Here is a 204,474-nt window from a genome sequence, read left to right as displayed (position 1 = left end):
CTGTTTTCTTCAATTAAAACAGGTTAGACGATATGACTCTTACTACTTCATTCTCACTTAGCTTTTGATTTCTAATATTGATTCAATATTTTCTGTAGACATTCTGATTAGAACAATGGATTTCAAACATATGCAAAAGGTGTGTATCTGAATATAATTAGGTTTTCATAACAAAGGGCCCATTTTATTAATTTCTAAAGCAATAGAACCACATTATCGCTGTTTTGAAAGAGAGCAAAAATGTGACAAATGTATATTGAACATTAATATACATGCTTTACTAGAAATTCAACCTTTCGTCATTAGCGGTTCTGATGAAAGGAATGGGGAGCAGCAGCAAACGAAATAAGGAATAACGGACAAATAACGAAATCTAATCTTTAATGCAGTCTCCCAGCTTCTTTAGCCCACCAGCGGCCGAGCGGTAACGTCGTTGAACACTGGTAGTTCGGTCTGAGGTTCGAATCCCGCGAACGGGCTGGCTGCATGGGTGTTTTCGTGGTTTTCGCCATGTGTAACGTGTATACGAGCCATTTCCCTTAGAAAGTCCTCCACAAAGGCATCCCTCCCTTTAGGCAGATAGCCCTAGTGTGCTTTGCCATAATTCAATACACCAACACCAACCCAGTTTCTTTATTTGTATTTGGGAAAGTTTTATTGTCATTATGAAAAGTGAAATTTGATACGGATACCGCATAACTTTTTAAATTATGCTTATTTTTGCTGCACTTCATTTAAATTTATTTCCTCGAATTATTCTAACTTAATTAAGCGATACCCGAAGGCAAGTTACAAATGGCATCAAACACTGCAAATTTTGAAATTAAATTTCCCGGTCAATCTCTGTCTACGGGACTCAAACTTCTTGTATTTTTATTTTTTCGTAACGAGTATAAAACTTTGCCAGCTATAAATATAGGATCCAGAAGACAACATTAAAAGTTAGATTTCATAATTGTCCAAAATTAATTCTTTTTAAAATTTGACATTGACAAAATATGAATATTTTCGTCATTTAAAACACTTCTGTATTTTTGTTGCACCGTATTTAAACTTGCTTCTTGGAGTTATTGACATTAAATTACATTAATTCCGTTGTCTATTAGAAAATAATTATAGCAAATCATCTAATTACGACATCTCTAAGAGGTCACTTTCTAAGAGATCTGTATTTTTGAGAACATAAACAAACATTGGTAGTGAACATCACCTTTTTAAGACCACGATATTATATTCAGATATAAAACCTTTTGAACACGTCTGAAATTCATTCTTCTGCTCAGCATAATTCGTCTGCATAAAATAATAAATAGTATTAGAAATCAAAAGCTAAGTCGAAGTAGAAACAGTCATCTCTTCTAAACCATTTTAATTGAAGTAAACAGTCTGCTCGTAAAGTAAACACCTATTTTTCAAACAGCGGATAAAACGGAAAAGAGGGAATTGGTGGGTGAAGGCAGAGAACAAAATGACACTTTTTGGAACTGGGATGAAATGAGAAAGGACGAAAAGGTACAAAGCCAATAAGACAAGGTCTGGTATTTTACTTTATAATTTAACTTTCATCATAAATTTAAGAATTATTTTAATTTTTATTTGTCTTTACATTTTTGTTAAATTTTACTTATAAGTATTTTATTTCAGTTGCTAATTATTATGTTACTTTAATTATTCATTATTTTAATCACTATTTTTATTATTTTAATTATTAAGTTTTTAATAAGTATTTTTTTAGTATTTTAATTACTAATTAATGTTATTATTGTAATATTTATTTTATTTCGTTATTTATTTTTTATTTTATTTTTTCCTATTTTCCTGACGGCCTTCCGTAGGCGCTTCTGACTTCTGAGACATCACAAAAGGTAGTGAATTATTTGTATCCAAAAATACAACGCAAAACTTCCTATCGCATAGGACCGTATACCGATCCCTAGGGCCGTATACCGATTAATAGGTTCAGGATACGAATACCGATCGATTTTACCGAAAGTAACGAGTAACGATACGATAGTAACGAGTACTGGTTCACCGAGTAGCGAATACATACGGGTACACAATTTCTCGTTACTTCTGCAGCACTAATACCAAAGAATCTAGAGATTCTTTGTTTGATACATACGGACAGACAGACAGACAGACAAAGTAGAGAGATGTCCTGTTTTGCACCCGCTAAGTCTTTCTGCACGGATGGGCGGAAAATCAAGCATAGGTGCGAAGGAAAGGTATATAGAAAGAGGGGCAATTTCGTATTTGAGGAGAGTAAAAAGGAACTTCGTACATCTTGTACGAGTTCAAAAGGCCAGAAAGAAAAGATGGGACAAAATAAAATTTAAAATAAATGACCCAAAAACAATAGAGGGAAAAAAAAAAAGGGGGGGCCTATAGAAAGAAAAGGAAAAGAAGTAGAAAATATCCTAAATACGATTGTGTCCATGAGTGTAGTTAAAAGGAGAAGAAACTGTCTTCATTTACAATAAATAGTGTCTCACAGGTGTGTTTGTGTAGTGAGTGTGTTTGGTAATGGTGAATAGATGTGTTACTGGGGAAAAAACAAATATTGACGGTGTTAAAATGCTTCGTATCAAGGTATTTAGCATGGAATATAAAGTAATATGTACGCTTTCATCCTGAGATATCAACAAAGGTCATCAAACAAAAGTATATATTAATTTAACCAAAGTAACTTATGCTACTTTCATTCTCAACATTTTCATAAATTTTTCAAAAAGCAGCAGCAGACTAACAACATAGAACCATATACAATACAAGACCACAACCGCATACACCCAAATAAATAAATAAATAAATAAAATAATATATATATATATTTATGTGTGTAAATTACTGAGTATATGTATTAAAAACACAAATTAAACAGTATTTATTAATTTAACTATCATAATTTATTACAAGATTAATTATTTTACTATCATAATTTATTACTAGTTAAATAATGTTAATATAACACAATGAGGCACACTGTTATTTATATAAGCTCATAGTTCTAAAAATTCATTTAAGGCGGTGAAGAATAAACCATCCCTTACATATGGACATTTAACAGATAGCAAAGAACAGTATGAGAAAAAATCGGTGAGGCATAATATTATTTAAAGGCGAAACTATATTCAAGCGATCTAGAAAGAAAAGAGAATCCAGAAGATCCGAGAGGGAAATAGCGCGATGCCCAAATTATCCCTCTCATCCCCAAATTTTCCCTCTCTCGAGATTCCTTAAGGGCTTTGTAAGTGTTGACAGACGTGAACTGATAACGCTGGCGTCTGTTTCGAGTTGATACACAAAGGAAGCCACAAGCAATGGCAATTTCAAGTATTTTTTAATGCATTAAACTGATGAAAAATTAAGATTTATTGATTTAAAGGCACTTATTTATAGAAATTTGATTTAGTTTAGATAAAAGAAAAGTACTTATCTTAAAATTCCAGGCTTTTGGAGTATATCCTTACATTGTCCGCTCTTTTATTCTCGTCAACATCGGAGCCGAAATTCATTGTATCAGGTTCAATGTTTCTTCTAACTTTCTTCGGAAACATACAATGACCTGACTAGAACAGAGAGCTTACTAAAGCTATGTTCACTAATTGTATTAAGTAGACAGGATACAGACGAAGGGTATACAAAACCCTTTATTTTTTTTCTTTATATACAATGACTTCCGTACTTCGGAATACAATGACCCTCCACTCGGGGTCTAACTTAAAAGATATCAAAATAAAACTAAACTCTAATTTAACTTTAGAATAAGATTGGCCTTATAATAACAGGAAGCGTATGTAGCACAGAGACTGTGAACACTACAATACGTTTAATTTATCAAGAGGATTAAAACCTCTGGCCTGGAAGGCAAAGTAGCAACTGCGTAACTTCTAAGGTAAGCGGCCTGCTTCGAACTCACGGCTTCCTCTCTTCTGCTTGGCAAAAAGGCCACACTTAAATACTTGGCGTTCGCCAGACAACTTTGCATAAACTCCTTCACGCTTATAATTCTGGCCGGAAGTAGAAAATAAGAAGTGATAGTAAAGATTTAAAATAAAATAAACGTTAGTAAAACTTAAGATCCTTACATACTTCCCGCCAGAGTTAATTAGTTTGAAACTGAGGTCTAAAACGACCTTGTTGAAAACTTTTAGCTCTAGAAACTAACGCGAGGCCAAACTTTTACAAACATAACTTAGCTAGAAACTAGAAAATTTTAAAAGAAAGAAATTTGTTACAATAGCAGCTCCCGGAATATACAACAATCTTTTTTCTTTTTCATCTGTACTGCATCAAAACAGGAGCTTTATTCAATTCTGGTTCCTTCCAGAGATCTGGAAGGAAAACTAGTTTAATGAAATGTTACAGAATGACATTGTAAATAACATATAGAATATACTTTTCTTAACATTCTTATTTCATTCATGACTATTTTAATTATCTCTCCCCGTGCTCTCTGACATGTGTTGTAAAAACACCAAACACGAATGTGTTTCTGTCTATGTGTTCAACACTTCCTCCTACAATCAAAACACTAACGTGTTAAAATTCAACATACGAGACCTCTTAACACACCCTAATTTCAACTCTAGACCCTGAGGTACTATTCTGAAAGTGGCTAACTCTAAAGTGTAGCGTCAGAGAGCCTAACTACATCATTCAACCTTTAACACATATTCAGCATGATTTAATCTTTACAGTCACACGAATAACAAAATTTTTTAACATTACTTTCACTTTTACCATATCACGGTATTTCTAAACATTCAAAATAACAGTTCACATGTATACAAGAACATATGAAGATGCCGTTAATTTTACACATTTGAAAACATACATTAGTAGTACATTGTTAACTTCTATTCTTTTCAAAGCAAGTGCCAATTCTTTCTACATTGAAATAATACTACATTTCAAAAAGTCTTTCAGACTAAAACTTCTTTCTTGTTAAAATGTTTTAAATAAAATTTATACAATTTAAGTCTTTATACAACGCTATTATACATCAACTTTAGTTTTACGCGCGAGTAATTGAAAAACATAATAAGAAAATCGGTCACAACTCATTTCTCGCCCTTTTGGCGATAAAGGTAGACCTCGCATGAGGTAAAACTTCTTCAAATCTGCCACTTGCAGTAAGAATGAAAGATTAACTTAAGTTTGTAAAGTAACACAAAATTTTACTTATCTTTGTAATATTCAGACATCCTTTTCTGGGCCCAGTCTTTAAAGGTGCTGCAGACCGTTGCTTGGTTGATCCTCCTTCTTGTACGGGCTCGCCCTTCAGTGCTTTCCTCTGGAAGCTTCCGTTTTTCACCACTACGGCCACCCTTGAACATCTTCCTTCTGTCCTCTGCTTGTGGTCTTGGCCGCTTGAAGGCAGCTGGTCTTGGTGGAACCGGGAAACTTCTGTCGTGATCCTGCTTGGACCTCGTTGTTGGCCGTTCAAATTTTTCTTGTACTTTTTCCTCCGCCGCTGATGGCCCTTCCGCAGTTCGGCGACTTTTGCTGCGGAGAGTTCTGTCGGATGAGTCAATCTTCCGTTTCACAGCCGGGTTATAGTTGCCGTCCTTTCTCCCGGTCTTTTCCACATACGTCGTCCTTCTCCCTTCTTCATTCTGGGGGTGTTCGTGAACTCTGTTTTTTGGACGGTGGAACGACTTCTTTTTCTTTGTACCTTCAATTTTTCCGCGGGGCAATTTTCTTTTCACTTGCTTCTGTCTCTCATTGGCTTGCCCTTGTACTTGTCGTTTTCCCACCTCTGGAACTTGTACCTGCGGTGTCTGCCGTACCGGATCCTGCAAAAGATCTGAAAAGATTTGCATTTTATTACGGTCATAGAATGGTTTTATCTGGTCAATGTTTGCGGAACAGGTTTCGCCATTTCTTGCCTTTAATACTACAACAGCGTGAGTTATTTTTTCTATAACATATGGTCCTTCAAAGCGTGGGAAAAATTTGGCAGTTTTATCTTCTGGTGCTGAAGAAAGTGAATGCTTAATTTTTAGTACTTCATCCCCTACTTTATAAGTTACTCCCCGTCGTTTCAAATCATAATAGAGCTTCTGTTTTCTTTGTGCTACTTCCGTATTCTTCTTTGCTTCCTTAATTAGTTTTTCTATATCACCCATTTTAAATTCTGGGGCTCTTTGTTGCACATAAAATAATTTATCTAACGGTGTTATAATCTTTCTGCCTAGAAATAACTCAGCAGGAGTTTTGCCCGTTGTATCATGTTTTGCGGTCCTAAGGGCGAAAGCAAATTCATTGACATAGTTATCCCAGCTTTTATGAAAATTTTTAACATAACTACGGATAATTTTCACTATATTTCTGTTGACCCGTTCCGCTATATTTGATTGCGGCCGATACGGGACCATTTTTAAATGACGTATGCCCAGTTTTTGGCACATGTCTTCAAATATATTACTTACAAATTGAGGACCATTATCCGATATAACTTTTAGGGGCGCCCCGTATTTTAAAATATATTTATTTAAAATAGAATCGGTAACTAATTTCGCGGAGGCTCGTTTTAAGGGAACAATTTCGGTCCATTTACTAAAATGATCAACTATAACAAGGAGATAGCGACTTTTGTTTAACTGACTTTTTGGGAAAGGGCCCAATAAATCGATACCGATTATTTCATTTGGAAATTCGGATTTAATACTATTTAGAAACCCGGCCGGGCGGAAATTAATATAATTAACGGCTTGACATGTTGGGCAGGACTGGACATACGCCCTTGTTAACTTTTGCAGTTCAGGAAAGTAGACTGCCTCGCGTACGCGTTGAGTAGTTTTTCGAATACCAGCATGAGAAGCTAAAGGGCTGTCATGGAGCTCTTGCAGGATATTTAATCTAAGACTAGCTGGGATAACAGGTCGAAATTCGTTGTTGGAATTCGTAGTTTTTGTATAAAATAATAGACCATCTATTAGTTCGTAATGGGCCGCCCTATTTCTTATCGCCACAATATCTTGGTGGCTAAAATTTTCAGGATCCTTCAAATACTCATAAATACTTCCAAACTCAGGATCCTTACCCAGTTCGGTTATTACAGTTTCTCGGGAATTTATTGTACACGCTGTCAGCATTGCAACTTTTACGGTATTACCCTGTTCGTCTAATTTAATTCGTGACAGGGCATCTGCTACGATATTTTCCTTTCCGGGGGTATGCTTGATTACCAGATTATATTCTTGCAGCTTGAGTGCCCATCTTATTAACCTTGGGGATAAATTTTTTCCAGAGTACAATCTAGTTACCGCCGCATGATCAGAATATACTGTTATCGGCGCCTTTCCAAAATAGACTCGGAACTTTTGCACTGCTAACAGAACTGCAAGTGCCTCTCTCTCGGTCGCGGAATAGTTTCTTTGTGTTTGATTTAAAGTTCGGCTAAAAAATGCTACTGGCTGCTGATTTTGCGAAAGTACCGCTCCTACCGCATAATTCGAAGCATCCGCTGAAATTTCTAAATTTTCATCCTTTTCAGGAAATTTCAACACAGGGGCTTGCGTTAATGCTTGTTTTAATTTTTCGAAAGCACTATTGGCTTCGGCCGTCCACGAGAATCTTGCCTTTTTCCTTTTTAATTTTAACAATGGCTCAGCGATAGCCGCAAAATCTTTTATAAAGGACCTATAATATGAACAAAGTCCTAGAAAAGAAGAGAGCTTCTTTGCCGTGTTTGGAGTGGGATACTTTTGTACCGCGATTATTTTTGATTCATCTGTCTCGATCCCTTTTTGCGATATTTTGTAACCTAAATATTTTAATTCAGGGGCTGCAAATTTGCATTTTTCGACATTAACTTTTAGACCGGCCTCATTTAATAAAGAAAACACCTGTCTTAAATCCTGTACATGTTGGTCTAGATTATCACTAGTAATAATGATATCGTCTAAATAGATAAATGTGGACTTTCCGAGAACAGGTCTTAACACAATGTCCATGCATCGCTGAAATGTTGCTGGGGCGCCTGAAAGGCCAAACGGCATTCGCAAAAATGCATAAGTGCCAGACTTGGTTATAAAAGCAGTCTTAGGCACGTCCTCAGGCCTGATCCCTATTTGAAAATAACCATTCGTTAAGTCTAAAGTTGTCATAAATTTGGTTGATTTTATGTTCCTTAAAATTTCTTCTATAATCGGTAACGGATATACCGGATATTTCGTTATGGAATTTAATTTACGGTAATCAATAGCGAATCTCCACCTTTTTGGATGCTCCAAAGGATAATCATTATTTTTCTTACATAAAACCACCGGACTAGCATAACTACTTGAGATAGGCGTTACGATCTTTTTACGTAGCATATCGGTAATATGCCATTCTATAATTTTTTCCTTATTCTTATCATACCGGTATGGTTTTTGACGAACCGGCAATGCATCTCCGGTGTCAATACTATGGTTAGTAACCTGGGTAAATCCTGGAATATCACTAAATAAGGAAGCAAATTCACTTACCACTTGTCGGATTCTATCTTGCTCGTCATTAGGCAGGTGGTCGAGATTTACCCTTGGCGGTTCAAACTTTTCTACACGCACTGGCTTCATCGTCAGCTTAAGAGACGCTTCATTAAAATCCAGTGTAGCTTGTGCGTCTGAAAGAAAGTCTATTCCTAGTATTAAGTGTGCTTGCAAATTCTTTACTATAAAAAACATCACCTTTACTTGTTCGTCCTTGATACGGATGTACAAAGGTACTTTACCTACGCACTTACATTGTTCTCCTTGCGCCGCTAATACTGTTGTATTATCCGCATTATATATGCGGTATTTGCGAAAATACTTTCTAAAAAAGACTTCTGCCACACAGGAACACTGCGCGCCGGTATCCAGGAGTGCGGTGGCCGGGATATTATTTACCAAGACTTCAATCTTCGGAAGAGTTAAATTTTTCACCATTACTGTATTTAACTTGTAGGAAGAGGGGTTTTCGTGGCCTTCGGATTTCCGCACCCTCTCGTCAGCAGAAATCCGTTTTAGTTTAAATTATTTTTTCTTTCGGTGCTTTCCTTCTTTCTCCACTGGCCTTGAGACTTTTTTCCTGGGTTGCTATTGAACTGTCGACGTTCGCCGGCTGTTTTTGAATGCTCGGGTTTCCTTGCCCACTGATTCGCTTTTTCTCCGTAGCCATGTGCTTGAGTTTGCTGTAGTCTTGGCGTACCAAATTGGTTTCGCTGTTGATATTGGCGTCTTCTTTCGACGTCCGCCGTTCTTCTACTTTCAAACTGGATTGCTAGCTCAAATAATTTTTCCAGTGTAGTCGGATTTCTCAATTCAATAAAGTCTTGCACTTGGGGTAGTAACCTCGGCAAAATCACTTGAATTATTTCAGGATCCGGACGGTTTCCATACAAGAGCTTGAAAACGTGAATTTTTCTTAAAATAAACCTGGAGAGGTTTTCCATTCTTTGTTGATATATACTGAAAAGTTCTGTTTCTAATTTCGCACGATCCCTTACAACAGGGAAGGCTTTTAGTAGGGCAGTCTTGAAATTTTCGTAGGTATAGGTGGGACTTCCTGCTTGACCCAAGAGACTTCTGCCGATACATTTGAACCAGTTAAGCGCTTGGCCCCTCAAAGCGCTGGTAGCTAAGGTAACTTTTTGAAACTCGTGCACGGGGTAGAGCATGAAGTGGTCATCCAATTTTTCCAAAAAACTGGTTACCTGTGAGTTTCCATTAAACGTTGCTTCTGGTTTTATCGAAGCGCGCATGGTCTGGACAATATACCCAAATCCTTCCAGGGCGGCAGCTGGCATTTCTGGATTCTGAGCTGTTTCTGCAGGCAGCACAGGTTCTTCTTGAAACTCGGCCATGGTTATTCTTCGTCGGGCGCCACTATCAGGTTCAATGTTTCTTCTAACTTTCTTCGGAAACATACAATGACCTGACTAGAACAGAGAGCTTACTAAAGCTATGTTCACTAATTGTATTAAGTAGACAGGATACAGACGAAGGGTATACAAAACCCTTTATTTTTTTTCTTTATATACAATGACTTCCGTACTTCGGAATACAATGACCCTCCACTCGGGGTCTAACTTAAAAGATATCAAAATAAAACTAAACTCTAATTTAACTTTAGAATAAGATTGGCCTTATAATAACAGGAAGCGTATGTAGCACAGAGACTGTGAACACTACAATACGTTTAATTTATCAAGAGGATTAAAACCTCTGGCCTGGAAGGCAAAGTAGCAACTGCGTAACTTCTAAGGTAAGCGGCCTGCTTCGAACTCACGGCTTCCTCTCTTCTGCTTGGCAAAAAGGCCACACTTAAATACTTGGCGTTCGCCAGACAACTTTGCATAAACTCCTTCACGCTTATAATTCTGGCCGGAAGTAGAAAATAAGAAGTGATAGTAAAGATTTAAAATAAAATAAACGTTAGTAAAACTTAAGATCCTTACAATTGGAATGATATAGGTTTTGTAGGGGAAAAATAAACATTTTTCAAAGAAATTTAATTGATAATCACCAGGAGGAAAGGAAAAATTTTCACTTTTTTACGGAGCGCAGCGATCGTGCTGCCGCTTGCCTCGGTGGTCAAACCAGCTATCCGTTTGATACATACGTTCGCACATTCTTTGATTGGAACAAGCGCCTAGACATTGGGTTCTCATCTATCCCAGAGCTCCCCACTCTCGGTTGCTCGCCAGACGTCACTTCCGTTTCAGAAGATGTAAATAAGTTGGGAGGGGGAGGGGTTGAACCTGGTCAGTTCAGTTGTTTCGTCGAGCTTTGGATCTTTACCGAGTAGGGTGTACTTCACAGCTCTTCTTGACTCTCCGTAAGTATTTCGACTTTTATGAATTCATGATTGACATGCCAGACTAGTATCACGCTTTTTTTACGTAATGGAACCGTACGACTTCATACGGAATCCTGATGCTATCGAAAATCTCATCAAAAAAGGCACTCGCGAGGAGATTGATGCGCAAATCACTCATCTCGCTATCCAAAAAAATCTGATCTTAAACCAAACGGTTCAGGTCACTCCTGATATCTTCAACAATCTTTGTGACACCTATGATCGGCTGGTTGCCAAGAAAATCCTTTTAGATGGCCAATACGAGCAGGCTATTACCGAAAATATTCCCAATAAAGACAACAATGAAAATAGTAACTCTCAAAACTCCAACCTACCTACAAATGATAACACAAATAATTGGTGCATTCCTAGGAAAACACATAAAAGAACGCTGAGTGACGGAAGTAATTCCTCACTAACATCTGTTAAAAATCGTTACACAGCCCTAAGACTTGAAGATGAAATGGAAACAACAGACAATACGCAAATTTTGAACTCACAGATCACCGATGAAGACGGTTTTATCAAACCTTACAAAACAACAAAGAGAATCCCGCCTATAATCATATCAGACGTTATTGAATGGAAACCCATAAGGGACGAGCTCAAAAAACTCGTCGAAAAATTTGATAGTAATTTAAAAGGAGGAGACATCCACATCAAAGTCCGAGACTCCGATGACTACAGATCAATAACCAAATTCCTTGATACTAAAGCCATACCTTACCATACTTTTCCACTTCCCCACGAAAAACCAATCAGAGCTGTCATCAAAAAAATACCGGGACATACCAGCACCGAAGATATCATACAAGAGTTAAAAGAATTAGGGATCCCTGTCACTAACGTCAGACAAATCACCAAAAAAGTAGAAAACGAAATAATCAAACTACCCACATACGTTGCAGAAGTCGCCAGGAACAACAATGGCAAAAAAATTTTCGAAATCACCCACATATTAGACTTAGGTGTGCAAATTTGCCCCTTCAGACCCACACCAGGGCACAAACAGTGCCATAAATGTCAACGTTACGGACACAGTAAGGCACACTGTAAACATAATCCTAGATGCCTTAAATGCGGAGACAAACATTTCACATATCTATGTAAGAAGGACAAGAACCTGCCTGGAAAATGCTGTCTCTGCGGGGGACCTCACGTCTCGTCATATCGAGGATGTGAAAAACATCCAGACAACATAAAAAAGTCCATAGAACAACAGAGAATACAAAAATCTAATTCTACAGCAGCAACTGTACCCATCAACAATACTGTTAATTTCCCACCATTGCCTAGCAGACACTCCACCCCATCCAGTAACAGCGAAACCACAAATAATAATAATAATAGTCAAACTACCAACACTAACGAAGAAAACTCCAACACATCCACCTCTGACATGCTTATGTGGATTAAAAATCTGTTCCATAAAGGAAAAAAACTCCTAGAGAGATTTTTCAATGCCAAATCAATTATGGACAAGATCCAAATAGGCTTGGAAGCCTTTGAACTTTTAGTCAGCTGTAATAATTAATTACAATAGCAACATCAATAATATTCACACTGCTGCCCCCAGCAGCCTAAATATAGCATTTTTTAATGCTAATGGAGTTGCGCACCAGCGCACAGAAATCGAAGACTTCTTATCAAAACATAATATTGACATATTTTTAATTAATGAAACTCATTTACGTGCCGCGAATAAATTCAAACTTCAAGGATATAACACCTTCAGATCAGACAGAAGACACAACCGAGGAGGGGGCACCCTCATCCTCACTAAAAAACACCTGCAAGCTACCAGCTACAATATTAATGGCATAAACAGCTTGGAATACTGTGCAGTTATTGTGCACTCGCACATAGACGAGCCTACCATCTTCATTTCCATTTACAGTGCACCCAACAATATTATTACATATAACGACCTCTATCAACTCACCAACAGCAACAAGCCCATCATCATTGCAGGAGACCTAAACGCAAAACACAGATCTTGGAACTCAAGCACCAATAACCCAAATGGAAACTTTCTCTACAATTTTGCCATCAATAATGACCTAAAAATCCAAGGACCGAATGAACCTACTAGGTACCACCACACCGGCACTTCTGAAGTTCTTGATATCCTCATAACCAATAATATCCACCAAACACCTTACCTAGAAGTCATCCACGAACTTACCTCTGACCACCTCCCAGTGCGATTCATCTACTATGGCTTTGACAATAGAATTCCAATGAAAAAAATAATTAACTGGGACATATTCAATAATTACTTAGAAAAACTTCCAGCCAGACCTGCTCTTTCCAACTCCGCTGACATAGAATATAATATCACCAAAATCAATAGAAGCATCAATACTGCACTGCATCAAGCTACCTGGTATGAAGAATATAAAAAACCTAAATTACCCGAAGAAATCCGCAATAAAATTAAAGATAAAAATAGAACTGCAAAACTTTGGAGACTCACAGCTGATCCTAGAATTAAAAACATACTTAATAGAAAAATTAGAAACATCAAAAACCTCATGAACGAATATAAATCCAATAATTGGGAGCTCCTACTTGATTCAATGGATACAAATCAGGACACTGTCTGGAAAATCGCCAAAACTCTCAGGAACAGTAATAGCAGCTTTGGTCCCATCAACACCGTAACCGGAACGGCTTACACAGACAGTGATATGGCAGAAGCGTTAGCTGACCACTTTGAAAATACCTTTACCACCAATAATTATCAAGATGAAGACACTGAAACCGAAGTCAATAATTTTATCAACCAACTCAACTATTATACTGACACTGAAAGCATGCCCTTTACTACTCCAAATGAAATCAAAATTATAATTAACAACCTTAAAAAACGCAAAGCCCCTGGTTTTGACGGTATCACCAACAAAATACTGGATATTCTCCCCCATAGTTACCTTGTCCTGCTAACAAATATAATTAACGCCTGCATTCGTCTTAACTACTTCCCAGGGCAATGGAAACATGCCATTATCACTGTCTTAGTCAAGCCAGGAAAAAATCCAGCAGAATTAAACTCATACAGACCTATTAGCCTGCTACCATGTATGGGCAAAGTCTTCGAACGGGTTATGAAAAAGCATCTCTCCTACCACCTTGAAAACAATAATATTATTAAAAAAGAGCAATTTGGATTTAGAAAAGATCATAGCACCACCCATCAACTACTTAATGTCACAGAATATATGGCAGAGGCCATCACCAAAAAAAATACTATTGCAAGCTGCTTTATTGATCTTGAAAAGGCTTTCGACAAGGTATGGCATGAGGGTTTACTCTACAAGCTATACCTTGCCCGTCTGCCTATCAATTTCATTAAATTAATCTACTCTTACCTCAAAGGGAGATGTTTCCAAGTCCGAGTCAATAATCGCATATCCAACAAGAAAAAAATCAAAAGTGGAGTGGTACAAGGAAGTGTTCTTGGCCCTATACTTTTCAATATCTATACCAATGACATGCCCATTCCCTTAAATTCGGAAATCTTCAAATTTGCAGATGATACAGCAATAGTCACCAAATCCCTGAAGCCGCAACTTGCAGCTGATAAACTAGAAATTGCAGTTAATCAAATCGCCCACTACTTCAATATCTGGAAGCTCAAAATTAATCCTACTAAAAGCCAAGTAATTTTCATCCGAAGATACCATAAAAACACTCCCATTCATAATAATATCAAAATTAACAATCAACAAGTCAATGAAGTTACCACCATCAAATACCTAGGAGTTTACTTCGACCAGCAACTACAATTTAAAACCCATGTTGACTACTCCATTAGGAAAGCCACCGCTGCTAAAATGGCATTACGACCACTCCTTAATAGAAAATCCAACCTTAGCATTAATCTAAAAAGAAGAATTTACCTCACTCTTATCAGGCCAATGCTCCTGTATGCTGTTCCAGTCTGGGCCACCGTATGTAAATCTTACAGGAAGAAAATTCAAATATATCAAAATAAAATTATTAGAGAAATCCTAAATGCTCCTTGGTTTACAAGAAACATCCAACTCCACAAAGATATAAAAATAAATGCCATTGAAGACGAAATTTTAAAAACAAGCCATAATCTTTACTCTAAAATTACGCATTCAAGATATGAACACATCAGAAAACTTACAGACTACGACCCAACAGTCATCGCACCAACTAAAAGACCGAGGAACATTTTCCACAATACCAAGTGGTAACTGTAAATAGTGTATATAAAGACTTTATAAAATGGACTTGGTCCGGTACCCGACCGCACATTACTATTGTTATCTTACTCTTATCAACTATATAATCAAGTTTTATTTTCAAATTTTTCATTTTATCATATACTATTAACCAAGATTTTTACTAGTGTATTATATTTACAATATATTGTAAATAGTGTTTATAGGGTAAATACCCCAGTGAAAACTACTAACGGACTTAGTTTACTGCGTAATGACTTTTTACTATTTACTCAAACTCTCTGTGTACCGAGATAGCTCTTCCCTCATTCACGAGTGCCTTTTCACCGCGAGAACATTCATAGGAACCAGTTTCACAAAAGAGCGTTTAAAGACGCTACGTATGGGGTCATTGACCGATCCCGCCATTCACGCATCACCGAACAGCTTTCTTGCCTTTCCAGATTAGCGTTGTCACGCAACGGAGCTTCGCCCTTAACGGCGCGGCGATTTTTTCGCCTTCTCCATCGCCTTAGGGCAAACAACTACAAAAGAATCAGTTAAAGTCGGGATCGACTAACACTGCTACGTTCAAGAAACGATTTGATTTGATTTGGGGTTGAACCAAAGCTAACGTGGTTGTCGTCTTTCTCAGAGCCGTAATATTCCATGCAGCTCTTAAATATCGTGTGCCCTCAAAATATACATTTTTAAATGGTTAATGAAGTAGTGTTTTTTACTTCTGTTGTTATAATGTTACCTATAATATTAAGCAGATAAGTTTTTATGAGTAACATTATAATGAAATAATATATTTCGAATGATATTTTTTTTTTAATATTTACCATTCGGAAGATGTTAGGTGTTACATCCAATAAGTGATTTCAGTAAAATAAAGATTATTATCATTTTATTGGCTCTGTGAGATGACTGAGAAGTTTTATGCACTCCCAAAGTCACCAAAATTAACAAACTGGTGTGCTGTAATCTAAATTCAAATGACTTCAAACTGCATAAAAATAACAAAATGTATAATTTTTCTATTTTATTTATAATGATGTTCTAAGGAATTTAAATGCTATTTAAAATCTGTGGTATTGTTAAGTATGTTATGAATAAGGACAGGCAGTTGTGTCAAACTAAAATGCTGAAAACGGTAGGTAAATAGATAAAGAAAAATGTCTTTAAAATATAGTTTGGGAAAAATGAATATGTTAACTGTGTTAAGTTGTGAATTCATTAACGCACTTCATGTACTATAACTAGCACTGATAAAGATAAAGTTTTCTTAATATCGATAAACAAAGTACATAAAAACATATTCCTACATATCATTAAAATATTAGTATTTTTCATGAATTCCAGAGAAAATATGCTAATGAATAATAAATACCATGGTCAAGAATTACCTAAACAAACAGCAAAAAAAAAAAAAAAGATTCCCTACCTTGATACATAAGAAAAGAATATCACCATGCAACACATTGTTCACTTGTGTCAATATCACAGGCATTTTCTTCAGATTCTCCTTTGACAAGTTGTATCTGTTAAAATGCCCTTGAGGCAGGAAAACAATCATCTGCTGATGGGACAGGTGCATATTTAAAACATAGAGATTCACAGCATTCGTAACGATATCAAACATGTTTTCACAATGCTTGAACCTACACCTTTTTCAACGTAAATATTGAGACACATTTTTCATCACATCAAATGCATACAAAGAGGCTACTAAACTTAGATTCTGTCAGTGGCGTAGCGAGCATAACTGGCGCCCGGGGCAAAATACCTTTTTCGCGCCCCCTCAAAAAAAAAAAAAAAAAAAAAAAAAAAAAAAAAAAAGAACACTTACAGTAATATATTGTATAGAATATCTTCGTAGTAAGAAAATAATGCAAATAAAAATAAAATGCTGAATCTGAGATAAAAAAAAACATATTAAGAATAATTATTACCTAACTACATTAGCATTGGATTGGGAATTGTGTAACCTCTACAAACCATATATAATCGTTTTTTCGTACAACTTTATGCAGACTGTGAGTGGCAACTGTAAGAAACGAAAATAATCGTAGAATGATGTCGTTTAAAAAAGAACGTTTTTAAAAGGTGAATAATAAATTGTATTTCTTTCAAAATTAGTAGTGTAAAATAATTCTTAAAGCAGAAAAATAATATTTATGTTTGTGAAAAATTGTATCATTCAAATATTTACCCACGTAAGTTATTATTTTGTTTATATTTTATTTTTATCTTTGAATAATGCGTGCTGAATTTCATTTTGTGACTTGTTTGTAACTGCGCGATTTTTTAGTAGTTAGGTTCTGGCAACAACAAAATACCTAAGTCTATTCTATTCTTTTTACTTCCTTGTACGAAGTAAAAAGGAAGTATTGTAATCGCGAAAAGTTTCAGGCAGCATATTTCAAAGAAAATATCCATTTTGACCGCTACTGAATGCAATTTAACAATGTTTTCGCGTGATATCTGTAAGTAAGGACAGAATAAAAGACTCCTTTCCTCCAAAAAAATTATAAAACTGCTTTAAAATAAATTCTGAAGAGAATTTTTCGTGGCGTCTGTACGAACGTATGTACGTATGTATCTCGCATAACTCAAAAACGAGTAGCCTCAGAAGGTTGAGCCCACCAGCGGCCGAGCGGTAAAGTCGCTGAACACTGGTAGTTCGGTCCGAGGTTCGAATCCCGCGAACGGGCTGGCTGCATGGGCGTTTTCGTGGTTTTCCCCATGTGTAACGTGTATACGAGGCAGTTTCCCTTAGAAAGTCCTCCACGAAAGGCATCCCTCCCCTTAGGCAGATAGCCCTCGAGGCTTTGCCATAATCACACATACACCAGAAGGTTGAAATTTTGTATATAGGACTGCTATAACATGTAAATGTGCACCTCGTATTTTGGTTGCAATCGGCCGCACCAAACGTATATAGATATATCCACTTTGTTACCCGCCTCAGTGATCTCAGTTTCTTTACTCTTATATGTTTGTAAATTGTACATTTTTTTTTTTTTTTTTTTTTGCTTTAAAAATGATTGAATTATGTTGTTTTTATCTTCCGGTTAAGGTTTTTATGCCTTTAGTAAATCTGTGTGCAATATTTTTAGAATTATCAACAATTTTAAAGTTGTTTAAGTGCCGCTAAGCCTTTTTATATATATATATATATATATAGCGGCCATTGATTATTTACATTTGAAACAGCAGACTGTTGCCCATCTATAGAAACTTAGCTTCGCAACAACAAAGATATCGCCTTCATTTATTATTGCAAATTAAATCTTGCTTAATCCTTTCCGAAATTTTTTCGAGGAAATAAGTGTTTAAGATTTACTTCGTAATTTTTAATATAGATATTTTGAGTTTTTATCTATTTTTGCCTTCTCGCGAAGCGAGAACTGAATTAATTGAATGAGAAATACTCAATCGTCTGTGAAAAACATTTTTGTTTTGTTTGCTTAATTTCTTTTATACATCATCCTAGCTTTATTATAGTATTTGAATAGAGCATGTGGCAACGATTAGATAATTCTATTTTTTAAATGATATAAATTTTGTGCATTATGAGTTATAATATGAATGAAACAAAATACTGTTATGTGAATCTAGCGCCAGAGTGTCCCTATGGTAAACAAATACTAGAGTGAATTTTAAAGAATGCATTTATTCTATTGCGGTTTATGCGCTGTAGGCGAAGTAGATTTAATTCAATCCAATAAGTTTAAATGAAATGCAAGAAAAAATGCGCATAATTTAATATTCCGTACAAGGAAGTCATGTGGTGTGCACATCAGAATTTTTTAATTTTAAGAATAATTTTTTTATGCTCTGTTCTTAAGTTGTAAGAAGAAAATGCATCTTTTTGTGATATTTAACGATGCACATATTGAGTTTCGATGTGCTTACGTCTAATAAATGTGTTTTATTAAACAACTTGAGTCTTTAATGAATCGTTATTGACTTTGGAGTATTTTTGAGAGGCAACTATTTGTCAATGATGTAGCAAACCGCTACAAATATATCTGTGCCGGCGAAAAAAGCAGATATACGATGATCTAGAATTATTAAACGTTATTATTTATTCTACATATAACTGTTTTTAAAAAAGTACAATTTTAAACAATTAAAAGTTTTATATGTATTATAGATAAGTTGATATATTTATTAATAATATAATATTATATACAATGAGAATATAATATTACTAAAGAGAATATAATACTACTGAGAATATAATATTACTAATTAATTGTAATTTAAAAATTATTAATTTTAAATATATTTTCCAGAAATCAATCAAACTAAAAACTGAAATTTTCCGGAAAATCTTGTTTGGAGACCATTTGGCGCCCCTCTGCGAGCGGCGCCCGGGGCATCATACACCCCCTTGCCCCCCCTTCGCTACGCCACTGAAAGTTATATTGATAAAAACCGTCTCGTCCTTAATTTTTGCACACCAGTGTATATTACCCAATGAGCACAAAGCAAGCTGTTATTTGGATGTTCTTTAGTTATTTCGTTCATCTTGTCCTGAGTTGTGTGAGTACACGTGCCTTCGGGAAATACTAGTTTTAGAAATTATCATCTTTTGTTATGTCTGCGACAAATGTGAAATACTCGTGTACGTTTCAAAAATCGTACACAGTTGACTTTCCTTCCATTATTTCCTCAAGGAAATGTAATAAATTTGCGATGTGTACCGTCTGTCGTTGCGATTTTTCGATTTCGCATGGTGGAAGGGCGGATGTTCTCAAACATGCGCGTACACAAAACACAAGGACAACATGAGTTGTTTTGAAAAAAAAAAAAAACGAAAAATTAAATTTTTCTTCGGAAACAAAGGACCAAAAAGTTATTAATGCAGAATGTCTGTTTTCTGGAGCATAACCTGCCACTGAATGCATCGGAACATGCTGCAGCTTTATTTAGAAAAATGTTTCTAGATAGTGAAATCGCTATGAAATACTCAAGTGCAAAAACCAAAACAGGTGCAATTGTTAAAGAAATGGGTTTGAAAAATAAATCTTCAGTTAATGATTGCATTAAAACAGCTCCATTCTGCCTCTCTACGGGAGGAAGCAATAATACCGATTCAAAACTGTTTCCAATTGTTGTTTCTTTTTTTAATCCAGAGTCTTCAGAAATTGAGTGCAGTTTACTTTCTGCCCCCACTTTATAAAGACATTTGACAAGCTTTAATATAGCACAGCTAATTATTAAAACTTTAAAGAAAATGCAGTCCCTCTGGATAATAGCTTAGCATTTGGTGCCGATAATGCACCAGTATTGGTAGGCTGGAAGACTGGTGTTGCAGGCATCTTAAGAAAGGAAAATTCAGATTTGCAGATTATGAGGTGCATCTGTTACCTCTTAAATTTAGCAGCTGAAAAAAGGGCAGCCTCATTACCAATAAATGTGGATGAACGCATTGTTGATATTTATTATTATTGTGATAGGTTTTTCTCTGAGAATTGTATGTAGCCATTTTTTTTGCGTTCAATAAAATTTTTATGCTGTGTTTTGTTTTGAACCTGATGTCACAACCCAGGTTTTGCATAGCGGTTTCGGCCACTACACCACAGCAGTAAATATTAAAAGTTGGTGGCAGCTTTTAGGGATTGTTTCTGAGAGTAAATTTAGGAACGGACTTTTTCGCCTGTGAACTTGAGTTTTATGTAAACAGTCAAGACTTTTTTCTCTTCAAGAACGATCTAATTTTGCGTGCAAGGACAGTTCGCGTGGTGAAGCCTCCTCAGTGACAAGTGACAGTGTGTCAGAAGGGAACGCCGGAGGAAGCGTGATCTAGTGCCGCAAAATAGTGAAATTTCCCTGAAGAATATCCAAGTAGTGCCAGGAGAGTCAATCGAAGGCGTCTTCAAAATTGGTGAGTACCATTTTTGTGATTTTGGAGAGGTTATGCCAGTTATTCGAGACTAGGCTTATTTTGGATATAGAGCAGGAAAAGGTTGCCTCTTAATTAGCATTTTTTAATATACGCTTTGTTTGTAGGCATAGGTATTATCATTAAATGTTGTAAGGCAATTTGTGCTCAGAATTGTTAGGGAATTATTCAGTTTTGGAGAGATAGACCTGTTGTTGTTGTTTTTGTGTTATTGTATTCCGAGGTAGGTTATTTTTCTTTAATTTTCCATAATGGGTGAGTTTATGAGGAAATTTACTAAAGCTCTGCTATTGGAGTTAGCGGAGGAGTTTGAAACAAATGTGTCTCAGGCAAATAGAGTAAGAGAAATTAGGCAGGCTATTCTAAATGCCGAGGACTATGAAGAAGAAGCTGCGAAAGAATACGCGGCAAGAATTTGGGCTGCGGCTGAGCAGAGAAAAGCAGAAGAAATAACCGAACAAGAGAGAGCAGAACGGGAACGGGAGCGGGAGCGAGTTTTTGAATTGGAAAGGTTAAAACCGATGAATGTGGTTCAGACTAATAGCCTAGCTTCCACGGTTTCGAAAGTTGAACAATCTAGAGAAAAAAAGGTTAATTTGAAAGATCTAGTACCGCGTTTTGAAACGAGTAATATAGATACTTCATTATTCTTTATGCTATTTGAGAAACAAGCTCAAAAAGAGAAGGTTAATGAGATTGATTGGGTCTCGCAATTAATTCCTTTATTACCTTACGATGTAGCCCAGTTAATAGTGAAAGAACCAGCGGATAAAGGGGACGATTATCAGCATGTTAAGAACTTACTCATGCAGAGATTCAAGCTTAGTTCTTGGGCACTAAAAACAAAATTTGAAGAACATTCTAGAAAAAACGGAATGTTATGGGTGGATTTAGTGTATGAATTGAGAGTGTATTTAGGGAATTGGTTGGTTTCAGTAGAAGTTCAAGATTTTGAAAGTCTTAAGGAACTTATGCTCACTGAGCAAATTAAGCGGCGAGTCCCTCTAGAAATAAGAGAGCACTACTTAGACAATTGCGAAGAATTTAAAACAGCTTCCATTTTAGCAGAGAAATGCGACAAGTATGAGGCTTTGCAAAGAGATATGAGGAAGTTAGAACAGACAGCGGGGTTAAAGAAACCATTTGAGAAAGATAGAGAGCGGTATATAAATTCTAACTGTAGTTCTAATCAGAAAAGTAGTGGTCATCAAAGAATTAAATCAGAGGAGCATAGAAAAGTGGAGGCTCCTAAAAAAAAGCAAGTTTTCAATGAAGCAGGTTTCGAGAAACAGCGGAAAATAAGGTGTTACCAATGTGGAAAGGACGGACATATCCGACCTAACTGTCCATCGCTGGAAAAGAATAAGGCTAATCTGGTGAATAATCTAGGAACGGAGAGTTTAGGAAAATATTTTGAGCCGTATTTCAAGAAAGCAGTAATTAATGGGATAGAGAGAGAATATCTGAGAGATACTGGAGCTGGTATAGATCTGTGTAATAGTACTTGGATTAATACTAATGACTTATTAGGGGAAACTGTATGGATGAAACAGCCTTTGGACACAGAATGTAAATGTTTACCTTTGGCGAAAGTAAGCAATGAAGGTGATTTTGGTGCGGTCACCACAAAGGCAGCGGTTACTCCGGTAGAGTTAGATAAAGAGTACTATTTGTTAGGGAATAAAACTGCACAGTTGATTGAGGAAATTAGGGAACGACCTGTTCTCTTGAATGTTGCGGAGACTCCTAGTCAGGCGCATGCGCGCAGGAGTTTAGAGAGAGAGACTACAGAAGACTTAGATTCCAGATCGGAAGAAGAGAAAGAGATAGAAATTGAAAGGGTCGTTAAAAATGAGCATTCGGAAGGAGGTTAACCAGTAATACGGAGGAGGACATTAAAATTCCAGACATCAGTTTAGAAGAAAGGACTATTCTTGCGGATGTTTCGCCAGCAGAATTCTCGGAAGCACAAGCAACAGAAACTCATGATAATGTTCAACACCAAACAAAATTTATTATATCGCATACTTGAAGGAACACAAGATCTGCAGAGTTCGATGTTCGAAAAACCCACTTCTATCAAGACGTTTTCTTCTGAGAAATTGCTTCCAAATAACCTTGCTGTAAAAATGATGTTCAATTATAATGCTGAATGAAATGCATATGCTATATGGCGTGCAATGTATAAGGAGACATTACCAGCTATTGGCGAGTTTTCTTTGGATGAACTGACAAATCATAAAGTCCGGAAAAAGAAATTGGGATCTCATCCAAATATAGTTGTAAATGTTGAAGAGTGTCCTATCTCAGTGATTGATTATTCGAGATCAGATCTACAGACAGCAGGAATTTTAGCATATGAAGTACATGGAGGAGCCAATCCTTTTTGTTCTGTAAACTGTTGTTTGAAAAATGATTTTGTAGTGTTTTGGAATTATATTTTTGTAGATTTAAATTTTTTTGCATAGTGTGTTTCATTTTCAAAATGGTTAGAATCAAATGTTTAAGTATTAGCATTGTGTAAAATTTGAGGAATATGCTTTGTATAAGGCATACATTAGGAGTATTTTAAATTATTTTTGTTGTATTTATGCGGTTATGTTATCTAGAAATAAGTGCAGGGTAATGTAACTGGCTTCTCTATTATCACTTAAATAGTTACCACTTGTGTTTTGAAAGCAGTGAAATGTATTTAGAATTTTTCCTTAAATAGTCAAGAAAATTTCTTTATGAGGGGAGGAGTTGTGATAGGTTTTTCTCTGAGAATTGCATGTAGCCATTTTTTTTTTTTTTTTTTTTTTTTTTTTTTTTTTTTTTGCGTTCAATAAAATTTTTATGCTGTGTTTTGTTTTGAACCTGATGTCACAACCCAGGTTTTGCATAGCGGTTTCGGCCACTACACCACAGCAGTAAATATTAAAAGAACTTACATCTGAGTTTTTTAGCAAGTTCGGAATTAAGGTGTATCATTCTTCTGTGTGTCACGCTCAAAGCAATTCTGTTGAAAGGTTGCATTCCACCTTGAAAAGGGTATTGAAGGCTTTGTACTTGGAAAGCGGGAAGGACTGGGAAGAATGTTTGCCATGTGCTTTGTTCGCCCTCAGAACTGTTAGCCATGAGAGCACAGGTTTTAGTCCCTGCGAGTTAGTACATGGAAAAAATTTGAGAATGCCTCAAAGGATTGTGTATGAAAACTGGTTAGAGGAAGAAAGTCACTGTGGCAGACCCCACTGTGGTTGAGTATGTTCTAGACTTAATAAACAGATTAAAGAAGTGTCAGTAGCTGGCTGTAGAGAGGATGAAAGAGTGTCAGAGTAAAAGGAAACTCTGGTATGATCGCAACGCTGTTACGAGAAGGTTTAAGGTCGGAGATCTCGTGCTTGTTTTAGCCACGTCTAAACCACACAAAATGGCTCTGAACTGGATAGAGCCAGGTAAAGTAACTAGTGTGATTTCTGAAACCAATTATACGGTAGAGATTCCAGGGTTAGCATAGCGGTTTCAGCCACTACACCACATTATCTTGAAAGGAGTTCTAAAAAAAAGAAAAAATTGAAACAGTTCCAACAGCTGCATAACAGCAGTTTACAATTAGAAAACTTGGATGAAGTTATAAAATCAGCTAGGATTGACACCTAGTGGAGTTTAATTGGAAAACTGAAAGGTGCTGATAGAATTTTAAAATATAGTGAACTGTCTAGAATTATGTTGGCCATCTTGATAGTTCCATAGTAATGCAGAGTGTGACAGGAATTTTCAGTGTTGTTGCGAAAACGAGGACTAAATTTAGATTTAATATTAGTGATGACACATTAAAAAACTTTTTATTAGCGAAAGCACACCTACGTGGCAATTGCTATGAACAAAATTATGAAGTTTCTTAACGAATGCAAAATCGGCCATTTAAAACATTGAAACATTTACATTTGAAACAGCAGACTGTTGCCCATCTATAGAAACTTAGCTTCGCAACAACAAAGATATCGCCTTCATTTATTATTGCAAATTAAATCTTGCTTAATCCTTTCCGAAATTTTTTCGAGGAAATAAGTGTTTAAGATTTACTTCGTAATTTTTAATATAGATATTTTGAGTTTTTATCTATTTTTGCCTTCTCGCGAAGCGAGAACTGAATTAATTGAATGAGAAATACTCAATCGTCTGTGAAAAACATTTTTGTTTTGTTTGCTTAATTTCTTTTATGCATCATCCTAGCTTTATTATAGTATTTGAATAGAGCATGTGGCAACGATTAGATAATTCTATTTTTTAAATGATATAAATTTTGTGCATTATGAGTTATAATATGAATGAAACAAAATACTGTTATGTGAATCTAGCGCCAGAGTGTCCCTATGGTAAACAAATACTAGAGTGAATTTTAAAGAATGCATTTATTCTATTGCGGTTTATGCGCTGTAGGCGAAGTAGATTTAATTCAATCCAATAAGTTTAAATGAAATGCAAGAAAAAATGCGCATAATTTAATATTCCGTACAAGGAAGTCATGTGGTGTGCACATCAGAATTTTTTAATTTTAAGAATAATTTTTTTATGCTCTGTTCTTAAGTTGTAAGAAGAAAATGCATCTTTTTGTGATATTTAACGATGCACATATTGAGTTTCGATGTGCTTACGTCTAATAAATGTGTTTTATTAAACAACTTGAGTCTTTAATGAATCGTTATTGACTTTGGAGTATTTTTGAGAGGCAACTATTTGCCAATGATGTAGCAAACCGCTACAAATATATCTGTGCCGGCGAAAAAAGCAGATATACGATGATCTAGAATTATTAAACGTTATTATTTATTCTACATATAACTGTTTTTAAAAAAGTACAATTTTAAACAATTAAAAGTTTTATATGTATTATAGATAAGTTGATATATTTATTAATAATATAATATTATATACAATGAGAATATAATATTACTAAAGAGAATATAATACTACTGAGAATATAATATTACTAATTAATTGTAATTTAAAAATTATTAATTTTAAATATATTTTCCAGAAATCAATCAAACTAAAAACTGAAATTTTCCGGAAAATCTTGTTTGGAGACCATTTGGCGCCCCTCTGCGAGCGGCGCCCGGGGCATCATACACCCCCTTGCCCCCCCTTCGCTACGCCACTGGATTCTGTTTCTCCAGGGAAGCTTGTATTTGAGAGAAATATGAAGCTATAAATGTGAGACTCTTATTTAGAGATGTCTTTTTAAATAATGCCTAAGCATTTTAATCGAAGAACATAAAAAATATTGACAGCATCTGTGGTTTTGACAAAATACTAGACATTAGGGCCAACCTTACTGTATTTTCTGCCAACAAAAGCATACAGAAAGTAAAAATGTGTTAATCACCCTTCACTGAAACCAGAAATAACTGAATAAAGATAGAACATTTCACAAAGAAATCTATAAAAAAACTTCAGTATTTGGCATTCTGTGCAATCACCCTACCTCCACCTCTTAAAAACGCTACTACTCGCCAAAATAGCAAGCTCATGCTACCATATTCCTCACTTTTTCAAAACTGGATTTAAAGGCAACAATATATCAACTGCAATCTCTCTAAAGACTTTTGCTGTAGCAGGTAATTCTAAAAACATCCTTTTTACATTAGAAATAAGTTTGCAATTGTCTGTGAACACCCCTCAGGGGGCTCACTTCTGTGAGTACGGGTGTGGCAATCCCGAGGTACCCTAGCCCTTCAGGGGATCATCTTCTTGATGAGACGGGTGTCACGATCCTGGAGCCCCAGTGATCTATCCTCTTTTCCGTCTCCTCTCCTCTTTGCTGGAACTTTTCCCCTTCTCTTCTCCCTCGTGGTTTCTCTCTACGGAGTTTGGGGCTCGTCACGAGAGACTGGAACAGACCTTGTCTCTAGTTCTCGAGTGGCGAGAAAACTGCCCACGTGTTTGCCGTGCGTGGAGACCCGTGTCGCTGGAAAGGAGGGTCCTGGTAGTTGAGGGGCGAGGTACTGTCCCCAACACACTACTTTGGCCTCTGCTTCAGCTAAACGGGAGGCACCTTAGTCGTCCTCACGGGTGTCAATCGGCTGGTCACTAGTCCTTGTGTCAGTGGCTTGGGGTCAAGCTCTCGGGAGTACCTGCTTTCGGGAAAGCCGACTGTGGGGCTTCAGTTTGCGTATAGGTCCGGCTAGCCCTAACACAGGAATCTGTGTTCCCTTGTTGGGCTCCGTGGTGGGCGGGGCCGTCGGACCCGAATCTTTATTCTTTCACTATGGCTTCTTCTCATATCTACTTAATTAAAGATTTCGAGGTAACTCCAGTCATTCAAACTAGTTCTGAAACGTCTACAGCTAAACCAGTCACTCAACCTAGTTCTGAAACGTATACTGCTAAACCAGTCACTCAACCTAGCTCTGAACCATCTACTAATAAACCAATCATTCAACCTAGCTCTGAAACGTCTACTACTAAACCAGTCACTCAACCTGTCAGTCAACCTAGTTCTGAAAATTCTGCAAAAAAATTACGGACAGATGCAAATAAAAAAAATCATCACAATAGTCCCCGTTTCCTAGTCATCTCTAGTCCTTCTGGCGAAATGCATAAGATGTCTCCTTTTGTAATAAATAAATACATCCAGTCTTGTATTGGTGAGCCGAGAAACATAAAGCGTCTCCGCTCCGGAGACTTGCTTATTGATACAAACTCAGCCACCCAGTCTGCTTCTTTACTTCAGATTACTAAACTTGGGCAAGCGAATGTCACTGTAACAGCACATAAGACACTGAATTATTGTCGTGGCGTAATATCGGAATTCGACCTTCTGTACGTTCCTGAAGAAGAGATCGCTTCCGAGCTATCCGACCAAAATGTCTGCGGTGCTAGGCGGATCAAGATGCGTAAGGAAGGTAAGTTGATCGATACGAAACACGTGATCCTTACCTTCAACACGCCTGATCTGCCTAAGAATATTAAGGCCGGATATTTAAATTGTCCTGTAAGACCCTATATTCCCAACCCTATGCGATGCTTCCAATGCCAGCGTTTTGGCCATTCTAAGACGTCTTGTCGTGGCAGCCTCACATGCGCCCGATGCTCACAGATTGGCCACGATTCGGAAAATTGTACCGCTGCGCCTTCGTGTATAAATTGCAAGGGTCAGCACCCAGCATTTTCACGCCTCTGCCCAAAATGGAAATCCGAAAAAGAAGTACAGACTCTTAAAGTTACCAGGAACATCTCGTATGCTGAAGCCAGAAAACTAGTTCAAAGCACACAGCTCCAATCAAACAAATCTTATGCCAGTGCAGTTAAAACAACACGTAGCATTGCCACCCAAACATCAATAGGCACGCAGACTAAACCAAATAAAACCCAACCAACCACATCCACCAAGAAAACGGAAAATGCAACTCATTTAATACAAAAAAAAGAAACAGTCATTCAAAGTAAACCTAAAATTGAAAGTCACAAAATAATTAATAAAAATAGAAGTCCCAGCAATAGCTCTTTTGACGAAATGATTTCTGAATCTGCGGATTCAGACACTATGGAAGTAGAGGAGGGTCTAGAATTTCCCAGGCATCTACTTCCACGAAAAACCAAACAAGAGCACAGAAAGAACAAAAACCAGACATAATGGCCACCCTCGTCTCATGGAACTGTCGCGGTTTCCACCGAAATTCCACCGACATCAAAGCCATAATTAATGCTTATCATCCTGTATGCTTCGCAGTACAGGAAACAAATCTAAAACCAGAACAACAGGCAAAACTTCGGAGGTTTTCCTTCGTCAGGAAAGATAACCTTGCAGGTGAGCGTGCCAGTGGAGGTGTAGGTCTCCTCACCTCACTGGATTATCCCTCAAATGTGCTTTCTTTGACGACATCCCTCCAAGTTGTCGCTACTCAAACAAATTTTGATTTTGTTGTTACAGTCGTTTCTCTGTATTTGCCTCCAAATGAGCATATTGATCAGCAAGATTTAAATGGTCTTTTAGAGCAGCTGCCTGAGCCTTTCATCATAATAGGAGATTTTAACGGCCATAGTCCGCTCTGGGGTAGTAAGGATACTAATTGCCGAGGAAGACAAATTGAGCAGATGATCGAAGATCATAGCCTTTGTCTCCTCAATAATGGGCAAGATACTTACTTCCATGAGCCTTCAAAAACATTCCATGCTCTCGACCTTGCCATCTGTTCACCATCTCTGTTGCCTTTTTGCACTTTTAATGTGGGTAAAGATCTTTACAACAGTGATCATTATCCCATTCTTGTGTCTCTTGCACGAAGAGGAGCAAACCCCATGTCGAGATCCCCTCGATTCATACTGGACAGGGCAGACTGGGAACTCTTCTCTTCCATTGCAGAGCTCACAGATGAAATGGTAGAAGATGCGCATATCGATGACGCTGTTGAAGCTGTTACTAATACTATTATTCAGGCAGCTATGCTCTCCATTCCTAGAACATCAGGAAAACTACTAAAATATTCAAAACCATGGTGGAATCGCGACTGTCATGAAGCACTGAAAAAACAGAAAAAAGCATGGGGTATTTTTCGTAGATATCCTACTCTGCGAAACCTCATAGCCTTTAAAAGAGCCAAAGCAAATGCACGAAAAGTAAGAAGGCAGAGCCAGAGGGATTCCTGGATTTCATATGTGTCGTCAATAACATCCTCCACGCCTAGCAAGCGGGTTTGGGAAAGAGTTCGAAAAGCATGCGGCATATATAAAGACCACTCACTTTCCTTTTTGGAAAAAGATGGCCGAGTGATTAGCTCCATAGAAGAAATTGCGAATACTATCGGTGAGACATTTGCTTCCGTTTCTTCCAGCAGAAACTATACACCTGCATTTCTTTCTATGAAGCAGCACTCTGAAATAAATCGCATCGCATTCAACTCTTCCAAATCTGAGCCTTACAATAGAGCCTTTACTATGCTTGAATTAAGGAGTGCTTTATTGCAGACACATAGGTCTTCTCCGGGTCTTGATGGAGTGAATTATGAAATGCTAAAGCATCTGTCCTGTAAGTCACTGAATGCCCTTCTCACTCTTTACAATAGGGTGTGGAAGGAGCATGCCTTTCCCAGTGCATGGAGGAGAGCTATTGTCATTCCTATTCCTAAGCCAGGGAAAGATCCAAGGAATCCCTCCAACTATCGGCCAATTGCCCTTACGAGTTGCCTCTGCAAACTGTTTGAAAAGATGGTAAACAGCCGCCTAGTCTACTTCTTGGAAAAGAATGATGTTATATCGCCTTATCAGAGTGGTTTTCGAAAGGGAAGAACAACTGTAGATAACATGCTCCTCTTAGAGACATCTATTCGAAAAGCATTTGTAAGAAGAAGCCACCTTGTCTCGATATTCTTCGACATTGAAAAAGCTTATGATAAGGCATGGAGATACGGTATACTCCGGGATCTTCACGAGAGTGGCTTGCGCGGCAACCTACCAATTTTCATTCAAAATTTCTTGAACACTAGAACTTTTCAAGTAAGAATTGGCTCTGTTTTTTCGGATGTTTTTGAACAGGAAGAGGGTGTGCCTCAAGGCTGTGTGCTCAGTGTAACCCTGTTTAGGTTAAAAATAAATTCTGTACTAAAAGAACTTCCTCCCACCATCTTGGGATCTCTATATGTTGATGATCTGCAGATTAGCTGTCGAGGAGCAGACATGAGATATGTAGAGAGGCAACTACAGATGGCTCTGATTAAGATCCAAGAATGGTCAGACAAACAGGGATTTACATTTTCGAAACAGAAAACTGTCTGCGTGCACTTTTGTAGGAAGCGAGGTCTCCATCCTGAACCTGAGTTATACTTGAATGGTACAATTATTCCAGTTGCGCCTGAAGTAAAATTTTTAGGAGTGATGTTCGACCGAAAATTGACTTTCCTTTCTCATGTTTTAAACCTGAGAAAGAAGTGTCTAAAAACACTAAATATTTTAAAAGTGTTGGCGAACACCTCCTGGGGTGCAGAGCGTTGCTCCATGCTTCGCATTTACAGAGCGCTTATCCGCTCTAAACTGGACTATGGCTCAGTTGTATATGGATCCGCTCGGTCATCTGTTTTGTTAAAACTGGATCCTGTTCACCATCAAGGTCTGCGGATTTGTTCAGGAGCTTTCAGGACTTCTCCTGTGCAGAGCCTATATGTTGACTGTAACGAACCATCACTTTATCTGAGGCGTGAGCAATTGTCCCTTTTGCAATATTTTAATACTGTATCTCAACCTGAACATCCCAATAAGCTGTGCTTACTTGATAATGAGTGTAACACATTATTTGAAACACGTCCATCCTGTGTTCCTACTTTCCCTTTAAGAGTTCGCCCTGTCATTGAGGAACTCTCCCTCTCTGATATGCACCCCCAAGCAGTACAGAATTTTGAAATTCCACCTTGGGAAAATTCACGGATCCAGCTTCTTGATGTTTTGAAACATCACGTAAAGGCGAGCACTAACGAGATCGTTTACAGACAAATTTTCGCTGAGCACAGGCACAAATATAGCAGTTATTATCCGATATACACAGATGGATCAAAGTCAAATGATCATGTGGGGATGGCTTTTGTATTTGAAAATTACATAGAGGGCAGATGCCTGCACCATGCTTTCTCTGTCCTAACATCTGAACTAACTGCAATATATTATGCTCTTTTGTACATCTCAAAGCTCTGCCACAAAAAGTTCATAGTTTACACAGACTCGTATAGTGCTCTTAAATCCTTGGAAGCTTTTCCCAACGCTCAGAATCCTGTGGTAGTGGATGTTCTCAAAATTCATAGAAATTTAATGATACGAGGATATGAAATCCTGTACTGCTGGGTTCCCGGGCATACGGGAATAAAGGGAAACGAGCTTGCAGACATCGCGGCAAAATCTGCTGTCGAACTGTCCAGTCGCCTTATCCCTTTTAGAGACATCTGCTGTGTCATCAAGGGAAAGATACGAAAAAAATGGCAGCAAATTTGGGATGTTCAGCATCACAACAAGTTGAGAAACATCAAACCTAGAATTGAGCATTGGGATTTTGCTGGAAATCGTAAAGAGGACGTTCTTTTGACTCGACTCAGAATTGGTCATACCAGAGTTACACATAGCTATCTTCTTAAAGCTAAAAATGAGCCTGTTTGTTTTAATTGTAATGTTTGTTTATCTGTTCGTCATATTTTAATTGAGTGTCCATGTTTTAATAGTCTTCGCCAGAAATATTTTAATAGCTGTGACTTACCTCTCGACCGTTTAATCGGAAGAGAGGTCAATTCTAATTTATTTTATTATTTAAAAGAGATTGGGTTTTATTACCAAATGTAATTTGTTTTGAAGACTGTGTCTTGAATGTTAATATGTGCTTTTAACTTGTTTTTATATGACTTCATCCTGTGGATTTGGTACATTTATCTACTTGTTTTTATTCATTGAATTTTAATGACTTCAATTGTAATCATCCCATCTTGTGTTTGGCGCGTCATAATCATCTCTGGTTTTTGCGCCATAATCACTCACTCACTCACTCACTGTCTGTGAACAATTCATGAAACTTTTTGGCAAGGTGTACAGGGTGTGCATTTTAGATACATTATTTTGAGAAACGACCCTGTAAATGCCTCACATTTTTTATACATCTCATCATTCAGGAAAAGAATGGCATAGTCATGTTTACTTCTATTAAGACGAAATAAATTCTATTGATGAAACTTGAGATATACTGAAACTGTTGGTTTCTTTCTACATCTGCTATCAGGAGGAATATATCTGATATTTTAGGGTGTAAGGTTTTAGTTGCAATGTTACATATGAATTTTACCACAGCATTCATTCATGAAAATGAATTGCTGTCCAAAATCACACTTTGGATATCCTAAACTGCACCAATGTAAGCAGTATGTCAATATGTTCTTCTTAAAATAGATTTATAGGGAATTTATCACTTTCAAAATATCTTTTTGCAGATGGACTTTTAACTTTCAAAATGTCATTCAATTCAAATCATTCATGAACTACTTATGACATGACATGCAGCTGTAAACACTAGTAAATGTTTTGTTGTTTCACTGACATTACACTTCCTCTTAATTGTATGTTTGTGCTATGCTACAAAATAAATTTTTTAGCACTAAGTGGTTTTTCTGGTGCTTATGTATCAATAAAAGTGTCCATTCCAAATTCTTTTGAAAAATTGTTCATTTTCCCTATCATTGAAAGCTTATTCTTAAGCTTGGCAGTATAGCACATAACGCAAAGCAAAGAAACAAATGAAAGTGAGAGAAGAAATTTTGACAGAACCTAGTCATCACTCTGGCATTCATGCTGCTAAGTTCGTCAACAATAACCTTCCTGAAAAGGAGCATTTCATCCATTTATTTTTTTAGGTAATTTCTAATTATCACACCGTACCACCACCAAAAATTATAAATTTGTTGCCAACTTTGGAGAGAGATGTTTATTTGAGTACTTTTGTGTCTATTTTAATAATGCATCCAGTGCCACCTATTTCTTTTTTTCTACAATACACACATACTCCTTTTTTTTTTTTTTTTTTTGTGCTACTGTTTGATTTCTTGGACACAGCATTGAAATCAAAATTTTAAAATAAGAAGGTAAAAAAAAGAGGTCCATAAAGCCTTTAACCCTTTGATGGGCGGCGGGATGGCTTTTTTTTATCAGTTTTTATCTCCAAGATGACAGCTGCAAAATTCTGTTTAAAATACATACAATAATACCTTTCAGTTTCCTAAATATATAACAGATGGTGGCACTAGTAATTCATAGAAATCATGTAGGAAAAAATTCTTAGCAGGTCTAATTTTGAAGCATTTTTTGTTTTAATTTCTTATGCAATTTAAATCATTTGGACAACTTTTGGTATTAGAATGAATATTTTTTTCTTGCAGATAAAAAGTATTATTTGAATTCATATATATATATATTAATTAAAAATGGTTGAAATGAAAAGGTGGGACAAATTTGTTCCATCACGCATGTAGGAAATACTGCTACTAGGGGACAGGACTATTGAAAATGTTTTCTGAACATTTGTTCCATTGTGATTTTGTACTTTTGGTTTAATTTTCTGAAATTTTTTTGGTAGGTTTATGGTTATTTCTAAGGTATCACAAACTATAATAATCATATGAGATATGCTGATTAATTTGACCACTTAAAAATGTCTATATCAGACTGAGAGAAAAAGTGTCAAATGGTGGCACAGAATTTTTTTTCATTTCCTTGATGTTTGTGTAGTTAATTCATTCATATTGTGTAAACAGTTACCCGCAGAGTGAGAACATTTAAAATATCTAAAATTGTTTAAAATGTATATAGCTGGAAATTTACTGAATATGAGTTCTATAAAGAGAAAAAAATACCAGAGTCCTGTACATGTAAAGTAATAGTAAAATTAATATAAGTTAATTTTACTAAGACATAGGTCATCAAATGAATTTTCAATATAATGTAATTTTTAAACAATGAAAATTTTAAGAAGAATGTTGCCCCTGAATATTTGCCTTGTTGTTTATCATAACTGTGAGAGGAAAATTTTGTACTGATGTCCGAATTAAATTTTTCATTATTTTTCTTCTTTTTGTTTGTTTAAAGGTTCCTTTCTGTACAATTTTTTTATTAGCTGGTATGTTTAGAGTTGGAGGTTCAAAGTGTGGTATACTCATATTTATTGCAGATTTATAAATTTTCTCCATTTTAGTTACTTAATTAGGTGTTGTTATTGAGTTTAGTAAGCTTGTAAATTTATTCACCAGTGCTATTTTTCTTTCTGCTAATGTCAAAGTTTGTGATGTACTTTGCATTAATTCATTTACTATTACTATATCATTTGTGTCGTCTATTATCAATGAAGGATCATTACAGGAATCATGAACTATATCTGCTGGACTGTTTTTCTGCATCTGGCATAAATAACGAATATGCTTATACATATTCCACTTAATTGAAGAATCTATACATGTGCACATATATGTGTGTATGCATACATTACATTCAGTACACTTCAATTCACAGTTACCCTCACTGATCACTTTTTGTATGGTATACAAATCTAAATTGCTTTCTGATGAAATAATCCAGCCACTTTCATTTTGTATAATTTGTGATGACAGTGTTAAGCTGGTTTTATATCTGTTTCTCAAGTCTCTAATTTTACTTGTCAATTTTCCTTTATTTGATGTAATGATTCCATCAAACATTTTATCCCTAATAAATTTCATAATTGCATGCACAGCCTTATCAAATCTTTTAACATTTTTCCCATGTAAATAAATATATGTACTTTAATGTTCGATGCATTCTTTCAATATGTGTATTTGTATTTAATCCACAATGAACTCTGTGACAATAAGCCAAAGTAGTTGCATCTTTTAAATAATGTGTCGAAAAATAATTATCAAAATCAAGTGTATCGGGATCAGTTTTCAAGAAATTTAACACAACTTCTGCTGCAGTATTAAAACTCTGTATACACATTCTTGTAAAGAAGTGCGGAGAACTTGATACTCTTGGGCTTGTTTTTCTCTACCACCGATTTTTTTAAAATTCTTTCGCCATGCACGGTCAACATGCCATGCACAAAAGAAGCGTTTTTCACGTGTGCCCATCTCTGAAACCTATACATTAAAAAAAGAATCAGCCATATCTGACATGAAAACTTTTGGTTGTAATGTGCCAATGCTTTGCTTGATTATTGAGAAGAATATAGACAAAACTGGTTGGTCACTTCGATTCGAAATTAAAAACGCACAAGGAAATCCTTCTCTTAAATTGTTGACAGTTAATAAAACTATAAGCTCAAAGCCATATGCATTCATGCCATGAGTGCCATCTATACATACAGTTAGTCAATAAAGTCTGCGTACATCAAGAAAAGTAATATCAAATCCAAATTTATGGTGCGAATAGGGTAGTTTCTTAAAGTTTTTTTTTTTAATGTTTAGTTTCAATAAGGGACTTTGAAATTATTTAACTGTAATATTTTCATATCTAATAATTTATGCACACTAAATTTTAAAAGATAAGTGGTCAGAAATCAAAGGCAATAAAGTTTGCATACAACGCGAAGGAGGTGGGGTATTTCCTAAACTTTTAAACTTCAAACTTGAGAATACAAAGAAGGTTACACTTTCAAGGTCATTGACTTCCGAAGCAAATTTCACGTTGATTGGAAGTTGTTATTTCTATTTTCTTTGACGAAAATGACAACCAATAAAGAAATTCCCGTAGTTACGAGACAACTAATTATCAAATTGAGAGATGAAGATAAAACTCTTCGTTATATTGGTAAAACCATTTTCTAGTGGGCAAAGAGTTATTCAAAACTATCTTGACACTGATAGTCTTGCTGTAAAACCAAGATGTGGGAGACCGAAGAAGCTAACGCAGAGGGAAAAAAGAACAATTCTTTTACGAATTAAACAAAATCCTAAACTTTCTGCTGCAAGCATTGCAAAAGACGTTTTTTTAACTAGCAACAAGGAAATTTCTCCTGAAACTGTACGAAAAGTGCTGTGAAAGGCTGATTATCATGGACGCAAACCTAGGTCTAAGCCATACATTTCCGAGACAAATAGAAAGAAAAGAATTGCTTTTGCCAAAACATATTTAAACTCTTCGCAGGACTTCTGGAACAATGTAATTTGGTCAGATGAAAGTAAATTTACAATATTTAAAGTTAATGGCCACCCTATTGTATGGAGAAAACCAGGAACAGAACTGAATCTGAGAAATTTAAATCCAACTGTCAAACATGGAGCTGGCGGTGTAATGGTATGGGGGTGTATGTCGTCGAAAGGAGATGGAAATTTTCACATTATTGATAAAGTCATGGATAAGTATGTTTATCTGGATATTCTGAAGAAAAATCTATGAGACAGTGCCCTAAATTTAAACCTTTCTAATACCTTTATTTTCCAACAAGACAACGACCCGAAACATAGAGCTAAAATTGTGAAGGAATATCTCCTCTATCACACTCCAAGACAATTGCGTACTCCTCCACAGTCACCAGACCTCAATCCAATCGAACATTTGTGGGCAAAATTGGAGAAACGAATTCGAAAACACAATATTACATCACGAAATGATCTAATTAGTAAATTGCAGAAAGAATGGGCGAAATTTATGTCGGATGACACTTAAAAACTAGTTCAGTCAATGCCCAGACGTCTGCAGGCTGTTTTGAAGAATAAAGGATATCCTATAAAGTATTGAAGTAATGTAAAAAACTTATATTTTACTTTTTTTTTTTTTTTTTTTTTGAAAGTGTACGCAGACTTATTGGATGGAATTTCTGAGTTTTTTGAAAAAATTTAAAAAGTATTTCACTGATATTATTTACTTTTTATTTAAGCTTACAATTTTAGCTAATAGAAGAAAAATATGTAATGATTAAAAAACATTTTTCTATGCTTTAAGTGTTTTTTTAATTTAAAATTTAGTCTGTACAGACTTTTGTAGCTAACTGTATGCAGTCTGAACTAAATTTTTTTAGCATTTCACTTCGTGATTATTGTCATCATATTTGTCATTATGATGAGAATAAAATCTTCATCGTTAAGGAATGTATGTGTTGGGGATATTACACCTTGTGCCTTATAATATAACACGCATGAAATCTGTGAACTAAGCATTTCATTCACCCACATGTCAACCCTCACATAGTCATTACTATGCTTTAGCCGACCAGCGGTCGAGCAGTAAAGTCGCTGAACACTGGTAGTTCGGTCCGAGGTTCGAATCACGCGAATGAGCTGGCTGCATGGGCGTTTTCGTGGTTTTCCCCATGTGTAACATGTATACGAGCCAGTTTCCCTTAGAAAGTTCTCCACAAAGGCATCCTTCACTTAGGCAGATAGCCCTCGTGTGCTTTGCCATAATTAAATACACCAATACCATTACTATGCTTCACTGCACTGGAAGCTAACTCAAAACTTTGTTCAATGTTTTGCAGATCTTTTTTTGTTATTATATGCAATCGTTCGAGGCCAGAATCAGATATGGAATTGTGAATGTCATCCAAAATTGCATCAAATGGTACTTTAGCAGCTATTCTTGATGCAATAAAGGTTCTATCCTTACATGAAAGGAAAAGATGACCCATATCATTTTCATGGCCTACATGTGTTTTCTGGAAATGTGCATAGTATTCCTCTCGTTTTGATTTGACCAATTTTATTTTCGCAGGACAATAAGCATTAATTTTTTTACTGCCCTGTAGCTTTATGTGTCGCTTTCCAGAACTCTGTGAATGAAAATGCCCTGAACGGTGACATGTAAAATACGTAACTGTACCAGTGGCATTTGGTTTTCAGATACATGTATTATAAATTTTGACTTTATTTTCTAAATCATCTTTCCATTAAAAAAAACTTTCATAGGATTCAAATTTTAATTCTGATGTTTCAAGTTTTACATCATGAACTTGTAAAAAGTGTTCATTTATCAACTCATTTTCAAAATCCCCTTTACACAAAGGACATTTATACTGTCTCTTAGTTGAAATGTGATCACCATTACAACTAGAGTCACATATTTTGAGTTTGGATGTTTCACGTACTTTTAAATTTAGAGACTGCAATATGTGTTCATCCGTTGGATGGCATTTCATTACATGCCTTTTCAAACTAAATTTGGAAAAAAAGAATTTCCCACGTCCACATGGAAACTTGTTTGATGTAATCATATCCGTAGAAATATCCGAATTAGTTTGATTTTTTTCATCAGATTGAACATTTGGTTCTGAAAAGGGCCCTTTATTAAAGTGATCATTTGGTCCTGAAAAGGACCGTTTTGTTTTAAAATGATCAGAGATGTTTGATCAAATTAGCTTGCAAACACTCGACTACGAAAATTGCAATACGAGGATTTCCGTTCACTAGCTATTCTATCATTTGAGATCCCTCCCCACAACCGGAAATGACATACTGCGAGCGAAGAGAGTGTGGAACTCTGGGATAGATGAGAACCCAATATCTAGGCGCTTGTTGATTGGACACCTTGGACAAATGTTTCGTTTCTCTTCTTTCTGCCCGAAGGGCGAAAGGCATACAAGAAGAGGATATATTAAAAAAAAAAAAAAAAAAAAAAAAAAAAAAAAAAAAAAAGAGAAGGAGAGAAATAATTTTATAATATTTAACATTAAATTTAAAAGTCCCATGACAGAATTTTGTTAAAGGTGCAGTGCGAAAGAAATCAAACAAGTAAAAATATCAATGGGCTACAGAAGTGTGTGATGCATTCAATTTTCAAATAATAATCTGACATAATTGAAGAAGTGCAACATCATCAGTTATTTTTGCAAAAGACTTTGTAGACAAGGGATTTAGGAGACAGGAAATATATACGGCTTTATTCCTAATTAACATAACACTTCGCCCCAGTTGTATACGCAAGAAAAACTAACATACTTTTATTTAGTTTTTTTTTTTCCGATTCTAAAAACATTTATCCTTTTTTTCATGGAAAAAATAATGCTCTTTCTTGATCAGACATTGTTAATTAGGAATTAGGAATAGATTAGCGTTAATCCGCTTAAGTCGCTATTTCTCCTCTTAAGATAATGTCCAAGACATTTCTTCTTCTATCTTCAATTCAAGACAAATGTCCATATGTTTGTCTTCAAAGTTGTTACAAACTCTTCACGAAGATCAATGAATACCGAACATGAGACACAGTTTGAGAATTTTGACTTGATCACGTGATAATGACGTCATTTAAACATATCTAGCAATTTTAAAATTTTGCGTTAGCACCGATTTATGAAAAATGATGTAATATGCAATATTATTTTGCTAACGTAATGTACGTGACATAGTTTAATATTTTTTTCTGATTAAAATGCCTGTAAATTTGAAATTATCATTCCTCTGAATAAAAGCACTTAAACTTTTATTAGATGTGAAATTTTGTTGATGTGAAGTATGTGATTTCGTATGCATTTAATGTGAATAACGAGAAGAAAAACCAAGGGATTGTGTTTTTTAAAGTAAAAAAAAAAAAAAAAAAAAAGTCATCGCTGTTGCCTAGCGCTTTTGTTATCCATTAAGATGAAAAACTCTGTAGGTGAATATGTAGGAACATTTTACTCCGTAATTCAAGCAATGAGTTTCAACTAAATCAAAATAATTGCGGATTTTATGCAGTTGTAAAGAAACTAAATGAAATTATCGAACTTTGTGTCCTTGTCTAAAATAGTAAATAACGAAATGAATATAAAAAAAAGATTGAGTATGCAATATTAAAGTGTGGCTATAATCCTTGTAATAAAAAGGTTTAAGTTAACAATTTAATTCAAAAAATATATCTCGTGTATATAAAGGCATCTTAAAAGTTAATCTGTCGATCAATTCTGAGAATGCAATAAATTTTCATCTCTTTTGGCCTGAATTGCTTATTTATTAGCCGGGATAACAAGGAATTGGCGTATTTATTAGTTAAAATACATGCATATAGTTTCACGTACAGATGTATCTAAATATATGAGAAACTAGCATAAAAAATTATGAATTATTTTAGATATGTATTTTATTTATAAAATCACTGATTATTCATAATAAGCCATCTGATATATAAACTGTTTTGAAGTGTTCTCAAACAGTTATTTCACTATTACCCTCAGCTGTGTAAAATCTGTAACTATTAATTAGTCATAAATAATATAGCTCTTTGATAGAAATCATAAATATTGTTTTATAAGGATAAATGCCGTTATATCAAACAAATTTATTCCTCAAGCCATAGTTATGTGCCTAGTAGTTAAATTAAGAAGAAACTTACATGTGTGTCATTTCTAAGTTTAGTATTATGAAAGAGTGAAAATGATGATGCAGACCCAGTCAAAAATAAGACGTTTTATTTGTGAATTGTGCAACAAGGCATTTTTACATAAAGCAAATTTGCAACAGCATATGCATGTTCACACGGGTGAGAAACCTCATACTTGTGAGATATGTAAGAAATCATATGTGCGAAAGAGTGATTTGATGATTCATACCCGAATTCATACGGGTGATAAACCGTATGTGTGTAACATATGTAATGAATCCTTTAGACAGAAGTATAATTTACAAGTCCATATGCGTATGCACACGGGTGAAAACCCGTTTGTTTGTAACGTGTGTGGTAAGTCATTTGTGAAAATGCGTACATTAAAAATGCACACACTTATCCATATAGGAGACAAACCATATGTATGTGAGTTATGTGGTAAGGCATGTATACGGAAGGGTGATTTACAAGTGCATATGCTTATTCACAAAGGTGATAAATGTCATGCTTGTGAATTATGCAACAGATCATTTGTGCTTAAATGTCAATTACAGCGCCACATGCGCATACACATTGGTAAGAAAATTCATGTGTGCGACATCTGCAATAAGTCATTTGTACACAAAGATAGCTTAAATATGCATAAGCGTACTCATACAGGTGAAAAGCCACATGTTTGTGAGATATGCAATAAGTCATTTGTAGGAAGACATACATTGAGACGGCATATGTGTACTCATACAGGTGAAAAATTCCACGTATGTGATATATGTAACAAGTCATTTGTGCAGAAAGGAAATCTTACAAAGCACATGCAACTTCACGCTGGTGAGAAACCTTATTTTTGTGACATATGTGGTAAATCATTTGTGGAAAATTGTAAATTACAGCGTCATAGGCGCACTCATACAGATGAAAAGCCTTTCACATGCGATGACTGTGGTAAATCTTTTTTAGAAAAGAGTGTATTGCAGGTGCATGTGCGTACTCATACTGGCGAGAAACCTTTCGTTTGCAGCGTATGTGATCGTGCTTTTGCACAGAGAAGTTCATTAAATGGCCACATGTTTACACATACTGGGAATAAACTTCATACGTGCAACACATGCAACAAGTCATTTGTCCGAAAAACTGATTTACGGGTGCATATGTATAGTCATACTGGTAAGAAACCCTTTGTCTGTGAGCTGTGCAGTAAGTCATTTGGATGGAATTATGAATTGCAAAGGCATTTGCTTGTTCATTCTAAACAAAAATGCAATGCATGTAACATAAGTACCGATTCATTTTCTCAGTCTAATGAGTTGAATCAAAATATGTATATTCATACGTGTGGAAAACCTTATACATGCACTATCTGTAGTGAATCTTTTGCCCAAAAAATTGCATTTCAGATGCATATGTTTGATCATACAGGAGAGAAGCCTTATGAATGTAATATGTGTAGCAAGTCATTCATGAAAAAAAATAATTTACAGCGACATTTACTTACTCATACAGGTGAAAAATCCTTTGCATGTGAAGTGTGTGATAAGGCTTTTGCACAGAAATCAGCATTGCAAAAACATTTACGTACACACGTAGGGGATCAGTCATTCACCTGTAAAGAGTGTAATAAATCATTTAGATCAAAGAAAGAGCTTCAAAGACATGAACTTTCTCATACTGGGCAGATATCATATGATTGTAATTTGTGTTCTGAATCATTTTTTGAGTTAAGTGAATTAGAGCAACATGTGCACAATCATACAGGTGAAAAACCTTATGTCTGTGACATATGTAACAAATCTTTTTTGAAGAAATGCATGTTACAGATTCACATGTATAATCACACAGGTGAGAAACCACATAAATGTGAAGTGTGTAATAAATCATTTATACAGAAGAGTAGTTTATTGCGACATTTACTTGTCCATACGGGTGAGAAATCTCATGTCTGTGAAATATGTAATAAATCATTTGGGCAAAAATCTACATTGCGGAGGCACATTCATACACACTTGGCTGAAATATCTCATGTTTGTGAAGTATGCAATGAAACGTTTAGATGGAAGAAAGAGTTTGAATTGCATATGCATACTCATACTCAATAAAATACATTACATCTGATTTCTCAAGTTATGATTACTATACATTTACGATATATAGCATGTTAAAAGAAGAAATTGTAATCATATATGGATACATTTCTCAAGACTTAATTTCTACGCTAATAGGTGCTGGAACCCTATGAAAAGCCATTTAAAAAGGTAAATAAATAAATTTAAAAAAAAAATAATAAGAAAATTAAATAGAGTCTAAAGAAACAAACAGGAAAAAAAAAAAAAAAAAAAAAATTCTGAAAGGTTTTAGATTTTAAATTATGTCCAAAGGGGCGTTTTTTTAACATTTTGTGTGTTACCTTTATTTATTAAATATCATGTTCTTTGCACTTAAAAAATAAAATTCAGGTTAACAGCAATATCGCAGAATAATTTTAAAATGAGTTGAGTCTCTTTCGAATTTTCTATACACAGTCTCGCACGCTATAGAGATAAAAAGGTTTTTTCTGTACAACGTTGCCATTGCTTGCTTTGAAATCCTTGAGATTGTTAATAAAAAATCCATTAAAGTTTTACAAAATATGAAATCGGTAATAAAACAAATTCCAAATTTGGTCTTCCAAATGTGCATATTCGCAGGAGGATTATGTTATTCAAAATTGGATGGCTCTAGGTACCATTGTTTTATCACAATGCAAGAAATATACATACATTTCTGCAGATTTTTCATTATTTAATTTCTTCAAATATAATACAGGGTGATAATACTGGGTGGCAACAGTTTGAAAAGTGAAAGAGACATTCAGAGTGATTCGACACAAATTCCCCAAACGAAAACAGTAGTCCCTCAGGGACAAAGCCCCTTTGGATTCAAAATAAGTTAATGACAAATAGTTAAATGGAAATTAAAATACAGGAGCTTATCTTATTTAGGGCCCTGGCTGGAATCACGATTTTATTCAAAATCTGAAGTATTGGGGCAAGGCTCTGGCAGAATTTAAGTCCTGACTATAATTAAAATAAAACTGTTAATATTCAGGTAGGCCTCGCGATTTGAGGTAAAATCCTAGTATACAACATGGATTTGTCACTATTTTGAAAATTCTCGCCAACACCAAAATGACCCTTTTTACTGCTCATCATAAATATTGTGTTTATTGCTTATAATAATGTCGCCAAATCCCATGTGTATCGTATACTAGGATTAAACCAAATTTAGTTACAAATCTGTAAATTCAAAATATATTGTGTTTAGTATATCTGATGCACAATTTAATATATTAAATTGTTGTTGCACTGGATAATTAATACAGTACAAAGTTCGTAATCCAGACGTCCATTATCTGGAATGATCTATAATCTGGACCATAAAGCCACAAACTTTTTTTTTTGTATGCTTTATGCATGTGCGTAATGCTTTCACACATGCACGTTTAATGTATAATGAATGGTATAAGCTAGGCTAAAGTTATCTTTACTGATTCTAAGGCATTTCAGTTAATATTGCAGATTGCGCTGTTTCTTAATCTTCTAATTCGATCCGGCTTATTAATTTTTGCAGATTGTTAGAGCAATTTTATAAAAATTAAGCTTGAACTTTCGATTATGTCAAAAAGAGTTTACATATCTGGAGCTGCCAAAGGATCTACAAAGGGAAAGCATGTTTCGATGTCCATCAAACAAAAAGTGGAATTGCTGCAAAAAATGGATAAAGGCATATCCGTGTCAAAATTATGTGAGGAGTATTACAATGAAAAGTCAACTGTATATGACGTAAGCAAAAAAAAAAAAGAACTTTTTGAATTTTTTGTGGATTCCGATACCCCACTTGGCAATGAATAACAGAAAAAGGGTTCATTATGCTAAAAGTGACGATCATGACAAAGTGATGATTGAATGGGTCAGACAGCATCGCAGCGAGGGCGTACCATTGACGGGTCCAATGCTAATGGCTCAAGCCAAAATATTTCATGAAGAAATGAACTTAAACACTGCACATATTCGACAGGTTGGTTAACCAAATTTAAAAATCGCCATGATATAAGACAATTAAAAATTTCAGGTGAAAAAGCTTCAGCTGATACTGAAGCTGCTGAACAATTTGCAGATGAATTCATTGAACTCATTACTAGTAAACAATAATCTCCAGAATAAATTTACAACGCTGATGAAACTGGTCTTTTCTGGCAATATGTACCACGAAATACCTTGGCAACCTCTACAGAAAAGGCTACAACTGGTGTCAAAGATTCCAAAGCGAGACTAACAATTTTAGCGTGTGCAAATGCTGCAGGAATGCACAAGTGCAAACTTTTCGTAATTGGAAAACATGCACGACCTCGAGCATTTAAAGGAGTAACGATTTTCCCCGTTATATATCGCACAAATAAAAGAGCATGGATGACACAAGCTTTGATGAATGATTGGCTTGAAAATCATTTTATACCCGAGGCTCGGCAACATTTGAATTCGGTTGGTCTACCTGATGACTCAAAAACAGTCCTGATTATTGACAACTGTTCGGCGCATACTTCACTTAAAGTTTTAGTGAAAGAAAATGTATCCGTATTATTCTTCCCTTCAAATTGTACGTCTATCATTCAGCCTATGGATATAGGAATAGTGCACGTGCTGAAATGCAAATATAAAGTAGTATTTTTAAAATCTATGTTAAATTTCTTGAACAATGGCAAGACTATTCAAGACTTTTAAAAATTTTTTGCATAAAATCTGCTGTGTGGAGCATCGCAAGATCGTGTGAGGATGTGTTTCCAGATACGTTAAAAAATTAATAATTTATGGCCAGCTACCATATTTCAAGGTGAAGACGATGAAGATGATAGCTGTGAATTTGAAGGTTTTCTGACATCGCGCACTAAAGGTAAAATTTTCCACTTATTTGATTTTGTAAAGAAATATGGAGAAGCGGTAGTAAATGAAGACGATATAACAGAAGTTTTTCATTACGACAAAATTGCCCCAATCATCAATCAATTAACGGACTGCAAATTCTGTAGTATGGTTCTAGATCCAGAAAATACCGCTTCCGATAGTGAAGAAAGTGACAGAGAGGTTATTGAAAATGAAAAAATTTCGATTGACAAGTTAGTCAGTATTCTCGACACAGCAATTATAGGACTTGAACAGCGGAACTTTGTAACTGAACAAGAAATTATGTCTGTTTATAGAATTAAAGAGAAAGATTAGCACAAAACACTAAGCAACTTAAACAACTTACATTGAAAGAAAAGTTTAATAAAGTAAAGAAATACATATTAAGCTTTTTTTTTTTTTTTTTTTTTGTAAATTTTGATACTCTTTAGATCATAATTGCTCTTTATTTCATAAATTACGGTTACATATTTTTAATTGTATAATTTTTGCATGCCATCTTACCAGATTTAAATTGATTATATATAATCCGGAAAAAACCCCAATCTGGAATCGCCGAAGTCCTGACGAGTCCAGATTACGGACTTTGTACTGTATATTAATTTCTTGCACAGGTTACTTACTATATTAACATATGCAGCAAAATTTGCTATCTTGTATGTTAAATACTTAAACTTTTTTTGGTAATACTACTTAAGAAATAAAATGAGATACTTACATATTATCCTGTTGACCATGAAAGTTGGTCAAGCTCCCACCAAAGTTATGCCAATCATTACTGTGGAACACTGAAAGTGATAGCTCTTTAGTTAATAAACAATCAGTATTCACTCTACTTCATAAAAAGATCTTATCAGTTTCTACTACAGTCAAAAGTCGTTAATTCGGACACCCATAATCCGGACCTCAAAGCTAAAAACTTTCTGCGCATGCGCCGCGTTGGCACATGCGCACAGGCGTTTTACGCGTGCGCGTGAGACCTTGACTACTGCGCATATGCGTGTGCGCAAGTGCAGAATACGTTTTTGCCTGCGCGTTTAATGTATAACGGATGGTGTAAGCTAAAATTATCTAATTATCTATTTCAGTTAATGTTAATGATTACGTTGTTCCTTAATCTTCGAATTGGATCCCGCTTATTATTTTTTGCAGACTGTAAGAGCAATTTTATAAAAGTAAACTTGAACTTTCGATTATGTCAAATAGAATTTCCGATGCTGGAACTTCCAAAGGATCTACAAAAAGAAAGTATGTTTCGATGTCCAACAAACAAAAAGTGGAATTGCTGCATAAAATGGATAAAGACATGAAGAATGTGACAGAGAGGTTAGTGAAAACGAAAAAATTTCGATTGACAAGTTAGTCGGTATTCTCGGCACAGCAATTAACGGGACTTGAACAGCGGAACTTTGTAACTGAACAAGAAATTATGTCTGTTTATAGAATTAAAGTGAAAGTATTATCACATAAAACGAAGCAACTTAAACAACTTACATTGAAAGAAATGTTTAATAAAGTAAACAAATAAATATTAAGGTTTTTTTTTTTTGGTAAATTTTGATACCCTTTAAATCATAATTGTTCTTTATTTCATAAATTACGGTTTCATATTTTTAATTTTAGAATTTCTGCATGCCATCTTACGAGATTTAAACTGATGATCTATAATCCGGAAAAATCGATAATCCGGAATCGCCGAAGTCCCGACGAGTCCGGATTAACGACTTTTGACTGTATTTTATTAAGCCCTCCAATTTTACCGGAAGCTTTGTGTAGAACACTATGGATACAATCCACCTCCATGGTAATTTCTAGTCAGTTTCATTTTGTCGACCATATTCAGCTGACCACATCATGTTCATTAATAGACAGCTTTTTATGGTGGAATTCTGTAACATTGAAAATAATGCACTGCTTAGTATTCTTCAGAGGGCAGGTTCCAAATTTTAATAAATAAAAAAAATAAAATTTGAAAGCTTTCAGATTTTACATTCTGCCCAAAGAGGCTTTTTTTAACGTTTTGTGTGCTACCTTTATTTATTAAATATCAAGTTCTTCCCACTTAAACCATAAAATTGAATTCAACAGCAATATCACTGTGAGAATATCTTTAGAATTTCCGATACACAGTCTAGCGCACTGGAGATAAAAATGTTTTTTTTCCCCATACAGTATTGCCATTGCTTGCTTTGAAAACGTTGAGCGAGTTAATCAAAAATTGGTTGAAGTGTTACAAAATAGGAAATCAATAATAAAACAAATTTCAAATTCGGACTTCCAGATGCCCATATTTAGTAGAAGATTAAGCTCTAGTGTGGAATTGGGTGCCCCCCTCGAATGGCAACAAATTTTGTTAAACTTTGACGATGAAACCTCATTTCTGGTTACCATGATAGTTCTAACTTTCTGATTTTTTCTTAATGAAAATAGATTGATGTGTACATGGACAAAGTTAAGACGGTGCAGAATGCCTACTTTGTGTAATTCTCTGATTTTTTTTTTTTTTTTCCAGTGAAAATAGAATTGATGTGTACGTGGACACAGAGCTTCTGTAATTCTTTGACTTCTTTTTTTGGTTTTGTGTAACAGCCATCTTGAAATTGTGCCTTCCTGGCACCGATCTTGGCGTCAAGAAAGAATCGCCAAAAAACAAGGGGCACGTAATTGTAAACTTTTACCGAAGATTACATTATTCAAAATTTGATGGCCCACCAGCGGCCGAGCGGTAAAGTCGCTGAACACTGGTAGTTCGGTCCGAGGTTCGAATCCCGCGAACGGGCTGGCTGCATGGGCGTTTTCGTGGTTTTCCCCATGTGTAACGTGTATACGAGCCAGTTTCCCTTAGAAAGTCCTCCACGAAGGCATCCCTCCTCTTAGGCAGATAGCCCTCGAGGCTTTGCCATAATCACACACACACGTATTTCAAAATTTGATGGCTCTAGGTACCGTTGTTTTATCACAATCCAAGAAACATACCTACATTTATGCAGATTCTTCATTATTTAATTTCTTTAAATATGTCACAGGGTTCTAAGTTCTAATATTTGGTGCCTCAGAGTTGGTCACACTAGAGTGACACATAACTATCTTTTGAAAGCTGAGAATGAGCCTGTTTGTTCAAATTGTAATGTTTGTTTATCTGTTTGTCATATTTTAATTGAGTGCCCATATTTTAAAAGTCTTCGTCAGAAACATTTTAATAGCTGTGACTTACCTCTTGACCGTTTAATCGGAAGAGAGGCTAATTGTAATTTATTTTATTATTTAAAAGAGACTGGCTTTTACTACCTAATGTTATTTATTTTAAAGATTGTGTCTTGGATTTTAATGTGTGCTGTGTGCTTTTACCTTGTTTTTATTAACTTAACTCTCTGGATTTGGTACATTTGTCTACTTGTTTTTATTTATTGTAGTTTAATTTCATCATCTGTAATCATCCCATCCTGTGTTTGGCTCGTTTTAATCATCTTTAGTTTTGCACCAATAAACTCTCACTCACTCTAACATTTGGTGACAACAATTTGAAAAGTGAACCAACATTTATAGGGAACCAATGCAAAATGCCAAAACGAAATTAATAGCCCTTAATTAACGGCTATTAATTAATTTCTGGGCTAACGCCCTTTGGGCTAATAATTTTTTCTCCCCCCAAAATGCTAGGAATAAATACAGCAATAACGGTTTATTTATGTCCTTGTTCATGATAACTAAATGTTGCTTACTAAGAATCAATCACAGCTACATCAAATGAAAGTGAGATGTTTTGAGTGCATCGTTAAGTCATGCTTATCCATAATTGATGCTAAATCACACTGCTTGGTATTCACAATTGACAGGATAATATGTAAGTACCTAAAATGTTTTAGTAATGAAATCATATGAAAAAGATTTTTTTAAAAGATTAATTTAGACAGTTTCGTATATCGCAATCTGTTGAATTATTAATTTGCATGGTAGACATAACAAATGGTTGAGATCAAAATCTAAATTTGCCTGTTTCTCAGAGTCTGAGTTTTGAGCTGAAATGCTATTTTGATGGTGTCTGAAACTATATTTAAAGCTGCTGTAAAAAGTCTTGACTTTTGACATTTAGTAGCCTTTCAAATTCAGGTTTGCCCTATTGAAGATCATCCCAGAATTAAGCTGGAATTACTTTGATAAAATAACATACATATTGGCTGTAAAATTTAATATATTAAATTTCAAATGTTCAGAATCTTTCAGATTTCTCACACAAATTGTAATTCTTAGTTTTAACTTAATCTTTCATTGCTTCTGAGAAGAATTTCAATCAGATAAAATTTGAATTTGTATGCCTTTTAAATATTTGCTGTTTTATATGCCTTTTAAATATTTGCTGTTTATTAAGTGTTATTTGTACTTGTGAGTTTTCAAATTGAAACTGAACTTACTCTGGTATTTCTTTTGTTCAACAGCCACATAATTTCTTAATATCTTACTACTTACTTGTAACTCATGCATGAACTGATAAAGACAACAGCAAACAAAAAGTTATGGACGTCTTTTAAATCACTCAAATGAACTACAAATTCTCCAGATGAATGAACACGATAATTTAAAAAATAAACAGCTATTTATTCATTTAAAATGCAGCCTAAATCAGCATTGTTAGCATAAATAACATAAAAAAAAGCTGAGAACACTGCATTCTAAACATTACGTAAACAAGAAAAAATGTACTTTTTTAATATCAATAATAATCATTGCCATTTTAACAAGAAAAGTAATAATAAAACAAAAGTTGAAAGTAATAGGTGAAGTAGTAGTTAAGTTTAAATAATGATATTAATTATTGTACAATCTTTAACAAATGTTATACTTACATATACATTGACAAAATACAATTTGTTATTGATTGTGAAAAATACTTGGACATCAGTTACTTAGTATTTTGACTATTTGAATATTTTCCACAGCAAAATGTACTTAAAAAAATTTTAACTTTTCTAATTAAATTGTGTTTCATTTTGAATTCCTTTCTTGATGTCATATCTTATCCTTAAAGTACGAAATTATGTTCCAACCTTCATCATAGAATCCTTAAATTTTAAAGTAATTTGTGCTTCTGTACTTTTCTGACTTTATTTAATCATTTTCAAACTTAAATGGCTGAGTAGATAAGACTGCTGAACACTGGTAATACAATCCATGTTCAAATCCTTATGAAAAGGCTGACTGTGAGAGTATTTTCATGGTTCTTCCTATGTTTAATATAAATATGAGAAATTTCCTTGGTAAGTCCTCTACAAACTGTGGCTAAAGTGCAGAATCACCCACTTACTTGTTTGGCGCTTTTTACAAGAGTAAGAAGAATTGGATTTTTGTCAACTTTCTTTGACTTTTTAAAAGAAAATAGGTCGATGTGTACATGGATAAAGTCAAGAGTGTGCGCAATGTCATTTTTGTACAATTGTGGGATTTTTTTTAAGTGAAAATAGGTCGACGTGTACATGGATACTGCGTATGTGCAATTCTTAAAAACGTGCCAAGCAGTGGGCGATTCTGCACTTTCACCCAAACTATAACTTCCCTTAGGCATATAATTCTAGTATCCTGCAACATATTCAAATGAACAAGCTAGTCATCATCAAAAGCTGTGTGCCCGTTTTAGGGAGTATTTATGAATGTATGTATGTATTTTAACGAAAATTTTAATTTATCTGAAAATTGTTATTTGTTTTCTTAGTTGGAATAAACAGATCAAAATTGTTTCACATTTTGCATTTTTATTACACGTAGCCAAATGCAATATCTATCTGTTAATAAAACAAGAAATTAAAAAAATTCTGATTGAACGTTTTTTAAGTTTTTTTTTTTTTTCCAGTTCAGAACCTTGTATCAAACTTCTAATACCATCTTCTCATTGTTGATTTGTTTATGACATCAAACACTGAAATTCGAATATTTTTGGGGGGGATGCCATGTGGCTAAATATTTCCTACATGCAAAAATGAAATGGTATCTCTCATTCGATAGAAATATTGATTTTTCTAATGAAATTTGCCTGCCTATAAAGTCATGTACATAATTACTACCATGATGCAGTGTAGATGAAAATTTGCACACAGTTAGCTCAATACCAGGAAATCATAGTTGCTGTGGGTTTATCTTCAGGTGTAGTAACCCTTTACCAATGGACTAGTACAGAATGGTATGAAAGATGGTTCTTCTCAGAATACTCAAATTCATCAAGTTTTTTGATTTCTCACAACCAACTCTGTATCCCACCTGATTCCAAGTTCCTAAATTTCTTGCAGTAGAACTTTTATAACAAAAGAAGCAATGTATCCAGCTGGATCATATATTCTTGCAGCTGTTTTCAAGACATGTCATTTCATTATTTTATATTTTTTGGATGATCATTCTAAAAACTTTTGCATATCTGACTCCCAACCCTCTATACTTGTATTCGAAATCATGCCCGACTTGTCTCTGGATAAACTAAATGTTTTATTGTCATAGATTCTTGTGTGGAATAATAATCTAAAATATACACTTTCAAAATGAAAAACTTTTTTTGAAGGGGCAGGAGAGGTAATGTACTATTCTTGGTATTCCCTTATTATAATAGCCCCCAAAATTTATTGCTAATAAATTGATGTGAAATAATTTTTGCTTTGCCTTTATGTTACATTTATATATGCCTATAATGAATTAAAAATAAGCAAAGTGTAAAATGCCAAACAGATTAAAAATTACAGAATTCATTAATAATGTGCAAATGTAGTATTTATATTGTGTAAATATGTTAATTACAAATAGTAAAAGTTTTTCAAATTCCTCAAAGCAAAACCTTATTCATGACTAATAAAATCAAAAAAACTAAAATTCTTCAAGAAAATTTTTTCCTCTCATGAAATGTCTTACTCCTCATCTAACAAAATATAAGACTTAAAAATTACACCTTGATTTGTTTTCTGCAAAATTAGAGTTATTCAGATAATTCATAGAGCCAATCTGAATACAGTAATTACGTACGAATGCAAAAACTTTGGCGGTAATGTGGTGATTTTTTGTAGATAAAAAGTTATTTATTAGGTGCAAGTTGGTGGTTTTATCAACGTATGAAATGGAACCATCCTTTAGTAATTTAAAAATAGCTAAATTTTACCTATTAAGCCTCTGAGCGTTATGACCGGGTTTATCTGGTCATCAGAAGTTTTGCTACTTGATATATAATAGCTTATAATTTAAGATATTTTGCTTTCTTACTTTCTTTAATAATATAAATACCATCTTAATGAATGTAAGTTTATGAAAATGTAGACTGAAATAAGTAATTCTACAAACTAAATTAATAAATGCTATTTAATTTATTATTTATTATTTATTATGCTTCATGACAGATCTAAAATCCTGTGTCACTCAGAGGGTTAAATTAGTATTACATAATTCATTACAAAATAAAACAAATTTGCAGGAAAATATATTTCTCTCCAAATCTTTGTGTAATTTTTTGTGCTATTCTTCGCCCCAAGTATTCAGAGATTTGTTTAGATTAATAATAATAAAAAAAAAAAGTCTTAGAATTGCAGAGATATGGTACTATGCAAACTCTAATAACATTGACTCTCTACAAAATGCATATCCTCATAGTTTCCTTTAGAGATTTTGCACCAAAATTCTGTGTTCTTGAAGAAATTTTACTGCACTTTCTTTCATCTCGGGCCAACTTCACAAGTGCATAATTTGTGATTAATTTAAAAGTAAGTTTAAGGCATAAAATATTATGATTTCTTATAAAAGCCACTGGAATGCATGCGAAAATGGTGACACTGCTTGATTGAAAGATTGTTATGCTCATGATTGCCAGATTCTGAAAATTTGGCATTTCTACTAAGGTGGTTGTGATAACGTGTAAGTACCCTGAACAGTGGTGGCTCGTAATAAGCACTATGGAACTGCAGCACACCCAATTTGCACTTATTATTATTTTTAATATTTAATATTGTGTGCTTTTTAGTCTTTAATTCTTTCTTTATACTTTTATAATACATAATTCTTAAGACCAAGGAGATCCAGATATCAAAGAGAAAGTTATTGATCTTTTCGCACAAATTAAAACAAGAAGAATGGATTTCATTTTTAAATGAATAGACAAAGATTGAACTGTAACAATTTTGGCTAAAGTAATTAGGAAATGTTTAATTTTTTTTCTTGTAAGATTTCATGAAGTTTCAAAATAAATTTTCTTTTTATACATGTTTGTTTTCTTTTAGACAATTGTGTCCACCAGCGGCCGAGCGGTAAAAATGTTGAACACTGGTTGTTTGGGCCGAGATTCGAATCCTGCGAACGGGTTGGCTGCATGGGCGTTTTCGTGGTTTTTCCCATGTGTAATGTGTATATGAGCCAGTTTCCCTTAGAAAGTCCTGCACGAAGGCATCCCTCCCTTTAGGCAGATAGCCCTCGTGTGCTTTGTCATTAATTAAATAATCCAGTCCTTTAAAACAGTTTTTAAAGGTTAATTTTTTTTGGAACAGCACCCTCACTAATTTTAGCCACGAGCCACCTCTGACCCTGAATACAAAATAATTGTATTGTACTTGAAATGGATTATATGACATAGTCATCTAAATTGCTTTGCTTTTATTGTTCACTTTACATATCATGCTGAGTTTACTTTTGTGTATGGATTATTTTGGTTGATGAGATCACCACAATGTTTGTTTTATGAATAAGGTTTTGTCTGTGAAGTATTTGAAAAATTTTTACTACTTGTATTTAATATTATTGAAACTGAATGTTTTAATTTGACTTGTCCATTTAAACAATTTTTCATGATTACTGAGTATACTAATTTCTGTCTTTCTTTGCTAAATGAATTGATATGCATATTAACTTACAATTCTATTTTTTTTTTTTTTTTTTTTTTTTGTGGTGTGTGTGTGTGTAATTTATCTAATGTTTCAGTTTGAATTTTTTTTTGCTGTCTTCCATTTTGGTCTGACTGCATATAGTAATATGCTTAAAAATTCAAAAGTCCTGTATTCTATTGTTTATTTATCGTCTGCAGAGTTTTTGCAAATATAAATTGTATCAAAACTGCAAAAAAGAATGAAAGTTACCCATAAAATGTTACAGTACTCTTCTGTTGGTGGGAACAGATTCAGAAATGTGTGTATACACATGTGTATGTATGTGTGTACTTATCTATGTGGGTGTATACATGCACATATGTTCATACATACATGAGCACATAATCCATTCATACATTCCTGAATCTGCCCCCCCCTCCCCCAATAACAGAACAGTACCAATATTACTTATGCAGCATAAAACAAATTATTCTTAGAAAAATAGTATTAATGTATGGGAATACTTAAGAAATTTCATGTTTATCATGTCATGTTGTAATTCACTGGTATAGTTATGTATGTTTTACATAACATACATAACTATACCAGTATAGTTATGTATGTTACTGGTACTATACTGGTATAGTTATGTATGTTAGATATAAGCAATACATATGTATTTGATAATAAGTATGTATGACTATGTAATCATATTAGTTGCATATATAAAAAAATGTCCTTATATAAAATGTATGGCCAATGATTTGTATTGAAAATTATGTATATTTGATGGAAAATCTTGTTCACGCGAACTACAAGTTATTTGTGCAAGACATGTATAGGCATTCAAGCATAGCTGTGGCCAAAGAAATATAAACTTTATGTGGACATTGTGTTAAAAATTATTTGATTAAGGCTCACTCATTGGAACATATTAAAGATTTACTTGAATGGGAACAAAATTTAGAAATTTATTAGAGTAACTTACAGTTATACAAGCAGGAAAATAATTTGAGTGTAAACTTTCATACACAAGAAACCTGAATTATTAATTTAAAAAAACTGCATATTTTTAGAGGCCTTTAAAGTGAATGTATTTTCAAATACTTAGTGTACACTTTTCATAAATAAATCAGAAATTCTCAGTGCCTCTCAAATGAAAACATACACATACATGTTAAAACTTGAAATAACATTAGACAGAACTCCTAAAATTAATAGAGTCAAAAAAAAAAAAAAAAAAAAAATCTGGAAATATAAATTGGGAACAAGGAAAGCTTTAAAGTATAGGATAAAATTTAAAAATAACATAGTCAAAAGAAAGTTTTATGTAAATACACAAAAATTAATAATAATTAATAAAATTAACAGAAATAAATTAATTATTGGTAATTTTATGATATATGTATATGTGTAAATAATTTTTATGAAATTTGTATTGTATTATTTTAAAAAAAAGCTTCATAAATAAATTATGTTTTAAAATAAAATAATCTAAAAGTATTAATATACTATAAAATATTAATACTTTTAGATTATTTTATTTCAAAACATAATAATAAAAAATAATATTATAATAAAAAGTGTTATTAGAACTTTGATTTATCTAGAGCGTGCTATCATACTGCCCTGGGGGTTTCAGCATTTGAAGCAGCTTATGTAATATATAACAGACATTCAATTACTTGATGATTTGGAATTTTTTGGTAAGCAATATTGGGTACTTTTCCGTTTCGCCGGCGCAAATCTCGCCAAGCAGACTTTATTGGCGACAACATACAGTACACACATAAAAAATATTAAAAAAATGTTAGTTCTAAGAATTCCTTTTTCGAAGGCATAAACATTTTAATATCGCTTAAAATTTTATAAAAAGCCAATAAATTTGTAAAAAGCATTAATTTAAGAATTTACTATGCTTTCATGGTTCAACATCCTGATTCGCCGGTTTATATCACGTGACACCAAGCGATCTCATCTCACGTAAACTACTCTACAAAAATCTAATGCTCTCAGTAATTATCTACATTAATTTCAAGTTAAATCTTAATTTGGAACACAAGTTTAAATGCAAGAAATATTTCAATTCGTACGAATAGCTTACTTAGAAATTATGTAAAACTGCAGTGCTTTACTTTGCTCATGCATTCTCGTTAGAATTGATGAATTTAACACTTGACTTTACCTTTTCTATATTTTCGGCTTCGGGTTAAGCGCTGTGATTGCATCCTGATTGACTTAATTACCGAAAATGGCCTTAGACATAAAACTGAACAATCTGATAAATATTCTATGTAATTATATGCCACTATTGAAAGAAACAATCAATATGATAAGAAAAAGCTGCAACTTGTTTTGAAAATGAGGCGTAAAAGGAATATTCCATTCCAGCGAGAATTTTCCGTTTGGCATCGGTTGTACCATTATTGGCGACTTTATCGCTTGCGCCGGCAAAACGGAAAAGTACCCAATATTGTTTTGCTAAACAAAAATTTTTAAAAATTAATGTCAGCTTTTCTAGTTAACTTAAATTTCTCCAGCTAGTCATTATTAATAAGTGAAATGTTTCTTAAATTATTCTGAAAATTATTTTCATTAACTTTAATTCTTGATTAACTAAGATATTATTCTGAGCTAAGAGTAAATATTTCAGAACTTCCTGTGTGAAATCTTTAAATGTCAAGTAATTTGCATTTTCATGATTTTCTATATTATTTGGTCATTTTCAGAAGCATCTTGTTTTTTCTGTTGTGAATGTTTAAAATGTTACTTCTTAAGAAAACTGCAGTTTGTTTTTAAAATGTAATACATACTAATAGTTAGCTATTAAATAATGTTTGAAATCCTTGATGAATCCTAAGCTGGCAGTAACTTGCAAACAATATCTAGCTGACTTGTTTTTTGATATATCCCTTACCTTTTTAAAACTTAATGCTCAGTGCCTCACACGCAAAAATTAAAATTTTACTTATGATTCAGTAGGTTCTATAATGCCAATATTTTTTATAATTAAAAGTATAAATGTGTTGCCAAAAAATTAGTCTAAAATTTGCTTTTGTGTATATAAAATATCTGTAATTTTTAGCTCCTTTTAAATGTATATAAAGAAGAATATAATTAAAAATGGGTATTCTGATGAGTAGTTACATGAATTATAGTATTTTTAAGTATATTTTTAGAAATAATTAACATGACATTTTGCTGGGATGAATTAACCATGTTAATTGAGGGATTGTCATATATGCAGTCACCTGTTTGAAATTTTTTTAGACAAACTTTGCAAAATTCTTTTTAAACATTATTTAGTTTAATGGTTTTATATGAAAAATTAGCATCAAGATGGTGTATTCTGTGTATGAATAGTGTGCTAGAGTGAATTTATATAATTTTACTGAGTTCCAAAATATTTTGTAAAATGCATGATTTATTTGTTACGCTTTAGGTATCTAATCTTATATCAAAAGAATTTCTCATTATTAAGAATAAAGAGCAACATAGAAATTAGAGGCCATTTTAAGCCTGATTTGACAACAACATTGAACATTTATTGCAAGATTTGGTCAGTATTCAAATTTAAACTATGTAAATGGTTTTGAAAGACTGTCTTTTTTCCCCCATTTTAAATACATTTTAAATTTAAATAAATTTTAAATCTATATTATTTATCAATTTAAGCATTATTAATTTCCTGCAATGACTTTAAAATATCTAAATGTATGAATATTCATTTAGCAAGATACATTCAACCTACATTTTTTAAATTTCATTTCACTTTAACAAAGTGCTTGTTTGTTTTAATTTATTAGCTTTTCTTCTTTCTGCTTATTTTATCTTTCTCATTCATTGAAAGCTGTATCACAACTGTCAATTTTAATCTCTCTGTATTTATTTATTCATTATTTATATATTAAGACTGTGAAAAGTGTTCTGCATGTTAACCATGTAGATGTTAAATAATTCCTTGGATGTGCGTGTATAGTGGTTGAAGAATTATTTATTTCTGAAATAGTGTATTAATCATCTACTTATTTCTGTATTTGTCATATATGAAAATTCAGTAATCATGTAGTATGCGATCTACCACATTTAATTTATTATTTATTTCTTAGATGGCACTACTAATACACTATTTTTGAATTCAGATGTGCAGTAAAAATGGCAGGGAAAAAGATGATTTAAACAACAACCAATTTTAGTGCTGTCATCTAACAAATAATTAACTAATTAAAAGTGGTAGGTAACATACTACATGATTACCAAAAATTCTAATGTGATGTAAACACTCAGTTGTTCCTTCTTTGAAATGGAATGCTGTTCATTGTGTTTATATGTTTTGAGATTTTTAAGAGCAAAAAACAGAAGTTTGAAATGTGAAACTTGTAATGAAATTAAAGAAAATTATGATATTTATCAGTCATGTACTTTCTTTCTTTCCACCAACAGCGAGGCAGCCGATCCACTGGGGCAGTTAGTATATCGGCCAGATAGCCCCGCTGACAGAAATAACTTGGTGAACATAACACACTTCGGTACATATTGTGCTCAAGACTAGTGCTAGGGGCAGTGCAAACAAGTGCTGGATAAGACGATAGTGCAGTGATGAAAGACGGGTGCATTGCGGGTGATGAGAGCAATTTCAGTTACATAGAGTTATGGATAGGTGGCTACAAAAGGCATCCACAACGTGAACAATAAATGAGTACAGTGAGCAATTAACAGAGTGACTGATAAAACAGTAAAAATAATATCTAAAATAAGGCAAAAAACTAAATAGCAACACTAAAAAGCAAAATAATATATATATAAAATAAGGCAAAACAGTGAAAATAATACATAAATTAAAGCAAAATACATAATTCAAGGTACACAATTCAGAGTTTACAGTTCAAGGAGATAAGTATAAACAGGGAAAAAAAACAGAAAAAGCTAACTTAAAATAAATTCATTACAGGTACAGAGTATATGGGCGCTGTGCTGGTGACGAGGATGGCAGTTGAGAGTTACTTCAGCCTGTCCGAGATTTTGCGTGCAATATTTATACAATTGCATATGCATTTCAATGCATAGCGATTTTTCGAAATAGCTTCGGCCCATGGATGTGGTCTGCTACTGGTTGCCTACGATGATGTTTGGCAGTCTCTCTGCAAGCGAACAGATAGTGGTCCGGATCTCCTGCCATCCGACATGAGCAATGGTCATTTTCGCGTCGTCTGAAGTGATGCCGGTAAGTCATGAAGGGACCATGCCCTGTTATAAACTGAGTGAAGTAAGGGGAGCCACTTTTTAGAAGCTGGCAGACTTTTGAAAAAAATGTCTGAACTTTTCTGTCAGTGGTTTCTGTCTCCCACAGATGTTGCCAACATTTCCGTAATTCTCTCTCGAGCTCAGCTTTTAAGAACAAGCCCGGGAGAGGCATGTCCAAGTGTGCAAACGAGGGGTCAGTTGCTGCTCTTTTGGCTATTGCATTACCCAGTATTCCAGTGTGGGCAGGTACCCACTGGAGTTCAGGCCTATAGTATTTTGGTGTTCTTAGTAAGAGTTTTAGTATGGCCCTGACGAGTGGATTTTTACTGAATGTGCCTTCGATTGCCTGAGGCTGAATAAATACTGGAATAGTATTTTCCAGTGCATAGACAAGTGCAGCTTTTAATGCAATCAGTTCAGCCTGAAAAACTGAGTTGTGGTGCTTACTTTCCAGATGATCCAATATTTTGCATTTTCTGTTTAAAACAAATTTGCTGTTATCATTTAAGCAGATTAATGCTGTTAGCAGTGTGAAGTTCTGATAAGATTGCTTTATAACTGGGAAAGAAATTTTCCTGCATCTGAATATGCAGGCAGAATTTGATTATAATCAAATTTTTCATACAAGAGTGAAAATGTATAATCTTAATGTATTCTATTACTTAGGAATGATGCGTAACCTTCCTTGAAACGCGTATCCTCAGGTGCTTTTACCAGGTATACTGTATTTTAAGCTTTCTTTCTCAGGTCTTTAAGATCTAGTTCCCATGTAGAACACTATATTCGCTACCGGTGCCATATTCTCCTTTGGAACCATCGGTGTAGATTATCAGTCATGTACTGTCATATTCTTTCCTTTTTATTATTGAATTTATTTACAATCACATTCAAGCTAATATGTAACAATGCAAGTTTATTAACTTTAAAGCTGAAATATGAAATATATAATGAAATTTCAGAAAATTATATGTGTAAGTTATGTGATTTCATATTGCTTCAACATTTTCTGATTTTGAAATTACTATTTTTAAATAAATTATATAATTACTGAAAATTATATTTAAATCTGTTTATTGAATTTGTTGTGATTTTTTTGTGAGACAGTTAAAATTTCTTTTATTAAATTTGTTGTGATTGAAGAATCACAGAATTTCATGACAAGTGGTCTTCATGGCCTTTGGCAAAACATCAGATCGCTGGGCAATTCAACACGTGGGAGATATTGAGTTAAGTAGTTCTTTTAGTTAGTAACACTTTGTTGATAATGAATTTCTGAGATAAATAAGTTCTTTATATTTAATTGCGTCGAGTAGTTTCATCTTTTTTTTTTTTTTTTTTTTTTTTTTAATTACCTAATATATAAAATATCATGAAAAATAGTGTAAATCTGAACTAACAAATGTTAGTGCAGTTTGAATATTTATATCTAAGTATAAAAAAAATGTTATAATTTGAATTAATTATATCATTCAGAACAAATTCAATTCAAATCAATTAATCAAAATATTAAAAATGAAGCAAAATTAACTTTTTTCTGACATTATTGAACATAACTGTTTACTTTGTAGAAAGGATTGGATTCTCTCAAAATGCACATAAATTTTTTTCTTTAGAAAAGTAATATTTATCCAAGATTTGAATTTTACTTAATTTTAATATTAGTGGGTATCTCAAACCTATAGATTAAATCTTAGGAAATGTATTGATATACTCTGATATCTGCTTGCCATTCGTCAAATTTCAAAAGTGGGCTTTTGACTGTGTTATAAACTACAGGTATTATTGATTCAATTTTTAAGAAAAGTTTATTTCATATTTAAAAACTCGCATGAAATTTTCTGTATGTGAATAAATTTTTATGGTTTTTCATTTTTAATTTCTTTTTCAAATATCTTAGGTGTTCACATTTTATTTCCAATTCTCAATTTCCTGTATATAACTGATTTCTACATTGGCGCTATTATTAAGGAACATATTCTCCCCAATTAGTTATTTTATTCTGTCATCCTCCCGATGTAACAAGAATTTTCCAGACATAGATTGGTATGTCTCCCATCCCAGATAACAAAAGAATTTTTATCTTTTTTCGGTACTTTTCTGTTTGGCCGGCGCAAATCTCGCCAAGCAGACTTTATTGGCGACAACATACAGTATACACATAAAAATATTTAAAAAAAATTTTAGTTCTAAGAATTCTTTTTTTGAAGGCATAAACATTTCAATATCGCTTAAAATTTTATAACAAGCCAATAAATAAAGACAATAAATTTGTAAAAAGACATTAAGAATTTACTATGCTTTCATGGTTCAACATCCTGATTCGCCGATTTATATCACATGACCCCAAGCGATCTCATTCACGTAAACTACTCTACAAAAATCTAATGCTCTCAGTAATTATCTACATTAATTTCAAGTTAAATCTTAATTTGGAACACAAGTTTAAATGCAAGAAATATTTCAATTCGTACGAATAGCTTACTTAGAAATTATGTAAAACTGCAGTGCTTTACTTTGCTCATGCATTCTCGTTAGAATTGATGAATTTAACACTTGACTTTACCTTTTCTATATTTTCGGCTTCGGGTTAAGCGCTGTGATTGCATCCTGATTGACTTAATTACCGAAAATGGCCTTAGACATAAAACTGAACAATCTGATAAATATTCTATGTAATTATATGCCACTATTGAAAGAAACAATCAATATGATAAGAAAAAGCTGCAATTTGTTTTGAAAATGAGGCATAAAAGGAATATTCCGTTCCAGCGAGAATTTTCCGTTTGGCATCGGTTGTACCATTATTGGCGACTTTATCGCTTGCGCCGGCAAAACGGAAAAGTACCCTTTTTTCATTCATGTTAAGTACATCTAAATTAACTAGAATTTACAGGTAGCATTTTTTAATTACATAATATAAAACTTAAAGTTATGAATATAGATTATAATTTAAGAACTATTTTAAAAACATAATTACTCAACTTTCGTTATTCGGATCTTTTTTTCACATGTATATAATAATAAGCATTTAGTTGTTTCATATCTCAGCAAAGCCACCCAACCGATATAGTGGTTAGTGTCATTGACTGCCGTGTCGAAGGGCCCGGGTTCGAATCCCGGAGAAGGCATGGATGTTTGTAAATGTATAGTGTCGGTCAGTGGCGTAACTAGAACTCTTGGGCCCTATGCAATAAATATTCTTGAGGTCCCCCAAAAATTTAGATACTCCAAAAAAAATTAAAGGTCTCAGATTTTAATGGCCAACCCAGAAGGGTTTATTAAGGTGTTTTATTTTCTCGCTGAGCACACAGTCTAGCAGTCTGTTGTCGCACTCCTGCTAACCGGACCCCCCCTTTTTTTTGTCTTTTTCAGCTTTATTATTAAGCATCGTTTTCTTCGGATTTACGTCGCATACAGTTCAACACCAAAATCACAAAATTTTTAAAAGCTGAATATCAGCAAATGTTTAAAACTCCCGATGCAGCTTTAAGTGTAAGCGTAAATTTTTATATTCATTTCGGTTTTTTTCCAGTTCATTATATCAATATTGAGTTTTCTCAATAAAATGGCTTTTTTTTTTTTTTTTTTTTTTTTGTATGTGTATGTGTTTTTCATTATTACCTTTTTATGCATTAATTTTTGAGTTTGCCATATGTACTTTTATATTCGCTATATCATTTCTTTCAAAACTAGCCTCTCATGGGGCCAGCCGCCTAATAGTTATCTTAAAAGAGGAAAAGTATGTAATGATTTTAATGAGTCCGGCTAATGTAATTTAAAAAAAATTAAATAGTTCTAATTAATTAATGTTTATTTAAATTAATCACATTAAAAAGTAAAAAAAAATATATTCTCAAGAATAGCGCTTACTGGTTTTAAATCACTTAGTTAATTATTCAGTAACCTTTCAGATTAAATTTGAAAGTGTTTTAGGCTTTACTGAAGAGCAACACACTGGCGAGTGAAAGGTAAAAAAAATTACTTCTGGCGGCAGCAACATGTTGCTTTTTGAGTCTAGTTTGTTAATTAAATTTGAAAGACAAATAAATACCTTACGTTTTTTTTCTCTTGGCAATAGTCGCATGAGCTGAGATAAAACTGTTCTATTTCGAACAGTATTACCACTTCTTGCTTTCATATCATTAAATTTGTTAATCAAAAGTTCATAAAATTTTTTTAAAATATGAAATAAATAACAAGGTAAATCGGAAATTCAAAATTTGGTCTTCCAGATGCACATATTCAGGTGGAGGACAACGTTATTCAATTAATGGCTTAACTTAATTAGGTACCATCGTTTTTCAAAATGCGAGAAAACACATTCATACATGCGAAATCTTAATTCTTTAATACTTAAAAAATAATACAGGGCGATACTATTTGATGGCAACAATTTGAAAGCAGTGTAACAAAATATAACATAATTTATATTACCATGATAACGATATTTATAGAAACGAAATAATATGCAAAACAGTTACATAAAATTAAAATAACATGTTAAAGAAATTATTATACTATTTTGATTTTTACGTGGCTCTGGGTGTACGAAGCGAATTCGAAAATCATGGTAAGTGAATATTTGCTTTTGATAGTGCTTAAATGTATAACATGTTTTTCTTTTTTTATGTTATTTTATTGTTTGGTTTAAAATTTATTTTATTGAGATTATGTATTTTTTGTTTGCCTATATTTTAGAATTTGATGCTCCTTTGGCTTTTTATGTGAAAATACATCAATGTATACATGGACAAAGTAAAGGAAGTGCGCAATGCAAGTTTGTGCAATTCGGTTTTTTTTTTTTTTTTAAAGTGAAACTAGGTCGACGTGTACATGGATGAAGTCAAAGGAGTGCGCAATTCCATTTTTGTGCAATTCGGGGATTTTTTTTCAAGTGAAAATAAGTCGATGTGTACATGGATACTGAGTTTGTGCAATTGTTTGTCTTGTTATTTTGTCTTTGTGTAGCGGCGAATTTTGGCGCAAAAATCGCCGCTTCGCAAGCCAAAATAAAGAGTCAAAGAATTGCACAAAATCGGTATCCATGTACTGCCAAAAATCGCCAAGGGGTACTCTAAACTATACTTTTACCCAGGTAACTGTTTATATATATATTTTTTATTCAAACACAGTTCCATTGTGAATTAAATTATTAATCTTACTGTGAGGTTACCATAATCCCAGTTTTATTCTGAATATTCTTTGAAAGATAAATTTATAAACTAAATTTGCCTAGTTTTGCTCAGTTTGGCTTAGTGAGCAGCATCATGTAACAATAAGATTAAAATTATCTGATACTATAATATCTTATTGAAGATTTTTTTACGTGCACTACATTTTCTATAAAGACCAATCTAAAAAATTATCACTATTTATTCTTTCGCTTTCTTGTATGGAGAAACATAACCAACCTATTCAGTTGTATAATGCTCGAAATCGCTTAAACATACATATTCACAGAGATCCACAAAGACTTATTTCAGATTTCCGAATCAAAGTTGCGAACCATGTTTACATCGAACGAAGTTGTTGATGCTGAGCAGAGCTTCGTTGTGAAGTCGGCTTACGCATGGAGCGACGATCACGTGACCTCCCTGCGCGTTCGGGGATTTAGCGCTGACCGATTTGTAGCATAATCTCGCTCTTCGTTCAGTTCAAGTTTGCTTAATAAAAACTAGTTCGCTTACTCTTAACACATGTGATGCATCTGAAAGCTTTCAATAAATATACAATTCTGAAAGTTTTCAGTAAATTTACATTACCGCCAAAGACATATTGCAATGCAGAACAAAAATAGAACAAATTTAAATTTTTAAAGTTAGAACAAATTTAGATTTTAAAGTTGACTTACCATTTCAGAAGTATTCCAGTCTCGCGTACGCTCGGAATTTATATTTCTGAGGCGCATAAAAACATTCGAACTATCAATTCTTAATGTAATCCATGCGCACACAAAAGTTCTGAGAAATCGAAACTGTCATACAACTCACTGTTACCACTCTGGCGAAAGAAAAGTCACATAACACAAATGATGTCGGCGCAGGCAATATACCAATCCGGGTTTTATTTTAGAACGTGCATTTTCGGCTGTTATCCCAACAGGTAAAAAGACTTACGCAAAGGTATAAATTTGTTTTGTTTACCTCCGGAGCACCGGTTAGTTGAATAATAGTGATTGTAATAGTTTGGGAGTGTCATCCCTTGAAGCAATGTTTCATTAATATCCATTTTCGATTTCCACAAATTCTGACAGTTTAATGTCGTGATTTTTAGATTACCCTGTACCTATGCAGCTAGTCTATCATAGAGATTCCATCTTAAATCAAATTATCATTTTCAGCAGTCTCATACTTTGTTTAAATGTTTCACAATAGTAAATTGATATGAAATATAACTTGCTAAAAGTATAGTTTAGGGTACCCCTTGGCGATTTTTGGCGGTACATGGATACCAATTTTGTGCAATTCTTTGACTCGTTATTTTGGCTTGCGAAGCGGCGATTTTTGCGCCAAACATCGCTGCTACACAAAGCCAAAATAACAAGACAAACAAATGCACAAACTTGGTATCCATGTACACATCGACTTATTTTCACTTTTAAAAAAAAATCCCCAAATTGCACAAACTTGCATTGCGCACTTCCTTTACTTTGTCCACGTACACATCAATATATTTTCACTTAAAAAGTCAAAGGAGCACCAAATTCTAAAATATAGGCAAACAAAAAATACATAGTCTCAATAAAATAAATTTTAAACCAAACAATAAAATAAAATAAAAAAGGAAAAACTGTTATACATTTAAGCACTACCAAAAGCAAATATTCACTTACCATGATTTTCGAGTTCGCTTCATACACCCAGAGCCACGTAAAAATCAAAATATCAATTATACTCAAATGACTTTTTTTTCAAACCAGGTACTCTTTCTGATCGAACGCTTCACATAGTGACGATCTAAACCTTTCTTCCTACAAACCCATTCAAATCCATCTAAACGGTTTTTACGCTCGACTAGACGCATATCCTTCCTACATACAGGACACTTATACCGGCTACTAAGTAAACTTTCATTTACACACCAGTCAATTAAAACTCTTTTTCCCTTTCACTCCAAATCGTACAGAAAATTCAAATTAATCTTACTACATTTGACCATTCTACAGTCTAAAGAATCAAACAAACACACACCATAAAAATGCTTACAAAACATCCCATGATGCAAAATTTCCAAGAATCATGCACCCGATTATGTCACAATAGGGTTTCCATAACATTCAACTACTCAGGCTACCATAAATGAAACAACAACTTGGCAATAAATCAAAGAACAACTTTGCCATAATACAAGGGGTACCTTTAAGTCTACTCTACCCTATAACTTTTATAACACTTTCCGTTTTGTATATATCTTAAAATTCCAACAATTCAGTGTTAAAGGTTACTTAAATGTTTCATGTATTTCAATAGCAAAATATCTTTTCAAATTCTAAATCTAATCTAAAATAAATTTTCAAAATCTTTTAAAATTCTAATGGAAAATCACAAATAAAAGTAAGCTGAAGTATAATTTAGAGAAATTTCATTTTGTATCATATAAAACATTTCAGCTGTGTTTTTTTAAATCAAACAACTTACAAAAACTTCTATAAAAATATATTCTAATATAGTTAAGTCCATGTACATCATAGGCATTAACCAGTGTAGTGTGTCTGTTCAAATATACATAATGGCTGATGCGGAGGATGATGAGCTTTGTTACGTGTATGTGATGCAATATGTTTGTGGTGTATGTGATAAGCCATTTCTGCAGAAGTCTAATTTAAAAGTACATATGTTCATTCACACAGGTAATAAGTAATAAGTCCTTTGTGCAGATAACTTCTTTAAAAGATCATTTACGAATGCATATGGGTGATAAACCACATGTTTGTAATATATGTGGTAAATCATGTACACAAAAACGTTTATTACAGTTGCATATGCGCATCAACTCTGGTGAGATACATCATGTCTGTGAAATATGTGATAAGAGATTTTCAAGTATATTTGGTTTAATGACACATATGTCATCAAACACTGGTGAAAAATCTCATGTTTGCTACCTGTGTAACAAGGTATTTGCATCAAAATGTAGTTTAAATGATCATTTGCTTATTCATAAAAGTCAAAAATCCCATATCTGTGTTATACGTAACAATTCATTTACTCAGTAGCGTGTTTTATAAAAAGCAGCAGCGTGTATTTTGCATCATCTCTCCTCCTTGAAATAATTCAATTTTTTTTTTTGCATGCAGTTTTAATTTAAATGCATTTTAAAGTATAATTACTCAATACATGATGAGGTTTAGCTTATTACTTTAAGGGATGCAGCAAATTTTGTTTTTCCCCCCTCTTTGAATTCACCGCCACTGTTTAAGTTATGAACGAATTGTTCCAGCCTTATTAAGATGCAAAAGTGAAACTCGAGATTACGTCATCTGGAAAGCAGGGTTATGCTTGATAGTTGATTGACTGTTGTGCTATGACATCATATCTACTACGTGTATAAATATTTCGCATCACTCTAACTTAGTGATTATTTTTCCCCCATTTTCTTTGGGTGTTGTTTCATTTCTCATTTGGGAACTTTCTTGTGATGCATGGCGTCCAGTGTTGAGTGGCTTTTTAGTGCCGTGGTTTTGTGCCATGTTTGTTTTTCAGGATTCGGCAAAGCGACGATGTCTTCAATTTATTGTTTTCTGTGAGCAACTGTGGTGGGCGGCATCTTTAAACACAAGTGTTTTCAAGGTTTCATTTTTCCAGGTGTCTTCTTAGTTAAAAGCATGGATTTATTTAATCATGTAGTTGTTTTTTTTTTTTTTTTTCCTGTGATATGTTTGTCGCGACTTTTTGAATGCCAGTATTAATGGAACAGGCGTTTGTTGTACCATTAATAGTGTAATACAGTCAAACGTTGTTAATCCGGACTCGTTGGGACTTCGGCGATTCCGGATTATCGATTTTTCCGGATTATAGATCATCAGTTTAAGTCTGGTAAGATGGTATGCAGAAATTATAAAATTAAAAATATGAAACCGTAATTTATGAAATAAAGAACAATCATGATCTAAAGGGTATCAAAATTTACAAAAAAAAAAAAAAGCTTAATATTTATTTGTTTACTTTATTAAACATTTCTTTCAATGTAAGTTGTTTAAGTTGCTTCGCTTTTTTATGTGATAATACATTCTGTTTAATTCTATAAACAGAAATAATTTCTTTTTCAGTTACAAAGTTCCGCTGTTCAAGTTTTATAATTGCTGTGTCGAGAATACCAACTAATTTGTCAATCGAAATTTTTTCGTTTTCAATAACCTCTGTCACTTTCTTCGCTATCGGAAGCGAATTATAATGACGAGGAATTTGATTTAAATCATATCAAAGACGGAGTACATCGAGATGAAATACTACATTTAGTAAGGAATTATAAGCCAAATAAAATAAAAACATCTGCCCTGAAGATAAGGATAGTGCTGACAGATCAACTTCCAATTCATTGCGCGCCGCGGCGTTAAAGATAAACAAACGTTAAAGTTTAGATAAACAAAGGATATGCCTTTATCCATTTTTTGCAGCAATTCCACTTTTTGTTTAATAGACTTCGAAACATATTTTTGCTTTGTAGATCCTGTACATATTAGTAAATATATATCAGAAATTCTATTTATTTCAAGCTTACTTTTATAAAATTGCTCTAACAGTCTGCAAAAAATAATAAGCCGAATCCAATTCGAAGATTAAGGAACAACGCAATCTGCAATATTAACTGAATTATATAATTTTAGCTTAGCTTATACCGTCCGTTATACATTAAACGCGCATTCGTAAACGTATTTTGCACACGCACACTCGCAGCCGTAAAGGTCTTACGCGCATGCGTCAAAGAGACGCATGCACAGAAAGTTTGTAGCTTTGAGGTCTGTATTATAGATCATTCCGGATTATGGGTGTCCGAATTAACGACTTTTGACTGTATTCTTAAAAGAAAACCCTTGGGGATTAATGCATAGTTAACTAAGTGCAATTTTTTTTTTTTTTTTTTTTGCTGTGGTTATGTTACAATTTTAACTTCAAGTTTCTTGTATTTATCAAATTTATGTATTGTATATTTATTTTTATATATATTGTTAAATGTCTTTAATAAATTGGTTAAGTTTAAAACTTTTGTCATCTATGTCTGCATAATACATAAACTTAGAGTGTTTCTATAGTGATAGTTATTTCTGCTAGTTTTTTTTTTTTTTTTTAAATGCCTTAGCACTTTGTTTTTCGCATCAAAAAATTCTAATGCGCGGATTCCATTCCCATGCGGAGATAATTTTTTTTTTTTCCTGTACAATGTTGCCATTGCTCACTTTGAAATCATCAAGTTTGTTAACCAAAATTCATTAAAGTTTTACAAAATTTGAAATAGACAATAAAGCAAATTCAAAATTCGAGTTTCTAAGTGCCCATGTTCAGTTGGAAGACTAGTTAAAATTTGATGGCTCTAGGTACTGCTGTTTCTTCACAATGCAAGCTTCACTATTTAGTTTCTTTAATTGTAATACATGGTGACAATATTTGGTGGCAACAGTTTGAAAAGTAAATTGATTCAAAATGCTGTTTTGAAATTAATAGCGCTTCTGGGCTAAAGAGAGATTAGCAATCCTCAAACGACATAACTAGGCTTCCTAATTTAAAAAAAAAATATTAAAATTGTCATTATTATTGTGGAATTACTAAAATTTTTTTTTTTTTTTTCATTTTTACCATATCTTAATAATTTTATGCATTAAAATTGCTCAGCATAATAATAATTTAGATCCATTTCCCCAATTACACTCCTTCATCTGATATAGAAATTTATATTCAATATTTGTGAAGATAATGGCAGCTTATTTAAATGGTAAAGCATTTATAAGCAACACTTCTTCAATATACTTGATCTTTTCAAACTTTTTCCTTGTATCCAAAATTTTATCCTCAAGTAGAAATTATCAAATCTCAATTTTTCCACACAGTATCAACTACAGATCTAGATAAACTGTAATTCCTGGCAGATATACGTTTGACTACAACCATTGTGCATTTTTAAATAATACTCATTATACTTTCAAAGAGAAATGTTATGCATTACTTAACATATTGATGAATTTTTTTTTGTCCAAAAATTTTTCCAGTACATTGTGAAGAGCGTTTAACTAAAAGAATATTAGAGGTTTCACCATTTTGGAAGATATGAAAAGTAAAAACTCTTTGGCACTTACATACTAATAAAACCACCTGAGTAAAAATTGCCAAATTTTCAAAATGTGTTAAACTCTGACAACCATGCGCATAGCCATTCTTCCAGCAACCAAGCTCATTACAATCTTCCAATCAAGCAATGACGCCATTTATGTATTCTTTTTGTTGTATTTTGCTCAAAATTTTCTAAACGGAACAATCAGGAAATGCATTTCCTCAATAGCCTCTGTTGTCGAGTGTTGCACAAAGTAAGAGTCCCTGCAATTCTCTGATTTTTTTTAAGCAAAAACTGTGTATTTCGGGCTTAAAGTGCAAAAAAAGTTACAGAAAGTTTTGAAAAAGAATATAAATGTTCATTTAAATGCTAATGTAATAAATGTTCACTTAAAAACACACACTTCTTAATAATATTATTACAATTTACATAATTCATAAAAAGTATTTCTAACACTGGTACAAACATTACACGTGATAATTTTAGTAGATTCGTTTCAACTTAAAACATTTTTTGGTTTAACCCTGGTATACAGTACACACAGGATTTGGCTACTTCTGGCGATTTTATGATGAGTAGTAAATGCAACATATACAGTGAGTAATAACATGTTATTTTGGTGTTGGCGATAATTTTCAAAAATCTTTTCATGGCTGCATCGTATACTAGAATTTTATCCTTTTTTTTTTTTTACTTTTAATACCGTAATTTCCGGAAAAAAAGGCTGTATCAGCGTAAACGCCGCAATCGAGAAAAGTAGCAGGCAAAAAAATAAAAATTACACAGAAACGCCGCAATAGATTAAATTGCGTGTGACATCGTTGTGGGCCGTCTAGATGCAAAATCTCAACCTAAGTCCTGATATATGACATATCAGTTAAGAAAAATGCATGAAATGAAACCACAACTCAAAAATAAATTAAAGATAAGAAATGTTGAAAATATATTTACGTTCACATTTATACTTACATTTACCCACTAAAGAAGTCCATATTTGTAATACTCAAACTATATTATAAAAAATGTTGCAACAACGAAATATAAAGTTTGGATGCCAAAACGAATTACAGCAAACTATACATAATATGAAGCCATCAAAATCTGATTCTTCACTATCTGAATTAAAAAGATTTAGTAAATCCTGATCTAAGTCCAAGTCTTCCAGATCGTCACAGTCATCCTCTTGGTTTACAGTCTCTTTATCTAAGAATATAATTTCAGCTTCTTTGAACCCTGCTATTATTGACGATGTTTTTACCGATTTCCATGCATTTTCTACCCACTTTGCAACTTCTTCATAAGATGCTCTACGCATTTTACCACTTTTGGTATACGCATGCAATACTTCACTCATCCAACACTCCCACCGCTTTCGGACTTCAGCTTTGAAGGATTTATTACCTGACAAATCTAATGATTGTAAGATTTTTGTCAAACTACCAGGAATTATTGCTACGGTCGTAAACAATTTTTGACATCTGGTTTTTCACCGACTCAAGTAAATGAGCACGCATGGAATCCATTATCAATAATGTACACTAAATGTAAGGTTTTGATATAAGTTGGTAACAAATAAGATTTTTTTATAATTTCAGAGCACAAATTTTTCTCATTCACTTGGCTTTTTTAATACTCAACCATCTGGAATCTTCATAGATCTTTCCTGTAATTTTTGTTACAAAATGCTCCGTGAATATTTTATGCATGGTACATGTGTGGATACTTAATAAAAAGCAAGATCTAATGCATGAAAACATATATACTAAAACCACAACATATGTATGATACTGAAAAATCAGAAAGTACAGAATGTGCAAGTACTGAACATGGATTTACATTTCAGAAAACAGAATATTTATTTATGAATAAGGATTTTTGGCTAATCTTTGGAATATGGTAACAGGTATTTTGGCGACATTTTGGTAAAGCAATAAAGGTTACTAGCTAGGACTTTAGCAGTGTACATGGATAAAGTCAAGAGTGTGCGCAATGCCATTTTTGTGCAATTCTGGGATGTTTTTTCAAGTGAAAATAGGTCGACTTGTACATGGATGATACCGTGTATGTGCAATTCTTAAAAACGCGGCAAGCAGTGGGCGATTCTGCACTTTCTCTCAATTTTGCACCTAATCTTTGTCATGATTAAGCATTTTTGTTCCATAAAAGTTCTAGCATAAGCGTAATTCAGCTAGCAGATTGTTGGAAAAAAGTGTTGAGGGGAAAAAAAAAAAAAAAAAACATGCCTTTACTTCGTGAAAACAAAATGGCGTCCAATCAAAAACTAGCAGGGTTGGTCGCCAAAAAATCGCCAAGTTACCATAATCCAAGGATTAACCAGATTTTTTTGTCCCTAACCAAGAAAACCATTTCGGTAATTGGTGCCACTCTGGTAGACGGTTGCACGGATTTTTGGCTATTTACATTGGCGCAATTGTTGGCGCTGTTTTTACAGTTGTCAGCCATCTTGAAAGATGCTGTTTTACGTATTTTACGCATATAGTAAAGTATTCAAAACTTAAAAAAAAAATAAATATCGTTAAAAATAATGGATTAATTTTTGGTTGAATACGTTGTTTTTTAAGATGGCTGGCAAATGTAAATAAATACATTTACTAAGACTATAAAATGCTAAAGTAAGGTTAAATTATTACTTTCATATTATAGAATAAAAACACCGCTATAAAAATATTGTGCAACATTTAATTGAATTAAACTATTACTTAAATTGAATATCGAATTAAAAACATCATACCAACGTTTAAAAGAATTAAAATATTACTTAAATACTTTAAAATAAGTTTTATAGGATTTAATTATTTAACATTAAAACATATGCGGCAATAAATACCTCAGGAATTTTTTAAAACATTGTATTAATTTTTTAATAAAAATTGAAGCATACAATTATGAAGTAAAAGAAAATTATGTACTTACATTTTTTAACCTGTCTTATATTGATAAGTACCACCAAAAAAAAAAAAAAAATAAAATAAAAACCGGTCCGCTAACGATCTTCATCTGTATGATCCACATCTTTCACACTTCACCGAAGAAGCAATTTACCATGTTTTGTCAAAAAATTTAAAATAAATTTCCTCTGATGCTATTAACAATTTATAAATAAATCTTTGATTAGGAAAGCCAGGTTGGCCAAAATAAGGTCTCAAACGGCAGTTTTTTTAATTCCGATACCAATAATTCTTGGTAATTACCAATAACAACATTTATATTCGAAACGGACACATTCATTCGCTTTGAAATCTGAGGAATTCGAAGAGATGAATAATAAAATTTTAAAATGGCGTGGTAATGCACAAATATTCAGTAACCAATCAGGGAGCAGATTACCTCACGCATAGAATTAAAATTATTTAAATAATCATTCATAATAAAATCATATTTTAAAAAAATGCAAAATTAAATTGTATTTTAATATTTAACAACCATAAATAATGTTTAAAATATTAGATTAAATTTATAGATATTAATAAAACCAATTACTTTAAAAATAATGTGACGTCATTCTTTACATCATTCACAACATAAAATTCCATAAAATATCATAAACAATAAAATTTTTATTTCAAATAAAAATACAAAATTAAATTCATTTTTATTATTTTGAAGTCATAAATAATATTTAAAACATGGAATTTATGCATAATAAAATGCATTATTTTTCAAATAAAATGATAACAAAGTATCGGTTACCATAAACAACTTGTCTAGCAATGGGTTTACCATAAGTTGTATCGCTCGCCAAAAAACGCCAAAATCCATGCAACCGTCTACCAAATTAGCACCCGGTAATTATATACAGTACAAAGTCCGTAATCCGGAGTTGTCAGGACTTAGCAATTCTGGATTAGGGGTTCTTCCGGATTATAGATCATTAATTTAAATCTGGTAAGGCAAACGGGCTGGCTGCATGGGTGTTTTCGTGGTTTTCACCATGTGTAACGTGTATACGAGCCAGTTTCCCTTAGAAAGTCCTCCATGAAGGCATCCCGGTTGATCTTTACAATATGGTAACTGGTAGTTTGGTGACATTTCGGAGGCAATAAAGGTTACTACCTGGGACTTTGGTAATAATGTGAGGAGTACTCAGTTCCGATTACGCATTATTTTGTGTGAGGGAAATGAGAGATCATGGGATATGTCATGTGATATTAATGGACGAATTACGGTTCTTTAATCGGAAAAGGGGGGAAATCGGGAAAAAATCTGGAAATTTTGTATTTGGCTTTATTCTGTGTTGTGTGAAACAGTGTTCGTGAATTTTTGGATCCCATGGCCGTAACTAAAGTGAATTCGAAATGGGTATTTAGTGGTATTGAAAAAGGTAGTAATAAATGTTTCTTTAAGGTTGTGCGAGATAGAAATAAAGATGTTTTATTAAGTTATTTATTTTACCTGGTACCTTGCTGTGAAATATAAGTATGATTTTAAAGATCCTGAAACAGAAAGAAGAAAAGTTTATCGGACACGTAATCAAGATTCTGAAGAAGATTAGGTAAGTTAGTATTTTTAATTATTTGAGGATATTATTTTTATGCATTGCTCTAAATGTAAGGTGGAAGTAAAAGAATTTGGTATTATTGGGAAAATTGTTATTAGCAATGATTTAGTTTAAAGTAATTAGGATTGTAAGGTAATTTTTATTAATTTAATGTATGTGCTCATTTATATTTTAAGTAGTGTTTTTGAATTTAATTATATTTTAATTAAATGATAGTTATTTTGTGAATTTTATGTTTGTAGGAATTTGGTATACGTTTTAGTTGAAGTAAACGTGCATGGAAATAATTTAAATATTTGATACTAAATATTTGTAATGCTTGCGGTATGAATTCGTTGGTGACGTGTATAATGTAATAGATGATTTAGAGGTAAAAGTTTTTGGATATTTTATTTATTTTATATGTGGAAATGTTCATATTTGGAAAAGGTAAATACTTTTTCGCGATCGGGTAATTTCATATATGTTCTTTTTACCGGGTTTAAAGATTTCGAGAAAATTGTCATGTATTTTCGTGAAATTTTTCTAATTTATGAGAAAAAAGCGGTGTACATGGATATGGTGAAGAGTGTGCGCAATGCCATTTTTGTGTAATTCTGGGATGTTTTTTTAAGTAAAAATAAGTCGGCGTGTACATGGTTTATGTGTATGTGTTATTTTGAAAAACGCGTAAGGAGTATGGTATTGTGCACTTTTTCCCAATTTTGCAGTGAATATTTGTCATGATTAAGCAGTTTTGTTAGATAAAATTTCTAGCATAAGTGTAATTCGGCTAGTAGATTGTTGGAAGAAGTGTTCAGTAGATAAAAAGAAAAGAAACATGTTTTTACTTCGTGAAGACAAAATGGCGGCGGGAAAAAAAAAAATAGAGGGTTGCTGTAGAAGAGTTGGTCGCCAAATTTTTGCCAAAAAAACGCCAAGTTACCATAATGTAAAGATCAACCGGCATCCCTCCCCTTAGGCAGATAGCCTTTGAGGCTTTGCCGTAATTAAAAATCCTAACCTAAATCTGGTAAGATGGCATACCATAATTTATGAAATAAAGAGCAATTATGATCTAAAAGGTATCAAATTTTACAAAAAAAAAAAAAAAAAAAAAAAAAAAAAAAGATTAATATTTATTTGTTTACTTTATTAAACGTTTCTTTTAACGCATACTTGCGCAAAGCATTCTTTACGTGATTGCATAAAGTTTGTGGCTTTGAGGTCCAGATTATAGATCATTCCGGATAATGAACGTCCATATTACGGACTTTATACTGTATAGATCATTTCAACAAACAGTTACAATATAGTTTTTACTACCTGGCAGTATTAGAATTTCCATTATTTAGAATGCTCCAAATTTGGATATTAATATGCAAATACTTTTCACTAATTGCCTTTGTGTCACCTACCCAGAGAAATTCAGAAGTCTGCATTTAATATTCTTAGACATTTTACTAGTGTTAGGAATCTGCCATATTATCGAAAAGTGCTATCTTATCTTTGCCTTGTACTTTTATATACATATATATGAAAATTACGTCTTCTATAAAATTATGTCATTCATGTTGGCATAAAAACAATTTATAAATTTTTTTTTTCTTAATCAGTTTTTTTCCTTATGGGTACATACTGCACCTGTTGCTTTTTAGTGGCATGTACAAGACTATGCATTTCTAATGCACATTTGTACCTAAATGCTTTACTACATCTGTCACAGGGAGAACTTTTCTCCCCTTTACTAATTTGCAGGTGTGTTCGTAAATCAGCTTTTTGTGTAAATAACTTATTACATTTCTTACATACGTAAAAATTTCCAACCATGTGTCTCTCCATGTGCTTCCTTATACTTCCTTTCAATGTAATAGATCTATCACATATATCACAAGAATAAATTATATGGACAGGGTCACGTTTACTAATTTCGGGCTTCGGGGGTAAATGTGTACGTTTATGCTGCTTTAATACAATACGTGACCCAAATGACTTGTCACACATATCACACTCATATGAATGACGAATGATATGGACAGGGTCACGTTTATGAATTTTAATTTCAGGCTTCTGTTGTAAATGTGTACGTTTATGCTGCTTTAATACAAGCTGTGACCTAAATGACTTGTCACACATGTCACACTCAAATGGCTTTTCACCTGTATGTATACGCATGTGAATCTGTAGAAGAAAGTTAGTACCACAGGTCTTGCCACACATAACACATACATGAGGTTTCTTAGCTTTCTTAGCTCTGTGAGTATGCATATGATCTTTTAAATTCCATTCTAAAGTAAATGCCTTTTTGCATATGTGACAAACATGAGGTTTTTCAGCATTTTCAGGAATATGACAAGTCATATGTAATCTTAAATTATGCATAGTTTTATATTTATTATTACATATATCACATACATAAGGCTTTTCACCTGTATGAACACGCATATGTAATTGTAGGAATGTTCTTCGTGCAGAAGACTTTCCACATACACCACAAACATATGGTTTTTCACCAGTATGGACGCGTAAATGATCCTCTAAAGCAGTTCTTCCCGCAAAAGTCTTGTCACACATTTCACATGCATGACGTTTTTTACCTAAATGGGATTGCATATGATCCTTTAAATTCCATTCTGAAGTAAATGCCTTTTTGCATGTGTGACAAACATGAGGTTTCTCGTCATTTTCAGGTTTATGACAAGTCATGTGCGATCTTAAATTATCCTTTTTTTTATATTTCTTATTACATATATCACATTCATAAGGCTTTTCACCTGTATGAACACGCATATGTAATTGTAGGAATTGTCTTCGTGAAGAAGACTTCCCACATACATCACAAACATACGGTTTTTCACCTGTATGGACGCGTAAATGTTCCTCTAAGGTAGTTCTTGAAGCAAAGGTCTTGTCACACATTTCACATGCATGACGTTTTTTACCTCCATGGGATTGCATATGTTTTTGCAATAATACTTTTTGAGTAAATATCTCTCCACATACGTTGCTCTTTTCCATTTCGCTGCCCAACATATGTTCTGACAAAATTGCTTCCCCTGCAAATGATTTATCACTTACATAACATGTATCAGATTTCTGGCTTTTATTAACTTGCAAATCAGACTCTTCTTTAAAAGTCTTACTACAAGAATTTTCATGTACAAATAGATTATTTGGCTTATCTTCCTCTAAACTAGCCATCTCATTAAAGTCTAGTCTGTAGTTTTAGAGTTTTCTTTAAATGCCCGTCTATGATTGCTGATATCAGAAGTGTTGCCACGCAGAAAAATGAGGGCGATAATTATGTGCAATTTTGTTTCTCTTGGATGCAAATCTCTCTGTCCGTGCAGTAATGTTTCTTTTGCAATGTATGTGTGTAAATTGTTTATTTTTTAAATTGGGCTAGTATGTTCAACATATCAGCCAGTACTACTTTGTTGATAGAACACATTGTTTATTGCACATCAATTGTTGGATTACGTCAGACTTCTCTTGCATTTTCTTTAAACTGAGGCCCATATTTACTTTTGGTTCATCTACAGTCTCAGCCTTTTCTTGTGTTTGTTTGTGCCCTCTCTTTTTGTATTTACACTTGTGTTTCACCCAGCGGGCAGAAAGACTTACAATGTGCAAAAAAGAAAAAAAAAATTTGCCTAGTTTGCATGTCAGCTTTTCTTTTAAAAAAAATTTAAATGTGAAATGTATAGATCACAAAAATTTATGTACAGTATTCATGTCGTATACGAAATATTTGAAAAAAAAAAAAAAAAAAAAAAAAAAAAGATTGTGTGAATTAGATTCGAGATATCAGTAAATACTTGTGACTTCATATGTTATTTGCAGATCTTAATAGCTTGGAAAAATCGTACATAAATTGAACTTTAATTAGTTTGCTTAAAATTCTGAAGAAATATTATATTCTCTTAATATCTAGAAATTCATATGAGTGGATGGAGTAATATTGCCTTAGAAGTGTACCACAGGAGTATTAGGTTCGTATACAAAGATCACTTTGTGTACGTCTAAGTACATAAGACATTTAGACATGGAATTATAATTTTTTTTTTTTGATTTTTTGACAAGGAACTTCTTTCGTATGATGCAAGGAGTATAAAACTCAAGCATTTTATGATTTTAAAATGCCTGTTTTTGCAGGTGAAGAGTTTCAATGGACATTGTATAATGTGAAAGTATAATATGTAAATTTAAGATATATATTAAGAGTTTTTAAAACGAATGCGTTAAATGTACTTACATTTTACATTAAATATATCTTGGATGTGTGCAAGTGCATTGATTATTACTAAAGCAATGTACTATTATTACTAAAGCAATGTTTACTTATTACTAAAGTAATGTGGCATGGTATATTTACTGAATTCCCTGATGCATCTCTCATAAGCTATCACTTTTTTATGCATTAATAGAACAGTTGCTTATAGCATATAATTAGAGAATATCTTATTCACCAATATACATTAAAAATGCCTCCAGATACAGTTGAAAAAAACCCCCCATGTGATGCAGCGAGGAAGCTATTATTGGGGAAAAAATTTAAAAGAATTATATATGTTCCTTTTACTGAAAAACCTCATGAATGTGATGTATGTCAGAAGTCATTCTTACGTAAATTTGATTTGCAGATGCATATGCGTTTTCATACGGGGGAAAAGCCTCATGTGTGTCATATATGTAACAAATCTTTTATACAGAAATATAAACTAGAGAAACACTTACATATCCACACAGCTGAAAATCAATATGCATGTAATATATGCAATATACAATTTAATCAAAAAAGTGATTGGGAGTTGCATATGTACACTCATGCTGATGGGCGAGTGCATGAATGTAACATATGTAGCAAAGACTTTATGACAGAGTCAGATTTTCTGGCTCATATGAGAAGACATCGGGGTGAAAACCCTTATGTATGCAATGTATGCAGTAAGCCATTTATGCAAAAGAATAAGTTACAACAGCATATGATTGTCCATTCTACTGAAAAGCCTTATGAGTGCAGCGTATGTACAAAATCGTACAAATGGAAGCGAGATTTACAAGTGCATATGCGCTGTCACACAGGTTTGAAATTGCATACATGTAATATCTGCAACAAATCATTTGGGGTAAAATCTAATTTTCTTGTTCACATGCGGATGCATTATGGTGTGAAACCTCATTCATGTAAAATATGTAGCAAATCCTTTGTACGGAAAGGTGATTTACAAGTACATGTACGCACCCACACCGGTGAGAAACCGCACATGTGCACTATATGTGGTAAGGCATTTTTGTTAAACTGTAAGTTGCAAATTCACTTACGTATTCATGCTGGGGTGAGACCGTATACTTGTGCCATATGTAATAAATCATTTGTGACAAACTCTGAATTGCGTGGCCATATGCGTACTCATACGGGTGAAAAACCATATTCCTGTGAAGTGTGTTTCAAGGCCTTTACAGATAGAGGAGCTTTAAGGAAGCACACATTTACTCATACTGGCGAAAGGCTTCATATATGTGAAATATGTAATAAATCATACGTGCAGAGATGTGAATTACGGGCACATATGCGTAGTCATACAGGAGAGAAGCCTTATCTATGCAACATATGTACCAAATCATATGCACGTAAAATTAGTTTGCAAGATCATATGTGTACTCACACAGGTGAAAAACCACATGTTTGTGATATATGTAACAAATCGTTTGTGCGGCATGGTGAGCTACGGATGCACAAACTTATTCATTCCGGCATAAAACCTCATGAATGCAATATATGTAATAAATCTTATTTGCGAAAGTGCGAATTGAATGAGCATATACTTACCCATACGGGTGAGAAGCCGAATGTTTGTCAAACTTGCAATATGCCCTTCACGAGAAAAAGTGATCTGAGACGACATAAATTTATTCATTTGGAGGAACAACCTTATAAGTGTAACTTTTGTACTAAATCATTTTTCCAGAACAGTAAATTAGAGGAACATACGCAGAAAGCACATATGGGAAAAGAAAGCTTGTAACAGAATTGAGGTATCTTGTGCAAAAAAATATGTATTAAAAGTACACAATATAACTCCTATAGATAGGAAAATTAGATGATATTAATATGTGCTCATATCTTGCTTTGTTATCTTGTTAACTCTGGTATGCTATGTACTCATATAAAAAAAACCTTACAATCATTATATAAGTTATATTAGTATTATGTTACTGGGATTTCTTCTAAAAACCTCAAGAATGTGATGTATGTCAGAAGTCATTCTTGCATAAATTTGATTTGCAAAAAATTGGTAAAAATTGAAACAAAAGTGTAATATGCAGGTAAATGAAGTTCACTTTAAATACTTTTAATAAATAAATACAATTTATTTTAAAAAGGAAAAGAAAATCTGAAAGGTTTTAGATTTTAAAGTATGTCTGAAGGGGAGTTTTTTAAACATTTTGTGTATTACCTTTATTTTATTAAATATCATGTTCTTTACACTTAAACCATAAAATTCAGTTCAAGAGCAATATCGCAAGATAATTTTAAACTGAGCATATTTTTAGAATTTCCGATACACAGTCGCGCACGCTGGAGATAAAAATGTTTTTTTCTGTACAACGTTGCCATTGCTCACTTTGAAATCCTTGAGTTTGTAAATCAAAAATCCGTTAAAGTTTTACAAATTATGAAATCGATAATAAAACAACTTCCAAATTTGGGCTTCCAGATGCCCATATTTGCAGTAGGGTTATGTCATTCAAAATTGGATGGCTCTAGGTACTGTTGTTTTATCACAATGCGAGAAACATACATACATTTATGCAGATTCTTCATTATTTAATTTCTTCAAATGTAACACAGGGCAATAATATTGGGTGGCAAGAGTTTAAAAAGTGAAACGGACATTCAGAGTGATTTGATGCAAAATCGCAAAACGAAAACAATAGTCCTTCAGGGACAAAGCCCCATTGGACTAAAAAGTGATGTATTTTTTAAATATATGGAGAATGAAAGTATATAGCTGTGAAAAGATGGAGCCAGTGTTTTATAAGAAAAAAAAATTTTGTCTCATTTTAAAATGAAACATTTTGAAACAAAATCATTATTTTAATCTTATGAGTTCTTTTAATTCTTTAAGAGATCACTGTCCAGCTCTGTTTATTGTTACAGTTGTTTTATATACTCTGTACACTCCCCTTTAAAACAGCTGTAATGATAGCCACAGAACTGAACAATAAAGTCAAATAATAGAAATATAATGATTTTGTTTTGTATCTGTTCTAAAATAAACATATTGTATATTGTAAAATAAACATATTTTACTTTCCTGATAATAAAGTTATGCATAAAAATATTTTGCTCGAGTATTAATAGATTATTGTGAAGGTTATGTTTTCATGTTTTTTTATATTTATTTTTCTTAAGAATGCTATAAACTGAAGACATGACAAATATCCACGAGTTCACTGTTTATGAGAACATTTCTCTCTTCTTGTGCAGACGTATATGATAACATGCATTTTAGGGATGTATTAATAGGAATTTCAAAATTTTAATAAGGAAGAGTATTGTGTTATACTAAAACACATGCACACACTGAAAAAAAAAAAAAAAAAAAAAACTGATAGAACCTAAGTGTTGAATTACCATACTTGCTATCTGAGTCTGTGAGAGATGCAATTGTGAGTTTAATTGGAAGTAGTCTAGAATAAGTCACAATTGCAGATGCTTGAACGTGTGGAATGTATGCGTGTGTGTGTGCATGTATGAAAATTTGGAAACTGATGGCATAGATGCATAAAGATGTATTCATGATCCCGTGTAATATTTTTTCTTGTCATTGATGAACGATTTCAATGCATCATTCATAAATTAGTGCAGTTATTATATTCTTTAAGAACTTTTACATTTTTAAACTGTTGTAGCAAAAAGCAGTGACAGCAATCTGGCTAGCAAGAAAAGCAGAGATGTGATATGTCCAAGATAACTTTCCTATTTAGACAATTTAATTTTGGTTTAGCTAATTTTAATTTTCTAAAATGATTACAGTAGAAGACCAGAGGACAGAAAAGGTAAATTATTTAGACTAAAAGTGCAAAATAAATAAGCATATATACAAGCATTCAGGGCATGCATGACAAAGACATATGAAAATAAGGAACATTGATAAAGTATTTCATTTTTCTTTACATGTTTCAAATATTTTTCTGATAGAGTTTTAAAATTTTAGGTTTTTTCAGAGTAAAAAAAAAAAAAAAAATTTTTTTTGAAAACTGAGTAGTCTCATAATCTTTTGCTCTGTGACACAGCTATGTTATCCTAAGAATGATGCTAATGATGCTTTTCCTTTGCTTTTAGGCATTTTTCACCATGTTCAAAACCTTCATTAACACATGCTTCCTCATTCCTATCAAATTCACTATTCGTATCAGTGTCAGAATCGTTTTCTTGCAGTGTCAAGTTCAAAACAGAGCTAATAATTTCATTAGCGGTCATCTGATATACCAGTATTGGCTCATCTGGATACGTCATCCATTTTAACATTATCTTCTTGCAAAACCTTCTCATTTGTTCTTTCTTTTGAATACAGAAGCAATTCTCTTGTTTTAACCTTTGCTGCACTGACCGTAAAATCAGAAAATTCACTCTCATTGCACTCTTTCAATAAACAATGAAGCTGGCCATACATTACACCAGCCATTTACTAATGTTGGTTAGGAAGTAGAGTTCCACAATTCTGCTAACAAAATAATTGCAGTCTTTAATGGTGAAATTTTTTTTTATAATCACAAAGTGGAATAGAATGATTTCTTGAGAGAATTTTCTTTAAAAATTTTAATTAATAGTGCTATTTAATACTGTGCATTATGCCCTGGTCTATTGGTTGGGCCAATCTAATCCTTATCTAATAGTAGCAAAATCTTGCCATTTGATTGTAATCTTACACTATTACAATGCCTTCTAGCCTCTTTAACAAAATGTGCCATGAAACCATTGGGTCATAAGTTGTTCCGTGAATCAGGAATTTTTATTATTCCTGTAAATCTCAGGTAAAGTTTTTACTCCTTTCAGAGTTCTGGGATTGGTGTTCTTGCCCAATGCCATTCGTTTACATTCGTAAGTTTCATCATACTAAAATACTAATGAACTCTTTAGCTCCTTTCACTGCTAATGATGCTTTTCCTTTGCTTGTCACAAATATCTTTCTTGGTAAACATTGCCAATAAAGTCCAGTCTCGTCCATATTAAAAATCTGTTCTGGGCTTTTAACACTAGCACAAAAAATTCATCAATAAATTTCTCTTCAGCATCTTTATCTGCTGAAGGTTGTCTCCCATAGGCTTTCAGATAATATATACCGTGCTTAAATCTGTTTAGCAAACTGCATATCTCCTCTATTTTTAAATTAGTATGAATCTGCTTTCCTTTTTCTCTCAAGAGCACTCCTGAAATTGGTACCCCGTCACTGTGGGAACCACTCGTTCAAGACAGCATTGAAATTTGCGGTGCTACTTTGGTAGACGGTTGCACGGATTTTGGCGATTTTCCTTTGGCGAGTAATAGAACTTATGGTAAACCCATTGCTGGATAAGTTATTTATGGTAACCGATACTTTGTTGTCATTTCATTTAAAAACTAGTGCATTTTATTGTGCATAAATTCCGTGTTTAAAATATTATTTATGGCTTTTAAATATTAAAAATCAATTTAATTTTGCATTTTTATTTGAAATAAAAATTTTATTGTTTATCATATTTTATGAAATTTTATGTTGTGGATGATGTAATCAATGACGTCACCTTACTTTAAAAGTAATTCGTTTTAATATGTATAAATTTAATCTAATGTTTTAAACATTATTTATGGCTCTTAAATATTAAAATACAATTTAATTTTGCATTTTTTTAAAAAATGATTTTATTATGTATGAATTTTTAAATAATTTTAATTCTAGGCGTGATGTAATAAGCTCTCTGATTGGTTATAGAATATTTGTGCATTAACGAGTTGTATTCAGCTCCCTGATTGGTTACTGACAATTTGTGCATTTTCGCGCCGTTTTAAAATTTAATTTATATCTTCGAATTCCTTCAAAGATGTCTTCAAAGATGTTATCTAAATTATGATTCTGATTTTTTATTGTGGTACTTATCAATAAACAACAGGTTAAACACTCAAAAAAATGTAAGTACATATTTTTCTTTTATTTTATAATTGTATACTTCAATTTTTGTTAAAAAAATTAATACACTATTTTCAGAAATTGCTGAGATAATTATTGTCCATATGTTATAATGTTAATTATATTCTATATAACGTATTTTAAAGTATTTGAATTTAATAATATTCTAATTCTTTTAAATGTTGGTATGATGGTTTTTAATTCGATATTCAATTTCAGTAATATTTTAATCTAATTAAACGTTGGCCCAATGTTTTTATTCTCTTCTTTGCTATATGAAAGTAATAATAACCTTACTTTAGTATTTTATAATCATAGTAAATGTATTTATTTACACTTGCCTGCCATCTTAAAAAAGGACGTTTTCAACAAAAAATTAATCCATTACTTTTAACTATATTTATTTATTTATTTTTTAAGTTTCGAATACTTTACTATGCGTAAAAACAGCGTTTTTCAAGATGGCTGACGTTTGTAAAAATTGCGCCAACAATTCGGCCAACGTAAATCGCCAAAAATCCGTGCAACCGTCTACCAAAGTAGCACCAAATTTGCCAATTTTGACTCGTGCAAAGATTTCTGGTTTTAAATTGTAGTGTTAGAATCACTGCTCCTGTAAAATTTCAACAGCTTTTCTTTATTTTTACGTATATCAAGTACGGTTCTGTGTCATAACATGATTCTGCTATAAATTGAGCAAGCAGTAGCACCTCCCTTCGTCTTTTGCAAAATTTCCACTTATTTTATAATTGTCACTGCGACATGTTTATGTTTTTAAACATTGCAAGCAGTAAAATCATGACCTGTCTGTCAAGAAGCGCTAAAATTAAAGATATTTAAATTTTATCTAAAAAAAAAAAAAAATCTGGATAAAACAAAACAGCAGCACTAAACAATCTCATGAAATAACAAAGCTCAGAAAATACACCCAAGTGAGTTGTGAATTTGAAAGAGAAGTTGAGTGAAGTCATCTGCTTCTTTACCTTGATGCATATTGAAGAGGATGAAAATTTTTACCATTATGTCAATGATTTGTTAAGTATTTCTCTTTTCTTTAGTATTTTGTTCTCCATATTACAGTTTCCTGAGCCTATAAACTGAATGTTTACATTTTAAGAGGTTGTGCAGATTTCAGGAGTCAGCAAATTTCAGGTCGATGGATTTTTGGTATTTGAGTGTGTTCGCTGAAGTCTTATCGAAGTATCTGCTTAATTAGCATTATTCAAGAACCATATGACATGGATTAATTTTGAAATGATACAGTGTAGAGATTTAATATAATTATAGTTCTTTTGGACAGAAAAAGTAAATAACCAAATTAAAATGGGAAGGCCACAGACTATTGCAAAACGAAAGTAATACTTTAATTTGTGTATTTTTTTATCGGTACTCGTCTTTTGCAGCAGACTTGACAAGAATGTTAATTTGGCATGTTTCTTTGTTGGCCAAAAACACGTTTATGGCTACTGATCTGCACATATGCATTTCTTCTAACATCGCTTTTAAAATATAGCAGTTTTTCGTTTGTCCTCGTAGTTCACATTTCTTCGTCTAGTAAAGATTTTTGTTTTAAAAATAGCAATTTTTCAACAGTTACTATTAGGCTCTAGTGTAGAATTGGGTGCCTTTTCGATTGGCAAAAATCTTATTCAGTTTAGGTGATGAAACCCCATTTCCGGTTACCATGATAGTTTTAGCTTCCTAATTTTTTTTTAATGTGAAAATAGATCGATGTGCACATGGACAAAGTCAAGGCAGTGTGCAATGCCGAGTTTGTGCAATTCACTGATGTTTTTTAAGTGAAAAATAGATCAATGTATACATGGAAACCGAGTTTGTGCATTTCTTTGACTTCTTATTTTGGTTTTGTGTAGCGGCCATCTTGAAATTGTGCCTTCCTGATGGTGATCTTGGCATCAAAAAGGAACCATACACACACACACACAAAAAAAAGGGGGGGGCACCCAATTGCGAACCATTTATTATGCTTACTATTTTGAATTTACTATCAGCTGAAATGAAAGCTGTAATTCTTTACAAAAAAATTACTGTGAAAATTTTGTGAATATAACGCTGATTTTTGTTGTTTGACTTCTGAATTAGTATTTATTCGGCGTGTTATTGTGTCTTAAAATAAAGGTATTTTACCAAATGAAAGAATTTGTGAAAATAAGCACGATATGTGAGAAAACCAACATTCTTGCTAAGGTTGTTGCAGAAGACAATCCGTATATAATTTCTCATAGTTTATATGTATGTAATTGTGTAAATATAATAAAAGTTACTCGTATGAAAACAGTTTCCTTGTACTATAATTATTATACATAATTTCTGTGCTTACTTGCATAATAAATAATGTGATATAAAATTTCATTACAAGTATGTATTATTGTTATTATTATTATATAAATAATCAGAATTTTGTATATAAATGGAAATTCTGCAATATAAACAAGAGACAAAATTTAACGTTTATTTATATATGTAAAATAAAAAATAGATATATCAAAATTATAACTTGAATTAGCAATAGTCTCTTAATTAATTCTTCATTTTAATTATTTCCCACTTTCTGCTCTAAAAATAGTAGCTTATTATAATAAGCTTATCCGGATTGCATCATTTCTAGATTAATCCATGTCAGATGACTTTTACATAACATTGTGACAAAAATAATTTGCGTGAGCCTTTACTAATAATTTTAGAGCTTTATTAGTTATTCAATCAAAATGAAATCAAAATCGAAACTAACCTATTCCAAATTAAGATTTGGTTACTTTGCTTTTCCTATTATAGGTTAGCTAGACTGCTGTTGCTGCTGCTTACAAAAATTAAAATGTTATGTTCTGGAATGGCCACAATTAATGTGTGAAATTATATGTAACAAAAGACTTGTTTTATTAAATTCAGAGTAAAAACAGGTACATTTCACCACATAAATTTTAGATTGAAGCATAAAGCTGCTGATTTCATTTAACACTGCTGAAATACTTGTTTTTTGATGCAGTCGACATTACATGGATTTGATTAGGTATGAATCTAAATAGTAGCAGACATCATAGCTCTAGTATTTGTTTTATACTACCTTACAACATTATAACAATTAAATTCCTTAAAAAAAAAAAAAAAAGAAAAAAAAAAAAAAAAAAAAAGAAAGCTTTTTCAGATTTTTCACATGAAAATCACAAAATATGTGAAAATAGCATATTAGATTTCTTTAGAATTTCCAATAGACAGTTTCGCTCGCTGGAGATAAAAATATTTTATTCTGTACAGTATGTTGCTACCACTCACTTTGAAATCGACGAATTTCTTAATAAAAAAATATGTTAAAGTTTAAAAAAATAAGAAGTAGGTAACAAAACAAATCTGAAATTCAAGATTTGGATTTCCAGGTGCCCAGATTCGAGTCGAGGACTACTTTGTTGAAAATTTGATGGCTCTAGGTATTTTTTCACACTGCGAGAAGCATACATACATACCTGCAGATTTTTCATTATTTAATATCTTTAAATATAATACAGGATGATAATATTTGATGGCAACAATTTGAAAAATGATACAGCTGTTTATAGTGATTTGTTGCAGAATGCCGTTTTGAGACTGGTAGCCCTTCTGGGTTAACACCCATTTGAGCTAAAAAATTGGCACTTGAACAAACCATATACCTCTCCCCCCAAAAAAAACTTATAATTTAGGTGTTTATTACTGGATTGATTGTCATTTTTATAAGTGATTAGCATTGTCACTGCACAGTTACACTTTCTGAGATGTAACTAGGCAACTACATTTGGTGCACTAGCACACAGTAATGACTGACGACTTATTAACTAAAGACCATTACAATAAATTTCTTACTTTAATGGAAAAAAAAATTTTTTTTCAAATTTCAAAATTAAAATTAATTTTACTTCAAAAAATTTTTTTTCGTTTCTTCTTTCAAAAACATTTTTGATTTTTTACAACCCTTAATAATTTGCAACCTTTTTTTCACATTACGTTAGTTACAGCTAGCATTTTTACAATACTTCACAGTTTGCAAAATATTTTTGGCAATAGTATGTACACACATTTTATATTACTTAAAAGTTTACAGAATAGGTTTTTAAAATATATCTAACAGATAACAGCTTAACACTCAACTTTACCTTATATTAGCACCCTCTATTTATAAAGTTTAACATCACTTAGTTTGGCATGCTGCTCCACTCTCCAAATACAAATATAGTTGGTAAGTTAAACTAAGACTTACTATTTACTTGCCTTTTTAGTATTATTTATGTATTTTTAATAGTATCTAATATAATTCTTTTTGATTACCTATTATAATTCTTTTTGATTTGCATAATTCATGTGGAAGTTTTTTGTAGGCAAGAGTTTCTAAATTAATTTGGTTTTCTAATTCTAATTGACTTTATTTTTAATTCTAGTCTTCACTTGCTAATTTCTCTAAATTCCACTTGTTTAAATTTCTTTTTAGTAATTCACAACATTTTTGCCCTTTCCTATATGGATGACGAAACACGAATTGAATAATTGAAGAGTTAGGTTTAGAAGCAACTTTCCCTTGATAAGTCTGTCTCCTGCCTGCTCAACAATTATTCACTTTGCATTTTTATAATTTTTTAGGATTAAAAAATACAGTCAAAAGTCATTAATCCGGAATGATCTATAATCCGTACCTCAAAGCTACAAACTTTCTGCGCATGCGTGAACGCATATGCGCAAGCGTATGTGTGCCCACGCGCATAATACGTTTACGCATGCACGTTTAACGTATAACGGACGGTATAAGCTAAGCTAAAATTATCTAATTATCTATTTCAGTTAATGTTGCAAATTGCGTTGTTCCTTAATCTTCGAATAGGATTCGGCTTATTATTTTTTGAAGACTGTTAGAGCAATTTTATAAAAGTAAACTTGAACTTTCGATTATGTCAAATAGAATTTCCGATGCTGGAGCTGCCAAAGGATCTACAAAGCGAAAGTTTGTTTCGATGTCCATCAAACAAAAAGTGGAATTGCTTCAAAAAATGGATAAAGGCATATCCTTTGTTTCCCTAACCATTCTGAAATCTGTTTATCAATTTCACGCTGCTCTGCGGGGGGTTGACATCACGGCGCGGAATGAATTGGAAGTTTTTCTGTCAGCACTATCTTTATCTTCAGGGCAGATGTTTTTATTTTATTCAGCTTATAATTCATTACTAAATGTAGTATTTCATCTCAATGTATTCCGTCTTTGATATGATTTAAATCAAATTCCTCGTCATTATAAATATCATGAGTACACATCAAATAGTTTTCCGATTGCAATTTCCTAATTTCGACTATGCGTAATGTATGCTTTACGCATGCGTGTGTTAAAAGAAATGTTTGATAAAGTAAACAAATAAATATTAAGCTTTTTTTTTTTTTTTTTGTAAATTTTGATACCTTTAGATCATAATTACTCTTTATTTCATAAATTACAGTTTCATATTTTTAATTTTATAATTTCTGCATGCCATCCTACCAGATTTAAACTGATGATCTATAATCCGGAAAAATCGATAATCCGGAATTGCCGAAGTCCGGATTAAAGACTTACAGATTTTGTTAGATTTTAATCTATCAAATTCATGTATTTTAGGATACATTTTGATACTCTCACTTGATTTACATATGCTCTCAGAATTTAAATGATATTGTAGATTATTCGCAGCAATAATTAATCATTTATTTGCAATTAAATTTCATTTAAAATTTAATTAATTTTAAATTTGCTTTTTAGGAAAAGAGAATGTTTGTTAAATTCAAATTTCATTCCTTGCAGCAATGACGCAAGAGAATTATTTAAATTTAATTTAACTTTACTATATTCTTTTGGAACAATATATATATATATATATATATATATGTAAGATAAAAAATATGTGAATCAAAATTATAATTTAAACTAACGGAAATATTTTAATTCTCACTCTCTATTCTAAAAATCGCAATAATTTCTCTGGATTGCGTCATTTCTAGATCATTCTATGGCCTGCGCAGCTCTGATGACATAATAATTGGGAACTGAAACTACCATTGTAAACCAAAATGTTTCGTGTGCTTCCATCTTTCATAATTATGTACTTCAGCTTCCGTCTATTCTGTGCTTGGACACAATTTCGCTATGCTTCTTCCTATTGCAATAATATCAATAATGTAAATGTTCTTGAACAGGCACGATTAGGGTGCCGAGTGATCTATGGCCACATAATGTCAATTGGAAATAAAAATGGAATTAAAATCGCCTTGACTGCCAAGTCAACACATTAGCTTACGACACAATCAGAATACTTCTTCTTCGATATAGGATAGCTATTATGCATCAACAGTGCTCCATCTTTTCCTTTCCTTGCTTTTATTATGTCAATTAGTCAGTAGGATTCGAACCTACGCGGGGAAACCCCAATGGATTTTTGATATTGTACTGAATTTTTTTACTTACTATGTATCAAGTTCTAAATTCCATTTTACAGTGCTTTACAATTATGAAAATATCAATTATTTTATATATAATTAATTCAAATTTCATGAATCTGTAAAAGAAAATTTTTATTTATATTGGTATTTATATATATATATATTTTATATTGGTAACATCAGTTTTTATGAAAGACTTTCAAGCTAAGGACTGCAAAATATAATGATTATGATATTCAAGCAAGGATTTTGCAGAAATGCGAAATTTTCTAGCATGTCTTGGAAGAAAAAAAAAAAGGGGGGGGGGGACATTTTTACAGTGTTTTACATAAAAATGAACTTACAAATTTCAATAGAATTTTCAATTTTATTTTTTATTTTTATATGCATACATATATGCACATAAGGTTAATTTTTAAGTCTTATAAACACGCTTTTTAAATGACATATTCTAGAAGTGCAGATTACAGTTGTTTACTGAGAAAGCATCTATACACTATCAGATCAAAATATTTAATACCTCTAACAAATTTGTATAAGTTAAGCATTTTGTTTATTCCATTCTCTAGTGTTTTGATGTGTTACAGTTAGTTATATTTTCCTGTCAATTCCAAAGATGCAGTAATTAATGTTATTTCTTTTTTCTCCAAGCTGCTTTTGCTCGTTTGTCAGAGTGCTGTTCCATAAATATGAATGTATGTACTTTTAACTTTGTGTCAAAGCTAGATTTGAAATCTTGTGAAATAATATAATGATCATTGTAGTATATGCTTGTGTTTTCCTAATAAATGCTTTATTCTGCTCTGCATGAATTTAATGCCACAAATTATATGCTCATTGTACAGAAGTCTATTAAATTATGTATTTACAATCAGGAATTCGATTTAAAATGTCTGAGAAACGAATATTGTCATTTTCATGTTGTTTCATAACGACTGCATAGTAATTGCGGCTATATTTCTAAATTGCACGTTCCTTGAAAAGCTGAATAATCACAATTATTGTACATAGAAATAAAATCTTAAACTTTTGCTGATTAAAAAATATTTATACAATGTTATTTATGGAATCTCCATTGCAGTTAACAGCAGAATGGATTATATAGGACTTTTGTGGGATGTATTCAAAAGTGTGTGATTGCAAGGGAGATACTGAATATGTTCAAACAAAAGATGAATCGTTAATACTATCTTCCAAAGTTGGCTTTCTGAAAAAGTTCTGTAATTTTCAGTGCAGAAATAAAGAACAAATAAGTGATCACCAAATGCAAATGGAAGCTATTATTAATCAACTGTTAGCACTAAATGAGAAATTTTCAGAATTTTTATTGGTTGTGTTCATTTTATGTTGCTTAACAGGTAACTATGCTATGGTAATGGTAACTAGGCTATAAGAAAGTTTAACTGCAGAATTAGTTCAGAATAAATTGCTGGAAGAGTACACTAACTAAAGAATTTTTTTATATGGATGCAAAGGATAAAGCTTTAAAATTATAGTTTTCTTCCATGCATGACATTTCAACTGGCAAAAATTAAAGCACCTTCTTACTTTTTTACGAGAAACTAGATCATAATTAAGATAACTAGATCTAACTACTAATAACTAACTAGATAACTAATTAATTAAACTAGATCATGTAAAAGCTGATTGGACAAAATATGGAAAATTAAGCATAATCAAAGTATTCTAGGTACTTGGTATTTTCCAGGAAGGCCTAAAGGTTAATATACCTCTCATGAAGTTTTATTAAGAAGTAAGAGGTCGATTTAGTAAGTAAATTAGAATAATTTGAGGTTGATTAGGCAATTTAATTCTGATTAAGATATGGCCTTCTATTCCATTCAGTGATGATATTTTGAATTTTTTTTCTTTAGGTTAAAGGAGAGTCAGTGTACACTCAGTGGCTAATGAAAGCTCCTTTGTCAGTAACTAGAAACAATAGTATTGAAAACTTCACACATTTTTTTTTCCCCCTTAATGAATGGCAAGAAGGGGGTGAAATTGTTGTGAATATTAGGCATTTTGGTGAACAAAATATTCTAGGTTCAAGTGAACAAAGTATTCTAGGTACTTGGTATTTTCCAGGAAGGCCTAAGGGTTAATATACCTCTCACGAAGTTTTATTATTTCAGAACTGCAATCCAGTAATTATATAAAAGATTCATTAAACTACAAATATTTTTAATTAATGCAAATAATATTATGAGTTGGCTGCATAAAAATACTGAAGCCTGCTAGTACTTTCTAAAACACGAATTCTATAAGATTCTGTGAACAGGATGTCCATTTTGAAAAAAATTATATTGATCAATACTTTTCACAATAACCTGCATAGAAATGCTCATCACTCAATCTCTTAACATCAGAAATCTTTTTCTAAACTGATAGTTTATTTTTAGTTATGTATACATGGAAACATTTCACTCTTCAGTTTATCTACGGCTTTTAAATATGATTCCAAATTTTAATGCAAAATATTTCAGTCAATTTTTGTTGCATGCGCGTCATACTTGTGTTCATTTTTTAATGTAACGAATACAATTTTTTTTGAAGTACTGGACAAAAGGATAGACGTTATAATTTTTACAATTTTAATATTTAAAAATACCAGGAGCATGAATATTTGCATCATTTAAAACATAACTAAAAAATCAAATTTGTGATAAATTTGTTATAAATTATGACCCCAAAAAAGTTTTAAAATTATTTTTTTTTCTTTGTACAATGAAAAATGTTTTAAATTTTAAATACAAGTTCTTAAAAACATTATACATACTGAAATACACACATTATACATATTGAAATTAATTCTTGATGCCTTTCAGCTGTTATTCTATTTTCTGAATGCAAAGCCAGTTATTCAATTCTTCATAAGCATCAAGTATTACATTATCATCAAATGGAATATGCCATCCTCGCTCCATGTCTCCTTGAATATTAATACTATGTCTAAGTGGTTCCTAAATGTAAGGAAAAAATTTCATTAAAAATGCCATTAATTTTACATATTAAAAAAAAAAAAAAGAAATGCATATTAAAGAAAGTCCAAAATCCAGACCATAAACTTTTTTTTTTTAAAACAAAATTTAGTAATGTGGAACACAATACAGTAAGACCCCGCTTAACGCTGTTTCGGTTTAGCGCTCTTTTGTTTCAACCCGGGGATTCCCCGAAATTGCTCGCAGCACTATGGGGATTCCCTGAAATTGTGCGCAGCGCTAGGTTTCCAAATAACATATCTGAAACAGTGTAGTTGTGTTTCTTGTTTGGTGCGGTGCTGTCCGGACGCATTTTTATCATTTGAAACATTTTTTGACATTATTGTAAATATAAACTTATATAATACTATAACGATTAATACAGTGACAAATATTATGATCTTTAGTTTTTATCATGGGTGATAATAAAAAACAAGAAAAGAAAGCAACCAGAAAAAGCATGTTACTGGAAATTAAAATGCATGTGATTAGAAGATTAGATCCTGGTGAACGTCAGTCTCAAATTAGTGCTGCATTGAATTCGGCAACTTCATTAGATTCAACATTAGACGCCTTCTTGACAAAAAACAGAAAACTGGAAACATAGAATAGACTGAATGATCTGACTGACTGAGAATTGTATTTGTTTTTTATATGTATATTCGTTTATGTTTTTATTTTTGTAAGAAATAAATGGTTTTATTTTTATTAAAAAAATTATTAAATTTAATATCTAACCAATTTTCTATCCATCTTCCCCTAACCCCATTATTTACATGTTAAGATAGCCTCGTTTAGCGCTGTTTCGTATTACGCTCTACTTTGATGGAACTTATCCCCTGCGTTAAGCGGGGTCTTACTGTACTACAGAAAAGCAGATGTATCATTAAAGCAATTTTTCTTCCAGGTAACTCAGATTCCAGCATGCCACTTTCAAAATCCAGCTGGTCAGGAAATCACATCAAGGTGACCAATGACAATATACCAATTAACATTTAGCCACAACGTAACCATACTTTCACAATCATTGAGTGCTTGTAGAGGTACAGGAAGGGGTAATATTATTCCATCTGACTTAAGTAACATTCCAAGGCATTTGTTTGGAGGAGGCATTTGCTTATACTTACTTTCTTTTGCTGCATAACAGTGGGAAGAGAATAAGAATTAGATTCTGAAGAAATTAAGTTCAGTTAACATAGCAAATTATATTTCTCCTTAACTAATTTGATCCAGGTATTATTTTTCTGGGGCTATTATTATAGCTTTCCTATCAAAATTAAAGTTTGAATTTTCGATTATATCGAAAAGACGTCATGATTCTGGAGTAGCAGGGTCTGCAAAGTAAAAGCATATTTATTACCTGCCTTCCATAGCGGTCTTAGTGCAAGAAAATGGCAATGTTGCAAATCAGTGCTGTCAAAGTGCAATTTCAAAATTAGACAAAAGGGCAACCTTATTTTGCTGTAGATCACAAAATTTTCCAGTTAAATGAATTTGTGAAAAAAATGTGGATAACTAATCAACTAAAAGATGGCAGAATTTGTTTATGGTTTCTAAATCCAGAAAATATCACTACTGATAGCGACAAAAGTGATAAAGATAAAATATTAATCTTATGAAAATTAATCAAATTTTAAAATTTCACCATTTTAAACTGTGTGATAACTTTCATATCATCTTCACTTACATTTTGATAACAACAACTTCAAATACAATCAATCCATCATGGATTAGTGTATGCTCAATAGGTGGCAGTACGTTATTTAATTCTAATAATTTTCAAATTGTCACAATTTATATAATTAAATATGAGTTACTACAAGAGTTAGAGGCCGTACAAGAAACTTATGGAGGCTTCACATTCCCCACCTCTGATATAAAGGATTTGAAATGAAACTAAGCTACAAAATGATAAAATAGAGCAAGCTAAATATATCCTCCATTGGCCCAATCTTCTCTTCCTATGCCAATCTCAATCATGAACACAAGTACTCATTTTCAACTTAACCTGGTGTTTACTCTTTTATGCAGCAATTTGCTGAGAAATATGGTTTGCAGGTACACTGCGCAAAAAAAAAAAAAAAAAAAAAAAAAAGAGGGGGGGGGACAGATCTCTATCTTCCATTCTACTGGTACGATTGAAGAAATTCAAACTGCGTTTTTCATGTCTCGAAAGCAACAAAGTCCAAATTCCGGACTCATCAGGACTACAGTGATTCCAGATTTGGGATTTATCTGGATATTAGATCATCAATTTAAATCTGGTAAGATGGCATGCAGAAAGTATACAATAAAAAATATGAAATTATAATTTATGAAATAAAGAACAATTATGATCTAAAGGATATAAAATTTACAAAAAAAAAGTTAAAATTTATTTGTTTACTTTATTAAACATTTCTTTCATTGTAAGTTGTTTAAGTTGCTTCCACAAAAAAATTCCTTTTTCTTATGTCATATACAGTTTGACTTTCCAATGCCATACTCCTTGCATAATTTTGAGACAGATATATGCCTTTATCCATTTTTTGCAGCAGTTCCACTTTTTGTTTAATGGACATCGAAACATGGCTTCGCTTTGGCAGCTCCAGAATTGGAAACTCTTTTCAATATAATCGAAAGGTCAAGCTTTGTTTTTATAAAATTGCCGTAATAATTACAGTCTGCAAATAATAATCAGCTGGATCAAATTAAAAGATTAATGAGCAGCACAGTCTGCTACATTAACTGAAATGCCTCAGAATCAGTAAAGATAATTTTAGCCTAGCTTAATAGCGTCCGTTATACATTATTGGCTGTGTATCACAAGATTGGCGACAAAAGCCAAGTTGTTTCGCTAAATTTTGTCTTGCTCCTATTGCGTACTGAATTAAGCCTGAATTGTATTAGTTTAGTTATTTACTATACCTAGATTTATTTCTTGCATATGCTTATAACTAATCCGAGTCCTGAATAAATAAACTCCCACATATACTTAAGGTTTTATCTAGGGCCGGCGTTAAGTACTGCCTGGTACAGTCTCTACACGTCCTAAATTCTGCTACAAAGTGCCTTCCTAAGTTCTAAATTTTCACTGTGTCTAAACTTTGGATCCTAGTGCTTTCCCTAAATCATAAAAAACTTCTCATCCCTTAATATTGCAGCTCGGTGCTTCCCCAAATTCCAAAAATTTTGTCTTCCCTAAATTCTGCCATCCGGTGCCAACATATTCTGCTGCTGCTTCTGGGTTAAAGGTGAATAACATATCAGTTATTCTTAATTAAAATGGCTTTAAATATAATCTTTTGGACTATGAGTTTCATTAACAAAATGTATTTATAGCATATGAAAAGAAATTTTTTGTTAAGTTTTCCTCCTCAACATTTCTTAGAGCATTTAAAAATCTATAATCATCACCAAGCGTAATGTTAGCATAAAAGCTTGCCATACTCTTGTTATTCAAAAACTAATATAAAAAAAGTTTAGACATCGCTGCATGAGTTATTACTGAAGCTGTCATGTAATGATTAAACATGTGGCGATGAAAGCAAAATACAGTCAAAAGTCGTTAATTCGGACCTCAAAGCTAAAAACTTTCTGCGCATGCACCGTGTTGGCACATGCGCACAGGCGTTTTACGCGTGCGCGTAAGACCTTGACTACTGCGCATATGCGTGTGCGCAAGTGCAGAATACGTTTTTGCCTGCGCGTTTAATGTATAACGGATGGTGTAAGCTAAAATTATCTAATTATCTATTTCAGTTAATGTTAATGATTACGTTGTTCCTTAATCTTCGAATTGGATCCCGCTTATTATTTTTTGCAGACTGTAAGAGCAATTTTATAAAAGTAAACTTGAACTTTCGATTATGTCAAATAGAATTTCCGATGCTGGAATTTCCAAAGGATCTACAAAACGAAAGTATGTTTCGATGTCCAACAAACAAAAAGTGGAATTGCTGCAAAAAATGGATAAAGACATGAAGAATGTGACAGAGAGGTTAGTGAAAATGAAAAAATTTTGATTGACAAGTTAGTCGGTATTCTTGGCACAGCCTTTAACGGGACTTGAACAGCGGAACTTTGTAACTGAACAAGAAATTATGTCTGTTTATAGAATTAAAGAGAAAGTATTATCACATAAAATGAAGCAACTTAAACAACTTACATTGAAAGAAATGTTTAATAAAGTAAACAAATAAATATTAAGCTTTTTTTTTTTTTTTTTTTTTTTTGTAAATTTTGATACCCTTTAGATCATAATTGTTCTTTATTTTATAAATTACGGTTTCATATTTTTAATTTTAGAATTTCTGCATGCCATCTTACGAGATTTAAACTGATGATCTATAATCCGGTATCGCCGAAGTCCCGACGAGTCCGGATTAACGACTTTTGACTGTATTATAAATAATGACTTGTCAGGGATATAAAATAGGTGAATGTTTTGGTTTGAGATGTATGCCAAGCAGATACTCAGCTACAAAGCCAAATTATTAAACTCACAAATTTATGCTTACATGATTGTTTTTCCATAACGAGGTATTTTATTTAGTGCCTAAGTGAAATTTAAGAATCAGAATTTTTAAGTGAAAATCTCCAATCTTATTCATGTTTTATTATGGAAGAAAAAAATCAAAAGCATACAAAAATTTAAAAAAAAAAAAAAAGCATTGCTCTAACATAGGTATTATGACACAAAATCGGACATTTTCTGAAATTACATTTTTTCTCACTTTTTGATTCTACGCCTCAAATTATGCCTAGATATTAAATTTTGTAATTTTTGGTGAGAAATTAAAAAATTTTTCTTGGCGAATTTTTTCAGTTTGTGCCAAGAATAATTAATTCACTTGGCAGAATTCTTAATTTATAGTAATCTACTTACTTTTTTAAGTGGGTTTTTTTTTAAAAATTTTTTTAAGTGATGCACGAGAAGAAAAATTCTTCATTCTTTCAAATAATTTTAACAACACGCATAAACCATATTTTTGTTATTATTGCTTATTTAAATACACCAAATTTCAAAACACGCCAAAATGTAAATTCACGTGTATCTTAGGAAATTTTGAATAATAAAAACTCTATTTTTTTCAGATATGTTTAGAAATACATCTACTTTAAGATGATGTTAAAAACGTTATAGGTTATAATACAAATTTTTTTCTAAAATTCATAAAAAGTATTAAAAAATTCAAATTTTTAAAATAAATAATAAAAAAATGTGCGAATTTATACTTGGATTACACTTAAATTCTGAGTTCTGGAAAAAGGAATCAAGTAAGTTTAATAAAAAAGAGATATTAATAAATATATATCAAATTCAATTAATATTACGGAACTAAAATTTTGAGAGCTAATTTTTAAAAAAGTACTCATGCGAGTTTTACAGAACTCGTCAATTTGGCATAAATTGAATCGTAGAATGGAAAAATGGAAAGAAATTGGCATGTCATTTCAGAAAAAGTCCAATTTTGTGTCAAAATTCTCACATAAAACAACGCTATATATAAATCTAACACATATGTTAAGTCGTGCTTTCGAGACATGAAAAACGCGAGTTGAATTTCGTCAATCAGCCCAGTAGAAAGGGAGATATAGAATGGAACCATTTTTTTTGGTGCGTGTGCAGTGTACATTGTTCTACAAACAGTACTACACAGTACAAGTTAAATATTTTTTCAGTGTTTTTTTGTCTCTTGAGTGTTAGGCTGAATTGCCAAAATTTCTTATTTCTATATGTATGAGAAAAAAGCTTCTCTAATTCTCAATAATGCTCCAGGACATAATATCAAAGCCCTCACAGCAGTGCATTAAAATGTAAAAGATTTATTACTTCCACCAAATACCAGTTCTTTAATCCAATCAATGGATCAAGGAATCATAAAAACATTCAACGTGTATTATGTCAGGCATGTTTACATCTCTGAAAATAAAACATTAGAACCAGAGGTATTCAAACATCAGTCTTCAGTGTGTCTCAATAGAACAATTTCGCGATCCCAATCGGATCATCGACCCTTAGTTACATACCATCAACTCAGATTTTTTAGAAATTTTATCCACCTTGTGACCCCACTATAAACCCACAGTTTGAATACCAATGCACTACATGAAAGCATTATACACAAGTGGCATTTTGGAAGGAATTTAAAGAAAGCTGCACAGAAATGATTAAATAAGCAATGAATTCAATTATTTACATGCCCATATTGCTTGCTGACATTAGTGCTGGACAGAAGCTGCCAATAATTTTAAAGGATTTTGATCAACTGAAAACAAAGCCAAGGAAATCATACAAACTGCAAAAACAGTACTCAGCAAATGATGATATGGAAGACAAAGAAACCAAAGAATTAGTTGAACATGACAAATGGAGAACTGAATGATGTTATAACTCTAGCAGAAGGTGAAAGCAACTACAGTGAAGAAGATAAAAAGCCTTTACATAAAAAAAGTTAAATGAATTGTTAAAAACGTCACAGGAAGTGTCTGATTTTGTAATGCAGATTGACCTAATCGAAGAAAGAAGAGGACATTTAATGAGAGGTATAAAAAATTTATTATATTATTCTCAAAATAGGGTGGAAGGATGAAGACTTTCTTTTCCTCCAGCATAGCTCTTTCCGGAGAAGAGAAGACTTTCCATGTCGCAGCAAGTAATACCGCCCCTTTTGGACAAGTCTATGTGTTTTGGCAGAATGCCAACTAAGGTTGCGCTTCAGATGGTCAAGCTATAGTTCAATACATCTGTGTATCAATAAAACATTCAATGAAAATTTAAAACGAGAGTGGAATACACAGATATTAGAAGGTGCAAACATTTACAAAAGGAGGCAAATGCTTTTATGCCAGTCTAGAAGTAGTGTGTGAGTGGATAATAAAAGAATAGAATGAAACCGAAGTTATTTAAAAAATGTAGTATTTCTAATATTCTAAATTGAATGGAAGATGATTATGTATGGTTCAGAGTAATAGTGATGGTGAAGATGAAACAGAATTTGATGATGTGTCTGAAAATATGACGGAAGACATATATACCAAACTTTTCATGTTACCCAATACTAAAAATATACATGCAGAAATCAATTTTTGTAAGCTCATCTTTTCCTTACTTTTAAATCTGTCATTTTTATATCGGCATGTAACATGCACCCGTAAGTGTGTGTGTGTAGGGGGGAATCAGTATGTCACTTCAGAAAAAGTCCAATTTTATGTCTAAATACCTATGTTAGAAGAATGCTATATATAAATCTAGTCGCACTTTGAGACAGGAAAAACTCATCAATCAGTCCAGTAAAACAGGAGGTATAGAACAGCTCCCCTTTTTTGTATGTGTACTGAGTGTACCTTATTCCACAATTACCAAAGAAGGCAAACAGTAACAAATTAACAGCATACCTAAGAGTATCAATTGATAAACCAATAATTATAACTTACACTTATTTATCAAAGAATTAGAAATTATGAAAAATAATGATGATTACATTATTTACAACTTCAGATACATAACTGATTACTGCAATTAATAATGAAAATGTTTTATTAAAAAATTACCCTATTAGCCTTAAATTTCTATTGTTTTCCCACTTATACGTAACCACATTCCAATTTTTATACAATACTTTTCCCACCTACAAATCTCATGGTAGACTTTACGTTCCTTCAAAATTTTATTATATAATTCTGTATTATACCTTTGTGTTTTTCTTATAAATTTTATGTTCTCAGAAAAAAAGAAAATCTTTTTGTTTCAGAATTTTTACTGAAAATATTTTTCTTCGAAAATTAAAGTTTTAAAATTTGCTTATTTAGGTTGAATACTTTTAATTTTCAACCTATAGTTTTCTAGTTTAGAATTGGATGTGTATTATATTACAGTTTTGACAGTATATTATTTTCTGCAACCATTATTTTCGAATTACAAAAAAGCATCCTCAGCTTGTTTAACCCTTTGGGTTACATTTGATGAGCGAGACTCGTCATCTGCTTACTTGGAAGAAGTTACGGTGGATGAGTCTGACTCATCATTTGAATTTAAGAAGCAGGCGTTGATGTGTGCGGCACCCCCGCCAGTGGGCACTGGTTTGGTTTGGTTTATTTAATTATGGCAAAGCACACTAGGGCGATCTGCTTAGGAAGGAATGCCTTTGTGGAGGACTTTCTAAGGGAACTGCCTCGCATACACATGGGAAAAACCACGAAAATGCCCATGCAGCCAGCCCGTTTGCAGGATTCAAACCTCAGACCGAAGTACCAGTGTTCAGTGACTTTACCGCTCGGCCATTGGTGGGCACTGATCGCAAAATACTGCCTGATTTTATGACATTTTACAGTTAGCTGCAAATAAGGTTAATTGCACTTATGTTTATTATTACTGTTTTTTGATATGCTATTCTAAGATGTCTGAAATAAAAAATAATTATATGACTACTATTCATTATGACCACACGGTACAAAATTATTAGACTTTATGTTGGTTCTTGTTCTATATAAATATTTCTATTTTGCTTCATATATATATTTATATTTTGTAACTAGAATGCTGTTTCAAAAATATATTTATATTACCGATATAAGTATATTCCAAATAAAATGTATTACTTTTACGTATTAATCCATACAGCGACAAATGAAGTCCACTTGTACACTTTTTTGCAATCTAAAACTAGACTTTTTTTTTTTTAAACTTTTGATTCTGTGTTTTACAATTATTGTTCATACATGCATTCAGCACATACTGTCATTTTGAAGTCCATTACAACATCAAAGATGAAACTATGGGATGACTAAATTATTTATTGAATTATAATTAATAATTCAGATATCTCATAGCCTGCAGAAATGTTGCAGCATTAGATCTCTTATACTGGAATATGAATAACTGTGCTGAATTCTGCCATCCCTTTGTCTTGAATCCCACAAATGCATACAAGACAAAAACATTCTATTCTAAGTTTTAACTTATTAGTTTAAGTCCTGTTATAGTTTTTACCTCTGCATTCTGAAATTTCTTCTTAAAATTAAAAATTTATTTGCATTATTTTCCCTTTGTATATTATATTTCTAATCTTTAAGATTATTATACATATTTCTGGAGTTCTGGATAAGTTTCCTAGGAAATAATCTAATCATTTATGTATATATATATATATATATATATATATAGAGAGAGAGAGAGAGAGAGAGAGAGAGATAGTTACAGGCGTTCAGCTCAAACTGGAAAGTATGAGCTTTTCCCACAAGTGCTATGCAAAATAATATGTGTGGGCACATCACGTCGTTTGCTCACATGTTCACGGATTGAGAATAAAAAAAAAAAAAAGATATTACTTAGCCCGTTTGGATAATAATAATTTCATTAAAGACTTAACACGTAAAGAAAACACACACTTTATTTCCACTGGGTCGAGCACATGGTTATCGGTACATCAGGTTACAGTTGAATTGCAGTTAAAAAAACACAGAGAAAAATTATGAACTTACGCAATCAAATAAACAATTACAAAAAACACTTTAAAAAAATCAGTTTACAATATCTACGATCAACCAGTATTTTTCCTTTCTAATTAATTATTTTTTTATAATTTATTATTATTATTTCCCACAATTTCATGTTAGCAGGCAAGCCATATTCAAAACTGTGAATAGACTGCTTCCTGCATAGTGCAGCCATCTGGTGGTGAGATAGTTAAGTGAATGTTGCTCTAACATTACTCCCTCACCAGTAACTAAGTTACGATACTTCATAAGGCATAGAATATAACAATTACAGTCATATAGCAAATGATAAGTACACATCACTATTTTATCTATCATATGGTAATTATCTAATATTATGAAAACTATTATTTTGATATAATATAGAAACAGATAAATATAGAATTTCTCAATTATTTAAAAAAAAATTGCTCAATTTTCATCTGTAATACATTGAACATATGCCGATAACTTATTAAACCATAAATTATGAAGGGAAACTAAAGTCTTGCCCTCTTTCACACAATAAGTATTTAACAGAAACTGAAAAAAAAAAAATGCATTAACTAGAACGACATTTGACATCTTGTTTGCTACCAGTAAAAGAACTGTCAAGTGTATTCTGAAGTCAATACTATATGGTTTAACTTTTGCAAACATGACAAATCACTAAAATTAATAAAAATTATCATAATAACTTTGTTTCTAAAAATCTCCTAGTAAAGAATTCAATATCAATGACATACAATAGAAAATACTTTAACCATTGAGATGTTTACATATTACTAGTATAAAATGCAATATCAATAAGGTACAGTAATAAAAATACTTTAAGCTTTGAGAACATGTTTACCTATTCATGAAAATAATTTTTAAGGCATTACTCTAGATTTAAAAAATAAAGTGATTACTTTTCAATGATATATATACATAGCTTAACCTTGGAACCGTACAGGTAGCTACCACAGCGACTAGTCATTGTTTGTTTATTATCATTAGTTATGACCTGAGGGATTTGTGACTTTGAGCTTTCAGTATTTTTGTCGCCCACTGACGTTGCAGGTGTATTATCATAGTTGATATTTGTACTCAACAAGTAGGCAGGCTTAAGCCTATCAATTGACATGTTGACTTGCTTTCCCTTAATTGACACACTAAAATATTTCTCGTGTCTCTGAACTACAAGAAAAGGTCCATTGTACAGTGGTTTTTTAACTGTCTATTCGTATGAACACATGAGAGCAGGAGCTGAGGTCTTTATGAACAAAGATAGTCTGCTTTGTTGTATGCTGAACTTTCGTTGGTTTCAACCTGTCCATGTATCCCTGAAGCCTGCTTGCAAAGGTTATCAGGTTCAATTTTGAAAGTAGGTGCATGAAAGAACTCACCAGGAAGTCGAATGTTTGTCCCATAAACCATTTGTGCTATGGAGTGGTTTGTATCCTCCCTTATTGCTGATCTCAATCCCAAAAGCACCGTTGGTATGACATCAGTCCATTTTACACTGTTATGAGCTTTAATAGCTGCTTTTAGTGTTCTGTGGAAATGTTCGACTTTTCCATTGCTCTGGGGGTGGTAAGGAGTTGTATGACAAACTTTGGCTCCACATATTATGGCCAGATTCTGAAATAATTCGGATTCAAACTGCCTCCCTTGGTCTGTGATTATTTTGCTTGGTACACCAAATCTACAGATCCAGTTTGCATAAAAGGCCTTGCTCACTGTTTCTGCAGTAATGTCTGGCAGAGGGATGGCTTCCATCCAACAAGTAAACCCATCAATGCAGGTTAAGCAATACATTTGACCATATGATGGTGGAAGTTGTCCAACGATGTCAATGTGTATGATGCTAAATCTAACATCAGGTTCCTCAAACTGTGCAAATTTGGATTTAGTGTGTCTAATCACTTTAGCCTTTTGGCAATTTATACATGCTTGAGCCCATTTCTTAACTTGTTTGTTTATTCCTGGCCACGTAAACCTGGCAGCTACCTGTCTGACAGTAGATTTTATGCCAGGATGTGACAAGTTGTGGATTTGATTGAAAATCATCCTTCGAAACTTATGCGGGATGTATGGTCGAATTTTATTTTGTGACACATCACACCATAAAATTTTTTCAGACGAAAGGATATATGGCTTAAAATGCAATGAGGTATTATTGGTACACAATTCTTTAAATTCATTATCCGTACACTGTTCCTGAGCTATTCGCTCGTAATCAATGGCAGAAACTACTTCGATTCTTGATAAAGCATCAGCGACAGTGTTATCCTTCCCACTAACATGCTTGATGTCTGTGGTGAATTGAGATGTACTGAAGCTGACGTAACTGTCTTGGAGAAGCTTTTCATTCTTCTGTTTGAATGCAAATGTTAAAGGTTTGTGATCTGTCAGGATAACAAATTCTCTGCCTTCCAACATATACTTAAAATTTTTCACGGACAAGTACACACCTAACAGCTCACGATCATATGTGCTGTACGCTTTTTGAGTTTCGTTTAATTTTTTGGAATAGAAGGCTATTGGCTTCCAACTTCCAGCTTCATATTGCTGTAATACTGAGCCTACAGCCCAATCTGAAGCATCTATGTACAAAGATAATGGAAGTCCAGGTATTGGGAAACTCAGGAGTGCAGCATCAGCTAGATCTCTTTTGCATTGTTCAAATTGTTTAATGGCATCATCTGTCCAAGGTACTGGCCTCCTGTCTTTCTTTTTGGCACCTTTCAGCATTTCATGTAGCAGTGCTTGCGTTTTTGCAGCATCTTTCAAATACCTGCGGTAAAAATTCAACATGCCTAGAAATGTACGTAGGTCATGCAAGGTTTTTGGTAACTTGTAATCCAAGATCACTTGAACTTTGGCAGGGAGAGGTTGTGATCCTTTGGCTGTGATGAGGTATCCCAAGAATTCTATTTGGTTAACACCCATTATGGATTTTGCTACGTTAATACGAAGACCATAAGTATTCAGCCTCTCAAAAACTAACTTAAGGTGCTCTCTGTGTTCTTCTTTTGATGAGGAAGCCACTAGCACATCTAAATATGGAAATAAAAAGTTCAGGCCATGAAAAACCTCATTTATAAAACGTTGAAGTAGATGGGGCATTTCGTAGGCCAAAACTCATAACATTGAATTCATATAAACCAAATGGCGTAATGATGGCAGTTTTGGGTTTATCTTCTTCCGCGATAGGTATTTGATAATAAGCCTTGACAAGATCTATTTTAGAAAAGATAACTTTATTTTGCAAGATCAGGTTGAAATCCTCTATTCGAGGGATGGGATATCGATCAGGAATAGTTTGCTCGTTTAATCGCCGATAATCACAGGGACGTAGCGTGCCATCTTTCTTGTTAACTAGGTGCAGTGGACTAGCCCACTGAGATTTTGATGGTCGAATTATATTATTGTCCAACATAAATTGGAATTCCTGCTTGGCTAATGCCAATTTTGCAGGATCTAATTGTCGTGCACGAGAGTGAACAGGTAGTCCTTTGGTAGTAATGTAATGCTGGACACCCATGCTTAACAGAGGTACTCAAAATATTAGGTTTTGTGATATCTGAATGTAATTTAAGTAAATCAGAAAATTCTGAAGACTGATCAAAAGTGCTAATGCAGTGCTCATCAGTTATAGACAAAATATCACTGTTGATATATAACCGGGTAATACCATCAATCAATTTTCTTTTGTGGATATCAATCAGAAGGTGAAATCTATTTAAAAAGTCAGCACCAATAATCCCTTTACTTACCTTGGCTACCACAAAAGGCCACTTGAACTGCCGTCGTAGTCCTAGATCGAGAGTTAAAGTTTTGAATCCAAAAGTTGGAATTTCAGTTCCATTAGCTGCGTACAATTTGTAGGAGCAAGGTTTTTCAGCTTTTAAATTTGCTGGAATGAGAGATACGTCAGCACCGCTATCTACTAAAAACCATAAACCCGTTTTTCTGTCCTTCACAAATAATCGGAATTTGCGGCAATCGGGACTCATTGCAGCAGGACTTGCCGCTGATTCTACTGCTGGTTCATGTTTTCCGATTGTTTCCAGCTGCAAGGTCCTTTGCAATTTTCTGGGAAGCACTTCTCGCCAAACTTGAAGTGGTAATAGCAGTATTTACCATTTGGGTTGTACCTTTTCCTAGATCTGTTGCGACTCTTACTGCAATTTTCCCTGGGACTCCGATATCGTGATCGGGAGTTACGGGCAGTCATATTCGCTATTTGAAGTTCTAAAGCAGAAATCTTATTTAACAGCTCGTCCACAAGAACGGTATTCTTGTTAACACTGGCAAGTTCCGCTCGTGGTTGCATTTCTAATATTTTGTCTGCCATCGTAGCTAATTTTTCCAAGTTCTCATCACTTACAATCAGCACATGTTTCACCGCATTGGGGATTTTTTCAAGCCAACGAGTTTGTAGCACTTTGTCGGAAATATCATCCGTGTCACCGAGCGATCTCTTTCTGCGCAGTAGTTGTCTGGGTTTCGTATAACCCAGTTCTAACCCCGTAAAGAGACGTTTGATTTTGAGATTTTCACTTTCTTTAAACGCCTGCATCAAACGCTCTTTAGCAGCAGAATATTTATTGGTTCCGGCATCCTTTATTATGTCCCAAATATTTTCAATAAATTGTGGTTCGAGTTGGGCCACGAGGTAATTGAACTTCGTCTCCTCGCTGGTTATTCCGCTAATAGCGAACTGGGCTTCAACTTGGTAGAACCAGATTTCTGGTTTGTCGACCCAGAAAGGAGGTATCTTTACACTAACTCTGTTAGCCATGGCCTTATCCTCGACCATGGAAGGCTGTATGTTAGGTATGATGAACAAATTGTTCCAAATGAGAGTCCTAAGGGTCACCACATATAGTTACACGCGTTCAGCTCAATCTGGAAAGCATCAGATTTTCCCCACAAGTGCTATGCAAAATAATATGTTTGGGCATATCACGTCGTTTGCTCACATGTCCACGGATTGAGAATAAAAAAAAATAAGATATTACTTAGCCCATTTGGATAATAATAATTTCATCAAAGACTTGGCAAATAAAGAAAACACACACTTTATTTCCACTGCCGATCGAGCACATGGTTATCGGTACATCAGGTTACAGTTGAATTGCAGTTAAAAAAACACAGATAAAAATTAGGAGCTTAGGCAATCAAACAATTACAAAAATTACAAAAAACACTTTAAAAAAATCAGTTTGCAATATCTACGATCAACCAGTATTTTTCCTTTTTAATTAATCATTATTTTATAATTTATTATTATTATTTCCCACAATTTCATGCTAGCAGGCAAGCCATATTCAAAACTGTGAATGGACTGCTTCCTGCATAGTGCAGCCATCTGGTGGTGAGATAGTTAAGTGAATGTTGCTCTAACATATATATCAGATAAGCATGTATTAATTTTTTAACTTAGTTTACAAAAGTTTGATTTTGATGCATTTAGTTGAATGCACACAGAAACAAAGGAATGAAAACTTACTGTAAATTTGATGTTATTTTCTTCATCAACTTTCATAAATAACTGATGCGATTGTTGCCATTTTTTGAATAAATGAATCAACTTTGCATCTTCCAGCCGAGACACGTGATCTCGCATAAGATCAAGCGAAACAAATAAAGTATGAGGGCCACTTGCCAAAGCTGCATAAACAGTAAAAGGATCATCTTGAGATCTAAAACAAAATTCAAAATATAATTAAGATGTTAGGTATTAGTAAATTATGATTAATGACCTGATATCATCATGTCAGGTTTGCTATCAGCTTATATGAAAAAAAAAAAAGTCTTTGTAAGTTCTACAAAACATATAAAGAACATTTAATTTTCTATTGGGTGAATGAATTCCATACACAGAAATATAAACTGCACTTGTAATGCACCAAATATCTGTCACATCATCACATGCAAATGAATTTGGAAATTATGCAGAAAATATCTGCTTCAACAAATGATACTAATAAATAATTACTAGCTTTCTAACTTTACTTTTCACAAGCTATTGACAAAGTTTTCTGAAATAAATTTACTGGTATTTTCTAACATATTTTGGTGGAAATGTTTTAATAGGGCCCAAGTTTATTAATTATAAATGGGATAGAATTCTGTTATTATGAAGCCAACAAAGTAGATTCTCAGCTAGCTATGAGAGAATTTGATAATTTTTGTGACAATGCTCATACAAACAGCATTCTCTAATAGAAATCTTACGCTAGTCACATTATAGGGTCTGGTGTTCTTTGATAACATAAACTAGATCTAAAACACTATCTAGTATAATCTGTGAATTATCACTATGTCTTGTTAAGTACCACAGAGACAGGAAAAGCCACATGAAGAGAACAATGAATATCCTCGCCACCGTCAATGCATTAAATAAAGTTTAACAGTCTATACGAACTCGTGTTTACAGAAGCCAATAGCTTTGGCTTAAATCGGAGGTAATGGATGAACTAAAACTGATGAAATTAAGCAAAGCCTAACCATATCTTACAATTAAAATAGTTGCCCAGACGGTATAGTGGTTAGGGGAGCCTACTATGGTACCGAAGGGCCCGGGTTTGAATCCCGGAGAAGACATGGATGTTTGTAAATGTATAGTGTCGGTGCGGCATAGCGGCACTCTAAAATATGCGGCAAGCCAAAAGTCCTCTCATGTGGATTGGTCATGGAGGTAGGAAAGGAAGGAGGGGCTAGTCCGCACTAGAAGTGAAGCACTACTTTGAAGCTTGGGTCACCAGATGGGGTGTTCTTTGTTTACATTCAGAAGCTCGCTTGACACGGTTCTGATAGTATTTCGACACACGACAGTTCCATACAAATCGAAAAAGGGACACTTTCGCATGAAAGAAACATTCATAGTGTGATGGAGAATAGCAATTTGTATAGTTTAGTGACATTTACGCAAAAATCACATCTTGGTTATTTTTCGATAACTAACAACAGCACGATTTTGATTATGAATTTGTTTTATAAAATTCTAAGCTGTTGAACTACAAAAATATAGATTTTAAGAAAAATGTTATGCTTAAAAGAATGAAAAATACCTTACAGTACATTTAAAATTGTATACGTCTTTCGATACCCTTGATAGAGTATTCGCTACTTTTATTTTATTTTCCAAACGCCAAAATGTTTTAAATAAAACAAATTTTTTTCACATCCATATATTATTGTTGCATATTATTGCAAAAAGCATGTATCTGCCTTTGACAGAATACATAAATATTCATTAAATTATTTATAAATGTATTTGAAATGAAGAATTTATTCACTTATAAACAACTGTGAAAGTACTGTGAAGAAATCTAATGATTAAATGTATCTAATTTATAATGATTATAAATGTTATCTAAATATATAATAACCTTAACATTGAATTGTAAACATAAATTGAAATCCTGTTGACAAATACATTATAAAACTATTTAAGCAAGAATTGTTCGTATTGGAAAGCAATCTGTTAAAAGGTATTGTAAAGCAAATGCTATGAGATGCGCACTTAAGAAAGTAATAAAGAGTTTTGGAATATGTATTGTTGAAATGAAGGGTAAAAAAAAATCTGATAAGTATAATTAAAAGAATTATTCTTCTTACATTTTATAATAACTCAGTTACAAGTTTTAAATACTTAAAAAAAAAACTTATTTTTATTAACTTTCAGAAATCTTCATAGAAAGTCAAGTACTATTTAAAGTATTTCGCTAATTCCTAATAATTCTCTAATTTAAAATGAACTGAATAGAGTAATTATAAATTGACTTACATTTTTCGATTTAAAAGATGCCTCAGAAGCTAAAAAATCATGTCATATTTAAGAAAATATTTTAGGAAGAAGCTCTATAAATAGAAAAGAAATAATGCATAATTTTAATATTAATAATACAATAAACTTTGATCTTAATTTTTGTACTTTAACCGAATAAAATCGAATTACCTTAATTTTTTCCCCTAATGTAATTAACGAAAACTCGTGAAAATATTTCATTCAAATTAAACCATTCTGAGAAAACTGTCCTGTGAAAAGTATAGCATTTAATTCCGTTCAGAATGAAATGTTGTTTAAAAATATGTTGTTTTCATATACTTAGGACTCTGAAGTGTTGTAGAAAAAGAAAATATATACATTTATATGTATATTTAGGACGTAATTACAAAATATTTACATCCGAACGCATCAAAACCCATTGAACTCAATGGTAAATGACCCAATGTTTTGGTCACCACGTAGGTATCGCCGGTGCTTCAGAGGAGAGTACGGGAGAAACTTGTTTAGGGCAACTCCATCTTACTTCCTACGTCCATGGGATTGGTGGAAGGGGAGAGGGGTGGGAGAGCCCCAGATTCTCTTCCCAAAGTGCTCTTCCTCAAAATTGGGGGTGGAAAATAAAAGTTCAACCTCTGTTAGGAGTAGGCTTTGACAACCATTGTTCCATGTAATATGAACACACAACAACAACAAATGAAATAGTATGTAAGCTGGTTCTGACATAAGGTCAGCGTACACAAGCCTAATGGCAAGAGTAACTCTGTTTCGCAGAATACTAATCACAAGAGAATTAAATTTAGTAACGTGGCCTTTCAACAGGCAGAATGCAATCTAATTCTACCTCCTGAAACCTTCCTTTAAATAGTCTTTTCTTTCTACCTCGTTTGAATATCACCTGAGCTAGAAATTTACATTCTGGCAGGAAACTGGATATTAGGGCAAGAGGATAGAAAATTAAATAAATTAAAATAAATGGTTAGGAACTTAAATGATAATTTATAACTATATATATTATCAAATACACATAAGTCAATGCTTATTCATTATATAAAACAATGTGATAATTTTCCCCTGCTTGTTTTAAACTTATGATTTTGTAAATAGATGGCAGCAGTAGCTCTGTTTTGTTATCCTTTGGCTGGAATCTTCTCTCTCTCTCTCTCTCTTTTTTTTTTTTTTTTTTTTTTTTTGTCTGTTGTTATTGCATCATTATCATTCCTGTGGAGAAGGAGGTTTCATTTAACCTTCGAAACTACAGTTCTACACATTTATGCATGTTCCGAGAATTCCTCTTGCTAATTATAAATATCTTTAACATATATTGATTTATCTGCTATCACACTTAGGAGTAATTTGAAATATATTTATGCATAAATAATAGAAATAATTCATTAGTACTTGTGATGCACAGCAAAAACTTTGGCTATGGTTGCACAGGAACCCCATGCAGCCAGTACAGCAAATAAAATATTGTTGTATTTTATAACAGAGTGATCTATCAGTCTTCATTACAGAGCTTTGAATGAAATGTTAATTTCAATATTTTTGCTTTAGCATTATCATTTGCTGGTAGATACATTCTTTCAAAAATAAATCCACTTTTACACAAAACTTTTATTGTAAACAATTCAAATAAAAAGTGAATGGAAGAATTTAACGTTCAGCTGTAGAACCATCAACATTTCTTTGACTTTTAGGCTTAGAATCTCTGAATTGCCTCGCCACTAAACAAGAGAGAGAGAGAGAAATTCAGAGCTAGGCAAATTTGATGGCATTTGAAAATCTGAGCATTGATGATTTGCTAATTGTCACCATAATGAGTCATCATTTACAATTCCATTAAAAGTAAAAGCATTATCATGCTGGGCACTCCATAAATACATTTGGATTTCTTAAATAAGAGAAGTAAGCAAAACAGTACTGTCTATTTGTGTTACATGATCTGACCAGCTATTGATTTGCATAATCATCTATGATCAGTGGTGATGTTCAATTAAAAATACCTGATGTGGGCAACACATGACTTCCATGTAAAACCTATTAATTTATACACATTTTTTGCTGCACATCATTTACATGTATTTCCTCGAATTGCGTTAGACATATATTTCTCACTCAATGAATTCAAATCTTATTTTACAGCAGGGCAAAAATACATAAAATACATAAAAACTCAAAACACCTTCATTAAAAACTGTAAAATACAGAAAAACCTAAAACACCAAATACAGTAAGACATTAAAAACAATTTTTACAATTAAAAATTACAGTTTTTATGTAAAAACAAGCAATTCGGCCAACAGGCAGGAAGACCAAATTTTTAGTGTACAAAACTGAAAGTTAACTTTCGGCCCCACTGTGCAAAAGACAGTGATATTGCTGCACCAATTGACTTGATTCATTGTTCTATGTCAACAAACAACAGTCCCGCTATGCCTAGCACCACTTTTAAAAATTTTACAATTGTTGCATGCAGATTAAATAAAGGCACACAAATCTTGATCACAATGTATGAATAACAAAATCCAACCATTTTAAAAAAGCAAAAAATGCACAATTTTTAGACATATAAGAATAAAAATATGGAGCTCACCTAGTGGGGTAATAGGGTTGGAACGAATATATATATATATACATAAACACAGAGACAGATTAACATATTTTTGAGCCTGAGACATTTTCCTGCCAGGCCCCTACACCTGGGGTGATATGATTTTTATGAGAACATTCTAACATAATAAATGATAAGTATTTATTATAATTTTAAAAAAGTAGTCAGTTTTTCAAATATATTTAGTACAGTTTTCATTTTAGTATAACTATAAATGTGCATTTGATTATCAATCAATAAAATTGGAACTTTTTGCTTGTATGCCATAAATTAGGAAAATGAAATTCATTCTGCTAAATATCAAAACCATAGTTTTGAAAAAATTATTACAAAATTAATTCAAAAATCTTTTTTTCTAGCTTTCATTTCTGCAAATTTATCAATTATTTCTTCATAATTAATACTCTCCAATGCATTTTCTTACATGTATGGTACAGCTAAAGAAATTAATTTTGCTTGACTTAATGAGTTTCGTAAATAGTATTTTAAGCATTTTAACACTAAAAACTATCTTGCACCAGATGCATTCGATAGAGGCAAAATTAAGATATACATTAATATGATTTCCGCATTTGGAAATGTCAATACAATTTTTGTAGTCTTTATAAATCGTAGATGATTTTAGACGGCAACATTAAATTTTGGCTTTTAAGAAGTAATAAAAATTATAACAAATCCTTATCCACTTCTTTTGTGTCAAGGTACTTCTTTTAGTAATGAAGTATCCTCAGATTCCATTAATACATTGAAATTTGAGTTCGTATGAAATACTTTAAAAATCTCATCAATGTTTTTGTAACTTTTGATACATAGTTTTAGTTCACAAGATATTTTGTCACATATTACATAAAAGCAATTTCGTTTAAAGACTTCTTGATCCTGATGACATGAACTTCTGTCGTCCTCATCATGATCACCTGTATCAAAAAATTCTTCTTGTTTTGGCACACTTTTATTAGTATCGAAATAAGTTTTTATTTCTGATGTGTTTAATGCTTCCGCTTCTAATCCAGAAATAGTTTTCTTAAACTATTAATGTAATTAAAAAAATTATCAAAAACACTTTCTGCAAACGAGATTGGCATAGTAGGGTCTTGTAAGGTATACTGCTTGCATTTATTCTGGAAAGAATTTCATCCCAAATAACTGTTAATAAAATGAATTCTAAATTATTACTTTTGTTTGCTATTGTTCGGGATGCCAGTTTTACAGAAAATTTCCGAGATTAATCTAGATATTTATCAAGTAGAGCATTTTTTATTTCATTGAGCCCATAGTAAATTGCTTTAACAGCATGAGCTCTACAAGACCACCTAGTAGTATTTTTTTACTGTAAAATGTTTGATATTTGCTGCAAAATATTTTTCTACCTATAAGTAGATGCCAAAAAAAATTTATCAACTTTCTCCAATAAATTGCAATATGTTATTGCTTGCAAACATGATTCACTAGCACTGTTTACTATCAGGTTTAATGTATGTGAAGCACAAGGAACATAACGAGCTGTTTGACTATGTTTTTAATGCGGTTTTTGAGCTCATTAAATTTTCCGGCATAAATGGTGCACTGTCGTACCTTTGTCCTCTACAGTTGCAAATATCTAGACCTAATATTTCAAGGTTCCTTAAAACTTCATTTTCTAACGATTTTCCTGTGTGCGAATAAATTTTTAAAAATCCAAAACATCTCTCTATTGGAATTCCATCTTTTGATACATCACACAATATAAAAGTTAACTGTTCTAGGTGTGTTATATCAGAGAGTCAATTATAATTGAAAACTATTTGGGGGCCTTTAACTTCTGACGTGAATGTTTCTAACATTTTTTTGTTCAATATTTCAATAAATTCATCACAAATAGTTGATGAAAGATAACTCACATTCCTGTTCCAGCTGACACGAATTTTTTTTATATGCAAAGCTAAAAACTCATCAAATTCTGCCAAATGTTCTAGAGTTCCTACGTAATTTTCACTATGGGAAGCAGAAAAGAGTTCATTTCTGCCACGAAATGCAAGAACATTTTTATCCAAAAATTTTATTCTTGCTACTATTCATAACAATATTTTTCTCCAATATTTTTTTTTAATTCTAAATACTGTTTAACAACAATAGTGTCGATACACCATCACATAAATTTCTTGCTATTAAAATTTTAATAGAATGTTTATGATCAGTAGAATTTTCGTGTTCTTCTACTCCTACATTTGCATTTTTCCAGTCCGAGTATCCTTCTGTAAAAACTGTTCATTTGATCAAAAATATCGTGCAAACATAGCAGTAAATTGCTTTACTTTTTGGACTGTATGCTAATCATTCTCATTCAACAATTTTACCATTTGCTTTATTGCGAATAGAAATATTTGTCTTTAATGAGCGAGTTACAGTTTTTCCACCTGTTGTTAGTACATTTTTAGTGGTATGCATAAATAAACTATTTGATGGTGGTTTATTTTTAAGCAAATAATGTTGCATGGCTGTTGTTAAATGTAAAGTCCACAAAGAAATGTCCAAATTTTCTAAAACTAAAGTTTCATTAATGGTGTAGATATTCTACATTTTGAATTTCTTCATGACTTACATTTTGTTTTTTCTCCACAATATCTGGTATGTTTTCCATGTTTTTATTTCTAATACTTCAATTTCAGTTTCATTTCTTTCAGTCATTTCTGCATGTACTTCCTGGTTTCCAGAACATTCACCAACTTCTTTTTCTATAATCTTTGCTACTTCTGCATCAATATTACCTGTTTTTGTATAATATTGATGCAGAATTACCAACATATTTAAACAGAGCATTTTTGTTTGTTTGTTTCTTCTTTCTGCATTTTTATCTTAAGCTTTCGATTTATTTTTAAGCAAATAATGTCGCATGGCTGTTGTTGAATTAAAAGGCCACAAAGAAATGTCCAAATTTTCTAAAACTAAAGTATCATTAATGGCGTACATATTCTGCATTTTGAATTTCTTCTTCGTGACTTACATTTTGTTTTTGCTCCACAATATCTGGTACGCTTCTATGTTTTTCACCTCTCTTACTTCAATTTCGGTTTCATTTATTTCAGCCATTTCTGCATGTACTTCCTGGTTTCCAGATTTTCTATAATCTTTGCTACTTCTGCATCAATATTACCTGTTTTTGTATAACATTGTTGCAGAATTACAAACATATTTAAACAGAGCATTTTTTGTTTGTTTGTTTATTTGTTTCTTCCTGCATTTTCAGCTTAAGCTTTCTTTTTTTCGGCACCGGAAGCCAGTGTTGTCAGAATGTGTGATTTTTCACAAATTTTGCGACCAAAATTGACAAATTTGTGCTACTAAAATTTTAGTATTTCCGATTTGGGGAGATTTTTTCGACCTCCCTCATTTCCTTATGCTATTTTTTCGACTTCAAAGTTTTTTTTAATATTTTGTTAAATGCTTTGTAAAACATAGAATTATGTAACTTATATTAATGACTTTAGCACTCTACAAATTTTGTTTTTAAGACAGTCCCCCTCCTCAGTTCAGTTGTGATAACGAATCAAACAAACGAAGTTGCAGCTTGCACAAAAAATATTGGGTATCCAAACAGAGAAAGAAATAAAATTCATCCTCCTGATTAATAATATTGCTAAGAACCAAGGAAGAGAAATGAATTAAAAATCAAAGCAACTGCATTTTTCTAAATAACAACACAAATAAATTTAGCAGTGAAAGAACAAACAAAGTTTTCTTAAGTAATACGAATCTGAAATAAATCCACCACCCAGAACGGAAAACTCACTGAAAAGCATTCCTCAATTAAAATGTTCACAGTTAAGCAAGGGAAAAAAACCCACTGGATTAAAAAAATTAACTGCCAACTCAAAAAAATTAGTACAAAAGTGCTAACAATCTAAACAAACACGGGAAATATCTTACATATTAATTTAAAAAGAGAAATCTAAATTAAATAAGAATTAATTACAAAAGGAAAACAATTTAAAGAATTGAAAATGAGCAGTATAGTTTTAAAAATTTAGTTAAAGCTATGGAACGTAATTAAAACGACTAAGGATCGAATACAGTCTGTAACTTACCAAAATTTGTGATGACGTCAGAGGTATTATGAGCACGCATTACTATGACATCACAAAAATCACGTGATCTCTGACACCATTTGTGACCTTTTGCGAATCTTTTAGTTTTCTTTTGCTACTTTAGTTGAAAATTTTCTGGCAACACTGCCGAAGCATGACAATAATTTATTTTATATAAAATATTTATACAATTTATTATATAAAATGTTACTTCAACTAATTAATAATCACTTCCAGAAATTTAATATTTAGAGCCAAAAGTCTTCTGTCTACTCTTGCTATGTTTAATGTTTTAGCTTCTACACACACAATATCACCTGTCATACTCCACCTAAAGATCAGCTAGTCAGTGAAATGTTGTTCATGTACCAGTGGATCATTTAATGGTTTGAATCTTCTGCATGGCTACCATTATACAAATAAAAGTGTACTATTAGATGGTGAGAGTACAGAAATTCCAGCAGTAGTCTTCACAATGTGGGCTCTAAGACTGTGAAAGCATGCCAGTATCAATTTGCCATCGTTGGATCTTTAATAACTTTTCTTGGCAGGGCTTCATCTGGAAGAACTCATAATGCTCATGATCATACATACAGCACTAGATAGTAATTAAATACATACAGCACTAGAGATCATAACAATATGCAAAATGTTTTATTACCTGTTATGGTATCATACAGTGCATAAAACCCTTTCTGATGAAAATTTTCCAACATTTTCATGGACAAATTGATACATATGCTTTTGCATCATTATCATTTCATAAGAGATCCATCTGCAATAATACACCCAAATAACCAAGTGATCATCATTACAAGATCACTTGAATTTAATTCATACCAAAATGCACGGAAGCACAGATTTTTTCTTATGTCACGTGCTTGTCACCATCAGTAATATAATGCAATCTGTCCATATTTTCTTCTGTTTTTACAATCACACAGTGTGTGTCATATTGTTCATCATCCATATTTTACTATTTAAAAGAAAAATTCTAAGCCAATTAAAAACAGCAGCATGACTTAAGGGTTCTGCCTAAAATGAAAGTTGGAATGAATCATAGCTTTTCTGTGGCATCATACCTACTCAAAAACTGAACAAATTCATTGCTCCCAGAACCCTTCAATGCGCTTTTTTTATTGGCACACCAACACAGTTCACTTTATGCCAGATCAACAAAAATCCACCATCACTTCTGTCTCACCACTAACTACACAGACTTGTGCCAACAACAACGGTGCAATATCACTCTATTTCATTCCATGTTGCCAGATGTAATAACTTTTAGCAATTTCCATTTTGTAAGCTAATTTTTACCTCAACAAGCAGTAATAAAAGTATTTTTAAAGAAAATAAAAAATTTAAAACCAAAACAAAGTTAGTGAATTTTAGGATTTTTTATATCAAGTTCAAAATAATTCCAATATATACTAGTATAAAACAACAAGCTAAAATACTTTTGCATTAACGTATGAAATGAAGTCATTGTATTTAAATAGTCTCATAGTTGAGGAACTATTTAATGTCAACAGATAGTAATTAAATACATACAACACAGATATACTAAAATAGTGCATGGGCAGAAAGAGTTTAAAAAAAAAAAAAAAAAAAAAAAAAAAAAAAAAAAAAAACAGGGATGGGTATTGGAAGAAAAAAAACTATTATCACAAATAATATATTGTTGCATTCTATAGTGGATTTGGAGTGATTGATGACAATACTTGATGAAGAATCAAAGCACAATTTATTCATCAGTATTACACAGGAGAGTTTCAAAGACACGTTTACAGCCATCAGAAAACTACAATAAACATGCTGGAACAATCAGCAACACAGCCTTCAGGCTATAACAGTGAAGACAACTTCACGGTAAAGCTCTAAAGTACAGCTCCTGACTCAGTTGATTGCTCTCGGAGCTCAAAACACTACTACTGAACACACTCAAGATAATCTCCATGATAAACTCACAATACATTGCTACTCCATGTACAGGCAGGGATTACATAGCTTTTGACCTGTCTTCGAGAACATTATGGGGGAAACTGGTAAGAATTTGTTCCAGAATATTCTCGCTTCATCTATGGCATATCACCAATTTTGTCGCCAAATGGGTGATTTTCACTCTGCCTCTCTTTGCCATTTTTCTGGCAATTTGGGAGGAACCAGGGTTGGGCATTTTGTAACAATATTATTTTAAATAAAAAAAAAAATTCAAGTACTTAAATAAAATGCAAAAAACTTACGTGTCATTTATGAAAAACATAGTAGCACGCAGGCAAATTTTTTGCATTATAGGTTTAGGCCATCTTTTCATATGATTCCTTCCCAAGACAAGTAATTTTCGAGAACAACCTGCTAGAATCTTCACAGTGTGCAAAAGCTGTAGAGAAATTATTATTATTTTACTTTTGAGTTAAAAATTTAAGCAAGTTAAATGGAAAAAAGAAAAGAAAAAATACTTATTTTTTAGCAACAAACATTTTACTATATGTTTGTTGCTAAAAAAAATTGCTAAAATATATGGATAATTAAATGGGAGGAAAAATTACTAAATGGCTTCAGAATGCAATATGGAAGAAGTTATTCACTTAAAGAGTCTATTTCTCCTTGTTATTCGGCTGCAAAGAAACTCACCATTGGCCCATGTCTAAAAGCAAACACTTTAACAATTTTCTCTGGGAAACAGCCTGTAGATGGTCATAACATGGTCAAAAGACCTTATAAAAGTTATGAATGCTTTTTAACAATTTTTTTAATACTCATTTAAAAATTTTTCTACATAATACCAGTCTTTCAGCTTTGATATTTTTATCGAAATACCTTAAATAAGATCTGGAAAGCTGGAAGAAAATTGACTGTTATTCATTATATGGAATTAAAAAAAGTTCAGAAGAATTTTATTATTGATTAGAAACAGAAAATAATAATTCGTGAAGCAATTTATTCACATAAATACTGGATACTCTTAAATCTGACCGGGCAGCAAAATCAAAAGGCAAATCCTGGGCTAACATTCAAGACACTTGGGAAAAGTTTTGTTTAAAACCCCGTAAAGAGGCTGGGGAAAACTTTAGAACTAGATAAAGAGTCTCAGAAACGTGGAGAGATAAGAAAACTATACTGGAATATCAGAACTTTCATGAACTCCTTGTAAAGACTACATCTCTTGTGTTCCTTTCCTTGTTGTTTAAATTTTTAACTTTTACTTTTATTTCCATGTTCATTAGTTCTGGTTTTTACTTTAAATGTTTGTTCTTTTGCATTATATATCATTGTTCTTGTGTGATACTTGAGCTGTTTTATATGTTTGGATTGATCCTTCCAATAAAGCCATATATCACAGCAACAACAAAATACAATAGAAAGAAAGTTGACTAACAATATAAAACAAATATGGATCGAATGCGTTTCTGTAAGAGTTTAAATTTTCATCAGGTATTAATCATAAACTAAATAAAGAATAAATTCCCAAGTTTCACAAACCGTTTAATCTTAGCATTCATTTTTAATTAATTATTTAGGTGTTTATTATAAGATTAATTGCTAATTACTATTTTATAAAATAAGTACAAAGTTGATACCATAATTTGCAATACTGAAATCACCATTTATTAAACTTATACATGCTTGGAATAAGAGAGTGGGTAGTGTATTCATTTTTTTCTTTTTCTCCTTAGCCCAAAGGGTGTTAGCCCACAAGGGATATTAATATCATTTTGGCATTTTGCATCGAAAAGTCTGTATCACTTTTGAAATTGTTGCCAACAAATATTATTGCCCTGTATTATATTTAAACTAAATAACAAAGAGGCTGCATAAATCTATGTATGTTTCTCACATTGTGATAAAACAACGGTACCTAGAGCCATCAAATTTTGACTAATGTATGTTGTAGAGACATTAGGTATATTTTTGGTAGCAGGAAAGATGAAAAATTAGAAATGCCTTTGCCGGGAATCGAAACACGGACCTCTGAAATACCGGCTTGGTGTGCTGACCACTACACTACGAAGGCACGCTAGGAAGGGGGAAGAAATACCTTGAATACTCTTCCTTTTAAAGGGTGACTGGGGATTTTAGGGGACCCAATCGCCAAATCCTGTGTGTGGACAGTCATCATCCACAACCCTTTTAGTTCCGGCACCAGTGTAGAGACATTAGTCATATTTTTGGAAGCAGAAAAGATGAAAAATTAGCAACGCCCTCGCCGGGAATCGAACCACGGACCTCTGAAATACCGGCTCAGTGTGCTGACCACTACATCATGAACGCACGCTAGGAAGGCGGGAGAAATAACTTACAATATTTCCACCTGAATATGGGCACTTAGAAGCCCAGATTTGTTTTATTACCTATTTCATATTTTGTAAAGTATTTATGAGTTTTTCATTAAGAAATTCAACGATTTCAAAGCGAGCGATGGCAACATTGTAAGCGGAAAAAAACATTTTTATCTCCAGCGCGCGAATTCGGAAATTCTAAAGATATGCTTTTTTAAAAATTATTTTGCAATACTGCTGTTGAATTGAATTTTATGGTTTAAGTGCGAAGAACATATTTAATAAATAAAGGTAAGACACAAAACATTAAAAAAAAATCCCTTTGGGCGTAATATAAAATTTGAAAGCTTTCAGATTTGTTTTTTTATATATTTAAAATTCTTTTTATGGATTATATTATTTTTTGGATATTAAGAGAAATGATAAATATAAAAATCTATAAAAAAATTCCTATTCAATAAATGAGAAAAAAAAGTGTTAAATAACAATAGATGGAAAAATCAATGCAAAATTATAAAGTAAAATTTACTTGCAAAAAATACACACCTGAATTGCTAAATACTTAGGCTTCTTACTGGCAGGGTTTGTATATGCAGCATTTAATCCATCTAAAACTATATGAAATGGTTTATGATGATCAATGAAATTCATAAATGCATTGAATTCCTTGTGTGATGTATTAATGAATAAATCTCTTTTTTTAAGAGATTTTTCTAGGAATGAATTTTTCAAAAGTGTGAATTCTTCATCTGTAAGTACTGATGGTTTAAGGAATCGTTTACAAGCTTCACATGCTGTCTCCCTGTGTAGAACAAAATAACATTTAAACAAGGATTGCAAAAGTGTTTTTGAGAATGAAAAGGGTGAGGGAAAAAAACTTTAGAACAGTCATTCTCAACCGGTGGTACACAAAAAAACAAAGTATTTTTAACTATTAAATTCAAACTCTCATGAAGCAAAAGAATGATTGATAGAAATTTCCTCGAAGTTCAGTTAGAGTTCGAAATTGATCAAACTCTAACTGAAGATTTAAAAAATAGCACACCTGTTCTGAACCAAAAAATGAATAAAGGCATTTCAAATAAAGCTATTCAATTTTTATTGCCATTCTGCACAACCTATTTGTGTGAATAAGGATTTTTTTCCATGTTATATTTGAAAAATAAACACAAAGTAAAATTAAAAGTGGATCTTAGTTTAAAGTTAAAACCAAGTGAAATAACACCAGACATAAACAAATTGATCTCCAACCAATTTTTAATCTAATATTTTTTATGTGTACATATTTAATACAAATAGTCAAAAGGTTGTACAAATGGTAAAATATATACAGTCAAAAGTCGTTAATCCGGAATGATCTATAATCTGGACCTCAAAGCTACAAACATTCTGCGCGTGCGCGTAATACCTTTACGCATGCGCATAATACGTTTACGCATGCGCGTTTAATGTATAACAGACGGTATAAGCTAAGCTAAAATTATCTAATTATCTATTTCAGTTAATGTTGCAGATTGCGTTGTTCCTTAATCTTCGAATTGGATCCGGCTTATTATTTTTTGCAGACTGTTAGAGCAATTTTATAAAACTAAGTTGGAACTTTCGATTATGTCAAATAGAATTTCCGATGCTGGATCTACAAAGGGAACGCATGTTTTGATGTTCATGAAACAAAAAGTGGAATTGCTGCAAAAAATGGATAAAGGCTCCTTTGTTTCTCTAACCATTTCGAAATCTGTTTATCAATTTCATGCTGCTCTGCACGGGGAGGGGGGGACGTCGCGGCGCGCAATGAACTGGAAGTTGATCTGTCAGCACTATCCTTATCTTCAGGGCAGATGTTTTTATTTTATTCCGCTTATAATTTTGGCTTGTAATGTAGTATTTCATCTCGATGTACTCTGTCTTTGATATAATTTAAATCAAATTCCTCGTCATTATAAATATCACAAATGCAAATCAAATAGTTTTCTGGTTGAAATTTTCTAATTTCAACTGCGCATGCTAAAATTATCTAATTATCTATTTCAGTTAATGTTGCAGATTGCGTTGTTCCTTAATCTTCGAATTGGATCCGGCTGATTATTTTTTGCAGACTGTTAGAGCAATTTTATAAAAGTAAGTTGGAACTTTCGATTATGTCAAATAGAATTTCCGATGCTGGATCTACAAAGGGAACGCATGTTTTGATGTTCATGAAACAAAAAGTGGAATTGCTGCAAAAAATGGATAAAGGCTCCTTTGTTTCTCTAACCATTTCAAAATCTGTTTATCAATTTCATGCTGCTCTGCACGGGGAGAGGGAGATGTATGCTTTACGCATGCGCGCGTTGAAAGAAATGTTTAATAAAGTAAACAAATAAATATTAATCTTTTTTTTTTGTAAATTTTGATACCCTTTAGATCATAATTGCTATTTATTTCATAAATTACAGTTTCATATTTTTAATTTTATAATTTCTGCATGCCATCTTACCAGATTTAAACTGATGATCTATAATCCAGAATCGCCCGACGAGTCCGAATTAAAGACTTTTGACTGTATATTTTTTAAATATTTCAATATCAGAAACCGAAAAAAAAAATCATTAATGTAGTGGTGGTCTAAAGTTTTTGAATTTTTGTTTAGGTGTTTCGTATTAGTCAAAATGTTGAGAACCGCTGCATAAGATTATCATGATTATTTATAATTTCATCAAAACATTTTAATATACAATACAAACATGACATAAAAGACAAATCCAAATTTTAATAATAAATATTCTAAAATAATATTCCAAAAATTAATGTCAGTTGAATTGAAATAAAAGAAAAATTTGATTTAATACATTCTTTCCATGAAGAAACAAAAAATTGACTTTTTGGATGGAGAAGATGTTTATGGTAACTGACTAATTGAAAACTCAGTTGAGCTAGATTCAGGCTTAAGAGTTGTGGAAAATTAACTTAGGTGAATGGTAAAAACAATACTTATGCAAAAGGCAATAACATGACTTTGTGAGTGAATGTTAGAAATTTCTTTGAGCACACTATGGTAATTAAAAATTTTAAGAATAGCTGATCCCTCTCAAATTGTTAAGAAGAATGATAGTCTAACTGAGTTTAAAAACAAAACGAAAATTCTTTCCCGATTAGAGATACAAATTAGAATCGTCTTGGGAATGTGAATCTACACAATTCTCTGACAATAAAGATGGAAACTGAATTAAATAATGAACGTCGTAACATGTCTCGCAGACCAGTGATTAAACTAGATAGTAAAACTTCAGAAATTTGCTCGATTTTTATTGCTTCTAACTTTTGTAGAGAGAAAAACTCGTTAAACGATTGCTTAAGGTAAAGAAGTTAATCGCAATATTAGTACCGATCGTTTAATAATGTATCCAATCAGTACAAGTGCTGATACTAAAAAAAGCTTTTTGATGTTACCTGTTGCCCCCAAAGACAAATTTTCTTAGATTCCTCCTTCCACCCTAAGTAATGAGGGACAAGAAATTAGAGGCATGTTTGACTTTGCCTGTTTTGTAAAGTGCATTTTTGTGTTAATATCAAAAACTCCAGATATACAGTTGTGCACATAAAATGAGATTTTCAATTTTTGGACAGTTTTCTAAAAGATTCATTATAGATGCATTCAACAAGTAAGGTCTAGAACAAACTCCAAATATGACTTGACGATGTCTATAAATTTCTTCTCCCTTATTACTTGGGAGGGGGGGAAAGAAATCTAAGAAAATCTACGTCTTTGAGTTCTTAGATTATCTATGTCTTTGGGTTCATATGTTAGTTTTCGAAGCCTTTATATTCAGATTTAATGATTGCAACAATAGTCTATATAAGCTATTGTATATAAATATATATATATGTCAATGTTATCTATGCACACATTTGTATGTGGGAGGTATACATATGTATATATAACTTATGATACATAGTATACTGAAATTATATGTGAAATTATTGTATTTTTTCTGTATTATGTAACAGATATCTAGATATCTGGGTTAGAGTAGATTTAAGGGTACCTCTTATATGTATTATTGCAATGTTGTTTCATTTATCATTAAGTTGTTGTTTCATTTATCTTTAAGTTGTTTCATTTATCATTAATTTGTTGTTTCATTTATTGTTAAGTTGTTGTTTCATTTATAGTAACCTGTGTAGTTGAATGTTATGGAAACCCTATTATGATGTAATTGGTTGTGTGATTACGGTAAATTTGAATGATGGGAAAGATTTGTAAGGGCTTGTGGTATGTGTTGGTTAGGAAGTTTGTTGCTTGTTCTGTAGTTTAGACGGTAAAATGGCTGAATGTGGCGAGATTAATTTAAAGTTTCTGTACAATTTTGAATGAAAGGGGAAAAGAGCATTACTTGACTGGTCTGTAAACAAAAGTTTACTTAGTAGCCATTATTAAGTGTCCTGTTTGTAAGAAGGAAATGCGTATGGTTGAACGTTAGACGATAATGGCGCTTATTAGGATATTTTTTACTCTTATTTTGTGAATTTATATGGCAAAGCCACTATACAGATTCCAGTTCAAATAATTTTAGGAAGTTTTGGGATGCTGTTAAGGAATTTTGTTTGACTGAAGATGTGTTAATTTGTAAATAAGGTAAGTGGATATTTCCTTTGTGTAGTGCTAAGATGAATTTCCTTTTTTATGTTATTTGATTGTTTGATGTAGTTTATTGGGATTATATATTTTTTTGTTGGCTGCTCCTTTGACATTTTGAGTGAATATAGTTCGATGTGTACATGAACAAAGTCAAGGGGCTGCGCAATGCCAAGTTTATACAATTCTCTGATTTTTTTTAAGTGAAAATATGTTGATGTGTACATGGATGCCGAGTTTATGCAATTCTTTGACTTATTATTTTGGCTTTGTGTAATGGTGATTTTTGCGCTAAAAATCGCCGCTACACAAAACCAAAATAACAAGTCAAAGAATTGCACAAACTCAGTATCCATGCATCGCCGATTTTCGCCAAGAGGCACCTGTAAATATATTTTTACCGATATCTGTTACATAATGTAGAAAAAATAATAAGTAACTGGTTATTAAAGAACCCAAAAACATAGATTTTCTTAGATTCTTCCCCCCCCCAAGTAATGAAAAACAAGAAATTTATTGACATTGTCAAGTCATATTTGGAGTTTGTTCTAGACCTTACTTGTTGAATGCATCTATAATGAATCTTTTAGAAAACTGCCCCAAAACTTAAAATCTAATTCTATGTGGACAACTGTATATCTAATTTTTTTTTATATTAACACAAAATTGCACTTTACAAAACAGGCAAAGTCAAGCATGACTAGAGGTTGTTTTAATCTGCATGGTTTTAAAAGCTATGTTTGCTTGTAAAAATGTTGAAAAGCATTCTGGAGCAACTTCAATTGTAGAGATAATATGGAACATAGATAACATTTTAAGATGTACTAATTTAGAGAGCCACAGACATGTGAAATGAAAATAACCAAGAGATTATTTTTGCCAAAAGGTTTTCAATCCAATAGGTTTGTTAAAACCTTTACTTCCAGAGCTACTATTACAAGTTTGTGGATGTCAAAAATCACTCAGGAATATGAATTATCATCACAAAGATGCACAAAGATGTATATGAACTAAAAAACGTAACTTTGCCTCGTCATTTGATAATTAATATAATAAATATTAATTTGCATGGACATATGCTGTGCGCATCTTTTATCAATATCTGGCAAATAGAAAAGAAATTCTCTTTGAAAGAAATTGAAATCATGGCCCTAAGATAAACCATTTATAAGATATTCAGTCAAGCACATTTTCAAAAAATCTGTACAATTATGTGGTACAATAATCACAGTTTATTTTAATTAAAATTCAGGAATTATTTGTCAGAAATAATTATTTCAGAATAAATATTATTGAAATTTTGCATGATTCATTCACGTATATTATTTAAATATGTCTGTAATTATGTATATTATAATATATATTACAGTACAAAATTCGTAATCCGGACTTGTCGGGACTTCACCGATTTCGGATTAGGGATTTTTCCGGATTATAGATCATAAATTTAATTCTGGTAAGAGGGCATGCAGAAATTATACAATTAAAAATATGGAACTGTAATTTATGAAATAAAGAGCAATTGTGATCTAAAGGGTATCAAAATTTAAAAAAAAAAGGGTACTTGCGTATTATCGCAACCAGGTTGGCACGATTTGTAAGTTTGAGTAAAAAAGTATGACTAGAAAGAAAATGTACATTTATTAATTACAGATAATTTTTAATACAGTTTTTTATATTATTTTGTTTTAAAATATAAAATAGCAATTAAACCCTTTTGGTTTCGAATTTGAATAAGTTGCAGAAGTATTTTTTCGGTGGAAATCTTTTGGCTATTGCTTTTAGCACTGATTGAAAACCGTCTTCGCCATTAACAGCTTGAGCTTGCCGCCATATAAATTCAGTAAGGTACGAGTCAAGATGATTTTTACAAGTATGTTCGTTCGGTACAATTCCATATCCTTGCAACAATTCAACAGCATCTTTTTCACTCGCAGGCAGAACCCAAATACCCATAGTTAAAGTATTTCAGGGCATTCAATCTAACCAGTAAGAAAAATAATTTCTTTATGAAAAACTACGTATAACAAGTAGGGTTGTCGTAAGTAGGGTCGGCAAATTTGGCGATTTATGCGAATTTTGGCCTGGTTGCGTTAATACGCAAGTACCAAAAAACGTTTAATATTTATTTGTTTATTTTATTAAACATTTCTTTCAATGTAAGTTGTTTAAGTTACTTTGTTTTTTGTGCTAATACTTTCTCTTTAATTTTATAAACAGATATAATTTCTTGTTCAGTTACAAAGTTTCACTGTTCAAGTCCTGTAATTGCTGCGTCGAGAATACTGACTAACTTGTCAATCGCAATTTTTTCGTTTTCAATAACCTCTCTGTCTATTTCTTGACTATCGGAAGCGGTATTTCCTGGATCTAGAACCATACTACAGATTTTGCCGTCCATTAATTGATTGGGGCATTGTCATCACAATGAAAAACTTCTGTTATATCATCTTCATTTATTAGCGCTTCTCCACATTTCTTTACAAAATCCAATAACTGGAAAATTTCACCTTTAGTTGGCGATGTCCAAAAACCTTCAAATTCGCGGCTATCATGTTCATCGTCCTCACCATGAAATATGGTAGCTGCCTATAAATTATGCCAAGCATTTTTTAACGTATCTGGAGACACATCCTCCCAACGTGCATGCGTAAACCATACAAAAAAAAAGTTTGTGGCTTTGGGTTCCGGATTATAGATCATTCCGGATTACAGACTTTGTACTGTATATATTTAAATATTATTACTATAAATATATAATAATATACTATTATAAATATATAAATTACTATGATAAATAACTTTCAATAAATTAAAAATGTTTGCTTAGTAGTTTTCAGAGAAAGGAGATGAAATAACAGTAAATTACACATAAAAGCTACTTATGTTGATAATTGCAAATCCAAATGAGAGATTTATAACATTTCTCAGATTCAATACAAAATACTAAGAATTTAATATAGTATAAAATATTCACAACCTGTTGACTTTTGTATAAGAGATTTTCCATTTTGATGAATGACTGAAAAAAAAATTAATATCTATTATTTTTTTTTTACTTTATAAATTATGTAAAACTCAAGCTCCACAAACAAAATGGCAAAATTTAACAACATATAAAAAATATACAAGGCTTAAAAACAATATATTTGTTTAACATGCAATTTAACATTTTAAAAGATTTATTCATAATTTCCAGTTAAAGACTGAAAAATATCAATCAAAATTCTTTTCATAAAATAATTGTTAAATAAAAAGACAACTTTGGTAACTTTTATAATTTTTAAAGGCTAGTCTTTTATAACTTTAGAAATGAAATTACGTTAAACACTAAAAATAATTATTTTTTTATTAGTTGTATAGACAGGAATACTGCTTGAGGAGGATTATTTGTTACATTTCTATTATCAAATATTTTCCTTTCGTCTTAATTTAAAATAAAAAATAAGTGTAGCTTAACACGTTGAGCCCAGCACTGGTCCCTGGGGACCGGCAGTGAACTTTCCGTGTGGCCATGCCAGTCCCTGGGGAGCGGCTCTGGAATTTTCATTTGGCTGGCGTCGGTCTGGCGGACCGACAGTATTAACATTCGCGACCATGAGCTTTGTCACACACAGGCAGGGCTTATATGTCGGTAGCCGACAAAGCTCTAATGATGCTCAGTGGTAAAAGCTCAGTGCATGAAGTCATGGATCACCCTGCAACATTGTGTCGCTTGATCGCTCCCGCCGGCTAAACAGAAAGGACCGCAAATTCGGCGCCAGGCTCAACATGTTAAACTTCATACAGTAACTTTGCAGCCCATGAAATTTTAAGGAAAAAAAATATCGTTAGTGCTTTACAAAAAGATAAAATATGCTTTTAGTATTAATAAACTAAAATACAAAAATCAGCCCTCATCTCCTCTTTTATTTTAAATATTCATTTTAATTTGGGTGAAGAGGGAAATACAGAAATTAAAAATCAAGCAAATTCTGTGATAAAATAAACATTATTATTTATAAGAACTGTGATAATAACATAAATATTATAATAGTTTGAGATAATTTAATTAAAACTGCAATATTATGCAATATGCTTTTTACAGCGATACATACAAAATGGCTTACATGCTTGGAAAGACAAGCTCATATAGTATTAAATGTAGTTCAAACATATACATATACTATTACTTTTTCAAAAGACACACACAAAAGCAGCTACAGTATTGCAGAGATACACTTATTTATTTTCTAATGACAATTCATGCGGCATAAAGTTAAAATTAACTTTTCAAGAATATCATAACAAAATTAATCAAGAAGGAAATAATTCAGCAAAACATAATGATATATGCCACAATAGCATTTCAAAATAACAATAAAAAAAATTTTTTTTTAAACATTAATCTTACCATTTAAAGTAAACTTCAATGAGTTTAGTTACTTCTTCCTTAATGATAACTTCTTTTTCTTCAATGTATCGAAGCAATTTCACAATAAATTGATTTGCAAGCCTTGGGTCACTTTTCTGTAGTTTTATAGCATATAATAAAGACTGTTTAAAAACTATATCACTTGGAGATTCTTCAGCTCTTAGCCATTTAGTTAAAATTTCCCATGCAAATACTTCGTCATTATTTCTTAAAGCACCACATGCTAAAGAATTTTTAATATGCAAAGTTGGCTTTTCAGGTAGTTTTTTCAGATAGTCAAATGACAGACGCCAGTGTTCAGTTGCACAAAGTCCATCAATAAGATGCTCTGCAGACTTTTGGTCAAGCACAGGTAAGGCATCAATAACTGGCTTAACCATCTGAAATGTTTTATATATAACACCCTCTTGGCAATGTTCCACATGCCTGCTACAAACAGACATATATTTTAAATACGTCACAAAGTTTGGTGTCATTTTAACCGCCTTCAAATATTTCATAAAAGAATCAGCCATGTCTAATTTATTCAGTGATAAGATACTGTTCATTACAATACTACTGAAATTTGATTCCGTAATAATATTTATGTCAATCATTAAATCACCTTTTGTTTCCTCCCATTCTTCAATTGTTGAGGGGTTTTTAGAAGATAACATTTCTCTAATTTTTACTTCAGCTCTTTCAAAAATTGATCCAGGATGATAGCGACTAGAAAAAGCTCCTTCATTTATTGCAGGAAAGTATTTACTGCTAAATTCAGATTTTATCCATAATGCTTTAAAATTAAATTCCTTATTATTCTTTAAAATAACAGCAAATATATTATACAGTTGTCTTCTTTTGGAAAGAATATTATATTGTGCTCTTAATATTGCTAACATATTTACAGAACTTGTTTTGTCATTAGAGTAGAAAAAATTTTTAAAACTTTGAATGTGTTCCAGTTCCTTGTGAATGTATTCCAATTCATAAACCTGTAAAAGGTCATTACTTTAATGAAAATATTTAAAATGAAATATGTAATTAACTAAAAAAAATATAAAATGAAACAAAAATTTGAGGAGCCTATAATCCTTTTTAGAAAAAAGTTTTATAAAAATACTACAGTCAAAAGTCTTTAATCCGGACTCGTCGGGACTTCGGCGATTCCAGAATATTGATTTTTCCAGATCATCAGTTTAAATCTTGTAAGATGGCATGCAGAAATTACAAAATTAAAAACATGAAACCGTAATTTATGAAATAAAGAACAATTATGATCTAAAGGGTATCAAAATTTACAAAAAGAAAAAGCTTAATATTTATATGTTTACTTTATTAAACATTTCTTTCAATGTAAGTTGTTTAAGTTGCTTCGTTTCATGTGATAATACTTTCTCTTTAATTCTATTAAACAGACATAATTTCTTGTTTAGTAACAAAGTTCCGCTGTTCAAGTCCTATAATTGCTGTGTCGGGAATACCGACTAATTTGTCATTCGAAATTTTTTTGTTTTCAATAACCTCTGTTATATTCTTCACTATCGGAAGCGAATTATAATGATGAGGAACTTGTTTTAAATCATATCAAAGACGGAGTTCAGATGAAATACTACATTTGGTAAGGAATTATAAGCCTTTCGCTTTAGATTCTTTACATATTAACAAATATATATCGGAAATTCTATTTGATATAATCGAAAGTTTAAGCCTACTTTTATAAAATTGCTCTAACAGTCTGCAAAAAATAAGCCGGATCCAATTCAAAGATTAGGGAACAACGCAATTTGCAACATTAACTGAATTAGATAATTTTAGCTTAGCTTACACCGTCCGTTATACATTAAACGCGCATGCGTAAATGTTTTATGAGCATGTGCACAAGCATATTCGCAGCCGTAAAGGTCTTACGCGCACACGTAAACGCCTATGTGCATGCGTCAACACGACGCATGCGCAGAACGTTTGTAGCTTTGAGGTTCGAATTATAGATCATTCCAGATTATGGGTGTCCGAATTAATGACTTTTGACTGTAGTGGATCAAATAATATAATAATAATTTTTATTCAATTCAACTTCTCCAAAGCAAACTTGAAAATGCTCAGATTCTTCTCAGGATACATATTTAGAAATATTGACAATTAACATTTTTTCTTTAAAATTTAGGAGTTTAAAATATTTTTGTTCCATGATTACGTGGCATTTTATACACTTATTAAAGCAGGATTTGCCAGTGAAAAAAACCCAACTGAAAGATATAGGTAATTCCATTGAAACTAATTTTGGAATTTATAAATTATTAGATCTACATTTTATTCATATTTAGCTTAGTTATATATCAGTAAATTATATATTTTTGTTTTCTATATAATTCAACTAACCTCTTGTTAACATACTATAAACTTTTTGGATAAAATGTATACATAGACATATCGAAACTGGATGAAACTTTATTAATAACTATTAGACACACACATACATATAATAAGATGACCTGGAGTAAGCTATAAGAGATTGATAATGGTTCTCTGCATTACATCCTAGGGAGTCTTTACTGTGTAACTAGAAAGATGACACTAGAAATATTTGTAGACAGGTGTAGCCGAATTGAATATAAGTTTTATTGGTTGATTAATTATCAAAATATATCTTTCATCACACATGATCACCCCCTGTCGTGCTACCAACTATGCCATTATCTAAAGAGTATCACATTTTAGATAATGGCATAGGTAGTAGCACGACAAAGCAAACGGAGCGAAGTTGCATCTTGATTGCAGGAGAGCTGAAGCTGAAAGTACACAATTATCTAATACATAATAATATATGCCAGGCTCACCAAGAGGAAGTTTTGGTTTAGTTTGGAAAGGTTTCAGTTCTTGAAATTGCGAGTTTATATTCCGAATTAATTACGTCACCACTGTTATGCTCGCCATGCAAGATGGAATGATCTAGAAATGACACAGTCCAGAAAAATTATGATTCTTAGAATAGAGAAGAGAAATTATTGGGGTTAATTTTGATTTACATACTTTTTATCTCATATATATATATACATGTAAGATATAAAATACAAAAGCAAACTATTAACTTTAATTTGGCAATAGTCCTTTTCATTTGAGCGGTTGACCTTTACTGTACAGTGTTCCTTGGTTTCTGTGTGAAAAAAATCACAAAATGGTATTGGTTGTTCGTAGCCGGCTATGTGAAATGCGTTTTGCGGTAACCCTAATGTTGGCGAAAATTGTTTTGCCCCCCAGTTTTTGTCATTAAAAAGGGGATATTTCTGTGAATATCGCAAAACATGGTGTGATAAATTTAGATTTTGGCCATTTTTTATAATAGTAACCCTTTTGTATGGTTTGGTTTTCTGTTCCTGTGTTTGTTTTCACGTGCGTGATATGGTCTTGGATTTTGAACTTGTTGTTATTTTGCTGTGGGCACCATCATTTGAGTATGTCTGAGGTGGGTAAGAGGATGAATGTTGATTAACAGCGAATGAACTGAACCAACCAAAAATTTAATTGAATAACTTAGGTGGAGGATGGAGGACATGGGAAGCGTGAAGAAAAAGTATGTTACAAAATTTAAATTTCTTTTATATATTCATCTCTCTGTGTTAATGTTTGTTAAAAGATGTTTAATTTTTATGTTAGGAAATATGTATTTTTTGTTATTTGTTTGTATCTGTGTGTTAAGACAGCAGTGAATTTTTTCTGGTTAACATGATAGTTTTAACTTTGTTTTAGCTTCCTAATTTTGTTTAAGTGAAAATAGATTGATGTGTACGGTCAAAGTTAAGGGAGAGTAGAATGCCTAATTTGTGCAATTTTCTGATATTTTTTTTTTTTTTTTTTTAAGTTAAATTAGGTCAATGTGTACATGGACAAAATTAAGCAGTTCATAATGCCTAGTTTGTGCAATTCTGATTTTTTTTTTTCAAGTTAAAATAGGTCGATGTGTACATGGACACTGAGTTTGTGTAAGTATTTGACTTCTTGTTTTGATTTTGTGTAGCGGGTGGAAGGATCAGCACCATCTTGAAATTAGTGCTGATCCTTCCAGGTGCCGATTTTGGCGTAAAAAAAGAGGCGATTCGCCAAGGGGAAACGTAAATTTTAACCAATTGGGCTACTTTTCCTTTCTATTCTACAAATAGTAGCTGTTTATAATATATGAATCTAAAGTGTGTCATTTCAAAATTAAAATAGATAAAAACTAAAAATAGATCGATGTGTACATGGTCAAATTAATAACTCTTTAACTGAATAAAAAATTATGTCTGTGTACAGAATTAAAGAGAGAGTATTATCACAAAAAACGAAGCAGCTCAAACAACTTGCAAAAAATGTTTACTAAAATAATAATAATAATAAAAAAATTTTTTTGTTAATTTTGATACCCTTTAGATCATAAATGCTTCATTATTTCATAAATCATGATTTTATATTTTTAATTTTATTATTTCTACATGCCATTTGACTAGATTTAAACCAATGATCTAATATCCAGAAAAATCCCAAAATCCGAATCGCTGAACTCCCGACGAGACCGGATCTGGGACTTTGAACTGTACTTGCTATTTTAGTGTTGTGTAATGGCCATTTTGAAATTGTGCTTTGCTGGCCAATCGCCAAGGGGCACCCTGAAATATATTTTTACCAAAACAGCATATAAACTAAGGTTTCCCAGCAACACATTCTTTGAGTGGAAAGAAAAAAATTTTCACAAAATTACAAATAGAATAACTAAGATAAAATTTACAGGTAATTTAATCTGGAATACAATTAAGAACAAAACACAAGAAATTAAGCAGAAATCTACTGCTGTTAGATACTTTATAATTCAGTATATGATTTATTAGTTATCATTAGATGAGTATATAATGTATAAGAGAAATTTTTAATGAGCAAAAATCTTTCAAAACTTAAAATATTTATATAATTTATTTTTTTACTAGGTTTATATTTATATAATTTATTTTTTTACTAGGTTTTGCTTTTTAAACTATCTTTTATCATTGTGCATGCACCGTATTTCATGACACCTTTTTTTTTTTTTTTTTTTTTTTTTTGTAAATCACTCAACGGTTAAAGAACAAGTTTGGATTACATAAAGAATATTTGGTTAGGGTAGATTTAAGGGTGCCCCTTGGATTATCGCTAACTTGTTGTTTCATTTCATTTATGCTAACTTGAGGAGTTGAATGTAATGGAAACCCTATTATGATATAATTGGTTGCGTGATTGTGGTGAATTTGAATTGTAGGAAAAGATTTGTAAGGGCTTTTGTGTGTTGGTTACGAAGTACGTTGGTTATTTTGTGTTTTACACGGTAAAATGACCGAATGTGGTCAGATTAATTTGAATTTCTGTATGATTTGGCACAAAAGGGAAAAAAGTATTAATTGACTGGTGTGTAAATGAAGTTACTTAGGAGCCATTATAAGTGTCCTGTTTCAGGAAGAAAATGCATATGTTCGAATGTCGAAGGATACCAGAACTACGGAGGATATTTTTTACTGTTATTTTTATGAATTTATGTGGCGATGCCAGTATACAGATAAATTTAGGAAATTTTTTGATGCTGTTAAGAAATTTTGTCTGACTGAAGACATGTAAATTAACAAAGAAGGTCAGTGGATATTTCCTCTGTGTAGTCCGAAGACAAATTTCCTTTTTTATGTTATTTGTTTGATTTAAAATGTGGTTTATTGAAATTATATATTTTTTGTTGGCTGCTCGTTTACTTTTTAAGTACAAATAGATCGAAATGTACATGGTCAAAGCCATAGGAGTGTGCAATGCCTAGTTTGTGCAATCCTCTGATGTTTTTTTAAGTGAAAATAAGTCTATGTATACATGGATACCAAGTTTGTCCAATTCTTTGACTTCTTAGTTTGGAATGTGTAGCGGAGATTTTTGGCACCAATGTTAAGTTTAATGCAAAATTTTTACAGTTTGCAAATTCCTTTCTTTATTCTTATCCAGTATTGAAAAAAATTTCTTTTTTTTTAGGTTAATATATCTTTTGCCTCATAAATTTGTTATAATTAACATCCTTTCAGTTTGCTGTTATGAAACATTTTCGCAAGTCAGATACATTTCAAATAGATTTTGCTATTAAGCCAGTAGTATCTTTGGAAACATTAACACTTTGAGGGGCGGTATATAAAATAATTTAAATTGTGGTAAAATTTAGCATGAACTATAACTTATGGACCCTAAAAAACACAAAATTGAGACTTTAAAAAAATCTAGAGTGAAATCCTAAATTTTGAGAGCTGGTATATATTTTATACCGGCGCCCCTCTAAGACATTTTTTTTCCAGGTAGGTTCCAATTGTTAATTTTTGATTTTCAAATTAATTTTGCTTACTTTTGATATGCATCTGTAGAGATGGGTGCTTGAATATACACTGGTGTGCAAAAATTAAGGACGAAGTCGAAAAATTAGCATATCAGCTGAACGAAGAGGCAGAGCGGACAGAAAGACCAATCAGGAGATTAAGTAAGGTGATATACGGTAGCACATGCGCAGATATGCAGGTAGACGTAATGGAGGAGTGTCTAAGTAGTATAAAGCATGTTGTCGGTGTAAGATCAGTATTTCTGGCAAAGAGATTGCACGCCGTATAGCAGTTAAAATCACACCGAGTTGCTGCCTCAGTGAGAAATGGCGAATAATCAATCTGTTAGACGACATATGGATGGTGGTGGTCTGTTTGCACGACGCCCTGTACGGTGTGTACCTCTAACGCCTGCCCATGGGAGAAGGCGTTCTCTATGGTGCCGGGAACACTGGAATTGGAGAGTCAATGAATGGGAACGAGTACTCTTTACAGATGAGAGCAGATTCAGTCTGAGTAGCAATTCTCATCGCATACTCATCTAGAGTGAGCGGGGAAGCCGCAATCATCCCTCAAACATCATTGAAAGGGACAGGTATGGAGGTGGCGGTGTTCTCGTTTGGGGAGGCATCATGCTTGGTAGTCGTACAGATCTTCACATCTTCGACGCAGGTTCAGTCAACGGGACCCGTTATTGTAACGACATTCTTCTTCCATATGTGCGTCTTTTTAGAGGCACTATAGGTCCGCAGTTCCTTTTTATGGACGACAATGCACCATGTCATTGCACAGTAGCTGCCGAACAGCTCTTAGAGAGTGAGGATATTGAACGTATGGATTGGCCGGCACGATCTCTGGATCTCAATCCCATCGAGCATGTGTGGGATCTTCTAGGCAGACGCTTGGCAGCTCGTACCTTACCACCAGTAACGATTCCGGAGCTTCGATTGGTGCTGCTAGACGAATGGGCAGCAATGCCTCAACAACTCAATGACACCCTCATTCTCAGCATGGGCAGACGCTGTGAAACCTGCCTAGCAGTCAGGGGAGATCATATCCCCTATTAAAGACCGGATGTTTCTTTCTGGACACCCATCACAGGGATGTTTCGGCCTTCAGTCGCATTGCGCTTCATGCTACTTTTTCAATAAAGCTTCTTTTTATCCCTCTGATTTCTCTTTAGTAAGTGTTGCTTACATTTCTCATGTCCTTACGTATTGGGGATCTTACGGTATTAAATGTGTTGATTTGGAAAGCTTTTGTACAAAGTTTATATTGAAAAAACCGTCTCGTCCTTAATTTTTGCACACCAGTGTAGTTATGCAAGTCTGAAGACACACATTTTTTAAATTTTGGTAGAAATTTAAAATTTATGTTTTAATGCACTTTGATTATGCAACCCGGCGGAACATACTTATGTAAAATATGGGTAAAAAGCTTTTAAACTTGATTTAAATTCAGTATTATTATTTTATAAAAAAAATTAGTAAATATGACACTGCATGTGTAAATCATATCATGCTGTAACTAAACCAGTATAATATTACAAGGAAATATAACAGCCAAAAAATTTTTAAATTAAAAAATGAAATGCTAGGACTCGGATGAGAAAGTATGTTGCAGTTTTTAAGTCATTTTTGAAGTAATATGTAAATAAACCATGGTTCAGGCTATGATACGAAGAATCGCTTCCCCATTCACACACACTTTAGATTATCGAGGACCGTAAGGGACCCTTTTTTATTTTTTGTAAATATAGGTTGTAATTTATCTTTTTGTTCAGGAAGAAATGCCATTGAACAACTTTATTATTTTATACACCTGAAAGCTCTTATTCCGGTTTTCAACCCTTTTGGCCTCCTAGGGGCTCTTTTTCAACTTTTGGATAAATTCTAGCATCTAAAACGGGCCTTAGAAATATTTTTCCTCATTTCACAAACTGTGAAATTTATTTCAAAAACTATCTAACCCTAAATTTCTCTTGCGTTCCTTAGTCTTTCATCTGAAATTAACAAAGGCGATAAGAATAAAAGCATGCTTTTAAATCCGAAACTCACGCAGAGTAAAAAAAGAAACAAATATACAGTCAAAAGTTGTTAATTCGGACACCCATAATCCCGCGTGCGCATAAGACCTTTACGGCTGCAAATATGTATGTGCGCATGCGCGTTTAATGTATAACTGATGGTATAAGCTAAGCTAAAATTATCTAATTCAGTTAATGTTGCAGATTGCGTTGTTCCTTAATCTTTGAATTGGATCCGGCTTATTATTTTTTGCAGACTGTTAGAGCAATTTTATAAAAGTAAGCTTGAACTTTCAATTATGTCAAATAGAATTTCCGATATATATTTACTAATATGTAAAGGATTTATAAAGCGAAAGTATGTTTTGAAATCCGAAATCTGTTTATCAATTTCATGCTGCTCTGCGGCGGGGGGAGGGGGGGGAATGACGTGGCGCGTAATGAATTCAAAGTTCATCTTTCAGCACTATCCTTATCTTCACAGCAGATGTTTTTATTTTATTTGGCTTAAAATTCCTTACTAAATGTAGTATTTCATGTCATGTACTCCGTCTTTGATATGATTTAAAGCAATTATAGGACTTGAACAGCGGAACTTTGTAACTAAACAAGAAATTATGTGGAAGTAAACGTGCATGGAAATAATTTAAATATTTGACACTAAGTATTTGCAACCATTTTTATTGTTTGTCTTATAAATTCGTTGGTGACGTTTATAATAGATAATTTAGAGGTAAAAGTTTTTGGATATTTTATTTATTTTATACGTGGAAATGTTCATCCTTGGAAAGGGTATATATTTTTTCGCGATCAGGTAATTTCATATATGTGCTTTTTACCGAGTTTGAAGATTCACAAAATTTTCCTGCATTTTCATGCAAGATTTTGTAATTTATGAGAAAATAGCAGTGTAGATGGATAAAGTCAAGAGTGTGTGCAATGCCATTTTTGTGCAATTCTGGAATGTTTTTTTAAGTAAAAATAAGTCGACGTGTACATGGTTACTGTGTATGTGCAATTCTGAAAAACGCGGCAAGGAGTTTGTGATTTTGCACTTTTTCCCAATTTTGCAGTTAATATTTGTCATGATTAAGCAGTTTTGTTCCATAAAATTTCTAGCATAAGTGTAATTCAGCTAGCAGATTGTTGGAAAAAGTGTTGAGTAAATAAAAAGAAAAGAAACATGTCTTTGGCGGCGAAAAAAAAAATAGAGGGTTGCTGTAGCAGAGTTGGTCGCCAAATTTTCACCAAGTTACCATAATCCAAAGATTAACCGAAAGTATTATCACATGAAACGAAGCAACTTAAACAACTTACATTGAAAGAAATGTTTAATAAAGTAAATAAATATTAAGCTTTTTTTTGTAAATTTTGATACCCTTTAGATCATAATTGTTCTTTATTTCATAAATTACGGTTTCATATTTTTAATTTTGTAATTTCTGCATGTCATCTTACCAGATTTAAACTGATGATCTATAATCCGGAAAAATCGATAATTTGGAATCGCCGAAGTCCCGACGAGTCCGGATTAACGACTTTTGACTGTACTTGTATTCAGTCCTAGTGCAGGGTCAGTAAACTCCCCGTCCCTTCATGAACATAATACTGAATCCTAAACAACTTGTAAATTAATCATAAACAAATTGTTACATCATAAACTGTTATAATGTAAAGAAATGCTATAATCTGTCGCAGTAGAGAAGAAGCCTGGTGCTGCCATCTATTGGCAAGATACCTCAGTAGGGACGCTGGTATATATTATATACCGGTATTAAAAACGCATACATAATCTTCTTTTAATTATCGGTTTTGATTGAAATGCAGTAAATATAAAAGGTTCAGCATGTGTACGTCATATATTTACAGATTTTGAATTTTTTTTCTTTCCCTTCAATACAATTTATCAATCTTCAAACATGATACCTTGGAACGAGGTATATTAATTTCATAACTGCAAAATGTTGAGCATTCATAGGGTGGTGCTGCCATTTAGAATCGAAAGGAAACATTACAAACTTACGATTATAGCTTTTGGTGTAGAGAAATTATAACTTTTTTCTGAGGTCAAAAAATTGACAAACGGGTATACATTATATACCAGTGCCCTTCAAAGGGTTAATGCTCATGCCATTCAAGATATATTGATTAGAATAGAAAGTAAAGAAATTAAGGATGAAATGAGCAAAATTTGTAATTTATTATTAAAAGTAAGGTGTTTTATTTAATACATTAATTGCATATGTTTTTATTTGTAACATGCAAAAAGTAGAAAAGTGTTTTGTGGTGAATCTTCGGATTATGGTAACTTGGCGATTTTTTGGCAACCAACCCTGCTACAGCAACCTGCTAGTTCTCTCTTTTTTTTTTTTTTTGACGCCATTTTGTTTTCAGGAAGTAAAGGCATTTTTTTTTTTTTTTTAACTCAGCATTTTTTCCAACAATCTGCTAGCCGAATTACAGTTATGCTACAACTTTTATGGAACAAAAGTGGGCTGATCTTTGGAATATAGTAACTGGTAGTTTGGCGACATTTTGGAGGCGATAAAGGTTACTTACTACCTAGGACTTTGGTAATAATGTGAGAAGCACTCAGTTCCGATTACGCATTATTTTGTGTAAGGGAAATGAGAGGAGATCATGAGATATGTCATGTGACATTAATGGACGAATTACAGTTGTTTAATCGGAAAAGGGAGGAAATCTGGAAATTTCGTATTTAGCTATATTCTGTGTTATGTGAAACCTGACATTAATGGACAAATTATAGTTCCTTTAATCGGAAAAGGGGGTTAATTTGGAAAAGCTTGATTGTGTGTTGTGTGAAATAGTGTTGATTAATTTTCGGATTGCATGGCGCTATGTAAAGCGAATTCTAAATTTTTAATGCGTTTATCTGATAATAATAATAAGTTGAGATTGTGTGAAAGGAAGGATATTACAAGTTTAAATGGTGGTGCGAGAAATATGGTGAAAATGGACATTTTGTGAAAAGGAGTGTAAGGAAGGGTATGTGGTTTGCTGAAAGTAGTTTGAGTATAGGTGAAATTTTATTAATTTCTTATTACTTGGTGAATAGACTTCCAGTTGACTACTGGATTTAGGATTTAGGATTTAGAAATTAGCAGTAGTACTGCAGCGACATAATGAAGATTAGGTAAGTTAGTATTTTTAATCATTTGAGGATATTATTTTTATGCATTGTTCTAAATGTAAGGAGTAAATAAATTAAAATGGTATTATTTGAAAATTGTTATTAGCAATGATTTAGTTTAAAGTAATTAGGATTGTAATTTAATTTTTATTAATTTAATGTATGTGCTTATTTATATTTTAAGTAGTGTTTTTTAATTTAATTATATTTTAATTTAATGATTGTGATTTTGTGAGTTATATGTTTGTAGTATTTTGGAATATGAGTAGTATACGTTGAGTATTTTCATGCATTTTCGTGAAATTTTTCTAATTTATCAGAAAAAAGCAGTGTACATGGATATAGTGTGCGCAATGCCATTTTTGTGCAATTCTGGGATTTTTTTTACGTAAAAATAAGTCAACGTGTACATGGTTTAGTGACATTTTAATTAAATGATAGTTATTTTGTGAATTTTATGTTTGTAGGAATTTGGTATACGTTTTAGTTGAAGTAAATGTGCATGGAAATAATTTAAATATTTGACACTAAGTATTTGTAATGTTTGCGGTATGAACTCGTTGGTGACGTTTATAATATAATAGATAATTTAGAGGTAAAAGTTTTTAGATATTTTATTTATTTTATACGTGGAAATGTTCATATTTGGAAAGGGTATATACTTTTTCACCATAAGGTAATTTCATATATGTTCTTTTTACCGGGTTTAAAGATTCAGAAAATTGTCATGCATTTTAAATGCCATAAAATTTTGTGAATCTTTGAAGTCGATAGAAAGGACATATGAAATTACCTGATCGCTAAAAAGTATGTATACTATGCAAGCTTTTATATGTTTAGCTTGTATATATCCTTTCCAAGGATGAACATTTGCACGTATAAAATAAATAAAATATGCAAGAACGTTTCCCTCTAAATTATCCATTACGAAAGTCACCTGCGAGTTTATAAGGCAAACATTAAAAATGGTTGCAAATACTTAGTGTCAAATATTTAACTTATTTCCATGCAGGTTTACTTCTACTGAAATGTATTCCAAAATGCTACAAACGCATAATGCACAAAATCACTATCATTTAGTTAAAATATAAATAAATTGAAAAACACTAGTTAAAATATAAATAAACACATACATTAAATTAATAAATTAGCTTAAAATCTTAGTTACTTTAAACTAATTTATTGCTAATAAAAATTTGGTACTTTTCCGTTTTGCCGGCGCAAGCGATAAAGTCGCCAATAATGGTACAACCGATGCCAAACGGAATATCCTCTTTGGTAACCTTTTACGCCTCATTTTCAAAACTAGTTGCAGCCTTTTCTTATCAGAGTGATTGTTTCTTTCAATACTGGCGTATAATTACATAGAATTTTTATCAGATAGTTCAGTTTTATGTCTAACACCATTTTCGGTAATTAAGTCAATTAGGATGCAATCACAGCGCTTACCCAAAGCCGAAAATATAGAAAAGGTAAAGTCAAGGGTTAAATTCATCAATTCTAATGAGAATGCATTAGCGAGGTAAAGCACTGCAGTTTTACATAATTTCTGAGTAGCTATTCTTACGAATTGAAATATTTCTTGCATTTAAACTTGTGTTCCAAATTAAGATTTAACTTGAAATTAATGTAGATAATTACCGAGAGCATTAGATTTTTGTAGAGTAGTTTACGTGAGATGACTTGGGGTCACGTGATATGAACCGGCGAATCAGGATGTTGAACCATAGTAAATTTTTAAATTAATGTCTTTTTACAAATTTATTAGCTTTATTTATTGGCTTTTTATAAAATTTTAAGCGATATTAAAATGTTTATGCCTTCAAAATAAAAAATTCTTAGAACAAACATTTTTTTAATATTTTTTATGTGTATACTGTATGTTGTCGCCAATAAAGTCTGCTTGGCGAGATTTGCGCCGGCCAAACGGAAAAGTACCAAAAATTTTCTTATAATAGCATATTAATTTATTTATTGCTTATATTTAGAACAATGCATAAAAATAATCTCTTCAAATGATTAAAAATACTAACTTACCTAATCTTCTTCAGAATCTTGAGTGTATGGCGGATAAACTTTTTTTATGGATTCAACAAAATCACTGAATGATTTTTTCTGCGAATTTTTCCGCCATACATGCTCTGCTAAATAAAAAGCAAAATTCTGCTTATCATAATTCTTAAAAATAGCACCCCATGTGCCCTCAATCGTATTCTTATGTGCGCCTGTTTGAGGATCTTTGAAATGATACTTATGGTTAATAGCAAGATACTGAAAACCTTCATCCTCCAAACAGGCATATGATTTCCAGCAATCAGATATTATTATTGTACCAGGTAAAATATACTGCTTAATGAAACTTAATAAGCATTCTTTACTTCTATCTGGCACAACCTTGAAAAAATACTTATTACTTTCCCTTTCAATCCCACCAAACACCCATTTTCCTTCCACTCTCCTACCTCTCTGATACTTGCGTTTGCCAAACTTACTTTCAATAATTTCAACAATGACATCCGTACCACCAAGCATACTCATATCATTCTCGCAAAATTCCACGCACACTTCTCTACAAAAACAATTCCAATCGGCTGCAGTACTACTGCTAATTTCTAAATCGGAAATCCAGTAGTCAACTGGCAATCGATTCACCCAGTAGTAAGAAATTAATAAAATATGACCCATACTCAAACGACTTTCAGCAAACCAGGTACCCTTCCTTACACTCCGTTTCACAAAATGTCCATTTTCACCAGATTTCTTGCACCGCCATTCAAACTGATCTGTAATATCCTTCCTTTCACACAATCTCATTTCATTCCCACATGTTGGACATTCATACTTATCTGCAATTAATCCTACACTCATACACCATTCAAGCAACTCTTTTGGATGATCATATAAATACAATAAAAATTTGGAATTGGCCATGGGATCCAAATATTAAGCAACACTGTTTCACACAAGATACAAGATGGAATGAAGCTGAACATACAAAATGGTATGTTCGTAGTTCTCGTGGAGACAGGCTACGAAAACTTCAGGAACACCTAGTTGTTCAATTAGCAAAATTTTTATACTTCAATTACAAATATTTATTTAATTATTAGAGACTACCTATTTAGATTTCTCTCTTGTTTCTAACAGAACATGAGAAGACAGAATTTCAAAATTTTACCTTTCTCCTACAAAATATATCCAGCAGCAATATTATGTACACGGTAAATTATTTGAAAAATATATACTAATAGGCTCAGGAATGAATATCAGTAATACCATGCTGATTAAGAAATAGAAAAATAAATTATATTACGATTAAATAGAAAGAAGGGCACATTTTGAAGTTTGCACTATTTGAAATCTTTTGCCTGCTGAGAATTCCAGTCTTCAGATCTTGCGCTACTACCACGGAAGCATATTCCTAAAACGTACTCGCTGTAAGCCCTATTGGTAGAATTCGCTCACTGTATCATGGTTATAAACAATTTATTATACTTATTATCAGTAACGCCTAAGCTTAAATGTTATAAATGTAAATTAAAAGTAAAGAATTTGATATTAATTTACAATAATAAACAATTTATTATTGTTATTTTTAAGAGAAAATAGAAAGTGCATATAGTGTAAATGCGAGACTACATTGTGACGTCATTAGCTGAGTCTCACCAGTACCTCCTATATACGAGGGCCATCCAGGAAGTAGATTATGTTTCCGTCTGTGTCCGCTAGGGGCGGGGCTAGCGCGGCCATCTTGGGGTCAGAGCGTTGCGCAGCTCAGTATGCATCTAGCCGTACTAGTGAGAGGTTCGTGCTGTGCTCCGTTCAGATACTGTGACGGTTTGAAATGTCTGCGTTAATTGAAAATCCCGCGAGGTGCGCTCAGTAATAAGGTTTCTGACTGCAAAAAACTGTAAACCGATAGAAATCTATCGGCAGCTTCGTGAAGTGTATGGGGACAACATTATCACTGAAGGTGGAGTGCGTCAGTGGGTCATAAGATTTCAAAATGGCCGAACCAATGTTCACGACGAAGATCGAAGTGGGAGACCCAGCATAGTGACCGCCGAACTTCTCGAAAAAGTCGATGCTAAAGTCCGTGAAAATCGAAATTTCACAATAACGGAACTTTCTTTGAGTTTTCCACAAATTTCGCGAAGTTTGTTGCACGAAATCATCAGCGAAAAGCTTGGTTACCACAAGTTTTGTGCAAGATGGATTCCAAAAATCTTGACAGAGGACCACAAAAATCAGCGAATGGCTGCAGCGTTGAACTTTTTGGACGCTTACCATAAGGATGGTGACTCTTTACTCGATCGCATCGTTACTGGTGACGAAACATGGGTGAAACATGTGAACTGTGAAACGAAATTGCAATCAATGCGTTTTGATGACGACGCACAGCTGCAAGAAGAGGTAACGAAGTGGTTGAAGGCGCAGGCGGCCGAATTTTTCGACGAAGGAATTTCCAAGCTCGTACATCGCTACGATAAATGCCTTAATTTGTATGGTGACTATGTAGAAAAGTAGTATTTGAGTGTGGCTTTCATCTGTATATAATAAAATTTGTTTCCTATACTTTGTTTATTTTTTTATTCCAAAACGTAATCTACTTTCTGGATAGCCCTCGTACTAAGGCTACTATAAAGGGGAGCTGAATCATCATCCATTTTGAAGCTAACTTCTTGGTATTCGCTATTGGATTAGCACTGATTTCTTGACATATTTGTGGATCGATTTCGACCTAATTTTCAGAAAAATGGGTGGTTGTGCTGCACCAAATTGTGCGAATCAGTCTAAAAATAACTTTAGGATGTTTCGTTTCCCTAGAAATGAAGAAAGACGAAGAAAATGGATAGTTAATTCTCGTCGAGATCAATGGATCCCGGGCCCAGGAGCATATCTTTGTGAGGTAAGTTCAGCTTCGTATTTTTCCATAGAATGTTAGAAAAATTACTCTTCTTGGTACTTTAAAATATTTATTTTCATTTAACTGTCACTTATTGACGATCAATTGATTTTATAAGTACAAAATCAACTGCGGAATGTGTATGTGTTTGTGCAGTAAAATATCGTTGTTTCATGTTGTTTCTTTTGTTATCGTGAAAAGTTTATACCGTTTGTAAAATTTGTATCATACATTTCATGTAAACTTTGTGCTCAGTTAGAAATGTGATGTGCCTTTTTCTTTTCTTTAATTTTACTGTACGATTGGTGATTTAAAGTAGCATTCTATGTTTTGATTCTGATGTATTGTCGCCAAATCGGATAGTTGGCGCCAATGTTAAAAACTGGATGGTATGATCCAAATAATAAATTATTTTGTTTTTTCTTTATAGTAAGATAAATATATTCTGTATTTTTAGACATTTTTAAGAAGTTAAATAACAATTTAAATATTGTAGTAGTAAATCTTAATGTTGTATTTTTAACTATAGGTACTTTAAATTTATTTTTAGTGTGTGAGCAGGAAATATGTTTTAAGTAGTTTTACAAACATGATTACTTTTTAAAAATTTTGTTCTATTTTCATAAAAAAATTTAAATTTATCAGAAAATTACATTCTTAAATTATAATATATGTAACTGTAATTTAATACTAGTGCTTTTGATTTTAGTGTTAAATTTCATGCATGCTTTTGTTAAATATGCAGGTACATTTTGAAGAAAATCAATTTGAATGCTCTAGGCAAGATGGGCGTAAAAAACTCAAGCCCAATGCTGTGCCAACTCTTTTCACTGTGCCTAATCCCCCACAACTGTTGACCCCACAGCGTCTAAAAGGCATTGGTTTACCAAAGCACCGTTCAGTTACATCCAATTTTTGTAATGTATGTGTTTTTTATTTTTATGGTTTTTCATAAAAAAATATGTTGCCTAATATTGCCTAAGATTGTAAGCTTACTAGTTTTCACTATATGTTAGCATAAATCCTAATTAGCCTATTAAATTGTTTCATGCACACACACATCTATAAAAGTATGAGTTTCTTATGCCAATAACACCTTGTTACAGTGGTTCACTTGCTACTGACAGTAAGTTCTTGTGGGCTTGAAATTTACATTAATTTCTTATCTAAAAACACTTATATAAGGGTTTTTGTTTATTTATACTTGTTGCAGTGGAATATGAAAATGTTTCATTGTATTGATAAGTTATATAACTTTTAAAATTTTTGAAAAAAGTTAATAAAATTATATGGAAAATAAGCAATCAAGTGAGCCTTTCACAGTAATATAATGTCAAACACTATTGATGAATGTGAATATTTCACTCCAAAATTACATAAGAATAGCCTAAAATATTTAATTACTGCAAATAAACTGTTAAATATACAAATTCTTGTTTTTTTCTTTGTGTATCATATTTTAGCACTTATACTTGTTTTCAATAATTCAAGAAAAATGAATTTTTTTAATGACTAATGATGTTTTATGCTCTTAAATATAAACATTCATAGGCACACAAGTAAATTTGTACTTCTGGTTGTGAACATATCATTTGTAAAAATGTTTAGAAAAAGAGCCAGTAACTTTATATTTGAATGGTACGAATGAATGTGGTTAATCTTATCCTTATCCATCAACTGATGGTTAATCTTATTCTTTTTATAACTGTATTATCACCATTTTGAATGTAATTCCATAACCAAGTGTTGTTTTCAAATAACTGAAGAAAAATATTTAGGATGTAGCAATTATATATTACATGAGCAATTGTATGTTACCTGAGGATGTATCAATTAAATATTACTTATATTATATGCATTTGACATATGACAACAAACATGTGCTAATTATTTGCACTTTTCAAAACTTTATGACAGCATCCATGGCTCTTTTTAGCCCAAAAGAGTTAATAGTTTTGTTTTAAGATTTTGCATTATTCACTCTAAATGGCTGCATCTCTTCAAATTGTTACCATCCAAACATTATCGCCCTGTATTATTTTTAAAGAAATTAAATGATGAACGTTTTCCACAACGGTAACCCTTCCCTTAAGCAGATAGCTCTTGAGTGCTTTGCCATGATTAAATAAAAATACAATAAAACCCTTATTAGACTATGCATGTATTTAAAGGATGGCGAATGCTTACGATTTTATAATTGTTTAACCTTTTGATGCATGTTTATTTATTTGTTCTTTTTCATATTAAAAGGTGTGTGAACTTCACTTCAAGCAAGAGGATGTTCTGAGGCAAACTGAATTCTTTGATGAGAAAACTGGAAAGAAGATCATTATACCAATTTCATATCCTCGTTTAAAGAATGGTGCAATTCCAAGTCTGTTTCCTGATGGTCCGAGTCATCTTAGTTCCAGTGTTTCATCAAGGGAATCACCAGAGCATAAAAGACTCAAAAGAGAACAAGATGCACTCGAAAAAGCCTTAGCCTGTAGCTTAGCTGAAAAGGAAGAGTATGAACGAAAACAAATGTTTTATAATTTAGATGAACTAAAAATTTGTTTTAATACTGTGAATTTACCAGATAACTGGATAGTTATACACAGGCCTATACATACTATGATTCTTAATATTTCTAATGACAATCATCCAAGAATTCTAAAATCATTATTTATTGATTGTAATTTGAATATATCTGTAGCAATTAGAAATATACCTATTAAATCACTGAAGCAATATGTAATCCCATCAAAAATTAACAACCTTAAAGATCTTTTAAGTATTTTAGAGAAATTAGACCTATTTGCCTCAAATGATTCATCTGAAGACAGTATTCAAAATTATTTACAAATTGTAAATGAATTAATGACAATTTTAAAAGAGAAAATTCCACATAAAAACAATGAAATAAATTTTCTCCTTGAGCAACTATCAAACTTGAATTCAGAAAAACAACAATATAGGTATTCTGCAGACTTTCTAATATTTTCCACTTTACTTCACACAATTTCACCACATGCATATAATTTTATTCGAAATTCAGAAAATATTATTATGCCTCATCCACGGACCATTCAGAAAACTTTTTCAGATTTTAATATGTATCCAATAAATGAACAATACCACCAAAAGTTCCTAAGCTACATAAAATTTAAATTTCAAGAACAATCAGAAAAAGATCTGCTTGTTATTTTAATGATTGATGAAATTCATCTAAATCAAGCATTTGATTATAAAGGTAGTAATTTGTGTGGAATGGCATATAATTGCAAAAATGCTGCATCTAGTGCATATGTTTTCATGATTCGCAGCCTATTATCTGTTTATAAGGATGTTGTACATATTTTGCCGGTGAAAACACTTAGTGCGGATAATTTGTATATTTATATTAAAAAAATTTTTGTGGGATTAGAAAATATTGGGTTTAAAATTATTGCTATTGTCACTGACAATGATTCGATTAATAAAAAGGCTATGTCTCTGTTTTCAGAACCACCTAAAGTTAGTATTGTTTATCAAAACCCTGTTGACAAATCTAGGCCAATGTTTTTTATTATTGATACAGTGCATATTTTAAAATGCATTAGAAATAACTGGATAAATCAAAAAAATAATAATCAGAGTATGTTTTTCCCAAGTTTTGATGATGCTTCACATATTGAAACTGCATCTTTTTCTTGTATTAAAAAATTACATGAATCTGAAACTGGTAAGTTATTAAAGTATTCTTATGGTCTGACAATAAAAGCTCTATATCCAACTAACTTAGAAAAACAAAGTGTAAAGCTTGCATTGCAGATTTTTAATGATAATGTTGTTGAAGCATTATTTTCTTTTGGGCAGCAGAAAGAAATAATAAATTTCCAAGAAACTGGAAACTTTATTAAAATAATAAACACATGGTGGTCAATTGTAAATGTGAAATCTATTTTTAAAGGGGTTCATAAAAATAATGTATTTGAAACACCTTTCACTATGGCAGAAAATGATGAAAAATATGTTTTTATGAATAACTTTTTGAATTGGCTAGATAGTTGGAAAAATTTGAATTTAACCTCTGGTTGCCTAACCAAAGAAACTCACTTTGCAGTATACCATACAACCTATGCTTTAATTGAGATATCAAGGTATTGTATAAATGAGTTGGGTTTTAAATACCTTTTACTTGGAAAAATACAAACAGATATGTTAGAGGCTAGATTTGGTAAGTACAGGCAACTGGCTGGAGCTCACCATAATATTTCTATCAGACAGGTTTATGAAATAGAGGGTAAATTAAGACTTCAGAGTACATTACCAACCCTAATAAATTCTTCAAAATTTGGAAATATTCCTCTTCATGTATCTGATTTTAAAGGCACCGAAGAACAAACTTTTGATGACACTGATGTACAAACATTCATAGATGAAATAACAGTTGAAGATAGTGATATACACGACATAAAATTGGATGTACCTATTTTGACTTATATAGCTGGATATTGCTGTTATAGTATGCTAAAAAAGTTAAAATGTGATGTATGTAAATCCAATATTACTATTGATAAGGAGTTAGCTTTAGAAAACGATGAAAATATTCATTCATGGATTAAGGTTTTTGATAGAGGTCTTATGTATCCTCATCCTGATATTTTACATGCTGTTATATACAATTTTATTGTTGTTAAGAAACTTATTTCAGATGAATATGAGCAAAAATTTTTATTTTCGGCAAATCCACGAGTTACAGTGTGTAAAATTACTCTAAATTTACTTCATGAAAATTTTTTTTTTAGAGTTGAATGACTGTCCTAAACTTCATGACCCTCAAATTATTTTGAAAAACATCATACAAGCATCAACGAATATTTTTCTAAATAATTACTGCAAAAAGTTGAATGATAATCTTTTAAGTAACAATTTAAACAAGCAACGGAAATTGAAAACATTAAAAAAATAATTTATGCATACAGCAGAAATGACATATACTATGTTTATAAGTTAGTAAACTTTATAAAATAAGATAGTGACACTAATCTATTGTTTCTTATTATCTTCAGACTTGTAATTCATTTTATTTAAATGAATATTTTTTGCAGAATGTAGATAGTATGTTAAATAAAAAAAATAGTGCTTTTTCTATTTGTGTTGTGAAATCTTTACCAACTCTTTCAAAATGCATGCACACACACACACAAAAAAGCATTTGTAATAGTTAACTAATTATGACAGTAAAGTGCTAAAGTTGTTAAGTCTCTTATATAATATCATTTTGTGCAAAATAGGTGTATTTATTGTAAACTAGACAAATATTGATTTTTGAAGATAAAATACTTTGCCAATTAATATTACTATTGTTTAGATTTTGAAATCAGTATCTTGCAATTTTTTAATATTATTTTAATTGAAGCAGACATGTTTATTACATTAATTTTACACTGTAAGAAGAAAATAAATACAATTTGTTTTTACCTACAATTCCATATGAGTCATTTTTATAGATATTCATGCATTTTTATGGAGGAAATTCACTGTATTCTTATACAATATTTTCATTGTAATACATGCTAAATTCTGTCAAAACTAAAATGAAATACTTTGGAATTAAAATTTCTAATGATGTGGTTGTACATATACAGGGGAAAACTTATCAAAAATAAATTGAGTAAAAAAATATTTTTAATCCTTCTCAGCTGTAAGGCTTCATGCAGGCTAAACTATTTTGATATTAAAGAGACTTAACTGTAATAAAAAATAAGTAGCATCAAGTTACATAAATAAATAGTCATCCCACCCTTTTTCCCACTGTAGTATGCAATGCCATTTCCTATTACTTCCAGTTATAAATTTACTAATACAAAAAATTCAGGCCCAAAAAAAAATAAAATAAATAAAATCCTTTTTATATGTTTTGCATCCTAATTGTGTTGCTTTTCTTTAATAAAAATCTGAATTATTTTGAAAATTTTAAATCTTACTTTACATTTTAACAATCAGGCTATATTTATTTTGATTTCTAATAGGAAAATACATAAAACTTGTTATTCTTTCAATTCTAAGAATTGAGGACATTTGATCTATTTAGATGTTTTAAAAGTTCCTACTGATTACCCTGATAAAAATTCCAGTAAGTACATATATAAACTTCATATTTATCATTTGCTAAAAAATTCTCAAATAAGTTACAATGAAATGCTTTCAGGAACAAAAATTTACAAGTTACAAAAAAAATTATATGCATATAATTAGACAAAAGGGATGTTACAAACATTTAACAATAAGAATGAAACATAAGAATTTTGAATTCCTAGCAAGTGTCAAGTTTGTTGAATTTTTACAATTTTTCTTTTTTTTATTATTGGGGAAGATGCAGTTATGTATTCTCAAATAATGATCTAATTTAAAATGCCTAAATATATGAAATGTTTTGTTACCGTATTTTAAAACTACCAATGAATAAATATTGATAGATGCTAAAAAATAGTATTTTTCAAATCATTCTCCAGGTTTCTCATCTGTTAAGAAATTCAGTCCCACACTGAAGTGAAAAAAAAGCGGAAAATGACTAAACAATTATGTGTAAATTTGTATTTACGAGAAACAGAAAATGCCGTTAAAAATTGATTAAAAATTAATTTAAGGATTTTGTGTTAATCAACTGTAAACTTGCTTAATTATGCGTTATCCTCTTTGTTAAGGAAGAAAATATTTAATAAAATATATATTCTTCAGAAAGCAAACCAGCATCAGCCAGATATTCAGTATATATTTATTACTACTAATCTGAAGTATGTTGAATTAATTTCTTTACTATACTGTTATTATTTTAAGCGTAAAAATATATAAGGAAAGTAAGGTTAGGTATTTGAAATTAGAAAATGCAGTCGATGAAATCAAATCGGAATATATATATTTGCACACACACACACACATATATATATATTTAAAACCAAACGATATAGTAAGCCTTATGCAAGGAAATAAAAACTACTTTTCATTTTCTCTCCTCTTAAAGGAATAACAGCGATAAGTGGTTTCATGTGGCAACCATGCTTTCTGTACATAAGGAAGACTTTAGTGACGTAGTGTGCGGCGTGCCGTGGCTTCGTTTATAGGAGGTACTGGTCTCATCCATTTAATGACGTCATAAAGCTCCTCCTACTGAACTTTGTTGATGCAGCCTATTCTGTGCTTTTACCAAAAAATTTCGTTACTGGAGCATAAAAGTATTTATTATTGTACTTTAGATTTTCAAATAACAGAAGTTGTGAGATAATGCAAGAGATTTTTGATTTCAGATAAGAGATTCAATTTTGGGGGTGACATGAATAGATTTTTTAATTTATTTTATAATAAAACAAGACTGGTTTTGTATTTGAAAATATTTGGCAGAACGGTTTAATCTTTTAATATTTCATTGGTATGTTAATATTTTCTGGAACCAAAATTATAAAATGGAGGACTCTTAAATTTATAATAACTGAAATTTATAATAACTCAAAATAATTCTAAAATGATGAATTTTGGTACTTTCTAATTATCTGAACCTCACCGGAATGCTGTGAAAAAGTATTTATGGTCTAAACCATGTTGCGAAGAAACATTTATGTGGCTACACGTCACGAAAAATCATTTATGTGGCAACCCAAGTATACACATAGCATTCTCCCAGACAGCACTTCTCCAGATATTTTCACCAGTGTAGTTGCAGATTATGATCCCTCCTATGGGAATTTGAGTACTTTAGCATTGTGGTGGACCACATACTGCAGTTTCTGTTGCCTCGGGTGAAATCTATGGTGACGTAGCTTTCTGCATGCATACAACATAAAAGGCCTCTCTTTCCTTTCTCATTTTAGGATTCTGGTGCCAAAATTTTGCAATTTTCTGATATTTTTATTTATTTATTATTATTATTATATAGTTATTTATAGGGAGAACAACGGTGAAAAAAAGCCTTGAATTGTGCATGTCTTGTATTGAAACACTCTCCTTTTTTAAAACAGTAGGTGGTGGTGGATGCATTGTTGAAATAAATTTAAAGATATGTAAACAAATATCCCTCTCCTAACTCACCAACAAGTTTGCAAACACTCTTCAAAGTTGCCAATGAGTTCATGACTTTTCAGTGGGTCTGTGGTAAGAATCTAAATTCCATATATTTTACAGCTCTTGTTAAACACAGGGATTTTAATTTAAATATAGGAATTTAAAATTAATAACTTAATATATTTAAACACAATACCTTATTGCTACGTTTCCATTAATGGGAGAGCAATCATCACCAAACATAAATATTGGGGCAAAATGTAGTCTAAAATATTAATGGTAAGTTTAAAATACATTCATAATGCAATTTGTCACAGTTCCAGATAATCTCCATCTTTAAAAAAAAAGGTAATGAAGTAAAAAATAGGTAATGGAAATGACACTGTGTATTTTAAAATATACATAAAAATTTAAAATAATCCAAGCAATGGTTATGTGTCTAAAAGGTATAATCCTTACTACCTTATGCATACTAAAGGTTACTGATAGATTTAACTGACAACAGTTACTTTTAAAACAAGAATAATATGAGCAATTCAAAGGTTATATTTAATTTAATGGACCGTAGGGAATGTAAGCATACATATTTTGTAGTAAATTGATTGGCAAAGGTTATCCAATAAAGGAAAAGATTCCACGTGTGCTTTCTCTATATCACTACTTTGATCTAGTCCATCATTAACAATTTCTTCCTGAGATTCCATCTCAGGGTAAAAAGTGAGATAAATTTAGTGTATAATTGTAAGCGTTGTAATCTTCTTCTTAAAAATGTAGCTGTATCACGATAAAACATTAATAAACTATGTTAAATATTGTTTTCCTACATTCTATTAGCAAAAAAGAATATGGATATAACCAATGAGGTTAGAATACCTCCTTGGATATAACGCTTTGTTGCACCCGCTAAGTCTTTCTGCACCGACGGGCGAAAAATCAATAGCAGCTATCACAGCAGGAGGTACAGGAGGCGAGTACGTTTTAGGAACATGCACCACGGACTCCGTAGCTGCTACTAATTATTATTTTTAAATGCATCTTTCTGCTAGAAAGAAAAATCCCATTCACCACATGGTGCTGCAAAAAATATTCGTTTTGGCCTTTAGGATCTGTATTTCAGATCCTGATTGGAAAAATAAGTAACAAATTCTAAAGTGGGAAATTTTTTTTTTCAAAAGTAAAGAGGGTAGTTAGAAGGAAAATAATTACTTAATAAAATAAACTTTTATCTACAAATTAAGAACCAAGCAGAGTTAGATATTTTTCAAAATTAATAAAATGCTTAAAAAATTCAAACTTCATCAAAAGTCGGATGTATTTTGAATTTATTAAGTACTCATATAATAAGAAAAGAACTGGATCATTTTGAATAAAAATGGTAAAGCATAATTGTTGTACTGAATGACAATGAAATTTCATGCATTTTAAAAATTTTCTCAATTCATATGCAAATGAATTCCACAAGATGGCGCCTAGGCTGTGTTTGTTGTGAAACAACTAATCTTAAAACAGATGTCTTTTGTGTTGAATACAGAACGAAAATTGCAATGAACAGTTATATGCCATGTGAAGGAGTCTTTTTGTCATTTGTGAAATGTGAACTGTATTATAAATTTGATCTTTTATAGTGATTTCAAAATGAATTTTGTCCATTCAGAGGCTGGGAATGTCAGCAATTTAAGATTTAATCAAGATCATGGTCAGTTTGTTTACCAACATTTTTGTTAACTTTGTTAGTTATTTCTTTTGTTCTGGCTAGTAAAATTTTTCGAACATTTTCATAGAAACTGTTTATTGTTAGAATCATTGCAATTATGGAACTTTAAGCAATAATAGTTAATGATTTTTGTCTCTTGCTCTTAAAAAGTAATTTTAATTCTTTGTGAGGAACGTATGCGTTTTACTGTTAGAAATAACTTAGCACTTGGTTTGGCACTTCTTAATGTATATTCTATGTTTATATCAATGTCCGTAAATTTTAAATTCTTATTACATTATTTGCGATCTGTTGTAAGCTTGAGAATTACAGTTGTAAAATTTATTTTCGTCTATTGCAGTGTATAATACTAGTGTGAATAAAAAATAAAATCTCAGTATGTGCATGTCGCTTCATAAAATCTTGTTTACATAATTATGCTCATGTGAATAAGTATGTATTTATATGTCATATATGCATATTTTTATATGATTTAAAAATAAATTTGAGTCTATAGCAAGTGAAGGTTTATGAACATTTCATTTATCTCCAAACTATTGTTTTTCACTATTATGAAAATAGTAAATTATAGTGTTATGTATCCGAACGTGTTATATTTTGTACTAAATATTTCGTTTAGTTTCCATTGCTTAGAACATTGCATGTTTACTAAATTATGAGATAAATCGTTTTTACAGGTTATTCCTTATACTCATTTAATTTTTTAAAGCTGTTTTCTAATGATTTAATGTTTGTTTATTTGCTTATATCTATCAGTGTGAAATGCGTATACAGACAAAAAGTATGTTCTTGTTTAATAAGCTAGATGCAAAGTTATAAATCGGGCTTTATGTATATGCGATTGTTTTGTTAGCAAGACATAGTTCTCAGCAAATTATAATGTAAGTAATAATATAAATATTATATTGTGAATAATTACTTTTGCATATGAAACTGCTATTAATATAAATTTTGAAATAACAAAATTTGGTTGTAAATTTTATCTGTTTCAGATAACCACGTTTGCATATAAAACCATTGTTTAATTTTTAAGCATGGAAATTTGAAATATACATTTTTCTAAAGAACAAGCTGTAAACATTTGCATTCCCAGTCAAAGAAATTTTATCCTCTTAAGTGTAAATTTTGAAATGATTGCCAAAATAAGACTATATTTTAGTGATAGAGTTTGGTGGCAATACATTTCATCTTCATGTCTTGGAGGGCATGTAGCAGTGCAGGATTTAAATCATGTCAGTTCAGCTGTCACAGTCCTGGAATATATGTATTTTTGGCATGAAGAATTTAATAAAATATTGTGAAGAACAAGACTTAGTAGAGTAATGCATCAAATTTTCAGATTCTTAGAAATATACTTCTAAAGTTAGCAGCAGGTGGATTTGATGAAGTTGATTTAAAATACTAATTTCATAAATGCAGAAACTGTCACTCACAGTCAAAAGACAGCAAATGAAAGAAAATACAAAATGGTGACATAAAAATGTCGACTTATCTTAGCACCAAACTATTTTGGCCTTCAAAATTTGTCCTTTTTTTTTTTTTTTTTTTTCCCTGCAATGAGAACACTAAGATGTGATTTTTAAATGTAAGCAGAATAGTAACTTTTAAGTTATGCAATAGTGAAATGCCATTATTTTATGTAAACAGAATAGCAACTTGAGATGATAAAATACTAGATGAGTAAAACAAAGTCCAACAGCTTTGCAAGTAAAAACGTAGTCCTATTTACATAATTCATCGTAAAATAGTAGAATGAACAATTCTTGTAAATAATTTAAATAATAATTCAAAACTTTTGACATTCCACATCTTTCAATTGCCATAGGAAGAAATAAAACTGTAAAAAATAATAATAAACTCACCCGGAAAACATTAACTAAATAAAATTAAATGAAAACAATCATAAATTATAATATAAACTTCACGTCATCTGAAATCCCACGTTCTCTCACCAACAACAGCTTAACCTCCTGCAAATATGAAACAGTAAAGGACAAATATGGTATTTCAAAATTAAATTTTAAAAACATACATATATTGGGGCTACACTAAACTCACGCTAATTACAATCACAGAAATAAAGCTTTAGGTTTGCCACAGGTAAACACACAGCCGGAAACCACAACAAAATCATGCTAAACTAAAAACTCTCGCCGAGTTTAGCCCACACCTCAATTATTGAAGATTAACCAAAATGTCTTAGAGATGAGCATATTTTTTAATACATATTGAAGGACATAATGACTTTTGGTCTTCTGCAATTAATTAACATTCTGTCGGGTGCATTTGATCTGCTAGGCACATCCCAGGCTCTTTGGTTTGCCCTGCCACCTTCAAAAATCACTATTCCTTCTCCATCCAATTAGCTTCCATTTTCTAATGCCACTGGTAATCATAAGGTCAGTCGGTGAATTTCTTCATTTCTGGTTGGCAAATGAAATGATCTAATAGGCTCGTTGTGGCTTATTACTTTGTAAATTGATGAATAAGTTTTCTGTATCACCTTTTTTGGTTAGCAGTTTCAGTAAAAGTTTACAATAAAGTGGCCTTTTTTTTTTTTTTTTTTGATGCCAGGAAGGGACAATTTCAAGATGGCCGCTACACAGAACCAAAATAAAATGTCAAGGAATTGCACAAACTGGGTGTCCATGTCTACATCGGCCTATTTTCACTGAAAAAAAAGGTCACAGAATTGCACAAATTCGGCATTACGCACTGCCTTGAATTTGTCCATGTGCATATCGATTCATTTTCACTTTAAAAAAATCAGGAGGCTAAAACCAAATTAAAACTATCATGGTAACCAGAAATGGGGTTTCATCACCAAAATTGAATAACATTTGTCGCCAGTCGAAGAGGCATCCAATTCTACACTAGAGACGCAGTTTTGTATAAGAAAATATTTTATGATTATCTACAAAATTTAGTCTGTTTTGGGGCTCTGGCTTTTCAAGTGCATTGCACCCAATCATGTCATGAATTGTAAAATATTTCAGTAGTTTCAAATATTGCTTGTTGAAAAAATTGGCAAGGATATTTTCATAACAACATTGTTGTTTAATTTTAGAAATCCTCAAGATCTTGCAGAAATTCACCGTTTATTCTAGGCATCCAATGAAGACAATGAGGATGTCAAAGATGAAGATTTTGATTTTGAAATCAATATTGATTTAGAAGGTGGTGACGAGCAGACGTCTCCAAACATTTTATCTCCGTGTACCATATTGGCTTTTTCACGAAGCTTCGAGGACCAAGATCCATTTAATTTACCATACCACGGCGATGCAATTATCATGAACAGCATATATGTTTTTAAACAGAGCAATGAAATTTTTGTGATTGGATCTATATGCTATAATCTTACGAAGAGCCTTGTTTGTTTAGACTTACATTCAGTGTAACCTTGCATAAATTTCTTAAAGCTGTTTTTAAACATTTGTAAAAATATATTTTTGCCCCAGAATATTAGAGATTTATTCGCTTTAGTATTCTTCACTTTTCAATGGATTTTTTTTTTTGTGACGTCTGTACGTACTTAATATGCCTCACATAACTCAAAAACGAGTAGCTTCAAAACGTTGAAATTTTGTACATGGGACTACTATGACATGTAGTTGTGCACCTCCTTTTTTGGCTGCCGTTGGTTCCATTGAAAGTATATATACGTACCTACTTTTGTACCTGTCTCAATAAGCTCAAATTTTTTATTCTTATATGTCGGTAAGTTGTGCATTTTTTGCTTTAAAAGTGACTGAATTAAGTTGTTCTTATATTCTGGTTACGGTTTTTATGACTGTATAGAATAGTGTCGAATTATCAATGATGCAAAAGTTGTTTAAGTGCTACTAAGCCTATGTAAGCCTCATTTGTTTACATTTTAAACTCTCGTTTTGTTGGAAGATGTTTTGAGTTTTCATATATTTTTGCCTTGTTGCGAAGCAAGATCTGAATTGATTGAATGAGAATATATCTCTATTGAAATTCGAGGAAATAAGTTTAAATGAAATGGGGCTAAAAATGTTTGTAATTTAAAAGATGTATGCTCTGCAATGCACATGTGCAACATACTGTAAAGTTTACAAATTGGTAATAAAATTTAGCACCTAAAAATTTGGTGATAAATTAGTGCAAAAAATTTACCAATAGCAGAACTGGCTCTATTGTAAAATTGGGGGTCCCTTCCATTAGCGACAGATTTTTTTAAAGTTTGGTGATGAAACCTCATTTCCGATTACCATACCTCATTTTTGGTTACCATGATAGTTTTAACTTTGTTTTAGCTTCCTGATTTTTTAAAAATGAAAATAGATTGATGAGTACATGGACAAATTTAAGGCAGTGTGCAATGCCTAGTTTGTGCAATTCTGGGATGTTTTTTAAGTGAAAACAGATCAATGTGTACATGGACACAAAGTTTATGCAATTCTTTGACTTCTTATTTTGGTTTTCTGTAGCGGCCATCTTGAAATTGTGCCTTCCTGGTGCTGATATTAGCATCAAAAAAAGAATCGCTAAAAAAGCAAGGGGTACCCAATTGCAAATCGAAGTGAGAATCAGTCACATATTCTTAGGTTTACATGCTTTTTTAAATGACGTCTGACAACTGCAAGTCTTATATTGTCTTCTATTGCACACAGTTGTAAACTATTACTGCAGAACTTAATAATTGTTAAAAAAATATTATTAATTTTAAAAATTATTTAAAATCTGGCTAAAAAATTTGGAAAATGAAAAAAAAAAAAAAAAAAAACAAAGGAGAACAAACAATCTTCTCACTACATTCAAAAGTGTTATATATACATAAATTTCCTTTCGCCATTCAACATAATTTTTAGATACTTACTTTTTGTGACTCAGAAAAGCAATCATCTATCCATTCCAGAAGTCTTGTAAAATTTGCTTTGATATTAAGAAGTTCAAGTTTACTCTGTATCTTAGAATATAGAAAGGCAATATTTAAATGTGAAAAAAGTATAATACTAGCATACTAATTAAAAGATACTGGAATTGGCATATTTATTTGTTGTTCATAGAACATTCTAAAGTTATGAAATTGAGAAAAAGTCGGAGGGACAGGCATTATATTATGAGGTACTGTTATCTTATCAGGATTGAATTCAGATGTTGCCAAAAGCTGGACGATCTGACGAAAAATTTGAAACATAAAAATAACTACCAAAATGTTTACGATATCAGGAGAGTAAAATGACAGATACAGTCAAAAGTCATTAATCCGGACCTCAAAGCTGCAAACTTTCTGCGAATGCATCAACGCATAGTACGTTGACACATGCACATAATACGTTTACGCATGTGCATTTAATGTATAACAGACGGTATAAGCTAAGCTAAAATTATCTAATTATCTATTTCTGTTAATGTTGCAGATTGCATTGTTCCTTAATCTTCGAATTGGATCCGGCTTATTATTTTTTGCAGACTGTTAGAGCAATTTTATAAAAGTAAGATTGAACTTTCGATTATGTCAAAAAGAGTTTCCGATTCTGAAGCTGTCAAAGGATCTACAAAGCGAAAGCATGTTTTGATGTCCATAAAGAAAAGTGGAATTGCTGCAAAAAATGGCATGAAGAAAGTGACAGAGAAGTTATTGAAAACGAAAAAATTTCGATTGACAAGTTGGTTTGTATTCTCGGCACAGCAATGACAGGACTTGAACAGTGGAACTGGTAAATCTTTACATTATGGTAACTTGGCGATTTTTTGGCGAAAATTTCGCGACCAACCCTGCTACAGCAACCTGCTAGTTTTGTTTTGGACGCCATTTTGTTTTCACGAAGTAAAGGCATTTTTTTTTTTTTTTTTAAACTCAACATTTTTTCCAGCAATCTGCTAGCCGAATTATATTTATACTAGAACTTTTATGGAACATAAATGCTTGCTTAATCATGACGAAAATTAGGTGCGAAATTGGGAGAAAGTAGAGAATTGCAAACCGCTTCCCACGTTTTTAAGAATCGCACATACACGGTATCCATGTACACGTCGACCTATTTTCACTTAAAAAACCATCCCAGAATTGCACAAAAATGGCATTGTGCACACTCTTGACTTTATCTATGTACACATCGACCTATTTTCACTTAAAAAGTCAAAGAAAATTGACAAAAATCCAATTCTTCTTACTCTTGTAAAAAGCGCCAAACAAATAAGTGGGCGATTCTGCACTTTAGCAGCGAAATTGTTTCTAAGTGCTTATTAGCTAAAATCACGATCGGAATTTTCCGGAAAATGTCACATGACATGTCTCATGATCTCTCATTTCTCTGAGACAAAATAATCTGTGATTCGAACTGTGTAGTTCTCAGATTATTGCTAAAGTCCTACCTAGTAACCTTTATCGCCTTACCAAAATGTCGCCAAACTACCTGTTACCATATTCTAAAGATTAGCCGTGGAACTTTGTAACTGAACATGAAATTATGTCTGTTTATAGAATTAAAGAGAAAGTATTAGCACATAATACAAAGCAACTTAAACAACTTACATTGAAAGAAATGTTTAATAAAGTAAACAAATAAATATTAAGCTTTTTTTTTTTTTTTTTTTTTTTTTTTTTGTAAATTTTGATACTCTTTAGATCATAATTGCTCTTTATTTCATAAATTATGCTTTCATATTTTTAATTTTATAATTTCTGCATGCCATCTTACCAGGTTTAAACTGATGATCTACTATCCAGAAAAATCGATAATCTGGAATCGCCGAAGTCCCGACGAGTCCGGATTAAAGACTTTTGACTGTATTTGTAAAATTAGAAATTTGTACTATAAATTAAACAACTTAGCAAAGAATGGAGAGAAGAAGAAACTCTGTTATCGAGTTAGGATTAACGCAATGGCATGAAACTATGGATGTGATTTTATGGTTAATGCAGAAGTGTAAAATCTGGCCTCTCTTAATTCTTCAGTGTTATTCCATTTACAATAATTTGAGTACTAATGTACTATAGTGTCACCAATAATATTTTCTTCAATAATTTTCATATTGAATCATATCCTTTGTACTGACAGACTTCATAAAAAATGAATTGTTGTTAAGAAACTAATTCTAGATTCTTCAAAACATTTTTTTTCCCCCTTGCCATATATCTTCACATCTCCATTTCAGCACATCCTTCAAATTGAAGTACAGCTTCATTTTATAATTTTTTGTGTACTTTCCAGAGTGAATTATTCTTGATTTCTGAAGGAATTGTATGAAAAATATTTTATTATTAGACAAGTCCCAGATTTTCATATCCATGGCAAATAAAATAACAATAAAAACATAAGTTACCAAAACTCCACGTAACTTATATATAAAAATCATCGGTAATCTGTAGAATTTTTATTCTCATTACCAAATTTGTAAAAGCAGATTTCATATGAACTATTTGAGTTTAACAAAACGTTTGGCAACAGCTCTGATTGCAATAACAGAACAGACTCATTATAAATGTATGTTTGGGCACAAATCTTTTCAGTTTTTTCACCTTGCAACACTTTTGGTCCTGTCCTATTTACAAGCGTTGAGAGTGCGAGGTAGTAATTCTGTCATTTGAACCATATTTGACACTAATTATCCTCTGCAGGATAGGCTGAAAATCAGTATTTTGCATGAAGGCATATTTTTTCATATTATATTTCACTACTTATGGAAACAATTATGAAGTAATCAAATAGCCATAAAAGAAAGTATAGAACTTTACAGCAAAGTACCTTAATTTGATTTTTCACCAAATTAATTTTTACTGAGAATCAAAAGCAAGAATTTTCTCTGAGAGAGCAACTAGGTGGTATTAATTCTATTAACAAATACCAATAAAAACCTGTGATTTTTATATATAAGTTACGTGCAGGTTTGGTCATGTTTATATCCTTTTCTTTTTTTAATTTTTTAAAGCAATATAAAAAAGGAAGATTATGAAGAAGGAGAAATTAATTTAAATAAATTAATTTTTATTATTTCAGCATTTTTTTAAGATTTCTTTCTTTTTCAAAGGTTGTTTTTCTTGTGCAATGGACAATGGCATGAGAATATACAATGTTGAGCCACTGAGAGAAAAGATGCATCTAGGTATGTTATATTGGACCTACGTGGATATATTTTAATTTGGGTTTTTAATAATATAATACAAAATTACTTGTTTCCAATACATTCTTTGTTTGAGGTAAAATAATAAATGTTATGGAAATCCTTCTATTATGAAACTAATTTAGATCAACAATTTAATTTGATAATAAAGAATATTTTTCGCAGCTCTGGTTTTTCTATTATAATTCAGAAAGTTATATTTCTAATTGCTAATATTAGAAGTGAATATAAGTATCTTTGGCATTTGACTAGAATTCTTGGTATTTACATATTTTTCTGTTATACATTTTTGACAAACAAAAAGTATCATCAAACAGTACAATTTAGAGCCAATTATAAATGAGTGTGAAGTCACAAGTCGCGTTATATCGTCGAGACTGGACCGTGGATAAGTAGAAGACAGTTGTCTGGTCAAATGAATAACCATTTCTCATTCATCACATTGATGGTCATGTCAGGGTATGCTATCTTCCAGGTGAACAATTGTCCCCCCCCCCCCCCCCCGCACTGCAAGTCATACACAGACTGGTAGTGGATTATGCTTTAGAGGATGCTCTCATGCATAGCTCTGAGACCCTTAGTTGGGGTAGAATAGATTATGAAAGCTTTGGACAGTCTGAACATAGCTGCGAATCAGTTGCACCAAGGCCAAAGATCGTGTAGCAGGTTATTGAGTTGGTGGTCATAATGTTTTGGCTGTTCAGTGCATTTCTAGATGTTATTGTAATTATTTATGATCTACTGCTGAAAGCCAGTCTTCAAGGTCCAAAGTCATCATCTCAGAAGTGTGCGAACCATTCAGTATTTTATGCTGTAATTATTCATGGTATCACTGAAGGTGTATTGTTTAAAACTGTATGGTCCAACCCGCGGTCTAATAATTCATTTTCGTTGGCACTTAGTCTTCATACTGGATAAAAAATATTAATTAAATATTTGGAAAAATTTTACACCCTCCTTACTGCTTTTAGAATTTGCACACAGAATAAATTGTTTTTGGTGTGCAGCAAGCCACTTAGAGTGATCATTAGAATGTGAACTAGCTGGTAGTGTTCATTAAAATTAAAGTGTTGGCAACAGCAATTCTGGACAGAGTCACTAGAGCTAAACAGTACAGTGGAACCTCGAGATATGAGAAAAGTATGAGCAAAAAATTTGTTTCTAAATACGAGCAGTAAGCCAGGCTGTTTGTATGCATGGCACCATTTTCCGATCCGGCTCGACTCGGGAAATCCCCTCATCAGATCACTCAGTATTCTTTGATCTACATGTTTGTGCGCTTGTGAGTCTATATTTATTATATTTAACTTGAAACTAATTATTTCATGATGCCTCCAACGAAAATTGTTGCCTCACATAGTGCTGCAAAGAAAAATAAGTAAGCCATGGCCATTGAAATTAAGAGAGAAATTATAGATAAACAAGCGTGGTGTAAGAGTGACGGAATTGGCAAAGACTTACGATCTTTCAACATCAATGATTTGCACTATTCTGAAGAAATTAAGAAACTTGTTAAAAGCAAAGGAGTTACCGTTACTTCCAACCACCGTCCAAAACTTCTAGAAGGTTAGAAGCTGTTACTGGTGGGGATTTAACGAGAAACAGTTAAAAGGTCAGTGTCGGAAGCTATCATAAAGGTAAACAACAATTGTATTATTTACCAGTGTTATTTATTAGAACAATTGATTTTTATGTTGATATTTTTGGGAGTGTGGAACGGATTAACTGGATTTTCATTATTTTCAATGGTGAAGTTTGCTTTAGATACGAGAAATTCGCTTTACGAGCTCAATACTGGAATGAATTAAACTTGTATCTCGAGGTTCCACTATATTTTCTTCCCGCTGCACTGCAAGCATACAAAAAAAGCTGAATAAGTGGGAAACCACTGATTTACGATTTTTCACTTTTATTCATTCTTAAAATGTAATTCATTACCTAAAATGCTGGAAATAAAGAAGAGCAGCAGGGAAAACCACTGAGTATTATTTCTTCTTAAGGGCTTCGAAGGGTGTTACATAAATCAAAATATGACAAATACTAGCAAAGTATCTGGAGATGTGTGTTTAATGATTTGAAGTTAAACCTAAGTAGGCAATATGTTTCAGCAACCATCAAGCACTGTTGGTTTGAAGGCATCTTATGAGCTATGTTTAGAGCTAGTTAAAAGTAAAAAATACTTTAGGAATGGTGAATTCATTGAAAGATGTGTTGTAAAAATGGCATCGTAATTTGGAGGTAATATGATTCTAAGAAATTAAAGTGCTTGGAAATAAAGCAAATGAACTTGTGCAAAAGACTTTAATCATTTAAATAAATCTAATGAAATATTAAAAACTATGGTACTATTCGGTTTTAAGGGCTGTCAAAAATCGCCAAACTATTTGTTAATGCCAGTGCTGCCAAAAATAATTGCGGCAACCCTAATGCAAGAAAGGAAGTTTAATAGTAACTATTTAAGATTATTGTTTTAATTTAGATGAAAAGTTAATTTCATATAATACTTTTTTATTATTATAATTTTTATAAAAAAAGGCTAAACATGACTAAATGGAAGCATAAGAGTCAATAACTATTTCAGATCATTATTATAATTTATATAAAAATTGCTAAACATAACTGAATGGATGCCTGCATCGCTATTTCGCTACCAACTTATCGCTAGAGCATAATTTCATCTCGTTGGTTGTTCAAACACAATTTTCTATAATGAATGATTCTTTTTCTTTGAAAAAATTTTGGTAAAGTGCAGAATCGCCTACTAATTTGTTTGCCGCTTTTTACAAGGGTAAAAACAATTGGATTTTTCTCAATTTTCTTTTACTTTTTAAGTAAAAATAAATCGATGTTCTACATAGATAAAGTCAAGGGTGTGCGCAGTGCCATTTTTGTGCTATTCTGGGATTTTTTTTAAGTGAAAATAGGTCGATGTGTACATGGATACTGAGTATGTGCATTTCTTAAAAACGCATCAAGCAGTGGATGATTCTGCACTTTACCCACAATTCTATTGCCGACTTTTCGTCATGTGCAATTCCCAAATTGTTAAATCCATAGGATATTAAAAAAGGATTAAAAAATTAAACTAGTATTTCAATGGCGTATTAAGAAATATAGAACTATATAAACTTACGAAATCTGAAATCGGCGCGTACGTTGATTTGGCGCTTTTGCACATACATTTTCGCTTCAATTTTTTTACGGTCCTCAAAACGGAATAGTACAAAAATTATGTATGAGAAATAAACTCAGTTAAAAAAGCTGGATTGAAACATTAATGAAAGGAGAAAAAATTGCACTATTCGTTAATAAGCATAAATCTTTGGTTTCTTTTTTTATACTGTTAAGTACTTTGTATAAATGTATTAAATACATTATTATTTATTTTCTGCATTTTTGACTGAAATTTCGTCATTAAATCTTGTCATATAGTATAGAGTCGCCTCCCTCTCATTGAAAGCTCGTTCTGTAAATTGAACTGTTATTTAAAATTAAAAAATAATTGTACTTGCTTTCCACGTTTGAGTAATGCTAATTCTTTCTTAATAAATACTGAATTTATCATATTTTAATTTACAAGTCTAATTTTCCTTTTAAATTTATGCATTTATGTATATATGCAATTAAACAGGTTCTTATTTTTTTAACTGAAATGTGGCTATTAAACCTGGATTACCCTTATCTCCAGCTTAATCATTTGATAGAGTTGCATGGTTTTAGGCTTATTTTCAAGTATATGCACACATGTTAAATACACATAGGTTTACAATTTTTAGCTATCACTTCTCTCGATCATTATTTTTCCGCTTGGCCTTTTTTCATGTTCGGTTGTAATAGTACTGTGAAGTTTACCAGCTGATCAGAAAGAAAATATTGGATTGCTTCAGAAATATTTAGATATAAATATCATTTTTCATAGTGACTCAGAATGCCAAGCAAATATTTTTTGCCCCTTCTTAAAGTTGCTAATGGGTTGAGATTTCATGGTGGTGTGAATAATCAGAAAGCATTGCAATTCTTTATGGTATATATGGTATTGTATATTTTTATGATATATCCTTTTGAGGGGTGAGCAAGGAAGGAGGAAATAGGAGTTAAAAGATTTTTTATGTATACTTGTCTTGATTTCTCATTAGCTGTAAACAGAACTACTCGCCTGATTTGTTTCAAATGATATTTTTATTTATATGTCTTCTTTTTATGCATTTTAGATGCATCAACTGTAGGAAGTGTTGGCATTTGTGAAATGCTATATCGTACTAATATTATAGCAATAGTTGGTGGAGGTCGTAAGCAGAAGTTTGCAGAAAATGCAGGTAATTCTATAATTTATATTTTACAAATTGTTGCAATTTTTTTTATTTTAAATAAGCAATCAAAACTCTAGGATATTACTAGATTCTTTAATCTCTATTTCCAACATCCTAAAAATAAGTGATGTCTATTAATATATGTGAATATTTTTATTATTACTGAAAAACAAGTAGATATAATATAGTGTTGAAAGTATTTTTCAGTCTTTAAAAAGTTTCTGTATTTTATTACTTTCAGGAAGCAAAGAAATTTCAAACAGCGATGCCTTTTTACTTCCTTGTATGAAGTAAAAAATGTATTGTAATTGCAAAAAATTCCAAGTATCATATTTCAACGAAAATATCCATTTTAACTGCTATCTAATGTAATAATGTTTTTGCGAGACATCTATGAATAAGAACAGAATAAAAGAATCTTTTTTCCCCAAAAAAATTATAAAACTGATTTAAAATGGATTCAGAAGAAATATTTTACATGGTGTCTGTACGTACATAGAAACGTAGGTATGTATGTATATTGCATAACTCAAAAATGAGTAGCCTCAGAACGTTGAAATTTTGATATAGGACTGTTATAACATGGACGTATGCAACTCCCTTTTTGGCTGGAATCAGCTGCACCAAAAGCCCCCCCTTTTTTTAATTCTTATATATTGGTTAATAGTGCATTTTTTGCTTTAAAAATGATTAAATTATATTTTTCTTATCTTCCGGTTAAAGCTTTTGTGCCTTTAGTTAATCTGCATGCAATAGTTAAAGAATTATCAACAATTTAAAAGTTGTTTAAATGCATCTAAGCCTAATTTTTTGTACCATGCAGTCATATTTGTAAACATTTGAAACTTAGCAGAATAGTGAATTCAGTTTTTGCACCTTCGGTGTCTTTTTGCCGAATGGGATGAAAAGTAAACTTTCAGTTTTGTGCACCGGAAAATCTGCTTTCCTGCCAGCTGACTGAATTTTTTTTTTTTTTTTTTTTTTTTTTTCCTGTGTGTGTGTAGAAACTCTAATTTTAGTTGTTATCTTTCAGTTCTTAATGAAGATATTTTTGAGGATTTATGTATTTTTGCCTTACTGCGAAGTGGTAATTGAATGAGAAAAATATCTGTAATGAAATTTGAGGAAATAAGTTTAAATGAAATGTCGCAAAAATTGCATATAGTTTAATATTCCATACAAGGAAGTCATTTGGTGTATACATCAGATTTTCAACAAGTAAAAAAGGAACTTCATTCATATATTTAGTTTTCCTTTGTTAATGAGTTTTACTATAGTATTCTTATTCATTTTTATCGGATATATTTGCATGATGCTTTTACAGTATACATTCTTTCTATATATCTGTATGCATATATAAAGGTTACAGATGGCTGTGGTAAGCTGAGTATCAACTAGATGCTGTAGCTATGCAGGCAGCCTAAAATAATCTCTAGGTTATGTGCTGGTAAAGCATATAGCTTACTAGTCTCGACCCCTAGATACACTTTAAAACATTAACTTATTTAATTATGGCTTTATATTATAATGATAATTAATAAAGTTATTGTCTTATGTAGCTAAATGGCTGTGGTAAGTATCAACTAGATGCTGTAACTATGTAGGCAGCCTAAAATAATCTCTAGGTCGTATCCTGGTAAAGCATATAGCTTACCAGTCTCATCCCTAGATACACTTTAAAACATTAACTTATTTAATTATAGCTTTATATTATAATGATAATTAATAAAGTTATTGTCTTATGTAGCTAAATGGCTGTGGTAAGCTCCAGTATCAACTAGATGCTGTAACTATGTAGGCAGCCTAAAATAATCTCTAGGTCGTATCCTGGTAAAGCATATAGCTTACCAGTCTCATCCCTAGATACACTTTAAAACATTAACTTATTTAATTATAGCTTTATATTATAATGATAATTAATAAAGTTATTGTCTTATGTAGCTAAATGGCTGTGGTAAGCTCAGTATCAACTAGATGCTGCTAACTATGTAGGCAGCCTAAAATAATCTCTAGGTCGTATCCTTGTAAGGCATATAGCTTACCAGTCTCATCCCTAGATACACTTTAAAACATTAACTTATTTAATTATGGCTTTATGTTATAATGATAATTAATAAAGTTATTGTCTTATGTAGCTAAATGGCTGTGGTAAGCTCAGTATCAACTAGATGCTGCTAACTATGTAGGCAGCCTAAAATAATCTCTAGGTCGTATCCTTGTAAGGCATATAGCTTACCAGTCTCATCCCTAGATACACTTTAAAACATTAACTTATTTAATTATGGCTTTATGTTATAATGATAATTAATAAAGTTATTGTCTTATGTAGCTAAATGGCTGTGGTAAGTATCAACTAGATGCTGTAACTATGTAGGCAGCCTAAAATAATCTCTAGGTCGTATCCTGGTAAAGCATATAGCTTACCAGTCTCATCCCTAGATACACTTTAAAACATTAACTTATTTAATTATAGCTTTATATTATAATGATAATTAATAAAGTTATTGTCTTATGTAGCTAAATGGCTGTGGTAAGCTCAGTATCAACTAGATGCTGTAACTATGTAGGCAGCCTAAAATAATCTCTAGGTCGTATCCTGGTAAAGCATATAGCTTACCAGTCTCATCCCTAGATACACTTTAAAACATTAACTTATTTAATTATGGCTTTATATTATAATGATAATTAATAAAGTTATTGTCTTATGTAGCTAAATGGCTGTGGTAAGCTCAGTATCAACTAGATGCTGTAACTATGTAGGCAGCCTAAAATAATCTCTAGGTCGTATCCTGGTAAAGCATATAGCTTACCAGTCTCATCCCTAGATACACTTTAAAACATTAACTTATTTAATTATAGCTTTATATTATAATGATAATTAATAAAGTTATTGTCTTATGTAGCTAAATGGCTGTGGTAAGCTCAGTATCAACTAGATGCTGCTAACTATGTAGGCAGCCTAAAATAATCTCTAGGTCGTATCCTTGTAAGGCATATAGCTTACCAGTCTCATCCCTAGATACACTTTAAAACATTAACTTATTTAATTATGGCTTTATGTTATAATGATAATTAATAAAGTTATTGTCTTATGTAGCTAAATGGCTGTGGTAAGCTCAGTATCAACTAGATGCTGCTAACTATGTAGGCAGCCTAAAATAATCTCTAGGTCGTATCCTGGTAAGGCATATAGCTTACCAGTCTCATCCCTAGATACACTTTAAAACATTAACTTATTTAATTATAGCTTTATATTATAATGATAATTAATAAAGTTATTGTCTTATGTAGCTAAATGGCTGTGGTAAGCTCAGTATCAACTAGATGCTGTAACTATGTAGGCAGCCTAAAATAATCTCTAGGTCGTATCCTGGTAAAGCATATAGCTTACCAGTCTCATCCCTCGATACACTTTAAAACATTAACTTATTTAATTATGGCTTTATATTATAATGATAATTAATAAAGTTATTGTCTTATGTAGCTAAATGGCTGTGGTAAGCTCAGTATCAACTAGATGCTGCTAACTAAGTAGGCAGCCTAAAATAATCTCTAGGTCGTTTCCTGGTAAGGCATGTAGCTTACCAGTCTCATCCCTAGATATGCTTTAAAACATTAACTTATTTAATTATGGCTTTATATTATAATAATAATTAATAAAGTTATTGTCTTATATAGCTAAATGGCTGTGGTAAGCTCAGTATCAACTAGATGCTGTAGCTATGCAGGCAGCCTAAAATAATCTCTAGGTTATGTGCTGGTAAAGCATATTGCTTACCAGTCTCGACCCCTAGATACACTTTAAAACATTAACTTATTTTTAATTGGGTTTATATTATAATGATAATTAATATTGTCATGTATAGTTGTTTTTGATTCATTGCTTACATGGGAACAAATACTAATCAGGTCGGACTTCAAAATCTTAATTCAGTACATCCTGATGCGATGAAAATCGCAGCTGAATGTAAAATTCACAATATGATCACTGTTACTCACAAGTAAAGTGAAGATCATTAAAACAAATCTGTAAACTCTCTCTTCAAAAAAGGCAGTTAAAAATAAATCATTAGGTACACATCTAAAGTTGGCATTGGATAGAAATATCACATTAAGTAAGTTTAACCTCAGTTTCACATTATTGGCGTGAGTAAAACATCTTTTATCTATGTTGGGAAACTTCACTGATAGGTAGTAAATTGGTTCTGAACTACTGAATTAAAAAAAATAATAAGTTGAATTTTAGACAGAATTTAAAATCTAAATATAAATTACAATCTAATATATTTATTCATTAAGAAATATTGATTTTGGTATACCTTATCTCCATTATAAGAATCATTCATAATCTTAAAAATCTGATTACATAAATTTTTGGTGCTAAAGTACAGTATGGCTTAATATTTTATCACATTTCTAAGTAATTTTGATATGTTATCTGAGTAATTCTAGTCGTACGAATAGTAATGCTTGAAATTTTGATATTACTTTCATGTCTTTATTTAGCTGCCCAACCGGTATAGTGGTTAACAATTGCTGACTGCCATGCCAAATCCCAGAGAAGGCATGGATGTTTGTAAATGTATAGTATCCATGCGGTACTCTAAATATGTAGTGAGTCAAAAGTCCTCTTGAGAGGTTGATGGTAGGAGAAGAGGAATGGGCCACCCTCGGACCCGTCCCCCCCCCAATGCTCTTCATCAAAATTTGGGGCGGAACTGAGCTGAATCATACTGTCACCTATAAGGTGCTCAAGGCTGTTGCCAATGGCAAGCGTAAATTTATGCTCCTTGCCACGAGAAATTTCGTGGCCTTGGGCTGACTGTTGATATCACAAGTGAGCATTAGTAATAACAACGTATTTATTTCAAGTTGCATAGTGAATTTTTGCACTGACAAGTTATATCCTTACTGTTACTGAGGACTTAATTCAAAACCATTTTGATTATTTATTTTGGAAGAAAATTTGTTGCTCTTTAATTATGTACAGTGCAGTGGATTTTATAAATTAAAAGATTGCAGTTTTGCTGTTTTCTATACTGTGTGAACTTCAAATTATTTGCACAGAAATAAGTAACTGAAACGTTCTTATTTATTTAAAATTTAGTACAAACTGCTATATTTGTTAAATACAGTTTCATATAAGGAAAATAAAGGTTTTGTCAATATAAAAAAAAATAAAAATTTTAACAAAGGAATAAAGGATTAAATAGTTCTATCTAAGCAAAATAACTTTCTAATAGATAGATACCAAGAGTGGGTATCTTAAAGCAACTCATAGTAAGATGTTGGTTTTTTGTTACATTTTATAACTAAAAATTTGGTTCAGAATGAAGGATACACATGAATTATGAAGAAATTATTACATTCATTGTTATTTGTATTAATTTTCTCCCTAATGTATGTTAATTAATTAATATATGTATTTATAATAACTGATATTATATATCTGTTTCAAGTTTTTATTTTTTGAAGAAAATGCACTCTTGATTGTATATACATCTTTTTTAGTGCTTCTATGGGATGATCTTGCTCGGAAGTTTGTGTCTGAGTTTACTTTTTCATCACCTGTTTTATCACTAAGATTGAGAAGAGACAAGTAAGTTATATATATGTGTGTGTGTGTAAGAAAAAAAAATTGTAAATCAAAATTATAACTTAAATTAGCAATACCCCACTTAATTCATCATTTTAATTTGGGTGTTACCCCTCTCTGTTCTTAATGTTAACTGGACTGCATCATTTCTAGATAGCTGGATATTCATGTAATTCATATTTTTATTATTTTGATTTGTTCCAAAATTAGATAAGTATATATATCTTCAGATGATTTAAGTCAGAAAATATAAATGAATAAAAATTTATCATATCTATTCCTTGCATTGTAATATGTTTTGAAATTAACATTTTTTTTGATGAATTCATAATTCATTTTCCCAGTATTTTTTGAATTTACTTGTTACAGCAGTAAGTCTGGATAAAATGTATAATAAGAATTTGTCTAACTTGATATATTATTACAGTTGTTATTAATTTTCAGACATACCATTTTTTTAAATTTGAATGTCGTTAAAAACTTTAAACCAAATTATTTCCCCCCCTTTTGAAGATAAATGCTATTTTATATTGAAACAATATACAGAAGATCCCTTTCCTATGATCCTTTGTGTACTATAATTCCACAATGACAAGGTGTTCTTGGGGGCCTATGGCCCAGTGTGGATTGTTATTGAGACATCAAAAAAAATTTAAATCACTGAACTTGGAATTATGGAGAGAAGATAGATTAGAATGTGTTATTGTAATACTTGTTTTTTCTTTTCTGTACCCTAATCTTTTGTATCTCTTACTGCTTTGATATTAGATCACTTAGCCCAGCGTACCATGTATTGTCCTCTTTGATTCTGGTTAATGAAGTTAGATAGTAGAGCATTTTTTCTGTTACTTGTAAGCTGTATGGTTGTCATATCATTGTGGCTTTTACTGTATATTATCCTCCCGCCCAATTTAGTTCAGAAAAGTTTTCATTGGCATGCTGTACCATAAAAAATTGGGAGATTTGTATCTGTTGCAAGAATTGCCCAGTTCTTGAGGAACAACATGAGATAGAAATGTTGGATCCTCATAATGTTATTCTACTTAAATCTTGTGCGAGCTTCCAGAATATGGTTTAGTTTATCACCTTTGTAAAATACTTATTTAATTGGGGCAAGTCAAAAAAGTTATGTATTTCGTTTGGTCAGACACTGTTTTTTATGCTTTTTGTACTTGTTTTTTGCAGGATGTTTGTTGCACTGAAAACCCAAATTCATGTATTCAGCTTTCCTAATAATCCTAAAAAGTTGTTTACATTTGATACGGGTGGTAACCCTAGAGGTAAGTTTTGCTGCATTTTATGAACTGTTTGTTTTGTGTATTTCAGAAAATTTATTATATACTTTTTTTTTTTAATTATGTATGGTAAAAGATTCAATTTATATATTCTATTCACTTAAATATTATTTTTTCTTAGTGTTTTTTTGTTTTTTTTTGTTTTTTTTTTTTTTGTTTTTGAAACTTTTATTTAAAATAATTTTTAAAATCATAAAAAAAAAACAGAAGTTTTTTGAGAATATGCATATTTTTTAGATCTAATAATAGCCTTGTATTAAACATGCATTAGCTGATTATTAATTACGTAAATAAATTAACTCCTTACATATTTGAATCCCTTGTTAAAATATAAAATATGCAGAACACAGATAGAATGTAAAAATGCTTTGTTAGAATGTAAAAATGCTGGTCATGAAAGTACCAATTACTGTCAGTAATTTTATAAGTTCTGTTTGCATTGATTCATTGGCAATAAATTATTTTGCTATTCATCATTTAATTTAAAAAAGTAACAGTTATAGTATTTGAAAACATTTTTATAACTATTTAGACTATCAGTAGAAGTCTATTATTATTTAGACTATCAGTAGAAGGAAGAATTTTGCTCCTGTTCCTACAGTTTAATTATTAGTTGATAAGGCAGTGGTCTGAAAATAATTTTTTATTGAAAAAATTAATTTAAAATTTTGCTTACTCAATCAAACCATACCGAAACAATAACAATAAATTGCAAAGGAAAAAAATTCAAATTTATTTTTTATCTGAAATGTAAAGTTTGGTACTTGCAGGCATTTTCATTGGTTACCCTTTTTTGTTCAAATATATTGAAAACTAAGTTTTAAATTTTCAGACTTACGTGTATTTAAAATAAGGTATTTATATAATAATGCAACCACCTTGGTGCAGTTTGGTGAATTTTTACAGATGAAAATGTAAAAGTTACTTATCGGTTGCAAGTTGATGGTTTTTGTAATTTTTTTAAAACGGTTCCAAAACTGTTATTATTTATTGTAAGTTGGCAAATGTGATTCACTCATGAAAAGAAATCTTACTTTAGATTTATACAAATTTTAATACAAGTTTTAATTATTAAATAAGGTATATCACATTAAAAAGAAATAAAACATATTTTTAAACCACCTTCTTTTTTTGTGTGTTTGTGTATGTGTGTGCAATTCTTCTTCCCAAGTACACAGCAATCTGCTTAAGAAATCATCAGCAGATTGCAGACACTCAGAATCATGCAAATTTTGGCTACACTGGCCATCTACCAAACGTATATCCTTATCGTTCCTTTTAAAGATTTTTCAGCAATTTTGAGTGCCTACAGAAATTTTACTGCAGTTTCTTTCAGTAAATTCCACGAGTGCATATTTTAAAATAAAATTAAAAGCAAAAAATATTACTATTTTTTTATAAAACCATTAAACTTTGAAACGCAATAAAAAGAGTGCATGCGAAAATGGCGGTGTTGCTTGACTGAAGGATTATTGTGAACATGGTTCGCTGTTATGCCATGTTTTATGGCTGCCAGAGTTTGGTGTATTCCGAAAATTTGTCGACTTTTGTTAAGGTTGCGATGGCATGCAAATAACTAAAATAGTTCTAACATGTTTAATTAGTGATTAAGTAACTCGCTTCAGTTAAAACTAAAAATATATAAATTAAGAAAGCTTTCTAAGTTTTCAGGGAAAATTTTCTGAGTGAGACAAAATTTGAGAATAAATAATGGTGACATAATCTCTTTATCTAATATGTAAATAATTCTAATCTAATATGTAAATAATTCTAAACTCTTTATTTCTTACTACACTTTGATACTTGATGGCATTTTGATTCTGATAAAGTTTGTAGTCTTGGAAAGAAATTGCTAGAAATTATCTTCATCACAGATGTTAGATGTTCATCAATCATTGAGATTTGAAGGGGGAAAAAAAAGGCTGTTGACATATAAATGTATTCGTCAGCAAAGCAATTATTTTTAGTGCAAATATGTAACTGAGCATATTTATTTTTTGACCAGAGCATGAATAAAAGTTAATAAAATCTGTACTTTCAAATCTTTGAGTAAAATTTATGTTACTCTGTAATTTAATTAGCTCCACTTCTAGATTTTCTGGTGTTTTTTTGTATTCATTCTTAATTTTAATGAAAACAATGTAAACTTGGACTTCGTAAAACTAAAATATTGAAATATTTGCAACAAAAACACAATAGAAATGTATTCGCAAGGCATGTAAAATTGCTTCACTCAATGTATGCAGCTTGTGAGCCTACTAATATAATCCGTATTCAAAAAGTACTCAGACTCTATCTGGGGAAAATATAGTTATTCACCTGGAGATATGTATGTAATCTTTTTCAAAATAGTCTTTGGAGTCTTTTGCATATATTTTTCCTATTGGTCCTTGCCTTGTTGGAAACATTTCTGTATCTCTGTGTAAATAAGTGTAGCTGTACCAGAGAGTCTTACTCATGTTCTCATGGCTTGAATTAGATTCTTTTTAATGGCATTTTGACCTTGGAAAGTGGCCAGAAATTAGAAGGAGTTAGGTTTGGAGATCAAAGATTAGAGGAATTTTATGTTATTATTACACATTAGAGGAATTTTATGTCTGTCTGTGAAAAACTGAATCGCTTGTGAAGGAATAGTAAAGTCCATTGGTGTGATGCAGCTGCCAGATATTTGTGCTCCAGATCTGGTAATTTGTGCTACAAAGGCATTAGATGTTATCTTATAAGGTATTTTCTCCCTCCTTCCAGGATGCCTTCATGGTGTAACAGTTAGCACACTCGGCGTGTATTTGAGAGGTCCAGGTTCGAGTCCCGGCAAGGGCAGTGCACATTTTTCTCCTCTCCTGCTTTAAAATAGCCTAGTAGATCTGCAGTGGCACTTGAACTAAAAAAAAAAAAGTGGTGGGTGATGATTTTTCACCAACAGGATTTGGCGATTGCGTCCCTTGATCCCCACTTGTCATTTGAAAGGGGGTATATAAGATATTTTCTCCCTCCTTCCAGCATGCCTTCGTAGTGTAATGGCTACCACACTCAGTGCATATTTGAAAGGTCCATGGTTCAAGTCTAGGCAAGGGCACTGCAGATTTCTTCAGTTTCCTGACACTGAAAAATTCCAAGTTACTCTGCAGTGGCGCCTGAATTAAAAGGTGGTGAATGATGTTCTTCACCACAAGGATCTGATGGTTGAGTTCCCTAATCCCCAGAAGAGGGAGTATGTAAGGTATTTTCTCCCACATTTCTGCATGCCTTAGTGGTATAATGGTAGTAAACTTGGCACGTATTCCAGAAGTCTAGGTTCAAGTCCTGGCGAGGCCATTGTGGATTACTTCGATATCCTTGTTTCCAAAAATTCTAAAATGACTCTACAATAATGGTGCCCAAACTAAAAGTTGGTGGATGCTGATTCTTGAAACCAGGATTTGGCAATTGGGTCCCATAATCCCCAGTCGCCCTTTAAAAAGAGAGTATATAAGGTATTTTCTCTCTTCTTCTGGCATGCCTTCGTAGTGTAACGGTTAACACACTCGGCCTGTATTCGAGAGGTCTAGCTTCGAGTCTTGGCATTGTTCATTTTTCAATACTTCTGCTTAAAAAATACCTAATATCTCTGCAGTCTCTTGTCATGGATCAAAGAAAGTGACCAATGTTACTTATGCACATGTTACACTTAAATGAAAAACAGGATGATGAATTACTTTCACAACTATACCTCTATTTATATTTCATGCTGATAAACCCATGACTCATCACCTGTTAATCAGGTGTTTAAGAAGTTATTGTTTGTTCAACCAGCATATCATTCACAGTTTCTATATGGTTCAGCCTTCTCAGCATTGTTAGCCGCTCGGATACAGACTGCAAGCAGTCTTAGTAAGGTCAAATCCTCATTCAAAAATGGAATGTACAAAACAAGTGTTTGTCACTTCTCTATCAGCTATGTGCAATGTGTAAATCTATATTAAGCTGTAAGGGAGAAAATGAGAGATTCATCCACTTTGTATGTGTTTTTTCTGCAAAAAGCTCATTTTGACAGAAGATTGATTCTGAATTTTTCATAAACCTATATCAGAACCACATGCAGATCTTGATCTTATGTTGTTTGACGGCTTGAAGTTTCTTTATGGCAATTTTTAAAACTGTCATTCTGTTGCCGACTGGTGGTTACCACTGTGTTGAGTGGTGGTAGGTAGCAAATCTGACTCCTTATAGTGATTAGTACATTTGTGAGGTTGCATAGTACTTACTGCATTTTAAACTTAAAACATATTTGTTACAATTATGAGAAACTCTTTACAAATATATATAATTAATGAATCGTATAGAACAGCTTAGAGAACAGAGTATAGAACAGTCATTTTACTGCTGAAATATGACTTTATTTATTATTTTTGAAGTAAGGACGAATTTATTTGAATTAATATGCTGACATAATATGAAACATTTTTACCACATACAGAGCAAAAAGTAAAATTTTTTCGAAGATATGATTGTACGTGAAGATGTATTCACGATTATAAATGGGGCGATTTTAAGAATTCTGAGAAAACGTCCAATGTTGAGTCGTTGCATATCCATGCATATTTAACAGCTGTCCAAAATATCTCAGAAGAAACACAATGAAAAAATTAATGGAAAAGGAGAAAAAATATTAACGCTTTTAATGGGAAACGTGAAAAAATTAATGGAAAAGGAGAAAAAAGTATTAACACTTTTAATGGAAAACGACAAAATTAATGGCTTTGATAAATTACTAATAAATGTTGACGTCAAAATTAGAGAAACTGTGAACAAAAATACGAAATTCATTACCTATAAAAGTTCTGATGAACTATTTGTTAACGTTTTTGTCCATCTCCGTGCATTTAAAAATGTTGGTTTAATCCTAGTATACGGTACACTCGGGATTTGACAATATTGACATTACAAATGTTTTAGCGAGCCCGATAAGTATTTTTTTGTTAATATAATCTTGTGAACATTATTCGTAATTCTATTCAGTTGAAATAATTCTTCTATGCCATTTAAACCCTTAACGCATTTGCCCGTGTCTCACACGGGCGAAAGTTTCCGGCAAATTTGCACATGCCCGTGTCTCACACGGGCGCCCTTGTATCTCGCGTTATTTTATTTCTAATGCTTGTCTGAGATCCGTTCCAGTAAAAATAAATAGGCTAGATTATAATTAAACTTATTTGACATAGATGGCACCACTATTCAGCATTTTTCTTGTGTAAACCACGTGGCGCATTTTGATGATTAGCTATAAGTTTGCTAGGAATTCTTTGCTATAAAGTAGGCGTTTGGTGTGGAAAAGGTAATATATCCATTTTTATTACGTAAATATAATAAAAGTAAGCAGTTAACTGCAAATTATATTACTAAGTGTTTTTGAAGTTATCTGATAATGAGCGACTCTGACGGTGACAATTTTGAATATGCCAATTTATCAGACAGTTTCAACTATGAGAGTGATGATTTCTTGAGTGATGGAAGTGAATCGGAAGATAATGACAACGAGATTTTGGATATAGCAAGGAATTGGTATCAAATTAGTATAAATCAACCAAACGTTGCACCACCGAGATTTCGATTTGAAGCTAACCCTGGCATGATTATGCAAGAAACAAAAAATAGGTGATTTTTTGACCGAAAATTATAAATTAATGTGTGCCTTAAGGGGTTAAAAAAGATTCTATTAAATTATCAGAAGAACCGTAGAAAGGTTTGAGGTTCTCGTATAAATTGCTGAAAAGTTTAGACTGAACTGCTGTTTGAGAGATTGACATTCCATGTACATATCATTTTCCTGGATGAATATATAAAGAAACATCTGAGGTTGAGGATTGCATGTTTTAGCTAGCTGCCAAATTGCCATGAATTAAGGAGAAATCAAGGTGGTAATGCCGAATTTCTGCTTATTTTGTTTGTTTGTGTGTATCTGCTCTACAATGCAATGTACTATGTCCTACAGTGAAATAGTGTTCTGTTTTGGTGTTTTATGACTTTCCGATGATTAAAATTATATTGTGGTTTTCCAATCTTCAGTGGCTCCAGCAGTGCAATATTTGGATACATTGATTATCGTTATATTTGGATACACGGATTCGGTTATAATGTATTAAGTGCTATATCGTATATCACTCATATTAAACGAACAGGTTGGTGCTCAGACTTTCCGCATATGATCGAAAAAATATTGTTATAGGATTAGTATGAAATATTGTAATCTATAATTATGTGTGTTATATTAAGTGTGTTATATTAAAAAACACTAAATGTTTTTTTGATTGATTGCAAATTGCAGTTTTATTACTTGTCATTTGATAGCTTTCTTCCAAACACTGTGTAATTCACGTTTTTATAAATATTGCTGTTATGTATGTCTATTAGATTATCTCAATATATGAATGTTGGAAATAAGTTTTATTCTTTATTAAATTTAAGTACAGTCAAAAGTCGTTAATCCGGACTCGTCGGGACTTCGGCGATTCCGGATTATCGATTTTTCCGGATTATAGATCATCAGTTTAAATCTCGTAAGATGGCATGCAGAAATTCTAAAATTAAAAATATGAAACCGTAATTTATGAAATAAAGAACAATTATGATCTAAAGGGTATCAAAATTTGCAAAAAGAAAAAGCTTAATATTTATTTGTTTATTTTATTAAACATTTCTTTCAATGTAAGTTGTTTAAGTTTTGCTTCGTTTCATGTGATAATACTTTCTCTTTAATTCTATTAAACAGACATAATTTCTTGTTCAGTTACAAAGTTCCGCTGTTCAAGTCCTATAATTGCTGTGTCGAGAACACCGACTAATTTGTCAATCGAAATTTTTTCGTTTTCAATAACCTCTGTCACTTTCTTTGCTATCGGAAGCGAATTATAATAACGAGGAACTTGTTTTAAATCATATCAAAGACGGAGCATATCGAGATGAAATACTACATTTGGTAAGGAATTATAAGCCAAATAAAATAAAAACATCTGCGCTGAAGATAAGGATAGTGCTGACAGATCAACTTCCAATTCATTACGTGCCCGCCGCGGCCAGCGTGAACTTGATAAACAGATTTCGGATTTCAAAACATACTTTCGCTTTAGATCCTTTACATATTAACAAATATATATCGGAAATTCTATTTGATATAATCGAAAGTTTAAGCTTACTTTTATAAAATTGCTCTTACAGTCTGCAAAAAATAATAAGCTGGATCCAGTTCGAAAATTAAGGAACAACGCAATCATCAACATTAACTGAAATAGATAATTAGATAATTTTAGCTTATACATCCATTATACATAAAACGTGCACGCGAAAACGTATTCTGCACTTGCGCACACTCATATGCGCAGTCGTAAAAGGTCTTACGCAAACCCGTAAACGCCTATGCGCATGTGTCAACGCGGCGCATGCGCAGAAGGTTTTTAGTTTTGAGGTCCGGATTATAGATCATTCCGAATTATGGGTGTCCGAATTAACGACTTTTGACTGTACTTTCTTCACTAACATTTTATGTGCTTGTGATAACAAAGAAATTCATAATAAATAGAAACAAAATGTTTCACTGTGTGCTATTTAACGAAGAGCTTACTTTAACGTACTTAGCTTACTATCGTATACTTTGTTATTTAAATTAATTCTGTAGAGTATCAAAAGAAAAGTTATTGATTATAAAAAGTGCTTGAAATGATCATTGTAATCTAGCACTATTCTAAAATGTAGAAACTAAAAATAGGTAAATACATTTACATATGATCGAAAGAAATGGTGTTAAAAATCATCAGCTAGTAATACTGCAATCCTAGTAAATACCATAATGCCATAATTATTGCACTTTTAATTGCTTACGATTTAGAAAACACAAATATTTTTTTATTAATTAGAAATTTTAGTTCTGTTACCTTCCTACTGCTGTTTATACTTTCAAATACTACTAGTTCATGTTTTTTCTTAAATAGTGCTGTCATGTATGTTGTTTGTTAGGTTATTATTTCATTTTAGATATGAATATGGGAAGTTATTAGATTTAGGTATATTTTTTTATCACATTTATTAACTACTTTATACTGTCTTTCATTTGCATATCTTGGAGATACAGAAGTTAATAGTTATATTTTTAACTGTGAAACGCAAATAAATTTATACTTCAGGTAAAATACTGATTATGTTACCTTAAGAACTACTTCCTAATTTATCATGACAGGGGCAATTTTCAATGTCTCTAAGATTTAACAGACATAAATGTGATAATGCTGTTATCAGAAACGCTCTTTTTTTTTTTTTTTTTTTTTTTTTTTTTATCCACATATGTATCTTTACTTTTATTTATGTCTAATTGAGTTTTATTTACTTAAAACCTACTATTAATGTTATATATTTATAATAACAACTTTCATAATTACTCTCACTTAAGGGAAAAAAAACGATGAAATCTTAAATAATCATAACTTAGAATTTATTTAAAAAATATAGTTTTAAGTACTGAAAATAATTAAGGCTATTATTAATTATGCATATTTAGGCTAAAGAGAAAAAATTGTATTATCTTCTGGTTTTCAGGAAATGATAAAATATTTAAACTTTAGATAAATACAAGGAATACAAAATTTAAAAAAAAAAAAAAAAATTAATTATTAAGCTTATTTTTCTGCATAAATAAATGTGTAACACAAGGACATAATAACGACATTTTCACAACTATTGCAAAATGTGGAATTTGGCGAACATTTAGGTGTCTTTAAGACGTCGTGATACAATGCTTTAACCCCTTCGCACCGACTGTCATGTCTACGTGCCAGCAATGAACACACTCACTTCACGGCCGACACGTAGGCGTGCCAGAGTGTTTTCCCGTTCAGCCCCGACTGTCACCTATTTGTGCCAGTGTCCTGGAACGTTTTAAAAACTATAATTTCTGCCACAAGATGGCACTGTATGTCCATATGGTTTCAGATACGTGTACATTAGACCATCTACTCGAAATGAGAGAAGCATGACTCACATACACGTGTTTTTGATTATATAAACAAAAGGGGAAATAAATGTTTCCGAATGGCGTGATTTATGACATCTCTTTAAATTCACATGTGGTAGTTGTTTATTGTAAGTAGAGAAGTTTTATTTTCGCTAAAGCGTTGGGTATTTCGGTTCGCAGTTCAGTTTTTAGAAAATAATTAGATCTTGTTAGATGTGAATGCTTTCTGTTTTTACCGTTGCAATGTTGAAGCATCGAAAATGTTTAACAGAGCATGAAATAGCAGAAATGATGCAAAATATTTCAGATATTGATTCTGATATTCTGATATTGATTCTGAAAGATTAACTGAAAGACATTTTCGAAAACTTTGTTGAGAAGAGACTGATAAGAAAATGAGACTACGATGCTTCGTTTGTTCACGTTCCGGGAAAAATCCTCCAAAACGTAAAATGAGTTATTACGAGTGCAAGGAATGTAACGTAGGACTGTGTGTAGATCCCTGTTTTCAAATTTTTCATACGAAAAGAGAATTTTAAGTAATATATTTAGTTTTCAGATGTATAATGTTAAAAGTCATAAAATGGTGAGTAATGAAAATAAAATGTGTAAAATATGCATTTAAACAAAAAATAAGGTAATTAAAGTACCGTAATTTCGCGTGTATAGTCCGCGGACTATCTGTGTTTAAAATGCGAATTTTTGAAGCTGCGGACTATCCACCAGTGCGGATAATACGCTGGTTGTTCACGGTTAAAATCGTTGAAATTTAAAAAACACGCTGTCGTGAACTGCCGATGATCGAATATAAAAAAAGTGGGAGATTCCAAGAAAACATTCGTATGTATCGTATCGATAGTAAACCATAGAGCATAGTGCAGAACGAATGAGTAGTAGCAAGTAGAGCTCCTAAAATCCAGGCTGGCGCATCAAGCAATGCCGGGATATGAGCCAAAGAAAGTCTTGTATGAGCACTCACTTAGCGCAACCAAAGTCTTGTATCCCAGTATCCTTCGCACTGCTTTAGCGCAACTGCCGGGAGGGGGAAAAGTAATTGATGCGTCAGCTCGGTTTTTAGGAGCCATAGTAGCAAGTACCTGGAGTACCAAAAAAAAAAAAAAAGTGATTCGTTTACTTATAGCGTGGTTTGGCAACACCGAGTGAGTGGGGTCGAAGGTCACATTTCATTACCACTTATCACGAGTATAGCACGTTGAACAGTATTTTGTCTTTCATCTTCGATAACGTTGATGAAACATCGCCGGGAAAAAGATGGAAATAGAGAAGCGCGCCGTTATTGGTTTAATCCTAGTATTCAGTGCACACGGGATTTGGTGACTATTTAACGGGTCATTCAAAGAAAATATATAGTTAAACATAGTATATACTATGTGTGTATGTACATATACTATGTGTGTATAGTATATATATATAGACGTTCTTTGGATCATTTTTGGTGTTGGCGATAATTTTCAAAGTCGCGCCAAGGCTGCACCGTATACTAGGATTTTACCCCGTTATTTTGAAGTGGACAAGAAAGCGGTGAGAAATTGGCGCAAACAAAGGATGTGTTTAAAAAGCATGGGAATATAGCCGTATTAAAAAAACGTAATTTCGGACGTATAGTCCGCGGACTATCCGGTGGTGCAGACTATCTGACGATTTTTGAAATTTTTTTTTATATAAAATCTTGTGTGCGGACTATACGTGCGAAATTACGGTATATATAAAAATATCTATAAAGCATAAGCCGTTTGAATACTCTATAGAGCATTATTAAACAATGCGTTGATACTTCGGAAATTTCATGGATTTAGGTTTAATAGCAAAAAAACCCCGGCCTTGGACAGACGCTCGCAAAAGGCACTGCAGGCCTCCGCAATAAGCGAGCGTTTGGGCTACATGTCGCGAAGGGGTTGACAACCAAAATATCACCTGCTAAAGACACAATAACGACGTCTATGTGACAAAAACCTCATCTGCAAAGATGTCTTTGAAAAGTTTGCGAAACAGTGGATGTTCGCGGACATCTGGGCGTCTTAAAGACGACATATTGCAATGTTTTTGCAACGACATCCGCGACTAGTTTGCAACATCGTTACGACGTTGCTGTGCTACTTAGGTTCTGTACAACGTTGCCATTGCTCGCTTTAAAATTCTTGAGTTGTTGATCAAAAATTCTTTAATGAAAACAGATTCCAAATTAGGGTTTCCAGATGCCCATATTCAATGAAGGGTTACCTTATTCAAAATTGGATCACTCTAGGTAGCATTGTTTTATCACAGTGCAAGAAACATAGATGCATTCATGCAGATTCTTCATTATTCAATTTTTTAAAATATAATACAGGGAAATAATATTTGGTGGCAACAATTTGAAAAGTGAAACAACGCAGAAAGTGAATCAACGCAATATGCCAAAATGAAATTAATAGTCCTCCTGGGCAAATTGCCCCTTTGGACTAAAAAGATGCATCGGGATTCATGGTCAGTAGTAACAAAAACAGTTATGGATTCTGGATCATCTGGGTTATAATAATATGAGATGCAACATGTTTGTGCCTAATAATGAATTTTGTTAGCCTGTAATGTGACCAACAGTTGATTTTCACTAATTTAAATTAAAAATTCTGTCATGAAAATCATCAGAGATTGAGTAATTGATTTATATCTGCTATGTATATGGCCAAAAATGATTTAACTTTTTAGTCATTTATTTATCAAAAGTTTTAACCTTGAACATAATTTTGTACTGGAAATAAAAAAGATTTTCATTTTAACTCTTTTTGTCAATTAGGACTTTGTGAAGTAAGCCCTTTTCCAAGTTCTGAAAGGCAGCTTCTTGTATTTCCAGGTCATTATTCTGGCAGTGTACAGATAGTTGTAAGTTGTTGCAAATATTCTGTTTCTTTCTGTTCGTCTTGAACTGTCTTTAATTGTGTTAATAATTATCCATTTTCTTTTTTAACGTAGGATTTAGCCAAAATCCACCCTGGGAGCACTGGTGCTCCGATAACTATAAACGCTCATACTACAGATGTTGCATGTATAGCAATAAATCACCAAGGTACATTAATAGCCACGGCATCTATAAAGGTATTGCTTTTAAACTTTAAAAATAATTTCTCTTTGTCATGTGTTATGTTTTATTGCTTAGAAAATTATCAAAAATATTTCAGGGGACGTTAATTAGAGTATTTGACACTAATAAGAAGGTTAAGTTAATTGAATTGCGCCGAGGTTCTGATCCAGCATCTTTGTATTGGTAAGTGATGAAATGGGTATTCATTATTTTTGAATTTATGTATTTTTTATTAAATGGAAATATTTCCTTTAATATAATAATTAAATAATTTATTTACCATGTATTTCGGCGTACAACGTGCACTTTTAATACAAAAAATAGGAGCGAAATATACGGGTATGCATTATAGGCCGAATATAAAAATGATAGCTTAAAAATAAAGAAAAAAAATTGGATTTTTACATGCACCAAAGTGCTTCTTATTTAAAAGAAATGACATTCCTTATGAAATTGAACATTTTCATTATCAGATAGTATGAAGCATTCATCGTGCTCGTCTTCCGTTATATCTTCCAGGCGTATCATCGAATTTTGTTTCGTCTTCATCATCATTGTTATTTTGATCCATAAATGATCTGTTCCATCTTGTTCTAACACCAAACATCTTTACTGTAGCATGATTTCCATTTTCTTCTGCAAAATTAATGGCTTTGCATTTGAAAACAACACTGTTTGTTTCTTTTCGCAAGATCCATACTTACTATTAAAAGGAGTACTTGATCAACTGCATTTCAATTGAAGCAAATGCGATTTACCGAAGCCTTCAATTTTTACTTTGAAATCACGCCTTCAAATGACTACAGATAGAGAAAACATCTAACTCTTAATTACACAAATTCATTCAGGTTATAAGTGCTCTACAGTAGCACTCTTTTGAACAGCTTCATTGAATACAATCCTCCCTCTTTGCCGCTCTCAATATTTACGCTCTCAAGCATTTGATCCACACACATATTGTTCCCCTTATTCGCTTGTCAGTGCAGTTTAGTATTGTTTGAAAGGCTAGGACAAATGTCCGAATAAGTGACCTCAAGAGATAAGAGAATTGCACACGTATATTTTAGATTTCTTCATGAAGAATTGGGTGCGTGTCATATACACGAAAGTACAGTAAATAAATTTAATTATGTAGCATAATACAGTACAAAGTCCATAATCTGTACTCGTCGGGACTTCAGCGATTCCGGATTAGGGATTTTTCTGGATTATAGATCATCAATTTAAATCTGGTAATATGGCATGCAGAAATTATACAATTAAAAATATCAAACCATAATTTATGAAATAAAGAGGAATTATGATCTAAAGGGTATCAAAATTTACACACACACACACACACAAAAAAAAAAAAAAAAAAAAAAAAAAAAGCTTAATTATTTGTTTACTTTATTAAACATATCTTTCAATGCACATTTTTTGCACTTATACTTTCTCTTTAATTCTATAAGCAGACATAATTTCTTGTTAAGTTACAAAGCTCCACAGTTCAAGTCCTGTAATTGCTGTGTCGAGAATACCGACTAACTTGTCAATCAAAATTTTTTCGTTTTCAATAACCTCTCCGTCACTTCCTTCATTATCGGAAGTGGTATTTTCTAGATCTAGAACCTTACTACAGATTTTGCCGTCCGTTAATTGATTGATGATTGGGGCATTGTCGTCGCAATGAAAAACTTCTGTTATATCTTCTTCATTTATTACTGCTTCTCCACATTTCTTTACAAAATCCAATAACTGGAAAATTTTACCTTTAGTTTGCGATGTCCGAAAACCTTCAAATTCGTGGCTATCATCTTCATTCTCACCATGAAATATGGTGGCTGGCTATAAATTATGCCAAGCATTTTTTAACATATCTGGAGACGCATCCTCCCAAGATCATGCGATGCTCCACACAGCAGATTTTATGCTAAAACATTTCGAAAAGTCTTAATAGTCTTGCCATTGTTAAAAAAATTTAACATAGATTTTAAAAATGGTACTTTATATTTGCATTTCAGCGCATGCACTATTCCCATATCCATACGCTGAATGATAGACGTAAAATTTGGAGGGAAGAGTAATACATATATACATTATCTTTCACTAAAACTTTTAAGTGAAGTATGTGCCGAACAGTTGTCAACAATCAGGACTAATTTTGAGTCATCAGGTAAACCAACCGAATTCAAATGTCGCCGAGCCTCGGGTATAAAATAATTTTCAAACCAATCATTCATCAACGCTTGTGTCATCCATGCTCTTTTATTTGTGCAATATATAATGGGGAAAATCGTTACTCTTTTAAATGCTCAAGGTCGTGCATGTTTTCCGATTACGAAATGTTTACACTTGTGCGTTCCTGCAGCATTTGTGCACGCTAAAATTGTTAGTCTCACTTTGGAATCTTTGACACCAGTTGGAGCCTTTTCTGTAGAGGTTGCCAAGGTATTTTGCGGTACATATTGCCAGAAAAGACCAGTTTCATCAGCATTGTAAATGTGTTCTGGAGATAATTGTTCACTAGTAATGAGTTCAATGAATTCATCTGCAAATTGTTCAGCAGCTTCAGTATCAGCTGAAGCTTTTTCACCTTTTGTCTTATACCATGGCGATTTTTTAATTTGGTTAACCAACCTGTCGAATATGTGCACTCAGTGTTTAAGTTCATTTCTTCATGAAATATTCTGGCTTGAGCCATTTGGACCCGTCAATGGCACGCCCTCGCTGCGATGCTGTCTGACCCATTCAATCATCACTTTGTCATGATGATCACTTTTATCATAACGAACCCTTTTTCTGTTATTCATTGTAAGTGGGGTGTCGGAATCCACAAAAAATTCAAAATGTTCCTTTTTCTTTTTGCTTATGTCATGTACAGTTAACTTTCCAATTTCATACTCCTGACGTAATTTTGAGACGAATATGCCTTTATTCATTTTTTGCAGCAATTCCACTTTTTGTTTAATGGACACCGAAACATGCTTTCGCTTTGTAGATCCTTTGGTAGCTCTAGAATCGGAAACTCTTTTTGACATAATCGAAAGTTCAAGCTTAATTTTTATAAAATTGCTCTAACAATCTGCAAAAAATAATAAGCCGGATCCAATTAGAAGGTTAAAGAACAGTGCAATCTGCAACATGCCTTAGAATCAGTAAAGATAATTTTAGCGTAGCTTATACCGTCTGTTATACATTAAACACGCATGTGTAAATGCATTATGCGCATGCGTAAAGCATACAAAAAAAAGTTTGTGGCTTTGAGGTCCAGATTATGGATTTGTACTGTATATGTTTTAACTGTGAAATGTTATTAGATTGTTATTTTTATAGTGCTTTTTTTAGAAAATATTTTTTTAAAGTAAAATGTAATTGCCAAAATGATTAAGGATATCTAACTGTCTAATTTTATTATTTGTAGCTAATTGCTGACCCTTAAAAGTTATCACTGCATGTTAAATCAAGTTATTGCCTTTCATTAATTCTTACCATGGTCACAAGATACAACACAAAAATGTAAAACTTATTCTTTACAACCTCCGGTGCTTCAGTGGCGTATTGGAACCTTAATGTATATTAACTGGGTTGCAACCCCTAATCAAATAGCATTAAAGGTCTAGAATTTTAATAGATAAAGAAGTCATTTATTTTCTTAAGCTTCTATATCACAGGAGACAATTTGCTACACTCTATAGCAGTTTCACAAGATTTTAAGTTGTGATCATTTTTATTCAAAACATATTGCCAAGGGGCAGTGTGATTTGTCTTTTCTTCTCTTTTCTTTGTTGTCTATATAGTAAATCCTATTCATTTTGTTGTTGGTGGTGAGAGGGATTTACTCATTCCGTGGTACTAAGTTTAGCAATATGTAGCTGCTTCTGAATCCGTCCTGATCTTTTAAATATTTATTTCCATAAGTGATTTCTGGCAGGTAATATTTGTGTATTCACAAGAAAATGTTTGTTGACCAGTTTTATTTGAAAGGCGAAAAGTTATTACTTATACATTTTCTGAGAAATATCCACTGGAAAGCACAGATAATTGCTTTCATTAATGGAAGCAGTGCAGCATTGCTTCATTTGGTATCTCTATGGATTAGTTGTTGCAGCATTTTAGTTAGTTTGAATTGTCCTGGACACATTCACATCACTGAATCTTCTTCGTCCTGTTAATCAAAACGGGACAACAGTGCTAGGAGGTAAGAAATCTGGCAAATAAAAGTGGTTGGGACATGACAATAATCTCTTTCTCATCAAATTACCCAAAGTTTTTTGTTCGGAATTTGATGATATATCAAATGATCAAAAAACTGCTTTAACTTGCTTTGTGCTTCAATATGAAATACGCTGTTCTTTATGGTGTTACTTCATGCATTCTTTTAAACAGTCTGAAAATTTGTTTATTAATGTAATAAAAGTAATTAGTAAGAACTTTAACAAGGACTATTTTCCAAATTGTATGTTTTATTGCAATAAATAAAAGAACACTATTAGCAAATATTTGTATAGTAATTAAAGGCCCGCCTGTGTTTAAAATAATGGTAGAACTCCATTTATATTTTAATTAATTGGTATAGAGCTATTTTGTATTAGGTAGTCAAGCTTTTTTTCATTAAAAAAAAAAAAGCCCTGGGTTTTGCTCATAAAATTTTCAATAATAATATTACTGTTCTTATTTTTTATATAAATAATTTGAAGAAAATGGAATGCGTCTGTAAATAAATAAAATAAAAAAAAAAAAAAAAATTATCTCAGTAATCAAATGAGACACACTTTATGATTTTTCTTTCATCATCTTGGATGACAAAAATTGTGCACCATTCTGCATTAAAAGACAAATTCAACTTGAGATATACTTCAATTTGGTGTCATAAAAGGTACCATTTCTCAGTTTTTAAGTACTCTGATTGTTCTGTGATACCTTATTATAAATGTCGATCTATCACAGCTTAATAATCATGAAATTTCTGATGCTTCTTCAATATGCACTAGGGTGACTCAATTTTTTTTTTTTTACCTTAAAACTATCCTGTAATTCCCCTGCATGCTCGTTCCAATGCAAGAAAGCCATACATCTCTTGTTCTGAAAATTCATGAAATTTTCTGAAGGTAGCATTATTTTCTCAATTGTGACTGTCATCAGATTTATAAGAAATTCCCAAAGGTTTTTCATTGGTTTGGATGTTAAATCAACTTCTAAAATGTTTTTAACCTGTATTAATTCTGTATGATGTTTAATGTGCATTTCAAGCATTTTCTGTTTTGCTTTCCGACTACCCCAATTTAGAGGTTTCTAATAACTTAAAAAAAAGACATGAAATAAATTACTAACTTTCTTCTACAACTGAGTAGGTTTAGTTTACCTTATTTCGTATATATATTTTATTTGTGAGAGCCACATTATGGCCGCCCCTGATATATATATATATATATATATATATATCAATATATATATATCAGGGGAACACTGAAGTACCACTGAATTAGGGATAGCAAGTCAATAATGAGTTGGGTCTCCTCTAGCCTTTATAATGGCTGCCACATTGTGTGATGTGCTTTCACATGTTTCTCCAAAACATTCCAAAGTTGCTCAATAGGATTTAAGTCAAGGCTTCTAGGTGGCCAATTCAAGACAGACAAGTCAGAGAAATGCTCATCCAGCCAATTGGTAACCAGCTGGGATCTGTGATCTTGCTTGGTCACAGATCCCAGCTGGATAGTGCAGCTATTTTCCTTGAATACCTCTATTTCCATGTGAATGACAGGACCACATAAATGGATGGAGGTGATTGCATAGCAACTGTATGCAACTAATCACATTGAGGGAGGTTGGTATAAATATCGAAGATGCTGAACATTACCAAGACAAAACACTCAAGACTATGAACCCAAACTTGTGTGTTTTCCTACCTAGCGTGTTTTCCTAAATACTCAAATGCAGCTATGCAAATTTTATCTTAAAAGGCTGTCTGTATTATCCTTATCTTATGCAGCACTCCTAGTCAGTGAATTGGTGGGTTACCACATCATGTGACCTGCAACCTCAAGGTTGTGCACTGATGTAAAATTTCCCACTTACTTTAACATTATGTGCATAGTTTCTGCCTGGATGCATCTCGACCAATCCGATGTCTTTGCTGTTCACGTGACAACTTGTCACCCCCCACGTTCAACGCTGTCTTCTGCATCCATAATCATGCATACCATTACTTTAAGCATCAGTCTAGGCACCAAAATCACGACAGCTGGTATACGGTGTGGGAAAGTACACAGTAGTTGCAGCTTAGAGAGACACTTGGAACCAGACCATGATTGAACCATTATGGCCTTGTACAGTTCTAAGCTGTATGCAGGATCCATAACTTCATGAGCCTGACATATTCGCAGCCTCCCACCGGTGTTAAGTAGTTGGAATCGAGACTCGCCACTTCATGCTACGTGTTTTCAGTCCTTTAGACTTCATTCTCTGTGTTTTCTTGCCGAAGCATGGCATGCATTGAGCAGTGGTACGCTCGTGGGTCTACAGCTTCCGAAGCCCATACGGTGAAATGAGCATTGCACGGTCTGTTTACTGACTGTACAACTGGTGTCCTGAATCAGCTGGGTGGTAATTTGAGCTAACATTTGGCTTTGCTGGCTACATACATAGATATTGCTGAGCTGTCTCACACTAGCTCATTCAAGGCTAATTTAATTGTCCTTTACAGTTTGCTCAGTTGCTAATTTTCTCCCCACCGTCCATGTATTCTTGGTATGCTATCTCTTCACTCTGTGGACCTTGAAAATCCTAGCTGTCTGACGAATATGGAAACTGAATGGCCCATGTGTTCAGTGCCTGTCTGTCTGTGATCAAAGGCATCTAAATCAGAAATTTTATCCATACTGGCAATTGAAATGACTGATTAACAATATCCACAGTACTACCTATATATGCAGTTACCACAACGCCCTCGTGTGAGCATAAATGTGGCACAGCACTACACATTTTGCATAACCATGGCTGTCCCTAATTCAGTGGCACTCGAGTGTATATATACAACTAATTGAAATCTGAGATGTACCTTTTGTGATTTCACTTCAGAGATATTTTTAATACAGAACAGATTTTAACTGGCGTAACCCATCAAGGGATATATACTTCTAGTCTTGTACTTAATTCTGAATAATGAGAAATTTAAAAAAAGTTCCTTTGAAAATTTTGAGTTAATTTGTTTTGAGCTTACTAATTTAATTTACTTCACCTTTTCAATTAAACATATTTTTATTATTACTAATTAACAGCATATATACAAGCTTGCTTGTGCAGAATGTAAATAAATTAACTGTGAGGTGCAGTTAAGTTGGAACTCAACTTCTGAAAGGTTTATATAAATTCTTTACATGTAAATTCAAAATTAACAGCAGAATATGTATCAAAATCAAAAAAATTGCCGAGATTTACGTTGTATGTGTACTGTAAAATGAGACCTCTAATGTGCATGCAAAAATGCTGAATAATTTCAGAAATGAAATTAATTCACCTCCTCAGTCAAGAAGTATACTGTATATTTGTTAAAAATTTTATTGGCATATACATATAAGAAAATATTTTCAATAAATTTGGTATTTACTGAATATTTGAAAATCAAAACAGTGTTTGCTTACAATCAAAAAGTGTTGTAGATTGCAGAAAGTCATGGATTCAGTAGTCACAGTTAATCAGAAGTGTACGGTATTTTACCCCCTTTTCTTTTTAGTTAACCACATATTTTGAGCTCAGTGTTAATTGAGGAATAGAAGCAGTTACAGTACCTTTTTTAAAACTGATGATATTAAAATGTCTCATTTATTATACCTGTTTATGTGTATCACAATGTTATTTATTTAATTATATTGTAATCAATGTTTTTATCATTTCAGCATAAATTTTAGTTGTGATTCTGAACTCCTTTGTGCATCTAGTGATAAAGGAACTATTCATATTTTCGCTCTAAAAAATTCTCACCTTAATAAAAGACTGGCGTAAGTGTTTTCTTTCTTTTTTTCTTTCTTTCTTTTTTTTAAATCCTCCTTTCTTTTCTTTTTTCAACAGCAATGTTTTTTATGAAAAATTTATTTACATTAATTTGTTGTGGTTAGTGCTATATTCTGTTTATCATAAAGACTTATAAATGTCTGTTAACCTGGATCTCCTTTGGGAATTAGTTTCTTTTCTTAAATAAGAAAAGTTGTTCACAGTGATATGTACTATCAAATTTGAAAATTACACATTATAAAAATTTGGGGATGCCCAAATTTTTGCTTTAAAGTTCAGTCACACTGAATTCCTGTCAGTTCCATCTGTAAAGGGCTGGCACATTCTTAAAAGTCAGGTATAAAGATATTTTTATAGAAAGACTGTTTCAAGAGTCTTTTTTAGTACCCGAGGTTATGTATATTTATTAGATGGAATTCCTGTTATTATTCATGTGTTATAATTGCATATTTTTTGCTATTGTCATGAGATGAACTGATTTCCAATCAACAATGAAATGATTCTACATGCTGAAGTTGCAGATATTTCTTCTTTAGTAAATGCTTTTTTCTGATATAAGATATTTTATAAAGATTTCCAGTTTTACTTCATTTAGTCTTGAAAGACAGTGATATTGATGTTAAAACTGATAAATGTCAGTCACAGTCTTAGTTTACAATTAGACAATTTGGATAAAGTTATAAAACCAGCAAGATTTGACAGCCAGTAGAGTTTAATTGGAAAACTGAAAAGTGCTGATTGAATTTTATAGTACAGTGAACTGTCTGGAATAATAATGTTGGCCATCCTGACAATTTCCCATAGTAATACAGAGTGCAAGAGGATTTTCAATGTTGTTAATAGAACAAGGACTGAATCCAATAATAGTAATGACACATTAGAAAAAATTTTATTAGCAATAGCAGGCATACATGGCATATACTGTGAACAAAATGACAGTTTCCCCCCCCCCCCCCTTAATAAAAGCAAAACCTGTCACTATTCTTAGCATTTGTACAAAAACTGATGAAAATATTTTTTTCCCCTATTAAAAGATACTAATGATAAAACTTTTTTTTTACATGTTTAGTATTATTGTACTATTTGCATTTTAGTAACTACACATTATTAATATTAATATTATTATTAGTTAATATTAATTATTAATTAATTAATTAATTAGGATATTAATTAGTTACTATGTAAAATTAATTCATTAATAAAATATATTTTTTCTTTCTGTATAAGATATAAAGAATATTTTTATCATTTAAAAAATCTCTTTGTGGTTGGAAAACTTCTCCCGATTCTTGACTGTCGTATGTTGGCAAGTTTGCAATTTGGCTCTTATTTTTGAGTACAGAAGAATAAAAATTATAAATCATCCACTTGTGAAAATATAGAAGTGAACATTAAAATTAGCATTAAAATCATTGGAAACAATGTTAGATTTGTTTTTATTGGAAAAAACTCCTGTCAGCAGCAATAACTTAAAAGAAGTTTTATCATTAGCCCAGAAGGGCTATTAATTTCACTTTGGCATTTTGTGTTGAAAACTTCACTTTTCAAATTTTTGCCACCAAATATTAGAGCCCTGTTTTATATTTAAAAAAATTAAATGATGAATCTGCATAAATGTAGGTTTCTTGCATTGTGATAAAAAAATGATACCTAGAGCCATCCAATTTTGAATGGGAATCCACCCGAATATGGGCATCTGGAAGCCCAAATTTGGGTGGAAATGTACGTATATATACGGGCATCTGAGAGCTCAAAGTCAGAATGTGGAATTTGTTTTATTATCAATTTCATATTTTGTAACATCTTTAACAAATTTTTTATTAACAAACTCGACAATTTAAAAGCGAGCCATGGCAACACTGTATGGTGGAAAAAATATTTTTATCTCCAGTTCGCGAGACTGTGTATCGGAAATCCTAAAGATATTCTGTTTTTAAAATATTTTGTGATATAGCTGTTGAATTCAACTTTATGGTTTAACTCTTTTGTAACCAATCCACCCAACACGGCCGTACATTGAAACAACCAGAATCGCCCGAAAAGGACCGACATTGTAATCTTGTTTTCTTCCCTCCTCCTAAGGTATGCAGTAGTAGGTGCTGTTTCCCCAAATGTATTGTGTCAGCTTACTGCAGACAGCTTGTCCTAAGAGGTTTCTTATCATTTGCTTGCTCGTGACATTTCATTGTTGATTCTTTTGTGGTACAGTGCACTTTTAAGCTTTAAACAGCAATAAAATTGCAGTTTAAAAATTTAAGGATTATCTTTTGATTTAATCACTTTATTCCTTCCTATAAAAATAACGGAAATAAACAAAATCCAAGTTTTGATCATAACAAAGCCAGAAAAGCTTGTTGGTCTGACCTTTAGAATAGTTTTATAAAGAACGGGGTCAAAGGCTAATGGAATCTTTGTTAGAAAGTACAAAGGATGTCATTCGAAACCTTCACACCCATTTTCTGCATTAATGGACAGGGAGGGGAGGAAATTGCTGTGAAACTGGAAAAGTATTTCGGGCGGTTCATTATTTTGAGGATACAGTTTAGCGAAAGGCCTGGATTTCAAAGAGTTAAGTGCGAAGAACATGATGTTTAACCCTTTGATGCACGCAATATTATTTTTATAATTTTTTTAACTAAAAACTGTAGAAATTGAATATTATTATCCTAGAGACAAATAATATATGAATTTAAAAAAATCTACTCTTGCCCATTGTTCTGTGGGTGGTGGTCGCACTGTGAAACTACAGGACTTTGAAACTTACCTAGATAGTAGGGGGGAAAACATACCTATCTCCATGCGCGTTTCCAATAAATGACGAAATTAACGAATTTTTAAAAAATGTATGTAGAAAATGCATAATATATAATTTTTTTACATTATTTTACAAAGTAAATCGTCAGAAAAAATTAAAAAAATAAACATTTATGTAATTTTTCTATAGCAGTGAAAATTTAAGTACCTACATAATAAAGACGTTTGGCTAAATAGATTAAAAAACTCAGTAAAATAAAGAATTTTTTTTTTTTTTTTTTAAATTTTAAAGAACAAATATTGTGACACTGTTCAAAGCATGTTTTGTCATTTTGGTACATGCATAGACCCGCATTGCACGTTTCGCACATGTATCTTCTTTTATGAGGTTCTTCCGTGTGCTTAGATCTAAATTTCACTGGTATATGTCCAGTGTTATTTAGTTTCTTTTCATCTGGCACATAAAATTTGTGGGTTTTTTATGTTAATGGGGGGGGGCTTGGTTTTTTTGGCTGTGGTATGGATCATTCGTTTCCCATTCATACTTATTTTATTAATATTTCGTCACAAAATATTCAGAAAATGTTTTTTAAATTTAAATAAAACTTTACGTGATTTCTATTTTTAATTATAGCAAGGTATATTTACGTCAAATTTAAACCACAGGAAATAATTTATAAAATCATAGTTCTAGCTTGGGAGCAAGTGTGTTGAGGTCAGAGAAAAGTCCCTGGAAAAGAAAGACCTTTTTACTGGGTGGGTGCATGTATTGTTTAGTAATAAAAAAACTCTGTGGTTTCAAAACCCCTTATCTATATCTGGGTAAAAATAAACATTCCTATTTGAGAATCAAGCAAACGCCATTGTGAAGAGCAGTAAGCGCGACCACCAAGCCTCTAGAGCATTGTGTCACAGTGCTCTAGTGGTGCAGTGGTCGCGCCCTGAAACCGCAGAGCAAATGCCATACATATAGATGGTTTTTTTTATATGCAGTTTAATTATTGCTATTTTTTATTGTTTATGATAAAAATCATGATGTGTGATGAATAACTTTTAAAATTTAAAGTTGTTTATATCAATAAAAGGAAGTTATTTTGTCTCATTGAAAACGAATTTTAAAAGACATCCGATATGAAGTACTACTAAGACCTAAAACATGTATGATTCTGCAGTCATTTTGTGTTATTTAGAGATAAAAGATCAGTAATCATATGATTTTCACTCAATAATTTTGGAAGGAAGAGGAGAAAAAAATTCGAAAATTGGTGGTTTCAGGGGGCGAACACCGCATGCCAAAGGGTTAATAAATAAAGGTAACACACAAAACGTTTAAAAAAAGCCCCTTTAGGTGTTGTAATCTGAAAGTTTATTTCTTTATTTATTTTTGTGTACTTTTGCTTTCATATTATATGTCTAAAAATGTGATATTTAACGATGAATTTAGTCTTTTCTATTGTTTTTATTCCTAACTGCACGCAGAATTTCCAGTGCAGCCAAATGGATTGGACCCTATGTTGAATCTCAGTGGGCTTTTGCTACTTTTGCTGTTACACAAGAGAGCAAATGTATCTGTGCCTTTGGATCCAATTCTTCTATCTATGGTAAATATTAACTTTATTTTCTTGTGATTTTTGTAAATTAATCTGCAATGCAATTTTGAAAAATGTGTGTTAAATTGAAGTTAAAAATGTGTTTAACTGTTTAATAGTTTGTCAGAAATTCAGTATGTAAATTGTATTTTTAATTCTACTTTCAGCTGCTTGTAACGATGGAACTTTTCATAAGTATGTGTACACAAATGATGGAAGTTGTAATAGAGAATCATATGACGTATTTTTAAACTTATGTGATGACGGAGATTTTTAGAAATGTGTGTGATAAGTACTGAATGAATCTCTTGCAAGTACAAGTGCCTTGCAAGGAATTGTTTTAAATTAAATGTGTGTTTTTAGTCATATTTACTTTTATGGTAAACATTTCTTATGTAAATGAAAGAGTTTGGATATGTTTGTTACTTAATAAGTGATTGTGTTTGCATATAAATGTGATTTTTATATAATCAAATTGCAGCTTGTGTATGAAATTGTTTCGAGACTGTAAACAAATCTGAAAATGAAGTTGTATGTTAATGTATTCTGCTGTTAATCAAAATTAAATTTTGAAAAATTAAAAGAAATTTCTTAAGGGCGTTTCAATTCAGAATCGGAGGATATTATTATTTTTTTAATCCAATAAATGTTTTGAGATTATATAGTTGTGTTTGTTTCATTTCTAGTTCGAATTTATTTCATTTTAAATAGTACTCTTTTTTCATATTGTGTGTTCCACTATTTTTTGTTAATTTAAACTTTGAAGTTTCCCAGTCATAATCCATTAAAATTTTAAGTGTTTGCATGCTACATTAACTGTATTAAGGAGTATTAATTACTGAAATGAAATTATAACTTGGAAACATTAAAAATATTAACCAAAATAAAGCAAAGTATTCTTTCATATAAAAACCAAAGTCTGACTTAATATTGTATTAGACTTCATCATAATGATATATTAATTAAAATGTAGTGAGTAATAGAATGCAAATTTTAATCTATAAGAGCAGAATTAATAGATACTATTCTGAAGCTTATTGTATTTAAAAATACAGTTGATGCTTGTTATAATGACCATTCATGTTCAAAAAAAGCCATTGTAGCAAGAGATTGCTATAAAGAAAATGCATCACTCTGATCAAATGGAGATTTTTTTATATTAGTCATTGTAATGAAATAGGAGCTATAATAAATATCTTTACTTTGTATATTGAGTGTAACTGTTAAATTTGAGTATGGTATATATGCCAATTTACTGCAAAGTATAGTTTTTCTTTCCTTATATTTACATAAAATATTATTTAAATGTTCTAATCTCTAATTAATGATGCTTGCACATGCTCAAATTAATTAATTTTTTCTGCTGTTAAAAATAGTTACCACCAATGTGTTTTTGGTATAGTAAATAATACATTTAATTTAGATCTTCTAGGCAGTCTTCTGTTGATGTTATTTGTTTAAAAATTTCTAATTTCAGTTTTGAATTTTCAATAATGCTTCCAGTGTACATATATGTATTTTGTTTCAGTTCATAGTTGACTTGCAATTTTAAAATGGAAGAATGCATTCTTTTCAGTATGATTTGCTATACATGGCTGCCAGCTTTACCAGGAGATTCCTGATTTTCCATCACATTACTCGGTAGATTGCTGAATTTCCATTTTTTAATTGTTGGTCTTCACTAAGGAAAATGTCGTCCAGCAGAAAATAAAATTTATTGAATGAATGAAATGTAAATTATGCAGATTCTATTCTTCCAACCCTAATGATTTGCAGAATAATTTTTCTTGTTTAAATTTTATTTCATCTGAACTGTACTTTTTTTCCTTATTGCATTTTATTGACCTTTTTTTTTTTTTAAGTTTCATTTATCTGCGTTGTCTCAACCTACTGCTGACATTTGTAGATTTTTATACTAAGATTCAACCAATGTTTAATCAATTTTGTTTTTATTTTATTGTACATCACTAAGTTTATACAGATAAGTATTTAGGTGTGTTAATTATTATTATCATTGGGTTTTAAAAGTTTTTCTTCCCTATTCGGGATTTTTCACAGTATAAAAGTTTAAGAAAATTGCAAAATAAAATCAGCCAGAACATAAAATTCATAATATCTAATTAAATATTAATATATTTTACATCAGAATCATGTTTATAATGCAAGAATCAAGTTTTGCATTATAAAGTGAATTTAAGTCAGTCAGGAACTCATTTTAAATGACATCGCTACAGAGCATAGTAACCTCCTGGTTTTCTAGATTTCAAGGTTGGCAGCTGTGCGTTTAGAACTGTTATATTTTTATGCTAATTTTGTCTAAAAACGCATC

General features: G+C 32.2%; 6 protein-coding genes and 1 long non-coding RNA gene across 9 annotated transcripts; 5 read left to right on the top strand and 2 right to left on the bottom strand.

Moving 5' to 3' along the window:
- The first annotated feature begins 10,703 nt into the window (after positions 1-10,703).
- Positions 10,704-58,867, top strand: LOC146998984 (uncharacterized). The gene is made up of 2 exons (XR_015039903.1): positions 10,704-10,809; positions 53,879-58,867. It is a non-coding gene; the product is annotated as an uncharacterized LOC146998984 (long non-coding RNA).
- On the top strand, positions 37,974-58,867 carry LOC118192349 (uncharacterized). Its single transcript, XM_085812211.1, has one exon. It carries the CDS (start codon positions 40,755-40,757, stop codon positions 42,795-42,797), a length of 2,043 nt encoding a protein of 680 aa, XP_085668337.1. The 5' UTR covers positions 37,974-40,754; the 3' UTR covers positions 42,798-58,867.
- Positions 58,868-64,026: 5,159 nt separating this feature from the next.
- On the bottom strand, positions 64,027-78,856 carry LOC118192347 (uncharacterized). The gene has a single exon (XM_085812212.1). It carries the CDS (start codon positions 78,663-78,665, stop codon positions 77,073-77,075), a length of 1,593 nt encoding a protein of 530 aa, XP_085668338.1. The 5' UTR covers positions 78,666-78,856; the 3' UTR covers positions 64,027-77,072.
- Positions 78,857-79,046: 190 nt separating this feature from the next.
- On the top strand, positions 79,047-88,798 carry LOC118192348 (uncharacterized). The gene has a single exon (XM_085812213.1). The coding sequence runs from the start codon at positions 79,949-79,951 to the stop codon at positions 81,491-81,493; it is 1,545 nt and encodes a 514-aa protein (XP_085668339.1). The 5' UTR covers positions 79,047-79,948; the 3' UTR covers positions 81,494-88,798.
- Positions 88,799-92,439: 3,641 nt separating this feature from the next.
- Positions 92,440-147,417, bottom strand: mldr (mitochondrial ribonuclease P catalytic subunit). Of its 3 annotated transcripts, none has more exons than XM_035363289.2 (7): positions 147,122-147,417; positions 132,279-133,273; positions 130,866-130,907; positions 123,817-124,072; positions 121,234-121,370; positions 110,030-110,222; positions 92,440-95,052 (listed from the first exon to the last, which is right to left on the bottom strand). In XM_035363289.2, exons 1-7 carry the CDS (start codon positions 147,143-147,145, stop codon positions 94,921-94,923), a joined length of 1,779 nt encoding a protein of 592 aa, XP_035219180.1. In that variant the 5' UTR covers positions 147,146-147,417; the 3' UTR covers positions 92,440-94,920. The 3 variants fall into 3 exon arrangements, with proteins under 3 accessions (XP_035219180.1, XP_035219182.1, XP_035219181.1); XM_035363291.2 differs by having other exon boundaries at positions 146,987-147,413; XM_035363290.2 differs by lacking the exon at positions 147,122-147,417 and adding an exon at positions 145,846-145,982.
- A 680-nt stretch (positions 147,418-148,097) lies between these two features.
- LOC146998983 (uncharacterized) lies at positions 148,098-153,827 on the top strand. Its single transcript, XM_085812210.1, has 3 exons — positions 148,098-148,717; positions 149,460-149,636; positions 150,965-153,827. The coding sequence occupies exons 1-3, from the start codon at positions 148,565-148,567 to the stop codon at positions 153,491-153,493; spliced, it is 2,859 nt and encodes a 952-aa protein (XP_085668336.1). The 5' UTR covers positions 148,098-148,564; the 3' UTR covers positions 153,494-153,827.
- Positions 153,828-158,208: 4,381 nt separating this feature from the next.
- Positions 158,209-202,805, top strand: LOC118194851 (WD repeat domain phosphoinositide-interacting protein 4-like). The gene is made up of 11 exons (XM_085812209.1): positions 158,209-158,432; positions 166,452-166,526; positions 170,756-170,860; positions 176,366-176,453; positions 177,636-177,730; positions 189,523-189,608; positions 189,699-189,821; positions 189,905-189,990; positions 197,688-197,789; positions 202,036-202,157; positions 202,313-202,805. The coding sequence occupies exons 1-11, from the start codon at positions 158,372-158,374 to the stop codon at positions 202,420-202,422; spliced, it is 1,053 nt and encodes a 350-aa protein (XP_085668335.1). The 5' UTR covers positions 158,209-158,371; the 3' UTR covers positions 202,423-202,805.
- The last annotated feature ends 1,669 nt before the right edge of the window (positions 202,806-204,474 follow it).

Source organism: Stegodyphus dumicola, chromosome 2 (assembly GCF_044657685.1).
Source record: "Stegodyphus dumicola isolate Sdum_Otavi_A_Nest chromosome 2, ASM4465768v1".
NCBI classification, from domain to species: Eukaryota; Metazoa; Arthropoda; class Arachnida; order Araneae; family Eresidae; genus Stegodyphus; species Stegodyphus dumicola.
The sequence above is the reverse complement of the archived record's forward strand: the minus strand, read 5'-3'. Positions and strand labels throughout refer to the sequence as shown.

What these genes read in the sequence shown, in the direction of transcription:
- LOC118192349 (XM_085812211.1), top strand. Translation starts at nt 40,755, where the DNA reads ATGATGATGCAGACCCAGTCAAAAATAAGACGTTTTATTTGTGAATTG.
- LOC118192347 (XM_085812212.1), bottom strand. Translation starts at nt 78,665, where the DNA reads ATGGCTAGTTTAGAGGAAGATAAGCCAAATAATCTATTTGTACATGAA.
- LOC118192348 (XM_085812213.1), top strand. Translation starts at nt 79,949, where the DNA reads ATGCCTCCAGATACAGTTGAAAAAAACCCCCCATGTGATGCAGCGAGG.
- mldr (XM_035363289.2), bottom strand. Translation starts at nt 147,145, where the DNA reads ATGTGCCCTTCTTTCTATTTAATC. An exon ending in GCCCTTCTTTCTATTTAATC is followed by an intron (nt 133,274 to 147,121) that starts GTAATATAATTT and finishes GACCTTTTACAG; the next exon opens with GTTTATGAATTGGAATACAT. An exon ending in ATTGAAGTTTACTTTAAATG is followed by an intron (nt 130,908 to 132,278) that starts GTAAGATTAATG and finishes TTTTTTTTTCAG; the next exon opens with TCATTCATCAAAATGGAAAA.
- LOC146998983 (XM_085812210.1), top strand. Translation starts at nt 148,565, where the DNA reads ATGGGTGGTTGTGCTGCACCAAATTGTGCGAATCAGTCTAAAAATAAC. An exon ending in CAGGAGCATATCTTTGTGAG is followed by an intron (nt 148,718 to 149,459) that starts GTAAGTTCAGCT and finishes TTAAATATGCAG; the next exon opens with GTACATTTTGAAGAAAATCA. An exon ending in TTACATCCAATTTTTGTAAT is followed by an intron (nt 149,637 to 150,964) that starts GTATGTGTTTTT and finishes TCATATTAAAAG; the next exon opens with GTGTGTGAACTTCACTTCAA.
- LOC118194851 (XM_085812209.1), top strand. Translation starts at nt 158,372, where the DNA reads ATGAATTTTGTCCATTCAGAGGCTGGGAATGTCAGCAATTTAAGATTT. An exon ending in GAGAGAAAAGATGCATCTAG is followed by an intron (nt 166,527 to 170,755) that starts GTATGTTATATT and finishes TATGCATTTTAG; the next exon opens with ATGCATCAACTGTAGGAAGT. An exon ending in CACCTTAATAAAAGACTGGC is followed by an intron (nt 197,790 to 202,035) that starts GTAAGTGTTTTC and finishes AACTGCACGCAG; the next exon opens with AATTTCCAGTGCAGCCAAAT.